The following is a 265,665-nucleotide window of genomic DNA, read 5'->3' on the forward strand; positions in this document are numbered from 1 at the left end:
TTTTTTCTCTTGTTTTACACTTTGAACTTTCAATTTTTTCTGACTGTTTTAAGTATTGCCATGAAAACTTAGTGGGTTGTTAAGCAAGCGTTTCTGAGTTCAGGACTATAAGTTTTGTAAAGATTTTGTTTTAAATGTGCTTTTGGGAAGCAGTAGAATGGCCCGGGACGCATTGTCTATTTAACATTGTGGAATGTGAAAAATCCATGCTAGTTATGGCATACAGCCACTCTTGTGGCTGTATAGCTTAACTTTGCACATGATCTATTTGTCAACTATGAACACAAACATGCACCTGTATTTGGTCATTAATTAGCCCTGACGAGACAAAAGCCTCCTTCTAACTGGCTCTGCCATATTGGTAACCTAATCAATAGTCATTTGCATTCCTTAAATTCTTCTGCTTCTGTTCTGCGCATGGGACATCTCTGTCACTCAAGTCCAAATATGGTGTGGACTCAGGACACTTTGTCCCAATTGGCTCATGACCCTCACCTTTGTCACTGATATCTACCCAATCATATTGTGGCAAAAAATGTGTTTTGCACTACCTCTGCTTAGTATACAACCCTTTGTCCTGAAGTAAACTTTCCTTCCCCTGGTCCCATCATCAGTCTAAAATCACATTTCATCTCAGATAAGGACTTGGCTTCCTGAAGTAAGGGGGTAACTGCTTGTCCTCAAGGGACTACATTGTTCACTCTCTATCTTCTTACTCAGTCTGTTGCTCAAGTTTGCTCAACATCTATAGGGTCTCCATGAGAGCAGTCTCCTCCAACCCCACTTATCTCCCCTCCTTGCCTCTCTTACCCCATTCCCTTGCCTCTTCTCCATGTTTCTTATTTCCTTCGGGTTAGTCAGAAGCCTTAAGAAAATCTATCTTTTGGGAGGACCACTGAACTTCCTGATTTTATATCTGGATATTTGTATTGGTGAAGTACTAGATAAAGCAAGCTTAATGCACACATTGAGAGACAGACTGTGGCATACATCTTAGGCTTCACTTTCTCCAAGAACAATGATGTATAGCTATGACCCCACATGCTCTGGGCACAGAGTGATTCAAGAAAATCCTTTCCTTCTACATTCCCTGGAATAGCACTTTCTTCCTCTTCTCTTCATCTCTTCCATTTCTTAAATCTGTATCTTTCTGACTTTGTGTGGCCCAAACCCCAGCCATTTGCATGTGAGCACCCCCCTGGTGTGTCTAGATCTTCACTCCAGCATGGCAGATCCCTAGCATCACTCCACACTTTTTAGTGTTGTGGGCTGTCTAGATCTGTGGTAGAAACATGAAGCTGTTGGTCCAGGCAGCATGGGTTTGGGTATCTCATATACAATTTTAATAATAATAATAATAATAAAATTTTATTTCTAGGCCGCCTATCTGGCCGAATTAACGGCCACTCTAGGCGGCATACATAGAGTAAAATATAACATAGAGTAAAATATAACATATAATACTAAACAAAACCCCAGTAGTCTATAGACATCCCGAGCAGCAGGTTCACGCACACATACACACACACGGTCTCTGGCCCCTTCAGCAGTTGCTGCTTTTGTAGCTGGAGAGAGACAGGGCCCCGCCCTTCCAGGCCAGGTGGAAATCAGCCAGAAATGCAGGGAGCAGGTCTTGCAGAAACTCACACAGGTAGATGGTCTCTGGCCCCTTCAGCAGTTGCTGCTTTTGTAGCTGGAGAGAGACAGGGCCCCGCCCTTCCAGGCCAGGTGGAAATCAGCCAGAAATGCAGGGAGCAGTTCTTGCAGAAACTCACACAGGTAGATGGTCTCTGGCCCCTTCAGCAGTTGCTGCTTTTGTAGCTGGAGAGAGACAGGGCCCCGCCCTTCCAGGCCAGGTGGAAATCAGCCAGAAATGCAGGGAGCAGGTCTTGCAGAAACTCACACAGGTAGATGGTCTCTGGCCCCTTCAGCAGCTGCTGCTTTTGTAGCTGGAGAGAGACAGGGCCCCACCCTTCCAGGCCAGGTGGAAATCAGCCAGAAATGCAGGGAGCAGGTCTTGCAGAAACTCACACAGGTAGATGGTCTCTGGCCCCTTCAGCAGTTGCTGTTTTTGTAGCTGGAGAGAGACAGGGCCCCACCCTTCCAGGCCAGGTGGAAATCAGCCAGAAATGCAGGGAGCAGGTCTTGCAGAAACTCACACAGGTAGATGGTCTCTGGCCCCTTCAGCAGTTGCTGCTTTTGTAGCTGGAGAGAGACAGGGCCCCGCCCTTCCAGGCCAGGTGGAAATCAGCCAGAAATGCAGGGAGCAGGTCTTGCAGAAACTCACACAGGTAGATGGTCTCAAATTTTGCTCAAACTAATCATTTTACTTGTCTCTAAACATGAAAATTTTATTCCTTTTATTCCATTTTGGCACTCATCATCAGCATTTTTCTCTTGGAAACCAAATTGGGACTCAGTGATTTTAACTAATTCTCCCAAAGTAATTGAAGTAAATAAAGGTACGATGCAATCCTCCATGACTCTGGCAAAAAGATCTCAAAATACAACAGTCTCATGGTTCCATGTATCGACACATGTGTTAGAGTAACATGTGATTAAAAACATGCATAGGCTTGGTAATAACTCCACACCATAAAGCTAAACCCGCCTAATCCTGACTAGGTGTACTAAGCACCTTGTATTGCTTAATCAGTCTGAGGTGCGCATTTTACATCAATGAATGACGTTGATTCAGAGCATACTTTGTAACAGTCAGGCCAAATGTATCCAAAAATGATGCCTAGAAAGTTCCACTATTTACTTGAAAGCACTTTGCTCTGTGGAGTGTTTCACACATTAGGGAAATGTGGATCCTCTGGCATACTTACAAGTCACCCACATTGCCAGCCTATGCTGGGAAATTATAAAGATAGGTTGCCTCCGAACTTGTTTTTAATGTCAGGAGGTGACTGGGGTGGAGAGGGAAGAAAGCTGTGTGACCTTTTGACAAAGCCACATTACAGAATCTTAAACTCCTCATTAGCAAGAACAAAAAGTGAAATGCATCTCTCAGGAGTGCTGCAACTTAATTAGCTCAGAAAAGAGTATGCTGTGAGGCTTAATTTTGAAATGTGCTTTGCAAAGTGAACAGGGACTGCACAAATACATGTTGTGGCTATTATACAGCACTTTGCTTTTGAAACCACAGGCAGTGCCAGCAAAATGTTGCCGAATGCAGCTTTCTTATGTGATTGTAGCCTATTAGCTTGGAACCCCTGAGTATAACTTCCCTCTGATGATCCATGACAGCATCACAATTGCTGCTGGAAATCATGTGTGTGTGTGTGGCTAGGGGAGGGGGTCGGATGCATTGAGCAACAGGCTGCTGTAATATATAATACTCTTAAAAAGGAAATCAAGAAAGAGCTATAACAATGAAAGGAGAAGTTGAATGACGAAAGACTGACACAAGTCCCTAACTGTCCAATCCTATGAATCACTGCATCGCTACCAATGATCAGTTTCTAAAAAGATGACAAAGGCCCAAACATGGCAGGAGCCATGTATGGCTGGCCCTACCATTAGGCAGAGTGAGGTGAGGAGTGCTGGTGAAGTCCTGGAGGAGGACAGAGCAATCTTTGCCAAACAGTCTGCTCTTCACTCCATATCGATGGAAGCCAGTGTTGAAGATCAACCTCCAGTCTAGTCAACTTCTGTACATGGAATTTTGGTGTGGGGTGTCTTGTCCTTTGCCTCAGGCAGCAAGATATCTTGGGCTGGCCCTGCATCCATCCTCAAAAGAATATGCTCAGAGGCATTCCATCACAATGTTGAATGTTCAAGGAAGGAATCCTGGCATGAAAAACAAATCCTCCAACTGAGCCACGATGCACATCAAGCACTGACACTGGCAAAATCAACTTTAAAAAAATTGTTCCTCTTGCAATAAATAGAAGCACTAGATGACTAGTAAATGGGAAACAAACTAGGGATCTGCAAACTCACTCCACCTCCCACACATGGAATTTTCTTTCCATGAAATTCCTCAGATTATTTTCCTGAGTAAGAAATTCCACATTTCTCTTGAAAATTTCACTTTCCATGAAGTCAGGTGACAACTCTTATCAAAATCAGATCCTGGGCCTAACTAGAGTAGTTTTCAGTCTTTTCAGATATTTATTTGGGGAACCATTTCTACATCCTATATATTTGATTAACGGTAGCATTGCAATTATGACCCATCCTAGGTCAGGCTACAAGCCCAGTAGCGGATCCCGACGCACCAGTTGAAAACCAATGATGTTAATACATTAAATATGGTATTGCATTTAACATGACTGGTATGGAGGAATTTTTTTTAATGCCAACTCCTGGGGCAAGTTGACCAAGGTTGCAGCTATTGCACAAAGGGAAAGGGTTGAACTCCCTCCCTGCACTCTGTGGTTCCCATCCAGATTCCCAATCCAACCCTTGGCTTCTATCTTTTAAAAAAAAAATTTTTTTTTAAACATACATTAAATGCAATCACGGATGTGACATATCCTCTAGTTTAGCCCTCAGTCTTCCTGTCATTCATTGTCAGCAGGTCAATGGGAGTAAGACTGAAGACTGTGAACAGCAGGAAGAAGCAGCTATCCCATTCAATTGTCAAACAAATCTTATTTGTTATTACGTTTATATCCCACCTTTCCTCCAAGGAGCTCAAGGTTTTGTACAAGGCTCACCCTCTCTCCTCTTTAAATTGCCCTCTAAACAACCCTGTGAGGCAGGTTAGGCTGAGAGGCAGTGACTGGCCCAAGGTCATCCAGTGAACTTCATGGCTGAATGGGGATTTGAAACCTGGTCTCCTGGGTTCTGAATCTGACATTCTATCCCCTAGATCAAACTGAGTCTCAACCAGTTTTTGGCTAAGTGTTAAATATTCAAATTTTAACATATGTAAACTTTTTGATCCTCCTGGATTTTTAAACTGAGCCCCAATTAAAGCTGCAGGGTAAGGCAGAATCTCCAAGATATTCTAAACAAGTGCTAGAATGTTGAAACTACAAAACCCTGCACAGGCTGCTTATGCCCATAACACAAAAGCAAACCAGGAAAGCAGAAACAATCTACTTAGAAGAAGAGAGTGTTACTTCAGGCATAATTTATGGGAGTGAAAACCATAGGAAAAACAGGAGCCCAATTTCTGAGGGAGGCTTTGTAGGAAAAAAGGCAAGACAGGAAGAAGCAAAAGGCTGCCTTGAAGAAAATGAGCAATAACAAAATCAGGATTCTCCCCACTGAAATGTGGCAAGATGATTTGTTACCAGATTGATGGGCAAAGCATGAAAACGAAAGAGACGCTGAAAGGCTTAGGCAGACACCTGCTCTTACCATGTTTGTGGCCACAGAAGTCTATTGATGTCAAAACAAGTCAAAGGGGTGATTTTTGGAATTAGAAGGGCAAGAGTCATTCTTAGTTAATCAACTTGGAAGAGCCTGAAGCTCCAGAGCCTGTGAGGAAGGCACAACATGAGATGCCATGGCTGACCTACACAGCAGCAGCGGGCGAAATTTCCTAGCAGGAAGCTTTTGCCTCTGAGCTGTTTTCATTTTGATCCCTTGTTGCCTGATCTGTTGGCACTTGTGCTTCCATTCAAAACCCATCACGTCACATGGTTAGATTCTGCTCTTCCAGTCCACCCAGAGTTATTATAATGCGTCTTGTTTCAAGGCTGCTTGCTAGCGTGTCCAGTTTTAATTAAGTTTTGATTATATTTGCTTGATTACTTAAAGGCTTTCACGCTGCATGCATCATCCAGTGCTTAATTTACAGTCTTCTCTCTCTCCACTCCCCACCCCCAACCCCTTTCCTTGCTCTGGCAAGACAGCTCAAGGGGAAAACTGCAGACATTTATAACCTACCACTGTACAAGTGGAGACAGCCTAGGGAGTTTAAACAGGGCTTGAATAGTAGTCACTTCATGGTGAAACCAAGCTGCGTTGGGCAGATGCAGACATCACAAATGCACCAGACAAAGCAATCCTGGGGGGGGGGAATGGGAGGCAGAGGAGCCACAAAATCCAGAGCCCTGCTGAGCTCCTGGCAGCAGGGCAGGCATGTAGGAGTTCCCACCCCCTCTCCTTTCCACAGCCTTTTATAAAAGACATTGGCCACAAAGAGAGGGAAAATAAATATGCTAGCTACCCCCTTCACTCTGGCTGCCTGTCAGGGAGTGGGAGGGGCTCTGGATCTACCCTTCTAACTGAGCAATAAGCAGCAGGCCCTTTCTGCCAAGAGGCAGCTTCCAAGAGCAGACATCCTACTCCCAGAGTTGACCATGTGCTCTGCCTGTGGGCAGGAAGAGCCACAAAATCCTATGGCCCCTGGATGACCGCCCAAGAACCGTCAGCTTGTGCCCTTATTTCATGCTTGTCTTAACTTGGAGGCGCTGCTGGTATACAGAGCTTGGAAAAGTTACTTTTTTTGAACTACAACTCCCATCAGCCCCAGCCAGCATGGCCACTGGACTGGGCTGATGGGAGTTGTAGTTCAAAAAAGTAACTTTTCCAAGCTCTGCTGGTACATTTATGTATTTTATTTATTTATTCAATTTATATCCCACCCTTCCTCCCAGAAGGAGCTCAGGGAGGCAAACAAAAACACTAAAAGCACTTTAAAGCATCTTAAAAACAAAAGAATTTCTCAATTAAAAAAAAAATCCTAGCAATTAACTTACTTGTGTGTGTCTTTTCCCATACAACCTATGAGCAAGCTTCAGTATATAAGATGCACCACTCTTCTTAATGTCAGTATTGGGTGCCTGGGATCTTGAATGAAGGTCTTCAATGTCATCAAAGTGAAATGTCTTTCAGAGTTGTGCTGCCGTGTTACCCTTGGCCCCTAAGCAGACCATGGCAAGGGCAGCAGATGTGCTAAGTGATGAAAAGGTGTTGCCTATTGGGTTGGATTCACTGAACCTTTGAAAGAGATCAAGGGCAAAATGTGTGTTTGCATTAGCTGGTATATCCATGGTGAAAATCTCAAAGCTTTCCAGGCACAGGGTAGTGGTGTTGGCTTTTCTTCTCCCACCCTTTTGCTCTCAGTGACAGCAGCAGTGATTGAGTGAAGGGTCCAAAAATGGTTCTTCTTTCCTGGGATGGGACCAAAAGCAGAGTTTCTTGGGAGTGGCAGATTTCAGCCTGCGTCAGTCACTGGCAGCAGCTTTAGGATGGGGCATGAATGCAAATGCTGGGCTGGGGCTACAAGGCAGGCTCCCATTTTTTAACTTTATTTTGAGAGCAACAGAAGAATTTTTCAGCAAGTATTATAGTTTGAAATTCTCCCAGTTTGATTTTTGTCTTTTCATCCTTTTGACTGTTGGTGGATTAGACCAGGGATGGGAAAACTGTGGCCCTCCTGATGCTGTTGGACTTCTATCATTCCGAGTCAGCATCAGGGATGATGGGAGTTGTAGTCAAACAACATATCCCACCACTGGTTTCCCCACCCCTGGCTTAGAAGAATGTGTGAAGTTGGCAAATAAATTGCTTAACCTTAGTACCGTCTTGATGCAATAAAAATCTCTCCATATACAATTTCAAAAAAGTAACATTTTAAAACCAACCCAAACATGTTTTTATAATATATTTAGAAATCACCTACGAAATATGTTGAAGACAACTTTTGCCACATCAGTTTGGGATGAAATATTTCTCTTGTTGGAACTACAGTTTCTACTCAGTGTAAGCTCAGAATCTAGACTGCAAATCACAAGAGGAAAGCCAGGCTGTAGTTTGGCATTTATTAATACCAAAGTTCTGTGGAAAACTGAGGATAAGGTCCCCTTAACAAGGATTGCATGAAACTCAAAGTGCATCTTCTGTCAGGGTAAGAATTGCACTGAGCAGGCAGATGACTGAATCTCATTATCATGCAGAATTGTAGTACAGAGGGTGAAATACTGGTAAATTAAATTAGCTTTCCTAAGGAATGAATGGCAGGCTATGATGAATGCCAAATGCCATTTTTATTTCATGCCACATTATACCTGGAAAGGATAAGTGCCAAAAAGTGTTTTACTCACTGGGGCTAACAGGATGAGTCTTGGCCATACACAGTCAACTCTCATTGCTTTGCAGACACAGAAAGGAGGACCTGAGAGTTATTATTACATGAGCAAAGATAAATACAGACCCTCACTGCATAGAGTTAACATTTGGACACTCTATCCAGAGTGCCCAAGACAGAAAATCCAAATGCTGCCCTTTTTATGGTGATAAAATAAAGCAAAGTAACTGACTAACAGCCCTGTAAGGATACTCAGAAATCAGCCACCTGAGATGGGCTACATCATGCAGCCCCATGTATAATCCTGTTTTCTTCAAGTACATGAACCCACAAATTATTTGAGTATGCCACAGAGATACCTTCTTAACTACCTCCATGCACTCCACTTACTTCCCCAGTGGAAATAAAACTGTTTGCTTACTAGCTGTGCAGAAAGTTCTGAAATGTATGAATACAAACAACATAGGGCAAGCTTACCCTCAAAGCAGAAGGGCTGATTTAGCAAGCTGTTGTAGACAATACAGCCATAAGTGGGAACAGCCTCTCGTTGCACTCTGATAAGGTTCTTTGGTGTGTCAAATTAAAATAAGCCACACACACACACACACACACACAGAGAGAGAGAGAGACACTATTTCTGTATAACTCTCGTTGTAATCCACATGGCACACGAGAGGAATTGCAAGGTCAGGATGTGTGAGAAAGTCCACAGAAAATAATGACCTAAGTAACACACTACATGTCTCCTGGAAAGGCTGCAACTGGTGAATAAGCTGAAGCTGATGAAGCGGAATTTGAACTTCACCTTAGTGATGCATTTATTTATTTAAAGCATTTTTAATTAACCCTCGTCTTCAGCCAGGAAAAAAAAGACTTGCAGAGCAACTTCATAGAAATTAGGCAATCCCTACCCTTGGGCTTCCCATCTATTATTTTTTTTATATTACATTTATACCCCGCCTTTCTTTTCATGATAGAAACCCAAGGTGGCTTACATATGGTTCCCAGATGGTCTCCCATCCAGGCACTGACCACAACTGACCCTGCCTTCAAACCATAGCCTGGGACATGTCACCAAAAGAAAAAGAACTGGGAGGGAGGAGGGCAAAAAAAGTGAACTCAAACACTAGTTCTTAGTTACAGAATTCTTATAACCACCAGCTGGAATAGAAAGAGTTCAAGGAAAGGAAGAACCAAGAGTTACTGGTCTCGTGGTGAACCAATAGAGTGGCTCTGCAGTCCCATTTATCCTGAAATAGCAGTGGTGGGTAACCTCAGGGCTGGGAGCCAAATGTGGTCCTCCAGGTATCTTTATCCGGTCCTTGGGACTCCCCACAGGCACCCCCTCTTCACCCTTCATACCCTTGATCATTTTTGCCTGGTTGGAATATGTCCTTGAACTCTGATGACTTGCTTGCCTCAGTGGAGGATAAAGAGGGATGTGCGTAGAAACGACTAGCCTGCTGTACAAATGTAGTAATTTATATCCATTGCTTCACTCAATTTTGCGTCTTGCCCCACCAGCCACTAGAATGTGGCCCTCAGAATGTTGCTCAGAAAGGAATGCAGCCCTTGGGCTGAGCATGGCTCCCCACCCCTGTACTGTAGCATAATAGAAGAGCTGAGGATACTAGATTTATGAATTAAAATATTTGGATATCTCATATTATGCAGGGATCTCAAGACAGTATACAACAGATCATAACATACAAAAATACAGTTAAAATAATCAAACACTATGAACAACAATAGTTGTTGGTTACTTTGGGTATTTCCAGGCTAGATATTATAACACACACTGTAATGGGGCTTCCTTCAAAGACTACAGAAGTTTCAGTAGATCTAACATGCAGCAGAGTTTTGTCTGTCATCCACAGGTAAGAACATGCAACTCTGATCCTTCGTTAGCTTTGTGTTTGCTTTCTTGTTCAGTTCAAAGTGCTAATTTTGGCCTCTGAAACTTGAAATTATCTTGGACAAGATTAGTTTAAAGACTACCTTCTCCATATAACTATGTCTGCAGCATTTAGATCAGCTTTTATTTCAGCAGGCTTTTACTATATAATTTTAGAACTTGCTGCCGCCCAATTTTACTATGCTGATATATTATTTGTTTATTATACAGTCACGATGAGTGGCTGTATACTATATTCAGAATGGATTTTTTTGCATTCTGAAATGTTTAATCGGAAATACCCCCCGCCATTCTGATGCTTCCCATAAGCTCATTTCAAAACAAAACCTTACAAAACTTATAGTTCTGAACTCAGAAACGCTTAACAACCCTCTAAATTTTCATGGTGATACACAAAACAGAGAGAATCGAGAGCTCAAAGTTTAAAAAGAGAGAGAGAAAAACCAGACCCCTTTTGGACTTTTTTCTGTCAGATTTCTCATAATCTGTTGAAATCCATTAAAAATCAGCCATGTTCACAGAGTACCTGTAATCCTATTACTGACCTTGCCCCATATTCTGTCCTTCATCTTCTGCAGTTTAAAAGTTAAAAAAAATGCATTGAACAGAATGATAACGTTGGGCATGCTCAGTAAGAGCCAACTGTCAGTGTTCTAAAAGCCAGACTCCCAGCTGCTGGGCTTGCCTAATTAGGGGCCCACACCCACACCAGACATTGATTTCACTTGAGACAATCATGGCTTCCCTCAGAGAATCCTGGGAAGTGTAGTTTGTGAAGGGTGTTGAAAGGAGACTCCTATTTCCCTGACAGAGCTCTAGTGGGCAGAGTGGTTTAACAGTCAGCCACTCTGATTGAAGCTCTGTGAGGGGAACAGGGCCTCTCCTAGCAACTCTCAGCACCCTTCACTAACTATACTACCCAGGATTCTTTGGGAGAAGCCATGACTGCCTAAAGTTAAACAACAGTCTGGTGTGGATGTGGCCAGGGGCAGCTTTGGTTTAAATTTGGATGGGAGGCTACATGTGCCTGCTGTAGAATAAAAAGGTGCGAGAAACAGTGAAAAATGATACTATTCACAATGTTTTCCCCTCTGCCCAGTGCCCACCCACTCAATCTTCCCCCTCCCCTTCCTGTCCTCCCCCCCGACCCCTTCCCCAGGTCAATTTTATGTATCCTAAGCATGATTGCACAGGAGTAAATCCCACTGAACTCAATAAGCATGCAAATGATCAAAGTATGCAAATGATCATAAGTATGCAAATGATCAAACCTGTCCTCCTCCTCCTTCTCCCTCCTATCACATCCCTTTTGCCCCTTCCCTCCCCCTTCCTTCTCCCCTTCCAACCCCCTCCTTCTGCTCCCTTCTCCCCCTTCTTCCTTCCCTCTACTTTCTCCTCCACCTCCTCTTCCCGCATGGTCAGTTTTACTGATCCTAGCCATGATTGCACAGGAGTAAATCCCATTGAACACAATAAGCATGCAAATGATCAGACCTGCCTTTCCCCTCCTTCCCCTTTTCTCTTCCTTCCCTCCCCTCTTCCTTCTTCCTCCTCCCCTGCACACTCCAGGCTTCCCTTCCCTTGGTCAGTTTTACCTATCCTAAGCATGATTGCATGGGAGTAAATCCCACTGAACTCAGTAAACATGCAAATGATCAAACCTCCCCTCCTCCTCCCCCTCCTGCCTGCTCCCCTCCACCCCTCTGCATCCCCTGTGGTCAGTTTTACCTATCCTAAGCATGATTGCAGGGGAGTAAATCCCACTGAACTCAATAAGCATGCAAATGATCAATCTATTCTCAGCAAACTTGCACAGGATCCCATTTCCTACCTTCCAGACTAAAAAGCAGGGAAATTTACTAATAGGCAAAAAACCTTGCGGTTTAAGAATGTACGTATAGCCCACAGATATTCAAACTTTAAAAAGCAGGAAAATTGGGCAGCTATAGTGAATGCACCAGGGCAGCAGGCCTGACCTCCTCTCTGAGATATTGGACTGCCCTACAAATTGGTCAAAATGCAAACACCATTTGGGTTGGTCTTTCACAGTCCAATCCACTTGCTGTGTAGCTTGGAAGAATTTGGTAACATGTGCCTCTGAGCATATGGTGAGCGGTGGCAACACCTGCAGTCAGCCCAAATAATAGAAACAAGACATGTGCTGTGCTGAACTTGTTTTAGCAGGGAGGAAGCAACAATATTAAAACAGTTGATATCGTTCAGATAGCCACATTAAATATGTTTGATTTCCTTTGCAATTTTAGTGAAGTTTAGTAAATCATTCTCTTTTGCTTCTGTTTCTGTGAATATGTGAACTACAGCAACACTTTGCAACACTAACAAAAAGGCTCAAAAAACAATTGTGGAATAATGGCACTGACTATTCTGAAGAATAGTTTCCAATGGACATGAGGAGTGTCTCAGTTTGCACAAGATCAAACAGTGGGAGGTGAAATATATTCTACCAAAATTCTAGGTGTGCTCTATGTTTTCAATTGACCATGCCCACCTTTCCTAAAGTGGAGTAGTTTAAGCATAGCAGGCTGAAAACATGCATCTTGGGCACCCCAAGTTTGTTTTTTCCAATAGCTAGAGTCATTGCTTAAGTGGCAACATATTGTAATCAGTCTGATTTTACATCAAACTGTAGTTTTAGATTAAACTGTTAGTGTGCCCAAAATAGAAATACAGCATAACCTCCAGTTTGAAACAAAAAAGGCTATCTTCACCATCATATGACATTGACCAATAAAAGGCTTTGAAATTAATAAAAATAAATTTGAACCAGATGTCTATGATGAATAATGATAGCATGGTGTGCTTAGGGCTGGATTAACTTTTAGGATAATGTTACAGAAAAGGCTGTTGCTACTGTGTGCATGTGGGAACTTCGTCACTGCTAGTTTGGTATCTTAGCATACAGTGGTAAATGCACAAAGTAACACCAGAATAATAATACAGTGCCAACAAGCAATTTAACACTATTCGCTAATAGGCAAAAAACCTTGAGGTTTAAGAATATACTTACAGCCAACCAATATTTCTATCAAACTAAAAAGCAGGGAAATTGGGCAGCTATAGTGAATGCACCAGGCGAACAGGAGTCCTGACCTCCTCTCTGAGATATTGTACTGCCCTACACATTTGTAAAAATGCAAACACAATTTGGGTTGGTCTTTCACAGTCCAATCCACTTCCTGTGTAGCTTGGAAGAATTTGGTAACATGAGCCTTGGAACATATGGTGAATGGTGACAACACCTGCCATCTCCAAAGATGGAGAATTACATTTTTGTATGCTCGTTGGTGTTCTTCTTACTTTGCTTCTTTCCTGAGTTACCACTGTTTCTACAGAGAATCTAACCTAGAAAATTATATTTCTCTATTGGCCACATGAGGCTGAGCTATAGTAAACAAGAGTAATACCAGATGGTGGGGAAGGAATTTGGATAATAATCAAAATACACCACTCCATTAATGTGAAAAGCTGGGGTGTGTGAGTCAGCCATATGACAGATGAGCTGACATTCTGCTTTGCTTGGTGCAGAGAGTCAGTCTGTGCTATGAAACTACAATTTCTCCCTTTTAGTTTGGCTTTTTGTCTTGGCAACAATATTGATTTTATTTTTTTAATAGTGCAATATTCTATTCATCCCAAATCTGATAATGGACTTAGTGATGGTTGAAACTAGAAATGACTGCCCACAGCTTTCCGGGAGTGATCATTCCACACACTTGTGGATTGAAATGTGGGTGGGTTTTTGTCTCACCAAAGCACAATTGTAAAATCTGAAACCAGCCTAAACCCTGCAGTATCATTGTTTATTCAAACATCTGCCTTTCAGCTATCTGGTGTATTGCCTCCAACGCATCAAACATATACATCATATAGAATCATGAGATGTCCGGTGGGTCATTTCTTTAAAAAGGCCTGCAGTTACTCAGTGGGTGGAACAATGCACCCTGAATGTTAATAAGAACATACGAAGAGCCTGCTGGAACAAGCCAATGGCCCATCTAATCCAGCATCTTGTTCTCAGTGACCCACCAGTTGCCAATGGAAAATCCACAAGCAGGACCTGTGTGCAAAGAACTCTCCTCTCCTGCAGTTTCCAGCCACTGGAAGCATACTGCCTTCACCTATGGAAGGAGAGCACAGCCATCATGGCTAGTAGCCATTGATAGCCGTTACCTCCACGAACTTGTCTAATCCTCTTAAATCCATCCAAGTCGATGGCCATCATTGCCTCATATGGGAGCAAATTCCATAGTTTAACTATGCACTATGTGAAGAAGTGCTTTCTTTCGTTTTTCCAACATTCAGCGTCATTGGATGTCCATCAGTTCTAGTGTTATGAGGGAGAAAACCTTTTCTCTATCCACTTTCTCCATGCCATACATAATTTTATACACTTCTATCATGTAACCTCTTACTCATCTTTTTCTCTAAAGTAAAAAGCCCCAAATGCTGCAACCTTTCCTCAGAAGGGAGTTGTTCCATTCCCTTGATCATTTTGGTCACTCTTTTCCAAAACGTTTCCAGCTCTACGATATATTTTTTGAGGTGAGAAGACCAGAACTGTACGCAATATTCCAAATGCAGCCATATCATAGATTTATATAATGGCATTACAATATCAGCAGTTTTATTTTTAATACCTTTTTTAATGATCCCTAGCATGAAATTTGACTTTTTCACAGCTGCCACACACTGGATCAACGTCTTCATCCACTATGACCCCAAGGTCTCGTTCCTGGTCAGTCACCGCCAGTTCAGACTCCATGAGTGTATAGGTGAAACTGAGATTTTTTTGCTCCAATAGGCATAATTTTACACTTATTTACACTGAATTGCATTTGCTATTTTCTTGCCTTACTCAGTTTGGGGAGGTCCTTTTGGAGCTCTTTGCAATCTGTTTGTTTTAACAACCCTGAATAATTTAGTATCAGCAGCAAACTTGGCCACCTCACTGCTCGCCCTAACTGTAGATCATTTATGAACAGCTTACCCATTCCTGTTGTACCCAGTAGTAGTAAAGCGAAACATCTTTTCGCTTCATTACCTTGTTGCTTTTCCTTGCCCGTATGCACCAATAAAAGGATTGATTAAAAATAATTAACACGTTATATTTCCAGAATACCACAGGCTATAGTTCTAGATCTAACCCTACTTCTTTTCCCCAAACATCTGCTGAACCCCGACACTAAATCTTAAGCCCCCAGTCCCTATAATCTAGGGCTGCAAGATAGTGGCATCCAATCCCCATATATTGTGCCACATTTACTGGAACCACTGGGAGAGGCAGGCAGCAGTAATTCATCTCCCCTCTTTTGTCTTGTGCATCATGCACAAAGGTAGGCTTCAGCAGATTTTGATTTTAACACAATACAAGTGTGAGAGACAGCACAAAAATGCATCATGTGTTGTATATCTTTTGTCAGCCACCTTGTTTACAACAGAAGAAAGGTGGTGTAAAAGTATTTCAAATAAACAGCTGCATGGGGCAATTGAAGAAGCCCCTCTTATTCACAATAAGCTACTGCCAAGACCATTCTGGATCATTCCAACATGCCCATCTAAACTTTGCAGCTGAGTAACTCTGTAACACAGTGTCCCTCTTATTAGAAATCACAGGCTTGTACAAACAAAGCAAAGTCCAGAAGAAAAATAACAATATGGGCTGAGCAAAGGCCATGCAGTGGGAGCAAGGAAACAGAGAACAAGGTACAAAGCTGCCAGTCTTAAGAGCTTACCCAAAAGCCTGCTGACTCCTGATGAGTCAGGCTATGGGGTATACTCTGACAGTGTTTGTAAGGGAGCTGCCTGGATGGTTTCTCTTCACTGGAATTTTCCTGCCAGTGACTTTGCTTCTGCTGCTGCTCATTGCTTATTTGAGGATCAAGCTGAAAGAGGGTGAGTCCACCACCATAGGGGGCACTGAAATGAGGGCACGTAGGCAGGCCTAATAATAAAACAGAATGCTCTGAATTTAACCTATACAGTATTTGGAACTAGCAGAATAATTCAAGCTTACTGCTAGAAATTGATATTATCCTAAAAACAGTTCCCCTAGCAAAGGTCAGTAAATCTATTTAGATTTCCTACTGGTAACACATGCCATATATTGCCAATATAAAAAGGGCCCTGTTGGTATCAACATGGTGTTGATTCAGCATGGAATAGCTCTTTTTGTCCCCTCCTCTTATTTAGAAATATTTTTCTATATTTCTTCCTTCCCTTGTCCCCTGGGTCCATTTTTGGTCTATGTCTGGAATATCTTATAACCCAAAACTGTTGCTTACTGCCCCAAGACTCGAAATAGGTGGTTAATCCTCACTCATTTGTTCCTAACCACCAAACTCCTTATTCCTCATGTAGTCTTGTAAAAAGACCACAAAAGTTGCAAGCCTGAAAAAATGTTCACTAGTTTCTCTTTGGTAGTCTGCATGATTTCTATTCTGAGTACAGAGGAGAAACAGAGCACTCCATTCCTCCTGTCAGCCCACCCATTCACTCTGCATACATTTCCTTGTCACCTGTGGCTACCAAGTGAGTGGAGTACTTATATATATAACTTCCATCATAGCATATTTGAACTTTTAATTTTATTTTATATGGTAGCAATATAGGAAGAAGTGTTTTTCTTTTGTGATTAAAAAAGTGAAAGCAAGCATATTGCCTTATCAGGAAGCTCTTCCATGAGGAAAATTTCATCTTGCTGGTCTCCTTTCAAACAAGCTACTGTAAATTAACACACTGAATTTATTCTTTCAGTGAACAAGGAGCTGTCCCTAGCCCATAATCCCAGAGATGCAGTCACTGAGTACTATGCCAAATGCAACAGACTGAGAAGTGGCAAAAAGAAACCAAGATCATCGTAAGAAATTGGTAACTTCAGGATACTGGTTCAACACCAGCTATTTACTCTACATGTTTAACAGCAGCTTGCTGTTATACAAAACTTAGGATGGGTGGGTGGGTGGCAAGAGTTACAACAGTTTGCTTAGAAAAGGTATAAATGAATGGGCAGATTTCTAACACTTTGCAACTAAAGGTCAATGAGATCTTCCCTCCAGGTTGCATGGCCCTTGGTGAGAACCTAATACAACAAATTGGACTTTGCTGGTGAAATGCAGTTATCTTGCTACTGAGCTCTTGCATGTAATGGGATTGTGACATTGCTATATTGGATACTACTTACTGTAATGACATCAGTAATGTGATTGTTCTATATTCTTCGTTGGAAATGCTGTAGCAGTGGAGTTCAAGCAAAGGGTTGGAAAATACAACTTTTTGGTACCTTCCAGTTCTATAAGGTAGTCCCTTCCCGCATCTCTTAATTTTTGCCATTAAAGGCATAAAAGGAAGATAAACCTTGTAAATGTTTAAACAAACATTAGATGATGAAATTTGATTGTGTACAATGTGAACATTCACTGTAATAAGACAGACATGCTGAGCTCAAATGGCTATCTACTGTCCTGCAGAAGGGCCCTACCTTTCTGATCACTGTTTTCCCTGAAGCATGATCCCCATTTCACCTGAGCATAAATCTTTTCTTTACTTTGTTTGTTTATTTCAAAACCTTTCCCTGGCAGCAAGGTTCCTACCCAGCTCTTGTGTCTGAACAATCATCCCGCTCTGAATGACTAGAATGACAGTGCCACAAGGGAAGCAGATGCTATTGATATTAAAAATAAACATTTGTGAAAGTTCCTAATGTAAAAAAAGAACTAGTGAAACTACCTAAATTACAGACAATGGAAATGCTAGAATGTTTATTATGGGAGTTAACAGTTTAAAAAAAAAAAAAAAAACAACCTGAAGTGTTACAGAGATGGTGGAACTTTGATGGAAGCAGCTGAGTTTTTCACTGAAATCAAATACAATCAGTTAGTTGAACATAAGTCTATTAAAATCAATGTAAAAAGATAGTCACAACTGAAGATTAGTCCCATTTATTTAAATGGGAACTAAGAGTAAATATTAGTCTATATTCAATGCAATATTCTTAAGATACACTGAGAACATAGGCATTTTCTTACCAGATTGGGTTAAAAAATAGAATTACAAAGATTTTAATGAGAGATTATAATTCATAAATCTATATATAGCTAGATACTCTATTCTGAATCATGCATCAGTTAACATTTTCATTTCTCAAAACTAGTTGAATCTTTTGGCCAGGGAAAACTCCTTGGAATGATTATTTCATATCCTTGCATTGAATATATAACAATTCCTTTGTTTAAACAAGTGTTATATGTCATCAAAGGCCTCTATCCCTTACAGCCCTTTGCCTTTTACATGAATGGGTCTATAATCTTTTGGTGGGGAAGAAAACAGGATGCCTCATGCTGTAGGAATGCTATTTGGTTGAATAAGAGCAGCAGGTTTTGATTAATGGATGCCCCCTATCCCTTGATATGCTTACAAAATATCTTCCAAGCATGTTGATAAAGGCTCAAAATTGATCTTTTGGTGTCAAATGCAAAAGTGCTGAAACGTTTATAGAATAAACAAACTTTATTTTATAACAGTATTACAGAAAGCAAAATATCACTTAATACAACTCCAAGCTGCTATAAATTTAATATGGCATCTTAACTATACACAAAGTGAACGGTGAGGGGTAGAAAATACACAGTTAGCAGGTTTTCATACAGGCTCCTCAGCGGCAGGCAGCCTCACCCATAAGAGTTGGTTCCCATTTTACTTGCAACGGATTCCAGGTTGCACCCCATCCTTCAATGTCCTTAACACCTGTACAAGACATTAGGCACACTACTGAAAAAAAAGGACAACTGCTCAAGTGTCAGTTATAACAGGCAGACAATGAGTCATTATGCAATGCAAGCATCCTGTGTATGTATTCATATAACAAAGTGTTTGACATTTAACATGTTTAGAGAAAACCACTAAGGCTTTGAGCTGCCTAGGTTATCTTTGTTGGAAGGGAAGAGAACAAAGGCCTTCCAAGCTTGTCTGGAATGTTGGAGACCAGTGTCCACAAAGGGATTGAACAATGGCAGTGAAGTGCAAAGCAATTACTAGAAGAGTGCTCAGTCAGCAGAAGCATCTTTGTAACTCTTGTCTCTATAATATACCAGCACCAGTTCTCTTCAGAAAGTGGGAGCCCCTCAGAACAGAGCAGTTATGAGTAGTTTTTATAACATCCATACAAACCTTAACTTATGTTTCCCACCAAGTAATAGGAAAACTTTGTATTTTTAATACAAAATAATGTATTTCTTATATTATTTGATGTTTTATTTACCTGAATAATCTGAAAAAAACTGTTACTCCAGTAGGAGGCTTTGGAAAAAGATTATATCTAAATTAGTGAAAGATTCTCTCTTTCCTAGATATTACACTTGCTAAAGTGAACAGTGCTTACTAAATATTTTTGTTCACTTTCATGCAATTAAGTAATCAGTTATATAAAAGTGGCAGGGAAACGTGGTAAAAATAATAAATCTATATACCTCATAAAAAAGCAAAGAACGTTAAGAAGTGGTTATAAAAATAAAAGACATATACAGTAAAGTATCAGAGAAGATAAGGTTTGGTGTTGGCAATTCATTCATGGAGATGTCTGGTCATGGTCACCAGGTTTGGTGAATTCAGTGAAATAGCGGTGGTGACACTGACTTGGAATGATCAAAGTTCTTCAGTCACAAATCACTCTTCATAATTCTAAGAAATGCAAACAATTTAGTGTCATTCTTTACATTTAAGTCATAATTCTTCAAAACTATTAAAAACATCCTCTCAATCATATTACAATTGTCATGAATGTTTTTCTTCAAGAATAACTTTCCTTTTTCAAGTCATAGCCACATGCTACATTTCCCTGATCTCAAGAAGAATCAGGCTTTGCTCTGCGGAAGAGCAGCTTTTCCCCAGTTTTCAATGAACCAACCAACAGCTCTCACTCTCTCTCTCTCACTCACACACACACTCACTCTACATTGGGATAGGCAGAACCTGATCATTCTCCTCTAATTACAAATAGCTTCTAATGCATCACTATCAGCATTCAAAGGGCCTATAGACCCAAGATCCAACTATGCATGAAAAACCATGCTATATTTTCATTTCTGCTTTCCCGGTGTCCCTGTCTCTGCTCTTGTTTCATCAACTTGCTTTTCTTTAAAACAAAACTCCAAGCAGAATTACAAAAGATAAATTTACTTGTGGTCAAGGGTGTTTAAATACGGCTTCCAGATGTCAGCAGCCAGCATCACTAAGTATATAACACAGAAGAATAAAAGCTGCCAATTAGCTATATTGTCTCAGGCTGTGTGCACTGTACATCAAGGGCTGTAGGCTCTTACCTTATTCCCCTTCCTCTGCAAGTTCTGTTTCCTTATGTACCACAACTCTTGTTACAGACATATCAGGGTGCTGCTCTTTGGCTTCTTTAATGGCTTGTGCTAATGCCTAAATAAATATTTAAATATTTTTAAAAAACTGGTTGAGTTAAAATTGAGAGGTGGTTTGACCAGTAATGGCTATCCTGTCCATCACTATAGTTCCTGGACCAAATGTGGCAACTGGACAGAGGGAGGATGTTATTCCTCAACCACTAAGATAACCAAATAAAATACCTAGTAGTCCTGGTTTGTAATTTCTGACCTGGCTGTAAACTACATTTTGAGTATCTTACATATTTATTTAAAGTATTTATACCTCTTCTTTTATACTTCTTTTCAGGCAAAGCGGTTTACATCAAAATGTCAAAACAATAAGCATAAAACCCCCTGTACAATAAGACAGAAAAGATAACAGAAAAACTTTTTAAAGGCACCATTTGAGAAGCTGCAGGTAGATTTACAAGTTTGCCAAGTAGTATAAAATGTGCACATTTTACTACAAGCTTTGTGGGTAACCTTTAAAATTAAAGATCTGTTTTCATGTTACATTCTATAAGATGTGGGATGCTTGCTTGACTGCATGCATATGCAAACAAATTTCACACCTGTAGAAATATTTTTAGCTCATCTGAAGAGTAAGTTCTGTTATTCTGGAACATCCCTTCAGATGAAAGAGCTGAGAAAGGCTTTCTACTCCAGGTGCACAGGAACAAAAGTTTCTATGTTATTGCAAGCTTTAATCATTAGTCTATTTGGATAACTCCAGCTGTAGTAACGCAACACAAAAGGCCGAAAAATGCCTTCACACTAAGTGTATTAAGGAAACACTTGGACTTTAGCACATTTCAAGACATTCCACCTTCTAACTCCCTGGACAGCCTCCATGCATGCATGAATCTACACCTGCTAACCTCATGGATTCATTTTTAAACTGATCCAGATGGTGAATAATCTGGATCAATATAGCATGAGATGGATCCTGCCACGTTACCGTTGCAAGTTCTACATATGAGCATTAGAACATAAGAGGAGCCCGTCTGGATCAGACCAAATGCCCAACTAGTTCAGCATCCTGTTCTCAGAGTAGCCATCCAGATGTGTATGGGAAGCCCATAAGCAGGACACAAGCATATCAGCACTCCCCCACCAACTGGAATACTGTTTGCAATACTAAAAGCAGTACATAATCATCATGGCTAGTAGCCATTGACAGCCTTATCTTTCATGAATTTGTCTAACCCCCTTTTCAAGCCATCCAGGTTGGTGGTCATCACTACAACGTATGGTACTAGATTCCAGAATTTAACTATGCACTGTGTGCAGTACTTCTGCCTGTTTGTGCTGTATCTCCAACATTCAGTTTCATTGCAGTATTATGAGAAAGGGACAAGAACTCTCTATCTACTTTCTCCATATGATTATGTCCCCACTTACTTGCCTTTTTTTATATAAACTAAAAATCCCCAAATGTTGTAACCTTTCCTCAAGGAGAGTTGCTACAGCCTCTTGATTGTTTTGGTTGCCTCTTTCCGAACCTTTTTCAGCACTATAATATACCTTTTGAGGTGCAACAACCAGAACTGTACACAGTATTCCAAGTGTGGTTGCACCATATATTTGCATAATGGCATTATGACACTGGCATCTCACCTTTTTCCTCACAGCTGCCACACACTGGGTTGCCATTTTAACTGAGCTATACACTACAACCTCAAGATCTCTCTCCTGGTCACTCACTGCCAGTGCAGACCCTATTAGGGTATATGTAAAGTCAGGATTTTTTGTGCATCACTTTACACTTGCTTATGTTTCAGTCTTGTGATGATGCAAAGACATGAGGCTCCTTTGTGCGCACCAGTCTTTTGGTATTTGCTATGTACCCTGTATGCTGAATGTAAAAAAACCAATTCTATAAAATGTATGTAAGAAAACGGACAAGATACTGCCTAGCATCAAACTTGATTGCCAAGAACTTACCAGTTACTGAGTGTTAAATATATTTATAAAACAACAGCAATGCTAATGTGGGGATGAAATTTGCTGAAGGGAATCAGGCAAGGAAGAAGGTGCTTAATCCTTCCCTCAACCACTGATTTCTCTTTCAAAGGCCCCATGTAGCTTTTAACCTCCCCCACCCCACAAAAAAATCACCGTCTGGACTCAGACTATAAGTCCACACAGATGAAAAATGGCTTAGACTGGAGGAAACAATCAGTGGGCATCAGATTCCCACATAACATCTCCTTGACAATTTATTCCCAGCCACCACCACATTTTGTTGCTACAGCAATTGCAGGTTGGGGAATATATGTTTCCCCAGGTAATGGCTAATTCTGCCCAGAAGCAGCAGTCAGCTGTCTTCCACAACTTTACTTGTTGATGTGGAAAGTGTAAGCACTGGGCAATTAGTAACTTTTCCCTAAAGGTCTTTTCAAAACATAGTTCAGAGGTAAACAAAATGGGTGGGGTTTTTGACTTGTCATATGTACACTGGAAACTCAACAAGACCTAAATCAAAATAAATAGCAATCAGGTTTTAATACATAGTTACAAGGCTAACCTTCAGGGTTTAAAAATAAAACACTAAATGGTTGTTTAAATACGCACATTATTTTTCTTTGCCTATACTTTTTTTAGTAGTTGAGCATGAAAGACCAGAACAGAGTAATCAGAATATAGGGAAATAAAATCAGAGAATGAGATGGGATAGCAAAGAAAAAACATGGAGTCAAGGCACAATGCTTTCCAAGTTGCTAGATAGTGTCTCAGTTTGACAGATTCTTTACTTCTGAGAGGTATTGAACATTATCCAGATTATATAACTAAGGATGATACAACAGGGTTGTTCAAACTGAAGAATCTGGGAATCCAAATGTGAAAAATAAAAGCGTTTCATTCTGATCAAGTGCAGTTTCCTTTTTAAAGGGCTACTATAAATCCTGATTTTACTGGAATATTGTTAGAATTCCTATTGAATATGAGCACATGTTTTACACTAATTAAAAACTCAGACATTTATAAAGCTGAACAAGGATCATGTGTAACAAACAGATGCATGCAATCTATCTCTAAAAAGTTTAAGGCTTTATAAGGTTTACACCATAATAAATGGAGGATACTGAGATTCTGAGAGCTGAATTTTATTAAAGCAGATCTGTTGTCTGACCTTCTCAGATTCCCATGCTGAGCTGAGCATGTGCTGGGACAGACATCCCTCATGCCTAATGCTAAACAGTACTGTCATTTAATTTCAGGCTTCAAGGAGAGATTGAAGTCAGAAGCAGCTTGCTTCAGGCACATCAAAATCTGAATTTAAATTTACTCAGAGCCCTTGGTACATTACAATTAAGAAATGAACATTAAATCCCTGTACTGTTGATTTGTGAATTGACCATCACTTAAGAATCAGTGCAGCATCACAAAATAATAAGGGCAGAATAGAATTAAAATAATTCAGTGATTGTTAGCAATTTACATCATGAGGTGGCCGAGTTTTAAAAATATTTTTCATGTTAATAGTACATTTGTGTCAGGGAAAAACCTGAACTGCTTAATCATGGGCAAAATATTGGAGAGGATAATACCATGTATTCTGTCTCACCTGGTCATGGTCAAGGTCTGCATCGCCAGTGATAACAATCCGCTTTTCAATTCTGGTTTCTGACACACCACCTTTTACTGTCTAAAGATTTCAACAATAACAACATGTTACTTAACCCTCCATAGTACTGAACTTATTGTGGAAAGACTGCTTTGCCAACAATGATAGTGGGTGAATATGAAATACCTTCCCACTGCAACCAACAATGCAGCAGAAATGGTAGAATGTTGAATAAATCCATTGGTGCAAGATTACAAATATGGTGCCGGGTTAGGTGAGAAAAAAGCCATATCATGTTTCTCACCTCCAGATGAATACCTCAGCTCTCTACATTTCCCTGACCCTATCAGCTTGCACCTGTTGAACTGCTTCTGCCCCAGATACATCCCATAATTCACTGCACAATCTCAACTGAGTTTGCTTTGACTGCAACCCATCAGAGGCTAAGGAAGCATGACATTTATCCAATAAAACATGGAAGCCATGAAAAATGCCTGGAGTAGCACCCCAGCCACCCAGCCTTGAAAGTGCACTCTACCACTTGGAATAGCAGGGATCAGCAAGAGATTGATATAGTCTTTGAATGTCTTGCAAGTGTCACATGAGCTGAAATCACCACATCCAACATCTATTTATGTTATTTTAATAATATTATTGTATGCTGCTTTGGAAATATTTGCTGAAAAGTGGCATGGAATTTTCCTATATAAAATAGGATCAACAAGAAATATTACACATGACTATTGCAATTAGCATGATTTCAACTGAACATAGGAAATGCAGAAGCCTTTCCGAGTTCTTCCAATGTTTACAGTTATGAGAGAAACATCAAGGGAACCCCCCCCCCAGCACATTAAGGTCCTAAGTTTTAATTCTATATTTTATTCAGATGCATACTGGAGACAGCACATCTGGAGAATAAACCTCAATATTCCCTTACACTATTTATATACTGCCCAATCAAATGTGCCTTCTGGGTGGGTCACAATTTAAAATCAATAAAACACAGTTCTAAATATATATATATATATATATATATAAAAGACACACCAGCACAAAATAAAAAGCAGTATAAAGCCACTATGCACTGCTTACAGCCCATTTTTATCAGAGCAATCCACTTATGTTCTGTTAAAATAGGTGGGAACGACAAGACTCACTGTGGTTGTTTTACCTTAGTGATGTGTGTAGTTGTGGTTGTAGAAACAGATTCTGATGTGATTGTCTGTGCGCTCAACAGTACACCAGCATCACCACTTCCATCAAACTGCAGAATCAAGAAGACAGCAACAGTCAACTTATGCTAGCAGGGAAACCAAATCAGCAGTCCTTCTTAAGTCATCCATATTCTGTTTCTCACGCCACCCATGTGCAGTAGACAGTTTTGGAATACACAATACACTAAATACCACCTAACATCATTCAGTAATCATCAACCCCTTCTCAGGCAGCTGGGGTTGATGGCATCTCAATGAGGTTCCCAAAGAAAAAGGTACATATATGATTTCATTGTCCTAGAATAAGCAGTGTACCTGTGGGATATTATTTTTTCAATTAGATATGGCAACCTGACCTCTTACACTATGCCTACAGTACTGTTGATGTATCCTAAAAAGGTATTCTAAATTATGCAACATCTGTACCTGGGGAGATTCATATGTGATCGTTTTAGTTTCTGTCTGAACAATGGGTACTTCCTTGGTAGATATTTCAGTTCTCTGTGAAGCATCTGAAATGGTCACCATCTCAGTTTTAACCACTGGAGGCTAGTGTTCAGAAAGACACAGAAGACTATGAATGAAACATTCGTAAAACAACATAGCATATTGCATACAGCAGTCTATGAACAAGCTTCAGGCAACAAAATATTGGACTTATTTTTAAAATATTCTTTAAAAGAACTTCTGAACCCAAATCTGAAAATCATGAACACACACAAACATTCTGCCTACAAAACATATTTAAAAGCTGACAGATGTAGATTCTGCTCTTTGCAAGATTTTAAACTATACACACATTATATATACTAATTATAAGGGAACCACAAATGGCCACAGCATTTATATGTATGCATTGTACACCAAGTTAAAAAGACATGCAGCTGCTACAGACTTTATGGTTTGAGCAAGTACATGATAGAAGTCTTGTGAAACAGCCCTTAAGAACAGGTTGAAACAGTATTTACTAAGTTCTTCAGTGTATCTTCAATTATCTCTTTGCCATTTCTGAGGCCAAACTCAGTCAAGACAGACCTATTCTTGTGTAGCCAAAAGATGTCACCCCCCAAATCAAATCTATGTACTGCTTCCAGAGCGTCACATACTTGCTACATCTCCGTATATAGTGATATTTAATTTTAAAAAAGACTAAGGTTTTGAGAGTTTAAAACATGAAAAATCCTGCCTATGTGCACAGGGTTGAGCTAGATGATCTTGGCCAACTTTACAAATCTTCCATTTCCATATTTTACAAGCCTATGGATGGAAATGGCAGCTCCTACTCCACACTAGCTATGGATCTTCTACACACGTATCCTTGGCTGGGTGAGGAACTGCACATGCAAGTGGGTACTACTCATGTGAATCCTCTTCCAAGCGCACCTGCTAGGTGCACCATTCTGTAACACACACACACAGTTTTTTGGGGGGATGGATGGAGGGGATTTACACCCCCCTCAAAATCAACTGATTGGCACAATTGCTGTTTGACATGACTGTGTGTGTAGGTACACACACACACACACACACACGGACTGGAACCTTTAAAGTTGTGCTTCTCTTCCCACCTCTCAGGCTCATCATTATGCTGTATGTTCCTAGATTAAATTAATTTGATTTAGCATCTACTGGAGTAGGTTCATGCCTCTTCAGAACTACAGGTGGCCAGTATTAAGTTATGATAGCTGTGTCTGCAATGGACTTTGGTTAAAAGCAGTAAATATGATGATAACATGATTCATGGAGGGTTACAGCGATTGTGCATTCTTATGAACCCTAGCTCTAAGTGTTACCGTATCAACATCTAGGGAACAAATTTCGTAAAACAGCTAGGGGATTTAATTTAAACAAATCATTGGATTTCAGTAATATTACACATGATAAGGCATTTTGGCTGTTTTCATCTCATACACAAGATAGGTAACTTCATGATTCTAGTTAAGTTACTGTAGGATAGTAAAGCTAACAAACTAGACAGGACAAGACAAACACATTACCACATGCAAACAAAAACAGAACATGAGAAAATAAAAATATGCAATAATCCCAGGCAAGCTCGCTGTTCTGGGTTACCAAACTAGGTGTAGTAAAAATTCAGAAGCCATGACTGAAGGTAGAATTTGACTGCATATCAATTTTCCACCTTCCAAGACCTGAATCTTTATGAAAACCTGAAGAGGACAGAGAAGAAGAAAGGCAGAGATATTTAACCCTAGGATGATGTCTCTAATAAGGATCCCTTCTTCTTCTACCATTTACCTCTGAGCAACAAATTATTTGTGGTGAAACATCAATGTCACTATGCGATGCCTCTCCATTGATTTTGAGCTGCTCTTCCTCCCTCTCATCTTTTAGGCCTTGCTTATCCAATTTTGTCAGATGCCTCTCTCCAGATGTCTTTGTAGATACTTCATTTGTCTGGACCAAAGCTTCTGTCACTTGTTTATGCTCAACTGTTAATTGAACTGGACTGGTTTCTTGTGATATTTCCACACACACTAATGCCTGTGCCTTGTGTTCTTCCTCCTCTTTCATAGCTTCATCTTCCTCTATGGTGCCCTGAGTCATTGGTTGGTGTGGCCGGTATTCTCCTACTTCATCGTCACTCTCACTACTGCTGCTATTTGATGACAATGAAGAAGAATCCTTTTTTGATAGATGCTCCATCTTCTGAGTTTGCCCACCACCAGAGACAACTTCTGCTTTGCCCCTGTTGGTATCGTCAGTGACTACTGTCTCTTCTATCCCAACCTCTGCCTGCTTCTTCTCCACTATGTTCAGAGTCTCATGCGAACTCTGCACAAAACAAATGGATGAGGAAAAACAAAAAGCAGAACACATGAATAAATAAAATAATGAATATAAAACTATGCGATGGGTGGTTCAGGTCACATGAAGAACAAAGATGACTGTAATGGTTAAATAAAAAAAAAAGAAGGATGAAGATTCTGAAATGTCAAAGCTCAATGGACTATGGCAAAATAGTAGAACCTTAATAGTCCTGCTGGCTCCAGAGGAAGGTTCTTCTGTTTGGGGAGTAAATTTCTGTGAAACAAAAAGCAACCAGAAGATACATATAAATACAAATTTCAACACCTGTTGACAAACATCAGATTTTATCATTTCACAAATAGCACAGAGGGACTGATTGCACACTCACACACGTATGGCACAGTTTGTTAAATCAGAACAGATAACACACACATAAGTAAGCACACTGAAAATACACAACATTTTTAGTCCAGAGTGCTGTAAAACTTGCTACTTCTAAAGGCTCTCCAAAAATGGAGTAGTTACATCAGCTTATTTATTTAAGATGGCATGTGGTAGCCAGGATTCTTTAAGGGTTTTTTTAAGCATTATCCTCTTTAGTTTGATTTATCTGAATACAATAATGTCTCCAGTTAAAATATTCACTGGCTTGGCATGGGATATATTAAATTCTGAAATACTCTATATTGATTTTTAAAAAGCAATATTTGTTTAATTAAAATTTGGAATAAAATGTTATCAAGTGCCAAGCAAGGCTAATATTAACTGGTCAGCTATGTCCATGTACACACAGATTTTTCTAACAAACCTAATGTATATAAGCAAATATTGGCTGGTACAAGTTCTGCCACATGTTCCTGTTTCACAGATATTAAACTTTTGAACTCAACTTTCCTTTTTAGGGGTGACATGCTTCACACACATTTCCCTATCTTAGATCTTGATTAGATGGATATCTCTGAGGAAAAATGAACTTTGCCTGTACAGATGTAGTATCTCAAATGAAGTTCAACTGGTATGTAAACATGTAAGGAATAGTACCAGTATTTAGAAAGCCCATACAAACATTTCCTGTACTACCATACAAAGTCAAAGGGACTGATACTTTGACATTTGTTATGACCTAGGGTCAAGACAAACTGACTGATGTAGATCATAAATGCTAAGAGATGACACACAAGGAAAGGTATAGTACAAAAAAGTGAAAGAAAAAAAAGGTGATCTTTAATCCTAGCACAGCAGCTGTGACTTAATGCTGGTTTCACCAATTAAAGTGTAAGGTTCAGTTCAAATATGGCTGTCAGATAATTTCAAATATGTGGAATATAAAAACACTATAAAGAACTATTGTTTTTATTCTTGTTCTATTTAAAACATTTAGAAGGCTGGCAAGCTAGTTTTTGTCTTGCTCTTGCTTTTCATTTTCTCATAAAAAATAATTTTACTTCTAACTATTGTACTGGCTATTGATAACCTTAAAAATGGTTTTAAAATAGTGCAATGAGGTTATATCAGTGTTTACATTCTAGCTATCCATCCCCACTGCATGTCACCCTGGGCTCCTACTAGGAGAAAGGGCAGGTTATAAATCTAATAATAAAATAAACATGTGGAGCCGGCACTTCTATACATAAGTATAGAATTGGTAAAGCCAATTCATGCAGGAACTCTGCATGCGCACCAACACGCCCACCAGCGTGGCCACAGAGCTTTTAGGGTCTGTTTCTTCTCTAACCTTTCAGTTTCTAATCTTAAATACTGGACACATTTTCATCCAACATGAAACCCACTATCTTCATATATAGTTTTATGGTGGAAAAAGTAAATGTGGAAAAGCACCTCAGGCAGCTGAAAGAAGGGCGAGGAAGAAAATTTTTCAGAAGGTATATTATCTTTCGCAACAGTGCCCTCTGCTGTCCACAAGGTAGCTGAAGTGAAGGCAGATTTCATGCTAGTGGAAGAACCCTCTTTACTAAATAAAATTGATGCTATCTCTTCTTCTAGGCTCTAGACAAGTTAGAAAATGTAAAGCAACAAATTAAACAGCAGAAGACAAAACAGCAGTGACCTACAAAAGGATAGCATCAGGCAAGAAAAGAAAGAAAAGTCATGAAAGGGGAAACAACACACAAAAAAAGAGCACATTCAAATGTGTTTCTCTGAAAGATACAGATCCATCTACTTTCATGACAATATACATCATTTTTAACCCATTATGGATAGGATCCAAAGATAATTAATTCCACTTGTACATGGGGTTTTCCCCCACCCAAACAACAGCTCACTGCGACTTCCCAATCCACTAGTGAAGGGCAACAGAACTGCATGGGATGGAGCAGGGATAGGCTCAAGCAGTATGGAGAAATGGGAATATTTTAGCAGGGCTGCCTTGGACATGCAGAAGTGCTTTCCTGTTCATGCAAGACATCTCTGGATCCAAGCCATTCTTCAAGAGAATTGTGCAACTGTGTCCTGCTCATCTTTAAATAGAAACCTTCATGAAACCCCAAATGGAAACCTATTCAGTATCGTGGCCATTAAAACTAGCTTACATTTTCATAACTTATTTTTAGGCTTTCATGTTAGCCATTTTTTCTTAATATTCCATGTGCCTCAGGATATTTATTATGAAAAGAAGGGTAGGCAGTGTATTTAAGCTGAACTATAAAATGTGTGCAATAAACCTGAATTATAAATGCAAACTATTCTGTGAGCTTACTTCGGGCCACTGTTGGTTTCAAAATACATGGTTGTGAAAGCAAACACTCATTTTATATCCTTTGTGTGTGGGAAGTTACGCTGGGGTGCAATTTGGAGCACTGGAATCCAGAAAAAGGGAAAAGTCCCCCTTACACTTCTTAGTTTCACCAACCCCTCTAAAACTATTTTAATGAAATGTACACACATCTCTACCTCTCTGTGTGAAGAGATCCACACAATTCAAAAGTTACTAACACAGCTGCTCCCACAAGGCACAGTAATATTCTTTTGACTAAATAAAAGCTGTTTATACACGTTACTGATGTTTCCTCAGCTTAAATCATTCCGCATCCCCTACTACTCTGCTTTATAACAATGAAGAGCAGGGGACACAATTTATTAGTGCTACAGTTATCCCAAAATATAGTGCTATATTTAAATTTAAAGGTTCTAGCTCTAGCATGTATGTGTATAGAAAAGCAAGCAGACAAAGAAGGAACAAAGTGAGACAGTGATGGGCATTTAATCTGTAGCACAGTTCTATATATTTGAGATGAACTAAGTCAATCTGTCAAGAAATGTCATGTTCCATTGCTAAAATTTAAACTCTGCCAGCATACAGGTATTACATACAATAGCAAGTCCATTATTTTGTCACACTGTCTGATATCAAACTTCAAATTATTATTAAACATGTTTTAATGTTTAAAAATGTTTTAATGTACACAGTATGCTGTCATTGCCACAGTTGTATCCTCAAATGGGTACAACTATGATAACAGCACTGTTATTCTTACCAACGTGAAGTAGATTATCACCTTGTTGCTCAGTACCTTGGCAGATTTTTTTATTTATACCAACTACTGGAAACTTAAAACTGTGACTTTTTTTAATCCTATTAACTAGTTATTATTGGCAAGATAACCTTGGACAAGGATATGCAACACATTAATGAAAAGATAATCCTGACTCCCAAAAGGTGTGAGAACAATTTTTCTTGCTATTTAGTCACATATGCTGTGTTAGGAAACAGTGGTATGAAAACTTTATTGAAGATCATGACAGAGGAAGCACATCCCTCTTGGAGGCAGAGTTTGAGGAAGAGCCAAGCACTATTCAAACAGCACAAATTTGCCACTGCACTGGGTTTATGCTGGATACACCTTGAACTGATATATCTGTTATGTTAATACTGTGTATGTATATAACTTAAATCCTCATTTATTATTTCAAAAGAATAAAGTGTTAACAACTGTTAAATATACTTTAGAACTGGAGAAGGCTCCATTTGGGAGGATCCTACTCTTTGGCATTACTGATCTGCAGAACAGTTGTGACTGATATCAATATACATTCAGGGCAATGTAAAACTCTACATATGGGAAGATCACTTGAGCCTCCATTTTCAAATGGCTTGTGCTGCCTTTAACTTTTTTAAAACAAAAGGTAGCTAATCTATTTTGTCTTTTACTTTGCTTTTTACTGCTATTGGCCATGTTGAACATGATTTGGTGGAAAGGGTGGATACAAATTTAATAAACTGCAGAAGATATAAGAGCCAATAGGAAAAGATAGGGAGAATGGTAAAAGAAACAAACCAGGTGCTGCTTTTTATGTAGGGCAACTGGGGCAGTAAAATGCCTGCTTTGCTGGCACAGTCAACGATTCTATACAGACACCTTATACATGAATAACTGTCTGTATTGTTTCTCTCCGAGTACACAGGATGGGAACTGCTGTTGGTTTGGTTCTTCAAAATGGACCTATGTCCACATACTGGGCATTATTTATGCTAAACAGAGATTAAAACCACACATTACATATTTGTAACATGCCACCAATACGGCTGGTTGATAAATACTGAGAAGCCCCCAAGTTTGTTTTTTTTTTTTTTTTACTGGATAAACATTTTATAACAGAGTCATTCTAGTTGTGTCTGTGGGTTACCCTGTAGTCAGTGGTTTCCAAATAACTGCCTTAATGCAAATAAAAATTTCATTATAAATGCTCTGAAGATACCTGGCACACTGCTTCATTCTGGCTTTCCCTAATCAATTTTTGTTTTTTCCTGGAAATGGCTGACAAAGAAACGTAAGAGGCAAACTTCAAAAGGTGTTGAAAAAAGTATTGTTTATTCCTGAAGCCCTTACATACAATGCCACATGTATGGTATTTTTTAAAAAAAATACTGAAAACAGTAAACAAATAGAATAATGGGTCTTAGAGATATTGGTACTGAAATCCCATGGGCAGTCTTATATCCGATTGCCATTTTCATGGTGTAAATTTCATGGTATTGGCTAAACTGAATTTTTTGCTTGTGCTTTTCAGTTGTATGAAAGTGGTTCACATAGTGACTCTAAACTGGAAATTCGGAATTCACTTTTTCTTCAACACCTTTTAAAGGAGGAGGGATTGTGAATGGTGTTGCCCTTCCCCTCTTTCTCCTACTGAAATACTTCCACCCCCAATTACTTGTAAATGGTGAGGGTAGTGAAATTACTTAGGGACTTGGAGTGAATATAATTAGGATTGCACTGCAGATTGACATTATTCATCCTTCATATAAGATAAAACTCTTAAATTCTATTCTTAGTAACTTCTTTACTTTTGCTTTCTTAACCTAAAAAGGAGTTGCCTTGAAATATTTGATAACAGAAAGCTACAGATACACAATGTTAATAGGTGTTAGCTGCAAATCAATCTCACATTAGCAACAAAAAAGTCACATATGTCTTTGTTAATACTGAAACACAATGTATATTTTAACTATTTTCTTAACTCCACGGCTATGCATGCTGACAAGCATCCTCAGTGACATACCCCTTGTGTCTGTAGAGACAGAGGTGTAATACGCCGCTTTTCCCATTCATTAGGGCGTGGCTCAGGAGTGGATTCCATAAAATTGCGCTTCAGTTCACTAATGCTAGCCTGATGCTTCAGTAATTCATCCTGGGTCTTATCCAGGTCCTAGCAACGTGTAATGTAAAAAAGGCAGGACAATAGTATATGACGAACACAAACCATTAAAAAAACCAAGAAAAGTGCCTGGCATATCAAGATTCAATAAGTTACTAATTAAATGTGTTATCTTTTACTACAGTATTATGTACGTACTTTTTAAAAAATATAAAACTAGACACACTGAGCTACAAGGCAAAATGAAGAGTAGAAGAGTGCCTTGACAGGCTGCCTCTGGAACATTTTATGTTCCCTTCTGGGCCTTTATGAAAGCTGGCACTAGTGGTCAGACAAGTGCCCATAAGCTCAAAGGGGCTCACTCTGCATTGTACGTTGGGTAATTTTTACAGCAGGTGGCCACTGTGCATGGACAGCTCTCATTTGCAAGTACCAGCACCACCTGCCTGTCTGCCCACCTAATGTGCTACATGCCTCTCCTCCGTCCAGGCAGCAAACAGCAGGGGTCTAAAGACTAGAGCAGCAGCAGCACAGATATGGATGGAGCATGTTCACTTTTGTAAGCAGAGCAAAGAGCTTTTTAAAAAAATTATACTTTTTTGAAGCTGCTGTGTTTGTTAGGAAAAAAAGATTGGACTTGAGGGAAGGTGAATAGAGTAGCTTGAAAATGGCAATAAAAAGGAGTGTGAGTGTGTGTGTGTGTGTGTGTGTGTGTGAGAGAGAGAGAGAGAGAGAGAATGAATGAATAGGCAAGAAGAGATCATTGCTAGTTGTTTCTTGGATTACACATACACACCCTTTTGCATTTTTAGGAATCATCTTAGCAAAGTCAAATAAATACTCAGTAAGTACTCAAAATAAATTCCTGGTCTCAGAATTTTTTAATTCCTGGTAAAAACAACAAAGGGTCCTATGGCACACTAACAAACCTATTATAGAACATGTTTTCATGGACTCAAACCCACTTGCTTTGTCAAATCCATGAAATCTTTGTTCGCAGGAATATAAAGGAGAAAATTATAAGGTAGGAGTTGACAGGCAACAAGATTAAAAAAATACAGATGGTGATAATGAAAGTTTAAATGTATGTTCAATAGGCGCCCCTTTTACAGCAGCCAATTAGTGAATATTGGTGAAGAGGGAAGGATGTGGTTTGAGAAGGAAAGAGCTAAGAAGCTGATTGTGCCCCAAGGCCCCCAGAAACCTGGAGCTGGCCCTGGTCTTTATGATATCTGCTCCAGGAAGAATCAATAGAATCAATTTAACAGACTGGGGAAAACAAATTCATATAGGTTTATGCGATATAAACAATGGATTTAATCCACCAAATATTCCTGCTGTGCAGCTTCTGTTGAAGGCACAGAAGCCTGGCAGAAGCCCCAATGAATGAATGGATTGCTGGAATCTTCATTTAGGAGCAAGGAATGCTGCATGCTCTGAGCCTTAAAGAAAGTACAAGCCAGAGATCAAAATTAGTCACAGATCACTTGCTTTTTTATTATTATTATACTAACAAAATATCAGTCACACTGGGGGAAGGAGTAGTGGATAGTAGGGTCTGTGCTGATGAAGATGACAAGCAGAGTTTGCCTCCACTTCAACAATATCCCTGATAAATGCACCTGACTCTTTTGCCCACAAACTACATGACAACAATTTACTCTCTCTTTCTGTGGAAAATTAAATGATCTATGATGGAGCATTTAGCTTTAAGAGCAAAGCCTGCTCCCTCCCCCACCAATGGACACCAGTGACTCTAGTGTGAGAAGGCTTGCAAATTGTGATTATTATTATTAATTAAATTTATTAGTCTTTTCTTCATAAAAAATAAACCCAAAGCGATGTACAATAAAAAGATTAAAACCAATATAAAGCTAACACAACTAAAAAGTTAAAAAAACCCACAATACATAGATAAGAAGGTAGAACAACCCACCCCCTAAAAGAGGCTACAATGTCTAAAACTCTCCAAAAAGTAAGAGCTGAATGCCTTGGAGAAGGGGAATATTTTTGCCTGGCACCTAAAGATAGATAATGATGGTGCCAGGCATGCCTCCCTGAGGAGAGCTTTCCATAAATGAGGCACCACCACTTAGAAGGCCTGTTCTCATGTCACCACCCTCTGCACTTCCCTTGGAGGAGGTACACAAAGAAGGTCCTCAGATGCTGAACGCATTTCAGTTTTTTCTGTGAGGCAACGTACAGCAATCACATGCTTACCCTCTTTATGTGGGACAGAACAATGCAGCACACAGAAAGTACTGCAGGACTGGAAATAATCTAGGGAAGTTACTTTTGTATGTAAATAAACATACTGAAAGCTGAGATGATTTAGGCATGCGCCTACCAAAACTCTCTATGCGGTTCTCTCTGTACAGTTCTCTCTATGCAGCTCCTTTAAGTGCCATATCATTCTTAAGATGTAGGCACTTGTGTGTGTGTGTCTGCTGGAGGCAAAATCCACTCTGCAATGAATTTTAGGCCACATCTGAAGGCTGTATGAAATACTATAACATTATGCCTAATGATATAATTAAATCATGTTGAAAGCCAGCTTTCAGATCTAACTTTGTAGTACACTATCCTGGTGGTAATAAAGTCTTTCCACCAATAGCACATACATCTGGAAAGACTGAGGAGAGAGATGGGCAACAAGATAGTATGACAAGAAGTACTAGGAGACGGAAAGCAGTTGGGAATTGGAATCTCTGGGATAGAAGAAATATTCTGGTGATTCCAGAGGCAGGGGATCAGCCATTGTTATACTTTTTGTTTCCAACAGGCCTTGGGGATACCCACTACTTGCATAGCAGCTAAATTGGGAGAGTGGGGGGGAAGATAGGTGACAAAGACAGCATGGAGGGAGGACATTATTCTAGAGTTTGCTGGAGGATGAGGGGAGTTGGATGTCTTGTGTGTTGGCATTTATTAGCCAAACCCTTGTCCACAGACCTCTAAGCACAGTAATGTATGGCAATACAAGCTTTACCATTGTAAATACAGTAAAAGAAAAAATCTTTAAGGGCTGCTTATACTTTTAGTGACAATCTATGTATTTAGTAGCCATCTAAGTAACACAAATTGAACCAACTGACAGATGTTTATCAGAGTTTGAGTCAACATAATATTTTCAAAAACAATGTTGGGTTAAGACCAGGCACATTTCTTGGATTCGTTCAATGCAACGTTATGCAGTACACTTTACAATGCTTTAGTAAAATTATACAAAGAATATACTTAGTTATCAGAAGCTGCCAAAAAGCAACAGAACATATTAGTAATGTTACTGTATATATGTAGAATTTAATGTTATATTTGTTGTGTATACAAATAATGGAGATAATCTAATTCTAACAGTGGAAATAGCCCCATTTGGATGACAGAGTAAGATCTTCTGGATCAAAAGTCTTGTTAATTTGCCTATAGCTTTGTTGCAATGGTTAAGCTACATGTATTGAATACAGTTTCCAAAAGAATTCAATTCATAATTTCAATCAAAAGGCCATATAGTGCCTCCTGGTATCACAACAACTAAAACAATTTCCTGGTTCTGACTTCACTGCACAATTTTCTCTAGATTGCACTGCCTCACATTTCCAGTCATGTATAGGAAACGTAAAAGGAAATGGGCAGTCAGATTCCAGATGGTGCATCGATAAAGTTCTGGGCAGGTCTAACAAATTCTATTTCCTACAAATATTAACATCAAAACAGGGCTATAGGTCCCACTTGACATTCCAAAAAGTTTTAACAGTTGCATTCTTAAATTCATTCATTTGCAGAGCGACTACGTTTTTCAACATGCATGTTGAAGTCGAACATCCCCATGCATTTCATGCATTGTGCCTAGAACAGCCTGCAGGTGACCTCCCATCTCATGCAGCCTGGCAGCCCATGAGAAGTACTCCTTAGATTATACAAACCTCCAACATTAAATTGCTATGTCTGACATAAATATTTTCCCCATCTATTCTCAAGGAATAAGTCTGTGAAATTAAAGCACACACACACACACACAAAAGAAGACACGGAAAAAAATCCCATGATCATCAACACAACCAAAAAGTACCTACAAGTTCAATAAAGGGGACTTTGAAATTAAACAGGGGTGGCCACTATGCAAACATAAGCTACAGAAGCTTCAAGCACTGATAATAGCAGGCAACAACAAGGTTTAATTAAAAATATAATCCACCTTCTTGTGAATTTGCTCCTCTTCCATTTCTGCCTAAATAATGGAACCACCCAAAAGTTAATAAAAGAAAACACTTATTAGTGGAAGCTACTGAAACAGTACAGAGGCTTTGTTTAGAAATATTACAATGTGCTCTATTTACAAACCTTTATTATACAGCCATAAGAGTGGCTGTATACTATAATCAGCATGGATTTTTCACATTCTGCAATGTTTAATTGAAAATACCCTCCATGCTATTCTGATGCTTCCCATAAGCTCATTTCAAAACAAAACTTTACAAAACGTATAGCCCTGAACTCAGAAACACTTGCTTAACAACCCTCTCAATTTTCATGGCGATACACAAAACAGTCAGAGAGAATCGAGAGTTCAAAGTATAAAAAGAGAGAGAAAAAAACAATCCATTTTGGACTTTTTTCTGTCAAGAGTTCTCACAATCTGTTGAAATTCATTAAAAATCAGCCATATTCACAGAGCACCTGTAAACCTATTACTGACCTTGCCCCATACTCTGACCTTCATCTTCTGCAGTTTAAAAGCTAAAAAAAGTGTCTGGCTGATTTTTAATTAATTTAAGAAATCCTGCATTGAACTGAATGATAGTGTCAGGCATGCTCAGTAAGAAGCAATGGTTAGCGTTCTAAAAGCCAGACTCACAGCCGCTGGGTTTGCCTAATCAGGGGGCCATATCTAGGCCAGACCTTTATTTCACTTGAGACAGTCATGGCTTCCCTCAAAGAATCCTGGGAAGTGTAGTTTGTGAAGGGTGCTGAGAGGAGACTCCTATTCTCCTGACAGAGTTCCAGCGGCCAGAGTGATTTAACAGTCAGCTGCTCTGACGGAAGCTCTGTGAGGGGAACAGGACATTTCCTAGCAACTCTCAGCACCCTTCACTAACTACATTTCCCAGGATTCTTTGGGAGAAGCCACGACTGTCCAAAATGAAATAAAGGCCTGATGTGGATGTGGCCAGGGACAGCTTTGGTTTAAATTTGGGTGGGAGGCTACATGTGCCTGCTATAGAATAAAAAAGGTGCAAGAAACAGTGAAAAATGATACTATTGACAATGTTTTACTTTTGGAAAGGGCCTTACCCTCTGCCCAGTGCCTGCCCACCCAATATCCTCCCCTTCCCCTCCCATTTCTGCTCTCCTTCTCCCCCCCACCCCTCCCCCCAGGTCACTTTCATCTATCCTAAGAATGATTGCACAGGAATAAATCACACTGACCTCAAAAAGCATGCAAATGATCAAACCTGCCCTCCCCCGTCCTTTCCCCTCCCCCTCCCCCTCCAATCCCCTCCTTCTCCTTTTCCTCCCTCCCTCTCCCCCATGGTCAATTTTACCTATCCTAGGACTATGACCTGGGAGACCAGGGTTCATATCCTCACACAGCCATGAAGCTCACTGGGTGACCTTGGGTCAGTCACTGCCTCTCAGCCTCAGAGGAAGGCAATGGTAAACAACCTCTGAATACCACTTACCATGAAAACCCTATACATAGGGTCACCACAAGTTGGAATCAACTTGAAGGCAGTCCATTTCTTTTTAAAGCATGATTGCACAGGAGTAAATCCCACTGAATTCAATACGCATGCAAATGACCAGACCTGCCTTTCCCCTCCTTCCCCTCTCCCCTCCCTTCCTCTTCCCTTCTTCCTCTCCTCCTTTCTTCCTTCTTCCTTCTCCCCTGCACACTCCAGGCTTCCCTCCCCATGCTCAGTTTTACCTATCCTAACCATGATTGCATGCTAGTAAATCCCACTGAACTCAATAAACATGCAAATGATCCAGCCTGCCCTTTTCCTACCCCCTCCTGCCTGCTCCCCTCCCCCTCTTCCCCTCCCCATTCCCTGTGGTCAGTTTCACCTATCCTAAGCATGATTGCAGGGGATTAAATCTCACTGAACACAATAAACATGCAAATGTTCAATCCACTCTCAGCAAACTTGCACAGGATCCCATTTCTTACCACCCGGATTAAAAAGCAGAGAAATTCACTAACAGGCAAAAAACCTTGCGGTTTAAGAATGTACCTATAGACAACAGATATTTCTATCAACTTTAAAAAGCAGGGAAAATGGGCAGCTATAATGAATGCACCAGGAGACCTGACCATCTCTCTGAGATATTGTACTGCCCTACAAATTTGTCAAATTGCACTTTACCAAGCTACACAGGAAGTGGATTGGACTATGAAAGAACAACCCAAATTGTGTTTGCATTTTGACAAATTTGTAGGGCAGTCCAATATCTCAGAGAGGAGGTCAGGTCTCCTGCTTTCCTGGTGCATTCACTCAATTCCCCTGCTTTTAAAAGTTTGATAGTAATATCTGTTGGCTATAGATATGTTCTTAAACTGCAAGGTTTTTTGCCTACTAGTGAATTGTTTTGGCTTCAGATGCTGCTGAAGTATTAAACTATTTCAGTCTTCCACCTACCACACTGTAGAAATGGCTGAAGTAATTTTTGGTATAGGCAAAATGGAAAATTTCTCTGTCTCTCTACAACCCCATTGTTAGTTTATTTTTCTCCACAGGTTGGAAGAACTTTTAAAAATCAGAAGGTGAAGAGAAAAAGCTTTAATCCTGAACATTTAAGGTGAGCAACTGCAATACCAATACAGAATAAAGTTTGTAGTATATGCTTACTGTTACATTTGTATTATCAATAGCATTATTTGATTGTTTATGTTATGTTCGTCAGAGTATTACTTAAAAAAATCTTACAGGCTTGGTTCAGATACAACATTAAACCATAGTTTGGGGCTTTGTGAATGAGCTCTGTGCTTGTATACTCCCTTCTCCCTTAAGACACTCCAATTCAGTAACTTCCTATTTTGTGAAAACCATAGTTTTCTGTTATATACGAATCACCAGGATTGCAAACCACAGTTTGAAGCTGGATTGCAATTCTGGTTTAGAGAACAAGCACTAATCATAGTTCAGTTCTCTGGAAGCAACAGCAATTCATGATTTGTGCTAAAGAGGAAGGAACTATTCAAAATGGAACATGAGAGAAGAGGCAATAAAGTACATAAGCAGGCTTGCTCATGTAATATCAAACTATGGCTTGGTATTATGGGTTAACTAGTCCAGAATGACTTCTAAGAAGCATTCAGATTACAATTTTAAGCAAAGTAATTATGTTCCTAAAAAATAACCATGAATCAAAAAATGAATTGCCAGATATTGCTAAAGGATCTGTTTAAGGAAATTCTCGCAATTAGGCATATTAGATTACACTGAAGACAGTGATACAGGCATTGGATGGAGCATATAAAGCTGCCCTATACAGAGTTAGCCCTCTAGGATGCACACCTTAATGTGATGAGGGGGTTTGAGAGTGTTGAAGAAGCAGAGAGCAATGCCGTCAGGAGTCTAGACCAAGAGGTTAGACTCCTAGCAGGGGTACCCAAGGCGGAATGGTCAAAGCTGAGACACCAGACTAAGATGCATCCAAACTCAGAAGAAGGCAATGGTAAACCACTTCTGAATATCTCTTACTATGAAAACCCTATGAACAGAGTATCCAAACTGCGACACGAGATAGTGCTGGAAGATGAGACCCCCAGGTCTGAAGGCACTCACCGAGCTACTGGGGAAGAACAAAGGACAAGTACGAGTAGCGCTGTGACTAATGACGCAGCTGCGTCAAAGCCGAAAGGAAGCCCAGAGGCTGATGCGCACAGATGCGAAAGGAGAGTCCAGAGTTGTACGATGCACACAATAGGAACATGGAATGTGAGAAGCATGAACCAGGGAAAGTTAGACATTGTCAAGCAAGAAATGGAACGAATCAACATTACAATACTTGGTGTGAGCGAACTAAAATGGATGGGAATGGGACATTTCCAATCAGGCAACTACAAAATATTTTATGCAGGAAATGAGAAATTAAGAAGAAATGGGGTTGCTTTAATAGTGAGAAGTGACGTAGCAAAAGCAATTAGGTCTGAGTGAGTTATATCAATGAGATTAAATGGGAAACCTATCAACATAACCATCATCCAAGGCTATGCTCCGACGGCAAACACAGAAGAAGAGGCATTGGAGAGATTTTACACAGAAGTACAGGAAGAAATTGATCACACACCAAAACAAGATATGATGATAATCATGGGGGACTGGAATGCAAAAGTAGGGAACAGAGAAGAACTAGGAATTGTGAGGAAATGGGGCCTAGGAGACAGAAATGAAGCAGGAGAAAGACTTATTGATTTTATAATTGGTAACAGAAGATGGAGAAGTTCCATACTTTCTGCGAAAACAAGACCAGCAGCAGACTGCGGTACAGATCATGAACTGGTAATATCGAAAATCAGTGTAAAGCTAAAGACGACTAACAAAGCAATCATAATGCCAAAATACAATTTAAATAACATTCCTGACTGAGCTGACGGAGGTGGTCTCGGAGGTTTTGCTGAGGTCCCCTAGACTGTTGGTTCTGGGTGATGTCAACATCCATGCCGAGGCCACCTTATCTGGGGCGGCTCAGGACTTCATGGTCTCCATGACGACCATGGGGCTGTCCCAATATACCACCGGCCCAACTCATGTGGCAGGTCACACTCTGGACCTGATTTTTGTTACAGGACATGATGATAATGATCTGTGTATAGGGAGCCTTACATCAACTCCCTTGTCATGGACAGATCACTGCTTGTTGAGGTTTAGACTCACAACGACTCTCCCCCTCTGCAAGGGTGGGGGACCTATTAAGATGGTCCGCCCCCGGAGGCTGCTGGATCCTGATGGTTTTCAAAAAGCCCTGGGGAATTTTCCGGCTGATAAGGCTGGCGCTCATGTCGACACCCTGGTCGATCTGTGGAATGCAGAGATGACCCGGGCAGCTGACATGATCGCACCTGTGTGCCCTCTCCTTTGTAGAGCTCATACAGCTCCATGGTATACTCCGGAGCTGAGAGCAATGAAACAATGTAGGAGACGGCTTGAGTGCAGATGGAGACGGACTCCTGACGAATGCAACTTTGCACTGGTGAGTGCTTATAATAAGACGTACATTGGGGCGGTACGGGCAGCAAAAAAAAACATATCTCTGCCTCTATTCAAGCCTCTATTTCCCGTCCGGCGGAGCTGTTTCAAACTGTCAGAGGGCTTTTACATTCTGGCCCTAAGGACGTGATGGAATCTTCTAAAGCTCGATGTGATGAATTTGCAAAGCACTTCCAGAATAAGATCTCTTGCATTCGCCAAGACTTAGACTCCAACGTTATAGCAGTGGAATCAACTGAGGTCTCCGGAGCACAGTCTGGTCATATTTTGTTGGATGAGTTTCAATTGGTACAGCTTGAGGACGTTGACAAGGTGCTTGGACTGGTGCGTGCAACCACTTCTGTGTTGGATCCTTGCCCCTCCTGGCTAATAAAAGCTAGCAGGGTGGGCACTGCCAGTTGGGCCAGGGAAGTGATTAATGCCTCACTAGGTGAGGGAGTGGTCCTGCACTGCCTTAAGGTGGTGGTGGTGAGACCGCTTTTGAAGAAATCTTCCCTGGACCCAGATAATTTGAATAACTATAGGCCGGTAGCAAATATGCCATTCCTGGGCAAGGTTCTGGAGAGGGTGGTTGCATCCCAGCTCCAGGCACTCTTGGATGAAACCGATTATCTGGATCCATTTCAATCGGGTTTCAGGCCCGGTTCTGGTACGGAGACAGCCTTGGTCGCCCTGTATGATGACCTGTGTCGAGAGAAAGACAGAGGGAGTGTAACTCTGTTGATTCTCCTTGATCTCTCAGCGGCTTTTGATACCATCGACCATGGTATCCTTCTGGAGAGGCTTGCGGATTTGGGAGTTGGAGGTACTGCCTGGCAGTGGTTCCGCTCCTATCTGGCAGGCCGTCTCCAGAAAGTAGTGCTTGGGGAGCATTACTTGATACCCTGGGCGCTCCAATATGGAGTCCCGCAGGGATCAGTTCTGTCCCCCATGCTCTTTAACATCTATATGAAGCCGCTGGGTACGGTCATCAGGAGTTTTGGAGTGCGCTCTCATCAGTATGCTGATGATACGCAGCTCTACTTCTCCGTTTCATCTTCTTCAGGTGAGGCTGTCAAGGTCCTAAACCGATGCTTGGCCGTGATAATGGACTGGATGAGAGTGAACAAATTGAAGCTCAATCCAGACAAGACTGAGATGCTGTTAGTAAATGGATCCCCTGACCAGTTGGATGTTTGACCTGTTCTGGATGAGGTTACATTCCCCCTGAAGGAGCAGGTGCGTAGCTTGGGAGTCCTTCTGGACCCGTCCTTGTCACTTGAGGCACAGGTGTGTTGAAGTGTGTGCGTTGTTGCGTGAAACAGCATACGTTACGTTGGAGTTAAGTTGAGCAAGAAGCTTCACAGAGGTATTAGATCAGGTTAAGAGTCTTTTATTAAGACATTATGGCTTAAGGCTTTAAGATCCCCCCTAGGAGAGAAGTTCTCAGTTCAAAGACATTACACAGAAGACTCAGCTCAACACAGATAACTGCTAGAACTCTCCCAGTCTATCTTGATGTTGCCATGACAACGGCCTTGACTCTCCGTTCCCAGACTGGGCAAAGACATAACTTCTCTTAGCTATAGATTTCCACACTTTCAGACTTGATGGAAAAAAACACTCAGTGACAGTATAGTTCAATGGTCAACAATCCCCCTCTTTTCCCATCACGTCTGTAATTCATTACAACAATAACAATAATACATTTCTACAATACACCTTGCAATACAGTTTACATTTCAGTACAGTTCAGAACATCTCTGTACATTTAGCTAACACTTTATTCAATCAAACTTTGGCTGAACACAAGTCAAATATAACGTTTCAGGATCCATTTCAACCAGTTTGTGCATTCCAGGACTGGTCACCACCCCCACTGTGAATCTTTCAGGCGGTTTCCCTATGTTTGATCTCTGAGAATGTCTCAAAGGCACTAGAGCTTCTGCTCTCTCAACCCCCCCCCCATCTGTGCTTGTGCTTGGCACAGCCTGCGCAGGAGATTCCATTTCCTCAGCCTTACGTTTCTTTGATCTACGTTTCCCACAAATGATCTCATTTAACGCATCCCTGAGTGGAATATGTGTGCCCTCCACCTTTATGTCTAGATTTGGCTTAAATGATTGTGCTTGTGTGTCATCTGACCCTGTAAGAACAACTGTTTCCCTTTGATCCCAAGGTTTTTCTGAGACTTTAATGCTTCTGCTCAGAATTAACTGCTGTGTTTCTGGACACCAAACTCTGAAATATGCATTCTGAAATCCCAAAACAAAACCTTGCTGTGCCCTCGGTGCAAGCTTGCCCCTCCTTTTTCCCTGTGGAATGTGGATCCAGCATCTTGCCCCGAATTTTTGAATGTGTTGTATTTTTGGTTTTCTGCCAGTGATTTTCTCATAAGGAGACATTCCAAGTGCACTGTGTAATACCCTGTTGTGAATATAATTCGCATAAAGAATTGCTTCTGCCCAGAAAGAATTCCCTAAACTGCAATCCATTAACATGGCTCTCATTGCTTCCTGAAGCACCCTGTTTTTTCTCTCTGCAGTTTCATTGGAAAACGGGCTGTATGGAGCAGTGAAATTCTGTTTTATTCCCTTACTCTCAAGGAAGTCACTCAATGTTTTATTCGTGAATTCCCCCCCTGGTCCAAGCGTATAGCCCCCACTGTGGTGCCATGTTGAGTTTCGATTCTCTTAATGAACAGTTTCAGCTTTTGCTCAGCTTCACTTTTATGCTTTAACAGAAAAACATGACAAAATCTTGAAAAGTCATCCACGATTACCATAAAGAATCTTGCACCTCCGCGTGAAGCATTTATTGGCCCTGAAAAATCAACATGAACTAGCTGGTAGGGAGCTGTTGTGGTTCTTTCAGCCTCCCGGTTAATTGGTGCAATAGTCATTTTAGCTTTATGACAAGAATCACAATCCATTAACTGTCCACAATCCTTCAACTTCATGTTTTCACTATGCATTGGGGTTTTCTTAATCGTGTCAAGGTTTGCATGCCCCAGCCTTTGATGCCATTCATGGACGCAGCCCTGATGTACCTGTGCCTCAGCATTTAACACAGCACACCCTGTTTGACTACTCTTTATTACAAACTGTGAATCATTAAGGCTTCCCTGCAAACACACTTGATCTCCCCTCATTACATAACATTTGTCTTTGTGGAACAATACAGAAAAATCACAACTCACCAGTTTTCTGACTGACAATATGTTATGAGCCAATTCTGGAACAAACAAACATTCTGACAGTATTCCCAACTTGTCAAATCTCACCAGACCTCGAGCCTCCACATTCTTCTGCGATCCATCCGCTAGTAAAACAAAGTCCTGCACATCTTCTGAAGTATAAAACAAACTTCTGTCTGTGATTAATATATGGCTCGCCCCGCTGTCAACAATCCAGTCAACAGGTCCTAAATCTTGAGACTTCTGTTTACAAACAAAGTTCACACTGCCCTGCTTCAAGCCTGCGTCCCTGGAGTTTCGCTTGACTGCACAGTCTCTTTGAAGATGTCCACGAGCCCCACAGGCATAACAAGCCTTCAGCCGTGGCTGCTCTTGCTTGTTTTCCTTTCTGCTGCTGCTTTCTTCTTTCAGCTTGGCTCTTTGCTTTTCCTCAGCACTTTTCGCCTCTTGTCTCCGCTGCCATTCCTGGGACAGTTTTTCCTCAATAAACGCAACGTTCAAACCTCCATCAGGCATGGCTTCGAAAGCCATGACCATATTATTCCAAGTCCCATCGAGCGAAGCCAGGATCAAATAGGTCTTCTGAAGTTCAGAGTGTTCGACGCCTCGGTCCGTCAGCTCAGCAAACAAACGTCTGAATTCCGTGAGATGCTCACTCATTTCGCACTCACCCGTGAAGCGCATCTGGTAAAGCTTCCGTGCCAAACACAATCTAGATCCCGAAGTCTGTTGCACATGTAGAGCCTCCAACACGTCCCACATCTGTTTGGCGTTTGTAACATCTCTCACGTGTAGCAGTTGAGAGTCAGATAGAGCCAGAAGTATAAAAGCCTGCGCCTTCTGATCTCTACGCGTCCAGGCCGCAGTCAGTACTGCCGGAGTGGGTCCATCTATCATGTCCCATAAATCCTCTTTTATCAGCAAAGCCCGCATCCTCGGCTTCCAGCTGCCATAATTCTTTTCCATCAATCTTTCCATTGGCATGCCTCCCCCAGACAGGTTTACAGCCATGTTGCTCACCTCTGTCTGGTACAATCGATCAATCTGCCCTCTGGATCTCCGTCTGCCGTTCAGACCAGCAACTTACTCCTGTGTTACTCCTGTGTAACGCGCTGTGGATCTGGGCCCATAACCCTGTTGAAGTGTGTGCGTTGTTGCGTGAAACAGCATATGTTATGTTGGAGTTAAGTTGAGCAAGAAGCTTCACAGAGGTATTAGATCAGGTTAAGAGTCTTTTATTAAGACATTATGGCTTAAGGTTTTAAGATCTCCCCCTAGGAGAGAAGTTCTCAGTTCAAAGACATTACACAGAAGACTCAGCTCAACACAGATAACTGCTAGAACTCTCCCAGTCTATCTTGATGTTGCCATGACAACGGCCTTGACTGTCCGTTCCCAGACTGGGCAAAGACATAACTTCTCTTAGCTACAGATTTCCACACTTTCAGACTTGATGGAAAAAAACACTCAGTGACAGTATAGTTCAATGGTCAACAAGGTGGCCTCGGTGGCACGGAGTGCTTTTTACCAACTTAGGCTGGTGGCCCAGCTACGCCCGTATCTGGACAGGGAACATCTTACCTCAGTTATCCATGCTCTGGTAACCTCAAGATTGGACTACTGCAACGCACTATACATGGGGCTGCCCTTGAAGACGGTTTGGAAACTGCAGCTTGTGCAGAATGCAGCGGCCAGATTAATAACCGGGACCAAGCGGTCGGAACATGTGACACCAATTCTGGCCGGCTTGCACTGGCTGCCTATACGTTTCTGGGCCCAATTCAAGGTGCTGGTTTTGACCTATAAAGCCTTACATGGCACGGGCCCACAATACCTGGTGGATCGTCTCTCCCGATATGAACCCACCCATGCACTACGCTCAACATCGAAGGCCCTCCTCCGGGTGCCTACTCAGAAAGATGCCCGGAAGGCGACTACAAGAAAGAGGGCCTTCTCGGTAGTGGCCCCCGAACTATGGAACACCCTTCCTGACGAGGTACGCCTGGCGCCTACTTTACTATCCTTTCGGTGCCAGGTGAAAACCTTCCTCTTTGCCCAGGCATTTTAATATTTTTAATATTTTTTAATATTTTTAATATTTTAGTATCTGTATTATTGTTGTATATGTCAGTTACATGTTTCATCTGTTTGTTTAATTGCTGATTTGATGATTATGTGGTTTTAAAATTGAAATGTAAATTTATATTTTTATTGTTGTACACCGCCCAGAGAGCTTTGCTATGGGCGGTATAAAAATTGAATAAAATAAAATAAAATTGAATAAAATAAATAATTCCAGAAGCATATAAAGATCAAATAAGGAACAGGTTTGAGGCTTTAAACTTAGTTGACAGAGAACCAGAAGAACTATGGAATGAAATCAGAGACGTTATCAGGGAAGAATGCAAAAAGACAATAACTCTAGTTAAAAAGAGAGAAAGACCTCAAGGGATAACTGCAGAAACTCTAAAAATGGTTAAAGAGAGAAGGAAAGCAAAAGCAAAAGGAGATAGAAACATGGTCAGAATACTAAATGCAACAATACAGCGACTAGTACATAGGGACAAAGAGAACTATTACAATAGCTACTGTATAGAAACAGAAGAGGACAACAAAAGGGTAGAACAAGAGCTCTATTCCAAAAGATTAGAGAAATGAAAGGGAAATTTAAACCAAGAGTAGGGATGTTGAATAATCAACAGGGGAACACACTGACTGACCAAGATGAAATAAAAGGAAGATGGAAGCAATACACTGAAGAACTTTACAAAAGAGATGCCTGGATGACAAATTCATTCACAGAGGAACCGTATGATGAAGAACCAGAAATTTTAGAATGTGAGGTGAAAGCTGCTCTTAAAATACTTGGAAGAAACAAATCACCAGGAATAGATGGCATACCAATAGAGTTGCTACAAGTTACTGAGACTGAATCTGTCCAAATATTGATAAGAATTTGTCAACAAATATGGAAAACTAAACAATGGCCCACAGACTGGAAGCTTTCAATATACATCCCAATTCCAAAGAAAGGGGATCCCAGGGAATGCAGTAATTATCGAACTATTGCCTTAATATCCCATGCAAGTAGAGTAATGCTCAAGATTCTACAACAAAGGCTCTTACCATATATGGAACAAGAAATGCCAGATGTCCAAGCTGGATTTAGAAAGGGAAGAGGCACCAGAGATCAGATCGCAAACATACGTTGGATAATGGAACAGACCAAGGAATTTCAGAAGAAAATCACCCTGTTCTTTATAGGTTACAGCAAAGCCTTTGACTGTGTAGATCATGAAAAACTATGGAATGCTTTAAAAGAAATAGGGGTGCCACAGCATCTGATTGTCCTGATGCGCAACCTATACTCTGCACAAGAGGCTACTGTAAGGACAGAATATGGAGAAACTGACTGTTTCCCCATCAGAAAGGATGCGAGACAGGGGTGTATTTTATCACCCTATTTATTTAATCTATATGCAGAACACATCATACAGAAAGCAGGATTGGACCAAGATGAAGGAGGTGTGAAAATTGGAGGGAGAAATATCAATAATTTAAGATATGCAGACGATACCATACTACTAGCAGAAACCAGTAATGATTTGAAACGAATGCTGATGAAAGTTAAAGAGGAAAGCACAAAAGCAGGACTACAGCTAAACGTCAAAAAGACTAAAGTAATGACAACAGAAGATTTATGTAGCTTTACAGTTGACAATGAGGACAGTGAACTTGTCAAGGATTATCAATACCTCGGCACAGTCATTAACCAAAATGGAGACCATAGTCAAGAAATCAGAAGAAGGCTAGGACTGGGGAGGGCAGCTGTGAGAGAACTAGAAAAGGTCCTCAAATGCAGATGTATCACTGAACACTAAAGTCAGGATCATTCAGACCATGGTATTTCCGATCTCTATGTATGGATGTGAAAGTTGGACAGTGAAAAAAGCGGGTATGAGAAAAATCAACTCATTTGAAATGGGGTGTTGGAGGAGAGCTTTGCGGATACCATGGACTGCGAAAAAGACCAATAATTGGGTGTTAGAACAAATTAAACCAGAACTATCACTAGAAGCTAAAAGGATGAAACTGAGGTTATCATACTTTGGATACATAATGAGAAGACATGATTCACTAGAAAAGACAATAATGCTGGGAAAAACAGAAGGGAGTAGAAAAAGAGGAAGGCCAAGGAAGAGATGGATTGATTCCATAAAGGAAGCCACAGACCTGAACTTACAAGATCTGAACAGGGTGGTTCATGACAGATGCTCTTGGAGGTCACTGATTCATAGGGTCACCATAAGTTGCAGTCGACTTGGAGGCACATAACATACAGAGTTAGGCCATTAGTTTATCTGGCCAAGTATTGTCTGTCTGGTCAACAGCAGGTCTCCAAATTCTCAGTGCAAGCATTCTCTTCAAGGCAGTGTTTGGTCCTGTTGCTTTGGGACTTCTATTATAAACGTTCCCCATCTTGCTGTCTTGACTTTGTTCAGAAATTATAAAACCATTGTCTGAGACATATTTATAATTTCAATATCATCAACTATAGGCAGCTGCAAAGATTTCAGCTTTTAAGAAGCCAGTTTTCTGCTTTAATACTCCATAGCAACTTTTCTTTTAGACTGCAATTGCATTTGCCATATGGAAGGCAAACAGTGTTACCCAGTCAAAGCACATGGTCAGGTTTAACTAATGTTAAAATTGATAAGTTAAAGTATAGTTTAAAAATAGTAACTTTTTTTTTTTAAAAAAAGCTATGTACTTTGCATGTTAGTTCGATGGATACAGTATGCCTTCAATGTAACACTGACAACTTTAGACAAGCAGGAGTATGCTAGAATGGCACATTGTACCTGACAATGTAAAAAAGTGTACTGGCTAAAATTCCATGCACTCATTGAAAACTAAAACTAAAAACAAAAACCCAAACCCTCTCTCTTCCCCCAGTACTCCCCTACCTCAAAACTAAAATGCTAGCTATTTCACTTCATGAGTTAAAAGTTAATTTCAGAACTGACACCTGGCCAAGATCAGATGTAATGAAAACAATGGCTTTATTGTTATGTGCATAAAGGCCCTTTTCTCTCAATTACCCAAAGTTTAGTGTTATACTCCTACCCTAAACTATGATTAATCTTAATGCTAACCCAGACCTTGGAGGTGAAACACCTGGTGTACTTTTCATTGCAGGTTTTATAAAGTCCTTCCAGGACATTGTTACTTGTGCACTAGTAAGCAATGTTCCCAAATGTGAGTCATTTATTTACCAACTATGTCATTTACAGTTTTCTTTCTATGTGCACACACACATATACACATATTTGTACATAAAGTACCTGGGACAACATATACTCCCAAAAGTTTATTTGGCCATGGGATGCTTTTTTGACCCACCAATCTTGAAATATTGGGGTAAAATTTTCCCCAAAAATCTTGATCCATTGATGTACATTAAAGTGCTCCAGGAGTTTTCTTCTTTTAAAAACAAAAATATTGTGGAATGAAAAATACTCCCCCAAATATAATGATATTGGGTATTTGGGTGGGTTTTTGCTCCAGCTATTAGCGTATTGGAATCTAAAAAATATATCCCATGGCATAATTTCACACAAAAACTGATACAGGTAAACAGGCTTCTTCTGACACAACATCCTTTGGTTGGGGGACATTCAGTTCTCTAAGATTCATTGGAATATAGCTTTGGGTTTAAAAAGCCACAACTTAAAACATTTTTGTTAAGTTTTGTTATAGATCTGGGTTAGAAGTTTATGGAAATAAGCCAGCAAACCAGGGTTTGAAGTCAGCTTGCCTTTGGTGATGATAATTGACTAATTGGGCTTGGATGTAACTATGCTAAATTGTATCTAGTTAAAATGGAAATAAAGGTTGAAAGGTTTAATGAGGTCTAATCTCATCGTAAGTGTGGCAGTGTAGAAGAGGAGGAAAAAAGTCTAAGTGAATACTCATTCTGTTAATGACAAACTATTGTTTTTCATTATGTCCTAAACAAGGTCTTTAAGTATTTGTCAGTGCTAGAGAAGGGAGTCTTAAAAAGAAGGGGAGAACATAGATTATGGGAACACAATTAAGATTTTTTCTCCAAGAAATGCTAAGAAATGCTTAGACACAAAGTACTGTGTCTAAGTTGATATTCTTGGCAGTTCCTGTGTGATCACATCCAGAAATGATTGGTCTCAGTGGGATTCAGACAGAGATGTTTTATAATGAAGAGTACTTCCATGTGACGGCTGTACACATGGCTGCTCTGTTGCAAATATCATTTTTTCAGAATGGCTGCAGTGAAGCAGTATACAGATCTATGCAAAGATATAGTATCCAGTGCCTGCTAGTGTCCCCCAACACAGTGCCTGCTAGTGTCCCCCAACACTGCTGGGATATAAGCGACAGATGTATGAAAATGTCCTAACAAGGCCTGCATTCACATGTCCTAGAACCTCACTCTTCAAGTGCAGCATGAAGGGAAAAAATGCACCTTTAGAAAAAAAAAACACTGTAGAATTTATTAAGACAGATGTGTAGATCTCTACAGACGGATTTTTGTAAAAAAAAATAGGAACTCTATGGCCTCATGCTGTAAGTATGAAGGTTGAATTTATTTTGTAGTACACCAGAACAAATCTACATGCAACAAAATTACACACCTCCTCTTCCTCAGCTTTGTCTTTTAGAGCAGTGTCATTAGAGGCACTCAGAGAAGTTGCCTTAGGGTTCAGGTAGCAGAGGGAAAGAGCGACAGGAAGGGACAATGTGAGTGGGAAAGGAATAGATTGGAAAGCAGAGAGAAGCAGTACAATAATGAGGAAGGATAGGATGGATGAGGGTGAAGTAATGGGGTCATAGCGCTGAAGAACAGGTGGGAGGAAGGAGATGCAAACTTCTGGAAAGCTATTGTAACCATTCTCATCAAGCAGAGAAGGGAAACTGAGAGGAAAACATTTATTCAAACTAACTGGAAAGCTAGACAGTATCTTCATAATCCGTATTTGTATGAGTTGTTCTCTCTATTGCTAGAGGAAGATACCTGTCAATCACCAAGAGATTCATAAGTTCCAATCTATTAGTTGGGGATTTCTCTTCATTTATGACATGGACTGGTGTTTCTTTTATAGGGCAGCAGACCATGCTGTCTGAGGGTGTATACAGGAATACCTCGATTTACGTACCTTTGTTTAACGGACCCTTGCGATTACAGACATGCTCCATACTCCACCATGCCCCACTTAACGTACGTGCACTTCGTAATTACAGACACTGATGGAACGCCCGAACTTGCGTTCTATGTGCCATGTGTGTTGTGAAGCGTCGTCTCCCGTAGCGATCAGAGAGACTCCTGACCTGAAGGTTCTCATTTAAGTACAGTACTCTTTACAGTACATTTAAGTTCTTTACTACTGTACTTAACAGCGATCGGAGCTCTGCCTGCCCCGGCCTAGGTCAGTGGCGGCAGTGTGTGTGTGTGGGGGGCACCTCATGCTCTTTACAGTACTGTAGATCCCAGTTTCATTTTATACCTCTCCATTGTCCCCCATTGTCCCATCTTCCTTTCCTGCTTTAATTGATTCTGATAAAAAAAAAAATTCTTTAGATCCCCGATTTCATTTTATACCTCTCCATTGTCCCATCTTCCTTTCCTGCTTTAATTGAATACTTTTCTCTCTGTCTCTGCCCATCATTAGTTCTGGCTTTTGCCACTGCTGGCTTGTGACTACCAATAGCGTGTGTGTGGTGTGTGTGTGTATTGGTATGGTTTTCCCTTGCCTTCAGTACAGTACAGTACAGTACAGTATTACAGTACAGTACATAATGGCAGATACAAAGAAAAGTCGTAAATCTATTACCTTAGATATGAAGCTTAAAATGATTAAACTGTCTGATGAAGGTGCCCTCTCCTTCATCCTTCCTACATGTAAATTTTTGTTCATCCATTTCTCATCTGCCAGCTGACATTAAAGGTAAGCTTACCCTTTTTCATAAAGAGTTTATTTTATTTTATTTTTATTTTAGTTATAAATGCGTTATTTACATCAGTTATGAGGATTGCAGTGCAGTACATGCATCAATAAGTGAAAAAAAAGTAGTGCTTCACTTTAAGTAATTTTCACTTTACATACATGCTCCGGTCCCATTGCGTATGTTAATGTGAGGTATTCCTGTACACAGGTTTAGAAAGTTTATCATCCTCTGAAATGTCTGAAAATGCCTCACTTTCAGGGATAACAGGTTGGTTTGGGGGACAGGATGAAACTGAGTGAATGGGAGGTGAAAGCTGATGCACGTAAGTAGGCTGGAGGGAGGATGGGGGAGTCCAGCCACAGAGGAAGATGAGGCCATGATATAAATGCATGTTTGCGGGCAGAAGGAACGCACAAGAGAAGGAGGAAAGACACTGGTTAGTGAGAACATTTACTCAGAAATAAGGACAGCACTACTATTATAATATGGATGCTACAAACATTCATAAGCCCCATGATTATTATGATTTCTGCCTCTGTAAGGCTGTGAAGAGCTCTGTAGCTGGAAACTATAGTCGTGCAGTCACAATAGATGGAAGCAGACAGATGTTCAGATCTTTTGCATTGCAGAAGGTGATTATGATAGACAGCAGCATGAGAATAGGGCTTCCAGCTACAGGTTCACTTTGAAAGTACTAAAGATCTCAATAAAAGTCTGCTGTTTAGAAGTCAGGTTTGCAGGATAGTTAGACATTTATACTGAAAGTTTAAATGTGTAACCATCAAAATACAAAGATTTCACAGGTAATTCAGTGGATTACAACCTAACAGAAAGCTTCTATCAGATTTCTAATTGTTATATTTCTTAAAAGTAATTCCATGCTGTGTGTGCCAGAAAACGCTCAAATTCATGTGTTATAACCTGGCAATGTGGAAATGAAAATAAAAATTAAATGTCTATACTTCAAGTTGATTCTGCTCTAATAAAAAAATAAACCCCCTATTCTTATGTTTAAAGCACATTGATGCTAAAAGCTAACATGAAACACTTCTATATTATAATTTTATATTATACTTTGTTATACTGTATTTTACATTGCACTTTATTGTTCTGTTTTTTAAGTATTGTATTTTACATGAGCTGGTCAAAGACGGAAATAAACAAATCCCTTGCACAGAGTTAACCACAAAAGAATGTGGAAGTGATTGCTTCATATAAACCATTGGTAGCATGAGTATGATTAAGTCATAGCAATGAATTAAATATGCAAATAAATTTTACTCTCGTACAACTGAACGGAGCTTGATACAGAGACTTTAAAAGCAAATCCATTAGTTCGGTTTCAGAGCAGCTTATTACCACACGGCAAGATTGCACATATCCCCCCCCCCAAACAACTAGCGAAGGATGCATGCTGTCTTGCTTTGGTGCCAGATTCACTTTAGGAAGGAGTAACCTGCCCTCCAGGAAAGGTGCAGCTCTCTCTGTCCATCTGCATTAGTTCTGCACTTAAGAATGAGTTGGTCATCCAGTGCATAAAAACTGATTAGCTGAAGTGCAGCTCCACTATAGCTCACGCAGCACTTGGCTTGAATAAACTCCCAAAATTGATTTATTTCCACAAAGCTGACAATGAATAGCCATCATACCTTTCCATCTTCTAATTGCGGCATTTTAGCTATGCCTCCATCCTCATCTCTACCTTCCCCATCTTTTAATTTGGACTGTCCAGGGATTTCAAAGAGCCTATCACCAGCGGATCCCACTGCTGTAGTAGAGAAGTCTTTAAGCAGGGTCTGGTCTGCAATACCTACTGGAGCTACAAAAAAACAGATGTATTTATCATAGCAGTATTTCACAGTATCTTGATCTTCGTGAGTTAAATTTGCTCAGCTTTAAGATACTTGTACACTCTGGTTTCAGTCAGGAGAGCAATCGAAAATGAAACTGGGTACATGTAGTGCCTGTAAACTGTTTTGATGAAAAAACATCAGGCAACACATAATTATATTTTTAAACGTATAGCGGTTGATGGCTGAAGAAAGTATATTTTATAGAAAGTAAATATACAGCTAACTTAACCCTGTTGTGAGGCACTAAAACTCAACAATGAAGTTGTATTTGCAAAAAGATACAATCAAACATAAATATTATTAGATACATTGTATGCATTCATGAATGAAAGCTTAAACCAAAAGAACATGCATCAACTTAATGTTTTATTGACAATATTCATGTAGTGCTCATCAGGAGGAAGGGCTCTATGACAGCCAAAGCAATTGAGGAGTTGTAAAAATGAGACACATTCTAATAATTCAGGCTTTTGAATGAGTTTCAGTACAGAACTCTTTTGATCTATTAAATTCTGCCTTGGTACATACATTTAATGGCTTTGTACTCACAGCAAGTGCTGGCCCTAAACGTTTATTAATCACTATACATGAAATCCTACAAAAGTTCAGACATGAAGTTTCTTTGAATATTCGATTTTAATTTCTCTAATGAGCCTATGTATATCACATTATATAAGGAGATTACTAGTTTTGATCATACTCTTACCACCATCAAGACTTCTGGAAACACGTTTGCTTGAGGTCCGTTCAAAGTATGGAGCTGGTCTGTCTATGAGATTGCTAGCCTGTCGTGTCTGTGCTTGGGTACGCCCACTGTAGCGAAACTTAGAACCCAGTGTCAGGAACTTAGCCTTAGGAGGCTGTTCTGGTGATACAAGTCTACAACCCCAAAAAGAAGGAAAAGTTACCATATTCAGATGTTTCCAAAACTATAAAAAGATGCATATTTTTAAAAGCACATCAGATACTAGCCCTGTTCAGGAATTATTACTTGTCTTAGAACAGGTATGGGAAATCTTTGGCCCTCCATATGTTGCTGAACCACAACCACAACTCCCATTATCCCTGGCCATTGGCCATACTTGCTGGGGCTGATGGGAGATTTAGTATATCTGGAGGGCCAAAGGTACCCCAAACTTGTCTTGAGACCAACATGGGAGAAGGGCTATGTTGAGCAACCACACTACTTATTGCACATGTCAAGTAGCCCTTTTCTCGGCATCCACACATACAGTGCCAGAATCTGCAGGGGGGGTTGCACATACATCTATATGCACCAAGGCTTCCCAGCAATCTGGAACCCTGATTGCACAGGATTCCAGTTTGCACAGAAGCGTTCACTCACTCCCTGAAGATGTTCACTATACACATGGATTCTAGGGGCATGGCTATTTAGTGTGGCCTTGTTCCCATGTTGCTCTATACAGAAGCTATAATGCTAGTACGTGACATGCTTTCAGAACAAACTAAATCATGCTACACGTGATATCTAGCTTTGTGTTTGATAACATAGCAAACTACCTTGAAGAAATTACATTCAGCAACTTCAAGAGTTTAGATTGTTGCCTAATTGTGTCTACAGGGATTTAAAATATGGAGGTGGCCTTTAAGAGGTTGTACCCACAGCCATACCTTCCTCCAAGGTAAACCCTCTTCTAGGCCACCCCATGTTTTTAACCCCCTACAGCAGTGGGGGCACTCACTAAGTGCAAATGCAGCACTGTCCCCCTGAAACCCCCCCTCCATATCTATAACAGTTCCTTCTCTATCCCGTACATTCATATTCATTATATTGTCTCACATTTAGAGACCTCCTGGAATGGTTTTTGACCATCAGCTGTGCTGGCCAATCATCTCTGGACAACACAGCCAATCACAATAATCCCTATGGCCCTGTCTCCAGGGGTAAAAATAGTTTTAAATAATAAATCCCAGTAGGAGTCGCTTAGGGAAAGCAGGTGACCTCTCTGAGCCTCTATTTTGATGTTGTTTCCCTTGGAATAAATTCAGGAGTCCCTCAGAGATCCATTGAAAGCTTCACAGCATTAGAGCATGACTATGAAGTAGTTAACACCACAGACATCCTGGCATTGGTAATACAATTAGCAGGGCATGTGTTGGGTTGCTGCACACTTCCAGCCCTAATTTCACTTTCTGTGGGAAGGCTGAACAATGTCTTGACTGTGTAAATGTGGTTAATCAAAAGGGGAAGGAATTTTGAGTTAAGCAAATCCCTGATTTTATGAAACTAAGAAATACTTTGTGTGAATGTCTGCGTGTCTGCACCAGTGGAGTGCTGGGAGAACTTGTGGAACTTGCTGCTACAGTATTCAGAACTAATCATATGGTTGAAAAACTTTTTCTAACATTCTGGCCTCTTTTTAACCCCCACCCACCACATATTTTTCTCTGAGCAATAGCAGCTTACCATGCACAGGATTTTTTTTTTTAAGAAACTCTGGAGATCTTTAGCCAGTTACTATTATCCATGATTCTTAAATACACTGCTCCAGGTCAAGGAGATTCTTTCTGTGTACTAGGGAATAAGTCAGGCATACTAACTATACTATACATACTAAATGTAGTATTTGCTGTTTTCTCCATAGGAGTGATATAGTCTCGCAAAAGTAGTGTTTAATTATACTGAGAAGGAAGCATGCTATAGCTTTGGTTACTAACCTAATCCTATTTATTTTATTTAAAAGTAAATCCTACTATGTTCATTTAAGTAGATATAAAATTGAACCCTGGTCTTCTGGATTCTAGTCCAACTGTTTAACCATTATACTTATACACTTACAGATGCTCATTTTAAATATTTTTCATTTAAAAATATATTATCAACTTGCCCAAATGTGTGTTCTCTCTCTCTCTCTTTTAACTCTTGAGTTCTTTGTATGGTTTAGGGTTGGCACTGGAGGAGAGCAGCATTTATGTGCTCTTTAACAGCAGTATAGCAGGCAGAAATTGTTATGAACAATAAAGTGCATTTGGATGAACCTGAATTGAACTATTTCATTCCTTTTTAAAATGAACTTTTGAAACATTAGTGGTTGCTAACACAATCCTCTTCATTTTATTCACAAGTAAGAAAACCCCACTGTGTTTGGTGGGACTTATTCATGAGAGTGAGCATAGAACTAAAGTCTTTTGTGGTGCCTACAAAATGTCAACTTCCAGAAACTCACTCTGTACTTTTCCCCCCCCACACAGGACTGAGAGAGCATTACTGAAAGAGCAGAAATCTAAGCTCCTGTTCACTACTGAGGAAGTTTTATTATTTATTTAATTTAAAAACATACAGAAATTTAAAACAAGAATCATAGATAAAAACACATACCATCAACACAATCTAAAATGCTTCAATACAGTAAAAGCCAAACACAGACATATACAATGGGTCTTACCAAAACATTATGCATGTGTACAAGCATATAGAACGCAATTCCCAAAACAAAAACAAAAAGGCTTGGTGCATCCAATGCTATCCCCAAAATGCTGTGCTGATATCTGAAGCCAAACAAGGGTTAGCTAACAAGAGTTAGGCCTGACAATTTGTGTACATTATGTTATGTAACGGAGGGTGGCCTTTGTCAGTTTTCCCCATCAACATGGCGTTAGACACCATGTATATTTTATCCAGGTGAAGGAGGAAAACCACAGGGTGCTGCTGATGTCATGAAACAGCTCCGGCCAAAATTTCCCAGGCTGGGCAGTCTTAACTGGCCCATTATTAAATTTCTATACCAACCTTCCTCCCAGAAGGAGCCCAGGGGAGCAAGCAAGGGACAAAACACTAAAAAAATCTTAAAAACAAAACATCTTTAAAAAATCTTTTAAAAAGCAGTTCCAAAGGAGATGCAGACTGGGATATCTCTACTTAAAAGGCTTGTTGAAAAAGGAAGGTCTTCGTTAGACACTGAAAAGATAACAGAGATAGTGTCTGTCTAATATTTAAGGGGAGGGAATTCCACAGGGTAGGTGCCACTGCACTAAAGATCCGTTTCCTATGTTGTGTGGAGCGGACCTCCTGAAAAGATGGTATCTGCAGGAGGCCCTTACCTGCAGAGCACAGTGGTCAATAAGGGGTAAGACGGTCTTTCAGGTATCCTGGTCCCAAGCTGCATAGGGCTTTGTACATCAAAACCAGCACCCTGAACTAAGCCCGGTAGCTAATGGGCAGCCAGTGTAATTTTTTCAGCGGTGGGGTAACATGTTGCCAATACCCTGCCTCAGTGAGCAGTTGTGCCACCTCATTTTGCAGCAGTTGAAGCTTCTGGACCAACCTGAAGGGCAGCCCCACATAGAGTACATTACAATAATCCAGCCTGGAGATTACCAGTTTGTGGACAAGTAACAGGAAGATGACCACTTGGTGGTGATGCTACAGAGCCTCCATGGCATGTATATGGGACCCCTGCACAAACTCCAATGTAATGAAGGTCAGTGATGAAATAGCAGTATTCATTTGTTCCAAATCTCACCTACAATATGTATATGTATAATAAATACAACCTTTATAAAAAGGCAGTTTAAAGTACTGAAAGATACTTGCTGCAATAGTAATATTGCTGGCATTTATGTGAATAGCCTTTTATAGTCTTACTAGCATAATTTTTCTCTTGGAGAACATGAAATAAGATTTATTATTTTTAAACCAGAATGAGCAGCTCTGTGGATTTGCTCTGCATGGTGACATCAGTGGGAACAGGATTTAGTACATGTGGTACATTCTTTTTCCTTACCCAAATAGCTATTTCAGATTGGAATAAAATCCCCTCCAATTGTATTTTATGAAGATGTCACAGAATAAGTCTGTAACTTGAAATAGTCTGAATAGAGGATGTTCAGACAGCACAGGATTTTTTCCCTGTTTATAGACTTTTAAAATGCAGATCATACTGAATTCATTTACTTAGAAGTGCAATGGAAATTTATTCCCAGATAAATCTGTTTATATGATTATAGCAAAATTCAGCAAGGGAATACAAAATCATGCTTCCCACTGCCAGCTATACAAGGAGAACAAGCTTGAATGACTGCAGAGCCTCTTCTGCCAGTCGTGGAAGAATTCATGTTCAAAACATTAATCTAATCTTTGCAGACACATAGAGCATTTCACCAGCTTTGGTTGATGCACTTGCTGGACCCCCTCCTGTATAAAGAGTAATTCATATTCTGGGCACATTTATATTGATTATTAAAATGTGTTGCATGTGGGGTTACCTTTTAAAAGCATCCAGACACTGTGTGTCATTTAGTCCAAAATACTGTAGTGAGATTACTGAACTAGAGTTGTTGCATGAACAGAATCACATGCATGTTCTAGTATTATAAGAGAAAAAAAATTCTCTATCCACTTGCTTCATGTCATTAATACTTTTAAGAACTTTTATTATGTCACCTCTTACTTGCCATTTCTCTGAACTAAAAAGCCCTAAATGCTGCAACCTTTCCTCATATGGGAGTCATTCCACCCCCCTGATCATTTTGGTTAACCTTTTCTGAAACTTTTTCCAGCTCTACAATATCCTTTTTCAGGTGAGGTGACCAGAACTGTACACAGTATTCCAAATGTGGCCACACCATAGATTTATATAATGGCATTATGATATCAGCAGTTTTATTTCAATATCTTTCCTGCTGATCTCTACAATGGAATTTGCCTTTTTTACAGCTGTAGCACACTGGATTGACATCTTCATCAAGCTATCCATTATGACCCCACAGTCTCGTTCCTGGTCAATGACTGCCTGTTCAGTTCCCATGCGTGTATAGGTGAAATTAATTCTTTTTGCTCCAATACGCATAATTTTACTCTTGTTTACATTGAATTGCATTTGCCATTTTATCACCCATTCACTCAGTTTGCAGGTCCTTTTGCAGCTCTTCATAATCTCATTTTGTTTTAACAACCCTGAACAATGTAGTACCATAAGCAAATCTGGCCACCTCACTGCTTACCCCTAAGTCTAGATTATTTATGAAAAAGTTAAAAAGCACAGGCCCTAATATTGATCCTTGGGGAACTCCACTTTCTACACTCCTCCACTGGGAGAACTGTCAATTTATTCTACTCTGTTTTCTGTTTCCTAGTCAGTTCCTGATCCACAAGAGGACTTTATAAAGGAGCTTGAGAAAAGAAAAGAAAAAGCAGATAGCAGACATGAAGCATGCCTGCAGGAGGTATAGAAGAGGAAATTGATTTTGGATTTGAAGGCAAGTAAGTGTTTGAAGAAAAAAGAGTATGAGGAAGCTGAGCTCATCCAGCAACTGAGGGGTGGGGGAAAATCCCACAGACCCAATTATAGGCATCTGTATATTGTTCGGTATTATAAAAATACACACAGAAATAGGAACTAATTTGGTTGGTCCTATTTCTTAGCAGAGATATAAAAATACAAGCAGCAGAACGAGAATAAACCAGCCCCACCTTTCTCTATATAAATAACAACAGACACAATCCTTTAGGTAAAAGAAAAGAATGTTTACTCACAACTTCTTCACATGTTCAGAAGAAGATAGACTATCTTAGAAGAAAGAAAAATATAGAGGTCTCAGTCCATCTTGGTGTTTTGTAATGATACTCTTAGCAGAGAGCATCATACCATGCTGCCTCTCTCAAAGGTAGGAAGATCAGCAATGGAGAATATTCAAAAATCCCCCAGGACAGAGGAGGAGGAAGTCAGGTAACTAAACCCCACCCATTAGGAAGTTACATCATGGTAAACAGGTACATGGGATATTTCCCAAATATCCCTTAAAGTGACCATGCAATATTTGTTTACTCTAACACTCCTCAAATTTGCATGCATTAATCTAACAAGCCCATTTTGACACGAAGTCTCTGGAAACAGTCTCTTGGTAATGGCTTTGTCAAGATGTCAGCTGTCATCTCTGCAGTTGGACAGTAGTTCATCTTGATGAATCCTTTCTCTGTCAACTCATGTACAATATGGTATTTTATACCTATATGTTTAGTCCGTGGAGTGATTCTCTCAGTCTGAGAAAGTCTAATACAACTTTGGTTGTCTTCCATCACTTGGATAGGTCTCTGCACCCTTATTCCAAGGTCCTGTAGTAGTCTGTTGAGCCAAAAGGCTTCTTGGCAGGCTTCTGCAGCAGCTATATACTCAGATTCTGTGGAAGAAAATGCTATTATGTCTTGCTTGTGACTAGCCCAGGAGGTAGGTCCATCTCCATACATAAACAGAAAGCCACTAGTTGACTTGGAGTCTGAGCTATCTCCAGCCCAGTCAGCATCAGTGTAACACACAAGCTTTGGATCACTATTAGCTGGCAATCTCATGTTAAAGTCCATAGTCCCTTTCAAGTATCTAGCCACCCTTTTGACAGCAATCCAGTCCTTTTGTGTGGGTGTGCTAGTTTTCCTACATAGGATCCCTACTGCACTTGCTATGTCAGGTCTGGTGTTTGTTATCAAGTACAAAAGCTTCCCTATTGCTGTTCTGTACTTGTTATTATTTGGTAAAGGTTCACCTACATCATTGTCTTTGAGAAAGTCTGTTGAGATAGGCGTTGCTACAGGATAGGCATCTTTGAGTTCTAGACTCTCTAAAATCTTTTGCTTTTGGTTGAGTAGGTAGGAGCCATCTGCTTCCCTTTCAATCTGGATGCCTAGGTAGTATGTTGCAGTGCCTAGCTCTTTGATTTCAACTTCTTTGTTCAAATGATGTACAACTTCTCTGTAGTCTTGATCTCTTTGAGTCGCCACGATCAAGTCATCGACATAAATCAGAATATATGTCAAATGTCCATCTTTGCTTCTGGTGTACAGGCATTGGTCTACATCACCTTGCTTGAAGCCTAGCTCCTTGAGCATTTTATCCAGTTTCTCGTTCCAGGCCCTTGCAGCTTGCTTGAGTCCATACAGGCCCTTTTCAAGCTTGCATACAAGATGTGCTTGCTTCTGGTTCATGAAACCTGGAGGTTGTTGCATGTACAACTCCTCTGTTATTTCTCCATGCAGAAAGGAAGTCTTGACATCGAGGTGTCTGACGTGCATCTGTTTGGAGGCTGCCACACTTAGTAACATTCTTATTGTGCTGTGTCGGACAACAGGAGCAAAAGTAGCATCATAGTCCTCTCCATATTTTTGCAGGAAACCTTTGGCAACTAGTCTTGCCTTGTAGCGTTCAATTTCTCCTCCTGCATCTTGCTTCACCTTGAACACCCATCTGCATCCTATGGCTTTCTTGCCTGGTGGAAGTTCTGTCAGGGTCCAAGTCTTATTCTTGTGCAATGCATCCATCTCCTCCTGAGCGGCTTTTCTCCACTGAGCGCCCTCGAATGCTGGCATCTGCTTGATCTCCTCCCAAGTTGATGGTTCTCTGGGTAGCACCGACTTTGCGAGGTAGGACAGGCGTAGAGGTGGTACACCTTTGTTGGTTCGCGATGAGGATCTGGGAGCTTGTTCTGGGATCTGGTCTGGCTCTGCAGCATCTTCCAGTCCGGTCATCTCATCATTCTCATCTGCGTCTGTACCTCTCTCAGCCTCATCATCACTTTCTGCAATCTCTGCCTCTTCCTCTTGTTCAAGGCTTGGGTCTGGTTGTGCAGATATCTGTGATGTCACTGGTATTTCATATGTGGGTACTGGCATATCTATAAGAGATTGGACGTGGTGTCCTTGCTCTTCTGAGAAATCTAGCACAGTCCCTCTTTTGTCAGCTCTGCTTCGTTCATCGAAGTAGACAACGTGTCTTGTGCTGACTTCACCTGTCTTTAGGTTCATAACTCTGTAGCCTTTGCTACCAGGAGCATATCCTATCAAAATAGTCTGTTCTGTTTTAGCATCTAGCTTCTGCCTCTTTTGTTTTGCTATGTAGGCAAAAGCAATGCTTCCAAACACTCTGATATGTGCCAGGTTTGGAATCCTGCCATGCCACAATTGGAATGGGGGTGTGTGTGGTGCCCTTGGTTGGCAATCTGTTCCGGATAAACGTTGCAGCCACGATCATGTCACCCCACAGCCTTTTGGGTAGATCAGCGTCAGCAAGCATGCATTTTGTCATTTCCAGAAGAGACCTAAGTCTCCTTTCAGAAATCCCATTCTGCTCTGGAGTATGACTGACAGTCCTCCTGTGCAAATTGCCTTGTTCCTCCAGGAAACTTTGTGTTTGGTGTGATATAAACTCACCACCGTTGTCACTTCGTAGAGCTTTTGGCTTCCTTTCAAATTTTGTGCTCACCATGGAGATGTATTTCTTCAGCATCTCATGTGTTTGACTCTTGTCCTTCAATAAGTCACACAGTACCTTGAAAAATCATCCACAAAAATTAGAACATATCTATGCTGCCCAAGTGAGAGTACATTAAATGGTCCACAGAGGTCACTGTGTATGAGATCTAGCACCTTGGTGCTTCTCTTTTCAGTCCTTGGTGGAAATGAAGGCCTAACACCTTTTCCGCAATGCAATTTACGCACCTGCTTGCTTTATCATGGTTCTGTTGGTTTACCTTGATACCTGTGGCAAGGTTCTGCTTTTGTAGCTGTAGGATCGCCTTTGGATCGCCATGTCCCAGTCATCTGTGCCAAAGTTCTAGGCTGGTCTCTTCCTTGTCCAGCATGGCTGTGTTTGATTGTTCAGCTGTAAGACTTGGTTCATAAACACCATCATTTTCATAAGCTAGTGCAAACAATTCATCATCTTTGGTCACTGTACACTTTCCATCCTGGAAATGTATTGCAAATCCTTTCTTGTCTAAAGCTGAGACGCTCAGCATATTGCAATTTAAGTCTGGGACATATAAAACATGATCTGCCACATTTACTATGGTTTGATTGGATACCTTGCACCTAAGAGCAATGGATCCAGATTCATTAATGTTCATATATTGACCATTGGCAGTCTGGATTCTTCCTTCAGTATCACCATTTATTTCATCAAATAAATCTTCATTATAACAACTGTGGTTTGTACATCCACTGTCTAAAATCCAATTGTTTGAATTTTGTTTGTAATTATTTGCCACAAGACCTTTGAGTGTTAAAAGGAAATTTCTTCCTTTGCTTTCTTTGGATTCCTCTCTGCGAGGTCCATGCTTGTGCTTTGAGAAAGCATGCTCCCTTTGTTCTCTTTGTTTAAAATTGGGAGAGCTGCCATTGGCTCTTGAACTTTTGGGTGAGTCAGTCCCTAGCCAGGTGACCGCGCCTCCCACATGAAAAACAGCATTGTGATTGGCTCTTGGGAGGGGCTTTCCCCTTCCCTTTATCCCTGCTAGCCATGTAATTTGATCCATTATCATTTGAGTCTCTTTGGATCACACATTCCTCTCTTAGTTTCACAAGAGCTTCCTCAAAAAGGATCTCAGGATTGTGGTTTAAAAGAGAAATAAATGGATCAAATCTCTTTCCAAGAGATCCCAAAAGAAAACCCAACTTCTGTTGGTGGTTAAAATCAAGCCCAGCCAATCTCAATTTGTTGAAAATAAGCAACAAGGAAGTGATATGTTTTTCACAATTGTCCTTTGTCTGCAATTTTAAATTCATTATCTCTTTAATTAACATGGTTTGGCATCTAAAGCTTTGAAATCCAAAAGCTGTTTGAAGCTTGTCCAGCATCTCTGAAGCACTTTTACACTCATTTATATAAACAAGCTGATCATCCCTCAGAGAATCAAATATAATAGCTTTTGCAAGAGAATCTTTGTCTTCCCAAACGCTAGCTTCTTGATCATTCCCTTCTGGTTTAGGATTTTTGATACAGCATAGAGCTTTCTCTGCAGCTAAAATAATCCTGATTCTACTCCTCCACTGGTCAAAGTTAGCAGCAGATAGTTCAGGCATTCTTCTTGAAAAAACTCTATTGCCTTGCTGATATATGCTTCCTGGTCTGAGAAGAGCTTTTGTTATGCTAAAACAACTCAAGGAAGTAACAGCAGCAAAAATAGTCTCTTTTAAAGTTGGTGCCTGATACAGAGCAAAGGGGGAAACAAAACACGCAAAAATACTTAAAATAAAACCCGAAAAATCTGGTTTAATTCTCAACTATTTCTGGGCAACATAACCTGTTCGGTATTATAAAAATACACACAGAAATAGGAACTAATTTGGTTGGTCCTATTTCTTAGCAGAGATATAAAAATACAAGCAGCAGAACGAGAATAAACCAGCCCCACCTTTCTCTATATAAATAACAACAGACACAATCCTTTAGGTAAAAGAAAAGAATGTTTACTCACAACTTCTTCACATGTTCAGAAGAAGATAGGCTCTAGCTTAGAAGAAAGAAAAATATAGAGGTCTCAGTCCATCTTGGTGTTTTGTAATGATGCTCTTAGCAGAGAGCATCATACCATGCTGCCTCTCTCAAAGGTAGGAAGATCAGCAATGGAGAATATTCATAGAGCTTTCTCTGCAGCTAAAATAATCCTGATTCTACTCCTCCACTGGTCAAAGTTAGCAGCAGATAGTTCAGGCATTCTTCTTGAAAAAACTCTATTGCCTTGCTGATATATGCTTCCTGGTCTGAGAAGAGCTTTTGTTATGCTAAAACAACTCAAGGAAGTAACAGCAGCAAAAATAGTCTCTTTTAAAGTTGGTGCCTGATACAGAGCAAAGGGGGAAACAAAACACGCAAAAATACTTAAAATAAAACCCGAAAAATCTGGTTTAATTCTCAACTATTTCTGGGCAACATAACCTGTTCGGTATTATAAAAATACACACAGAAATAGGAACTAATTTGGTTGGTCCTATTTCTTAGCAGAGATATAAAAATACAAGCAGCAGAACGAGAATAAACCAGCCCCACCTTTCTCTATATAAATAACAACAGACACAATCCTTTAGGTAAAAGAAAAGAATGTTTACTCACAACTTCTTCACATGTTCAGAAGAAGATAGGCTCTAGCTTAGAAGAAAGAAAAATATAGAGGTCTCAGTCCATCTTGGTGTTTTGTAATGATGCTCTTAGCAGAGAGCATCATACCATGCTGCCTCTCTCAAAGGTAGGAAGATCAGCAATGGAGAATATTCAAAAATCCCCCAGGACAAAGGAGGAGGAAGTCAGGTAACTAAACCCCACCCATTAGGAAGTTACATCATGGTAAACAGGTACATGGGATATTTCCCAAATATCCCTTAAAGTGACCATGCAATATTTGTTTACTCTAACATATATACCCTAGGATTTCAATTTCAGTTACTTACCTGGACATATAGTATGTTCAGCCTAAGAAACAGATAACCCAAAATTCACTGATGCATTTTTATTTCTGAAACACCATTTTTGCAGGCCTATGGGGTCTCCGGGGATAGGTTAGTTTTTTAATGTTGTTTAGTGCTGTTTAATTTTAATTATTATATTTCTGGTTATATTGTATTTTATCATGATATTGTATGTTGCCTAGAGTGGCCGTTTATTCGGCCAGATAGGCGACTCACAAATAAAATTTTATTATTTATTATTATTATAATATGTTTGCTCCTTCTAACTCAGACAACAAGATATCCAGCCACACACTCCAGTAATCATGTGCACATATGCTCTCTGTAGTGGTTCACAAATATATACAGGTATTCACCACTTGACTCCTGCTTCATCCAGTGACAGCTTGCATGCTTGAATGAGCCACCAAATATGAATGTTTGTAATGTCTTAAATGTCTGTACTTTATGGTTGTTAGGACAGAGCTGAAACAGCAAGGGACTTATTTTGGCTTCAGAATCTAGACCCCTTAAGCTCTTTGTACTCCTGAACAGCAAAGTTAATAGTTAAGTCTTCCAACAAAGAGGCTACCCCACTCCCATTAAAGGAGCCAACGTGAAGAAAGGGAATAATTCATTCTGTAGGCCAAGGACAACAGTGTATATATACTGCAGTATTTTGAAAGGGTGGGGTGGGGGAGAGAGAGAAGGGCTAGAGACATACAGGAGCCAACAAAAAGTTTGCTGCTCATCAGAGCATCATCTTTCTAACGGTGCCTCAGTGACCTGCTTCCCATGTGTATAGTGATGTGATCAATCTGAATTAGTTTCATATTTTCCAGTTTAAACTTTTTGCAGATATGAAAACTGAACGCACTACTAGCATTAACATACTCATGATTAAAGAAATCATCAGATAATAAGTTAACATTGTTGCAGGAGAACAAATATTCTGAGATAGCACCAAGAAAAAATGTTCTAAAGGTCACTGGTTTTTTGGGGGATAATAGTGGAAGATTTGTTAAATTAGTTTAACAAGAGATTATTTTACCCTGCAAAGATTGTTAGAAATCTGATAAAGCATGTGGACCTCCCAAATGTGGACCTCCCAAGGCTTGTTTGTTTTTAACTGACTGCAAATTTTGTTGGAATAGCAGCACGGGAAGGAGGTTGTCAACTCTCTCCCCAAAGCCCATTTCCAATCGAAATTGCCCTCTCCCCAGAGTTGAAAGACATGGTGACCCCTTACCCACAATTAAGGAATATTTAAACATTACCTATAAAAAGTATGATGCTCCACACACACTTTCCATAATCTCTTTGCAGCCCGATGGTTTGGGAGCTTAAACCCAATAATACTCTCGAACTGTTCCAGCTGGAAAGATTACACACACCAAAATTAACACAATTTCTGAAAGTTCACTGTTGCCTAGGCTAGCAAGATAGGAGTGCAGTAGTTTCAATTGCACTATATCTCCCTTCTTAAGATTAGCAACACCCAGGTTTTCAAGTTTCTAACATAACTGCACTGCTTCAATTGCATGTAGTAATAAATACACCCTTTTTTTCCAAAGAGAGAGAAAGAGAATGAGTATATGCATGAATAACTGCATGGCAGCTTTATTACCTGGCAAATAATGTTTAAGTTGCTGGTTACAAAAAAGGCATTCTGCTGACAAAACTCTCATATTTTTTTTCAAGATCTTTGAAGAGGCAGAACAAATATTGTATCAAAATGTTTCCTTTTTTTGTTCACAGATAAGTTATTTGAGATAAAATAAAATTACAGCTGCAATCCTACACACATTTATATTACATTCATTGTAGTTAGGAACTGACATGCATAGGAGTGTGCTCTTAAAAACTGTACTGTGTATTTTTGGTAGGCTGACATCGTTTATTTAGTACACTTATATTTCTAACCTAAAAAAATAAGCTCTAGGGCCGCAATACAAACAATATAATGCATATATAGGTAGTAGCCACATATACATTAAGTGGCTTCTTTGAAGTATGTTCTACAACTATTCCAACAGTCAAAAAGGCAAGCTCTTTCTAAACTTAGGCTTGCTTGCTGCAACAGCAGAAATGGCTGTGGAAAAATTAAGTGTGTCCTGGCAAGCATGCACATATAATACATTTGGATCATGGTCTATTATAGTAAACATTCACCAAAAACATACAAGTGTTTTATTTGCAATATTTAACACTGCTTACATGGGCATTAATAAATTTCATGATACTAGTACAAACATTTATTTAAAAACCAAGCAAGTGAATCAACAGCAAGATGATTACAAGTCAGATATCAGACTAACTAGTTAGTAGAATTACTATATTCTTTAAATATTGTTCGGAATTTCTCAATTTCATACACATTTGTAGTAGTCTCAAAATTGCCACAGTATTTTAAAAAAAAAAAAAGATCCTCCGTGGCGCAGAGTGGTAAGTGGCGGTAACACAGTCGAAGCTCTGCTCATGGCCAGAGTTCGATTCCAACGGAAAGAGGAAGTCGAAACTCCAGTAAAAGGGGTCGAGGTTCACTCAGCCTTCTATCCAGGAACTGGCAATCCCACCCCATATATACGGTCTGCCTAGAAAATGTCGCAAGATGTCATCCTAAGAGTCGGAAACGACTCGCAATACAAGTGTGGGGACACCTTTACCTTTATAGGCGGGCCCTGCTTATAGGGCAGGTTCCGTTCCGGACCCCCACTGTAAAGTGGAAATAGCCGTAAAACGGAACCCCATTGAGTATAATGGGGCGCATCACGCAAAAATGCCGCAAAATCGGCTTTAAAATGGGGAATGAAAGCCGCCACATTAGCGGAACACAGGGAAGCGAACTGCCGGGAAGCGGGGCCCTACTGTACTTTAAAAACTAAATATTTATACATCACTTCTCAATGTTCATTCCAAATGAACCTGACATTTACTTTTGAAATCTGAAGCAGTAAGAATGCAAACGTAGCTCTCAGAAGCTAAAGTGCATGTTATGAGAAAAACCTACACAAATGGTAGACAACATCACAAATTTCCCTACAAATTTCCCTTGACCACTCCAGTAAGACCTATTCACATCAACTAGGAGTTGCAAAATAGCTGATTTGAGATCATGGCAGCCTACCATTACAAAACACAAATTTGCAAGACAGTGGTGTGTTGAATCATCAGAAAGAACATTTCTGACATATTGGACTCTTAACCATCTACATGGTATTTGCTAAAAAGTTATTCCAAGCCAATATATCCCTACACTATCCACATCAAGAACTGCTTAAAAATTGGTTTATATTTTCATACAACTTCTGAGCTGCAAATTATAACAGCCAAGTTGAAAATTCTGACAGTCAAATGCTTACCTCAGTTGGTCTGACTTTAATATAGAAGCTACTGCGTTTATAAGAAATCTTCAATATTTTGGGCCAAGCAAAACGGTTGATTCGGAGTCTGTCTTTGTAAATGAGTAACCCATTGGCACATACACCCAGCATGATGTCCACACCTTCAGAATCCTATCAAGACAATTGTAAAAGCAATTTATATCTAAATCCTATAGGAATATGGAAAGAAAAGAAAGAACAGCAAGAATGTACATTACGCTGATCCAAATGACATATGGAAAATTAAGGAGCAGCATATCTTAGACAGAAGAATGGGCTTAAGAAATGAAAGTAACATATTGCATGAAATGAGACCACAAAGGGTAATATATTCTTTTTGAGGGAAGAAAATTACTTATTTTGGAAATACCAAATTAAATGACAGGATTTTATGAAAGCCTAGATGTAAGAGAAAAATCAAATCAAGTTTTACCAAGGGGAAGGAAGAAAACTTTTGAAAATATTACACTTCTGATGAGAGGTAACCTATTGAAAAATAGCAGGAAAGTCAGCAGAGATACTGGCAAGAGTGATCAGCGGCAGAACAGTAAAGCTAGAAATCATGGGCATAATACCAGTAAAAAACAAAAAAATAGGTAAGGCTATAAATAGAGATCAGGAATGGCCCACAACAGAGCCTTTAAGACCACTGGATTGGGACGAGACAAAACATAACAACCTTTTAAAGAGGCAACAGGAAGTGATGATAGACTAAAACTAAGAAAAAAGAGTGACAGAAAAATCTAAAGAATAAAAAGGGGCAAGAAGAATAAGATCAGTATTAAATGGGCAAGAAGAATAAGATCAGTATTAAATTTAAAACAGAAGAGAAACCTTAGCAGAGAGGATAGAAATCACATGAGAGCTTTGAAGTTTATAGCACAACCTTGTTTAATCATAAGCAGGTCTCAATGTGTTCAATGAAGCTTACTCCCAGGTTACCATGCAGAGTCTTCACATGGGTGCCCTTCAGATGCAGTCACAGCCATAGAAGAGGTTTTTCTGTGACCTTATCTGATGTGGCTGAGGACTGCATGTGGCAACCACATGGCTCTTCTATTTCCCTGTGTCTGAAGTTTTGTGTGTCTGATACACACAGTGCCAATGATGAAAAACATACTGCCCAGCCTAATACATTTTGTGGTATTTCCAGTTAGGGTTCAATTGTTTTACTGAATAGCTGTCCAGATACTTTCCCTAATCTTCCTCCTAGCAATATCAGTACTTGGAGAAAGTTGTTACGGGTTTGTGTAGGCCAATTCTCTCCCAACAGTCATGCTGAACATGCTTTCAATATTTTATTTTCCTTTAAATTTTCAAACTAATATACTTCTGCATATCCCAAAATCAAAGAATTGAAAGATTGCCATCTATTAGGGGGCAGCCGCAATTAGCTTCCAAACAGGAGGTACAGGTCCACCCAACTTCAGTATAAGAGCATATGGAACTTTAGTAAAAACAACCTCACCTACTGGCTACCTAAAAGTGCTGAAACGTACTTGCTCCCTACAACTTTCATCCTCCTCATTGAATGCTCTTTCAGATTTTCCATCCTTGTGTACTAACACTGAAAGGAAACTACTATATTCTTTTTCTCTAGCTTTGAGTACTTACTGAAAGAGGATCCCCACTATTTCCAACAAATGTCATTCCTCTCCCACAGCTAACGTTCAGCCATCTACATGTAAGGGACAGCAACTGGTGGGAAGGGAACACTGAGATAATATAAGACCCACCTCACTTCTCCTCTCATCAGTAGCAAAGGTGAAAATTTCCAGCTGCACAATGCTGCCATTCAAAGCATTCTTTATATGGCAGTTATCACTCAATGGCTGATACCAGTATGAAGAACTGGTTGTGAAGAAACCACAATACTCACATCAGGTACTTTTCTACCCCATGTTTTCCCAAGAGCCTTTAACTAGAGTTAAGGCCAACAACATTTGGGGTTGCCACCGAAGGGGAGACCCCAAAGGGGATTGCCCCTTGGGAAGGCCCTTAGGGAGTCCTGAGGGCGAGGGTGCTACCCCCTTCTATTACCGTTTCTTTTTTTAATTTGTTCTATTATTTTTCTGTTAAACCATTCTAGAGGAGATTGCTGGTGGGGAGGGCGTGTGATGCATGTGTAGTTCCTGCACAGGGTGAGAGTCTGTGCAATGAACTGAATGAAAGGAGAAAGTTACCAGATGCCTTCAGAGTGAGAGTCTGTAACTGGCAGAAGGCTGGCCCTCCCTGGTTGTGACACAGAAGGGGGAGTAGATGGGCCCTGTGTGAAAAAGCCTGAATGGGTATGACTGTTCCCAATTCTCAGAGGCCTACTGGGATAATTGGCTCAGGCAGATTTTGTTGACGGGCTCATGTTGGGTCCATATCAGGTGTTTAGGAGAAGTCTTAGTATGGAGGAGCATGAGTGATGCCACCCCAATTTCAGTGATTACGGGCAGAGGGAAATATAGACATGGGGAGGTGGTGAATTACCACAGAAGATGAGGGCAAGGCCTTGTTCCTTGCTGCCACTCCTCTCATGGAGGGGTTCCTCGTTGCTCATCCGTTGTGCCCACTGGGCTGTGCGTGTTGTTGTTTAATGCCAGATTGGTACACAATAAGACCATGCTCATCCATGATTTGATTGTGGATGAAGGTGCTGATTTGTTGTGCATTACCGAGACCTGGGTGGGTGAACTGGGAGGAGTTGATCTGACCCAGCTTTGACCACCTGGATACTCGGTGCAACACCAGCACAGGGTGCAGGGACGGGGGTAAGGAGTTGCTGTGGTCTACAGATCTTCCATCTCTGTCACCAGGAAACCACTCTGTCTTGAAACTGGCTGTGAGGGCCTGCACCTGGTGTTGGGTTGAGGGGACAGTAAACTAGGGTTGCTGCTGGTGTACTGTCCACCCTGCTGCCGACAGCTTCTTTGACTGAGCTGGCGGAGGCCGTCTCAGCTATGGTGTTGAAGGAGCCCAGAACAATAGTGCTGGGTGATTTATTATTATATTATTATTGTTTATTTCTACCCCACTTTTTGGCCAAAAGGCCCTCAAAGCGGCTTACAAAAAAAATAAACACAAATATAAAAATACATCAATAAAAACAATACAATTTACAAAAAGCAGCAGTTACAACATCCAATAAAATACATTAACAAATCACAAAGCAAAAATTTACTCCTCTCTCTTCTTGGCCTTCTAAAAAGGGCCCAGGAGAAAAGATTGGAGGCAAACGCCCACCTCCAAATTTCAATGTCCATGCTGAGGCTGCCTCTAGTGTTCCAGCTTAGGACTTCATGGCTTCCATGACGACCATGGGTCTGTCTCAAGTTGTCACTGGCCTGACACACAGGGCAGGGTACACCCTCGACTTGATTTTTGCTCCAGATGGAAGAAGGGGTGGTCTAGAGATAGGGGGGAGTGGATGTCACCCCACTGTCATGGTCAGACCACTTCCTGGTGAAGTTTAGACTTATGGCTCCGATCCTTCCCTGCAGGTGGGGTGGAAAGATTAAGATGGTCCACCCCCGGAGACTAATGGAATCCATAGGATCCTGAATGCCCTGGGGGAGTTCCCAGTAGATAGAGCAGGTGACCCTGTGAAAGCCCTTGTCACGCTGTGGGACAGTGAGGCACATCGGGCTCTTGACACAGTTGCCCTGAGCGCCCTCTCTGGCATTGTGGAGCCTGGTTTGCACCTTGGTACACCAGTAAGCTAAGAGCAACGAAACAGGCTCGATGACAGTGGATCCAGGGTGTGGTCAATGCATCATTGTGAGAGGAAGTGGTTTCAACCACCTTGAAAGAGGTGGTGATCCGACCACTCCTGAAAAAGCCCCCCTGCACCCACTGGTTTGTGACAACTACTGACCAGTCGTAAACACCCCCTTTTTAGGGAAGGTGATTGAGAGGGTAGTGGCGCAGCAATTGCAAGTACTCTTGGATGAAACAGATTATCTTGACCCATCCCAGTCTAGGTTCAGGCCTGGTTATGGGACTAAATTGGCCTTGGTCACCCTGATGGATGACCTTTATTGGGAGAAGGACAGGGGGAGTGTGACCCTGTATTCTTACTTGATCTCTCAGGGACTTTTGATACCATTGTCCATGGTATCCTTCTGGGCCAACTTGGTGAGATGGGTATTGGAGGCACTGTTTTACAGTGGTTCCGATCTTATCTCCAAGGTCATTCTCAGAGAACAGCATTGGGTGATCATCTTTCGGCCCTCTGGCAGTTGTGCTGTGGGGTGCCGCAGGGTACCATCTTGTCCCCCATGTTGTTTAACTTCTACATGAAGCCTTTGGGAACGGTCATCGGGAGATTTGGGGCGAGGTGTCAGCAGTATGCTGACGATATCCAGCTCTATTTCTCTGTATCATCTGAATTGGGAGAGGCCATGCAAGCCCTGGACTGTTGCCTGGACTCGGTGGTGGGCGGATGAGGGCCAATAAACTGACTCTGAATCCTAGCAAGGCAGAGGCATTGGGGGTTAGTGGTTCCCGAATTCGGATAATTGGTCAGTTCCCTGCTTTGGATGGGGTCGTACTCCCTCTGAAAGAGCAGGTCTGTAGTCTGGGGGTGCTCCTGGATCCATCTTTGTTGCTAGAGGCCCAGGTGACCTCAGTGGCTAGGAGTGCCTTTTACCAGCTTCGGCTGGTAAGACAGCTGCGGCTGTTTTTGGACCGGGATAGCCTGACCACTGCTGTCCACACACTGGTAACCTCCAGGCTGGATTACTGTAATGCACTCTATGTGGGGCTGCCCTTGAGGTTGGTCCAGAAGTTGCAGCTGGTGCAAAATGCAGTGGCGAGACTGCTTACTGGGGCAGGGTATCACCAACATGTCACCCCACTGCTGAAAGAATTGCACTGGCTGCCCATTTGCTACCGGGCCAAGTTCAAGGTTCTAGTTTTTGTGTACAAAGCCCTATATAGCTTGGGACCAGGATAGACCGTCTTATCCCTTATATACCCAGTTGATCACTGTACTCTGCAAGTGAGGGTCTCCTGCAGACACCATCTTATCAGGAGGTCTGTTCTATACAACATAGGAAACAGACCTTTAGTGTGGTGGCACTCCCTGTGGAATTCCCTACTGTTAAATATTAGACAGGTGCCATCTCTGTTATCTTTTCGGCACCTATTGAAGACATTCTTCTTTCAACAAGCTTTTTAAGTTAAGACCTTATCCCAGTCTGAGTCTGTGCTGGAATTGCTTTTTAATATATTTTTAAAACTTTTTTTTAAAAACACACACACTTTTTAACCTTTTAAAAAAAGTCTTAAAAGCTTTTTTAAAAATGTTTTTAAAGATGTTTTGTTTTAATGTATTTTCAAGTCTGTTTTTATGATTTTTAAAGTGTTTTCAGTGCTTTTGTTTGCTGCCCTGGGCTCCTGCTGGAAGGGTGGGATATAAATCAAATAATAAATAAATAATAAACATTTGTTTTGTTTCCTTAGAAAAAAACAACACAAACTTATGCATTGTGCAAAAGGAGTTTGGGGTACTTGAGACTCCTGCATTTTGTATAAAATTAGAGGAGAACCAGTAGCCCAAGAGGCTAGATAAGGCCTGCAGGACTATTATTATTACATTTATATCCCACCTTTCCTCCAAGAAACTCAAGGTAGTGAATATGGTTCTCCACCCTCTCCATTTTATCCTCACAGCAACCTTGTGAGGTAGGTTAGGCTGAGAGACTCTGACTAGCCCAAGGTCACCCAGCAAGCTTCATGGCTGAGTGGGGAATTGAATCCTGCTCTGCCAGGTCCTACTCTGACTCTATAACCCCTACACCACACTGGCCTTTGTCCAAACTGCCATAAGTTCCTCACAAACTGCCCTTTTCCCTTTGCCTGGCCAGCACTTCTTGCTTTCCTGGTGCTGAAGACTGGTATATGGCAAGAAGGTATGTGGAAACGGGCAGCCTGGGCAGAGAAAAGAGATGAATAAGTTGGTGTGTCTGTCTGTCTCTCTCTCTGTCTCTGTGTGTGTGTGTGTGTGTGTGAGAGAGAGAGAGAGAGAGAGAGAGAGAGAGAGAGAGAGAACAAACAGAGAAACTACTGGGAGAAAATGACAAGAGGGAAACTGCAGCCAGGGAATTGCCACCTATGGCAGAAGGATGTGTACACGCATGGCAGAGGAGACACAGAGACCAGGAAGGGAACTGAGTGATTGAGATGGGGAGTGAAAAAGTAATGAGAAGCTGAACAAGGAGAGCTATAAACTTTCAGGAGTTTCAGAATTGTTTCCTACAATACAAGCTGGAAGAAAGTCTAGATGGAACATGTTTTCTTTTTCTGAGTCTTAGAGTTCTTTTTTAAAAGGGTAATTGTTTTAAAAATGCAATGCCAATGCTGTAATTCAGAGGATGATTTTGTGTGGCATCAGAGGATGATTTTGTGTGGTGTGTGCATAAGAAAGAAAGTGAATGGATCAATGGTGTGTATATATGGATACATGTATTTGTGTGAATGAGTGGAGTATGTATGGAGTGTGAATAGCCTCCCTGCCCATTTTTGGCTTTGGTCCCACCCACTAATGGCATGTGGTCTCCAGAAAGTTATTGAGCCTGAAGGCTGCATTCCCTTGTGGATAAAATTCCCCATCTCTCTTTTCGAAATGAAACTATATTTTCTACAGAAATGCTGTCCAATACCTTAGCATGGTGCAAATCCACTCCATACATGGAAAGCCTCTTGGCATTTTCTAAGAATTGGGAATCTGCTTGTGCTGGAGTCAAACCTCTAGAGAGATTGAGAGAGGAAAATTCAAAGCAAAATTAGTATACAGAACATAAGCCTTGCCGGATCAAATCAAGGTCTATCTACTCCAGCATTTTGTTTCTAGCAGTAGCCAGCCAGTTGCCTTTGGAAGATGTAACAGTGATTGGTTAATTCCATTTATCCCAAGAATCTGCCCCTCAACAACATATTGTCTCACCCAAATGGACTTCCATATTCAAGCCTATACTCACTGACCCTTACATCTGTGAAAAAGTACTGAAACTAAATGATAGGTTATTTGTTAACTGACTTGGCAGATATTATCTAAACCTCCATACCATTCTAAGTTGGTTAAACACAAATGGGAGAAGCTCAAACTACACAAGCCAAGACCTTGGCAAGTCTGGAAAGTCTACACGCAAGCCAAGGAAGCAATAGCGCTTGCCTCTTCAAACGGTACTCTCTCATGTTTGGGCAAGCAATCAGGGACTCTGCCTTTATGAAAATTATTCTCTGCCATCCATTTCCTCTTTGGAAAAGGCTGAACACAGTGTGCTCTCTAGCATAGGCAGTTGCTTTCTTGGAGAACTGATTTTTTTGGGGAAAAGAATTTTCTTAACATAAATGTCCTGTTCTGTGGTGAGCAAGGAGGCATTTGAGAATCTTTGAATCTGACCCTCCCACCAGTTGGGGGCAAGGTTGGCTTGAATCTCTATTCCACTGCAAGGGCGGGGGGGAAATCCCGAACTCCCTGACCAAAACCATCTCTAAAACTTACTGGCTGCCGCTGAATTACTGCAAGCAAGGGGGTGGGGGTGACACAGTCTAAGCCAATGCTGAATGCAGTTATCTCAGCTTACTACTTCCAACCCAACCACTAGAAGTTCCCCAAAGCTCTTCCGCCCTCTTCTCAGGACAGCCCTTCACAGACCTACCGCCTGAAGCTGAGACAGACCTGACTGGGAAGTTTGAGGGCTCCTCCCCAACAAAAGAACCAAGTTTCAAGTTAGCCCTGCCTCCTACTATCAGAAGAGGCAGACTCTACTAGACTCTAGAATGCCTTCCTTACTCTACCAGAGAACCCCCTAAATGTGGGAAGTTTCTTGCCTTAAGATGAACCTTATTAAGAGGTTTGTCAAGCCTCCTCTTCAGCATGAAACCTTTTACAACCAAAAGGAATGTCTTGTGCAGACAATCTTAGACAGGAACAACTGTATCTGAATTACTTGCAGAAGAGTTAAATAATAAAGAAGAAAACAAATAAGACATGCTTTGAAGAACAGAGTATTAGGAAAGGTTATCTAAATCTAATTCCTAATGGAATGGCATAAGATGAAGGGCAGGGAACTGCACCAGGAGGTGGTATGGGGGAATAAACTGGTGGAAACCACAGGGAACTCTTCCCCACTTGTTTGTGCAAGGAAAAGACACTTCGACTTACACAAGGGAATCTCTAGAAACTGTCCATGTTTGTTTTTAAACCAGCACCTGGATACATTTCAGGATCATTGCATCCTCTCCATCTCTGTCAGTATAATGTTGTGTCTGGGTCATTTGGGGATTAAAAATTTGGAGGACAAGAGCAAACCTGTGCTGTTGCTACTGAGTGCAGAGTCAGCAAAAAACAATAAAGACGCTATCCCCTGCCACAACAGCTAAAAAGCACACTTCTTTCTTGCCTTTTTTCTCCCCTCCTCGACAATGCTGCACAAAGTGCAAGAAAGCCTACATTTTACAGGCTCTCTCTGCCTGTGTGTACCTATTCACTTATCAGAATTTAACCCAGTAGCCTATGAAGTATCAAACTCTGTCCTCCTGCTAATCAGTTGACACCACAAGTGATGGACAGGCAGGCATGTTTTGGGGAAAATGGCCTTCTGGGCCAACCTGGACCCCTGATGGCCAAGACTGGCCTGCGGGCATGAGGATCCTCACCCCTGCACTATACAATCCTGCAAAAAATATTCCTCTGGAGGAGAGAATCAATAAAAGCCATTTGTTCTATAGGTTCTTCACAAATTGTGGGAAAAACCTTGCAATCTTTTTTTCCAGATGATTAAGCCTACGCATAGAAATCAATCTAGTTCTCCTCATTACACCATCCTTGCATATGATCTCTAGGGCAAGTTAAGAATGTATTGGCTCAAAATATGTTATCGTACTATTGAAACAGACTTGGATATTAGTTCCAAGAAAAAGTAAAGAAAAAAAAATCATGTAATTAACATTTGAAACCTTGTAGTTCATTGTGAGGACAGCTCAACTGTTTTGACCTTCAAGTGTAAGTTTGATCTGAATTATTCCATCAGAAGTGTTTGTTACTATTTGCATTGGCTAAATCAGTGGACACACCTTTGGCTGACTTTCCAAACAAAAAAACCTCTTAAGCCTGTGCTTTCTCAAGATGTTCCAAACCGAGGGTGTCAAGACATAAAAAGGCATTCTAGGTATTAAGATTTCACATGGCATCCAATACTACACACTATTATGAAAGGAAAAGGGAAGAGAACTCAAAGGTTCAAAAGTGACACACCTGTGTGTTTTGTGCAACTCTACTACTTTTTCCTCCATCTCTTTTATCTGGTTAGGTGCAAACTGGAAGTCCCCTATGTAATCACTGTTGTGTTCCTCTGGATCATAGTCACCTAGTTCAGCTTGCAGAGTATATGAACCAAGGAGAGCATGAGTCACAAAAGAACATGGTAGACGTCCAGAAGCAATATCATAACGAAGCTGCAAACACAGGAAGTACCTGAAAAGAGAAAATGGCATCAAATATTTGTTTTGACATACCAGGAAGCTAAGGAGACATGTATCTTAATCTGTTAAAGGCAATGTGTACAGTTTGTTTTAAAAATGCCTAAAACACACACACACACAAACCACCAATAAATGTGTGTGAATTGATATCTGCCCCTAATACACAAAGCTCCAGCACAAATATTCTGATTGCTAGTACAAAAGGATTAGAGTTAAACCAGATATGGAGATTAGCCATTTACATCTTCCCTATTACTTTCCACAATGGGGTTGCACATGCTCTGAAGGAGCAGGTCCATAGCTTAGGTATACTCCTGGATTCACCTTTGTCACTAGAGGCCCAGGAATCCTCTGTGGCTAGGAGTGCCTTTTACCAGCTTTGTCTGGTTTGTCAGCTATGGCTATTCCTGGACAGGGATAGCCTGACCACTATATTCCATGTGTTAGTAACCTCAAGGCTGGATTACTGCAATGCGCTCTATGTGGAACTTCTCTTGGCCCTCGTTCAGAAGCTTCAGTTGGTGCAAAATGCAGCAGCTAGAGTGCTGATGGGGGCACATGGCCGACAACATGTGATACCACTTTTAAAACATCTGCACTGGCTGTCCATCCACTACCAAGCCAGATTCCTTGTATTAATCTACAAAGCCCTGAAGAACTTAGGTCCAGGGTATCTTAGGGACCACCTGAACCCTTATAACCCAGCTCAATCACTGAGATCATCTGCAGGAGCAGCTTTAGTTGTCCTCTGAGTTGGCGACACTCTTTTAACATTGACATGAAATCAAGCCTTTGGTGTCATTGGCCCAGTTCTCTGGAATACTCTGCCAACAGAGATTCAGCAGACACCTTCTGCTTTAACTTTTAAACACTTGCTGAAAACCTGTTTCGCCAGGCTAATGCAGGCAATTAAGATGCCTTTTTGCAATAGCTGCCCTCTGTTTTTACTACATTTTAGTATTTTCTACTGTATGTTTCTTTTTTTCAATTTGTTGTAAACCACTTTGATATTTTTAAATGAAATAGCAGCATACAAATATAGATATAAATAAATATTTTAGGTCGATTACATAAATAATCCGTTTGGGAAACTGATGCAAAGCAAATTTGTGAATATTCACACAAAATTATAAGCTGGCTCTTGTACCTTGCAATGCTTCTCCAGAGCCTTTAATACTGGGCTCCTTCTGGAAGGAAGGGCAGGATATAAATTTAAATAAATAAATAAAATTACGAATTCAACTGCAAGTTACTACATGCCTTTCCCATGAAAAACAAAAAGCAAGGCAGGTTTACCCATACTATTTTTTCTAAATGCTGGCAAAATGTGACACAAACAGAATAAGCTGCTTTGGCAGGATGTTAGCAGCTGGTTCATAGAAAAAAGAATTCCATACTAACGAGCTATCTTAGTTCAGAAAAAAAATATCCCTATTGAAACATTCTTTTAGCAGGAACATTTTTACAGCGTCACTTACTCCTCCCATGACCTAGGTTGTTTGAATATTTGTCAGTGATTCAGTGTTTATTTTGTTCCTGTCCCTTGCAATCTATCCCAGAGCCCTCATTCAACAATAGAAAGCTTCATCAAGTCACATGAGTCTTATTCCCCCTGAAATTCATCTAAAGGAATCTATAGCAATACAGGTTTTCACTTGCTACCTTAACCTTTACACTATCAGAGATCCAGCAGAAATATTTTAGAATCTAAATCCAGGAAATGTTGCTAGCAGCAAACATATGCAAGATGTCTCCAGATGTTACTGAACTATAAGCCAGAAACTATTTGTGTAGTTTTGGTCATGTTCTTCTTGCCTTACAAACTTAGTATCTACAGATTATTCCAAGAAAATATATAAAAAAATAGGATTTAAGGTCAGGTAGCAATACTTCGTAACATACCTGGTGATGTCTTCCGTTAACTGTGAAGGATCAGGTGGATAAAACTTCACATTAAACGTGAATAGCCACGGCAAATCTAAATTAGGAAAGTCCAAAGGAAAAAGTGTTGTGGTGGTGGGGATGATGACAAAACAAAAACATGTGCTCATATGGGAAATACTGTACATGAAAAACTGGACTATGGCACTTTCAAATACTTTTATAAATTGAATTGTTTCAAGTATCTTGCAAAGTAACTGTAGCATTGGATTACTGAATTTGAACAATATTCTTTTAAGCGTCATCTGAGATTAATTAGTGAAAATGTATTTTCCAGCTACTTTGACATTATGTCTAGAAAGATATAAAGACCACCATGGCATTATGACACACTCCAAGAGGACCAAATTTAAAAAAATGTTGCAGATCCTGCAAAGGCACCAGTATGGCCAAAATACATACTAGCCTAATATCTAACACATTCACTATGTATTTTACAGTATGGCTCTCTCATAGCTGGTTGGTAGATGCCACCTTGTGCACTGGCATAAAAAATATCAAAATTTGACTGTCAACTCATATAGAAGACAATAATTTAAGTTTAACCAGTTTGAGGTAACATTAAAAAATGAATAATCGCTGTGCAGGATAGCAGCCTTGGTACAGGTCTGAACTCAGCCAAGAAAACTGACTGCCATTAACGGCATAGGGCCACCACTTACATAAAAATGTTTTTCTGAAAAAGGTAGTTCTTGAAGTGTTTTTTTTCCTTAGAGCAAACAGCAGGTTCTTATGCAGACAAAAAGTAGTACACATTGCACGTTAATTCTGGCTATTCAACTCTCTTCCTGCTATGCTTTAGAATACTGCAAGACAGGAGGATTTCTGTTATTATTCTACCCTTAGATACATACCTCAACTCAGAGAAACGGTGATTTTATTTTACTAGTAACATTGGCATCAGTAATGTTAATACCGAAAGGAATAACTACCAGTATGTAATTATTAAATCAAGAAATCATCTCTATTACTATTTTAATCCTCATGCAGAACTGGCAAAAAAAATCTGACTGGCTGACTTTGGGATATATTTGGACCCCAATGAGATTTCCAGTGGAAGATTAAAGTCACTTTGTAGTCCAGAGACCTTTTTTGTTTGTTTATTGCGAGTCACCAGAAGCGTGCTTGATACTACCAAAGCATCTTAAGTCAAAAAACACTTATTCAGAGGAGACAGAATGTTTCTGAGCAGTATACGTTGGCCCCTCCTCCATGCATATTGAGTGAACAACACAATTTCTGGGGTGTACGGCTTTGTAACACTGCCTCCTGCTACATGAGTATCCACATTCCTTAAAGAGTTGGAAAACTGTTTAAACTGAATTATGGTCTGATAATCAAAAGAATGAACAAAGACTTATTCAAATGGTCTTGACTGAACTTTTCTCAACTTGGGCAGATAACATCTATTCAAACAATGTTAATATCAAGGTTTCTTTATTTTAAGTACTTCCCATCCTCATTCATCCATCAATGTTTCGGTCATGGCAACACAATTTAAACACCATTGTATTTCAGGGAGAAAAAAACCCACAGGTGACACAAAAATTATACTAAGCAAAACTGGATGGCGGGGGATGCGGAATACCCAACTACAAATTTATTATGATGTGTTCCAGTTAAGACAACTAACCTTTATGATCCTGCAGACTCATAAAACATGGATTAGGATGGAAGAAAGAGCCCTGGCTTTGGGAAAGCTGTGGTCTCTCCCATTCTCCAACATACAGGAATCTTTTCTCCAACAGATACAAAATCCATTTGCTATGACCACCTTTTCAGTGTGGAAACAGTGGCAATGTTTACTCTCCCCAGTGTGTTCACCTCTCATTCCCTTGCAATGTTATCCAACATTGCAAGATTCTACATTCAAACAAACTGTAGGGAAATGGGAGAGTCACAGATAGTTCAGATTACATGATTTTTTCTCTCAGTGCTCACTGGTCACAATGGAACAACTGCAGGTAGCTTTACCTAATTTAGAACTAGGATGGCTTTAATGAGTTCAACTGGAACATTTTCTTAGATGTTTACTTCAGGTAAAGAGACATGCAACCAGACCACTGATAGGTTTCGAGAGGGCAGTTGTGCACAAGAACAAAGGGGAAGGGAAAGGTCTCATTTTTGCATTTTATAAATGTGTGCTTGGAGCCAAAATGGGCCCACTCACAAGTTTGAAACTTCAGTGGGAAAATGGCTTACAAATTGACATTGACAGACTGGAATGGACATCTGTCTGTTCCAACAAACTGAGTAAATCAGTTTCTGTAACCTTTACAGAAACTAATTTAAAACTGTTTCATAGATGGCACAAAACATGAGTTCAACTTGCCCATATTGCTTCATCTCTGAGTCTGTATTGTTGGTGGGCTGTACCACCAACAGTATGTACTTTCACCTTTGGTGGTCATGCCCTTGAGTTCATTCATTCTGGGTCATGGGTCATCAAGAACTTTGCAGTATTACTAAAGAAGCGATACAATTTACTAGAGTTGTTTCTATTGTCTATATATGTGAGTCCCAATCTAGATGTGAAATTTAAGCCAGTTATACCTCTTCTAAGCAGACAATTGTTCAAAAAGTAGAAATGGTTGTATGGTCTGGACAAATCTACCTGATACATAAATGTGTGGTACGTTGAGCTTATGAAGAAAATCATCCACAAGATACATCTGTTGCAAGGTCTAGCAAAGCCTCAATCCTTCAGTGCCACTTGGTGGATGTTTATTAACTATACTGCATAATACCACCTGCATGAACACTTATCTAATACTACTGAATCTATTTTGACTGCTTAAACTCCTTGGTTTTTTATATTTTGAGATACCTCTGTAACAAAGTTTTGCAAACTCCATGTGACCTTGGTTAGGCTTCCTTTGTATTTTAGATCTGGATGTTGTTATATTTTGTTATTTCTGGTTCCTTTTTCCTTTCCATATACATAATAAAAAACCTTTAAAAAACACAATTTCTGGGGTATCTTTGGACCCCAGTGGGGTTTTTTTTTTGTTTCCAGAAGAAAAACGTTTAGTTGTAACTGGCTGAAATTTGGGGACATTGTACGGGTGACAATGTCCTAGAAAGACAAACCTGTAGTCTACTTATGTATAAATTACACAATCAAAAGTGCTCCTGCGGCCCAAAAGTACCCTATATTTCTGCATGATAGTTTTTAAAATGCATAACCTTGCATAGTCAATTTATCACTATTAGTTGACTGTGTTCAAATATTATAAAATATTCCAAGAATGCCACTGCGTAGATGGTAGCTTTCAATTTCAATATGGTACCATTTGTTAGCAAAAGTGATGGCTGCTTGCCTCCTAGCCCTACAGCGACCAGGGGCAAACTTAGCAGCACAGCAAAGCTTCTCCCACAACCAGGATGCATCTCCAACCAGGAACACAATCAGTCATTAGTAGCAAAGACCTCTGTTTAGTGGGTAGGTAGCCAGACTAGGCGCAAGGAGTGTCAGGTTGGACCACACACACACATTCAGGCTGCAACCTTACACATACTTACCTGGGAATGCATTCCATTTAACTCAATGTGACTTACTTTTAAGTAGACAGTACAGATTTGCATTGTCAGCCTAACTTACCTCACATGTTTACTGTGAGGAAAGGGGGAGAGAACTATGCACGTCACCCTGAACTCCTTGGGAAAGGACGGAATAAAAATGCAATAAAATAAACAATCCGTTACTCTTCTTTCAAAGTAAATATGACTGTTCCCTGTAATTATATTAACTATAATGTTAATGGGGGACTACTGCTCAACTCCTTGGCATTTATGTTATGGGGATCGTATGAGGTTTCTATTTTGTCCCCTCATGTTATTTAATATCTACATGGAACCACTGAGTGCAGTGAAATCCAGAGGTTTGAGGTGCGACGCCATCAACACAGAGATTAGGGCTGGGAAACTTGTGGGCCTTCCAGATGATTTTGGACTACAATTCCCATTTTTATGCACCCTTTCCCCTAATATATGCATTTTGTATAAATATTTGCCTGGAGAACTGCACTGCAAAATTCAGAGAACCACAAATTTCATTTTAGTTTGCATTTTAGTTCGTGTATTGTTTTGGGAAGTGTGAATTAGGTAGGTTCACATTAAAAGGGGAACTGAATTGAATTTGTCTGCCATCCCTAAGCATAACTGAATAACTGCATTCAGGTAAGGTAGCAGGCAATTGGTATTGGATACAGAACTGGGAATACTGGGAAATCTCAGCTCACTCTCTCCTTTTTCAAAGCTTACTGCTAGTCCCCATAGTTGCAAATACTGGCTTGAACCTAGTGGACAACAAAATTAATAAAATATCAGAAGCCAAAGGTAGAAGTGGGGTGGCCAAGTAAAATTTCCATTGGCTAGTAACCTGACACTTTTTGCCCCTTTCATGATAAGCAATAATATATGCAAAACAAGTATATGCAAATTTATACAATTGCAGAATTTGGATTATGCTGGCATAGAAGTATTATTTTAAAAATACACAACATGCTTATAAATTAGATGCATCTGTTTTAAGGAATATAGTTTGAACCTATGTACATAGAAACTTACTAGAATTAGTGTTGTAGAATTGTTGGGCTTATTATCTATATTTTATATTGAAATTGCTACTCCTTTTGTTTTTACTTTATGTTCTCAAACCATAAATAAGGTTTAATGTTTCTTCATTTAATATTAAATTGTAGCACAATCCTAGCCATGTTTACTCAAAGTAAATTTCAGATTTCAGTGGAGGATACTCCCATGTAAAAGACAGATTGTGTGTAACTCAACTTTTAAACAATCGAAACATTTGATGAGCCTCTCCAAAGCATATTATTGTTAACAAGGGAGAAAATAATCAACTAGATTTCTTGCAGGACTGCAAAAATAAATTTAGAGTTTGTTGCTATCTGGAATCTGGCATTGTAGGCTGCGTGGTAACCTTTATATGCATTCTTCATTCTTTTCATGAATCTCCATATGTATGGGCTGCAAATCTGACCTTTTACAATTGTAGGTTGTATGCCAAATGAGTAATTGTTTAGTGAAAAGTGCCAAACTCTGTAATACTGCATTTATGACTAAAAGTTATCCAGAACTGGCTATCATGTACACAAGCCACCAATACATTAAGGGTGCCTGGTTTTCAAATGGTAATGTAGTGCCTCTGAAAAATGCTTTTTTTTTCTATAAAAGCAAAAAGCTTTGGACTAACAATATTAGCTTACTAAACTGCTGCTGGCAACAAGTGCTGGACGTAAGCTTCCCCCTTTAGGGGGAAAATCCTCTGCACATGCATAATTTTTGACTATATCCTAAATGTAAAATTATACAATGGTCAGAGCACTTGAAAGGTCTGCCTATAAATTAATTTTCTGTTTCCCCAGCTACAAGTAACAATTCAAACAAGTAAACTTTTCTGAGGTTTACAGCTTCATGTCCATTTCTGTGTACATACAGATGAGTTAAGATGTGGACAAACCATTTTTCTGCTGTGTACCAGAACTTCAGACACATGGAAACACCAATTCCTCTACTTACTGCTCTTCTGGAACATATCAAGATCACAAATAATCCTCTTTCTTCAGGACCACAGTAACAGCTTAACAGACTCTTAAGAAACACATTGTAAAATTAAATGGGAGAGAAAAAAAATTGTGTGCTTTCACTTCCCTCCCCAGTTCCAGCCTCTTCTTGAAGCCTGTTCTTAACATTCCATAGTACCTCAGTACACTGATTTCTGAGTAATTGTTGGCTTATGAAGCACAGATGCTAATATTAAAAATTAAAATCAAGGAAACTACTGGTTTACTTGCCACATCTACAATAAGTTATGGTCAACAGAAATCTACATAAGCTAGTTCCTATCAAATTAAAATTCAAAGAGTCACCTTTAAAGCTATTAGTGTATCAAAATTCAATAATGGGCAAAAAACCTTGCGATTTAAGAACATACCTATAGTCAACAGATATTTCTATCAAACTTTAAAAAGCAGGGAAATTGGGCAGCTATAGTGAATGCACCAGGGGAGCAGGAGACCTGACCTCCTCTCTGAGATATTGGACTGCCCCACAAATTTGTAAAAATGCAAACACAATTTGGGTTGGTTTTTCACAGTCCAATCCACTTGCTGTGTAGCTTGGAAGAATTTGGTAACATGTGCCTCTGAGCATATGGGGAGTGGTGGCAATACCTGCCATCTCCAAAGATGGAGAATTACATTTTTTTATGTTTGTTGGTGTTCTTCTTGCTTTGCTTCTTTCCTGTGTTACTAATGTTTCTACAGAGAACCAAATCTAGAAAATTTTATTTCCCTCATTATTCATCCTAGAAACCTGTGTCAAATTTATTTTTATTAATTTAAAAGCCTTTTGATTGGTCAGTGTCATATGATGGTGAAGACAGCCTTTTGTGTTTCAAATTGGAGGTTATGTTCTATTTCTATTTTGGCTGCATTAACAGTTGAATCTGAAACTGCAGTTTGATGTAAAATCAGATGGATTACAATATGTTGCTACTTCAGCAATGACTCTAGCTGTTGGAAAAAACAAACTTGGCCTGCCCAAGATGCATGTTTTCGGCCTGCTATATTTAAACCACTTCATTTAAGGAAAGATGGGCATGGTCAATTAAAAACATAGAGCACACCTAGAAATTTGCTAGAATATATTTCAACTCCCGCTGTTTTATCTTGTGCAAACTGAGACACTCCTCATGTCCACTGGAGACTATTCTGCAGAACAGTCAGTAATATTATTCCACAATTGTTTTTGGAGTTTTTTAGTGTATATTTTGCAAAGTGTTGCTGTGCTTCACATATTCACAGAAACAGAAGCAACCCCCCCGATTTACTATAGTAAACATCACTAAAATTGCAAAGTAAATCAAACATATTTAAAGTGACTAGCTGAACTATATCAACTGTATCTTAATATTGTTGCTTCCTCCCTGCTAAAACAAGATCAGCACAGCACACGTCCAGAAGACCTGACCTCCTCTCTGAGATATTGTACTGCCCTACAAATTTTCAAAATGCACGTTACCAAATTCTTTCAAGCTACACCAGAAGTGGATTGGACTGTGAAAGACAAACCCAAATTGTGTTTGCATTTTTACAAATTTGTAGGGCAGTACATAAGTCGTAATCAACTCCAAGGCACATAACAACAACAACAAAGGGCAGTTCAATATCTCAGAGAGGAGGTCAGGTCTCCTGCTCCCCTGGTGCATTCACTATAGCTGCCTAATTTCCCTGCTTTTTAAAGTTTGATAGAAATATCTGTGGGCTATAGGTACATTCTTAAACCGCAAGGTTTTTTGCCTGTTCGTGAATTTCTCTGCTTTTTAATCCAGGAGGTAAGAAATGGGATTGTGTGCAAGTTTGCTGAGAATAGATTGATAATTTGCATGCTTATTGAGTTCAATGGGATTTACTCCCATGCAATCATGCTTAGGATAGGTCAAACTGACCACAGGGGATGGGGAGGGGAGAAGTAGGAGGGAGGGGAGGAATGGCAGAGGAGAGGAGGGAGGGGAGCAGGAGGAGGAGGAAGGAAGGAAGGAGAAGGGCAGGTTTCATCATTTGCATGCTTACTGAGTTCAATGAGATTTACTTCCATGCAATCATGGTTAGGATAGATAAAACTGATCATGGGGGAGATGAAGGGGGAGGGGCGAGAACAGAAGGAGGGGGAGGTGGAAGGAGGGGAGAGGAAGGTGAGGGACAAAGGAAGGGGGAGGGAAGGGGCAGAGGAAGGTGATGGGAAGAAGGAGGAGGGCAGGCTTGATCATTTGCATACTTACTGAGTTCAATGGGATTTACTCCCATGCAATCATGCTGAAGATAGGTAAATGACCATGGGGGGAGGTGGGGGAGATTGGAAGGGGATGGGGAGGGAGGAGAAGGGAGGGTGAGTTTGATCATTTGCATACTTTCTGAGTTCAATGGAATTTATTTCTTTGCAATCATGTTTAGGATAGATGAAACTGACCTGGGGAAGGAGAGGGGGAGGGGAGGAGGAGATTGTGTGGGTGGTCACTGGGTAGAGGGGAAGCACTTTTCCTTTCAAAAAGGAAAACATTGTGAACAGTATCATTGCTTTTCAGCATTTCCAGCACCCTTTTCATTCTACAGCAGGCACATGTAGCCCACCCAAATTTAAACCAAAGCTCTCCCTGGCAACATCCACACCAGGCCTTTATTTCACTTTCAACAGTCACAGCTTCTCCCAAAGAATCCTGGGAAGTGGAGTTAGTGAAGGGTGCTGAGAGTTGCTAGGAGATGCCCTGTTCCCCTCACAGAGCTTCAGTCAGAGCGGCTGACTGTTAAACCACTCTGGCCATTGGAGCTCTGTCAGGGGAATAGGAGTCTCCTAACAACACTCAGCACCCTTCAAGAACTACACTTCCCAGGATACTTTGGGGGAAGCCATGACTGTCTCAAGTGGAATATGATCTGGTGTGGGTGTGGCCCCCTGTTTAGGCAAGCCCAGCTGCTGTGAGTCTGGCTTTTAGAACACTGACAGTTGGTTCTTACTGAGCATGCTCTGAGTTATCATTGGGTTCCAGCCAAAATTTATTAAATTAATTAAAAATCAGCCAGGCATTTTTTAAACTTTTCAACTGCAGAAGATGAAGGTCAGAGTATGGGGCAAGGTCAGTAACAGGATTACAGGTACTCTGTGAATATGGCTGATTTTTAATGAATTTCAACAGATTATGAGAACTCTGACAGAGAAAAGTTCAAAAGGGCTCTGGGTTTTTTTTCTCTTTTTCACTCTGAACTCTTGATTATCTCTGACCCTTTTGTATATTGCCATGAAAATTTAGGGCATTGTTAAGCAGGCATTTCTGAGTTCAGGGCTATAAGTTTTGTAAGGTTTTGTTTTGAAATGAGTTTATGCGAAGCACCAGAATGGCATGGGGAGTATTTTCAATTTTAACACTGTGGAATGCGAAAAATCCAAGCTGGCTATAGTATACGGCCACTCTCGTGGCTGTATAATAATGCCAACTGATAATAAAGTGACAGCAGATGAGACTATGAAGCATTCCTATTGTATTAACTTTCTGAATATCCTGCAAGACTGATAAAATACTTAAAGCTTGTATTTCCTATTCTTCAAATAGCCCAATGTTTTTCTAGGATCACTTGCATGAAATGACTACAAACTCAACAGAAATTAAGAGGCTGCTTACTTCTCGGATTAATGTAATCCTTAATGGCCAATCCTGCCAGTTTGTATAAACTGAAAGATCCACGTCATTTATGATTTTAACATTGTAGACAAAAGAAGGGAGCCAGCTACTTCCCATATTTTGTCAGCATGTCTCATCAGAAGGGGTTCACTGTCTCTCATCTATGTATCATACACTGATTCTCCCCCCAACCCCCAATCAGCATAAAGGAGGAAGTACTTAGAGGTATTCTTTTCCAGGTTCCATTTAAGCTAGGGTAAAATGGTACTAACCCATCTAGGGCCTCTACCATGTCTAGGAGAGTTTGTAAAAAGCAGTTAATAGGGTATGAGGAAGAAGAGGATTCTTTAACCATCAAGAATGCTATATAACATGTCCTTTCACAGTCAAAGAAAACCACAATAACCTTCCAGTAATATTTATATTTTGCCATACAAATGAAAAAGAGGTGCTTTATCATGCCTGATATTGTTCAAAGTCTCTTACTGTTGACTTCAGTCCACTGCAATACATTGATTGTGATACATTCAGTTTCTGAAAGAGTAACTTATGAATCAACAGAAATGTACTGCTTAAAAATCAGCACGAGCAATTTCTTTAGCTGTCCACTTGTGAAATAATTTAAAACCATACTTAATACTTACTGTGAATTTGTCTCTTGATGTCCTTTGAAGGATCAAGCCAATTCTAAAAAAAAAAAAAAAAGGAATTATATAAGGTGGGGAAAGTGGGAGATGAGCATGGGATGCTTAACATGTATTTTATATACTGCTCTATACAACTTTAAGTTATTGCTATTCTTTCAAAATCAGCCTGCAGTGTCTTTGAGCTCAAGATTTAAAATCAGGTCCCTTCAAATATCATTGATGTTCTTCCTTCTCTTTGCATACAAATGCTTTTGAAAAATCTATTCCTGGCAAAGCATATAACTTCCTCCCATTCCATTCCATATAAAAAAAGGCGTAAGTCACCATGGTTTGCAATATCTCCCTCTATATTGTTGCTGTTGTTATGTGCCTTCAAGTCGATTACGACTTATGGCAACCCTATGAAACAGTGACCTCCAAGAGCATCTGTCATGAACCACCCTGCTCAGATCTTGTAAGTTCAGGTCTGTGGCTTCCTTTATGGAATCAATCCAACTCTTGTTTGGCCTTCCTCTTTTTCTACTCCCTGCTGTTTTTCCCAGCATTATTGTCTTTTCTAGTGAATCAGGTCTTCTCATGATATGTCCAAAGTAAGATAATCTCATCATTTTAGCTTCTAGTGACAGTTCTGGTTTAATTTGTTCTAACACCCAATTATTGGTCTTTTTCACAGTCCATAGTATGCACCAAGCTCTCCTCCAACACCACATTTCAAATGAGTTGATTTTTCTCTTATCTGTTTTTTTCACTGTCCAACTTTCACATCCATACATAGAAATCGGGAATACCATGGCCTGAATGATCCTGACTTTGGTGTTCAGTGATACATCTTTGCATTTGAGGACCTTTTCAAGGTCTCTCACAGCTTCCCTACCCAGTCCTAGCCTTCTTCTGATTTCTTGACTGTTGTCTCCATTTTGCTTAATGACTGTGCCGAGGTATTGATAATCCTTGACAAGTTCAATGTCCTCATTGTCAACTTTAAAGTTACATAAATCTTCTGTTGTCATTACTTTAGTCTTTTTGACATTCAGCTGTAGTCCTGCTTTTGTGCTTTCCTCTTGAACTTTCATCAGCATTCTTTTCAAATCATTACTGGTTTCTGCTGAGTATGGTATCGTCTGCATATCTTAAATTATTGATATTTCTCCCTCCAGTTTTCATACTTTCAACTTGGTCCAATCCTGCTTTCTGTATGATATGTTGTGTACAGATTAAACAAATAGGGTAATAAAATACACCCCTGTCTCACACCGTTTCTGATGGGAACCAATCGGTTTCTCCATATTCTGTCCTTACAGTAGCCTCTTGTGCAGAGTATAGGTTGCACATCAGGACAATCAGATGCTGTGGCACCTCCATTTCTTTTAAAGCATTCTATAGTTTTTCATGATCTACACAGTCAAAGGCTTTGTTGTAATCTATAAAGCACAGGGTGAATTTCTTCTGAAATTCCTTGGTCCATTCCATTATCCAACATATGTTTGCGATATGATCTCTGGTGCCTCTTCCCTTTCTAAATCCAGCTTGGACATCTGGCACTTCTCGCTTCTTATATGGTAAGAGCCTTTGTTGTAGAATCTTGAGCATTACTTTACTTGCATGGAATATTAAGGCAATAGTTCGATAATTACTGCATTCCCTGGGATCCCCTTTCTTTGGAATTGGGATAATATTGAACGCTTCCAGTCTGTGGGCCATTGCTTAGTTTTCCATATTTCTTGACAAATTTTTGTCAAAATTTGGAGAGATTCAGTTTCAGTAGCTTGTAGCAACTCTATTGGTATGCCATCTGTTTCTGGTGATTTGTTTCTTCCAAGTATTTTAAGAGCAGCTTTTACCTCACATTCTAAAATTTCTGGTTCTTCATCATACGGTTCTTCCGTGAACAAATCTGTCCAGAGTTCTTCTGGCTCTCTGTCAATGAAGTTTAAAGCCTCAAATCTGTTCCTTATTTGATAGTTATATTCTTCTGGGATGTTATTTAAATTGTATTTTGGCATTATGATTGCTTTGTTGTTGTTCTTTAGCTTTACTCTGATTTTCGATACAACCAGTTCATGATCTGTACCACACTCTACTCCTGGTCGTTTTTGCAGTAAGTATGGAACTTCTCCATCTTCTACTACCAATTATATAATCAATTTGATTCCTATCTCGACCATCTGGTGATGTCCACATGTACAGTCGTCTTTTCGGTTGCTCAAAAAATGTGTTGGCAAGAAACAAATTATTGGCTTCACAGAATTCAATGTCTTTCTCCTGCATCATTTCTGTTTCCTAAGCCACATTTCCCCACAATTCCTAGTTGTTCCCTACTTTTGCATTCCAGTCCCCCATGATTATCCGCATATCTTGTTTTGATGTGTGATCAATTTCCTCCTGTACTTCTGCATAAAATCTCTCCAATTCTTCTTCTTCTGCGTTTGACGTTGGAGCATAGACTTGGATGATGGTTATGTTAATAGGTTTCCCATTGAATCTCATTGATATCACTCGCTCAGACCTTGTGTTGTAGCTCCTAATTGCTTTTGCTACATCACTTCTCACTATTAAAGCAACCCTGTTTCTTCTTCATTTCTCATTTCCTGCATAAAATATTTTGTAGTTGCCCGATTGAAAATGTCCCATTCCCACCCATTTTAATTCACTCACGCCAAGTATTGTAATGCTGATACGCTCCATTTCTTGCTTGACAATGTCTAACTTTCCCTGGTTCATGCTTCTCACATTTCATGTTCCTATTGTGTGCGTCATACAACTCCGGACTCTCCTTTCGCATCTGTGCGCATCAGCCTCTGGGCTTCCTTTCGGCTTTGACGCAGCTGCATCATTACTCACAGCGCTATTCGTACTTGTCCTTTGTTCTTCCCCAGTGGCTCGGTGACTGCCTTCTGACCTGGGGGTCTCATCTTCCAGCACCATCTGGTGTTGTATTTTGGATACTCTGTTCATAGGGTTTTCGTGGTAAGAGGTATTCAAAGGTGGTTTATCATTGCCTTCCTCTGAGTTTGGATGCATCTTAGTCTGGTGTCTCAGCTTTGACCATTCTGCCTTGGGTGCCCCTGCTAGGAGTCAAGCCTCTTGGTCTAGACTCCTGACGGCATTGCTCTCAGCTTCTTCAACACTCTCAAACCCCCTCACCATGTTAAGGTTGCATCCTACAGGGATTTATTTGCCTTAAGGGATATATTTGCCTACAACTGAATGATAGACTGCTAGGTATACAAGATACCAGTATCTTTACAAGATACTGACTGCCTCTTTATTGTACAATTGTAAATGTTACAAAAAGCTAACAAAATGGTATCATCTAATCAGAAAGCTGAATATATTATGCATCTTATCCTTAATGTGATTCTCCCCCCCCCACACACACACACAAATATATAGTAGTATGACTGTCTAAGATAGGTGTGTGGTCTGAGGAAGTAACTCTCCATTATGCAGCTATGTGATGGTTCCATATTCTGAGTATTACTTTGTCACTGCGAAGTGATACTAAGGGATTTGAAGGGAGAAGCAGGCTGGGAAGGTAATGTGATTTATTTTTTCCTTGTCTGTTGTCTTCTCCCCAGCTAGGGATCCTGACCAGTGTTTGTGACAAAAACAAAGGCCTAGACTGGGTGAGGGGGAAATGTACACGGTGTTACTGTGGGGGAGTTGTTGAGCAGCAGAAGCAGACAACGGAAGGTTTACCCCAGGAGTGGAAAATCTCCACATTATTGGACCACATATTATTGGACCCTCCACATGTTATTAGACCACAACTCCCTGACCATTGGCTATGCTGGGACTGATGGAAGCTGGAGTCCAATCTGAAGAGCACATAGTTACCCATCCCAGTTTACATGTTCCTTCCTCTAGTCACTTCTGCCCTGCAAACCATTGCCTCCTCATGAGGAATAGAACAGACAGAAAGAAGGCAAAGAAAATTAAAATTAAAGAATTCCAAAGTTCTAGAAAACGTTTTGTAGGATGCAGCTTTGGTGGCTCACCCAAGGCATGTGTATAACATGAGGGACATTATTATTATTTATTATTGAATTTATATCCTGCCCTTCTCCCCAGAAGGAGCCCAGGGCGGCAAACAGGCAATAAAATATCTGTAAAACATTTTAAAAACAAAACATCTTAAAACATATTTTCTTTAAAAACATCTTTAAAAACAATTCCAACACAGATGCAGACTGGGATAAAGTCTCTACTTAAAATGCTTGTTGAAAGAAGGTCGTCAGCAGGCACCAAAAAGGCAACCAAGACAATGCTTGTCTAATATTTAAGAGGAGGGAATTCCAAAGAGTAGGTGTCACAACACTAAAGGTCTGCTTCCTACGTTGTGCGGAACAGACCTCCTGAAAAGATAGTATCTGCAGGAGGCCCTCACCGCCAGAACGCAGTGAGTGACTGGGTATATATGGGGTGAGATGATTTTTCAGGTATCCTGGTCCCAAGCTACATAGGGTTTTATACACTGAAACCAACAGTTTGAATTTAGTAGCTAATGGGCAGCCAGCAGCAGGGTAAAATGTTGGTGATGTACAGTGAGTAGTTGCAACACCGCATTTTGCACCAGTTGCAGCTTCCTGACCAACCTCAAGGGCAGCCCCACATAAAATGCATTATAGTAATCCAGTGCATGAACGACAATGGTTGGGCTATCCTGGTCTAGAAATGGACGCAGCTGTCCCACCAGCTTAAGATGGTAAAAGCCTCCTAGGACTCTAGCAACGAAGATGGATCCATGAGCATCTCAGACTATGAACCTGCTCTTCCAAAGGGAGTATGACCCCATCCAAAGCAGGCACTGGCTGATTATCTAGACTCAGGAACCACCTACCCACAGTGCCCCTGTCTTGATAGGATTCGGACTCACTTTATTGGTCCTCATCTAACCCACCACCAAGTGCAAGCACTGGTCCAGAGTTTGCATGGCCTCTCCCAATTAATATATTACCAAGAAATAGAGCTGAGTATCATCAGTGTACTGCTGACACCTTATTCCAAACCTCCTAATGACCACTCCCAAAAGCTTTATATTGATGTTAAACAGCATTGGGAACAAGATGATACCCTGCAGCAACCAACAGCTCAACTGCCAAGGGCAACAGACAATCACCCAATGCTATTCTCTGTAATTGACCCTGGAGATAGCTGTTAACCACTGTGCCTCCAATACACATCTCACCAAGTCAGCTCAGAAGGATACCATGGTTAATGGTATCAAAAGATGCTAAAAGATCAAGAACAGGGTCTCATTCCCCTTGTCCTTCTCCCAATAAAGGTCATCCATTAGGGTGACCAAGGCCAGACCTGGAATGGGTAGAGATAATTTGTTTTATACAAGATTATTGTGCCACAGCCCTCTTGATCACTTTCCTAAAAAGGTATTTGCAACCGGGCAGTAGTTGTCACAAACCAATCGGTCCACAGTGGGCTTTTTCAGGAGTGGATGGATCACCACCTCTTTCAGGGCAGCCAAGGCTACTCCCACAAAGATGGGTTGAACACAATCTGGATCCACTCAGTCATACCCCCTCTGCAAGCTTTAATTAGCCAAGAAGGGCACAGGTCGAGAAGAGACATTGCTGGTCACATTGTCACAAGCACCTTGTTCATGTCACCTCACTGGTCACTACAGTGAAAGTGAATGAGGTGTCAAGATTGCTATAGAGGTGAGCAACTTTACCCTCAAACTGCCTTGCCAACAATTCTCAGAGGGCTTCTGAGGGGTCTAAAACTCTATTTCCCAGAGTAGATGTTAACAGACCACAGACAATACAAAAAAGCTGCACTGACGGCTGCTTGAGGATGCAATGGAGGCACAGAACTGTGCCCTCTTTACTGCCAAACAGTAGGCCTTGTTATGTTGCATTACTCGTGCCATTTATACTCTAGCCATCGTCCAGCCTGTTTCATTGCCTGTGGTTCACTGGTGTACCAAAGCGCAAAATGTGTTCCACAATGCCGGACAGGGTGCTCAGGGGAACCATATCAAGAGCCTGACATGTCTCATTGTTCCACAACATGACAAGGGCTTCAACAGGGTCACCTGCTCTATCTACTGGAACCCGTTCCCAAGTTATTCAGGAATCCAGTAGACTCCATTAGTCTTAATCTGTCCACCACTCCTGCAGAGGAGGATCAGAACCCTAAGACCAAACTCTACTGGGAAGTGATCTGACCATAACAATGGGGTGACATCTACCCCCCCTCCTCTCCAGACCACCCCTTTCTCCATCTGGAACAAAAAATAAAATCGAGGGTATACCCTGTCCTATGTGTGAGACAGGTGACAACCAGAGACAGCTCCATGGTCGTCATGAAGGCCATGAAGTCCCAAGCCAGAACACTAGAGGCAGCCTCAGCACAGAATTACCCAAGACTATCATTCTGGGCTACTCCACCACTGCAGCCAAGACAGCCTCTGCCAGCCAATCAGAGAAACTGCTGGGCAGCAGGGTGGACAGTACACCAGCAGCAATCCTAGTTTATTGTCTCCTTGGCCTGACAACAGCTGCAGGCCCTCATAACCAGCTCCAAGACTGAGTGGTTTTCTGGTGACAGAGGTGGAAGTTCTGTGGACTGATGATGCACCAAGTGTCCAGGTGGGCAAAGCTGGCTCAGATCAGTTTCTCCCAGCTCACTCACATCTAGGTCTCAGTAATACACACCAGATTGGCACACTCTCATCCATGATCAAATGAATGTGTACCAATTTAATGTTAAACAACAGCACACACAGGCCAGGGTGCACAGCAAACGAGCAACCAGGAAGCCCTCCATGAGAGGAGGAGGAGGAGCAAGGAACAAGGAGTAGATAGCTTTTCTGTTATCTTCCACTTTCCATCTTCAAGAATGGAACTAGAATGGATATTCTATTTTCCATTTTCAAAAAGTTTTGCTTCCTGAGATGTTGCTTTGCATACACATAGAAAACATGGAACAAGCAGTTCTCACCTTAGTCTTAAAAAATGTGCACTTATTTTCAACAGTCCTGATTACCTTACTCTCCAGTTAAAGTAAAAACAAATAAAGAGGGTACTCTGTGCTTCTAACACATGATCCATTTTAGGAAATCCAGTTTTGCATAATTAGATGTTGATGCCTTAAGTACCATTTACTCTAAAGAGGATCCATAATCTGTGCACCTTATTTGATCATCTTCTACAAGTATTGGTGTGAAGAGTTAACTGAGATCAACTGTCCCATGGGAAGGATTCTAGGAAAGGGGGGGCAGGCAAAATACTAAGGGCCTGCTTCAACTGCACCCCACCACCACCACTAAGGCACCCTGCCCATAAGACATTCATTTGCCCTTTGGAAAGGAACCTCAACACTTTTTAGTATGCTATTCACTAATAGGCAAAAAACCCTTGTGTTGCGCCCCAGGCGCAAGAGGAGTTAGCTCAGGGAGAGGAGTCAGATGAGGACGAGGTCCCTGGGAGTGTTGAAGGAAGAGGGAGCGCAGTCAGCCCGCAGACTCCATCGGCCAGCACCCCCATATTGAGGCAGTTCCAGCTCCGCTTGCGAGCCCCACACCTGAGCCATTGGGAAGCGAACCCTCACGCGTCCAACCACACTCCCATGGGAATCCCTGCCTGGCACTTCAAACGCTTCCCCGGCAACCAGCTTCCTGCTCCCTGAAGCCAAGCCATTGCCTAGCAAAGCCCCACTGTCAGATGGGCCATCGGAGGCTAGCCCCCCTCACCCCGTGCGAGACGGCGCAAGAAAAGGGACCTTGAGAGGGTGGAACTTCGGAGGAGCTGTCGTTTATGGGCGAAGACCTTCCCTAATTAAGCAGGTGCCTGCCCAGGCTCTTGTGCTGATTCAGCTCTCCCCACATGCTGCAGAGACTGTTTAGGTAGCTTAGCTAGGGAAAGTAGTGAGCTAGAGTAGACAGGTTTATGAAGCGCACTGCTCTGGATGTAACCATCAGCTGAATAAAACATGAATTGAACCAAGCCTTGCCTCCGTCTCGTCTCTGGGCAGAACACCTTGCGGTTTAAGAATGTACCTACCATCAGATATTTCTATCAAACTTTAAAAAGCAGGGAAATTGGGCAGCTATAGTGAATGCACCAGGGGAGCATGAGACCTGACCTCCTCTCTGACATACTGTACTGCGCTACAAATTTGTAAAAATGCAACCACAATTTGGGTTGGTCTTTCACAGCAGGCAGGAGGGAGGGGAGGAGGAGGGCAGGTTTGATCATTTGCATGCTTATTGAGTTCAGTAGGATTTATTTCTGTGCAGTCATGGTTAGGATTGGTGAAACTGACATGAGGGAGGTGGAGGAGAGGAAGGGGAGGACAGAGGGGGAGGAGATTGGGTGGGTGGGCAGGCACTGGACAGAGAGAAAGCCCATTTCCTTTCCAAAAGGAAAACATTGCTAACAGTATCATTTATCGGGGTTTCCCCCACTTTTTTGTTCTACAGCAGACAGATGTGGTCTCCCACCCAAATTTAAACTAAAGCTGTACCTGGCCACATCCACAAAGACATTTATTCCACTTTAAACAATCATGGTTTCCCCCAAAGAAACCTGAGAAGTGTAGCTTGTGAAGAATGCTGAGAGTTGTTAGGAGATGCCCTATTTCCCTCAGAGCTACAATCACCAGAATTCTCTGGGAAAAGGGGCTGACTCCAGACATTGGAACCAGGGGAATAGGAGTCTCCTAACAACTCTCAGTACCCTTCACAAACTACATTTCCCATGATTCTTTGGAGGAAGCCATGACTGCTTAAAGTGGAATTAATGTCTGGCATGGGTGTGGCCCCTGATTAGCCAAGACAAACAGCTGTTAGTCTGGCTTTTTGAACACTGACAGTTGCTTCTTACTGAACATATCTGCACTATCATAGACTCCAATAGTAATTTTCTTAAATTAAAAAAATGCATGGCTGATTTTTAATTAACTTTTAAACTGCAGAAGATGAAGGTCAGAGTATGGGGCAAGGTCAGTAATAGGATTATAGGTACTCTGTGAACATGGGTGATTTTTAATTAATTTCAACAAATTATGAGACCACTCACAGAAAAAAGCCCAACAGGGGTCTGGATTCCCCCCCCCTCTTGTTTTACACTTTGAACTCTAAATTCTCTCTGAGTGTTTTGTGTATTGCCATGAAAACTCAGAGGGTTGTCAAGCAAGCGTTTCTGAGCTCAGGACTATAAGTTTTGTAAGATTTTATTTTGAAATAAGACAAGGGAAGCAGCATAATGGCATGAGGGGTATCTTCAATTTAACATGGCAAAATGTGAAAAATCCATGCTGACCAGGGTTGCCAGGCTCAGGGTCTGGCAACCAAGAGGTCTTCTGCATCTTTAAAAGTTGTGCAGGGGGAAGGGAGAATTCCACCTTGTGGTTTTTCTCATTACGGTGTTGCAAGAAAACCTGCCCTTGGCTGAATTTTCTCTTCTCTTAAAGGTACAGAATCATTCTTAGGCCCTGAGCCTGGCAACCCTAATGCTGACTATAGTATACAGCCACTCTCATGGCTGTATTAATAATTGTTTGTGTTTTTATATAATGTTTAACTGTAAACCACCTGGAAGGATTTAATATCCTGAAAGGTGGCATATCAATAATTGTAATAAATAAATGTTTTAAAATTGGACATTCAGCACTCCAGTGTAGTCTGAAACATTTAAGTGGGAAAGAATATATGCAGCTGAGGAAGCTCTTCTAGAGAAAGTTATCTGTGGACAAATCAGATCATCAAGAAGACTTGACAAGTCATACTTCCTAATATCTCCTGGTGATGGATATATTTGGAATGCTTATGCACAAGAAGATGGTTAAGCAACATCTTTCAAGTGATCTTTATCAAACATAGCATTTATTGTATTCAAGGTCATGAAAGGCAAAAATGTGAAAGACATAGCAGAAGCCTCTCCCTTTGAGAAGGCCCAAGCAAAATAAAATTCAGTCTCCAGTATAAAATGTATTAGATGACAGAGAATAAGGACAGAAAAAGACAATTATGAGGATGAGTTACTTATAATAGGTGCTTTTTAGCCAATCCTGAATGGGGAACATGTTCAACTTAATGCCCATACTGGAGAGAAAACAGACATTTAACCAGAACTGCTTAGTTGTGAGAGAGCACTTAAAAATACAATTATGTTATTTCTAACTCCATTACGGGCACAGAACATTGTTTTGAGAAGACATCACTTCTGTTAGGCATCCTACAGAATATTGCAATTTGAATTATAAACATGCTTCTTTATATTATTATATATAATAAAAACACATTTTCCCCTAGTACAAACAGTTCTGTTTGCACATAGCAAGAAGCCATACTTTCTGGTTTATAGTTTATGAGTCATGAGCAGTGTGCTGATACATGCTATCTGACAGTTCCCTCTTTGCACATCCCGACATGAGCAAGATAAACAACGCAGGAAGCCTTGCCTTTGTGTTACGTCAAACTAAGGATTGTGGTGTGCTACTTCTTAACAAGCCACAATTAGCAAGCGAACAACAAATCATGGCTTTAGGTTGGCAACCAATTGTGGCAACAAACAAGTCTCCCTTGTTCAAAAATAATGTGAAGTCAAGGCTTCCTGGTTTGTTTATCCTGTTTACACCAGAGAGAGCGCTAAATGGGAAGGATCAGGCAGTGTGCATGAGCTGTTTGTTCATTCCTGATAAACTATGATAAATCACATGGTTTAGATCAGTGGTTCCCAACCTTTATCAGCACGGGACCCCCTTTATAAGCTGAAAAAAATTCATGACCCCCTCCCCCCAGGGAGGCAGGCTGGCTGTCAGGAAAGAAGGGGGAAAGCAGCCTTTCTGTGCAGCCTTGCTTCTTTTTGCTTCACAAAAAGCCCTCTCCTCTCATTCTAAGTACAGTAGGGCCCCGCTTTACAGCGCTTCGCTTTACAGCGTTCCGCTAATACAGCGGTTGTGAACTGTAGAAAGGCCACGCTTTACAGCGCTTGTTCCACTTTTACGGCGTTTTTTTTGCTGCCAGGCGCCATTTTGGTCAATGTAAGTCAATGGGATCCGCTTTACAGCGGGGGTCCGAAACGTAACTCGCTGTATGAGCGGGGCCCTACTGTAAGGGCGCTGTCAGTACCAGCAGTGCAAGGGAACAGGAATCAGTGATAGTAATCCCCTCTTCTTCCTGGTAGCTCCACTCAGCCTCCTTTGGCATCTACCATGTATTTTATAGGCAGATGCCTGCCCTTAGTGTGCCTCAAAGACGCTCTGGTGCTTCAGCAAAAGGCCTCCCCCTCTTGTTTGGAGCAAGGGGGAGGTGTCATCTGCAGCGCCAGTGGGAAGCATACAGTGTCGAGGGAGTGAAGACTGCTTTAAAAAATAATAAGAAATAATTCATTTATTTACTGTTCACGGCCCCCTCTGGATTACTTCGCGGCCCCCCGGGGAACCCTCCAGGTTGCGAACCACTGGTTTAGATTATTGTTACATGCAACTCAACCTATAATCTGTTTTGTTTGCAGACATAAGTAGCATTACTCGGTAGGTTGCCATGAAGTTAGGAAATAATAAAAGGTGATAAAACACAGAACTGCTGTCCACAAGGGCATGTTGTGCTCCCCTCCCCCACAAATGTCTAGATCAGGGGTTCCCAAACTGTAGTCTGTGGACCTCTAGTGGTCTGCTAGCTTCATTCAGGTGGTCTGTGGAATGCGTGTTGACTTGTGGTTGAAGACAGGAGACAGCACATCTATCGCATTAAATGTACCATTGGTCTCACCTGAAAGGTGATTTTCATAGGAGGGGGCCATCACCGTGGGAATAGTTCCACCTATCGTGCGAAGGCAAGAATGTTTTTGAAGTCAAGACTAGGGACGTCATGCCCCTCCCACTCTCCAGTTCATTCGTAGCGAGTCTAAAAAGAGATATCTAAAAATACAAGAACAAGGCCAACAGGCCCGCCAGGAAAATAACATAATAGTCACATGCATAACAACATGACTCTAACATAACTACATAACATAACAGAACTAAAAGTCTTGACTTCACTCTTACATTTAAATATAATAGCGTAACAATAACATGTAACCCATTGATAAAATGTCTAGTCATCCTCCAACTGGGAGGGTCGTGATGGCCCCCTCCTATGAAAATCACCTTTCAGGTGAGACCAATGGTACATTTTCCATAGGAGGTGGGCCATCACCGTGGGATGTACCAAAGCAACCCATATAGGGAGGGACCACCCACATGTTAATCCTCATTAAGAACCTGTTGCAACACTCGTCTGCCAAAAGATGCATCAGCAGAGGCATAACGATCAATTTTATAATGCCTTATGAACGAGTGTGGGGTAGACCAGACTGCAGCCCTACAAATATCGGCAACAGGAGCATTAGTGGCAAAAGCAGCCGAGGTGGCAGCTGACCTGGTAGAATGAGCCGTTATACTAGCTGGAACTGACAGCTTCAGGGACTCATATGCTAAAGTAATGCATGCCCTTAACCAACGGGATAAGGTAGGATTGGATACTTTATGCCCCATAGACCTTGGATGAAAGGATACAAACAGAGACTCCATTCGTCGAATCTCTTGGGTCCTAGACAGGTAGGTCTTGAGAGCCCTCCGGACATCCAACGAATGCCAAGCCTTCTCGAGAGGATGGGTAGGATTCGGGCAAAAGGAAGACAAAACAATGTCCTGGTTGCAATGAAAAACTGAATCGACCTTGGGACGAAAGGAAGGGTCAGTCTTCAGCACAACAGAGTCCTTATGGAAGACGCAGAGGTGTCTAGCAGAAGACAATGTGCCCAACTCCGAAACGCATCTGGCAGATGTGATTGCGATCAGAAACAGGACCTTGAAGGACAGTATACGTAGGGGCACAGTCCTGATGGGTTCAAACGGAGGGCGTTGCAAAGCCTGCAGAACTTTCGGCAAACTCCATGAGGGGAACCGATGGACAACAGCCGGAGAGCGTAGGGCGACTCCCCTCAAAAAACGTTTGATGAACGGATGTGAGGAAATATGATCTCCAGGAGACGACACTGAGAGAATGGATGACAGAGTAGACGCATGTCGATGTAGAGTGTTGGGTCGAAGTCCCATCATAAAGCCACTATGGAGAAATTGGAGCACCTGGTGCACATTGGCCTGGGATGGATCGTGGTGGTGGGACTGACACCACTTGGAGAAAGCCACCCAGGTATGTTGATAAATGCGAGTGGTAGATGGTCTTCTCGAGGCCAAAATAATATCAATCACAGCGTCAGACAGTCCAGCTGACCTCAAGTGTCTCCGTTCAAACGCCACGCTGTTAGATTGAACCAAGTAGGGTCCTGGTGCAGTACTGGACCCTGGGATAGGAGGTCTGGCGTTACTGGAAGTGTCCAAGGATCCATCATTGACATTGCCAGAAGATCTGAGAACCACGGTCGGCGTGGCCAAAATGGTGCTATCAGAACCAGCTGTGCCCTTTCGGTTCGCGCCTTCCTCAAGGTTTTGGCTAACAATGGTATGGGAGGAAAGGCGTACAATAGACCGTCTGGCCACGGTGTTGTCAGAGCATCCACTGCTTCTGCTGTTGAGTCCAGGTATCGGGCAAAGTACCTGGGAAGCTGGCAATTGTGACTGGAAGCAAACAGGTCGACTGAGAGGGCGCCGAACCGACACTGGAGACGATGGAAAATGGCTGGATGAAGTTTCCATTCTCCCGGGAAGACCTGTTGTCTGCTGAGCCAGTCTGCTGTCACATTCCAAATCCCTCTGACGTGCTCTGCTTTCAGGGATTGTAGATGTTGTTCTGCCCAGACAAAGATGAGGGAGGCTAAGTCCTGCAGAGGACAAGACCTGGTGCCCCCCTGTCTGTTCAAATGTGATTTTACACACGTGTTGTCTGTTCGAATGAGCACATGATGCAAAGGGAACAGAGACTGAAAATGACATAGAGCCAAGTGGACAGCCTTTAGTTCCAGCCAGTTGATGCTTCGAGATTGCTCTGCGTTGGGCCAAACCCCCTGAACGTACTGGGAGTTGCAGTGGGCTCCCCAACCTATGAGGCTGGCCTCTGTGGTCACGACGGTTCTGCGGGGTTCTCTGAACGACGTGCCCTTGGAGAGATGTTGAACCTTGGTCCACCAGCGGAAGGAGAGGCGCAGAGCGGGGCTCAAACGAACTTTGTGATGGTTGGAGCTGGCAATGTCTTTTTGAAAAGGCAACAGAGTCCACTGAAGGGGCCGAGTGTGGGCTCGAGCCCAGGGCACAATGTGGATTGTGGAGATAAACATCCCGAGCGCTCTGGCGAGAAGCATGACGTCTGCGGATGTTTGTTGCATCAGGGACCTTGCGATGCTTGTGATGGCAGTGATGCGATCTGGAGCCAGGAAGACCATTGCCTGCAGCGTGTCCAACATTGCCCCAAGATGTAGTAGGCGTTGGGTTGGTTGGAGATGGCTTTTGTCGAAGTTGACAAGCCAGCCGTAGGTCTGCAAAACATTGAGGGTGATCATTAAATGATGATGAGCCAGTTCTTCAGACTTGGACCGTATCAGCAGATCATCCAAATATGGGTAGATATGAACCCCTTGGGTCCGAAGGTAAGCCACTAGGATGAGTAGCACCTTGGTAAATACTCTTGGAGCAGAGGAGAGGCCAAATGGCATCGCTCTATATTGAAAATGTTGGTGGCCAAAGGCAAACCGAAGAAACTTTCTGTGGGCTATGCAAATGGGCACATGGAGATATGCTTCCTTAAGGTCGATAGAAGCCAGAAAGTCCCCTTCATGCAGACTCTTGGTAATGGAATGGAGAGATTCCATTTTGAACCTGCGGTATGTTACAAAACGGTTGACAAACTTGAGGTCCAATACCGCCCTCCAAGATAAATCTCGTTTTGGCACAGCAAATAGGAGGGAGTACACCCCTTCCGACCTCTCAGTTGTGGGAACTGGCTCTATTGCCGCTATGTCCAAGAGGTGATGTATAGCTGTCTGCATGATGTTGTGCCTGGCTGGTGCCCTTGGGCAAGGAGACGGATGGAATCTGTCTGATGGGGTTGCCCAGAACTCTATGGTATAGCCGTAAGTGAAAAGGTCCCTGATCCAGGAGACCGTAGTAAGGCGCAGCCATCGATCTCCAAAATTAAGTAATCTGCCACCTATGGGGAGGGCGTTAATACTACTTGTGTAGGCGAGGGCCTCCCCTATATGAGGACGATGAGTTGTCCCTGCGCCCTTGGTACTGACCTCTGCCCTGGAAGCATCGGTTCCAGGAGCCCCTGAATGCGTTGGAGTCATAGGGTCTGAAGTCGCGGCCTCGTCCTCCTGGCCGCGTTCCTCGAAAGGACTGGTTAGAACGAAAGGAGGGAAATCGCCTGAAGGGCCTGTGGTCGATGTTCTTGACTGTGGCCAGAACCGGTTTTTGGGCGTCTTTTGGATCAACCAGAACTGCCTTTAGAGCTTCCTCGCCGAAGAGTAGAGATCCGGAGTAAGGAGCCTTGGACAGGTTCAGTCTGGCCGCCGAATCAGCTTGCCAGTGGCGAAGCCAGAGGGTGCGACGAGCGACTATTTGAGTCGTCATGGCTCGTGCCCCTAATTGAGTGGCATCCAAAGTGGCATCGGCCACAAAAGCTGCTGTCTTACGTAATTTCGATAGTGCTCTTCTGAAGGCGACAGGATCAGGGTTAGCATCCTCTAGAAGGTCATCCATCCACATCATAGAGGCTCTGGAGAATATGGAGGCTGAAGCGGAGGCACGCATGGCTAAGGCAGTGGCCTCGTGATTCTTGCGGAGGGCGAAGTCTATTCGTCGCTCAGTAGTATCTTTTAGGTGGGATTCCCCTTCCCTGGGCAAAAGAGATCTTGAAACGAGACGAGCGATTGGTTCATCTATGCCAGGGACATCTAACTTGGTGGCAAAGTCTGGGGCTAGGGCGTACAATCTGTCAGCCAGGTTCTTGAAGCGTCGGGCTTTGAGTGGATGAGCCCATTCTTCGGAGGCTAATTTGGCAATTGGGTCTGGCAGGGGATTTGAGGACCTTGGCCCCTTTGATAGCTGGGGCAGACGAAGTAGAAGGCGCAGTCTGGAGACCAAGGGTATGAAGTACCCTACGTGCTAGCGGTTGATAATCTGAGGTATCGAACAAGCGATACGAAGTATCCTCCTCATGATCTGAATAGTCGCTCCAGTCGTCTCCTTCAACATGGTCAGTGAAAGTTGACTCCTCTGCATACGAGGCTTCATCCGTACATCTGCCTCTGGCTACATCAAAGGGATCTGGTGAACAGGAATGATGAGCTTCATGGAACGCACGTTGGCCCATGTTGGGTGGGGGTATGGCAGGAGCTTGTGGTAGTGACTGCATTCGCGTGAAAAAAGCCAGCATGGCTTGGAGTTGGGAGAGGAAATCAGGAGACAGCTGCAGACCAGATGTGGGAGATGTATGTGCCTGGTGAACTAATGGAACAGAAGTTTGAGGCGGTAAACCAGAGGTAGTTTCGTTAGGCGAACAGTGAGTGGGAAAGCCAACAAACTCTTCCTCGTCAGAGGCAGTAGCAGGAGAATGGAAAATGTCACTTATGTGTGTCTGTGCTGTGGCGTTGGTTGGCACAGAGACATAACGAGGGCGCTTTGGTTTACTATGGCTGGAAAGATGTTTTGTCTTAGCCAGTGCTTTGGCATGTCTGGTCTTAGACTTGTTAGGATGTTGTGGCTTGGCTGATTGTGGCATGTCTGGCTGATCTGGCACCATGTGTGTTGATGGTGACATGCCTGGCTGTTCTGCCATCTTATATAAACCTGGGTGCAGTACACTGCCACGGAGGGGGCAGGATGTAAAGACCCGAACTGGCACAGCGTACTACCACGGAGGGGGTAGGATACACTGGCAGATGGCGAAATGCACTGCCACAGAGGGGGCAGAATGCACTGAGGTATCAGCGTTAATATAATATAGGTTGTTTTAGAGTTGGCACACTCAGATTAGTGCTGTAGACTGGGTTTTTGGCTTGTTCACGGCCCCAGAGGGGGCAGGATATACAATGTAAATCAGATTTAATACAAGTCAGCCACTGATATTAAAGCTCCAGCCTTGATAATGTAATCCAGCCACTAGGATTAAAGCTCCAGCCTTGATAATGTAATCCAGCCACTAGGATTAAAGCTCCAGCCTTGATAATACAATCCAGCCCACTAGGATTGGAGCTCCAGCCTTGATAATATAATTCAGCCACAAGGATTACAGCCACAGTAAAAATGTGTGTAAATCAGCCTTGTGTAAGTTTGTCAGCAGCACATATACACAAACATACAGATAGATAGCCTGCAGGGGAGGTATCCGATGCTTAATAAATGGTAACAAAAAAGGCGGGAATTTTGAATTTCAAAAAATGGCGCCCGGAAAAACGGGCGGGAAAAAACGATCAAAAAGGGGGCTGAGGGAGAAGGAGCAATGGCGGCCGTCGGAAGCGAACTGGGGGAAGGGCTGCCCAGCACGGACTCGCCGAAAGCCGCAGTAGCGGCTCTGGAAAAACTCTGGAAGAAGCAGGTAGAGGAAAAAACGGCAGCCGCCGCAGAGAGAGCCGCCGTCGCGGTCTGTAAAGCCCTTCGCAGTGGGATTTAAGCCACGTAGCGAGGGCGATCTGAGGTAAAGGAGTAACGGCGGGAGCCGCAGCTGCAAGCTCCCGCTGAGATCGGATCAGCCGCAGCCGCGGCAACGATCAGGGGGGGGAGGGAGGGGGATTCCCCTTCCCTCACAAGCGATCAAAAGCGATCAAAAAGAGACCGCAGCCGCGGTCACTGAGGGAGCCCCCTGGCTACGGATACGACAGAGCCAGGGGGGGGAGGGGGCTTGAAACTGCCAAAACAAAGAGAGCCGCAGCCGCGGTCTCAGAGGGAGCCCCCAGTCAAGGAAATAAAAGAAATTAAATAGCTCTGAGGAAAGGGGGAAGAGGATTCCCCTTCGGATCCTCAGTAGGCTAGACACAAAAAACGGAAAAAAAGGCTTTAAAGAGAAATAGACAAACAAATACGAGACTTAGCTAAATGCTACGTGAAATTCCAATCTTGTTCGTACGAAGGCAAGAATGAACTGGAGAGTGGGAGGGGCATGAGGTCCCTAGTCTTGACTTCAAAAACATTCTTGCCTTCGCACGATAGGTGGAACTATTCCCACGGTGATGGCCCATCTCCTATGGAAAATATTCATAGTGTTACAGGATTGGGGGGGTTGGTTTGGATTATGTCTGTGGGCACCCTCCAAGCCTGTAATTCTATGTGTGTAGAGACTGAGTTTGTGGTAAAGAAACCTGTTAAGTACCTGATTTAATGTTTATAAAGACTTGGTCAAGAGGACATGTGTTGCCATAGAAACTGGCTGGTGATGCTGTTCCAAGAACAGCCCCCCCCCAGAGGTAGTTTGTGTGCATTTAGTGTAGTCTGATGTGAAACTTGGAGCTTCAAAGACACAAAGGCCTGCTTCCCTCTCTATGAGGAATCCAAGTCATGGCTTTGGGGCGCCTCCCGGGAAGACTAATGGGGAAGCAAGATCTGTTGGACTGTTAATGCTGTGAACTCCTTCCATCCTAAGCTCAGGTTGTGCATATGTGTAACCCCCCTCCCCATTTCCTAAAGACATCACAGTTTCCAGTCAAGGAAACCAAACCCCAGGTAAGTGCTGGAACACCTGGAAGCCTCTCGGCACTTGGAGACTGGGATGTGCACAACAATATTGATTTTTTAATTCCATAGAATATATAATATATAAGAAATAAAATAAACGAAAATACAATTCAAAATCAATATTGTGTGCATCCCAATATCCAAGTGGTGAGAGACTTCCGGCACTGTAATTTTAATACAATTATATTGTAATACAATAAAATACAATATATAAGAAAAAAGAAGCAATAAAAACACAATGAAAATCTTACATCATCTAGCATAGTGCATTACAATTGCTACAACAGGCAGAAAAATCATTAAGTGGTCTACTAAGACACTCAGTAATTTTCAATCGGTCTAGGAGAAAGAGAGTTTGAGAATCACTAATGTAGACTCCGAAAAAGACAAATAATTGGGTGTTAGAACAAATTAAACCGGAACTAGCACTAGAAGCTAAAATGATGAAACTGAGGTTATCATACTTTGGACACATCATGAGAAGACATGATTCACTAGAAAAGACAATAATGCTGGGAAAAACAGAAGGGAGTAGAAAAAGAGGAAGGCCAAGGAAGAGATGGATTGATTCCATAAAGGAAGCCACAGACCTGAACTTACAAGATCTGAACAGGGTGGTTCATGACAGATGCTCTTGGAGGTCACTGATTCATAGGGTCGCCATAAGTCATAATTGACTTGAAGGCACATAACAACAACAAGACGTAGATGTTTTAAGGTGGGATCCAGAGAAGCATTACTTGCCACAATTCAGAATGAAATCAGAGTAGAATGATGTAGACACATCATTTGAGTGTTCATGACAACATACAAACTTTTCAATACCATATCTTTGCACTGTCTATAAATATCACAAATTCAAATATATGTTACTTTTACTCAACTTGTCAGAAATCATGTGTGTTTATGCTACAGTTTACCACCCAGCTCTCTTTCTCACAGTGTACTCATGTTTCCTTAGGGAGCAATTCTAATTCTTTGCTGAGAAGGAGCCTGGCATTCAGTTTCTACATACTGCAGCTGCAGTCTAGCACAACTGGTTCATAAATGGGAGGTTGTGATGAGTGCACAAGAATGAGAAAATACACATCATTCAGTTTTTAGCACTTACTAGACTGCAGGTCAGAGCTCTGTGGCATTTTAATCTGAGGTGACAATGGCTACAGCAGGAAAAAATGAATCAGGCCATGTGGGTGCCGAGCAATATTTCCCAAGCACCACCTTCTGGAGCCAACCCGCCAAGTAGGAGTGGAACCACCGCAATGCAGTCCCTCCCACTCCCAACTCAGCCAGTCTTCCCAGAAGGATACCATGGTTGATGGTATCAAAAGCCGCTGAGAGATCAAGGAGAATCAACAGAGTCACACTCTCCCTGTCTCTCTCCCGACAAAGATCATCATACAGGGCGACCAAGGCTGTTTCCGTGCCAAAACCAGACCTGAAACCCGACTGAAATGGATCCAGATAATCGGTCTCATCCAAGAGTGTCTGGAGCTGGCCTGCCACCACTCGTTCAAAGACCTTGCCCAGGAATGGAACATTTGCTACCGGCCTATAGTTTATTAAGATTTTCTGGGTCCAGGGAGGGTCTCTTCAAGAGTGGTCTCACTACCGCCTCTTTCAGGCAGCCAGGGACCACCCCCTCTCACAGAGAGGCATTAATCACTTCCCTGGCCCAGCCGGCTGTTCCATCCCTGCTAGATTTTATTAGACAAGGGCAAGGATCCAGCACAGAAGTGGTTGTACGAACCTGTCCAAACACCTTGTCAACATCCTCAAGCTGTACCAACTGAAACTCATCCAAGAAATCAGGACAAGGCTGTGCTCTGGATACCTCGCTTGATTCATCTGCTATAAAAACTGGAATCTAAATCCTGGCGGATGCTAAAGATTTTATCCTGGAGGTGGCTAGCAAATTCATTACAGCGGGCCTCAGATGGTTCTACCATGTCCTTGGGGTCAGCATGTAATAGCCCCCGGACAATTCTGAAGAGCTCCGCTGGGCGGCAAATTGATGATTTCATAGTGGCAGCAAAATATATGTTTTTGTCTTTCTCTGTAATATCATATTTGGGGTTTTTTTGCACATCAATACATATAAAGATTTTTAGCCGGTCCGCCCTTGCTGGGGGGCCCAAAAATATTTTTTTCAGCAGCTCGAACCAGCTCTCGGCAGCCCTGCCAACCTGTCATGTATCATCAAGACCTATGTGGGTGAGGAAAGTAGGACTGATCCCATCCAACTCTGCTCATTTCATTTGGCCAAAAAGTGGTATAAAATAACAATAACAATAATAATATTAGGGAAGACAGGACACGAGCACACATTTCCTGCTTTTGGGATCTCATAAGAGTGAGACTGGCCAAAGAGAATAATCCAAACCATGACAGCAAGTCTCAGGTATGAGTCCTTCCTCATCCTCTTCTCACTTCCTTCACATGCAAGGGGAGGAGATTATGGTTTGCTGCTAACTAGAAGCAGAATCTTCTAATCATCTCCTCTCACATGTGAAGACAATGGAAAGGGAAAGGAAGAAGCACATGAGTCTGAGGCTCCCCGCTGCTCATGTTCAATCCCCCAGAAGGATTGTCTGGATGCAGCTTGGGCGTAGAGCCAATGTCACTGACATTCTTGCTCAATGTGAAATATGCCACCTGTTAAACGTTTATCATCGACCAGGGCCAAACACTGTAGTCATAAGACCTCCCTGGGGTTTAAGGCTCTGAACTAGGATGGAAGATTAATATAAAAGATTGAAAACATGAAACAAATGTGATTAAAGCAAAATTTAGTACTTGCCTTCTGATCTGAATGGTCTTGAAACAATAAACCAAAGTAGTCCTTTTCCAGTAAGTTAAGATGTTCACACACCTTATCAAACAGCACCTGGGCTTTTGCTTTTTTCTAGAGGGGGAAAAAACACTGCTGTCATAAAAGTACAGAATACTAAGATGTTTATTTCACAATACAAAAATGGAGAAATTTCTTAAAGTGTCTCAATTAAACAAACTAACAAAGAAAATTGTTCAGTGTTGTTACTCCTTATTTTCCGTTAGAAAAAAAAGCTGCCCATCTGAATGGCTCAAAATCTGCAACTGGCACATAATTGTCCTTTTTTATGTATTCAAGTAATTGAAATATGCTCTTAAACGGGACAAATAGCTACAGAAAATTTCTAAAAGTAACCTTGAAGTGTTTCAGTAATACTGTTGTGCCACACAAGGATATTCAAGTGTCAGCAAAATAATGTATATTTACATTTTTTATTTCTAGAATAGACAGATTTTAAATGGGTGAAAAATAAAAATCTGTGACTATTTAGAATTTTAGTAAGCAATACTGTGATTTAATACAATATCCACTGCATTCTTGCTGGAGCACCAGTAGGTTATTTTTAAAATAAGAATGAAAACAAAACCAGGGCTATTTGATGATTATCACAACACAATATGCTTTGTATTTGACAATTAGCTGCATTTAAAGAGAGTGGTGTTTTGTGAGCAATATTCCGTGCCATAAAAACTGTTTGTTCACCTTGACAAGTAATCAAGCATAATTATGCCTGACAATAATTACAGCAGTTCAAAACAGCAAACATTTGTCATGAAATGCATCAGAGAACAGTTCTACGAAACTAATTAAGCAGGGCCATACAAAATAAGATTATATGAGATACTCATGAAATGTCCCTACCAGTTAGATTATTTTTGCTCAAAAAATTAAATTATAGCAACTCAAATATACAGTGGATATTACAACCCCAAAATATTTTTTGACACAGAACTTGCATTTATTTATTTATTTATTTTAGTCCTAGTCTTAGAGAACAGTTAGTGCTGACACTCCCCCCAAAGGAGATTTCTACGTTCTAGGGACTGGTGGGCAAACCTTGTGATGCTTTAAAGCCTGGAAGGAAAAGCAGCTGTGCAGTCCTGTGATGTACATGATTAACTTCTAGGAAGTTTTCTACTTGCTACTTGGGTTAGGAAACACAAAACACTTAAAGGAAAAACAACGGGAAATGCAAAACTCAGCCCCAGAAGGTAGACTGGCACAGAAATAGGCAAGGGCAAAAATGATTATGAATTGCGACTAATATGCATATAAAAATAATTTTACACATGGAATGACTACTGAAGAAGACCCCTTGGGAGACAAAACGTGCTTGGTCTTTAGCATAAATTTTATCATTGTTTGTCATATTAGCAATAGTTTTTAATTTTAGTTTAACTTTTTATTGAACGCTATTTTAAAAATCGCAAAAAATTGTTGCATAAACAATATCGTTCCAAAAGGAAATCTGTGTCTGAGTTACATATCAGTTCCCTATAATACAAATTGACATAGAAAAGAGTAACAATAACTCTCATCACCCTTTCCTCCCTTAAAAAAGGCAAAAGGGATTTTTTTAAAAAAAATTCATCCCTCTTGTACTCCTAAAGTTATACTACTGTCCGAAAAAAGAAATAGCAAGTTGCATCTAATATCCTGGGCACCTTATAATGGTTTATTCCTGAGACCCTTGCTATGTGGTTCTGATTAGACTATTGCAATTTATATTTAATAATTACTGATATATGTTTCTTTTGTCTCCCTAGGTCTCTGGTTTTCCTGAGAACAAAGCTGCTGACTCAATATCACTTATACTTCTACGACAACCATAACTGTACAAATGGTGGGGGTGGATGTGTAATTGCTTGTTGTTGATTTGTAAATACGATGACATTGTAGCACACAAAATTAATGTATCTGTTTTCTTTTGGCGACTAATCTTTTTTTTGTCAGTTTACTTTTCTAATAGGGCTACTTGCCACACTTGAGCATACTACCTGTCCAGATCTAGATCTTTCCAAGCTCTTGCAATGAGTGTCTTTGCTGCCTTTAAAAGATGACAAATAAGATGCTTATTTTTTAAAGATTTGCTGTGTAGATAAAATATATGAAGAAGGGCAAGTTGTGGTGTCACGTCTATTACCTGATTTATGATTACTTTCATTTTCCCAAAAACTTTGCCCCCAGGGTCTTGTACCTATGGACAGGACCACCGCATATGCAAATGGAAACCTGTTTCTCCACATCCCATCAGCATAAACTAGACTGTGTTTTAGTAATGTGAGATAATTTCAGGTTTTTGCTTGTACATCCTCTCTAATCATAAGTCCTAACTTCATTTATAAACGCTGGACGTAGTAAGAGATGTATTAAGGGTTATAGATGGAGCTATTGCCCTCTTCCTCCTTTTCCAGATGTTAAACATATTTAGTTTTTAAAACTTCATTAAGTTTTTAAAGTAATTACAACAAAAACAAACTACAATGAGATAGAAACACTTAAGTCTGATAAACATAATACACAAAAAACAATTCCATGGGAAGGTTCCATTAACTTTTCCATTCCAAGTATATGCAGAGCCTTTGTATACCACACATCCACTGTGAAATCTGAAACATCCTTCCATCCCTGAGCTATTGTTAACCAGGCTACTACCAGGAAAAAATAACTAAAGGTTTGAATAAAATATCAGCATTTTCATCACAAAACATAGATAGTAAACATAATTTTGGGTCTCGTACCAATAATAGAGCTAATTTCCTCTATCGCTTTGTCCCAAAATACAGAGACCCACCCACATTCCCCAAAACATATGCCTGTAAGTTCCTTTATCCGGGCATCCAGGCCAACAATGCAGTGACCCTGAGCCTGTTATATGTGGTAAATGTGCCTTGGTCATAGAACCACCCATGGATTACTCTTAAAGAATTCTCCATTATATAAGCAGATACTGAGAAGGGCCTGATTGACCATACCTTGACTCATAGTGCAGGTTCAAATTACTCCCACAGGTCCTCCTCCCACACCACCTTTAAACCATCAAAAGAAACAATAATTAATATAATAAAAGAGACTAATCCCCTCCCTCATCCTTGGGCTGTAATCATTTGCACTTTGAGAAATAAGGATATTTGTCTAATTCTAAGCCAATCCAGCCCTGCTCCTTGAAGCCTCATAGCAAGTTTGTTTTCTGACATAGGCATCCTTGAAAAAATATTCTCACATCCTAACCAGCCTCTAATCTCCCAAGACAGAGTATAACCCATCTCTGTCCTGGGAGGTAGTAAGCCTATGGAAGAAGTGCTGATGGATCACTTATTTGACCATCTGTACCAAACTGCAAATGTGCAGCTAGTGAAAGGATAGGCAATTGTTGTGGTCTCTTAGATCTTAATAATGGGAGTGCCATCAATGGAAGGAAAGAATTCTCCATATTTTCTTTAACAACCCACACCTTACCCACATTGTTTATCATCATTGGCAAAAGTAGACAAATTCGGAAAGCATCAAAGTACAGTTGCAACCTAGGGAAGCCTTAGCTGCCCAAATAAGATTTAATATAAAGGTTAGATGGCTTTCCTCTTTCAACAAGCTTTTTAGGTTGAGACCTATCCCAGTCTGCGTCTGTATTAGAATTGCTTAATATGTTTTTTAATAATGTTTTTAACCCTTTTTAAAAGTTGTTTCTTTTTAAAATGTTTTTAACGCTGTTTTGTTTTAATGTATTTTAAGATCTGTGTTTATGATGTTTTAAAGTGTTTTTGGCGCTCTGTTTGCTGCCCTGGGCTCCTGCTGGGAGGAGGGGCGGGATACAAATTAAATAATAAATAAATAAATAAAACGTATTTATTAAATAACATTTACCGGGCCTGAATGCATTTCCCTGGAACTAAAATAGGAAGGCCTTGAAATAAAAATAAAAGCTTTGGAAGGCACACCATCTTTAGGGTAGCCAAACTACTTAATAGAGACAAGTTAAGAGCCTTCCATGAATGTATTCTCAAAGCTATAGCTTTAATTACTGAGGGGTGATTATACTGAAATAGCCTACTCAAATTTTGCAGGACCTGCACCACTAAATAGCACAAACTCTTTGGACAAATCTTAATGCCAGTAAGCCTTCTTGCAAAGCATACATCATTAGGGCTAATATTCCAAAACACTGGTTCTGATTTATTATAATTAATCCCAATCCTGCTAGTGTCCCCAAGTAATTAATGAAGATGTAGCTGCCCTGTCTATCCTTGAGTTTCCTAGACGTTTGCATAGCCACAACATTTCTTTGCATGCCTCATCAGCTGATACGTACTCAGCCTCAGTAGATGAGTGTGCTACAGTCTCTTGCTTTCGACTTGTCCAACAGATAAGTGACTGCCCATAGTAGAACAAGTTTCCATTGGTTGACTTACGATCTTTGGTGTCTCCAGCCCAGACAGCATCAGCATATCCTAGAAGCTTAGGATCTCGAGTAGCTGATAGCTTTAGTTTTAAGTTTGCAGTGCCTTTCAGATATCTTGCCACTCTCTTGACTGCTTCCCGGTCTTTCTTGTTTGACAAGCTGGTTTTCCTGCAAAGGTATCCCACTGCTATCGCCACATCTGGTCTGGTTATTGTGCTGATGTATAGGAGTTTCCCTATAGCTTGTCTGTACCTTTCGTTGTCTTCCCAGGGTTGATTGCTCTGGTCTGGTTTCAAGTATCCTACTTTATTTTATTTATTTTTTATTTATTTATTTATTTAATTACATTTCTAGACCGCCCTATAGCAGAAAGCTCTCAGGGCGGTGTACAACAAATAAAATCACAATTAAAATATGAGCAAGTGTGAAAAATATAATACAATTATAAAAACATTAAACATGATAAAAATCCGAAATAGAATTGCCATTGAGTTTATAAATTAAAATCCATATTAGGTTTAAAATTAAATTTAAAATGTTTAAAAAGCCTGGGCGAAAAGGTAGGTTTTTACCTGGCGCCGAAAAGATAACAAAGAAGGCGCCAGGCGTATCTCGTCTGGGAGGGCATTCCATAGTTCGGGGGCCACCACCGAGAAGGCCCTAGATCTAGTTGTTGATCTCCGGGCCTCTTTATGAGTTGGGACTTCCATTGGTGTAGGTGCTGGATGTGCATCCTTCAGTCCTAGACTCTCAAGTAGGTCTTGAATCTTTTGCTTTTGCTTTAGAAGAAAGGATCCATCGTCCTCTCTTTCAATTTGTATTCCAAGGTAGTATGTGATGTCGCCTAGACATATCACTTCAACTTCCTTGCTTAGATTATTTACTAACTCTTGCTTGTCTTGTGGATTCTCATAAGCCAATAGTAAATCATCTACATAAATCAAAATATAAGTCCATTAGTTGTTCTTGAATCTGCTATATAGGCATTGGTCTGCTTCGCCCCTTTTATAGCCTTGTTGCAAGAGCATTTGGTTCAGTTTGTCATTCCATGCTCTTGCAGCTTGTTTCAGTCCATAGATGCTCTTTTGCAGTTTGCATACTAGGGTTTCCTTTCCTGGTATTTCAAAGCCTGGTGGTTGTTGCATGTAGATTTCCTCTTCTATCTCCCCAATACAAGAACGCTGTTTTTATATCCATGTGTTCCACCTGCATTTTCTTGTTAGCAGCAACACTTAGTAGAGTTCTGATTGTTGTATGTTTGACTACAGGAGCAAAGGTTTCATAGTAGTCTTGTCCATACTTTTGAGAGTATTCTTTGGCCACTAGTCTTGCCTTGTATCCCTCAATGTTCCCTTCAGCATTTGGCTTCTTCTTAAATACCCACTTGCAACCTACAGCTTTCCTTCCTTGAGGAAGCTTGGTAAGTGTCCAAGTTTTATTTATTTATTTATTTATTTCGTTCAATTTATATACCGCCCATAGCAAATAGCTCTCAGGGCGGTGAACAACAAGTGTAAAATACAGTACATCATAATGATAAAATCACAAAAACATATACTAGACACAAATAGGAAAACAAAACATCACTAAACTAAAGACAAAATACATTAAAAAGATTGAAAATTATAGAATTAAAATAGTTAAAATGCCTGGGAGCATAAAAAGGTCTTTACCTGGCGCCGAAAAGATAGTAATGTAGGTGCCAGGCGTACCTCTTCAGGGAGGCTATTCCACAGCTCAGGGGCCACCACAGAAAAGGCCCTAGATCTAGTAACCACCCTCCGGGCTTCATGATGGGTTGGTACCCGGAGAAGGGCCTTAGATGCAGAACGAAGTGAGCGGGTAGGTTCATAGCGAGAGAGGCGTTCCACAAGGTATTGCGGACCCGCGCCGTGTAAGGCTTTATAGGTCAAAACCAGCACCTTGAATCTGGTCCGGAAACAGATAGGTAGCCAGTGTAGACGAGCCAGAACAGGAGTTATGTGCGAAGACCGACTGGTCCTCGTCAATAGTCTAGCTGCCGCGTTCTGCACTAGCTGAAGCTTCCGGACTGTTTTCAAGGGCAGCCCTACGTAGAGCGCATTACAGTAATCCAATCTTGAAGTTACCAGAGCATGGACAACTGAGGCGAGGTCGTCACCATCCAGATAGGGGCGTAGTTGGGCTACCAAAGGGAGATGGTAAAACGCATTCCGTGCCACCGAGGCCACTTGAGCCTCGAGAGACAAGGAAGGGTCAAAAAGAACCCCCAGACTACGAACCTGTTCTTTCAGGGGGAGTGTAACCCCATCCAGAACAGGATGAACATCCACCATCTGAGCGGGGTAGGCGTTCATCAACAGTGTCTCGGTCTTGTCTGGATTGAGTCTCAGTTTATTAGCTCTCATCCAGTCCATTATCGCGGTCAGGCAACGGTTCAGCACATCAACAGACTCACCTGAAGAAGATGAAAAGGAGAAATAGAGCTGCGTGTCATCAGCATATTGATGGCAACGGACTCCAAAACTCCTTACCTCACCCAGAGGCTTCATATAGATGTTAAAAAGCATGGGGGACAAAACCGAACCCTGAGGGACTCCACAATGGAGAGTCCAGGGTGTCGAGCAATGTTCCCCAAGCACTACCTTCTAGCGACGATCCGCTAAGTAGGAGCAGAGCCACTGCCAAGCAGTGCCCCCAACTCCCAACTCCGCGAGCCTCCCCAGAAGGATACCATGGTCGATGGTATCAAACGCCGCTAAGAGATCAAGGAGAATCAACAGAGTCACACTCCCCCTGTCTCGCTCCCGACAAAGGTCATCATACAGGGCGACCAAGGCTGTTTCGGTGCCAAAACCTTGTGTAGAGTTTCCAGCTCTTCCTTGGCTGCCTGCCTCTACCTCTCAGCTTCAGCTTTGGGGAAGGCTTCGATATCTTTCCAGGTCTCTGGCTCTGGAAGTTCATCAGCTGTTGCAAGGTAGGACAGTCTCAGTGGAGGTACACTTCTGTTGGTGCGGTTAGAGCGCCTTGGTGCAGGACTCTCTGCTGCCCCTTCTGGCTGTGCAGGTTCCCCTTCTTGCTCTGTTTCCTCACTGTCCTCCAGTACTGGCATGTTGCTGTAATCTGTAGTACTGTATGGTATTTCTACTTCATCTTCTTCACTGTTGTGGTCTTGGAATGGTGCCCCTTCTGGTTGAAACGCACCTTGACCTTCATCAAAGTAGACAGCTCTTTGGATTTCAATCCTTTGTTTTGGGATTTAGGATTCTGTATCCCTTTTGTTTGAAGAATATCCAAGAAAGATTCCTTCCTTTGTAGTGTTGTCCAACTTGGTTCTCTTCTGGTGTGGAATGTGACCATACACTTTTGATCCAAACACCTTTATATGAGCCAAACTGGGTATGCGCCCATACCATAATTCGAATGGAGTCTTGTTGCCATTCACCTTTGTTGGAAAACGATTTTGTAGATAGGTGGCAGTATACACTGCCTCTCCCCAATGCTTCTGCGGGAGATTGGCATCACCATCTCAATTAGGGTTCTGAATTTTCTCTCAGAGACTCCGTTCTGTTCTGGGTTGTGGGGTACAGTGGCTTGATGCTCAATCCTAATTTCAAGCAGAAACTGCTGGGTAGCATGTGACATGTACTCTCCCCCATTATCAGAAAGTAGAATTTGTGGTTTTCTCTGAAATTTAGTGGTCACCATTGCCACATATTCTTTGACTTTCTGAAGCATTTGCCCCTTCTCCTTCAATATATATATTACAGTGAATCTTGAAAAGTCGTCAATAAAACTCAAAATATATCGATTTCCACCATGTGAATGAATTGGCATTTCACAAATGTCGCTGTGAATCAACTCTAGGGGGCGCTTGGTCTTCCTTTCACTCTGTTCAGGAAAACTTGGTCTCGTCCCTTTAGCTTTAACACAGCAAGTACATTTCCCCTTTTCTTGGCAGGGTTCAATTTGCATGCCTCTTACTAAATTATTCTTTTGACGGGTATTAATCTTTGCAATGTCTTTATGCCCTAATCTCTATCCCATAAATGTAAACATGACTTGTTACAGCATTCTTTCACAACATTAGCTTGTGGACTTTGTTGATCAACTTCATACATTCCTTTTCTCTTGGTAGCTGTGCATAAAATTTCACCATCTCTAGGAATTATGCAAGAATCTTGTTCAAATAACACGGAGCACCCATTGTTTGTAGCTTCACTGACTGATATCAAGTTGTTCGAGATTCCTGGGGTCCAGAGCACATTCCTGAGATAAATTTCCTCAGTGCCGCTTGGAGTCTGGCAAAACAACTTAACATCTCCCCACACCTTTATGGGCAGGACTCTCGAGTCAGCCAATTTAACTGTGCCTTCATATGGGGTTAAATCTTCAAACAAAGCTTTTTCATTTATTAAATGAGCACTTGCTCCTGAATCAATATAGAATTTATTGTCATAACATTTTTCAACATGAGTTACTTGAAAGCCCTTTGCACTTTTCTTTTCTGTCCCTTTAAATTCTTTATTTCTTTCAGGCTTCCCTTTCTGGTCACATTGGTCTTTAAGGTGTTTTTCTGAATTGCATAGATAGCAACGCTTGGCTTTCACACCTTTGGATTCCCTTTGTTCCTGAAATCTGCATTTGACTGGCTGTCCGCAAGAAGCTTGACCAGTTTGTTTACTTAAGAAAGAGGAGACCCCGTCTTCTCTTGCGTCAGTTTTTCCTTTGTTCTTCTGAAAGAACTGCACTCTAATTTCAGAAATAATCTCGTTCAGAGTTTTGTTTTGTTGTTGCATTTTAAGTACGAAAATCTCCATATATTTTGGAAGAGAGTCCAGAAATAAAGCTATTTGAACTGGTCCTTCGAAAACTGTGCCTGCTTCCTCTATCCCTTGGACTAGCACCATGAATTTTGTAAGATGTTCCTCAAAAGTATCGTCCCTCATTTGTAAATTAATAAGGCTATGTAGCGTTACAACTAAATGCCCTCCGCTTTTCGGTTTATGATGGGATTCAAGCGTAGCCCACATCTGTCTGGCACTTTTACAAGTCATAATCAGGGGAATTTGAGAGTCACTTATGCATTTAGTGATCAGGTCTTGTACCGTTTCGTCTTTCTCTTTCTAACCTCTTTGTTCCTCCCGAGAAGCATCCTCTCTTGGTTCCGATCCCGCAATAACTTCTAACAGCTTCTGTTGCTTCAGGTATTTTTGCATGCGAAATTCCCACAGCTTCCATCCTCCGGGTTCCAGTCTGTGGAGACCTAGCCGCTCCGTCACGGTAGCCATTCTAAGTAAAAGCCTCAATTCTTCACTGACAAAAAAAACCTCTGAAGATCTCTAATAGCTTCCTTGATTCAAACACAATAGCTCCTTTAATTGCTCAAATCTCCATTTGCATGGCTGGGCCCCTAACCTGTCAGAAATTCTATTGAGTAACATAGCGGAATGGAGAGTATTGAGCGCGCTTACGTGTGTGTGTTTGAATCTTTGCTAAGATTCTACCTTCCCTGCAAATTAGTCAGACAGAGACTTTAAGCTGTAAAATAAGAAACAACTACTTTATTCTGGAAGTACATGCTTGATAGGAAAGAGTCCTATATCTAGCTAACTAGCTATGTTGGAGCAGTCTGCACTGGTCCCAGTGCAGCTCTCATGCTGGTTGAGAGGGAGAGACAAAGGAAAGATGTCTGCTCCCCTCTTGAGAGAGAAGAAGGAGCTGGGAAGGCAGGAAGGAACTGGGATCAACATCCTTTGCATATCAGTCTAGCAGGAGGGGGAGACGTCCAGGACCAAAGGACAGGTATAGCCTGGCAACAAGGAGGTCTCCTCCCTAGCTACCCTTTTTAACCCCATGCAGCCTCAACCCACCAAGTTGGAGTTGAACCTCATACATTCCAACAAGAACCAGCACCTTGAACTGTGCCCAGAAAACAACCGGTAATCTTTAATCAGGTGAGCCGCTGCATTAGGTACCAGTTGCAGCTTCCGGACCACTTTCAAGGGTAATCCCACATAGAGCACATTACAGTAGTCTAGGCGAGAGGAGACCAGGGTATGTACCACAGATGGGAGCGGATGGTTGGGAAGGTAGGGGTGCAGCCTCCGTATCAGATGGAGTTGATATAGCGCTGCCCGGCTCACAGCCAAGACCTGAGCCTCCATGGAGAGCTGGTAGTCAAGAATGACCCCCAGCCCGTGGACCTGGTCTTTCAGGGGCAATTGTACCTCATTGAGCACCAGGTCAAGATCCCCCAACCTTCCCTTGTCTCCCACAAACAGTACCTCAGTTTTGTCAGGGTTCAGCTTCAGCTTATTCCTTCCCATCCAGCCACTCACCGACTCCAGGCACTTGGATAGGGTTTATACAGCCAACCTCGGTGAAGATTTGAATGATAGAGCTGCGTGTCATCCGCATACTGGTGACACTGCAGCCCAAATCTTCTGATGGTAGCCCCCAGTGGCTTTATATAGATGTTGAACAGCATTAGGGAGAGGATGGAGCCCTGTGGCACCCCACAAGTGAGAGGCCAAGGATCCAAAACCTCATCCCCCAATGCCACTCTCTGGTACCTACCAGAGAGGAAGGAACGGAACCACTGCAATACAGTGCCCCCTATGCCTTAACTCTTCAGGCGGTCCTGAAGGATACCATGGCCACAGTATCAAAAGCCGCTTAGAGATCTAGGAGGACAAGGAAGGTGCATTCGCTCCTATCCAACGCCCTCCTCATATCATCCACCAAAGCGACCAAGGCCGTTTCAGTCCCATCTCCAGGCCTGAAGCCTGATTGAAATGGATCCAGATAATCCGCTTCCTCCAAATGCACTTGCAACTGCTTCGCCACCACCCGCTCAACCGCCTTGCCCAGGAATGGCAGATTTGAGACTGGGCGAAAGTTGTTCAGATTTTGGGGATCCAAGGAGGGCTTCTTTAGAATTGGTTTTATTACTGCCTCCTTGAGCGCTGATGGTATTACTCCCTCTTCCAGAGACGTATTTACCACCATCTTGATCCCCTCGCCCAGTCTGTTCTTGCAGCTCATAATGAGCCACGACGGGCAAGGGTTGAGTAAGCAAGTGGTTGGCTTTAAGGTTGAAAGCACCTTGTCCACTTCATCAGACAGAAGAAGCTGGAACCGATCCCACACTACCAGAGCGCCTCTGGCTCGCTCACTGTATCCACAGCGCATGGAATAGCACTCTTAATACGATCAATTTTCTCCGTAAAGTGCTTTGCAAACTCATCACAGGAGGCCTTAGCATGTTCCATCGGTTCCGGGGCAACTGGACTGACCAGGCTCCGGACCACTTGGAACAGCCTCCTGGGACAGCACTCTGCGGATGCAATAGAGGCAGCATAAAATCCTTTTTTGCTGCCCTCATCACCACATAGTAGGCTGCCGCAGCCGCTCTAACCCATATCCGATCGTCGTTAGAGCAAGGTTTCCACCACCGGCGCGCTAGCCATCTCACCTCCCGCCTCAGAGTTCGTAACCGTGGAGTATACCACGGTGCCGTCTGAGCTCTATTCAGGGGGAGAGGGAATTTCGGAGCCACCTGGTCTAATGCCCTGGTGATTGCAGCATTCCACCCCTCCACCAGGGTCTCAACCGAGTCCCCATGTGCATGCTCCAAAGAATCCCCAAGCGCATTCAGAAATCCATCTGGATCCATCAGACGTCTGGGGCGGACCATCCTAATGGGTCCTCCACCCCCACAGAGGGTTTGTGGCACCAAGAAGTCCACTCTCACCAAGCAGCAATCTGACCATGACAAGGGGGTGATGGATATACCCCCAATTTTCAGATCACTCCCCTCCTCTCCCGAGACAAACACAAGGTCGAGTGCATGACCAGCTACATGGGTGGGCCCCTTTGGAATAAGGTGCAGCTCCCAGGAAGCCATGGTTTCCATGAAGTCCCGAGGCACCCCTGTGAGGATGGCCTCCGAATGTACATTAAAGTCTCCCAATACCAACAAGTTTGGGGACTGCACATGCACATCCGAGACCACCTCCAGTACCTCGGCCAGGGAGTCTGTTGTACAGCAGGGTGGACGGGACAAGAGCAGAATCCCTAGATTGCCCTACCCAGATTTAAATCTCCAATTTTATGACAGGACTATATATTAGAATTCTAAATGGCCGTTCAGTCATTATCAAACCCACCCCCTGTGGCAGGAGAGGACCTATCACTATATATGGTCCCTGCTAACTCCCTGATCACAAGCAGTATGAGGCATTTTTTGGCAAAACCTCATGGCACCTCACAACCATGCAGGTGGCATCGCTTGTTAGCTTGTTTTGTTGCTTTACTATTCTGCTTGTTATATGAAGTTACTCCAGTTACTCAGAGTACTATTCCCTAGGATCTCACACCAGAACAAAGCATGGAACATTCTGCCCACAACCTCAACACTCCTTTCTCAAACACCATGACACAGTCACTAGATCAACTCAGAATACTCTACTTAAAAGTCAATGGCCTTGGCACAGCCATAAAAGAAGCCAAGGTATTGGCAGCACTTAAGTGTGACTCTCCTGATTTTATTTGTTTGCAAGAGACCCATCAAAGCAAAAAACAAAAAGACAAATTTCTTAAAGGAACCTGGATAGGAGAAGAAATTTTGTTAAAGGAACATCAAAGGCCAGAGGGACAGCGATATTCATAGCAAAACAAATGCCCTCTAATAGTTTCTGACTCACTCACGGACCTAAATGGATGTTATGTCATTGTTAGTGGCACACTAGATGGCAAAAACATAACTGTGTTCATTCTTCGCACCTAACACTGGACCTAACGCTAACATTTCTTTGAGAAACTCTTCACATCATTTCTGATTTCACCCATGGAGGCATAATTATCGGAGGTGACATTAACTGTTGCCTGAAAGACATGTTGGACCTAAGTGGTCGTCAACATAGCTCATCTACAGATGGTTTCTTATGTCCTTACTCACCCAGTGTGATCTGATAGACATTTGGAGAGCATTTCACCCTCTACTAAACATATTTAAGACACATCCCAGGCTCAATAACTTTTTTCTCTCTATAGGTTTGGGGTGGGGGGGGAAGATTCTTGAAAGCTGACATAGGGGTAAAATCTGTGTCAGATCATGCTCCAGCCTTTATGGAGCTATCCAGGTTATTCCCATCCAGAGGGGTATTCTCCTGGAAATTCAATTCCAATTTGCTCTCTCAAGAGCTTACAATCATTAAACTGAAGAAGGTATTAACTCAATATTTCTAGAATGTCAATCTGGATGTTGACATGTGTATCATTTGGGACTCTATGAAAGCCATCACTAGGGGGCATTGTATCAAAGAAGCTAGCTTTCTTAAGTGTGAACACCAAAAATCGGTCAGTTCCATTTTATAGCAGTGTTAGATTTAGAATTTAAGAGAACAGGAGACAGAATTTTTGGCCAAACACTCTGCAATAAGAAAAGGAAAATGCAGTCCTTTGAAACTGATACGTCCTATGTGGCAAGGGCGTACACCCAAAAGCATTATTATGAATTTGGCAACAAGGGGTCCAAACGGTTAGCTAATGCTCTTAAAAAACGGCGCTCAAGAAACCTAATTTCTGGCATTAACGACAGACTAGGGTCTGTAGTTTTTGAGCACAAACACATAAATGAAGAATTTATGGCTTTTTCCTCAAATCTGTACTCATCTGGCTCCTTTGAAGAACAATGCATTACTTCTTTCCTTGATCAATTTCTGCCAAAACCTCCTGAGCATCAGGAGTATCTGAACCAACCAATATTGGAGGAAGAGGTGAGTAAGACCATAAATACTTTAAAAAAATGGTAAGTCCCCAGGGGAGGATGGGTTCACTAGTGATTTTTACAAAACGTTTCGATCTGAACCCACTCCATGGTTCACTGAGCTGTTTAACACCATCCTGTTTGTAGGTGATATCCCTGATTCATGGGAAAAAAATCAAAGACTGTGGTACTTTTGAAGCCAGATAGGGACACCCGGCAGGTAGGCCCTTATCGCCTTATTGCACTTATTAACCAAGATGCCAAAATACTATCCTCTGTGATTTAATGCATTAACAGGTTTATAGGGCATTATATAAGCCCAGACCAAACGGGGTTAATACGCAAATAAAATATTGTTGACCCCATTTGTAGAACCTTGAATGCCATACAAATAATAATAATAAAAAACTCTTGGCAGTCTTAGTCTCGCTGGATACCTTCAAGGCGCTCAATAGAGTGGAATGGGGGGTTTCTCAAAAGTTATTGCAAAAAATGAATTTTGGGAATCAGTTTCTCCATCTAATTAACCAGTTATACTCAGAGGCATCAGCAGTGATTTGTACAAATGGCATGGAATCTTCCCACATAAAACTTTGCAGAGGGACGAAGCAAGGATGCCCCTTATCTCCATTGTTATTTGCTCTTGTTATTGAAACCCTTGCTATAGCAATTTGGAGTAACCCAGAGATAGCAGGCATCCAAGCTGGAGGCTTGGAGCACAGAATAAATCTTTTTGTGGATGATGTACTCCTAATGCTTAGTCATCCCCACAGGGTGATTCATGCTATTCATGACACCCTTACAGAGCTTGGAAGTAACTCATTATTTTTAACGAGTTACTTGTAATTCGTTACAATTTTAAATAACGAGTGGGTAATTCCATTACATTTGGCAAGTAACGGAACGACTAGTAATTTCCCTACTTTTCAGCTGCAACTTTAACGTTTCCACGTTAGGTTAGACGTTACTTGGGGGCGGGAACAAGGGGAAGTCAGCTCCTGGCTGTGATTGGTTAACACAAGACATGTGCCTCACACTGATTGGACCTCTGCGCAGACTGTCTTCCCTCGTGATCTGTGTTAGGAGGCACGAGGGAAGAGGTGAATAGGCAGGGCCTGCTAGCGTCTGAGAGGAAAAAATGGACGCTGGAGGAAAAAGCCAGGGCAAAGACAACGGAAAAGAAGGCAGCAGCAGAATGGCGAAGAGCTGTGGAGGTGAGTGACGATGATTTGTGTGTGTGTGTGTGTGTGTGTGTGCGCCCCCCACGGCCCCTTCCGCCCCCCTGTGGCATTTTTGCCCCCACCCCACCCCCCCGTGGCCCCTTCTGCCCCCCCACTGCCTCTCCTTGCCTCGTTGCCGCCCCCTCCATCAATCACAAGGCACTTCTGAAACTTCGGCCTACATCAGAGCTTGGAAAAGTTACTTTTTTGAACTACAACTCCCATCAGCCCTAGGCAACATGGCCACTGGATTAGGCTGATGGGAGCTGTAGTTCAAAAAAGTAACTTTTCCAAGCTCTAGCCTACTTCTCTTCCTTCCCCCCCTTTTTGAACTCTCCCCCTTGTTCCCATGCATACCTGTGTGCTGTATTTATCCAGACAGAGCACTCCTGCCTTTTAAAATGCTGGCTAGCTTTTTATTGTATATTTATTTGAACTCCATCTTTCTTTTTATTTGTATTTTTGTCCTGTTTAATCACAAGACTGAATTGTATGTGGGACAAAAACTGTCTCAGTAATAATAATAATAAAAATAAAAAATCATTAGGCGTATAATAAATGGCTTAAGGCTGACTTTTTTGTTCTTGGCAGAGATGAGGTGAGAAGTAGGGTCCTTGCAGCTCCTCCTCTCAGTCCCCCAGCTCTCAAACTCATGTTCTGTGAGAAAGAGATTCCCAGTCCCAGAGAGAGATAGACTGTTGACAATCTCTGCTAATATCTATACAAATGTACATAACATGCATCACCTGAACTCACATGATCTAGAGTTACCTTAGATCTTGCAAGATTTGCAAATGAGAAGCAATAGGGTTTTATATTAGTTCTGATTGTCTATTGGGCTATCATAGGTTATATGTTTTTTCATTTTCTATGGCAAAAACTCCAGCTTCAGTGGAATTTATGTGATGTGTTCTAATCATTTGAATTTGGCTAATGAATGCTTTATTCTTTCATCAGAACTTTAGCAGTAGTACTAAAATATTAATAAAAAAGAAAAGGGAAAGAAAAAATACTTTACATACATCATTCAGCTGTATTGCTAATTATAGATATAGATATAAAAGATAAACGGCATTTTGTCAAAAGTATTTTTGTCTACATTTTATACCTCATCCTTGGTTTTCCAAGCTTGGCATGGAATGCTTCTCATACAGAATTAATTTGAAATGCTGCATATTTATTATCATAATCATCATATTCAAAATAAAAAATATATGTACCGCCTTCAAGTTGATTCCAACTTATGGTGACCCTATGAATAGGGTTTTCATGAGACTGAGAGGCAGTGACTGGCCCAAGGTCACCCAGTGAGCTTCATGGCTATGTGGGGATTTGAACCCTAGTCTCATTTTGTTCTCACAACAACCCTGTGAGATACTAGGTTAGACTGGCCCAGGCAGGGTTATTCAGTGAGCAAAAATGATGCAAATAGGATCTCTTTTAATTGTGCTATCGACCTGCTTACTTCCACTCTGACTGGGGCATCTTGCAGCATGGGGAAGAGATGGGGGCACATCACAGCTGAAGTTCACCCATATAGGAGCATTATCTCTTGTTTATTACAGAGACGCCTGTTGCAGGTTTTGCTGCTGAGAGCAGCAGTCAGTTAGTGCGGCCACTTGAGTCACAGCTTGTTGATCCTGAGGAGGCAAAACTAGAAAGTGAGGTTCAGAAAGGAGGCCCTGTGCATGAGGAGGAGGAGGGCATGAAGCAGTGCCAGTTGCCCACAGCCACATCTGCAGAACAGCAAGTACCATGGTTTGGCTTTGAGAAAGCTTGTACATTTGTGAGCCAGAGTGGGGAAAATGTTGTTGTACGATGCAATTACTGCCTTCCAAGGATCAAAAATCTGAGATCAGCTGTTTCCTCCTCATCCAATGTGAAGAAACATTTTGAGGTAAGCCTTTGTCATGCTGGTCCTCAAAGAGTGTCCATTGTCTATTTATGTTTAAATTGTGAAGTTCCTCTTCCATTTTTTCTTGGATTCATGCTTTGTTCTTCTTCCTCAGAGGGCACACCCTGAGAAGCTGAGAGCAATTGAAGAAGCAATAAAGGCAAGGAGACGTGGCCTTCCTGAACCAATGCATGACACCCCTCCTCCCAAAATGCTGAAGCAGCAGCAGACAACCCTTGAGAGGTGGGGATCTGGCAGGGAGCCTGTCACCCAGAGCAATCCCGACAGGAGAATCATTTATTTCATTGCAGAGGACACATTACCACTTCAGACTGTGGACAAACCATCATTCATTAATCTGGTTCGCATTGGACTCCCCAAAGATCTCACCATCATATGTGCCAAGACTCTGAGAGACAGAATTGAGAAGAGAGCATGCCACATGAGAGAAACTCTTGCAAACCGAATGGGTGCTGTGGCATATATAGCAACCACTGCAGATTGTTGGACCAATGGCAAGAAGAGTTACTTTGGGGTAACAGCCCACTGGATCAACCCAACTACCCTGAAACCTGAGGTCGGGGCCTTGGCTTGTAAGCGTCTGAAGGGGCGCCATACATACGATGTCCTTTCAAAAGCACTGCATGATGTACATGTGCAGTACAGGATCCACAACAAAGTTATGTGCACTACTACAGACAATGGCTCCAACTTTGTGAAAGCGTTCAGAGTTTTCATGGCCAAAGAACCAGTGGAAGCTGCAGGCACCAGTGACGATGATGGTGATAACCAGGAGGAGGAGGAGGCTGAGGTGGAGTTTGTGCCTATCTGTGAGATCCTGGACACAGGACCTGAGGAAGAGGAAGAAGCTGCAGACTCAGGAGAGGATTTTGTTTTACCACCACACCAGAGATGTGCTAGCCACACCCTCAACCTTGTGGCAACACAAGACATACAGCCCATGCTTTCTGACTCCTCCAAAAGTAGTCTTCTTGGTCCTTTCAAGAAAGTTTTGTTCCTTGATGGGAAAGTGCAGCAAGTTGTGGTCCAAGCAGAACCAGTCAGCCCAGATTGCTGAGTATATCCGTGCGCAATGTGGTGTGTATCTGAAGGTACCGAATAAGACCAGGTGGAATTCCACCTTTGATGCGTTGAAGCAACTACATGAGCTCCTGTCAACTGTGCCACTAAAAATGCATGCCATAATGGACCACTGCTCCTTGTCCAGGATCACAGCTGCTGAGATTGAAGTGGTACAGGAATACACAGAGATTATGGAGCCACTAGCCCAGTCCCTAGATATCCTGCAACGGGAGAACGGCATGTTCATGGGGTATTTGCTACCAACGCTCTGCAATCTGGACCGCAAGTTAGAAGGACTGGAAAACAAACCTGAGAGGTACACATACTGTTTTCAGCTGCTGAGAGGTGTGCGTGAAGCCCTAAGAAAGCGGTTTGCAGCTATCTGGGAGGACAAGAGGCTTCTTCTGGCAGCCTGCCTACACCCTCGCTTCAAACTAGATAGGCTGGAATCGTGTCAGGCCACCACCCATACCAACAAGTAAGAACATTAGGGAAGCCCTTTGGGTGGATTACTCCAAGGGAAATGTTGTCTCAAGGGAGGCATCAGAGGGCTTAAGGTGGTAGGCAGGGGCTGGGCCTTTTCTTCCTGGGGCTCCTCATCACAACCTTGGGTTGCTGCAGGTAATCCTTAAGGGTCTGCTGTGCTGCCCCATGAGTGTGGTGACTTGGTCACCTTCCTACCTTCCATGTCATCATCCACAGGCTCAGGCTGGACCCTGAACCAGGGGACATGACAAGCATCAGGAAATGAAGAGCAGATGATGGTTTCCTAACATATATGTGTTAACATATCCTCTCTCTTTCTTAGATACACAATGGAAGCCTTGTTGAAAGCTGAAATAAAGATGGGTGTACTTAATGAGGACAGTCTTCAGATAAAGACCAGGAAGGAGATGACTTAGAAGATGACTTCTTTAACTTTCTGCCCCAGGGCAAGAAGTCAGCAGTGGACACTGCTGAGGAGGAACTGGTGAGGTACCTGAGGTCTCCCAGCAGGGAAGTGTCATCACTCCATGGCTTTCCACATGTGCTGCGGTGTTTTTTGCAGCACAACACAGGCACGCCTTCAAGCGCCGCAGTAGAACGCCTGTTCAGTACTGGTGGCAACGTAATGACTGTAAAAAGACATTCCTTGTCTGACATGCTCTTTGAGCATCTTGTTCTTTTGAGACATAACAGAAACATATTATAAAAGCATTTCAAGTGTGAAATTTGATTTCAAGAGTTGGGGTATCTTCATTGCTTGGGGGGATGTGAGATTCTGTTATGCCATTATGTTAATCTTATGGATAAATTTTTTATTCTACTACCCCCTGTGTGTGTGTGTTTATTTTTAATATTGTTTTAGGCTTCTTAGATGTGCAGCAGCCAAGGCCAGCACCTTGTAAGAGTTTTTTTTAAAAAGTAACTGAAATGTAATGGTAGTGATTACTTTTGAGAAAAAGTAAAGTAATCAGTTACTTTCAGAGCAATTGTAATTGTGACGGTAATTACTACTTTTTTGGGCCAAGTAATTGTAACTGTAATTTATTACTTTTTAAAAGTAATCTTCCAAGCTCTGCACCCTTAAAAAGTTCGAAATTGCAGCCGAGCTAGAAATCAATTGTTCCAAATCAAAGATGCTCTGCTTCCACATCACTGAACAAGACAGGGAATGCCTTACAAAGCTCTCAGGCATTCACTTATGCCCAGGAGGGTGCTGATACCTGGGGGTCATCATAAAAAGGGATCCTGCCAAACTCAGATGCCACAATTATTGCAGAGCAACTAAGGCCATAACTGAAGACTTGAATAGATGGAAACACCTGGAAATGTCATGGCTGGGCAGGATAGCCACTATTAAAACAGCTATCTTGCCCAAGCTTCTATTTCTCTTCCAAGTGCTACTCATTGCAATCCCCAAGCAATGGTTTCAAAGATGGCAAAATTTTTTAGGGAAATTGATCACTAATGGCAAGTGCAGCAGGATAATGTTAAGGCATCATTCTGTATTGTTGAGATCATAATTATTGTACTTTAGAAATTTATTTCATATGTATGTCCGTACTTCTTGTAAGATTAAAACTGAATTTTATTTTTATACACATTCCAGTAGCAATTGAAACACAAAGGTTTAGCCTAGGTTTTCATTATATCTTTAACTCTATTCTATGGTTTCACGATCTGTTTAGCTCATAATGAGAAAGTGACGGAAAGGCTTCTTCTCATATACTTTGGTGATTAATGTAAATCCTGTAATTATTCAGAGAGGTCTCAAAAATTAGATATTGGTGATCCATCTCCACACAGAGCTGAAGAGAGCTTACCCTTCACTATATTCTGTGGCTCTTACAGAAAATCCTATATATGCTTTTTCAGAAGTAAGGTCCACTGAGTTCAACAGGGCTTACTCCCAGGTAATCGCGTGTAGGATTGTAAGCTTAATGTACATTAAAAACAATTTTATGTATCAGCATACAGATTGTGACCAAATCTAAGAATCTCTATAGGACTGAGCTTCCCAAGTGAAAGAAAAAGTTTGTGATAGGTTTGTTGTTTCCAAGCACAAAGATATGCAGATTAAACAGAAGAGAGTGGGAATAGAGTGCAATAGAATGGGAAAACATATATGCACACCACAAGAAAAGAACACTGGTTTTTCTCCAGCAATTGCTCACATTTTCTTCTAGTACTCCAAGTGTCCTTGAAACATTTTATGCTATTAAATGAAGGCTGACCAAACAATTCAGAATTCCTCTTTTGGAGAATAAAATAATCAGGATTAAGAAACCAAAACTAGTGCAAGTTATTGTAGTTTATTTTAAAATCCTTTATTCTGTACCACTATGGAAATATTTGAAGGCTGAGATGGTGCTTGCATAAGAAATATTGAGCACAGAAAGACACAAAACAAAGGAGCAGAAAAAGATGAATGGAAGCACTGAAACAGTCATCTTTTGAGTGAAGAATACAATAAGAAGAGACAAGCACATCAACTGGACCGCAGACAGGAGGACTTTGAAAACAAGAGGAAAAAATCTGAATGGGCTCTGGTGACCGTTACTTCTAACTAACATAGAATTTGTAGAGAAGTATACGTCCAGACTCTAGTTTATAGTTTGAAGTCATTTATCTGACCAATTACAATGTAATCCTCACCACATCTACTCAAAAGTCCTATTGAATTCATTGTGGTTTACACTCAGGTAAATGGGGTTAGGATTACACCCTTATTTCAGTCACCCAAGGTGGCCACAAGATTCACAAAACTGAGGAAGGCACAGCTATATTACTAAGGGTAGCACACATCTCCAGTTCTCATTATTACTACTAATCTGCTACAGCATTTGTGACCCAAATATCACAAGAGTTAGGCAACCATCCACCTAAGCCTTCCTGACACAACCACCAAAAAAATGTTTTGCTGACCTTTCCAAGCAGCTGAACAGGAATTAAAGCCCTGTGCAAAATTGTTGCCCTTTGAAGCAACTCTCACATATGAGCTGCTTTGTGGTTTTTTTGCAAAAGCATTGAGATAGCTCCTGCCTTCCCAGGAGCTCAAACAGGAGCACTAGGGCTGTCTTAAAGCCTTTTACAAGTCTCCTCTTCCCCCTTTAAGTTCCTGATCTCAGAAAATTAAAAGGGAAGAGCAGGGAGACCTGGAAAAGGCTTTGCGTGTCTCCCCCTCCCTTTCCCTTTAAGTCTCCAATTTCAGGGACTTAAAAGGGAATACAAAAGATTTTGATAGCTGTGCAGGGGTCACCCACCTGTCAGTCATGTGATGTCATAATGACACCATGTGATGTTTGGCCCACGAGGCATATCCCAATAAGGATCTGGTCCACGGAGCCACAAAGTTTCCCTACCCCTAGTTTACTGCATCATCAAAAGTAAGCAGTGATGGAGTTAGGCAGGCTTTCCTGGAGAGAGCATTCAATAAAGATTTCATGACCTAAAATTGGACCGAATTATTAGCATCAATGCAACATCAGCTTATTAGATATCAGTGGCATTAGTCTTATTCTGGCTCTGCTTTTGTTCTATCTCTGAATTAGGTGGAAGATTTAACTGAGGCAGAAGCCAAGAACGGAGAGTATCCTTGACAAAGTTGCATTCATGAAACAAGGATAGTAGTTACAAGAAGCATTAGAACAGTACCGTCAACTTAATGGAGAATATGAGAAGAACCATGAATTTCTCAGAAGACACACCTACTGACAAAAACAAAACCACAGCCTTATGATACCAAGGCTTTAAAAGGAGCCATAAATCTGATCAAAGTGATCTAGTAACAATATCTATTTTGTTAAAGCCTAATTTAATTTCTAATTTTCACTCTGAGCACATTATTTGTAGCATGTAGGAACTCTATCATTTTAGTTGCCACAAAACCTTTTCAAGTAGGCAAGCAGCCTATCTATTATTTCAGTAGTTTTTATTCTTTCTTCTGCATCACAGACTGGCAGTTTCCATATCATTTTACTGAATGTAATTAAAAACAGACAGGTGCTCTACTTGTTGCAGCAGACAAGACACAAAATATGGATATTCAGAAGAGTTTGCTTTCAGAATAAAATCAAGAATAGGGATTTTGAGTTTCTGGTATTTGGAAATTCTTTGAAAAACTGCTATAGACTCTGCTATTGATGCAATTAAAGAGGAACAGTATGCTGCCTTACACTTTCAAGCAAGCCCCACATCCTTATTCTGCTATTTATGGCATTTAGCAAAGCAGCCATAATATGACATTTTTGAGACCTAGCAGCTGAAACACATTTTTGCAATTGCTTGCAAATCCTGCAGATTTCAGTAGACGCCACTGCAATTCCAAAGAAACTTCATCAACTGCCTATGTGTAGGCTCTCGCGACACTGAAGTTATTGTGCTTAGCACCCAGAGACAGAAAGCTCACAACTGAACAAGGCTGCTATGCTCTGTGAGCTATGTACTACACAGTAGTTGTGAGCTATACTGCACAAATACAAAGGACAAGGGGGAAAAGGTATGCATTGTAACTACCAAACACAATAAATGCATTGTTTCTTTATTCCAAAACAAATGAAAGCACATTCATACAGGACTGAACTGCTCAATTAATATCCCAGCATTTACAGTTTTAACTAGATCCTTCATTGTAACATCTCATCAGCTGAAACACAAGGAACAATATGTAGTTAATATCTACCAACAAATACATCAGAAAATAAGCAAAATAATTGCAAAATAATATATTTAGATACAACACACACATACACACACAATTTTCCTAACTTGTGTTTGATACTATTGGGGATTTTACTAGCCCCCCCACCAAGGGCAGATTTTCTCCATTATTTAAATTGGATTTCTAACCACAAAAATAAAAATTACAGCCAATTTCTTTTTTAAAATAGCCTGATTAAAAATGAAATCTGAGTTGAATACGAACTAGTTTAAAAGTCTATATATTTATATCGTCTTTAAAATGAGTCATGATTATCAAAATAAGCTGTTTGACTTCAGAGGTAGCAAATTAAAAGGAGCAAAAATCTAGAGGTCATTGTACATCAGGATCAGATTCCTCTATGAAGCCTGTACAAGGGAATTTTGTACCTCAATTTTATGTTGTCAAACTACATCTTCAGTTTTCACACTATGTATATATAAGATTCTACTAACAAAAGAACATGAATTTTTACGATTTTGCCTGACAACGCCCAGCCCTTGCTCATGTAAAGTTCTAGCCTAATCTTAATATTTGCTCTACTCTGGTTCAGACTTGCTTTCAAATAAGCATACACAGGACTGTATTATTATTTCATTTATGAATTGCTTCTGAAGCACCTCAGAACGATTTCACAATGCAATACAAACTTATATAAAGCAGTGGCATATATAAAAACAATTTCAAATCCAATTCAGATACTGACTGCAGCCTTAGTTCCAACTAAATAATCTTGTTTAGTATCCTTGCATACCTGTCTCTTGTCTCTAAGCAGTAATTCTGTAGTACACATGGGCTATGTGGCCATTATTCTCCCAGGCTGTATAAAAGCTCTCCTTAGTTCCCAGTTAATAACATTTGTTATAGCAACTTAGCATGTACACCTGTTTAGGAAATATTAGTCTTTGTTCAACTAAATTCAAATTATCAACTATATACTTTTGAAAACTGTTTGCTCATTTGGACATCTCTTAAAGATTGGTTAAAGATATGGTTTTCGTCTATGTTTTGATACAATTAGATGCCAATGTCGGGAAAACAATAAGCAACTGAAATGTCACATGAAGCTTGGCCCTCAGTCTGAACAAGACTAGTATAATCAGTTTTGCTTCAAAATGTAAGTGTCCAATTAGAAATCAAAAGAACAAACATGCAGCTTAGGGAGCAATCAAATAAGCTCCTTGGGAAGATGGTTCATGGGCCAACAGATGTTGCAGACTTCCCTCTCTGCCCGTGGAAAGGAGGGTCAATGCGAATCAGTGTAGATAATACTGTGTTTGATGGACCAATGGTCTGGCTTGATATAAGGCAGCTTTCTATGATCCTATGACGTTTGCCATGAGAGCCTTCTTCAGTGTGATAGTGGAAAGCTCCACGGTTCATGCTCTAACAGAGATAGTAAAAGAAAAGAAAATGGATGTATTGGGGGCATGTCAGGAGTGGTTCACGGCCAGCATAGTATTTGAAGAATCCAATGCCTTGCCATTTCCCCAAAAGGGCTAAAAACTATACCAGCCTCGGAGCTGGTATAGTTCTTTTCCCTCTATTGGAACAAATGGGAGGGGCAAAATATAAAATGTGGAAGGGATTTACCCTACTACCTTCTGACCTGGTCAGTAGAAGTTAAGCAAGGTGTAGAAAGTGATGCTTTATTTTATTTATTTATATCCCATCTTTGTTCCATCATGGAACCCAAGGCAGTGTACATGTGGATCCCAGGTAGTCACCCATCCATGAACTGACAAGACCCAGAAGTGCTTAGCTTTGGCAAGGTGGTAGCTTCACATGCCTTCAGTCTACACCCTGAGACTATCACTGGCTTTCTCTCCCTGAACAGAAGTTTGGGATTTTTAAAAAACAGCTATGGACAAAACGATAGGGCATGATCAAAACTTTTGTTATATCTGAATAAGACTAAGCAAAAGTTGCTTTCAAAACACACTTATCTACATTTTATTAATATCATGTGTTCACTACTAAATCATAGGTCATATGATATTTGATTGCTTAATTCTTCCTAAGGAAGCTGGTGCAGACATCTACTTCATCTAAGCAAACAGAACAAAATCACAAAAAACTTGTGTCAAATTCAAAATGCTTCAGCTGTTCAGTTGTGCATAAAATTTGGACACGCAGTCATCTTTTACATGTCTTTTGTCATAAAAGTTTAATTAGAACAACACCTTGTGTTGAAAGCCTCTAATGCAATTCTAATTTGCTTTATACAAAGAGCAACTATCTACATCAGCTTTTTATATCATATAGCATTTTTGGACTGGATTAAGTATTCACACAATTAAAGCCCTTAAAATGATTTTACAACAGTTTCATTTTCTACACCAAAACTACATCATCCCAAACATATACTTAGACATTTTAATTCAACTGCAGAACGTGTTGCTTATATGGGTATAGACTATGCTTAGTACTCCACTGAAATTGAAATGTGAACAGATAAACTTAATTCTCTTAACACTGTATTTACTCCCATAAGACTGATGAGAGTGCAGCTACCAGGGGTGGGTGGGAGAAAGCTGTGGATTGTGGACAGGAGATTTAAAGTCAAAACCTATATGTGAGGGGCAAATTATTGACTTAGTAGAAAGAGCAGTTGAAGTCAGCTTTCACTTTTAATACTTCAAGAACTCCTAATACCGCTCTGAGACATGAACTCGCACTGCTTACCACCCAAGTGGTTGGAAGATTTTGAACAACTATGCTAGATTATACAGCCACAAGAGTGGCTCTGAGTTTTTTTCTCTCTTTTTAGACTTTGAACTCTCGATTCTGTTTGACAGTTTTGTGTATCGCCATGAAAATTGACAGGGTTGTAAGTAAGCGTTTCTGAGTTCAGAACTAAAAGTTTTGTAAGGTTTTGTTTTGAAATGAGCTTATGGGAAGCCTCAGAATGGCATGGGGGAATATTTTCCATTTAACATTGCGGAATGTGAAAAATCCCCGCTGACTATAGCAGTCTAAAAAGAGAGAAAAAAACTCAGAGCCCTTTTGCACTTTTTTCTGCGAGTTCTCATAATATGTTGAAATTCATTAAAAATCAGCCATGTTCACAGAGTACCTGTAATCCTAATACTGACCTTGCCCCATACTCTGACCTTCATCTACTGCAGTTGAAAAGTTAAAAAAATGCCTGGTTAATTTTTAATTAATTTAAGAAATTTTGGCTGGAAGCCTATTATAATGTGGAGCATGCTCAGTAAGGACCAACTGTCAGTGTTCTAAAAGCCTCACAGCTGCTGAGCTTGGCTAATCAGAGGGCCACACCCACACCAGACTTGATTTCACTTGAGACAGTAATGGCTTCCCTCAAAGAATCCTGGGAAGTATAGTTTGTGAAGGGTGCTGAGAGGAGACTCCTATTCCCCTGAGAGAATGGTTAACAGTCAGCCACTCTGATTGAAGGTCTGTGAGAGGAACAGGGCATCTCCTAGCAACTCTCAGCACCCTTCACTAACTACACTTCCCAGGATTCTTTGAGAGAAGCCATGATTGGCTTTGAGCCATGGCTTTGAGAGAAGCCATGATAAATTCTTTTAAATTGTTTTTAAAAGATGTGTTTTTAAATTTGTATATTTGTTTTTAATGTTTTTAGTTATTGTAAACGTCCCAGAGAGCTTCGGCTATGGGGCGGCATATAAATACACTACATAAATAGATAAATAAATAATGATTGTCCAAAGTGTAATAGAGGCCTGGTGTGGATGTGGCCAGGGACAGCTTTGTTTTAAATTTGGGTGGGAGGTAGGGTTGCTAGGTTCAGGGCCTGAGACTGATCCTGTATCTTTAGAAGAAGAGAAAGTCAGCCAAGTGCCGGTGTTCTTGCAACATTGTAATGGGAAAAACCACAAGGTAGAATTGTCCCTTCCCCCTACCCAACTGTGAAAGATACAGAAGACATCTTGGTTGCCAGGCCCAGCCTGGTCAGTTTTACCTATCCTAATCATGATTGCATAGGAGTATATCCGATTCAACTCAATAATCATACAAATGATCAGAACTGCCTTTCCCCTCCTTCCCCTTTCCTCTCCCTTTCTCCTCCCCTCTTCCTTCTTCTGCCTTCCCTGCCCACTCCAGCCCTCCGTCCCTCCACCCCCGTCAGTTTTACCTATCCTAAGCATGATTGCACAGGAGTAAATCCCACTGAACTCAATAAACATGCAAACGACCACATCTGTCCTTCTTCTCCCCTCCCCCTCCTGCCTGCTCCCCTCCCAGTCCTCCCCTCTGCCTTTCCACCCCTCCCTCCTCCCCCTCCTCCCTTCCCCATCCCCTGTGGTCAGTTTCACCTATCCTAAGCATGATTGCCTGGTGTGTGCGTGTAAATCCCACAACTCAATAAGCATGCAAATGATCAATCCATTCTCAGCAAACTTGCACAGGATCCTATTTCTTACCTCCCGGATTAAAAAGCAGGGAAATTCACTAATAGGCAAAAAACCTTGTGGTTTAAGAATGTACCTATAGCCCACAGATATTTCTACCAAACGTTAAAAAGCAGGGAAATTGGGCAGCTATAGTGAATGCACCAGGGGAGCAGGAGACCTGAACTCCTCTCTGAGATATTGCACTGCCCTACAAAGTTGTCAAAATGCAAACACCATTTGGGTTGGTCTTTCACAGTCCAATCCACTTGCTGTGTAGCTTGGAAGAATTTGGTAACGTGCCTCTGAGCATGTGGTGAGTGGTGGCAACACCTGTCATCTCCAAAGACAGAGAATTATATTTTTGTATGTTTGTTGGTGTTCTTCTTACTTTGCTTCTTTCCTGTGTTACTAATGTTTCTATGGAGAATCTAAACTAGAAAATTTTATTTCCCTCATTATTCATCCTAGAAATCTGTGTCAAATTTATTTATGATCTGTAAAGCAAATGGTTAGAAGATAATACAGTTTTGAAAGCTCTACTACAGTGCACAGTATACTTCAGGGGCAAGTTGTAATAACCCAAAGACTTGGCTTTAAAATGAGACCCATTACTAGCCATTAACCATAGTGATGTAGTGCCATAATGAACACATCAGATTGATCAAAAACACATTTGTTAGCTCCCATTTCAATAAAAGTATACTGTACTCACTGCTTTGTTTCCACAAAAATGTCTTAAGGCTCACTAGCTTACCTCAAGGTCACAGCTGTATTCTGTACCATCCAAAAGCACCACTTTACACTGGACAGTTCTGATCCTCTTATGTGTTTTTTGAAGAGGTTTCTCCGCTTTGATTTCACCCGTCTGTACCTCTTTAGACTCCTTTTTGTCTTCCTCTGCTTCTTGTTTGTCTTCTTTTACTTCAGAAGCAATTTCTCTGTCTTGTTTAATAGGCTGCATAAGAAAGTGGATATTAAACACAAAGGCTATATCTACAGAATGGCAACCATAATGAAATACAATGTGATGAATTGTGATGTGTTACAATATAGAATTACCACTTAGCCAATAAATTTAGAAAAGAAAACCAACGTATCCTTAGAAATCAATATTTAAGTAGCAGAAATCCTATTGGTTATTAATCTTTCCAATTACAGGTGTGTAATTGACATTTTAAGATCCAGTTTAAGTTTTTGATATTCAAATATTATGAATATTGCCATGATTCACAAGACGCCTACTCTGTGAGTAGATCAAGTCCTCTATGCACATTTGCTTATCATGGGATACATTCTCAGCACACAATAAGCACATCAGCGCATCAATTAATGGAATAAAATTAATTAATTAGTTGCTTTCTACCAAATGTGGTTGATCAAAAGAAGGAATTTTGAGTTAAGCAAAAAATATAATTTTTTAAAATAAAATTTCATAAAGTTTTTTTTATAAAACCCAAGAAACTTAGAGATACCTTGTGTGAATGTCTGAGTCTCCACGCTAGTGGAATACTGGAGGAAGTTGTGAAAAATCCCGCTACAGTATTTAGAAGTGATCATGTGGTGTGAGAGACTCCTTTTTCTAACATTTTGGCTCCTTGTTTTTCCACCTGCCATTACATTTTCTCTGAGCAATCGGAGCTTACAGTTCACAGGATTGGTTTTATTTTTTAAAAAAGAAACTGGAAATCTTTAGCCAATTGCTATTATCCATGATATTTGAATACATATTATCCAGGTCAGGGAGGTTCTTTCTGCATACCAGGGAATAAGCCAGGCATAGATTAAATAAAACATAATATTCCTGAACATATTTCCTGTTTTCTCCATAGAAGTGACACACAGACAAGTGACACACAGACTCACATATGTAATAGTTAACTATAGCAAGGAGGTACGATTTAGTCGTAGTAATTAACATAATCCTATTAATTTTACTTAGAAGTAAATAAACACAGTGGGGCATAAGTGGGTGTAGAATTGAACCCTGATCTTCCATGTCATAGTCCAGCACTCTAACCATTACATTTATACAATCACAGATGCTCATTTTAAATATATTTTAATTTTTAAAAAATATTAAGTTGTCCAAATGTGTCTTTTCTTTTCACTCTTCACTCTTGTGCCTTTTGTGTGGCAAGCAGAAATTATTATGAATTAAAAGCGCATTTGGATGAGCTTGAACTGAACTATTTCATTCCTTTTTAAAATGAATTTTCCAAGCACAGCTAGTTACAAATACAATTCTCTTCATTTTATTCAGAAGTAAACCCCAACTGTATTCTGTGGGCTCACTCATGAGAGCAAGCATAGGACTAAAGCCTTTTCTAAATGTGAGTTTCTAGCAAATTACTCACTTTGTATGTGTGTGTTTTTAAACAGGATTGGGAGAGCAATACTGAGAGATCTAGGTTTCTGTACACTACTGAGAAGGCATGACTTAACTGTGCGCACACTCATGACAGCGAGCATAGGACTAAAGCTCTGTTAGGGGCAAATTATTACTAAAACTGCAATTTTTAAGTGTCCACTGTTTCTTTACACAGGAGGAAGACAGGGAAAAAATCAGAACAGATGGAGGCCACGCAACTTTTCTCCCATCTGAGAAGCTACTGTGACAGCAGAGACTCCTTCTGAACCAAAGTAAGACACTATACAGTTTAGTTTGGTGCTATTTGTAACACTGCGATGCTTAAGTGTCCACAGTATATTTATAAGGGAGGGAGGACAGAACGTGGCTGTGACCTCATTGGCCATGCACCCAAAGCAGCCCTACTAAGTCTAGTGTACACCAGCCACCACTGCACTGGCCATGCTGATTTGAGTTGATGATACTTGGAGTTTACAGGTTTCCCACATTTATAGGCCCACCCAAGAACCCACAACAAATATGTAAACAACCTTTTGTGAAAGCAAACTAAGATATCTAAATGTGTGTGTGTGGGGGGGGAAATCAGGCTAGTCTAATATATATTTCTTATATAACAGTCCATCCACTCTACTGGGTATATCTAAGTAATCAATATACATAGACTTTAAAAAGTTTCATTTTTCTTTTCTTTCAAGAGTATACCTGTATGTCAGTACTACTAACAGAAACTTTTTCCTCCTCTTTGTCATCTGCTTTAGCTTCTTGATGAATCTCAGTAATGTCTTCCAATTTTCCCTTAGTGTGCGCTACCTCTTCTGGAAGATGACATTCACCTCCCTCTGCTTCTGTCTCTCCTGATGTTGATGGCTGTTTTTTCTTTGTTTCATCTTTGGGTTCTGTCAAGCTGTACGATTTTTGTTTCTTAAGCCAGGGAGGGATGAAGCGAGAAATACCCTTCCCTCCTGAGCTCCTAGGGCTACTTTGGCTAGCTGGAATCTGTAGAGTAGGAGCGCTTTCTTCTGTTTCGGATGTCTGCTCTTTTTTACTGTCTGGCACATCTCCAGCATCTTCATTTGCAGTATTTGCTCCAAGCTTCTCAGATTCCTTTATTTCTGTATCTAAACCAAATTCAGTCGTCATGGCCTCTGGATGCACTAGAAATATAACATATATATATATTAGTTTAGAGCATATATTTTATACTGCTGGCTTTTAAAAATGCCCAAACCAACCTACCTAACTCCTAAAACAAGGTCTTATACTTTAGTAAGCATTAAAGTTGAAAGAATTTGACCTACTAAACATTTCAATTAAGAATGCACAATAGCTACTTTCTGTGAAGGAGGGGCACCAGTCCCTCTGGACACCCTTCCCCATCCCAGGAGCCAATTCCCTACCCAGGGCAATTGATCCTGGCAGGATATCCTTCTCTGCCAAGGCTGTACAGCCCTGCAGGGTAGATAGCTGCCACCACCCCTTATCTGGTTAATCACCCTTGTCGAAAAAGGAAATTAAATAGTCTAGTCTAGTACTTACATAAAGGTTTTCAATTGCACAATTGCATAGCCACCCCTCCTCAGAGAGATGACAGTCAGGATAGTAGATGGCAAAAATGGATCCTCATTGGGCAACATCACGTAGGCATGATGGAACCCAGGGAAGGAACAAAAATTAGAGTTTTCTGCCCACACTTATGGCAAAATCCCCCAGCCACAGGCCAGAGACAATTAACCAATCAGGAGTCAAATTGTACATCCTCCATGAAGCCTGCCAGACAGTCCTCTGCTGACAAGAAAGTGTTAAGTTGGGCCTCTGATTACACATCTTCCCTAAAGCTTCCCAGACTTTAGATCTTGGAGCCAGGCCTCTGCTGACAAGAAGGTGTTAGGTTGGGCCTCTGATTACACATCCTCCCTGAAGCTGGGCAGACAACTACCACTCATGGCCTCATTGCAAAAACCAAATGTTAACCTGTGAAGATACCACAATTCCCTGCTACACAACCATCTTGGATGCAGGTTTTCATGATGCTTTCACTGTAGGCATGAAAGAGCCTAGGGGAATCCTATGTTCAGGGTAAGCCACAAACGTTCAAACCTGAGCAGCCAATCCAACACAGAGCTAGAAAATATTTCTAATTCATCAGATCTCTATAAGCCTGTGCAATCAGGTGCCTCAACCAATATTTTAAGGCAATTATCAATTGCTTCCATTACTGACAGCTAATCCAAATATACAAAGGTTCAAATTTATATAGCCCTCTCAGCATTATTTCTCCATATAAGCTATACAAGAATATCAATGTGTTGTTACTCTTTTCATTTTCTGAGAAAACTTTGTATTTCTGAATAGATTCTAAGCATACCCAGGGGAAAAGATTACAACACTTTATTAAGTACCAATTTGTACAGCCCTTTAGACTCACTGCAATAATTTATTTTAAACAAAATACAGCTTACAAAACTATCCTCCCTTGAATGCCAGCAATATATTATTTTTCATTTGTTAAATATTCACTTCTAGCTACAATTTCATGCCTTAAACACTTGGTAGAAAGATTAAATTATCTTCTAATTACACATTTCCTAGTCACTGTTTCAGTCTGCTGAAATTACTTCAGCTATGAATGAACTGGGATGTAAATACTTGAGGAAACACCTCTCCCGATATAGTCATTCCCAGGAGTTGAGATCGACTGGAAATGCATTCTTTAGCATCCTGTCAGTGGGAACTATACATTTAGCAGTGACTTGCAGGAGGCATTTTCCAAGGTGGGTACCCAGCTTTGGAACTCTTTGCCCGGTGAAGTCTGGCTGACTCCTTCACCATTGTTATTTTGACACTAGCTTAAAGCATAGCATTTTGCACAGGCCTTTGGTGGTCACTAATGTTCAGCTTACAGATCTGTGATTTTAGTTTTTTTTTTACTCAGTTTATCTACTTTTGTCATTTTATGGATGTCGATACGGTTAATTTTATTATATTTTCTGTTACCTATCCGGATTAAGTGATGGGACCCAAAAAGTCTAAATAAATAAATATTATAAGGTTGCAATTTAAAAGGGGAAGACTAGCCAATGGGATGTGAAAATCTGCAAAATTCAAAACTACACAAACCAATAAAAAGCCCTGTCCTCCTTAATACTACAAAGGTGCCTTATAAAAAAAAGTTAATTGTTTTGCTAGTAGAAGCTCAACATTTAATATATCACACAATTTTTCAAAACTGGAGATTCTGAAATGTAAGTATACAACATCATGGTTGCCGTCTCCTGAACAGATATACCAAATTTGTACTGCAATAAAGAAGTGACAATGACGACGGAGTAATACTCAACACCATTTTGTGACTGACAGGTACACTACCTTAAAATGCCTGCTGGACTAGGCCCGAAAGTCAGCAAGCAGGGTGCCTGTCTAATCTCAGTTGGGAGGGAGTTCTACAGGCTTGGGCCACAACATTGAATGAATGGCTTCTAGCAGTTATGAGCAGAGCTTGGAAAAGTTATTTTTTTGAACTACAGCTCCCATCAGCCTAATCCAGTGGCCATACTGCCTAGGGCTGATGGGAGTTGTAGTTCAAAAAAGTAACTTTTCCAAGCTCTGGTTATGAGTCATGCATCTGAGCTATGGAGGTCCATCAACAGAGACTCCCCCAAATATCACAGTGATCAGGCCATAATATAAGGGATGAGATGGTCCTTAAGATACCTTGGACCCAAGTTGTTAAGGGCCAAGTAAATCATCACATGAATCTTGATCCTGGTCTGGTAGCATATGGACACTCAGTGCAAGCTTTTAAGCACCAGAGGTGTGTGCTGGCAGTAGTCTGTCTCTATTAACAGTCTGACCCCTGCATTTTGCAGCAGCTGGACTAGGTGCTAAGGTAGATCTACAAAGTCTTTACCAGGATTCTTTTTACTTCTAACTGCAGAGCTTTTGAAGGGGACATAGAAGACCTCATCAGAAGTTTGTTCTAATATTTATCTAATGCTTTTAATGATAATCTGTGAAAGCAGCAGCGCTCAACCTATCCTTGGACGCCCTGAAAGACTGCAACAACCTGGGAGATGTCTGATGTCCGACAGCTGCCTGTTCAGTGCATGGCAGACAGTGGTGTTGCTAGGTACTTAAAAAAGATCTAAGGCCAGGCCTGTAGATACAAAATTGCACACACTAGTTTTATATGCGTATGTGCAATTTTTTAAAAAAAAATTACTAGAATTTATTTTCACAGAAGGAAAGCTGATTGTTTTCCCATTCAAATCACCCCAAATAAATTTTCATCAGATCCTATATAACACAAATCAGTTCAATTTATTTACCCGTTACTCCCATTTAATTCCACACTTTTTCCAAAATCAATCACCTTCAATTAGAATCAGAATAATATTTTATTTATTTACTTCCTTATTAGATTTATATGTATGCTAAGAGGAAGGCACATCAAGCAAATCTTCATCATGACCATCTTCCATCTGGAAACCTATGTCCTCACTGTGGGAGGCTGTGTGGATCCAGAATTGGCCTCCACAGACACTTACGGACCCACCGTTAAAGACCTTATCTTGGAAGACAATCTTACTCGGCCACGAGTGATCACCAATGAATGGATCTTTATATCCCACCCTTCCACCCAGTAGGAGCTCAGGGAGGCAAACTAATGGACTAAAAACAGTCTAAAACATGAACAAAGACTTTAAAATGTTACAACAAAACATCCTTAAAAACATATTAAAACAAAACTTCTTTAAAAACAACTTTTTTAAAAAAAAAGCTTTAAAAACATCAATTTTTAAAAAGCTTCAAAAACATTAAAAATCAATTCCAACACAGACTGGGATAAGGTCTCTACTTAAAAGGCTTGTTGATAAAGGAAGATCTTCACTAGGCACCGAAAAGATAATAGAGATGGCACCTGTCTAATACTTAAGGAAAGGGAATTCCGAAAGGTAGGTGCCACTATACTCAAGTTCCACTTCTCAAGGATAAACATGCCGGGGTCTTTCAACCTCTCCTCATAGCACAAAGGGAGAAGACTGAGCCAAAGTAGGAATTTAGCACTTCTGCCTTTTCTTTGTCATCTGTTATTTCGCCATCCTCATTAAGTAGCTGAACCACCATTCCCTTTCACTGTCTTTTACTATGGATGTACCTGAAAGTTTTTTATTGCTTTTGGCATCCCTCGTTAACCTCAGCTCATTCTCAGCTTTAGCCTTCTTGACACTATCTCTGCAATTCCATACTACCTGTCTGTATTCTTCCTTTGTGGCCTGGCCTTCCTTCCACTTCCAGTATGTGTCCTTTTTTTCCAGCTTTTTCTGAAGCCACATTGGCTTCTTCTGCTGTCTTCCATTTTTTCTCCCTTGTTGGCATTGTTTTCAATTGCGACTTTAGAATTTTCTTTTTTAGAAACTCCAACCCATCTCTGACTTCTTTTCTCATCAGGGTCGCTTACCATGTGACCTTACTTATCACTGTTCTGAGTTTTTTAAAATCTGATTTCCTGAAGTCTAGGGTATGTGTACAGCCACCATACCCACCTGCCCTACACTATCTACCTACCCGATATGATGTCAGGTGTGGGGCAGGTAAGGACGGGGCTGCAAAGGAACAATCAGGACCTTAAAGTGTGCTCCCAATAGTTCCTTCATTGAGCAAGGTGCGCTTTCAACTACCAGTCAGCTGATGGCAGTAGGAACACACCTTGCTTCTCCCTCCAAGCACTGCTCTTTGAAGCCTCTCTAAGTGGCTTCTTTTCATCTCCAACATCAAGGGTGGAAAGCAGCAGCATGGGGAGGCTTCCAAAACATAGGGCTGACAATGCCCCTTGCACTGTGGTTCCCAAACTTGGGAACCTTGTGCAAAAGAAGGTGAGCAGGACAACCCACCTATCAAGCATGTGACATCACAATGACATCATGTGATTGATGGGTGAATTGCTGTGCCCAGCTGTCAAAATCCTTTGCATGGGCTGGTGTTAGATAAAGATCTGGTTCCCCATTCCTGATGTAAAGTTACAGCAATTAGGCTGCTGAGCCAGGTCTGAAATAAAGAGGGGAAAAGAACCCTTTTTTTGCTTGTAAAAATTGGGGACAGGAGGTGTTCCAAGGGATTTACAAACAAGGGCATTTTCAGAGCATGTCCTGCCCAGAGCCTGACAAAGGAGACAGAGGTGTGACCGGCAATAATTCTTGCTTTATTAGTCACGGTTACATCAAAAGCAGTGCGTTTCATAGACCTAACTAGGCTGGCTCACTATTGATGCTAACTAAGCATTCTCTGCTTAGTAAGCTGACTCAGCACCTCAATCAGGGGGGAGCTGCCTTAAGTAGGGAAGGTCTTCGCCCGTAATCTCCAACTCCTGCGTGGTTCCACCTTCTGACTGTCTCGCTTCTCTCATCGTCGCAAGGGGGGCGAGCCTCTGACTGCTCATCGAACAGTAAAGGCTCACTAGGTGCCGGCTCGACTTCAGGAGGCAGGCAGCAAGTTGGCGGGGAAACATTTGAAGGTCCAGGTGGGGAGTCCTGAGGGTTAGGAGTTGGCACGCACAAGATCGCTCCCCAATGGCTCTGGCGGAGCGCTTGCAGGTGGCAAGGTGCCTTCAGGTGGAGGTGGGGTCTTGGTCACCCAGAGGATTGTCCAGGGAGACTGGAGAGCTGCTAATGTTCCCCCCTCCCTCAAAGCTCTCAAAAGTCTCATCATCCTCTGTTCACTCTCCCTGATGTGCTTGGGATAGCTGGGGGTCAACATCACCCCCCATGCACCATTCCCCTCCACCCCCTGGGTTTGGGCTTGTCTGGGTAGGCATCAAAGAATTCCCTCACCAAGTCTGGCGCATGATCATCATCCACTGCTTCCCAAGAGCATTCTGATGGATCGTAGCCCTTCCAGTGAATTAAATACTGGAGATTTCCCTAGCGCTTCCGCGAGTCCAAAATCCATTCCACTTCGTATTCCTCCTGGCCAACCACGATGAGAGGAGGTAACGACTCCTCTGGCACTCTGGGAGGATCTGGGAGGTGTTCTGGCATCAGCAAGGAGCAATGAAACACGGGGTGTATCTTGAAGGTGGAAGGCAGTTTCAGACAGAAGGCCAATGGATTGATTTGCACCTCCACTTCAAATGGTCCCACCCTACAATCCTCTAACTTACGACAATGTCCCTGTGTTGGCAAGTAACACGTGGACAGCCACACTCTGTCTCCTACTTGGATCAGAGCCCCCTCCTGACGATGTTGATCTGTAACCCTCTTGTAGTCCTCCTTTGCCTGCTCTAGTTGCTCCTTCAAAATCTGCTGCATAGCCTGAAGTTCTTGCACAAAGTCCTCTGCTGCCAGGACGGCCAGATTGAGTCATGGGGTGGCAAACGCCCAAGGGTGGTATCCTAGATTAGCAAAGAACGGAGTTTGTTGCGTGGCTGCGTGCACAGCATTGTTATAGGCAAACTCCGCCAGAGGCAAAAAGGAGACCCAATTATCTTGCTGGTAGTTGACATGACAGTGCAGGTATTGCTCTAACGTGGCATTCACTCTTTCTGTTTACCCGTCGTCTGTGGGTGATGAGCCAACAGTCGCAGTTCACTCTGTAAAAGTTGCCACATTGCACGCCAGAACCGAGCCATAAACAGTGTCCCTCGGTCTAAGACCAAACTGTCCAGCAGACCGTGCAACCGGTATACATGCTGCACATACAAGCAGGCTGTCTCTTGCGCATTTCGGAGTCCTGTGCACAGAATAAAGTGGGCCATCTTCATGAAAGCATCCACCACTACTAACCACCACTACTTTCCTTGCAAAGCAGGAAAATCAGTGACAGTCCATGGTTACCATCTGCTAAGAGCCCGGAGCGGTGGGGAGTGGCTCTAGAAGCCCCGCCAGCCACCCCATGGCATGTTTGGCCTGGGCACAAGTGAGGCAGGACCGAATGTAGTGCTCTACTTCCCGTTTCATCCAGCGCCACCAAAACTCCCTAGTTACCGCTTGTAAAGTCTTAAAGACTCCGAAATGCCCAGCGGTGGGGGAATCTGTTGATGGTGGCGGTTCTTGCGTGAAACAGCATACGTTACGTTGGAGTTAAGTTGAGCAAGAAGCTTCACAGATGCATTAGATCAGGTTAAGAGTCTTTATTAAGACATTATGGCTTAAGGCTTTAAGATCCCCCCCTAGGAGAGAAGTTCTCAGTTCAAAGACATTACACAGAAGACTCAGCTCAACACAGATAACTGCTAGAACTCTCCCAGTCTATCTTGATGTTGCCATGACAACGGCCTTGACTCTCCGTTCCCAGACTGGGCAAAGACATAACTTCTCTTAGCTATAGATTTCCACACTTTCAGACTTGATGGAAAAAAACACTCAGTGACAGTATAGTTCAATGGTCAACAATCCCCCCTTTTCCCCATCACGTCTGTAATTCATTACAACAATAACAATAATACATTTCTACAATACACCTTGCAATACAGTTTACATTTCAGTACAGTTCAGAACATCTCTGTACATTTAGCTAATACTTTATTCAATCAAACTTTGGCTGAACACAAGTCAAATATAACGTTTCAGGATCCATTTCAACCAGTTTGTGCATTCCAGGACTGGTCACCACCCCCACTGTGAATCTTTCAGGCGGTTTCCCTATGTTTGATCTCTGAGAACGTCTCAAAGGCACTAGAGCTTCTGCTCTCTCAACCCCCCCCATCTGTGCTTGTGCTTGGCACAGCCTGCGCAGGAGATTCCATTTCCTCAGCCTTACGTTTCTTTGATCTACGTTTCCCACAAATGATTTCATTTAACGCATCCCTGAGTGGAATATGTGTGCCCTCCACCTTTATGTCTAGATTTGGCTTAAATGATTGTGCTTGTGTGTCATCTGACCCTGTAAGAACAACTGTTTCCCTTTGATCCCAAGGTTTTTCTGAGACTTTAATGCTTCTGCTCAGAATTAACTGCTGTGTTTCTGGACACCAAACTCTGAAATATGCATTCTGAAATCCCAAAACAAAACCTTGCTGTGCCCTCGGTGCAAGCTTGCCCCTCCTTTTTCCCTGTGGAATGTGGATCCAGCATCTTGCCCCGAATTTTTGAATGTGTTGTATTTTTGGTTTTCTGCCAGTGATTTTCTCATAAGGAGACATTCCAAGTGCACTGTGTAATACCCTGTTGTGAATATAATTCGCATAAAGAATTGCTTCTGCCCAGAAAGAATTCCCTAAACTGCAATCCATTAACATGGCTCTCATTGCTTCCTGAAGCACCCTGTTTTTTCTCTCTGCAGTTCCATTGGAAAATGGGCTGTATGGAGCAGTGAAATTCTGTTTTATTCCCTTACTCTCAAGGAAGTCACTCAATGTTTTATTCGTGAATTTCCCCCCCTGGTCCAAGCGTATAGCCCCCACTGTGGTGCCATGTTGAGTTTCGATTCTCTTAATGAACAGTTTCAGCTTTTGCTCAGCTTCACTTTTATGCTTCAGCAAATAAACATTAGTGTATCTTGAATAATCATCCACCAGTACCATGAAGAATCTCGCACCTCCTCGTAAAGCATTTATTGGCCCTGATAAATCAACATGAACTAGCTGGTAGGGAGCTGTTGTGGTTCTTTCAGCCTCCCGGTTAATTGGTGCAATAGTCATTTTAGCTTTATGACAAGAATCACAATCCATTAACTGTCCACAATCCTTCAACTTCATGTTTTCACTATGCATTGGGGTTTTCTTAATCGTGTCAAGGTTTGCATGCCCCAGCCTTTGATGCCATTCATGGACGCAGCCCTGATGTACCTGTGCCTCAGCGTTTAACACAGCACACTCTGTTTGACTGCTCTTTATTACAAACTGTGAATCATTAAGGCTTCCCTGCAAACACACTTGATCTCCCCTCATTACATAACATTTGTCTTTGTGGAACAATACAGAAAAATCACAACTCACCAGTTTTCTGACTGACAATATGTTATGAGCCAATTCTGGAACAAACAAACATTCTGACATTATTCCAAGTTTATCAAATCTCACCAGACCTCGAGCCTCCACATTCTTCTGCGATCCATCCGCTAGTAAAACAAAGTCCTGCACATCTTCTGAAGTATAAAACAAACTTCTGTCTGTGATTAATATATGGCTCGCCCCGCTGTCAACAATCCAGTCAACAGGTCCTAAATCTTGAGACTTCTGTTTACAAACAAAGTTCACACTGCCCTGCTTCAAGCCTCTGTCCCTGGAGTTTCGCTTGACTGCACAGTCTCTTTGAAGATGTCCACGAGCCCCACAGGCATAACAAGCCTTTAGTCTTTGCTGTTTCTAATCCTGTTTGCTTTCGACAGCCTCCTTCGGCACGGCACTTTTCGCCTCCTTGCTTCTGACAGCTTCCATCAGCTCGGCTCTCTGCGCCTTCTGCCTCCGCTGCCATTCCTGGGACAAATCCTGCAACGCGTCCCACATCTGTTTAGCCGACAGCTCATCTCTCACACACATCAGTTGAGAATCCGATAGAGCCAAGATTATAAACGCCTGCGCCCTCTGATCTCTGCGCTTCCAGGCCGCGGTCAGTACCGCCGGAGTGGGTCCATCTATCATGTCCCATAAATCCTCTTGTATCAGCAAAGCACGCATCCTCGGCTTCCAACTGCCATAATTCTTTTCATTAAGTCGTTCCATAGGCAAGCCTCCAGACATGTTAACAGCCATCCTGCTCACCTCTGTCTGGCACAATCAATCAAGCTGCCCTCTTTGGAACTCCGTCTGCCGTTCAGACCAGCAACTTACTCCTGTGTTACTCCTGTGTAACGCGCTGTGGATCTGGGCCCATAACCCTATTGATGGTGGCGGTTCTTGCGTGAAACAGCATACGTTACATTGGAGTTAAGTTGAGCAAGAAGCTTCACAGATGCATTAGATCAGGTTAAGAATCTTTATTAAGACATTATGGCTTAAGGCTTTAAGATCCCCCCCTAGGAGAGAAGTTCTCAGTTCAAAGACATTACACAGAAGACTCAGCTCAACACAGATAACTGCTAGAACTCTCCCAGTCTATCTTGATGTTGCCATGACAACGGCCTTGACTGTCCGTTCCCAGACTGGGCAAAGACATAACTTCTCTTAGCTATAGATTTCCACACTTTCAGACTTGATGGAAAAAAACACTCAGTGACAGTATAGTTCAATGGTCAACAGAATCATGGCACTGACACAGCAACTTGTCTCTTGTTTCTCCAGGGGGGGCACATAAATGACATCCATGTGATACAATACCCCCCCTTCAGTGTACAGTCCTCTTGACCCTCGAGAGGGTGCGTCGCTAATTCGGAGAGCTTCTCTTTGACGAATGGATCCTGCTCTTGCACTGCCTGCAGATCGGACATCCAGGAATCCTGGCACACTCCGGCCACCATCTTCTCTGGGGGTATAACGAACTGTGGCAACCTCGGGGTTGGATTTTCCAGATACTCTGGCTTGTGGGACAATGCATCTGCCCTCTTGTTCTGTGCTTGGGGACGGTAGTAGATTCTGAAGTGAAAGTGGGCGAACAACTGGGTCCAGCACACCTGTCTTTGAGCTTGTGAGTGGTGTGGAGGCTTTCCAAATTCCGATGATCAGTGTGCACCTCAATATATCGCCAAATTTCAAAAGCATCCTGGATGGCCAGTAATTCTTTTTCCCACACGGTGTAATTTTGTTCTGAACTGGTCAACTTCCACGAGAAGCAGGCACAGGGTCTCAGACCTCCCCCTATCTGCACTGGTTGACACATCTGTCTCAACCACAAAGGGGCATGTGGGATCGGTGTTGCAAGATGGGTTCTGAGGCGAACCATTGCTTCAGTTCATCAAAGGATTGTTGTGCGGCTTCAGCCCAGTGAAAGGGGCCCAGGCCCTTCAAAGAGTCCATGAGAGGCACTGTCTGGTTGGAGTAATTGGCGATGAATTGATGGTAGTAATTGGCAAACCCCAGGAAACGCTGTAGATCCTTCTTGGTTTTGGGGGGCTGCCACGTGAGGACACAGTGGATTTTGCCCGGGTCCATCTCCACACGTGCTGGTGAAATGCGATACCCCAAAAAGTCCAGCGAGGTCAGATTAAAACCACACTTCTCTAACTTGGCATAGAGACAGTGCTCCCGTAGCTGCTACAACACAGCTTGCACATGTTCTTCATGCTCCTCTGGGGAGTACGAATAAATCAGGATATCATCTAAATACACAATCATGAAATGATCCACATAATCTCTGAAGTTGTTCATGAATTTGTGGAAGACCCCTGGAGCAATGGACAGCCTGGAAGGCATAACTAGATACTCACTGACCATAGCACATCTTGAACATGGTTTCCCACTCATCTTCCTCCTTCATCCGCACCAGGCTGTAAGTCCCCCTCGAGTCTAGCTTGGTATAGACCTTGGCTGACCGTAGTCACTCCAGCATCTCCTTGATGAGTGGCAAGGGATAGCTGTTGGAGATGGTGATTTGATTCAACACTCGGTAGTCGTTACATGGACGTAGCTCCCCACTCTTTTTCTTAACGAACAGCTAAGGTGATGCGACTGGAGACTGGGAGGGGTGAATGAAACCCCTCTTCAGTTTCATGTCCAGAAATTCCCTCAGCACCGCCAACTCCGGTTCCAACAGGGAGTAGATCCTTCCGGAGGGAACGCAGTAGTAGGGGCAATGTGGGGGCAGTTGATCCGCTTCCTTTTTGTCAAACACACCCCAATACTCCTCATACTTAACAAGTAAAAGAGCTTCCTCCTGAGGAAGGACCCCAGCCACCACCTCCGGACCGACCTCCTTCGGCAGCTGGCAGTGTTGAGGACAATACTTTGAAGTGAACACCACCGCCGCCTCATCCCAGAAAATGGTCGGATTGTGTTGGACCAGCCAAGGCATTCCTAATACCACAGGGAAATGGGGCAAGGACGCCACATAGAATGACAGCTCCTCCCGATGTCCGGGAATCTCCATCCCTAACTTCTCCATTGCTCTGGTCACAGTCCCCGACTTTAAGGGCCATCCATCTATGGTCTCGACAGACAAGGGTTGTTCCAGTTCTCGGATCAGGAATCAAGCAAAGTCACTGTCCATGAAACTTGACAAAGCCCCGCTATCAATCATGGGTTTGGCTTGAAAGCTCTGCCCCAAGGACAGAGTCAGTCGGACTGGCAGAAGCAGAGCGCCCTGCGACGGGAGGAGTTGCTGAGGAGGCTGGGTCATCACATTGCCTCCCAACTCTTTGGCCTCTACGAGAGCTGGGATTTGGAGTTTTCCTGCATTGGGACTTTTCCTGCTTTCACGTGGCACCCTCAGGCCAGGTGCCCCCCTTTTCCGCAGTATAGGCATAGCCCCTCCCTCCTGCGCTTCTTCGTTTCCTCCTCCAACAAGCGTGGTCTGGTCCTACCAATTTGCATAGGCTCCTCTCCTGACGAGGTCGAGGTTCCCATGCTAGGTGGGTAGCGAACGCGGGGAGAGGTAACGGTGCCTGGGAATGGGATGTTTCCGCTCTATGCTCCAACTGACGGCCTTTGAGACGACTGTCTATTTGCAAACACAACTGGATCAACTCTCTCAAGGTGCCCGGCGGGGAGGTGCGTGCCAATTCATCCAGCACCTCTGAACTAAGTCCATTCCGGTAAAAGTACATCAAAGCCGGGTTGTTGTAGTCAGTCTCTCGGGCTAAAACACAGAATGCATTGGTGTAGACTCCCATGGACCCTTTTCCTTGCTTCAAAGTTCCCAACTGGGGGCAACTGTCTCCTTCCGTTGAGGATCGCAGAATATATCGGACATGACTCTAACGAAAGCTGTGTACTGGCCCAAAACAGGGACGTTTCTGATCAGGTACGGGGTGGCCCATTTGGCCACTTCCCCTTCCAAGAGACTTCGTGTCATCGTTTGGAAACTTGGCTTGGCATACACGACTGTATAATTCACAATGGGCAAGGAACGTGGTGAACTGATCACTCTGGCCACCATAACAGGAAGGTAGTCCCACGGGGGACTTGGCTGTGACCGGCGCTGCGGCTGGCGGCACTGTGTCTCTCTGGGCAATCAGAGCTCGGAGGTTCTGGTTCTTGAGTTGCAGGTTCTGGGTTATGACTCAGAGGTTCTGGAGCTCGGCATACAAGGCCTCGATGGTTCCTGGGAGTCCTCCTTCTGCACTGCCGCTTACCTCCATGCTGTCAGTCATGGAAGCGTTGGTGAAGAGGGATGATGGCTGAGTCAAGCTGTCCTGCCCACAGCCTGAAACAGGAGATGGAGGCGAGACTGGCAATAATTCTTGCTTTATTAGTGTCACAGTTACATCAAAAGCAGTGTGTTTCATAGACCTAACTAGGCTGGCTCACTACTGATGCTAACTAGGCTAACTAAGCATTCTCTATGACGTGTGGAGTAAGCTTGACTCAGCACCTCAATCAGGGGGGAGCTGCCTTAAGTAGGGAAGGTCTTCACCCGTAATCTCCAACTCCTGTGTGGTTCCACCCTCTGACTGTCCCGCTTCTCGCATCCTCTGATGCGGGGCGAGGGGGGGCAAGCCTCCGACTGCTCATTGGACAGTAAAGGCTCACTAGGTGCCGGCTCGACTTCAGGAGGTGGGGAGCAAGTTGGCGGGGAAATGTTTGAAGATCCAGGCGGGGAGTCCTGGGGGCTAGGAGTTGGAGCGCGTACCAGATCATTCCCTGACGGCTCTGGTGGAGTGTTTGAGGTCGCAAGGTGCCTTCAGGTGGAGTGGGGTCTAGGTCACCCTGGGGATTGTCCAGGGAGACTGGAGGGCTGATAACGCTCCCCCCTCCCTCAAAGCTCTCAAAAGTCTCATCCTCCTCTGCCCACTCTCCCTGATGCACTTGGGATAGCTGGGGCTCAACAGAACTTGATGAAGTTGGACCACTTGTTCTTTATGTAAATCCAGTGTGGAGCTGGGCTTCTACTCTCTGAAACAAAGGGCAAGAAGGACCCACAACCCCTCTCTGCATGAAAAAGAAGGGGACTGATGCTCTGAGAGCTTTACAGGCAGGTAGTGTTTGAGAGTTTTCAGTTTGTTTCAAGTACTACTCCAATACTCTGTATGTATGTATGTATGTGTGTGTGTAACAGACGCATAATACAAAGAATTGTCCACAAAGCTAGGAGTGTAGAATCCCTTTAAACACACACACAAATCTTGCACAAACAAAACTCTTGAATCTCTGTCTAAGATTTAACATATGGGGTAAGATGTTCTCAGAGGTAAGCTGGTCCAAAGCTCTTAAAGGGATTTACTATATCAATAGTAACAGCTTGAACTTGGCCAGGTAAGAAATTGGCAGCAGAGGTATTATATGCCAACAGGATCTCACTCATATCAGCAATCTGGCTGCAGCACTCTGCGCTAATTGCAGTTTCCAGGTCAAGCATAGGGGAAACCCCAAATAGAGTACATTGCAGTAATCCAGTCACCAATGCCTGAACTACTGTGGTTAAAGCTCAAAGCAGGAATTCAAACTGAACAAACCCAACGGGTGGCTGTTCAACTGCTTCTTGAATGTCTCCAGTGCTGGACAGCCCACCAGCTCCCTAGGTCATTGGTTCCATTGTTGTATGGCTGTAACAGTTAAGAAGTTTTTCCTGATATTCAGTTGAAATCTGGCTTCCTGCAACTCAAACCCATTATTCTATGTTCTGCACTCTGGGACAACCAAGAAGAGATCCTGGCCTTCCTCTGTGTAACCACCTTTCAAGTACTTGAAGAGTGCAATCGTATCTCCCTTCAGTCTTCTCTTCTCAAGGATAAACATGCCCACTTCTTGCAGTCTGTCTTCATATGGCTTTGTTTCCAGTCCCCTGATCCTTGTTGCTCTCCTCAGAACCTGTTCCAGTTTGTCTGCCTCCTCCTTAAAATGTGGTGTCCAGAACTAATGCAGTACTCAAGATGAGATCTAACCAGGGCTAAATAGAGGAAAACTAATACTTCTTGCAATTTGGAAGCTATACTTCTGTTAATGCAGTCTAAAACAGCATTTGCCTTCTTTGCACCCATATTGCACTATTGGCTCATATTCAGCTTGTGATCAACAACAATACTGAGATTCTTCTTGACCATAGTATTGCTGAGTCAATTATCCCCCATCTTAGACCAATGCTCCATCCTATCAATATAACTTTGAGTTTTGTTTCTGTCTTCCAGGGTATTAGCTATGCCTCCCAATTTTGTATCATCTGCAAATTTGATAAGCATTCCCTGCACCTCCTTATCCAAGTCGTCAATAAAAATGTTATTTATTTATTTATTTATTTGGTTGCATTTATATACCGCCCTTAGCAAATAGCTCAGTGCAATGTTGAAGAACACTGGGCCCAGGACTGAGCCCTGTGGTATCCTGCTCGTTACCTTCCCCCAGTTTGAGAAGGAACCATTGATAAGCACTCTTTGAGTATGTTTCTGTAGCCAACTGTGGATCCACCTGATAGTTGTTTCATCCTGCCCACATTTAGCTAGCTTGCTAATCAAAATAAGATGGGACACTTTGACAAAAGCTTTGCTGAAGTTGAGATATATTATGTCCACAGCATTCCCACAGTCTACCAGGAAGGTTATCCATTCAAAAAATGAGATAAGACTAGACTGGCAGGATTTGTTCTTGACAAATCCATGCTGGCTTCTAGTAATCATTGCACTGTTTTCAAGGTGTTTACAAACTGACCACTTTATAATCTGCTCCAAAATTTTCCCAGGGATTGATGTCAGGATGACTGTAGTTTCCAGTTTCCTTCTTTTTGCCCTTTTTGATGATAGGGAAACATTAGCCAGTCACCCAACACTTCACCAGCCCTCTCTCTCTACAGGACCTCCACCCCCTGCCCCACTTGCTTGCTCACCTGCTTGCCTCACAGTCTGAGACTGCCAGGCACCTTGAGTGAGCAGTGCTGCTATTGCCACTGCCGCCCCACCTTGTCATGCAGTGTCACACTATGCATGAACACTTACCAAAGTATTATATAGGAAGTTATTAAGAAAAAGGTCCCCAAATGCATGAATGTGTTAAGTGTGAGGCCTGGATCTGAAGAAGCTGAAGACTACTATTACAGAGGATATAAGACTAGGGCTGCAATCCAATACATGTGTAGTCAGAAGTAAGCTTCAGTGGGTTCAATGGGACTCCCAGGTGTGTACTGGACTGCAGCCTAAGACAATATTTGATAGAATGGATGTGCCAATACTCTACATGCTTCCAGAGAAAATGTTTTATCAAGTACACTAATCTTTTCTGATAACCGATTATGTATATACCCTATTAGTATCTATAACTTTACCATTTCTGGGCAAGGTGGTGGAGCGGGTGGTGGTAAAGCAGTTGCAAGCACACTTGGAGGAACCAGATTATCTTTATCCATCTCAATCCGCCTTCAGGCCTGGACATGGCACTGAAACGGCCTTGGTTGCCTTGGTGGATGACATGAGGAGGGTGTTGGATAGGGGCGAATGCACCTTCCTCGTCCTCCTGGATCTCTCAGCGGCTTTTGATACCGTTGACCATGGCATCCTTCTGGACTGCCTGGAGAGGCTGGGCATCGGGGGCACTGTACTGCAGTGGTTCCGCTCCTTCCTCTCTGATAGGTGCCAGAGGGTGGCACTGGGGGATGAGGTTTCAGACCCATGGCCTCTCACTTGTGGGGTGCCACAGGGTTCCATCCTCTCCCCAATGCTATTTAACATCTACGTGAAGCCGCTGGGAGCTATCATCAGGGCTGTGGAGTCGGAGTCGTGGAGTCGGGAGCAATTTTGGGTGGAGTTGAGGTCAAAGTCGGTATAAATGTACAGACTCCGACTCCTCCTGGGGTGATGGGAGTTGTAGTTTAAAAAAGTAACTTTTCCAAGCTCTGGATTCACGTGGTGGTGATGAAATGCCTTGTGCTACCATTTTACTACAGTAAATTTGTGATTACTAGTTAATATACATTTGCCGTTTATGAAGGAGTCGGACAGTAGAAAAATAGAGGAGTCTGAGGTCTGGAGTACTGACTCCACAGCCCTGGCTATCATCAGGAGATGTGGGCTGCAATGCCATCAGTATGCGGATGACACGCAGCTCTATCTCTCGTTTTAAGTCTTCACCGGGGTTGGCTGTGGAAACCCAGTCCAAGTGCCTGGATGGGAAGGAATAAGCTGAAGCTGAACCCTGACAAAACCGAGGTACTGTTCATGGGAGACAAGAGAAGGTTGGGGTATGTTAACTTGGTGCTTAATGAGGTACAATTGCCCCTGAAAGCAAGTCCGCAGCCTGGGGGTCATTCTTGACTCCCAGCTGTCCATGGAGGCTCAGGTCTCAGCTGTGAGCTGGGTGGCGCTGTATCAACTCCATCTAATACGAAGGCTGTGCCTCTACCTTCCAAACCATCTGCTCCCATTGGTGGTACATGCCCTGGTCTCCTCTTGCCTAGACTACTGTATTATGCTCTCTGTGGGGTTACCCTTGAAAACAGTCCAGAAGCTGCAACTGGTACAGAATGCGGCAGCTCGCCTGATTAACGGTAGCTGCCAGCGAGACCACATCACTCCAGTGCTGAAGGAGTTGCACTGGTTACCAGTTGCTTTCCAGGCCCAATTCAAGGTGTTGGTTTTGACCTTTAAAACCCTGCATGGTTTCAGCCCAGTCTATCTGGAAGAGCGCCTCCAGCATCATCAACGTTGCTGCCCAACAAGATCAGCCTCAAAAGACCTTCTCTCCGTCCCACCAGTTAAAACAGCTAGACTAGTGAGAACTAGGGAGAGGGCTTTTTCAATCGTGGCACCCACTCTGTGGAACTCCCTCTCAAATGACATCCACCATGCCCCCTCCATGATGAGCTTCTGCCAGATCTTGAAAACCTGGCTCTTCAGGCAGGCTTTTGGGGCGGGTTAGGTTTCAGTGTTATTGTTGGAATTTTAAGGTTTTAATGTGAATTATATGTTTTATGTTGTACGTTGCCCAGAGTGGCTGGTAAACCAGCCAGATGGGCGACTAATAAATGTAATAAATAAATAAATAAACTATAGAATTTTGATTTTATGTACACAAACCAAGTATTTTTCATTAATATTAGTAGCATTAATACTGTAATCTTACAGAAGCTCAAAAGAACACACATTGCTTTATAACCACTCAAAGTTTAAATGCAGTTACAGAATGAAAGCATCAGAAAAATATGTCTAACAGGTACAAAGTAATACCTATCTTTTAAAAAGCAATTACCATTACTGGAATAAAGATATATTAGCCACAAAAGTGTTGCAGTGAAAAGATCAAGACAGTCCCTTAAAAGCATTACAACCAATATAACCAACAAGCATTGCCACCTGGTTAAGTGTTTGTAGTTACCTATGCATAGTGCTATTCCACTTATTATACAACTCTTAAAGGAATCTTGAAATTTTACCTAATAAATTGCTTACAGCTGCCAAAATCAGCCATGACAAAAAAGTTAATCATCAGCTAGAAGTTTACTAAATACCGTTTCTTAAAGCTTTAAAGTACAGAACATCCAATTACAGAGTTAAAAGCTCTTCTTTTCATTAAGTCACACTTTCTAGATTCATTTTTCACTCAAAACACAACAGACTGTCATTTAGTGCTTGGTGCCACCCATGTACTGACACTGGATTATGATCAAAGTATCCATATATATAAAGGTAAAGGTGTCCCTGCACTTGTAGTGCGAGTCGTTTCCAACTCTTAGGGTGATGTCTTGCGACGTATACTAGGCAGACCGTATATATGGGGTGGGATTGCCAGTTCCTTCCCAGGCCTTTCTTTACCCCCAGCATATGCCGGGTACTCATTTTACCGACCACGGATGGATGGAAGGCTGAGTGGACCTCGACCCCTTTTACTGGAGATTCCACTTCCTCCTTCCGTTGGAATCGAACTCCGGCCAAGAGCAGAGCTTTCGGTTGCGTTACTGCCGCTTACGACTCTGCGCCACGGAGGATCTTATATATGTGTATATATATATACATAAAAGTATTTATATACTGCCCTCTCGCAAAACAGCAGGGCAGTATATGGCAACATGAAAGTATTGAAAAGCAATACAGAACAATCATTGATATGACTGGCTACTCAAGAGACATTTTAAACAGCTGCATAGGCCTATCAGCAGAAAAAACTCTTCCAAGAGATGCCTGAAAGTAAAAAGCAAGGATGCCTAGCGTAAAAAGCAAGGATGCCTATCAAATCTCTGAGGAAAAGTTTACCACAGCATGGGACTGGTGGCACTAAATGCCTGACTTGCTTACGGCCTTATCTATACACATATACTTTTTTCTAATTTCTAACACTTGCTTATCTAAGGCAACTTGAATCTCATTTGCTTTTGCATGTTATATTTTGCATATTAATGAGCAATTAAGGCCTACAACAGCAATAAGTTACATGTGTATAATTTTTGTTATGCATATCAAACTAGTGTCATTCAATTCCTTATCATTAAAACCTATGCAGTCAGCTTACGAAAAACCAACAGCCTCTTTGTGCAGTTTAATGAACAAGACTGGTCCCACCTAAGGTCTGACTCTTCTGGAGAAAGGCATGCCCAGTGGACAAGTAGAACTTAGTTCCATCTCACTTCATTCTAGCAGCCAGAAAATGCACATGGGTCAAACACACAGACCTCTTTTCCTGTAATCTGTCCTACAAAACCACAGATATATGTGAAAAAAGCTGTACTACAAGGCTAACAGGAGAAACTTGCCACTATTTGGGGTAGGGCTTATAATTTAAGCTTTATGATAAAGGTACACTAATTTGTTCTGAGCAACTCAAAATGTTAGTATTGCTTACATAATTACTTTAGGCCAATTCTAACGTGAATCCAGAAAAAAATATTTCATTTCCCATGTTCTCTTTAAGTCGCCCTGGGCTCCTACTGGGAGGAAGTGTGGGATATAATCAAATAAATAAATAAATAAATAGTGTAAGTCTAACAGCTGTGGGTTCAAGCAGGTCATCGTTCAAGTTTAACAATATTACATGATAATGCTTCTTTTGTAGGAGACTGATTTAACAGTACACTTTTGCCCTAATAAAACAAATCAATACAACTGCAAAAATGCACACGGGGGAATGGCAAAAGCTATATATAAAAAGGGAGTAAGAGTTCTTTAGTTGAAATTGTCTTTACATACATAGCCTCTCAAAGCTCACGGCTATTTTTTAAAATTTTCTGGCATGCCTTCCTGCTAAATTGGACTTAAGTGGTTTATACTTTGTTTCCAACACAATGCAAAAATACAAGATCAATATGAATTAGAACAAAAAGTCTGAAACACCTGACACAGCTGTAATAAATATCAAAATGCAGAGGTACATCCTTAGTTGCTGACGCAGCCCCCAGAGAACAAGGCAGTACACCTGGTACCTAAAAACATAAAAAGCAGTTGACAAATCATGTCTGAAAAGTACATTCCCTAGATGAGCTCAAAAGAAACGGCCCTGTCCGTTTCTGACTTCCAGAAGGCAGCAAATCTGTCGTTTACTCCCTCTGCCAATGAACGGGTTTTATACAGGAGGAGGTAATCCTTCAGATATCTGGCTATTTATATGTTAACACCAACAATTTGAATTGCATCCAGAAACTGGAAATTTCCCAAGAACTGGTGAAATATGCTCACTATAGTAAATACTGGTTCTTTCTACTCAAAGTCCAGCCTGGTCATGGTTCAGTCACTTGCTTTTCTCCCATTTTTTTAAACCAAATGGAGCTTCAAGAGACTTCAGCTTCTCTCACACACACTTATTCTAATCAAGTTCAGATTCTAAAGATGCCTTTGCGTTGTTGTTTTTTTAATAAAGGAAGATCCACACAACTGGAAGCTGGTTTGTTGACTAGGTTGCCAATGCCCACAATGGAGGACCCACCTTTATAAGTGAAGCCAAGTGAAAAAAATGCTGCCCTGGGCTCATTCTAAGAGGAAGGGTGGGATATAAATTTAATAAATAAATGAATAAATATAAATAGGGCAGGATTCTGATGTTCCATGCATATGTTTGTATTTTTTGCTTATGTATTATAATACATCTGGTAAGATATATTAGAATGTTTAAGAACGTTCAAGAATGTTAAAGATAAGTGATGAGCGTTAGGAGGGGGAATGAATGAATGGAATGCTGGAGTGTGCTGGATGGTGATTGGCTGACTGAAAGTGGACAGTTTATATCTGAGTGATCACAGTTTGGCAGTTGGATTACATGAAGATTAGGACTGGAATGTGAAGGGACTGTATTGGGAACTGGGCTTAGTGTAGAATCAACATTGATTTATTATTTTGGAATTAGATGGTGAAAGGGTGGAGATAGTGTAGGAATATTTTGGTGTGGGTAGGGCAGGTAGGATTTTAAGGCCTTAAAGAACTTCAAGTAACTTAAGTGAAATAACAAGAGAAACATATTGAAACTGCATGCTTATGAACACAAAGTGAACTTGCTGTTTTCAGATATATCTGTACTTTAATATTGTTTGGTTTTCACACACATAAGCCTATCATTGTTTTCACTAAGAGTGAAGGAGAGATACAGTATAAGGTTGTAGGGGCTCAACTCAGAGATGTGTGCTTAAAGAAGCAAAGTGTCACAGGGGAGTTGAGGCCTGCCTTGACACCTGAGCCATTATGGCAACAGGGCTGGGGGAACATAGGAAGGTATCCCTAACACAGCATTGCTATATTAGGTGTGTATAAGTGAAATACATGCCTCCTCTGCTAAATGTAGTGGGTTAGCAAGGAGAGGAGACATGACAGACTCCTACACCATTAATAGCTGAGTAAAGGAGGGGATTCAGCAGGTACAGCCTACTACCATGTCCCCAGGGAAAAATACAATTAATAAGACTCTAACAATCACTTTACTAATCAATGGTTTTGTTTTTCCTGTTGCTGTCGTCCCTCTTCAGACTCCAGCATGGTGGAGGATAGGATTAAAAAGTACAGCAATTGTATTCTTCCTACTGCTATCCTCCTCTCACATTTCAGCAAGGAAGGGCATGTAATAGCAGAGTCATAGAACAGTAGAGTTGGAAGGGGCCTATAAGGCCATCGGGTCCAACCCCCTGCTCAATGCAGGAATCCAAGTGAAAGCATAACCAACAAGTGGCTGTCCAGCTGCCTCTTGAATGCCTCCAGAGTTGGAGAGCCCACCACCTTCCTAGGTAATTGGTTACACTATTGTGCAACTCTAACAGGAAGTTTTTACTGATATTCAGCCGAAATCTGGCTTCCTGTAACTTGAGCCTATTATTCCATGTCCTGTAGGCTGCTGAGAAGTCTATGTGTCTGGTTTTCCAGAAAAACATAGTAATAGGTTAACACTGTGCAGAGAGTGCCCAAGGTCAGCACACAGCGGAGGCTGCAGCTGGCAAGAACGAAACATCTATAAAGCCTTGAAAGAGAAGGTGTGGGGGTGTTCAGTGTTAGGAGAGCTAGGAAAGTATTCATGTTTGTATCTATTAGAAAATCCTGTCAGTAAAAGACTCTTAACTAGTAACTGTGTCTGTGGATATCTTTCGGCTGGATCTATTACTACTGGGCTCTAGGTGGGCACACGCTGGGCACGCACGCTGACAATACACCGCTGCAACAGGGGTTATGGGCCCAGCCTAGCGGCCCAAACAACCCAGCCTAGGGGCCAAACAACCCAGCCTAGACGCCCAAGCAACCCAGCCTAGCTGCTCTAGCTACCCAGCAGCAGACAACCGAGGAAGAGTGCTTATTTGTGGAAATCGGAGAAGGAATAGTGTTTAGCAGTGTTCAGAAGCATGGCAGTTTCACTTTCAGCCGGGATGCCTTTGGAAAGGCTCACTGAACGAAACTATTCCAGTTGGCGATTAAGTATGCAAGCGTTCCTTACTAAGGAAGATTTATGGCAGGTGATTGTGACCGACCTACCGGCGGACCCGCAACCGGCTCCGTAGATTCGAATGGATGAGAAAGCAAAGGCGTTAATCATCTTGGCTGTTGATGACTCTCAATTTCTGTTTATTCAAGATAAGCCGACGGCTAGGCTTATATGGACTGCATTAAACAAAGTGCATGTGAGACAAACAGCAAGCAGAAAAATTCACTTAGCACGTAGACTATATCAGATGAAGCTCACTGAGGACAGGACGATGTCTGCCTATCTATTGGAAATAAAGAAGCTGTTTGCAGAGCTGCAAGAAATGCATGTGGTGCACACACAGTTGCAGCAAGTGTACATCATACTCTCTTCATTGAATTCGTCTTGGGATCCGATCGTGAGCTCGTTGGAAGCTATGCCAGATGATGGTCTGACAGTCGAGTATGTCTCGGGCAAGCTACTCCCAGAGTGGGAGAGACGGAAGGAAACAGCCGAAGGAAGGGAGAGAACCGAGAAAAGAGAAAGCAGAAAGCCTAACTTCAAGGACACAGAAGCAAGATCGTTTGGACTAAAAGCCTGTTACTTTTGTGGAGCTACTACTCATCTACAAAGAGACTGTGAAGCGAAGCGAAAAGGACGAGGCAGGAAGCCGTCGTATGTGCAGCTGGTGAGTGCTGACAACTGCAAAACCAAAAGCTGCGAAAACAGAGACAGTACTGTATGGGTTGTTGACTCAGGGGCTACCCACAGTATGGTGAAGGACATAACTTTGTTCAAAACTACACTTCCCGCAAAAGAGGATGTTGTGCTTGCGGATGGCACGCACAGACAGGTATTGGGGAGGGGTACTGTAAAGTTAAGTGTATTGAACACCATTATGACTGATGTATTGTATGTACCAAGCTTAGAATGTAATGTCTTGTCTGTTAAGAAACTGAACGCAATGGGATATGTTGTCACGTTTAGACAAGGAACATGTGAGATACAGAGAGGGGACAAACTCTGCATGAAGGGGTATCTTAGGAATTCACTGTTTTACATGCAATTCAAACCTACAGGATGTGCTACTGTGAGTGCAAACAAGAAGCCTCATGACAGATGCATATACCAATGGCATAGGAAACTAGGACACGCTAGTTTTGGTACTATCATGAAAACACCCAGTAACAGTGTGGATGTGACACTAAAAGAGTGTAATCAGTATGTGGAATGTGATGTATGTAATCAAACCAAAGCCACAGTTGCTCCCATATGTAAGGAAGCAGAGAGTAGCACAAACACACCATATCAAATTATTCATGTTGATCTTGCAGGACCATTTCAAAGGTCACAAGGTGGTGCCAAGTATTTTCTGGTGATTGTAGACGACTATACCAGGTTTTGCACTGTATATCTGTTACATGCAAAAGACGAAGCAGAGGGGAAACTGAAACAGTTTGTGAAAAAGGTTGAAGTGCAACATGGTGTAACAATTCAAAGAATACGCTCTGACCAGGGGGGACAGTTCACTGGTAAATCATTAGAGCAGTATTTGTCAAAGAAAGGGATAGAACAAAATTTCACTGCACCATTTTTTCTGTTTCAGAATGGGATAGCGGAGAGAAAAAATAGAACACTTCAGGATGCAACAAGAGCCATGTTGAGGGACTCTTGAGTTACCAAATGCGTTTTGGGGAGAGTGCATGTTGTATGCCAATTACATCCAAAACAGGCTGTATCATAGGGCAATTCAAATGACACCATATGAAAAGCTCAATGGGAAGAAACCAAAACTGCAGTACATTGTAAGATTTGGAGCAAAGTGCTGGGTGCACGTTCCCAAGGGAAGACGGCATGGGAAGCTAGCACACAGAGCACAGAAAGGGAATGTACTGGGATTCCAAAATGCATATTATCATGTCTGGATTCCAAAGCAAAGCAGGGTGGTTCTTAGCAGAAGCATACAAGCCAATGAACAGGATTGGGATAACATTGAATATGTTGAATTAGGCAATTCAAGTGAACATGATGTAAACACAGAACATGAGGTGAAACAGGAGGAAGAGGAACAACCTCTTGCTGAAGTGGATGAGAGAGGCAAAGAGGAAACGGAGCCTCAGGTAACAATAAGATGCTCTGAAAGATCAAATCTAGGAAAACCTCCTGAAAGGTTTCAAATTGGCACAGTAACAAGCTGGGAAACAAACAGGTACACAGAAATGGATGATGGTGACACACTGTACCTAGATTGTGTTAAATAAAACTGCAGAACTAATTGTAATTGTGAAAAGCAACGAAATGAAATGTATGTATTCATGTCTTTATAGAAAAGGTGGGAACTGTAGGCTGCTGAGAAGTCTATGTGTCTGGTTTTCCAGAAAGACATAGTAATGGGTTAACACTGTGCAGAGAGTGCCCAAGGTCAGCACACAGCGGAGGCTGCAGCTGGCAAGAACGAAACATCTATAAAGCCTTGAAAGAGAAACTGCAAGGTGTGGGGGTGTTTGGTGTTAGGAGAGCTAGGAAAGTATTCTTGTTTGTATCTATTAGAAAATCCTGTCAGTAAAAGACTCTCAACTAGTAACTGTGTCTGTGGATATCTTTCGGCTGGATCTATTACTACTGGGCTCTAGGTGGGCACACGCTGGGCACGCACGCTGACAATACACCGCTGCAACATGTCCTGCACTCTGGAATGATCAAGAAGAGATCCTGGCGCTTCTCTGTGTGACAATCTTTCAAGTATTTGAAGAGTGCTATCATATTTCTCCTCAGTCTTATCTTCTCAAGGCTGAATGTGATGTCCTTATATGTTAAAACCTGTAAATATGGTAAGTGCGGGTTTATTAAGGGATATATGGTAAGTGAATTGAATGAGAGGGGGGAGAGCATGGGTTGGAAGGCTGGAGAATGCTGGATGATGATTGGCTGAGTGCTTGAATGGCTGAAGGTATAAATGGGAGGAGGATAGTTGAGAGGGGGTTGGTTGGTGAGAGTTGTTGGAGAGTCGTTAGTGGAGAGTTATTTGGATGGGTTGGTTGGCAGAGTTCTGAGGGAGGGTTGGATTATATTTGGCTGATATTTAGACAGTATATATATGACCAGAAACATAAAGAGTGACACTATATGAAACCATACGCTTGTTAAACATTCCTAAAGTAATCTTGTTATTTCCTGGTGTTATCAAATAAATACTTTTATTGGTTTACCAAAAGCCTGATCCTTGGCTGGGGATATACAGACCAGAAGGGAGGGCAGGGTAATTACCAAGGCTGAAGGGAAACTGTATCATATGGTGGCAGCGGTGAAGAGAGATATTGTAACAACGTCAAGTATCCAGAGCAACCCAGGATTGTATGCTTTATAGACAAAGATACAAGGGGGTTGTGGACAGCAAGGGCACCCAGACACAAAGTAACAAGCTATAGAGAGACTGAGGCAAAGTCTCTAGCAGTATTGTTTACAGGGAGTGACTGGTGGTGCTGCCTACCAGTGGGATCTTGTGAGATCTGTGCTAGAGCAGAGTGAGGAAAAATAAAAATGATGATACTGACTGGTGGTGTCCTGAGGTGGTGCCTAGTGAAAGGCAGTAGCCACAAGCAGGTGGGAACCTGGCAGGTGGAACCAAAGGGGGGAACGTCACACTGAACATATCCAGTCTCTCCTCATTGGGCTTTGTTTCCAGTTGCCTGATCATCCTTGTTGCCCTCCCATGAACCAGTTCCAGCATTCCAATATACAGTGTTCATGGACCTTAAATCAACTCATAATGTTGTCAAATAATGTTTTTATATTTTAATGCCATTTTTATCCAGTCTTACTTCCTAGTTGCTCAGGATAGTATATATCAGGGGTGGGGAACCTTTTGGCTCCATGAGCCAGATTGACAGCTGGTGCTGCCCACTGTCAATCATATGACATCACAAATGATATGAAGTTATTTGGTGCTTTAAAGCACCTTGCAAGCACAGAGCATCAGGACACAGTCAGGACTTCAAAGCACCTCGCAGGCACAATGAGGAAGGGCTTTTTTCTCACTTCAATAGCTGTTTCGATGCAAACCCCTTCAAAGGTCTTAATGCCTGCATGGCACTTTGAAGTCCTGACATCGGGACTTTGAAGCATAGCCAAACTGAGAAGGTCTGGTGCACAAGAGTGTTTCCTGCAGGAACCAAGCTCCCTCCACCTGGAACAAGCAGGACCAACTACCCCTCACATCAGCCGATCTGCAGGAAGATCAATCCTGCTCAGCAATAGGTTCCAGTGTGCAAGAGAGTTTCCAACAGGAAACAAGATCCCTGAACCTGGACCAAACAGTATTGACCTCCACGCACATCAGCTGACGTGCAGAAGTACAACCCCACTTTGCATAAAGCTTCAAAAGTTCCAACAACCAGCTGGCTGTTGGGTGCTTTGGAAGCTGCACAAGGGGACTTTGCAAGTGCTGCCAAATGACAGCACCTGAAAAACCCCTTTTGGCCAAGCTCCACCCTTACCTGCTCCACACCTGATGCCATGTATGACATCAGGTGTACGGTGGGTGGGTGTGGTTGCCCAAAATGGTCTTTTGGAACAAGTTTGGTGCACAGGCCAGAGATTCCCCACCCTCCTTTTCCCTCTCATGACAACATATAAAAGATTGTTGAGAGATATCATCTAGATCAAAGTCACCCAATGAGCTTGTCCTAATCCACTACATCAGCTTTTGCAGTTATGAGGTATAACAACCTGGCCTGAAAATCAATAGCTGCTGCTGCTGCTGCCGCCACCGCCACCACCACCACTGCTGCCACCTCCACCACCACCACTACTACTCAAGTGAAAAAATGCAAACACTTCTCAAATGTTGGATATAATCATTCACAAGACTGGTAAGTTACATATTTGGATAAGTGACATAGTATTTAACATATTTATACCCTGCTTTTCTTGGAATTATTTTATTCGAAACAGCATACAAAAAAAGCCAAACATACTCACAGAACATCAGAGTTCAATAAAACAGTTCAATAAAAAAAAAAGAGTTCAATAAAAGGATTATGTAAAGACTCCACATTCTCAAGAAAAATAGGGAGTAGTAATGTCTGAACAAAACACCATAACTCTTGCAAAAAGTTCAGGAAGTGGATGACCAACTCTGCTCCTCCTTCCCACTCCTCATCCTCCAATATGGCCTGTAATGGAAGAATTGAGTATGTGAGGTTTAAGAGTTTATTCTAATTTTAGTAATGATTTGTATGTTAAAAATGTAAAAGCCTACCGTAATGTCATTAAATTCTGAACATTACTTTCTTAGAACTACGTTTCTATGGCAACAAGTAGACTGTACACAAGTAGACTATATTGATAGCTACTGTGTCATTAATTGAATTTTGAGTAATTTATGACACAAAACAAGAAGAAGATTGTGGTAGAGTATACTGCCTGAAATGGGATTACTGAAAGACAACTTCTCTGCATATTTTAATGGGTTTCAGAGTTTTTATGTAAAGTGTTTAGTACTGGACTTTCTGTAAAAGAAAATATCCACCTCAGTCATATTTTTTTCCAGTAGCCATGTATGAATTTGATCTTTGGAATAAAAAAAAACTATCCAAGTAAACATAATAATTCCCAGAACAGCTATGAGGCAGCTTTGCAGTTTATTCTCTTGAGAAACAGTGACTTAACATTTTCCTCTTGAAGGAGCAAAGTTCAGTCAATACCTGCATTACGTCAGCTAACCTAAGGTCGAATTCAAGCTTCCTATAAATATTCACTGGTGAACTAAAATCCTCTTTAAAAGGGATCAAGAAGGAACCCTCTTATGCTTATCACATAACAAGCAGTACTGTCTGCAATTCACCAGTTTCATAATGACTCCAAAGTATTGAATGATTTACATTAACTTAGTGTCAAACAGGAACAAAAAAGACACCCATGTTTTTTAAAATGTGGTGCTCATGCAGACACATCACAATATCACTGATACTTCACTGCCAATAATGACTGAGAAGTATAGTATTCACTTAAAAGACTCATCAAGCTGATAGGGGATGTGGCCTTCCATACTGCCCAATAACACTCTTCAGTATTAGCATAATGTCAAGAGGGTTCCTGCTGGGAGGAAGGGCGGATTATAAATCAAATATAAATAAATAAATAAATAAGAGTTGGTTATTAGCATGAGAATGACACAAGCACAACCTTGTAGACTGACAGCTTGCCATTCCCAGCAAAGGAGAGGGTGGCCTTGCCGCTTCCCTGTGCCTCTTGCGGCTGCTTGCGACGCAGACGGAACCCTCAAGGGGTGGGGGTGTTGCCGCTATTGTTCTCATTCGCTGGAGGGACAGTGCCTTTGTCGTTTGTGACGGTGCTGATGCTCTTTTTGGTCGTTGCCCCCGCTGTCTTTCCCGGTTGGATTGTCGTGGATCGGCTGGTGTAGCGCTTTGCAGGACTGGATCCCGGACGTTTGCTCAGCTGTGATTAATTATTCCACCTGCCTGCTGGGAGAGGGACATCACCGCTGCTTGAGGAAGGAGAGTTATGATTGCTGTTGCTATTGCTGCTGCTCTTCTGGCTGTTACCATCGTTGCCCAATTTTTATTTGGAATGAAAGTTGTTATTATTGCTGCTTTAGTATCCATTTGCAGCTTGTATTTTTTGTGTGAGAGTGTGTTGATGTGTGATGTGAATGAATGTGCTGTGGATTGTGTGTGTAAGTTTTTTGGGTTTGCATCATGTGCCTGGGAGAGAGGATTCGGAGCCGAGTGGGAAGATTTGTGGGGGCCCCAATTGGTGTAGTGACAGGTAGAGGGAGATATGGCGTTGTGGGGAACACTTGCCAGGTGAGGGGAACTCGGCCCAGGCAGTTAACGACTGTGCCTTGTTCCGGTCTCCCCTACACCCACAGGTTTGTTGGTTGTCCTATCAGCCAGCTCTCCGATCTCCGGATGCTGCTTCTAAATGCCAGATCGGTACATAATAAGATCTCTCTCATTCATGACTTAATTGTGAATGAGGCAGCCGATCTGGCATGTATAACTGAGACCTGGGTGGGTGAGCAGGGAGGAGTTAGTCTCTCCCAGGTATCCCCACCGGGGTACTTGATTCAGCATCAGGGTAGATCTGAGGGTCAGGGAGGGGGGATTGCTGTGGTCTATAGGAGTTCCATCTCCCTCTCCAGGCACCCTGTCCATGTGACTACTGGTTTGGAGTGTTTATATCTTGCGTTGAGCCAACGAGACAGATTAGGGATTCTGTTGGTGTACCGCCCACCCAGCTGCCCAACGGACTCCCTAACTGAGCTGACGGAGGTGGTCTCGGATGTATTGTTGAGATCCCCCAGACTGTTGGTGCTGGGGGATGTCAACATCCATGCCGAGGCTGCCTTATCTGGGGCAGCTCTGGACTTCATGGTTTCCATGACAACCATGGGGCTGTCACAATATACTACTGGCCCAACGCATGTAGCAGGACATACTCTTGATTTGGTCTTCGCAACTGGACATGGGGATGGTGATCTGAATATTGGGAGTTTTACATCAGTCCCTCTGTCATGGACAGATCACCGCCTGTTGAGGTTTAGACTTATAGCGGCTTTTCCCCTCTGCAAGGGTGGGGGACCTATTAAGATGGTCCATCCCCGGAGACTGATGATTCTTGATGATTTTCAAAGGGCTCTGGGGAGTTTTCTGGCTGATAGGGCTGGCGCTCCTGTCGAAACCCTGGTTGAACTGTGGAATACAGAAATGACCCAGGCAGTTGACATGATCGCTCCAGCTCGCCCTCTCCTGTGTAGAGCTCATACAGCTCCATGGTATACTCTGGAGCTGAGAGCGATGAAACAGTCTAGGAGACGGCTTGAGTGCAGATGGAGGCAAACTCCTGATGGATGCAATCATGCACTGGTAAGTGCCTACACTAAGTTGTACTTAGGGGCAGTGAGGGCAGCAAAAAATCCATTTCCCGCCCGGTGGAGCTTTTCAAAATTGTCCGAGGGCTACTGCATTCTGGCCCTAGGGACACGGTGGAACCATCTGAGGCCCGCTGCAATGAATTTGCTAGGCACTTCCAGGATAAAATCTTTTGCATCCGTCAGGACTTAGACTCCAATGTTATAGCAGCTGAATTGAATGAGGTATCCAGAGCTGGGCATTGTCTTGATTTCTTGGATGAGTTTCAGTTGGTACAGCTTAAGGACGTTGACAAGGTGCTTGGACTGGTGCGTGCAACCACTTCTAGGTTGGACCCTTGCCCCTCTTGGCTAATAAAAGCTAGCAGGACTGGAACAGGCGGCTGGGCCAGGGAAGTGATTAATACCTCATTGTGAGAGGGAGTGGTCCCTGGCTGCCTGAAAGAGGAGGTAGTAAGACCACTTCTGAAGAAACCGTCCCTGGACCCAGAAAATCTTAATAATTATAGGCCGGTAGCAAATGTTCCATTCCTGGGCAAGGTCCTGGAAAGAGTGGTGGCAGACCAGCTCCAGACACTCTTGGATGAGACCGATTATCTGGATCCATTTCAGTCGGGCTTCAGGCCTGGTTTTGGTACGGAAACAGCCTTGGTTGCCCTGTATGATGACCTTTGTCGGGAGAAAGACAGGGGGAGTGTGACTCTGTTGATTCTCCTTGACCTCTCAGCGGCTTTCAATACCATCGACCATGGTATCCTTCTGGGGAGACTCGCTGATTTGGGAGTTGGCGGCACTGCTTGGCAGTGGTTCCACTTCTACTTGGCGGGCTGTCTCCAGAAGGTAGTGCTTGGGGAGCATTGCTCGACACCCTGGGCTCTCCAGTATGGAGTTCCCCAGGGGTCAGTCCTGTCCCCCATGCTTTTTAATATCTACATGAAGCTGCTGGGTGCGATCATCAGAAGTTTTGGGGTGCGTTGCCATCAGTATGCTGATGACACGCAGCTCTACTTCTCTTTTTCATCTTTTTCAGGTGAAGCTGTCAATGTGCTGAACCAGTGCCTGGCTGCGACAATGGACTGGATGAGAGCTAACAAACTGAGGCTCAATCCAGACAAGACTGAGATGCTGTTAGTGGGGGGGTCTCCTGACCAGATGGCGGATGTTCGACCCGTTCTGGATGGGGTTGCACTCCCCCTGAAGGAGCAGGTTCGTAGCTTGGGAGTTCTTTTAGAACCATCCCTGTCACTCGAGGCTCAGGTAGCCTCAGTGGCACGGAGTGGTGGCCCAGCTACGTCCCTATCTGGACAGAGAGAACCTCGCTTCAGTTGTTTATGATCTGGTAACCTCTAAATTAGATTACTGCAATGCGCTCTACGTGGGGCTGCCTTTGAAGACGGTTTGGAAACTGCAGCTCATGCAAAATGCAGCAGCCAGATTGATAACAGGGACCGGGCGGTCCAAACATAGAACACCGATTCTGGCCCGCATGCATTGGCTGCCTATATGTTTCCAGGCCCGATTCAAAGTGCTGGTGCTGACCTATATAGACTTATATGGCTCGGGACCACAATACCTGATGGAATGCCTCCCCCGATATGAACCTACCTGTACACTACGTTCAACATCGAAGACCCTCCTCCAGGTGCCTACTCATAGGGAAGCTCGGAGGGTGGTAACCAGAAAAAGGGCCTTCTCACTGGTGGCCCCCGAATTATGGAACAATCTTCCTGAGGAGATACGCCTGGCGCCAACATTACTATCTTTTCGGCGCCAGGTTAAAACTTTCCTCTTCTCCCAGGCATTTTAGTATGTGTTTAAATTGTTTTTTAAATTGTTTTTTAATTTCTCTCAGAATTTTTAAGAATTTTTTTTAAAAAAATTGTTTTTAAATTGTTCAAATATGTGATTTTTGTATTGATGTTTGATTGTTGTGAACCGCCCAGAGAGCTTCGGCTATGGGGCGGTATATAAATTTAATAAATAATAATAATATTTAGAGTAAAGAGGAAAAACCTTATGTCGTAAACTTATTTCTCTCATATTCCTTCTCCCTTACATCATTCAGATGCCTAGAAGAACCCATGTGATGAATTCCCTCCCCTATACACTCTCCTATAACTCTTTCAGGATTTTTTCTCCCTTACATTTACCATCAACTCTTACTGTTCATTTCTTTAGCACTCACTACATCAGTTAAGTACCAAGTAACGTGGACTTATAAAGCTGTATTCATTGCTAGAAAGCTTTTATGTTTCTGTGTCAAAAGCTCGGATTATTTTCAGGCATATTACTTCAGCTTCCCTTGTGAATAAGAAGCCAGTGATTTCATATGCAAGCTGAACGTTTTGGTATTAAAAAACTGTATTTAGCACTAGAACCAAATGTTTCCAAACTTCAGAGAAACTACATCACATTGATCAGTGGAAAGTTATGGAACTGCTTTGAAAATTGCTGATTCTTAACTATCCAGCATGCACTAAAGAAATTAACAGCTGTATTAGGATCCCGAAGGCATTAGTATCAAAGCTATTTCAGAAATTTTGTTTATGGCCAGGCATATTATAACTTACTACCGAGTTCACTGCTGATGTGTTACTTGAAATCTATTCCTTAACACTAGTTCAATAGAGATCCCCATTTTTCTGAACCACTGTTCAGGAAACAACATTGACACATAACATAGAGTACACATCTAAGGCTTGGATTGATTAGTAGAAACATCTCAAGCATCCTTTCTGGAATAAGTTTGTTTACAGTGTAATAATTATGTCTACTCATTCCCTCTGATTTCAAAAGGACTTAACAGAGAAAGGAAAAAGCAATCCTATGGAACTGGGGTTGGGACATCAATGATATGGGAACCACCACCTTCTGGGACCTGCAGAACTCATGCTACCCATGACAAAAGGTTGAGCAGGAGTAGCACCTTTTTTCTTTTTCCTTGCAGCAGTCAGGGTTTTCTGTAATTTCCTTCCCATAGATCACAGGGAGTGGGTGTGTGAGGGGAAATGAATGCCAGCTCCAGGGCTAACTTAGTATTGCAGCTGGTTTGGGGGCACATTGGGGGAACAAAAGGATTTTTGATCATGTGAACCCAAGATTTCCATCAATCTGCTCTTGATGTGCTCCTTATCTCCTACCACGAGTGCATCAGCTCCAGAGGAGTTGCAACAAGGAGCCCTCTTATCGGAGACTTCTTTCTCCAAGCACAATGTGTGGATTTCATGGCATCCTACAGTTGCTCTGCTGTCGCTCCAGGAGCTACCATTGCCCCCTATGTGCATTTAATATTGTAACCTTAAAAAAAACCCAAACACTGGTATTTATTTTAACACAGATCTCCAGTAGGTTTAACATAGGCTTTTTGGAACTGGGGACACATTTAGAGATCTGAGAAAATGTAATGCCTGCCAGTCGCTGCCAACGGTTTAAAAAAATGGGGGAACACTCCTCAAATGTAATTTAAAAAATACTCACAAGGGGCAGGGATGGTACCATGGTTGCCACATTAGGGACCACAGGCTTCACACAAAGCAAAAGCAGCAAATGGTGATCACTACAAATCCAAATTCCAAACATGGGGAGATTACACGTTTACAAGAATGGTCTCTAACCTACAGTAGATCTATTGGCACAGTGGAATCAATTCATACATTTTTCTCTTCCAAATGTATGCAGCTGGGTTGGGTTTTTTCTTTTTTAGCTTCAGGTTGTTCATGATTTTATTGTAGCTACTCTAATCCCTGTATAGGAAGACAGTCCATCAGGACAATTTCCTAAATGCTGCATAACTAGAATTTATAATCTAGAATAAAAAACCTGATCAAGCATGTTGTGTCCCAGGAGATGATGCTGAAGCATTCACAGCTTGCAAATTAAGCACCTTTATTCACTTATAAGGGTGAATCTAGCACTGCCATCACAGTCCAGGTCATTGGTTCTTAAATACCTTAAGAGGTATTCTAGTTTACTTCTAAGTTTTCCGTCTTTTTTTAAAAAAAATCCCACAGATGCCCTTGAAATGTGCTGCAACAAGAACAAATGAATAGTATCCATGTTATTGTGATATTTACCATAAAATCTATATGCTACATATGTTCTTTATACAAGTTCAGAAAACACAAGAGGGGTGCTATGGGAATGAGGGCACTAACTCCACCCCATGTTATGGGCTTCCCCCATTTTTATGGGACTTTACCCTCATGAGCCCTCATTGGTAAGAATACTATTATGCAGGGATCATTATAATGTATCATTCAGTGCTTGGAAGTAACTAGTTACAAGTAACAAATTACTTGTAATTCATTACTTTTTTGAGTAACGAGTGGGTAATTCCTTTACATTTTGATTGTAATAGAACTAGGAGTAATTTTACTACCTTTGTGGAGTAATTGTAACGTTTCCAGAATTACTTTTGGGCATTACTTGGGGGGGGAGCAGGGGAAGTCTTCTGCTCCTCTGATTTGTGAAAATCATGTGCCTCAAACTGGGCTTCTGTGCAGAGTCACTCTTTCCTCATGCTCTGTGGATGGGCAGGAGGCGACGAGGGAGGAGGCAGAGAGTGAGACGGGTTGGGGTTTGCACTTGACACAAAGTGGCCACCACCCTGTCTGGCTACTGTGCTGCATTTGCAGTATTTTAACTTTTTTGCATCTCAGGGGAAAATGTTTGCTTGAGTGCGTGTCCCTTAGTTGGTGGCAGCACAGAGTCTGGGAGGTGGTTCAGTGAGAGCGATTATGCTAGCTGGCTGAGTAGGAGGGTTGCACTTGGTTTGGCGTGCAAAGATCTGAGTAGCCTCCCTCCCCACCACCCTTACCAGCGGAGAGACCACCATTGCTATCTTACGAATAAAAATAATTATTCTACTAACTCTGTATGTGTTTATTTTTAATGTTGTTTTAGGCTACTTAGATGTGCAGCAGCCAAGGCCAGCACCTTGTAGGCGGTTTTTTTAAGTAACTGAAATGTAATTGTAGTGATTACTTTGGAGGAAAAGTAAAGTAATCAGTTACTTTCACAGAAATTGTAATTGTAATGGTAATTACTACATTTTTGGCCATGTAACTGTAACTGTAATTTATTACTTTTTAAAAGTAATCTTCCAAGCTCTGGTATCACTGAACACTAAAGTCAGAATCATTCAGACCATGGAATTCCCAATCTCTATGTATGGATGTGAAAGCTGGACAGTGAAAAAAGCGGATTAAGAGAAAAATCAACTCATTTGAAATGTGGTGTTGGAAGAGCGCTTTGTGGGTACCATGGACTGTGAAAAAGACAAATAATTGGGTGTTAGAACAAACTAAACCAGAACTATCACTAGAAGCTAATATGATGAAACTGAGGCTATCATACTTTAGACACATCATGAGAAGACAGGATTCACTAGAAAAGACAATGATGCTGGGAAAAACAGAAGGGAGTAGAAAAAGAAGACCAAACAAGAGGTGGATCAATTCCATAAAAGAAGCCACAGACCTGAACCTACAAGATCTGAACAGGGTGGTTCATGACAGATGCAATTGGAGGTTGCTGATTCATAGGGTCATCATAAGTTGTAATCAACTTGAAGGCACATAACACACACATACACACACGGTGTTAGAATACCTAGAATAAAAACCTTGGGCATTTCTCCCCTCTCTGTTCTTCGGCGTCAAGGTTGAGTTCCAGGCAATCTGCCAAGTTGGTAGTAAACAGAAATAAGAGAGATGGGAATGAAACCAATTGTGTAAAGGTAACCCAGTCAAGTTACCTTTTGGTCACACTGGGAATACAGCTGGACTGGTGTCTCTCTGAGATAACACAATGTGTAACCTCATGTAGCATGCAGCAGTTGACACCTGCTTGATAAGGACTATAAATATGTGAAGATCCACCTGTGGATTTCAGTACATGTGCCATAACTGCTTGTTTCTAACAACACTCTAGAACTTCCACTGCCACCATTTTCAAAAAGAAAGATATTTTAGGATAGTGATATCTTTGGTATTAATAACAGGTCTGATATCAAAATATTGGAGAGTAGGGCTGAGGGGAGCACTACTCTTGCTAACTTCCTGGTCTCTCTTCCAATTGCTTCCCATTTAAACCCAATTATCTCCAAACTATTTGATTAATCATCTTTCAATTCTTTTTAAAGTTTCTACTGCAGATGTTTGTACTCTTGGAGGCAAACTATTTCAGTTTAACATACTTTTAAATTCTTAACTGAAAATTAACTTGCCTTTTCAGTTGCAGAAACAGTCAGATTATGAGTAACTAAACAGTCTTTATAAACTCAATCAATTTTGTGACCCCCTTTCCCCAGGGAGGGAGGCTGGCTACCAGGAAGGAAGGGGGAAAGCAGCCTTTCCTTGCAGCTTTGCTTCTTTTTACTTCACAAAAAGTCCTCTCATCTCATTCTGAGTAAAGGCGTCAGCAGCAGCAGCAGTGTGAGGAGACGGGAGCTGGTGATAGCAATCCCCTCTTCCAGTATCTCCACCCTCAGCCGCCTCTGGCGTCTGCCATGTATTTCATAGGTAGATGCCTGCCCTCGGTGCGCCTTAAAGATGCTCTAGTGCTTCAGCAAAAGTCCTTCCCTCTCGTTTGGAGCAAGGGGGAGGTGTCATCTGCAGCGGCAATGGAGAGCAGACAGTGTCCAGGGAGTGAAGACTTTTTATTTTTTAATTCATTTCTTTACTGTTTGCAGCCCCCTCTGGATACTTCGCAGCCCCCAGGTTGAGAACCACTGCTGTATACTAGAGCCAGCAGGGATTTTTCGCATTCCACCATGTTAAATGAAAATAAGCCCCCCTACACACACATCATTCTGGTGCTTTGCATAGCCCCAATTCAAAACAAAAACTTACAAATTGTATATTATTGGACTCGAATCGCTTGCTCTACAACCCTGAAAGTTTTCATGGTGATACAGAGAATCCACAAGGGGAAAATGGGAGGGGAAAAAATCAAGAAGCCTCTTGGACTATTTTCTGAAGAAGGTCTCATAATTAGTTGAAAGTAATTAAAAATCAAAGATAGTAGAACATGTCTAGTCAAATCCCTGAACTTGCCCCAGACTCAGAGCCTAATCTTCAGGAGTATTAAAGGCAAAAAAACTCCATGGTTGATTTTTAACTAATTTATCAAAAATAACATGAGTCAATTGTTATGCCCTGCAAATGCAGTCGAAACCAGTATTTTTTTCTCTTCTCCCTTCCCCCTGTGTTCTAAAAGTTCTGTAGGAATAAGGCTAAAATGGAGATAAGGGCAATAAAGAGCAGCCCTGAAACAGAGCTTCTATGTGCTGGCAGTGAATGAGTTTGAGGGAAGGAAGGGGGAACAAACTGGGGAGAGGAGAGAGCTTTGGAGGATTCACACTTGAATTTTAAAAATGTCTACTCAGAAGTAAATCCTACTGAGTTCAGGTAAGTAGAGTGCTTAAAAATGTGTGAGACACCTGTCAGGAAGCTAGAGCTAGGCATGGACTGTCTAAATTGTTGATTTTAAAAAATTGTTTTATAAACTTAAATGGAGTTCAAGCCTCTTGTGGGCTCAGACAAGTGAAAACTTCTATCTTGAGAGAAAGCAAGAGGCAATAACCAGAAAGTAGTGAAGACAGAGAAGTGGGGGAAAGAGCTTCTGAGGGCTCACAATGTAATTCTAAAAATTCTGTCAGAGTTCTGTCAGAGAAGCTAGAGCTAGGCAAGGACTGTCTAAATTGTTAGTTTTTTTTACAAAAATAGTTTGATTACATTCATAGTGCAATCCTAACCCCACATCTACTTTAAAGTAAATCCCATTCAGTTCAGTGGGACTTACTCCCAGGTAAGAAGGGTTAGGATTCCAGCCCTGTAAAAAAAAACAGTTTGGGGGGGCAGAGAAAAGGAGGGGAGAGAGTTTGTGTATGTGCCCACTATAGCACAATCCTAACTATGCCTACACAGAAGTAAGTCCCACTGAGCTCAATGGGATGTACTCCAAGTATGTGAGATTGGGATAGGATTGCATCATCACTTGGAAGTGAAGGCTGAAAGAGGTGAAAGTACAGCGGAGAGGCAATGAAGAGAGAAAAGCAGAGGGGACCCTAAGATTCTGAGTAGCCTTTGTTGGCTCAGACAAATGAACATTGCTTTCTTGAGAGAAGGTGAAAGGATGTAGGGAAGCAATAAGTTAATAAAGGAGGTGGATAGATACTAGGAATCTGAAGTCACAGTGCAATCCTAACCATATCAGCAGTAAGTTCCACTGAGTTTAATGGGGCTTACTTCTGCATAAGTGAATATAGAATTGCAGACTTTAACATTGAAATTCAATTCCTTCCTTTAAATACTAGGTGATTTATCAATAAATGTTATAATATTTATAGTAAGTCTGTTAAATGTTTGATGTGTCATCATGGGACTCTTGTTGATGTTGCTGTGGAATAGCACAGCTACTCCTCAGGATTGTGCCACAAACAGATTAAAAAAAAAGACTGCTTTAAAGTTGCTCCAAATACCTGTGACATGTAATGAATAATAGCTGCAATCACAACTGCAGGAATAAAAAAACTTAATCAGAAATGATAGCTGTCAATATATATTAGAAACTTTGGGTAATAGTTATTCTTTGTGCCTTAAACATTCCGAGCAGTTTTACTTAAAAGTAACTTTCACTGTTCACTCTAAAGTAAATGTGCATAGGATTGTAGCTTTAATTTTATTTAATGCATTATTTCTTTTATATCCCACCTTTCCTGCAAAGAACCCAGAGTGGTATACATGGTCCTGCATCTCCTCAATATATCCTCAGAATAACCTTATGAGGTAGTTTAGCCTGAGAGATGGAGACTAGCCCAAAGGTCACCCAGAGATCTTCATGGCTGAGAGAGGATTTGAACCCAAGTCCCCCAGGCCCTAGCCCAACAATCGTATCACTGTACCATGCTGGCTTTAGCAGAACCTGCATGCTGCTGTACATCTATAAATCACAATGTAATATAAAATACCCCACTATACTTTTCTTCCTTGGTCACAAGGGATCTACTCCCCTTCTGGTCACCCCTGCACTAAATCATTTGTATGGACACTGGCCAACCTTACAGGGTTGTTGCAGCATGGTTCCAAGGAGCACTTGCAAGAATTAAATTACAATGGCAGAGATAAGACTCTTCAAAACATTGCCAAAGAAGGCATTCTCAAAGAAGCAATATACCTTTCTACTGTGTACCCAGAAACTGAGAAGAAAATTATGAATTTGCTCATCTCTGTGCAGCTCTCCTTTTCTGCCTCAAGTGTCATGCATCAAAATGAGAATATCACTTTTTGATAATGAACTGCAAATGTTTCCACCAAAAACCCCATAAAAACTTCAGCCCAGAGCTTTCCTGTTTCCCAAATACCAGGAAAGATTTTCCAGGGGACACAGTATATTACAGTGGGAGCAGCAGGCTAGAAAGCCTATTTGCATAAATAATCTTTCCCACATTTATGACTGCAGTTCTGTGTATTAAAATGCATAATGTCCTCAAGAAGGAATCAGGTGTACCATGTTAGAAGAATAATTTCAGTTCAAATACTCTTTTAAGCAGCTTGTTTTTTGTTGTTGCAGCCCCCTTCTCCTCAAAATATCTTCATATATAACATTTAATATATTTAGGTCTGCACTTACCAGGGCTGTGGAGTCGGAAGCAATTTTGGGTGGAGTCGGAGTTGGTAGAAATGTACCGATTGGGCTTGTGGGAGGGATTGGGCTTGTGGGAGTTGTAGTTCAAAAAAGTCACTTTTCCAAGCTCTGGATTCACATGGTGGTGATGAAATGCCTTGTGCTACCATTTTACTACAGTAAATGTGTTATTACTAGTTAATATACATTTGCCATTTATGAAGGAGTCGGAGTCAGACAGTAGAAAAATAGAGGAGTCGGAGTCGAAGGTCTGGTGTACAGACTCCACAGCCCTGGCACTTACACAGATTTCTCTATTAATAGGTCACTTTGAACTATAGGATTCACATCTGAGTAGTCATGTATAGGATTGTACCATGTATGACTGCATCAAACAAAAGCATACATACTTTAAGAATAACAATGAGAATTGCAATATTCCAATAGCTATAATTATGATAGATTCACAAATTGGTATTTTCATTTTAAAAGTTGGTGTTTTAGTTTTAAAAACTTAAAAGTCACTTTTGGAAAAATGAAAACAGAAAAATTACATTCCTCTTTCTGCCACAACTTCTTTATTGAATGTAAACCTTGAAAGGAAACAGTTTCAGGAAGTTTAACAGATCCAGCAAGCCTTGCACTGTTGCCAGTAAAAGGGAATTGTTTCAATGGTGCATTTAATATGTGTCATTGCAGCCATTTCTTTTCCCCTAGCAGTAAATCTGTATACAGTATAATGGAGACTGCACCCTCATTGAATATTACATGTGAATAACTGTATGAATGTACAGCTCAGTGACTTGTGTACCCAGGTATACAGACTGTACACTCATTGAATGTAACGTGTGAACAGGGCCTACATGTGTGAAGGTATGTTTTGTTTTATTTTTTGCTTATCAAGGAACTGGCTGTGGATTTGGAGTGGTTTTGCCTATGGGAGCTTTTGAAATCCAAAAACTGTGCTTACTCATGAGTCAGCCTCTGATCCAAGGAATTACATATTGGCTCAAGGCTGTGATCCTGTGGGTACTCTCCAGGAAGAAGTCCCATTGAAGTTAGTGGGTTTTCTTCTGGGTAAAGATGCTTGCACAGAAGTAAGCCTAACTGATTTCAATGGTCCTTTCTCCTGGAGAAGAAAAATGGAAATGGACTGCCTTCAAGTCAATCTCAACTTATGGTGACCCTATACATAGAGGTTTCATGGTAAGTGGTATTCAGAGGTAGTTTACCATTGCCCTCCTCTGAGGCTGAGAGGCAGTGACTGGCCCAAGGTCACCCAGTGAGCTTAATGGCTATGTGGGAATTTGAACCCTGGTCTCCCATGTCATCGTCCAGCACTCTAACCACTACACCACAGGGTGCACTGCATTTTGAAGAGCCATCGAAAAAAATTAATGGGATGTATTTCTTAGTACGGTGGTGCACTTTCCTTACCTAGAAAGTAAACCTTACTGATATAAATGAAGTTCAGGTAGGCTTACTTCAGATTTAAGGATGAAGGTGTTAACATATTTCGGATTACAATCCTAAAAACACACTTACTTGGAAGCAAGCCTTAGTGACCACAGTGAGCGTTACTTCCAAATAAACATACCACAGACTGCGCTGCAAGGTTGCAATCCTGCACACACTTATCTAGGACCTAGCGCCATCCAATACAGTGGGACTTATGTCTGAGTGAACATGCATAGGGTAGCACTGCAAGGATGGATGTTCACGCAAGGCAGTATTCTGTGCAATCTGATCTAGTATGTGCCTGTTTGGAAGTAACTACTCTGGAGTATTAAAGATCCTTGTGTAATGCCTGATCCATTTTACAGCATTTGTGAAAAGCTGCTTGTGATTGACAGATGCAATTCTAGGCACTTAGAGCCTGGTGGCGTTAGAATCCTAGAATAGAGTTGGGTCCTATAAGACCATGTAGTCCAACCCCTTGCTCAATGCAGGAATCAATTTTAAAGTGTTCCTGACAGGTGGCTATCCAGCTGACTCTTGAATACCTCCAGTGTTAGACAGCCCACCACCTTCCGGGTAATTGGTTCCATTGTTGTACCACTCAAACAGGATGTTTTTCATGATGTTCAGTCGAAATCTGTCTTCCTGCAACTTGAGCCCATCATTCTGTGTCCTGTACTCTGGAACAATTGAGAAGAGAACCTGGTCCTCCTCTCTCTGGCAACCTTTCAAATACTTGAACAGTGCTACTATACCTTCCTTCAGTCTTCTCTTCTCAAGGCTAAACATACCTAGTTCTTTCAGGCTCTCCTCATGGGGTTTTGTTTCTGTTTTTTGGAGGGTTTTAATGTAAATCATACAAAGTGTTGCTGTACTTCACATATTCACAGAAACAAAAGCAAATAATTTACTATAGGAAACTTCACTCAAATTGCAAAATAAACTGAACATATTTAAAGTGAATGTCTGAACTACATCAAATGCCTTTATATTGTTGTTTCCTCTCTGCTAAAACCTGACCAGACCAGCACAGCACATGTCTTGTTTCTGTTATTTGGACTGATTGCAGATGTTGCCACCGCTCACCATATGCTCAGAGGCACGTTACCAAATTCTTCCAAGCTACACAGGAAGTGGATTGGACTGTGAAAGACCAACCCAAAATGTGTTTGCATTTTGACAAATTTGTAGGGCAGTACAATATCTCAGAGAGCAGGTCAGGTTTCCTGCTCCCTGGTGCATTCACTATAGCCACCTAATTTCCCTGCATTTTAAAGTTTAACAGAAATATCTGTAGCTATAGCTATATTCTTAAATCGCAAGTTTTTTAAGCTATTAGTGAATTCTATCTATTCAGTTTGGTCCATTGTTTTGTTTGAGCCACAACAAAACATCAATATTCTGTAAACAAATAAAATGAAACACAAATATTGAAATACTAAAAATCAAATTTATCATACTAAAATCCAAAATTATTTTTAGTCTGTAATATGAGCAGGGTGTCAACAGGGTTGGGTTGGCCTTGGAAGTCAAAAACTGTGGTCACCAGGAACCTACAATTTCTGAAAGGAGTAGGGTCCTGCCCTTTATCTCCAAAAATTCAGTATGAGGTCAAGGACAATATCCTGCTTCTTTCCCCAGATTGGTGTGGGGGGGGTAGAGAGAGATTGTTTACATACAGAATGAAAAGAATGTTTGGCAGAACAGCAGCAAATGCAAGTCTTAGGAACCCTGCCCTCAGACATAAGATAAAAGTTTGATCCACTAGTTAAACTCATATGGACTTTCATCACAATAGGCAAGATTCTAGTATCAGTTCCTCAAAGCCACAGGAGTGCCTTTAACTCTCAACATGAAACTCAGAACTCAATTTTGGAATCCTTTCTGATCCAATGTAGCACAAAAGCCTCATATTTCCTTTTCATTGAACATTTATGGATACAAACAGACTTCTACTTTTTCATTCATCACAGCAACCACTGCGAGCCACTAGCCATCCTGCCTCCTTTGAAGCTGGAGAGATGAATGAGAATCACACAAACAGCTGCTCTGTTATCTCCATGGATAAAGGGAGATGTAAAGGTTGTTTGGGTACATGAAGGGCAGATGTGCAACATACTTCTCTTCCAAGCAGTCGAACCATTAAGCACCATTGCTTGGAAAACAGGTACCTATAACAAGAGCACAGTTTCTTGCTTTTGGGTGTAAGGACACGCAGGCTTAGATGCTGATCCTAGCCATGACACCACTCCAATCCTCAGTTCTCTTCTATTATATACAGTATAAATGCAGCAAGAATTAAGTCATATGATTAAACAGATGAATTGCAGGATAGCTTTTACCTATTGTCACATTCTTAAGTCCTAGGGTTACAGACCTCAAAAGAATAAATCAGCATTGAAGTTTGATGGAATCTGAAAATATAAACCATTCTGAAAACACAGTACTGTAACAGAAAGAACAGACCAAAATATAACATGCTACAAAAATACTGGAACAGCAGTTTATTCTTCTCTAGGAGCAAAGCAAGTATAATTACAATATTCATAAATAAACAGGCTAAAAAACGAAAGTATATACATATGGGTTACTTCCCAACAAAACCCTGCTACTGCATTCTTAAGAGTTAGCATATTGCTTGGTGTTACCAATCAAAGTTGCCTTTTTCCATAGCCAAAGATTTACAAGGTAACTCATGGCTTCTACATCAGGCAGGAAGTTTAGGAATATGCAAGTCTGTTTCAGATATTACTCAAAAATTGTATTCAGATACAAAATTAAAACACAGTTTAATGCTATGTGAATGAGCCTCAAGCATTTACATTTCATTTGAACAAAGATCAAACTGATTTTTGATTCTGGCTTGTTTGGATAAACTATAGTTCAAAACTAACTGTAGTTCCCAGTTTGGACAAAACAAACTGCAGTTAGTTGAAAACTAGTGGAGCCTTACAACAAAATGTTGCAGTATGGAGTGCTGCTGTTCAGCCACTCCAATCCACTCCTTCTCCCCCACTCCTGGTTTTTCTCACCCCAATAGCAGGTAGCATTGTGTACCTACTGAGCATGCTCAGTCCTCATTGGGTGTTTATCACAACAATGTGATAAACACACTGATGTCCAATGCCAGCAACATTAAATGCTTGGATTTCTCTATTTCTGTCTTTGGTTAAAAATAGCTTTTTAGTATGAACCAGGAAGTTACCTAGTAATCTCCCTATTCTTTTTACATCTGTAGCTCTTCTGCTACTCTCCCTTTCCAGTTACTCCATTCCATTCCCCCCCACTCCATTCCATTCCCCCTCCCACCCTGTTTTCACTTTCATTTTCCTTCCCCCTACTCAAGAGACAGCCAGCATTTCATGGGCATTGAGCATGCTCAGTCTTAATTAATCTGTTTTTGGAGTGCCCCCTTTAGGATTTTTTCTTAAGATGTTTTCGTACTTGTGCAAACCTTGGGGTTACTAGGTATCTTCCAACATCTGCCTCTTGAGCATGAGTGGTATAGTTTTAAACACTCAAAGACTTAAGATTGGTACTATAGATAGACAATATTAATTTATATCTGTTCTTCATAGATACACCAGAGAAGAGATCTAGCACATAACACTAAACTGTGTTTTGGCACTACATGTGATGCAAAGAGAAAACATAAAAATAAGTTATTATTTTGACATTTGAATGATGTTTTCTTCTACAACTACTAGTCTGTTCCAAACCATCAACTGTCAAAACTTAATTTGTTCATTTAATTTAGCCTAAATGCACTCAAACTCAAGCATGTTCAATTTACATGCAGGTCAATCACATGCCATGTCCATGAGAGAAACCCCCTCCAAAGTTGCTAGCAGATTTTTGTTCATCATAAACAAATTGCTTTTGCAGTCAAGGGACAAAATAAAACACAGAGACATCAGCTTGGGTTGAACAAGGGCCACTTTATTAAATTACAGCAAGAAAAAACCCAATTTAAAGTGACCTGCAGAGGGAACCCTAGGTGCGGGAACTGTCTATGAGCAAGTAGCTTGACAAACAGCTCTCGGGCGACCAGCCTGCTGGGGTAAGGGCAAGCCCATCTACTTACCCCTTACCCTGACCACACCTTGTAAGTGAGTAGGAGGGCCTTCCCACATCATCCCCACCCGGGGCCGAATAACCCCTGGGTAGATGAGATGAGTTGGCCCCAAAGGCAGCCCATATCCTGTCCTCAAGCCGCATAGCCGTGACAGACAGGCCTCCGGAACCGCCAATCATCTCCAAAGGTGCCTAAGGGGGCCACCTAGCTGTCCTTAACTATTCCCTTCCTGCACCTTTCCGCCACAAAAGGGGGACAAATCTTATTTAGTCCCCCTTTGCCCCACTGCCGAGAAGCACCTCTCGCAGACACCTCTGCAGGTCCCCAAGAAATAAGTCGTTACCTGTGTCAGACAGATGAACGCCGTCGGCCCTGTAAAGCTTACCCTTGCCAGTGCTGAATGTGGGGATGTGGAATGGTTAAATCTCCGTGCCCAAGAAGAGCCTACCAAATCCTTTAGTTGACCTTCTCCTGTGCCCAGTCTATAGCCCATGGGTCCCATACCCCACGCCACTCCCTACGTGGAAGCATGTCTGACCATATCAGACGTACAGAAGGCCAAAGCTGCCTTATCAGTTGCATGTCTATACATGCTTGAACGATGAGGACCTTGCCCTGCATCAAGCCCAGGTCATTACCACCAAGGTGAATGACCACAACGTGCGGAGTTGTCTGCACAGCACCTTGAACCACGTGCGGAGTTGTCCGCACAGCACCTTGAACCACGTGCGGAGTCGTCCGCACAGCACCTTGAACCACGTGCGGAGTCGTCCGCACAGCACCTTGTGGAAGCGTGTCTGATCACATCAGATGTATCGAAGGCCACTGTTGCCTTATCAGCTGCATGTCCATACATGCCTGAACGATGAGGGCCCTGCCCTGCATCACGCCAAGGTCATTACCACCGAGGTGAATGACCACCACGTGTGGAGTTGTCCGCACAGCACCTAGCTGGAACAAAAGTGGGTAGGAGCCCATCTCAACGCATTCCTCTCTGGCCAAGCTACTGTACTGCAGCCCATCTACTGAGGCCCAGCTGTGAGCCCATGTTCAATTTCATGGCCCTCGGGCTGCCCCAAAGACCATGCTGTGGCCACATATTAGGATGCGCGTCTGCTCCGTTACTGCCATAACGAAAACAGATTGAAGATTGTAGGCCATGAAGGCCAGCCTGGAGTTGGAGGCCATGAAGGCCAGCTGGGAGTTGGAGTATGGGATTGGGAAACCAAAAGGAAAACACCATAACACAGACAAACCTTCCTTTAAACCGGGTAGCCTGCAAGCAAAGTTCGTAGTACCTTGAGTCTAACCGGGGAGGAACACCTGTCCCTGAGCAGCTTATGCTGGGGCTTCTTCTTACCCCTGTGAAGGGCTCTTGCCTCCTATCTCACTGTTGCATATATCCTTCTGCAAAAGGGAAGGAAATCATTTATGAGTAAGTACACTTTACCAACTACTAGTTCATTGCAGCTAACCCAGTTCCCCTAAAGCGCAGAGATTTCAGATAATTGTTATCAGAAATCCCAACAAAGAAAGGTTTTGTTATTGATATAAAATCGTCAGGAAAGGGTGAAGAGTCTGCCTGGATCTTAAAATGCAGCCTCTGTGTCAAAAACAGCTTCCGTCAAGGCAGCTCCTATTTCAGTAAAGTCCAAGATCCTGGCAATGAGGATAAGGTCCTGATAAGTGATCCGTCTTTCCTCTTTATTGCCATCCACCCATCCAGCCACACTATCATCTGCTAGACCTTCAATTCCTTGCAGAAGTTTGCATGCCCTTCTTTAATTATAACAAATGTGATATGCTTTGTTTGATATGAGACTGAATTCAAATAAATGCAACTCCTGTCTCAGAGTTACCCAGGAATGCGTAACTGACATTTGGGAAAGGATCACTGTCAGAGAGACTGCCAAGGCCTCACCCACATACTTCACTGTCTTGCACCCCCTACCTAGGCTGAACTCACACCCAGCCTTGGCCACCAAAGGGGTGTAAATAGGGCCTGGTGAGACTCGAAAGACTTGTGCAGCCTCCTCTCCCGTAATTAGTTCTGAGCCTGCAGCCACGGCTGGTGGGGAGATTCGAACCCCGGTCTCCCGGGTCACATTCCAAACACCTCAACCACTACCAGAAACTTATCCCATGTGTATGGGGTGGTGGTGCTTAAAATTGCCCAAAGGCCTGCATTTTATGAGGGGACCTTTCACACACCCCTTTTCCTGTCTTGGGTGGCATTACTGCTTTAGTAGTATTATTATTATCTACCAAGGCAAATAATACCAATTACAATATGAATGTAATAAACCCGTATATACGCCCTTATAGTGTTATAGTAATATAAATGATGCTTGAAGGGCTTGCAGCTGTACCACCTCCCCCAGCCTGGGGATTGTATATGTGTGTCTTGTTTAAACAAGCTGCTCAAGCAGCTATGAGGCCGCGCAGCCGGAGAACCACGCGCCTCCTGCCTTATTTAAATTAGCTGCCTAAGCAGCCATGGGGCAGCACAGCCTAAAAGCCATGTGCCTCCTGGAGCAGGCCAATTCAGGCCTCGCTCGGCCCACAATCGCCGCCAAAATGGCTGGAAAAGCAAGTGCCAAAATGGCGCTGACCACACGGTCGCGTTAAAAGGGCCACCGCTGATGTCCTCTCCTCGCTGCTCCGTTGCTCCGTCTGTCCCTCGCCAACGTCGCAGCTGCAAGAGGCAGGTAGGAGGGGCGGCTGGGCTTAAATAAGCCCAGCAGCTCCACCCCTAAGGTCTGCTGCATCATGCTTGCATGATAGACGCGACATGCAACTTTGCCTTCATTCAAGATGGAGGCAGCAGCTTCGTCCCAACCTGCAATTGTGCCCAGCCTGCCAGCTACGCAGCAAGCAGGGCGTTATTTCTCATGACTTTGTACAAGTACCATCTTAGTGTGACAATCCTGAAAATAACTTGAGAAGGCAAAATATCTCAGCTGAATCCCCAATATTTATACATATCTGTGTTGTGGTAAATAAATTGTTTTATAGTCCCCCAAAATGAGTTCTCTGCATTTGGGGGGGGGCTTCTGATAATTAAACTGCTACTGCACCAATTCTCCAGGAATGGGGGAGCCAAGAATGATACACACGGAAAATGATCTCCATAAGTGTTGCAACCCTTTTTGGAGGAAATCCTGCATTCCAGGTGTTTTGAATACAGAAGAGCTAATTGTATAGGGGCCAAATATGTTATAGAAAAAAATACTAGGCAGGCAATCACCATGATAAGTGACTATGTTATATACAAAATGCATTAACAAATGAGGATGGTCTTGGGCTCATTATAGACCCCATCCACAGTGCTCATTCACTGAGGTCATCTGCATGTTAGTTGTCCCCCATGCAGGACCACCAGGAGTACCCATGTACCAGGCCCTGAACCATCAGGGAATTAGGACTTTTAGCTTTCATTTTGTAAAAAAAAAAGTAAGTCAGACATCCACAAAAAAAGTTAGAAAGCAAAATGCAGTGGTCACTCTAAGGCTTCAGCCCTCAGGAGACAGCACTATTGCTAAGGATGTTTAATCACTATTGCTAAGAAATCAGAGGAAGGTTGCAACCCCCATTGCACTCCCTTGAATTAAATGAAGCTTCTTTTCTACTAAGAAAGAATTGTGATATTGCAATGTGATATGACATTTTCCAAGTACCCCCCCCCCCAGTCACTACTGGTCTGGTTGTCATCACTGGGCTGTTATTTATTAACATACAGTAACCATGAAACAAAAATACAAAAGAATCAGCAAACACAACATAAAATCACCAAACACCTTACAGTGGCAGCAAGTTAAAATGCCTTCAGACTATATTTTAACACAAGGATACTTTTGGGGACTTATCAATATTGGCTAAATGGGGGAGAGAGAGAGAGAGAGAGAGAGAGAGAGAGAAAGAGAGATGCTTAGAGTATTTGTTGCTTGTTATATATTTGTATCTTGCTTTTCATCCCAGGAGCTCAAGGTTGTGAACATTATCCTCCCCCCCTTTTATCTTTGCAACAGTTCTGTGAGGTAGGCTAGGCTAAGTTAAAATACGTACATAAGCAGCAGTTCTTACCAATAGATTATGCGGTGGGTGGGTGCAGGGGTCCCAATCCACATACACAGTACCAGGTCCAGGCCATGTTGTTGGCATCCCTGCCTTCATATTACAAAGGCCTAACTAGCCTCAACTAGAAGTTGGACACTTAGTGTCACTGGTCCCATGTTGTGTAACACACTTCTAGCAGCCTTGCTTTGGGCTGTCAGATGTCTCTTGATGACCTTTGCAGTTGTTTAATTTTTTATTATTAGCCAGTCACTTTAATAATTATCTGTATTGGTTTTAATCGTGTTTTATGTTTTACTGTCATACACCACCCTAATATTGCAGTACACAAATATTTTTACAAATAAAATTCTAAAATCAGAATGGAAGTAAGTTACAAGCTCACAACACATAAATCTGTACCCAATGTTAATTTTTAAACCAAGAATCAGGGAGAAATTCCAAGATTAGAATTTAGGCCAAGGTATACTTCATTCTCAAGATGTTGCTGGAGCAACAGTCCATCAAAAGGGTTAGAAAAGCTGATGAGGTATATTTTAATTCAGAGGTGGGGAACCTGTGCCGCTCCAGATGTTTTTTGGACAACTCCCATAATCCATGACCATTGGCCATGGTGGCTGGAGATTATGAGAGTTGCGGTGCAAAAATATCTGGAGGGCTGGCATTATCCCATATTATCAATTTTTTAAAAACAACAATAAAGTGCAATAAATACTCTGATTGTTTAATTCTAGGCATATTTGCTAACACATTAAGGGACTTCAGCCCAATGGGACATAGTGTGCACAGAATTGCAGCATAAGTAAATGTAACATTAGATATCCTGTCTGAATTCATCAATAACCTTCCTTTATAACAAAAAGGAAAAGCACTTCCATATTGAGTTTATAGCTCTGCAGCTTCCTAAGCTCTTAAAAGAAGCATGTTAGGACCAGCATAATTTTAATTCATCTGCAAAACCTAAATTTTTCAAGATATTTCTGCTTGCAGAGAATGACCATACCATGTATGCTAAAATCACTCAGAGAGAGAGAGAGAGAGAGGGAGAGAGAGAAAGTTGATCAGACTGGAAGAATTAGAGCTTGAGGGGGAATGCCCTTGAAAAATATTTGCAGGGAGGAATCAGCTAGCTTAGGAAGGATTAAATAACCATTCTCCGACCCAGTTCTCCATTACAAATACCTCTCCTGACCCCACATTTGAGTTATCCTCACAAATGTGAGATTCGGAACATCCATTTGTCAAAGTAACATGTAGTGAGAACTGTAATGAACCACACAGTGTGAAGCTGTTAGTTGCCTGCTGCTAGTTATCTTGTGTATTTTAATGGATGCTGTATGATGCTTAATAACAGTGTGTATATGTTTATTGTTTTATTGACTTGCTTTATTGTTGTATTCCCACCCTGAAGGAGTGAAGGGTGGGTTAGAAATACCATAAATATATAGTTCTGCTCTACTACAACTCTGCATACCCAATATAAGCTATCAGCAAGGCTCAAATAAGTCAGAAAGATCTCCACCTGAAAAACACACTCAGGGTTTCTGAGGTATTCCAAAGCAACAAACGTCAGCATCACACCACATACAGCAGTGTACAACCTTCAAAATGCAAAACAATAAAGAGAAAGAGGGCTTGCTTTTAGACTGCACCTCCCATTACTGAGAAATGTCATGAGCAGTCCATAAACATAAGCAAAAGCTAGCAAAATTCTGCTCCCTGATGTTCAAACAAATAAACCTTAATATAATGAAACAAGCACAAGGAAAGACAATATGAAATTGGAGCATGCATTGAATCATGTCAATTGCATAACGTAGGCTATGCTGTCAGATCTACAGTACAATGTTGTAGTGCAGCTTACTTCTAATACTTTCTAATTTTTCCTTTCCCTAATTTCCTGTTTCTGACTACATGAAATTTTTGGTCCCACTATATTCTAACTATCCACAACTGCACCAATGTCCCTTTTGATACTACAACTGCCTTACCTGCATTACTACAGTCTGCTATTTCTGATTCTCAGTACCTCCAGTTATCATGCTCTTGTAAGCTTAGGATAGACTCCAACTAATTCTTCTGTTAGTGGGACAACTTGAACAAGTGCAACTGAAATTCCTCCCCCCATACTCCCCATGTTGTCCCCAAATCTGCTCTGGATTGTTGGGGGTAAACCCAGAACAGATTTATGGGATGAGGGGAGATGAAGGAGAGAACATCCCATTGCGCAAGGAAAAATCCTTGCACTGACTTAGCACTACACTGAATACAACCCTTTATCTGTGCCTGTCCCTTGAAAGCACGATGGATAGTACTGGTACTATACTAATATGGTCCTATATCCTTCTAGTTCTTGGCATAAGCACATGTGAACATGTTTTTGTTATGCTTCTGTTCTTCTGTTTCAGGAGAATAGCAGCCTTTGTAAAGTTGCCTAAACCTGCAAGTCTAGGAGACATGCCTGACGCATTGTAGAAGAGGAGTTGCTCTTTCCCAGCTTTGTCCACCCGGGTATTTGGTTCAGCACTGTGGTAGATCTGAGGGCCGGGGAGGGGGGGTCGCTGTGGTCTATAGGAGTTCTTTCCCTCTCACCAAGCACCCTGTCCAGATGGCGACTGGTCTGGAATGTCTCCACCTTCTATTGGGCCAGGGAGACAGACTAGGAATACTGTTGATGTACTGTCCACCTTGCTGCCCAACAGCTTCCTTAGCTGAGCTGACAGAGATAGTCTCGGAGGTGCTCTTGAGATCCCCTAGACTTTTGGTACTGGGGGATTTCAACGTCCATGCCGAGGCTGTCTTATCTGGCGCAGCTCAGGACTTCATTGCCTCCATGACAACAATGGGGCTGTCTCAATTTTCTACCGGCCCAACGCATGTGTCGGGACATACTCTTGATTTGATCTTCGCCACTGGACATGGAGATGGTGATCTGGCGGTGGGGTGTTTTTCATCTACCCCATTGTCATGGACAGATCACCGCTTGCTGAGATTTAGACTCACAGCGGCTCTTTCCCTCTGCAAAGGTGGAGGATCTATTAAGTTGATCCGCTCCCGGAGCCGGATGGATCCCGCAGGTTTTCAGAGGGCTCTGGGAGATTTTCCGGCTGATAGGACTGGTGCTCCTGTCGAGGACCTGGTCGCACTGTGGAATACGGAAATGACCCGGGCTATTGACACGATCGCTCCCGCGCGCCCCCTCCGCTGTAGAGCTCATACAGCTCCGTGGTATACTCCAGAGCTAAGAGCGATGAAACATGAGAGGAGGAGGCTGGAGTGCAGATGGAGGAAAACTCCCAGTGGATACAATCATGCCTTGGTAAGTGCCACCAATAAGTTGTATACAAAAGCGGTAAGGACAGCAAAGAAGCTTTATTTTGCTGCCTCTATTAGATCATCCCTATGCCGCCCAGCGGAGCTTTTTAAAGTCGTGCGTGGGCTCTTACACTCTGGCCCCCACGATACTACAGAAACATCGGAAGCCAGCTGCAACGAAATTGCTGGACACTTTCAAGATAAGATTGCATGTATCCACAGGGATCTTGACTCCGATGTTGCGACAGATGAATCCATTGAAGTGTCCGGAGCACGGCCTTGTCCTTCATTATTGGATGAGTTTCAGTTGGTGCAGCTCGAGGAAGTGGACAAGGTGCTTGGAATGGTTCGGGCAACCACGTCTGTTCTGGATCCTTGCCCATCTTGGCTAGTGAAAGCTAGCATGGCTGGGACCACCGGTTGGGCCAAGGAAGTGGTTAATGCCTCCTTGAGGGAGGGAGTAGTCCCTGGTAGCCTCAAGGAGGCAGTAGTGAGACCTCTTTTAAAGAAACCCTCCTTGGACCCAGATAACTTGAACAACTATAGACCGGTGGCGAATGTCCCTTTTTTGGGCAAGGTTTTGGAACGGGTGGTTGCCGGCCAGCTCCAGGCGCTCTTGGATGAAACCGATTATCTAGATCCGTTTCAATCCGGTTTTAAGCCCGGTTTTGGCACCGAAACAGCCTTGGTCGCCCTGTAGGATGACCTTTGTCGGGAGAGGGACAGGGGGAGTGTGACTCTGTTGATTCTCCTTGATCTCTCAGCGGCGTTTGATACCATCGACCATAGTATCCTTCTGGGGAGACTCACGGAGTTGGGTGTCGGGGGCACTGCTTGGCAGTGGTTCCGCTCCTACTTCGCGGACCGTCACCAGAAGGTAGTGCTTGGGCAACATCACTCGACACCATGGACTCTCCATTGTGGAGTCCCTCAGGGGTCGGTCTTGTCCCCCATGCTTTTCAACATCTACATGCAGCCGCTGGGTGCGGTCATCAGGAGTTTTGGAGTGCGTTGCCATCAATATGCTGATGACACGCAGCTCTATTTCTCCTTTTCATCTTCTTCAGGTGAGTCTGTTGATGTGCTGAACCGTTGCCTGACCGCGATAATGGACTGGATGAGAGCTAATAAACTGAGACTCAATCCAGACAAGACCGAGACACTGCTGGTGAACGCCTTCCCTGCTCAGATGGTGGATGTTCACCCTGTTCTGGATGGGGTTACACTCCCCCTGAAAGAACAGGTACGTAGTTTGGGGGTTCTTTTCGATTCTTCCTTGTCTCTCGAGGCCCAAGTGGCCTCGGTGGCACGGAATGCATTTTACCATCTTCGTCTGGTAGCCCAACTACGCCCCTATCTGGACAGGGACGACCTCGCCTCCGTTGTTCATGCTCTGGTAACTTCAAGATTGGATTACTGTAATGCGCTCTACGTAGGGCTGCCCTTGAAGACAGTTTAGAAGCTTCAGCTGGTGCAGAACGCAGCTGCCAGACTATTGACGAGGACCAGTCGGTCTTCGCATATAACACCAGTCCTGGCGCGTCTGCACTGGCTTCCTATTTGCTTCCGGGTGAGATTCAAGGTGCTGGCTTTGACCTATAAAGCCTTACACGGCGTGGGACCTCAATACCTTGTGGAACGCCTCTCTCGCTATGAACCTACCCGCTCACTTCGTTCAGAATCTAAGGCCCTCCTCCGGGTACCAGCTCATCGGGAAGCCCGGAGGGTGGTTACTAGATCTAGGGCCTTTTCTGTGGTGGCCCCTCAGTTGTGGAACAGCCTCCCCGAAGAGGTACGCCTGGCGCCTACACTTCTATCTTTCCGGCGCCAGGTAAAGACCTTTTTATGCTCCCAGGCATTTTAATCTTTTAATTTTCTTAATCTTTCTACTTTTAACATGTATCCTTCTTAATTTGTGTTCTATTTCGTTTTTGTTGTGCTTTCTGTTGTTCGTTTGTACATGTTTTTGTGATTTTTTACTATGATATATTGTATTTTATCTTGTTTGTTCACCGCCCTGAGAGCTATTCTGCTAAGGGTGGTATATAAATTGAAATAATAAATAATAATAATAAAATAAATTGTAGAAGCACAAAACTGAGGTGAGACTGCTACACTCTTTCCCTTTATACAACCACCTGTAAATTATCCACCTGTAAAGTGTGCATACATCTGTCCCTTTGACTCATCACCTTCCAGAACACCCCTTTTGCTCAGCAGGAACTTTCAGCACTCTCATCTGGGGTTACCTTTAATGGTTCAGAAACTTTAATTGGTACACAACACAGCTGCAAGAACACTGGTTGAACCAATCAGTCAGAACATATTATATTATAATGTAATATAACAATTACACTGCCGGCCTGTCCACTTTCAGTGCTCTCTTTGGCCTTTACAGCTTTAGTTGTTTGGGATCAGCTTATCTGAAGAACCACTTGCACGTAAGTGAGACTGCCCAGACTTCAATTCGACGCTGCTCTCTGGCCCACCTATAAGGGATATTCATTTAACAACAACGAAAACTTTTCAGTTTCACATGTTGTATTAAGGACTCTTCATGTTCATGCAAGTTCCAAAACGCTGAGACATTACAGCTATTAAGGGCTGCACTGTTAGGACATGTGTTATTTAGACAATATTGTTACAGCATGGTATCCTGTCCTGTGGCTCCATCATCATAACCTTAATTACCTCAGAGCTGAATGTCCACTCCATGTTACAAGTTATTTATTTTGCTGGGCCCTGATATGGTGAACATATTAACTTAGTATGCCTGTTTGGGCCCAATATTGACTGCTACTCTATTTTGTAAGTAAGTTTTAATTAAGCTTGAATGTATCTTTGTATATTGCCTTGTGATTCTTACATGTAAGGCAGTATAGGAATAGTTTTAATAAAATTGCCTTGTTTTATCATTATTGATTGTATTTAAGAAATTTTATACACCACCTTGAAGAGGCAATTACGTCCTAAAAGTCAGTATATAAAATCAGGTAATTAAAATATTTAAGATTAAAAAAACTTTAATTAACATGCCATTCATTTGCATAGTCATTTATCCAGAGATGAAGTTGAATGAAACAAACATACTTTACTTGTTTCATCCTCCAACTATTGGACTGAATTGGATTTCTGAAAAGATGACCCATCACCAGAAGGCTAGTTTAAGGGATGCAGTGGACTCTGAAGACTTTGCGGCCATTTGGTGAACTTTTATGACACATATGAACAAACACTCACTCTAGACAATAACTCAATTACTACTTTATTTGGTGGAATTTATTGTTTTTTTCTGCTGTTCTTGGTCTAGAACCCTGCAGATGTCTTGCTCTTGTCTTTATTTTCATCTTTTGTATCCTCCAATGAGACTCGACTTATTTAATACTTCCTTTCTCTTAACCCACTATTTTAGACTGTGCTGTAACGGTAATATAACACTGATATATTGCTGCTTGTTACAGCTTATAGTTGTGTCCACATTCCTATGTACTACACGTACTGTGTGGCCCAGGGTGTGGTCTGAAGGCACATGAGGCCACCACCTTTCTGAAGCTAAGCAGGTCTGTTTGGTCAGTGCCTGGATGGGAGACCGCTTGGGAACCACATGTGTGCCACCTTGGGTTCTATGATGAAAGAAAGGTAGGATATAAATATAATAAATAAATGAATAATATTTATTTGATGTATATGTATAGACAGTTTAATTTTTTTTTAAAAACGCAACTATTGGATTGCCCCTCTGTGAATGGAAGGGGTTTTTCCCCAAGGAAGAGAGCAAGATGTTTATTTTTGCCAATTCCCCTTTATCACTGCAGTTGCCAGTGCTACCTCCACCTCCCATGCTATTCTAGAAGGTTCTCCATCCCTCCAGGGCTTTCCAGCTTTTCAGGGGCACAGGGAGAATGAAGAATAGGCAAAAATCATAGCCCTACCTCCTTCCTTCAGCACAAGAAGAACTCAGTGGAGTGCAGATATGGATCCAGCCTAGGGTTGCCAGCTCAGGGCTTGAGAATGATTCTGTATCTTTAAGAGAAGAGAAAATTCAGCCAAGTGCAGGTTTTCTTGCAACACTGTAATGGGAAAAACCACAAGGTGAAATTCTCCCTTCTCCCTGCACAACTTTTAAAGATACAGAAGACCTCTTGGTTGCCAGGATTTTTAAATTTTGTTGGAAGAAAGGAAATCCAAACACCATTTTTTAAAAAAATATAGCTAAGGAACATTACTAAGTGTCCACCTTATTCTTGGGAGTAATGTACCACTACATAAAAACCTGGGAACCAACCACCAAATAATATGAATACTTGTCCTAGAATATCTGTATTAACAAAACTTTAACTCAGACACAGTGTAAACGATACAATTATTCTGATTGATAAAATATGCATTCGGAGGCATTTCATGGTGTCCTAAGACAGGGCAGTCATAAATGCTTGTATGTCACAGAATTCAAATATGCACACTCTGCTGGACTGCAGTTTTCTCAGTCAGGGCCTACTCTTCAGAATATTCCTCTCCCTGTTGACAACATTATGCCAGCAAGTTCCAGAGCTCGGCCTCACAAAGTGGGTGGGAAGCCAGCCAGGGGAGGGGAGGTATGGCAAATGAAGCAAGCAGGGGCAGAGCCCCTAGTATCTTATTATATACTACACATCTGAAACATTGTAATAGACACCTGTGTTTTGAAAGTAGCTGTGTCCACAACTGAAGTTTTTTTCACCTAAAAATTAAGCATTTTTCTCCTTACAATGGTTAGAACAGTCTCTTGCACACCTATAAAAAAATGCATCACTTCAGTGATACAAGATTTTCCAATGCATCCTCATTTTTTGTATTTCAAAACACAAATTGATCCATAATTGATTGCACACACACTGTTCAAACATGCATTGCCATCACTTTCAACACCTGCTGAACAAGAAAAAACAATTAGCAGCATTTCTCAAGTGTTTGAAAAAAAGAACTACTTACACAAGTAAAAGGAAACAAAAACTATTGACAGGAAACAAGACCACAGCTCACTGATCATATAGCACTATGCTGACAACTGTCTGATGCTACAGTTTAGATAGCACATGAAGAGGCAAAGGTTGGATTGCAAACTCACTGCTTTGTTTCCTGAAGCAAGATTTTTTATCCTTGCATTCAGAGCTTATCTCCTTCAAAGCCATGAACAAAAATATTACACTTTCCATTTATCACAGCAGTATTTATAGAATGGAAAAGGATCATGCAAAAACATGTAGTATAGCACATATAAAACTAGACTCGAATTGGAGAGACCAAAGTTCAAGTTGCCAACTCAACCATGAAGCACACTGGACAGCAATAGACTACTCACTCTCATTAGACTACCCCCAAGTCTTTTGAAGCTACCCCAAACACTGTGTTTAGTGAAACTCACTTATCAGATTAAGGAAGCAATCCAAGTTGAGTTTACGCCAGGCTGGGAGGAGTTGGATGTGGTGGACTCCTGGCTGATCTGGTAGGCTCCTGGATGCTCTGGCATAAGCCTCTTGTCCCAGGTCAGCCACAACAGCATCGGGACCCTGATGGCACTGCTGGGGATGGCCAGCTCAGCGGAAGCCAGCAGTAGCTCCAAAAACAGGGTGTTCTAAGAGCATGGTGGGGAGGAGCTGCAGGGGGGACTTACACAGTATCCAAGTCCCCCTGGAGGGTTCCTGCAGATTCCGATCTGGCCTGATGTTCCGCCGGCAAAAAGACCGGCTCAGTAAAATTATTCTGATGGTGGTCTATGAGGAATACTGACTCCCCAGTAGGCCTGTTCAGGGAGCCAGCACTTCCCTTCCACCTCCTGCATGCAGCTGCTGACGGAGCTTGAATTCAGCCGGCTCCCGAATGGGGAGTGGATGCCGCAGAACTTTCTGCTGGCTCCTTCTCTGCCACTGCCTCTCTGCTGGCTTCCCATCATTTGGATTGCTCTCTAAGTCTAAATAGGGATGCAGCCTAAGTTATACCAAGTATGCTTATAACAGAGAATATTTTATTTTCTCAACAGGAAACATGACGAATAAAGTTACTAAGCCAATTAAAATGCTATCTTATTACTTATAGCAACTATGTAGGAAAATCCTACTTTGAATACATTTACATCAAGTTCACTCTGCTACAAGCCACTCCAATAAAGCAGAGAATCTGAATATAAATATTCTTGACCACTTTTATATGGGCTGCATGATAATTCTGTACAGACTGCATAAAACACTATATAGTGCTGAAGTACATAAATGCTTTATAAAGTACAAAAGAACAGGTCCATGCTCCAAGAAGCTTGCAATCTAACATTTGACACAAGAAAGCAATGGCTCCATTCACGTCAACTAAACACAGATCACTTTAAATGTTATATGGAGCACATAGGAACATAAAAGTAAAAATCCCATGAGCAAAGCTGATGAGGTACAACCATAGAGACAACAAGAAGAAGTCATGTGAACATGTGAAGTGGCCTTTGGGAAAAGGTTTTATTTAAATGTAAAGTGACCTATTTTGACTATCAACTTCCTCAGTAGCAGAATAGAAAACAATGGGTGCTCCACATTTTTCATGAAGTGTAAGAAAAGCATTGCCAATGAATATATATGCACTAACTTTGGAAAAAGCTCTATTGCATTCAGTGAGACTTACGTGCTAACATACATACAAAGAATCAGGCATATATTCATTTGATATTTTAACCACTCCACGTTATAAAGGCAGGTTTACTAATTTTCTCTCAAAACAGCAAAGAGAAGAAAAAATCCAGTGTTCATTCTATTCGCTATCTACTGCAAAGGATTTGCAGTATGAATGCTGCTAAAATCAACTTATATCTATCAAAGAATATATTTCCATCAGTGAAACAGGAATATTTCCAAGTTAAAAGTGGCATTTTCATTTTAGAAGCAATAGTCAAAGCAGGGTTGATAAAAATCAATGATTTAAAAATAATAAATCAAAAAAGCAGATTTTTAAAATTTAAATTGGATTTCAAAATTTTCTTAATACACTTAGTAACGAAAGAACCTAGGTAAAAGATATCATCATGAATACTAATTATACAACTCCTAATTATATTCTATGAATATGTTAACAGGAGTTTTTGGACATGGGAAATAACCTGATTAAGCCTATTCTGTAGGTGGTATACACAAAGTGCATTCTCTTTCTGTTTCTCAAGGCCTTCCCTCTCTATGTGCAAATGTAGAGAAGGTCAATGAATAGAGAATTTAGGGAGATGGGATAGGTCTGAACAAGGAGAGCACTGAAGTGGTAATCCAGCTCTCAACAACACTAGCTTGTTCTGCAGGTGTAGAGAGAATTTTTTCGTCCTTGAGAATAATTCATTCTAAGCTGAAAAATAAGTTGGGAACTTAAAAAGCAATAAAGTTTGTATGTCTCTTCCAGACAATGAACAAGAAAGACAGAGGAGAAGAAGACTGAGTTAACCATACCACCCAATATTTTAAGTTTCTCATGTTGACTTGGTTGAAATTGCCTAAATTTTATTTATCTGAAATAATTAGCCATTCAAAAATCCATGTGCATGTTTTGTTAATGTTGTTGTTTGTTGAAGAAGAAAACTAACCTGAAGAATAACAATCTTATTAGTTCAATTTAAAAGCCTGTTTGGTGGTGGTGAGTCTGGCAAAAATACATGCTAGAATGACAAAAATATCATTATTAACTGAACGGAGCTGGTTCATCTCTTGAATGACTTCACAAGTTCAGTCTGCTTTGGTACTAAAATGACCAAATTATCATCCCATTTTTTGATGACAATCTGAAAACAGAACAATTGCTTAGCGTGTACCTGCCTTCTAATGAAACCTACATCTCTGAATATGTATTAAGGTTATATTAAACAATAATGTACTTCTGCTAAAAATAATTAAACAGACTCTTCCTCACTAGTGATTTAAACTGTGATTTAAATCATTAAAACAGAGTCCTTCAGAGAAGCGATTTAAATCAATTCAACCCTGAGTCAAAGTAGTAAGACGTCATGCTTAAGTCTCCACATTATGTAAACTCAGGTAGAACAAAGCTACTTGATTTCAAAAACATGTAGACTTATTACAAGTAAAGTCCTAAGCAGAAAGGAACCACAGATACTTAAACAAGAAATCTCTTATCTTTAAAAAACATTAGTTGGACGGGAGAAGAGGGAGCTACATCACGCTGATGTTTAAGGTAATCTGCTTTCTAACTTCCAGACTTAAATCACTGCTATTTTGATAATTCTGTGTTCACTTTTAACGCATAAGAATTTAAGGTTTTAGGTTTCAAATAAATTACAACTAGAAATTCAGAGCCTCGGAAATTGAGCCACTAGGTCACATTCAGTTGGTCACATTCCAGAAGCATTACACTGCCACGTATGCCACATGTCTTATGCTTAACCTCTTATTGTAAACAGAGTCAACAGCTGGGGAATATTATAGTAAATTAGCTGCTTCATGGTCCATGTTGCCCAGGGAATGTGCTTAAATATAAAGACTGCAAATAGATTCATTTTATTACCAGTGGAAATCATGGATATGTGATCATTAGAGATATTAAGAAACAGCTTTTAAAAAGTCAGTACCCCATGATTGTATAAACACAATGAATCCTACTTATGTTAAATGTGGTATTTATTTTAATTTTAAAAAGAGCACATTAACAACTGCAAAAAGAAAAAGAAAGTTATGTTCTATGATGTTTTAAGCCAATGGTAGTATATCCAGGATCTGACAAAACATCCTCCAGTTGAGTAAGGTTTGTCCTGGAATATGCTGGCTTTAAATTCTGTTTTTGCTCATAGTTTTGCTAAACAGGGGAATGATATTAACTACACTGATTCTGGGACTTAAAAGAATTCAGTGAGACTTAGAAATTTACAGATGTAAGTGCTGAAGTATAGTTCAAAGCTAGAGTGACCTCTCTGCTCCCCTCTTCCAAGTTCTATACATGTGAGCACGCACTCTCTCCCTGCTTTGAGTTCTGTGCAAAGCAAAGAACTTGGGGGAGATGAGGTCACACTTTGTGCTGAGCATCCAGGAACAGGCAGTCACGAGAAATGTTTATGGTGGTTCATATGTGATCAAACAGTCTTACTTATAGACGCCTGTGGACGTATTTCTTGGTCCATGCTTTAATGTTAAACATCTTTAAAGCAACTCTAATACCATAAAAATCAAGTTTGAAGTCACTTCTAGAAACTGGTTTTCCTTTCTATATTAACACATCATACATCAAGAGCGCATGTGCGTGCACACACACTTACACTGAATGCAAACAATTACTTTTCTATGACTTAGGACCATTATTATGCATTTGGCATTCTCTGAAGTATACATCCATTTATTTATTTATTTTCTGTCCCACTCGGCTGTCTGGTCACACTAGTTTTGCAGGTTTCTGCAATGCCCCAAGAAATACCTGAATAAAAAGCCAAACCAGTTCCCAGCAATGTGAACAAAACTGCTGCAAAGTATAAACACATTTTGGCATGGCTGCATGAGCATCCACTGAATAATGTCCACAACAAGAAATGACTTTTCCTCCCCTTACACCCACTCCAAGCAATTTGGAACCATTTATGTTAAGACTGCAATATTATTTCCAGTGCATTCAAAGTTCGTTCCAGAAGCAATCACCTACTTTGAACAAATTTCTAACATGGCAAAGTGAAAATACACACAGATAAGCAAGGTCAAGCAAAGGCAAGACATCATTTGATTTTTTTGTATTTAATTGTTTTGGGTTTTTTTGAAGAGTTTTGAATGTTTTTATTTTATTTTTAATTCTGTTTTTATCACATATGTGTTTGATGCCCTGGGCTCCTTTGGAAGGAAGGCTGGGACATAATTTTAATAAAACACTTGATTTTCTACTTTTTAAATGTGTGAACAATTAGAACACGAACACAAAACAAAAAGTTTACTATTACCTAGAAATATATAGTGTCTAACGATAAATAGATCTAGGCCTGGGTAGTGCCTGGATGGGTAACCACATGGGCACCACATTGCTTTGGGTTCCATGATGGAAGACAGATATAAGTTTAGCAAAATTTTTAAAAAATGATATTGCCCAATAGCTAAAATATATGTCGCTGATACTAGGTAGCTAGGGAAATGTGATTATTTCTTACAGAACCTTCTCTGCCTTGTAAATTCAATTCTGATTTCTAGTATCAGAAAATGCAAGCTTCATTTACAGCAGGTGCAGCCAATGTGATGCCCTCCAGGTGTTGTGTACTACAATTTCCATCACCCATGGCCATTGATCATGCTGGCTGGGGATGATAGGAGTTATAGTACAAAATATCTGGAGGGCATGCTAACCACCCCTGATTTATGGTATCTACCTTTAAACATATGCTTATATACAGAGGTAGCCATCCAACAATTATTCTATTAGACATCCACCCCAGAAACAGCAGTTTCTTATAAATGAGAGTGACTAGTCCACTGAAGATGAAAATGGAAATGCCTTCAAGTCGATCCCGACTTATGGCAACCCTATGAATAGGGTTTTCATGGTAAGTGGTATTCAGAGGGAGCTTACCATTGCCTTCCTCTGAGGCTGAGAGGCAGTGACTGGCCCAAGGTCGCCCAGTGAGCTTCATGGCTGTGTGGGTATTCAAATCCTGGTCTCCCAGGTCATAGTCCAACACCTTAACCACTACACCACACTAGCTGAGGATGAACCAGAAGATTAATGTGCGGTAAAATATTCTGATGGAGGAAAGAAACTAGCTTTGTCCATAGTTCTAAGAAGCTCCACCTTCTGAAATGAAATACCATTTGCTCCTGGGCAAAAGCCTCACCTCTTAAGGGCACTTTGCCCACAGAAATCCTTTAAGTTAGGACTGCTCTGCAGTCCCCTCTTACAGCCCACTCCATCACAAACCCTGAGACAACCCAGACATATATTTTTAAATCTTCCATAGAGCTGACTGGAATAACAGACTCAATATTATGATGCCCTGCCTGTCACATATCCAAACCACTAGCATCCTCTGATTCCAGTCACCTGGCAGCCATTTCCATCTTACTTCTCACCGTCTAGAGGAAATTGCCAGTATGAATCATCTCCAGCATCTTCTGCCTACCTGATTTCCGCCCCCGCTCATCAACTGACCTCTAGCTGTTCATGATCACCCCAATGAAACATCATAAAATGTGACATCATGTCCATATCTTCACCTTTCAACTAACTCTAGAGGCTGCTAATGGCAAAGGTAATCAGATGAGTATAGGATTAGATACACAAATATTCTTGTTTAGTGTCTGTTTTCCTTTTGATTTCACCTACTTACTGTTTCTCCCACTTAAATACACCATTCTGTTGGATTTCTGGGATGTACTGCTTTCTGAACACATTCAAAAGTGTTAGTTCCATCACCACCCCAATGTTGCTTGGACCACTTGAGACTAGAAGAGAGACTGACTGAAGCTGTCAAACAGCAGACTTCTACTTTGCCAACAGTCCCCTAATCCAAGTAGATTTCGTAACTGAGTGGGAATATCATAGCTCCTGACCTAGCTAACAAGTGGGTGGTGACAAGAAGAGTAGCGATAGTACACTTGTTGCCAGTGATCCACATCCATTTCTCCACCATCAACTAGATCAGTGTTTCTCAACCTTTTTTTAACACCTGCTGCCTTTTAGCTAACACAGAAATCCCACATCACCCTTCCAACCTGGATCCCCTAATTATTTTAATTTTCAAAAGGACTGACATATCATGACTTCTAATTATAAATAAAATGCTGGGCTTAATAAAAAAAGAAATCAAAGCAATCCTCAAATTTTACTTATATTATCCCTATATTTGGAAACACAACCTCCCTGAGATCTTCATACGCTCCCCTGGGGGAACATGCACCACTGGATGAGAAGCATGCTCTGGATAGTGGTACTGGCCTCTCTATAACTGCTCCACTTTCATTGCCAAACTCAGAACAAAGCCTCTTGTTCACAAATCACACTATCCAGCTCACCAGTAAAGCTACAAGGTGAACAAACTCATAAATAGCTCTGACCTCCAAATATTTCCATTACCCCCTCTATCCAAAACCACCCCTCACATCTTGAGGCATCCTATCCTCGAGCACTCCTCATCACTAAAAGTAAAAGCATCAAAATCACATTTATATTTTTCTTAGCCAAGATTTGAAAAAGATAATATGGCCATTTCATCCTATAAACTCACTTCAGAGTAGATGTGCAAATGATCTCTTTCCATAGCTCCACAGTTGTATCCCTAGAGTAGAGGGACACCTGTTGTTTATTTATAAAAATATTTGTATGTTGCTATTTCATTAAAAGCATCAAAGCAGTTTACAACTTTTAAAACCACCATAGAATAAAAAACATTAAAAATACAATAAAAATAAAGGTCAACTGTTGCAAAAAAGCATGTTCTTAATGGCCTGCATAAGTTATGATAAATTGACATAAAGAAAATACTTTAACAGTCTTTTAGCATTTCCCATTTTGTAGAAGATGAATGGGAGTTCTCCCCCACTTGTTAAACATACCACGGAGAAGGCTTTATACCTCCACCTGTATAATTAGTTGGAAACTTGATATTACAGCATGGAATGTCACTGTTGTATCAATGTTTACATGTAAAACTATTGCCACAGCTATGAATGTCACTGTAAAAACATTATTTTTGTCCTAACTGACCAACACAGTTATCCACAATTTGTGTGTATTTTGAATACCAAACTTAGCCATCCAGTAATCCTAAAACTTAAAAGCAGTGTTTCTACTAAAGATAGGACTTAGTTTGGGCAGAAAGGGAGTGCTACATGCCCTTCAATACTACCCAGTTTTGCTTCGGATGACTAACTAGCGCACTCTGCATGCCCTAAAATTAGGGCATGCAGAGTGCACAACTTCCCTAATAGAAGGAGTACAGTACCTGTATGTCCTACACTAGACAGCTCAGAGTAACTGCTTGGTTTTTGTTTGTTTTTGTTTTCAAAAGGGAGTGGGGAAAGCAGGCATTATACCTTTTCTCCCAATAGCTTTAATGCAAATGTTTTGGCACCTAATATGTTCTAACCTATTTAAGTCTGCATAATACCCTCCCACATACATGTTAAGTTTCTCCATGGTGCCCATCTTTTCTCCTCCTGTATCCCTTTCTGTTACTTTGCTTAACACCCAATGGAGACTAGAGAAGAGTTCTTGGTATCTTGAGATCTTGCTCACTACTTTATGACCTTTTAGCTGGTGCTAGTAGCAATTTATTCCCCCTAAATGGACCAAGGCTCCCTCTCTGGCAAACACGGGCGAGACTAGGTAGACACAAAATGTAACGATGCAGGTCACAGGTCCTGACAGCCTTTACGGGCTTCCATGATAACGAATCCTCCCGGGACACTCCGTGGATCAGCTTTCAGAGGCTGCCGCTTTTTCTCGCACTGGCCCCACGGCGCACATTCAGTGTTGTTTGCTCGCGTGGGAGGGTGTAAACGAGGAAACTTTGAACAAAAAGTGAGCCTGGCGGGTTCAGAAGGTGGCTCAAGAGTTCTCGACAACAGAGGCGATTCGCTGCTGGAATTAAAGCCACCTACCGTATGGAGGAAAGAGGTTTCCTAGTCACCACACATACCCAGCCCCCCACTCACACTGAACGGGATGCAACACAAATCAAGAGCAGGAGCTTGGACAGGGCAGGACGCGTGGTGCATTGCCGCCTCCCTGCTTCTTTCCCTCACGCACTCCATAGGCCACAGCCCCTTCCCCTCACGCTAGAGGAGGGCAGCGGATTTCCCGAGGCAGGCACGCCAGCAGCTCCAGCGGACGTGCATCGTCGCCTCACAACTTGCTCCCGCCGCCGCCGCCTCTCCTCCCTAACCAGGCTGTGGAAGGGAGTGGCTTTACGCCCCCGCCCCGTTCCGGACAGCGCTCGAAGTACACCACAAGAGGTTTGGAGGAGACGACCAAGGGGGAAGAGGAGGAGGAGGTGGAGAAAAAGAAAGGCTGCCGATAAGAGACCAGTGTTCTCTCTGTTTCCCTCCCCGCTCTCGGGGAGCAACTCCGCCGGAACTGAGAAACAAACAGAAGCCAGTGACTGCCAGGAGATATGAACCGCCACCGGGGGCGGAGAGAACAGAACAACTAGACACCCACCCGGCCTCGGGCGCCTGAGGAAAGAAAGGGGGGGGGAGATCTATCTCTGTTTTCCAGAAACTGCCTGCTGGCTGCCCTTCGACTGCGTCACACTCACTCCGTGTCCATGCCCCACACTCGCTCCTTGCCCTCCCCACCTCCAGGACAGCGCAGCTGAGGGGAAGGGGAAGTAGGAACTCCACTCCAAACCCCACTCTACGCCAACGCCTCTTCCCTCCTTCCCTCCCTCAAGACAGCGGAGCCCGCCAAAATAGGACTCCTACATCATGCACAAACTTTGCCGGCGCCTGTTAGGGCTTCCTACCTTCTTGGCGGTTTCCCCTCACTTCTTTCTCAGTCTTCCTATTACCTCCCCGTCTCGTCTCCGCGCCACCGTCTCCCTCAGTCTCATTCGAAATTGAAATTCCCTGGCCCAGGCCGTCAGCACAACACCAGCCCTAAGCCTCAGTCTGGAACCCCGCCCCAGTTTTTGACCTAGCCGCTCCTCTTAGCCAATCACGGTCTCTCGACAACTGTCAACCCCACCTATTCCCTCTTGGTTTTGCTCTGTGACCATCAATCACAGCTTCTGTCTCTTTCCTGCCACCCTCCCTTCATCCCGCTCTTTATAACCACGCCCACTATACCTTTCAAGCTAGTCTGTATTTTCAACTACCGCGCCTTCACGCCCACTTGCCTCCGGGTACGATTTGTTCTTGTGTTAAAGAGTCACGCCAGGGGGAGGAAGGGGGGGGGAAGAAGCAACAAACGCGTGCAGGGATTGATTTAGTATGTGTAACATCACGTACTGCTTTTTTGGATTTGCTACAAATGCATCTTACATTAAAGGAAAGCCTCACAAGGAGACGTATGTCCACAGTGTGAAAATGTGGTTTAGTACTGTAAAGGGATGTTTATGGCGTGAACGTATCATGCTCCAGGTTAAGGATTTATTGTTTGCCCTGGCGTTTTAAAGGGGTTATATCTGTTTTTTAGATGTTCCCTTTTAGTTATTATTCTTGTGTGAGTATTACTTTTTATATCTTCATTTTATGATGGATTGTGTTCTGCTTTTATTGCATCAATGCATTTGATTACTGTTATTGTACACCTCTGTGAGATCTGTCTGGATGAAGATTGGTTTACAAATTTTAAAATAAGTATATTTTAAAAATGTTTCATCTATATTGGATGGGAAGTTTTGGATCATAATCAATACAACAAGGAGCAAAACAGAATACAGTAATACCTCTGTTAACAAATCCTCCAGGAAAGAAGGTTCTTTTAACAATCGGAGGGGAGGGGAGGGGAGGGGAGGGGGGCACACTCTGACATAGTCAGAATGTGGCTCCTTGTCTACTGGACTGATGCTGTTGCAGGCAGTACTCTTATGCATGGCTGGAATGATGTTCCCTGCCAGGTGGCGCAGGTGCCTCTGCAGTAAACAGTGCTTTGGGTGCTGTGGAAGCACTGTTTACTGCAGACATGTCTGCTCGAGTGTAGGGGAAGATAGCACAGAGACACTAAGCATAGGGTGCCAGTGGTGGCTGCCCCTTGCCTGCCTGATCAAGTTTACGGAGAGGAGAATTGTGCTCAAAGCTTTAGATTGCTATAGCAAGATGCTACATGATAAAAGAAAAAAGGCAAGGCAAGCATCCCTGGATGCGTTTTGGAGGAAGCCTTCAAGTGGTCAGTGTGCAAGGCTTACCTGAACTGGTTGTTTCATTGTGCGTGTTGTTCGTTTTGAATAAAAAGTTTGCTGAAATATGTTGAACTGCTCTTCTTTTTTGTGGTGTAGGAACCTGTCTCTATTCTTTCCATGTTATTTGTACCTCTGGTACCAAAGTTTCAGCTAAACAAGTAATGAATACATGTACTTCGTAAACTGAGGTATTACTGTAGTGTCTCCGGCAAGCTCTGTGACAATTCAATCCTGTACATGTTTCCTAGAAAGTAAGCCCCATTTCATTCTCATGTTGACTTGGTTGATATTGTCTGAATTTAATTTTATTTAAAGAACTTTACATTTATCTAAAAATTCCATGTACACTTACTTGGGAGTAAGTCCAACTGAATTCAGTTACACTGCTGAGTGAACAACATGCCTTAGGGACACCCCTATTAAAAATGTTCTGTCCCTCATGGCACTCCAGCATATTACACTTGGAGCTTCGGGAAATAGTGATGGCATCTTACTTACCTACGGCCCAGCAGTCAACAATCATATCATGGACACTATAGCTCCAAAGCGCCCTCTCCCACCAGGGAAGGCCCGTAATACACCCTGGTTTACTCAAACCTTGGGCATGATGAAACGGCAGGGACGACGACTAGAACGACTATGGAGAAAAACTCAGTCTGTCTTTGACCGAACACTGGTTAGAGCTCATTTTTGAGCCTACCATGCGGTGGTGCTGGCAGCAAAAAAAGCTTACTTCTCTGCCACCATCGCGTCTGCCCAGTGCCATCCGGTGATGCTTTTTCGGGTGGTCCGGGGTCTTTTGGGATCTGGCCCGACAGCAGACTCTGAACCATCAGATGCTTGCTGTGAAATGTTTGTGAGGCACTTCGCAGATAAAATTGCTCGCATTCGGATTGACCTGGACTCCTTGTTAATTACAGTTGTGCCAGATGTCCCCATTGCTCCCTCTGGTCATTTTTCCATGGACACTTTTCAGCTTGTAAAGCCTGAGGATGTGGACAGGATTCTGGGAGAAACGAGGGCCACTACCTGCTCGCTTGATCCTTGCCCATCCTGGCTAATTAAATCCGCCAGATTGGGAGTAGCTGGTTGGTTGACATATCTTATTAACACCTCCCTAAGGGAAGGCTCTATGCCAACATTGTTGAAGGAGGCTGTGATTAGACCTTTGTTTAAAAAGCCTTCACTAGATCCTGTGGATCTTAATAACTTCCAGCCAGTCTCTAATCTCCCCTTTCTTGGCAAGGTGATTGAGGGTGGCGGTGGCTCAACTCCAAGTTTTCCTGGATGAATTGGATTATCTAGACCCTTTTCAATCAGGCTTCAGGCCTGGTCATGGGACAGAGACTGCCCTGGTTGCCCTGCTTGATGACCTACGCCTGGCATTGGACAGGGGAGCGCATCCCTGTTGGTGCTGCTGGACCTCCCGTAAGTGCAAGCTTCACTGCACCAGCCCTTGGCAATGGATCTAGAAGAATTAGGTGAGTACAAAGTATGGTGGAGCAGATATCTCTGTTATCTTTTCGGCACCTATTGAAGACTTTCCTCTTTCAACAAGCCTTTTAAGTTAAGACCTATCCCAGTTTACATCTCTTTATTGCTTTTAATATGTTTTTTTCAAAAAACTTTTTTTCTAAACAATATGTTTTTTAACCCTTTTTATTTAAGAAGTTTTTAAAGCTTTTTTAAAGAATGTTTTTAAAGTTGTTTTGTTTTAATGTATTTAAGGTCTGTTTTTATGATGTTTTAAAGTGTTTTACTGCTTTTGTTTGCCACCCCGGGCTCCTATTGGGAGGAAGGGCAGGATATAAATTAAATAATAAATAAATAAACAAACAACTAAAATCTGTCTATTCTGGATTCCTGTAGAATTCCGGCCAAAACTGAAGAGTTTGGTTTCACCCTCTGAAATACTAACTGCCTCCTCTTTCTCTCAGTCCCATTGTGATCCTTTTGTTGTTGTTATGTGCTTTCAAGTCGATTACGACTTATGGCGACCCTATGAATCAGCAACCTCCAAGAGCATCTGTCATGAACCACCCTGTTCAGATCTTGTAAGTTCAGGTCTGTGGCTTCCTCTATGGAATCAATCCATTTCTTGTTTGGCCTTCCTCTTTTTCTACTCCCTTCTGTTTTTCCCAGCATTATTGTCTTTTCTAGTGAATCATGTCTTCTCATTATGTGTCCAAAGTATGATAATCTCAGTTTCATCATTTAAGCTTCTAGTGAGAGTTTTGGTTTAATTTGTTCTAACACCCAATTATTTGTCTTTTTTGCAGTCCATGGTATCTGCAAGCTCTCCTCCAACACCACATTTCAAACGAGTTGATTTTTCTCTTATCCGCTTTTTTCACTGTCCAACTTTCACATCCATACATAGAAATCGGGAATACCATGGTCTGAATGATTCTGACTTTGGTGTTCAGTGATAGATCTTTGCATTGGAGGACCTTTTCTAGTTCTCTCATAGCAGACCACCCCAGTCCTAGCCTTCTTCTGATTTCTTGACTATGGTCTCCATTTTGGTTAATGACTGTGCCGAGGTATTGATCCCTGACAAGTTCAATGTCCTCATTGTCAACTGTAAAGTTACATAAATCTTCTGTTGTCATTACTTTAGTCTTCTTGACATTCAGCTGTAGTCCTGCTTTTGTGCTTTCCTCTTGAACTTTCATCAGCATTCTTTTCAAATCATTACTGGTTTCTGCTAGTAGTATGGTATCATCTGCATATCTTAAATTATTGATATTTCTCCCTTCAATTTTCACACCTCCTTCATCTTGGTCCAATCCCACTTTCCATATGATATGTTCTGCGTACAGATTAAACAAATAAGGTAATAAGATACACCCCTGTCTCGCACCCTTTCTGATTGGGAACCAACCGGTTTCTCCATATTCTGTCCTTACAGTAGCCTCTTGTGCAGAGTATAGGTTGAGCATCAGGACAATCAGATGCTGTGGCACCCCCATTTCTTTTAAAGCATTCCATAGTTTTTCATGATATACACAGTCAAAGGCTTTGTTGTAATCTATAAAGCACAGGGTGATTTTCTTCTGAAATTCCTTGGTCCATTCCATTATCCAACGTATGTTTGCGATATGACCTCTGGTGCCTCTTCCCTTTCTAAATCCAGCTTGGACGTCTGGCATTTCTCGCTCCGTATATGGTAAGAGCCTTTGCTGTAGAATCTTGAGCATTACTTTACTTGCATGGGATATTAAGGCAATAGTTCGATAATTACTACATTCCCTGGGATCCCCTTTCTTTGGAATTGGGATATATATTGAACGTTTCCAGTCTATGGGCCATTGTTTTCTTTTCCATATATCTTGACAAGTTTTTGTCAAAATTTGGAGAGATTCAGTCTCAGTAGCTTGTAGCAACTCTATTGGTATGCCATCTGTTCCTGGGGATTTGTTTCTTCCAAGTATTTTAAGAGCAGCTTTCACCTCACATTCTTTTTTTTTTTTTACAATAATTTTTATTCAAATTTTCATAAAACATAGAAAACAAAATCATAAAACATTCAAAGACAAAAAACAAAACAAAACAAAAATGATTAAACAAAAAAAAATAAAATGTTGACTTCCCATTTGTCACATATCAAATCAGTTATAGGTCTACAATATATAACAATCCTGTCTCTTAAATCATATTATAAAATCACTTTCCTCCAGTAGTTATCTTAATTAATCATCAAATCTCATAAACATTACTTTATTCTTTCCACAAAAAGTCAAAGAGAGGTTTCAATTCTTTAAGAAATATATCTATCAATTTTTCTCCAAATAAACATGTCAATTAATCCATCTCGTTAATAATTATAATAATCTTATTGTCATAACCATAGTCCAAATAAACATTTCGATTAATCCATCTCATCAGAATCTGTTAGGTCCAATAATTTCAATAGCCATTATTCCATTATCCCTATTAGTTCCATCTTCCATCTTCAATAGTCCTGTTAAGTCCAGTAATTTCAGTGTCCAATCTTCCATTATCAGTATTCCATAATAATCTTGCTGTTGTAGCCATAGTCATATAATAAGAGTCTGATGGGAATTTCCTCTATCCCAAATATTTTCTTGCCATCCATTCTGAATAAGTTGCTGAAATACTGTTGTAAAGTCATATCTGTGTTCTTCTTTTTTACAAAATGCACTGGCTCATCTCTTAAGAGTTTTTCCATTGTCACATGGCTGCAGTTAATTCCATAGATTTTCTCTATATCAAGCTCCATCACATCATTCCAGTCCAGAAGATTATCCAAGCCATTGATAACTTTATCTCTAATATCTTCATTAATTTCTTCAGAGATAACGTTAAATTCCAAACAGTAGATTTTATTTCTAAAATCCATAAACTCCAGATCTTTTTCCAATTCCACATTTGTTCCAATCTCCAGGGCTTGTATCTTCCCTTTATTTTTTCTTTTCTCATCTCTGATCTCATTCTCCTCTCTCACAGGATCCCCTATTTCTTTAAGCTCCTGCGTCATTTTGCTCAGTTCAATTTTCAGCTCCTTACTACCCTGTCGCAGGGTTTGTTTCGTTATCTCAATCTCATCCATTATTTTCTGAAACATAATTACTTCCAGATTCTCAGCCACTTTCTTGATTGCCATTTTTAAAACCACGAAAACAAAGCAAAACAAAAATAAAGAAGAACCACTTCTTATTTCAGCAACAATTGGGTTAATATTCCAGGCTTGATGACATCACAGTATAAACAGAGCAACCTGCCTTATCTCTCTATGTTCAAGAATGCAAAACAAATTTAGTTCCCAGCATCAAAACAGTTAGTGGCGTCGTGAAGAAGCAGATTCGTCAAAATAAAATAGACCAAAAAGAGAATAGTCCCAGACAATATAATATTCCTCGGAATAGAAATCAGGAATAGAAATCCCTCTTCTGTTTATTATCTTTAGAATGCACTTCCAGGACAGCTTTTTGCGACAGAAACAGAGATAAGCTGTTAATTTCGTGAATAACAGAGAAGAGCTATATCTCACCCAGAAGTTGTCCAAAGCCGATCAATCTGACAAATCTCCTTTTGCTGCAACAATTTAAACCAAGTAAAAAAAATAATAGAAAGAAGGGTGCTTGCCTGTTAGTCCGTTCTCTCTTTAAAGAAAAGATAAACGTATCGCTTAAGCAGATAGAGCTTGTTAGGAAGTCCGTCCGGCATTGTTGGCTGGACCTTATCTCATAAATTAATGAAATCCAGTCCTCCCAACAAAAACAGGCTTTTGAGGTTGATCTCTACGTTTCTCCCTGCCCGGGAGAAATTTCATCAGTCAAAAAAAAAAAGGTCTGACTGATTTATATCTGAATAAGCTTCTTTTGAGGCGGGAGCCCGTCCCAAAAGCAGGCACAAGCGAAGTCACCCTTCCCGGAAGTCCAGCTTTCACCTCACATTCTAAAATTTTTGGTTCTTCATCATATGGTTCCTCCGTAAATGAATCTGTCATCCTGGCATCTTTTTTAGTCAGTCATGAATGCTGTTAGCAAGGAAAAATAATGAGGTGGAGACTTTTCAAAAGTCATACAAACATATATTAGGTTAGCACCACTTTAATTGTGATGGCTTTCCACAAAGATGTGTTGTGTAGTTTGCTAAGCTACTATGAATTCTTTATTCCAGATTTTTATGCAGAGAAATGAAGAAAAAAAACCCAAGGCCACAGTCCTATGGAAGCTTACTTCATTGGGACTTGCTTATGATAAAACATTAATAGGCTCTGGAGTGAAGAGATAAGGCCTTTTGTGGCTGCTTCTTCCAAGTTCAAATATAAGAAACTTGTGAAGGTAAGGCAAGTTTGTTTTATTTGGACTAACATTCAGTGGTGACTGGTTGAGCAAGGGATGTTTAATATTCTATTTTAATGTATTGTTTTTAAATAACATTGTCAATCCAAAACATTTCGTGATAGCTCAGGTTAAAATATTTACAAATCCATCATATGGTATGTTCATGTCAATCTGTGAAGGAGGGACAGCTTTAGGATAAAGGAAATTGACATGGCAGCTTTTGGAATTGTTGGGCTTTTATGGTGACCTCCAGAATCCCATCTGGGAGGGCAGGGATTAACAAAATACAGTTTAATATTAACTGAATACTTTTAAACACTAAGGCTGCAATCCAATACATGTCTCCTCAGAAGTAAGCTCCATTGAATTCAATGGGACTTACTCTCAGGTATGTATTGGATTACAGCCTGAGTGTTATGCAAAGGTGACAGTAATACAGTTCCTGCTTGCCAGTTCACAGTTTAAATCAGATGAGCTTTATAGGAAGGAGGAGATTAAAAACAGGATGTGATATGCTGAATCCAAAACAGCAGATATCAGCTAGGAAAAGCATGAGAAAAGTTTCCTCTGGGAAGCAGGAATGTGAGTTCTGATTTTTGTAGTTGCAGAGCAAAGTACAATTGTAGAGTTCTCACTGAGGAGAGTGGAAGTTCCCAGAGCAGTTAGTCCTTTGGCTGGTAACTGGGAGCAGGTTTTCCTTTCCCTTGTTTCTGTGTAGTTTCAAGACAAGTGGCTCTTATAGAATGGTGCTCACTTTTCGCATTGACCATGGTATGCTCCTGGACTAGGTCTGTGGGAGGGGTTTTGGGGGCACTTTCTTACAGTGGTTCCATTCCTACCTCCAGGGCCATATCCAGAGAATAGCATTGGGAAATGTGTCTTGGTCCCATGGTCCTTGTACTATGCTGTGCTGCAGGGAATGATCCTATCGCCAATAATATTTAACATCTATATGAAGCATTGGCAGCGGTCATTATGTGTTTTGAAGCCAAGTGTCATCAGTACGCTGATGATACACAGCTCTTTGTCCATAACATCTGAGTCAGGAGAGGCCGAACATGGTCTCCAATGTTGCCTTGATCCAGTTGTGGAATTGATGAGGGTTAAAAAACCTCTGGGAAGATGAAGGTACTGTAGGTAGTTCTAGTGTCCAGGAGATGGCCATTTGCCTGTCCTGGATGGGGTGACATTCCATCTGAAAGAACAGGTGCATAGTTCAGGGATGCTCTTCGATCCTTCTTTATCTCTTGAGACTCAGGTAGCATCAGTGGCTTAGGAGTGCCTTTTACTAGCTATGGTTGGTGCACCAACTACGGCCGCTACCACCAGCACATAACTTGGGTGCTTAAAAGCTTGCTCTGGCTGCCCATATGTTAGCAGGTCACTTTCAGTATGCTTGTATTAATTTACAAGGCCCTAAACAACTTGGGCCCAGGCTATCTTAAGGACTGCCTTACATCCCAGCCCGACGACTGAGAACTTTGGAAGAGTCTCTGTTTATGGTCCCCCATGGCTCAGAGGCATAGTGTGTAATAACTACAAGGTGTGCATTCAATGCCTATGGAACTCCCTCCCAACTGAGATTACTCAGGCATCCTCCTCCTTGCCGAACTTCAGGCACATGATTCTTGTTCCAGCAGGCATTTTAATGTATATTTCTTGTAATGTTCAATTTTATGATGAAATGTTATGGTTTTACTGCTTAATTTTCTTGCTTACTTAGAAATAATTAAGCAGTATATAAAGGTTAATAAATTGACCTTACCTGACGTGTCCAAGATGCTGAACTTCTTTCTCCGTGAGTGAGAGAGAGGTGCAAGCCTTTTAACACTCGACTTCTCTTGGTCAAGATAACCCACTTCAGGAGCGTCTGAGTTGCAATGTCCTCTTTAATCTGTCACAACTGTTAGAGAACAGCCCAGCGTGCATGTGTGTTGTTCTAGCATGAACCCTTTGCGAGGATGGAAGTTACGATAGGCTTCTACAGCAGCACCTCTCTGTTGGTGGAGACCCTGCAAGGGAGATGCAGTCAGCCCACTCACAGCACGATCGCTGGATTGTCACCTTTTAGTGGTGAGTGGGCTTGTGTCTTCCAATGAACCCTATGAGCGATGCCATCAGGAGTCATGTACTCTCAGCAAGGTCACCCATGGCGGTAAGGTCAAGGGAGAGGAACCAGACAAAGAACAATCCGAGAATGTCCTCAACAGCAGAACAGGCGGAGGATAACAATGTGTATGTTACAACAACTGTGAAGGCGGATGAAGGCTGAAGCAGATAAAAGATTTGCGGTCGTCGTGGTATCCATGCCATTGGATTAAAGCCTTTTTCTGTCAAGATTGTGTGTTGATTGTTGTGCGCCAATTTCCCCACATAAAACAAATTCATGCACAGGCGTCTTCCAGCCAAACCAAACCAAAAGCCCCATGGCGATTGGCGAATGGCGATGGGGCAGGACTGTGAAATTGGGAAGTCCCTAGTCATGGACTGTGTTACGACATGTGCTCTTGGGAACCTGAGTGTGTGCATTTGCCACCCTCATGTCCCATGAACACACACCTCCTTGAGAGGAGGGGATCTTTTGCTAGGGATAAAACAAGCGCTTTGCCCTGAAATGTGCTTAAATGGTGCATATATTTAACCCAAGAAATGCAGGTCCAAACCCAAAATAAAGCAAAGCTTGATTTTATTGAGAGAAAGAGTAGGAAAGCATTACAGAATTACTTGAGTGCACGGCAGCATTAATCATTAATATCCTAACCCATTCATAACTTTAAACTAAGAAATCAGAGGACCCTATTACTATAAGAGGTGAAAGGTGGGAAAGATTACCTATCCTATGCCCGGAATGGGCAGTTGAATACAGCTGAAGCTATGTGGAAGAGCTCTGATCCAAAACCAGGAAAGAATCTCTTGGTCTCAAGGTTTTGCACCGAGACCCAGATTTTCCCCGGTTCTGTCCCTGCAGTCCTTGATGCGTTCCTTGAGAGCGTCGTACACGTGTGTCGGAGCTCTGATGTTCCTCAGCCCCCCTTTTTCTTTCTTCCTCTCTTCCCTCCTTTTTTCTACCTTCAAGCCTCGGTTTTAAAATACTTTTTTTCCTCTCTCCCCCTCCTGCCAAGGAGGGTATGAAAGTCTGGTGATGCTGTGTATGTGTGTGTGTATCTCTAACTGACCCTGAAAACTAAGCTCCTAACAAACAATGGGATTCACTGTGGGTGAGGGAAAGTTGCCCAAGGACAAGATAACAATTATGCAGAACATTTATGCTGTAGCTTTAGTTTGTATCTTAATTTCTGCCCTTGTTACTCTTCGCACAAAACCTCGTGGGAAAGCATCACCAGCCATACCATTAGGTGTGGGGTGGGAATTGTAGTTTAGCAGGCTCCATGGCCCTGCCTTGTAACAACTGGCACATGGGCGGTGGATACTGACTCATTCGTCCCGGCTCAAGGACCAAGGCAGTTGAGTAGTTAGGCAGCTATATCCATGACTGAGCAGTCCTATTCAGAATCCCCTCTGCTCACTCCGTATGGGGGGGGGGCTAGAAAAGATGCCCAAAACATAGTCTGCCTCATCTCTCTCCCTGACTGGATTACCGCATCCAGTGGGGTCACCACTTAGCGGTCGCAAAAGACAATTGAATTTTGGAACATGGAATATACGGACATTGCTGGACAATACAGATAGTGAATGTCCTGAATGCAGGACTGCCATCGCAAGGGAGTTGAGATGTTTTAATATTGACATAGCAGCACTCCAAGAAACTCAAAGAGCAGGAGAAGGACAATTGAAGGAAGAAAAAGGAGGTTATACCTTCTTTTGGAAAGGACTGCCTGAACAAGAACGACAAATACATGGAGTAGGCTTTGCTATTAAAAATAATCTTGTGAAGCTCTTGTCAGAAGTTCCTATTGGCATTAATGAATGACTCTCAACCCTCCAATTAAAACTTGCCAAAAACCAGCAGGCAACTATTCTAAATGCTTATGCACTAACATTAGATGCTGATGAAGACATCAAGGAAAATTTTTATACCCAGCTGGACACCATCTTATCAGAGATACTTAAGGAGGATAAAATTATCCTCCTGGGTGATTTCAGTGCAAGAGTTGGGCGTGATTTTGATTTATGGCCAGAAACCACTGGGAAAGAAGGAGTTGGCAATAGCAAACTGAATGGCATTCTACTTCTGACTAAATGTGCAGAGCATAATCTTGTTATTACAAACACGCTCTTTCGCTAGAAAGATAAATTTAAAACATCATGGAAGCACCCTCGGTCGAAGCACTGGTATCTCCTGGATTACGTAATTGTCCGTGCCAGAGATCGTTGTGATGTACTCCTCACCAGGGCCATGACGAATGCCAATGACTGCTGGACAGATCACCGATTAATTCGATCCATTATGGCCATTAATATTGTTCCTCAACGTAGGCTCCAAGGAAGAAAACCAAGGCGTAAAATGAACATCCACGCCCTTCAAGATCCTATTAAGCGAGCTTGCTTTCAAACAACTTTAAGAAACATCTACCTACGGAACTCCCTGAAAACGTTGAGGAACACTGGATTAAACTGAAGACTTCCATTATTGCAGCATGTGAACAAACTATTGGATACCAAACTAAGAAACATCAGGATTGGTTTGATGAGAATGATAGTGAGATTGAGCATATCGACAAGAAAAGGAAAGCCTTCCAGATCTGGCAAAAAGACATTAACTGTGCTGCTAAGAAAAAAATCTATGCCAGTGCAAAGGCTGAGGTCCAACGAAGAACTAGAGAACTTAAGAATGCCTGGTGGATAAAGAAAGCTCAAGAAATCCAGCACTTTGCAGATGCTCACAATGCACAGGGCTTTTTTAATGCCACAAAGGCCATCTATGGACCAACAAATTACGGTACAAATCCCTTACATTCAGTGGATGGTACCAAACTTCTTAAGGATAAAGAGTCTTCTGCACTGCGCTGGAAAGAGCATTTCCACGATCTCCTTAATCGTAACTCTATTGTGGCTGGTGAAGTCCTCTAACAAATTCCACAACAACGAACTAGAGACGAGCTTGCAGTATCCCCCAATTTGGATGAAGTCAGTAAAGCCATCAATCAAATGAAGAACAACCAAGCTAGTGGATCTGATGGGATTCCTGCTGAAGTCAAGGTGGGCCTGAACTTACACAACAACTTCATAAGCTCATCAAAAAAATCTGGATGAGGAAGGAGATCCTGCAAGACTTTAGGGATGCCATAATTATCACCCTTTTTAAGAAGGGTGATAGAACAAATCATGGGAACTATCGAGGTATCTCTCTTCTTGCTACCACAGGTAAAATCCTGGCAAGGATTCTCGCAAATCGCCTCCTACCAATCTCAGAGGATGTCCTCCCCGAATCTCAAAATGGTTTCCGCCCTTCCAGGCGGACAGTGGACATGATCTTCACTGCACGACAGCTTCAAGAAAAATGCCGGGAGCAGAATTGACCTTTATATATGGCGTTTATTCATCTGATGAAGGCTTTTGATACTGTGAATCGAACCGCTCTCTGGACCATCCTTCTGAAAACTGGATGCCCTGATAAATTTGTGAACATGTTGCGACTCCTCCATGACAACATGACAGCAACAATTTTGGATAACAATGCCTTTCAGAGCGATCCATTCAAAGTCGGATCATGCGTAAAACAGGGATGTGTAATTGCTCCAACCTTATTTGCTATCTTCATTGCTATGATTCTACACCTTATTGAGGGGAAACTTCCTACTGGTGTGGAAATCATATATCAAACAGATGGAAAGCTTTTTAATCTAAGTAGGCTGAAAGCAAAACGTAAGGTAATGTCAACCTCTGTCGTAGAACTTCGTTGTGCCAATGATAATGTAGTCTCCACACATTCAGAGAAAGATCTTCAAACTATCCTAAATGTCTTCGCAGAAGCATATGGAAAGCTTGGACTGTCACTTAATATTAAAAAAACTAAGGTGGGAACTAGTCTCTCTGTAGCACCATCAATCCAGCTTAATGGTGTGATATTGGAGAACGTTGATCACTTCCCCTATCTTGGCAGCCATCTCTCTGTAAAAGCTGACGTGGATGCTGAAATTCAACATTGTCTGAGCTCTGCGAGTACTGCATTCTCCCGAATGAAGCGTAGAGTGTTCGAGGATCGGGATATTCGCAGGGAGACCAAAATGCTTTTTTACAAAGCCATTGTACTACAGACCTTACCGTATGCCTGTGAAACATGGAACATTTATAAATGTCACTCCCAACTTCTTGAAAGATTCCACCAAAGCTGCCTCCAGAAAATTCTGCAAATTACTTGGGAAGACAGACAGACTAATGTTAGCGTTTTGGAAGAAGCAAAGACTACCAGTGTTAAAACAATGATCCTTCAACATCAACTTTGCTGGACTGTCCATGTTCGAATGCCTGATCACCGTCTTCCAAAAAGCTACTTTACTCCCACTTAAGGATGGAAAACAGAATATTGGTGGACAGCAAAAGAGGTTTAAAGATGTTTTTAAAGTGAATCTAAAAAAATGTACCATGAACATTGACAACTGGGAAGTCTTGACCCATGAACATCCCAGTTGGAGGTCAAAGGTGCTATGGACTTCGAAGAAGCACGAATACAGGGCGAACGGGACAAATGAGCTAAGCAGAAGGCACATCAAACAAATCCTCATCATGACCATCTTCCATCTGGAAACCGATGTCCTCACTGTGGGAGGCTGTGCGGTTCCAGAATTGGCCTCCACAGTCATTTACGGACCCACTGTTAAAGACCTTATCTTGGAAGACAATCTTACTCGGCCATGAGTGATCGCCAGTGAATGAATGAAAGGTTAATAAATTGACTTTACCTACATTATGATATTTAACCATACCTAACCTGAATTGCCAGCAAACACCATTGTTGAATCAAATTCACAACGCTTTAGCTGTAACTTTAGATTTGGGCTCACTGTTTAATGCCAATGTACTTTACTGGAATTGCAACCTCAGTCAAACATTGATACTGCGCTTACCTTTATCACTTAAGAGCAAAACCTTGTTCTGTCATCATTTAGCTAATGGACAGGGTAACCCTAGAAGAAATAAAGGACAGGCTAGCAAGCTCATGCCATCAACTCCTGAAGGGGACCATCAGTGGCCAGAAGGAACTGTTGGGCAAACCCTTCCCCTTTACTGAAGCTACTTAAGACCAATGTGCCCCAGAAAAGGCAGGGAACTCTTACCACCAGCTCCTGGATATAATGCTGTTCTTTATCCTTTGTAATGTTTGTTAGTATTTTAAATTGTAAACTGTATGGGTGCCTTGGCAGAAAGGTGGTATATAAATGCAAAACATAAATAGTCCTATGTTGCTGCTACACTGACCCTTGTTATGCCAGCACAACATAGTCTTAATCCTATGCTCAACTAGCAGCAGAGTCAACAGCACAATAGCTGTAGCCATAGTAGCACACTCACCCTGCAGCATTCCTGGAAACTTGGCCACCATGCACCAATCATAGCTTTTATTTCTTATTTTTTGTATTTTAATTATTAGGTCACCTTTGCGGACAAAGTTCTCTCAAGGCACCTTAGCTAGAATACAATACCATACAAATACAATTTCTATACTACAACAAAATTGTAAAACAACAAATTCACAGACATCCCAATATAACTATGATCAAAAGTCCAGTCAGTATCTGAGACTAGCAAACTGCTTGTAATGCAATTTTAAACCAGCAAAAATATATATAAAAAATAAATATTCCAAGCCTGCCCACATATCCAATAAAGTAATCTCTGCCAAAAACTATTAGAAATAAATGGGTCTTTAAAGTCTCTTTGAAAGCCAGAAAGGACCAATCATACATTGCCTGGGAGAGAGTTCCATAAGTTAGGGACCAGCACGGAAAAGGCCCTATATCCCTAGTACCTGCCCATGTGCACATTAGTGACAACTGTACATATAGAGAAATCATCAATCATCATGTAGGAAAAGATGAAATGCAACAGATGACATCACTGTACTGTCCACATACCCTCCACACATAACACACAAGTACATCCTGCTTAATCAGCGTGAGGCGTCTGGTGGTCTAGAAGATAGATCAACAACTGAGACCTGGAGGTACAAGTTCTAGCACTTCACCCCAACAGGGGTTCCAATCTCCTGATAGCTAAAGTAACGGTAGTGTGTTGCCAGGGGAAATATCAGAACTAGAATGGGAAGAGAGAACTGCAATTCCAATTGCAAGCAGTGCCAAAAGAAAATAAGAACCCTCCTGGATGAGAACAAATTCCTATGTAGTCCACAGTGGCCAGATGCCTGTAGGAAGCCCACAAGCAGGACATGAATGCAATAGCCCTCAGTTTCATCTTACCTGGTGCCTGACAGGATAAGATGATGTGCTCTCCAAAACAGTATGTCCATTTCTCACAATTGGTCTTGAAACTGAATTAAGTGACACTTCCTGCTGTGCTCAGCATATTAATTCCTAGTTTAACTGAAGCGTAACAGTGCGTTTTGAACTGAACAAGAGTAATTTCTTCGAATAGCCTGCCCTATAGCAATACTTGGCACCGTTTCCACTTGTGGTTGTGTCAACACAGTGTATGTGTTTTGTCTCCACATTTCTGTTTTCCCCTGAGCTTAAAGAAGCTCAGGAAAAATGGCAAGAATGTTCTATAGCTCTGACCCAACTTTTATCCAGACCCAGCAACAACTTTTTCTCCTTCATCAATCATGAATTTATGAATGTGTGAAAGGGGAAAAGGCCCAGACTGATCTTTCCATTTTAGAGCAGCTTTGCTTTGCAAAGCTGCTGAAGCTGCTGATGTTTTTAACAGCATTGGCCTGAGCAGACTTAATTGGCCTGGGGTTATAAACAACTGGAGCTGGGGGAACTGTCTTTTATTTAGGCCTCACAAGGATACTGACTAGCAAGATGTTTTCGTGGATTAGACAAGGCCCAAAAGAAAAGGAAGCATCTTTACAATTCCCTTCTCCTTCTTTACTCAACCAACTGTCCTTCTTCACAGTCTCAGAAGTTTAGGCTCCAACTGTTCCCTCCACATCCAACAGCAGTTTTTTACTTTCTTCTGATATATTCTCCCCCCCCACCCCATTTTTTTAGGCTGTTTGGCTAGGCTGCAAATGTGACCCCACGAGACAGGCTTATGTAATGTGAAAAAAGAACTATGGTGGAAAAGTAAACAATCTGTCAGCATTGTTGGTTTAGATTACAATGCTCTTTCCATGCTCTTCCACAGGTCTCGTTTATGCTTCAAAAATGAGAAAATTAGGAGCTGTAAAGGGATTTGGGGGTGAATACGTCTGCCCCACAACCCGCACCATCATTAGCATTTAAACTGTAGTTCTGTGAAATGGTTATCTGGGCACATTTTGTTTGATTCCAGTGTGACTTTGTTCCTGGGTTCGCAGGGTAAGTTATTAAGACTCAAAGCAGGAACAATAATCCCAAATGTTCTTGGAGTATGAAATTCTATAGTCTTTTGCAGCTGTTGTTATTTTTAAGGAATTATTTTTTTAATCTATATATCTCTATTTAAAAAAAACGTTCTTGGGCAGCTGGATTGTATCCTCTACTTTTTAACAAAGGCCAAAAGGGTTTTTTTATTGCATACAATGTAATATGACATCAAAAGATTGACATGCTGTGGGGTTGGCCATTTTCAGATCCGTCCCTCTTTCCAAATCTGGTTCCCTATGGCTGATATACATAGCCTAAACAAATATGTGAAATTCCACTATATAGACTGCAGTTGCATTTATATTAATTGTACAGTTAGTAAGTGTTCTCCAAGGAAACAGTTTCTTAGGAATGGAGGAATCCATGCCACAGTGAGTCAACTCAGATAGTGGCCTCGTAATATTGTGTGGCTTTGGATAGGAAGCAAAATGATGTTGGTGCTATGTCCTGCATTTGACTATTGCTTATCTGTTAATTACTACTGGCAGTAGCAGGAAGTGGTTGTTCCTACTTTATTCCACTTGAGGATTACTGCGCTATCACAGGCAGTCTGATCACTGAATTATTTAAGCCTTATGATGTAAAAATGCAATTTATTCCTATTGTGCGACTTATACATCAAACTTCTATGCAGAGTATAGCAGAGTGTGGTGTTGAGTGCTAGGATCCCAGTGTAGGTCCCGGAGAAAGCTCCATGCACTTGTTCTGATACTAGGTACTGCCCTAGCTGCTGGCAAGCAGCAGTCATACATGTTGCTTTACCAGCACTCTGAGATAAACTCTATGAGAAACAGCATTGCCCACAAAGATTTTTTCAGGAGTGGTAGCAGGCTTAACAGAAAGCTGGTATAGCACAGTGGGGAGGAGAACCTGGCTGGGAGTCCAGAGTCTGTGAGTTCAAATCCCCGCTCGTGTCTCCCAGGTGTCAAGAGCCAGCTAAAGATCACCCCCACAGTGAGTGGCTTGGGTTTCTGTGCCCTGCCACCTGTGCAGCCGTGGGCAAGCTGCATAGTCCCAAGGAGCCCAGTTGCTGCCCCCCCCACCTGGCAGTTGCGGACTGGCTTGTGTAGCTGCACAAGGGGCTGGCTTGTGCAGCTGTGGCAAGCTGAGCAGGCCCTAGCCAGCTGGGAAGGACTATCCTCAGAGGGAGGCAATGGTAAACCCCTCTGAATACCGCTTACCATGAAAACCCTATTCATAGGGTTGTCATAAGTCAGGATCGACTTGAAGGCAGTCCATTCCCATTTTTCAGCAGGCTTAAATGAGCATTGGCATGAGGGAGTCCATAGATACTTAGATTAACTCTATAGGCTGGAGGTATGAAGAATGAGCAGGCGAGTACTATTTTGTCAGACAAATACAAGAGCCTCAGTGTACCTTTTCCCAGTTCTGCCAGGTGCTCTTTTGTTTTTCCCGAGGGGGGTTGGCCAGGGACTTTAGTGGAGTTTCCTCCATGTCTGATTTTTTTTTCTAAGCCATATGGGGTGGGGGATATTCATTTGGATCATGGCTGGGGAAGGGATAAACTTCTCCCCATCCCTGCCTGCTGTTAAATAAAAAAAAACAAAACAAAACACAGATGTAGCTACACACTAGGTACTTAGCATAACATGCAATTTGGCCCTGACTCTCCTTTTGAGCACCTGTCTCCCTTGCTATGCCATGGTGGTTTCTCCTCACCCACCTGGGACTGACAGCACAAGTAACCAATGGCATGCCTGGATGCCTTATACCATAGCTGAGAAAGGTGAGCAACTTGCTGATGTGGAGCCTGGGCCAGATGCTTCCATGGCTTTCAGCTACAGGTTATCTCTATTTTTGCATACAGTAATATTTCAGTCACGTGGCTTACTCTTCAATATTTCCTCAGGCTTTGGAAAACCTTTGGGCAGCCCTGGGTCAAATGTACCATCTTTATGGGATTTCTTCCTATTTCCACATAGCTAATTATTATTAACTGTAATCATATTACGACACTAACAAATGAGCAGTTGTAGTTATTAAGCATTGCTCATGGCAATGTTGGATGCTAGTAAGTATTGCAGGAGGAATTCCTCGTGCTGTCTTGACTTGTAAAGCCTGTGAAGGTAATTTTTACCACTGGTCATGTGATACGGTGCTTTCTCCCTGCAGAACTTAACAGAGTCACTTTGTGGAAAGAGGCCTTTTCTTAAAAGAGAAACAGGTGGCAGGGTGTCTTGATGTTAGAAACTCCATGCTCTTCTTACCCATCTATCAAAGGCCAAGTTGGTAACCATCATAATATCCACAGTACTGGAAGGAAATGTGGCAGCCAACGTTTAGCCCTCCATCAATCGCTCTCTCTTTTTTTAAGGTTTCCATTTTTTGGCCCTAAAAATGTTTCCATTTTTGTCCTGCCTCAAGATTTTTCTTTTATGGGCACCCAAATCAAGCCACAATAAACTAGTTCTCAAATCCAATTACAATAACATGCAGACCACCATTTAAAACAAACCCTTCAATATGACTTATAAAACAATATTAATCACAACATAAAAATGAACAATTAAATACTAGAGGCCATTTGCAACATCAAGTCAACCCAGTGGCTCCCCACAATCCACATTTTGAAGGACTTCTAGCTCCCATAGGAGCCTGTCTCTTCAAATTATTAATCTGGGCCCATTCCCTTCCCCTGCCCACATCCTCCAGGGTTAGGCAGGTGGGGAACAAAGATGGTCCCCCCCCATTTTGCAATAATCTTCAAAGGGTCAATTGGTTGGAGTCCACTTTGTTAACTTCTAAGCACCATGTAAAAACTACTAGTTTCCCGAGTTCTTTTATTTTTGTTTATTGCTTTTATTGATATGCCTGCTTTTGCTCCTTTGATAGTTGTTGGCTCTTTACTCCTGCTTTATGGTGATCAAATTGGAAATTTGATGGTTTTTCATTTTAAAGGCTTTTATTGGAAGCTTTTATGCTAAAAGGTGGGATTTAGGGCAGTAGTCTTAAACCTTTTCAGATTTGGGACCCACCTTTATCTCAAACATGTATTTGGGGACCCATTTCTTAATTTCTTTTACCATATATTTGTATAGTGGTAGTGCTAGTATTGTGACTTACCTTTGATCAGTTTACAAGCCAATCGTTGGTCTTGACCCAGTGGTTAAAAACCAAGTGCTTTAGGGTTGTTTTTTAAATAAATAAATCACTTTTGCCATTGTTCTTTACCTTTTTTCTAGTCAAATGATTTGAAGCTGTAGTGTGCCCTACAGTCCTGCTAGTAATTTTCCTGAAATATCAGTCCATATATTTACTAATTATATAGTAACTAATAGAGAATCAAATGTGAGACATTTCAAATGCTATGAGCAAATAGTTGATTTGTTTTTTAAAGCCTGTGAGATTTCTCTGACCGTTTTACATCTGTTAAGTATTTTAACAACAGTAAATGGTTGTGCGTGTGTTTTTAAAGACAGTAGTGTTTGTATCAGTTCATCAGCATACATAGAGTAACAGTGCTATTGTATGCATACTCAGTAGTAAGTCTTACTGAATTTGGTAGGACTTACTCCCATTTAAGTAAGAGTGCAGCATCACAGCCATCACTGTTAAGCCCACACTTGTAGATAGCCATTTTTCAACAAATAGTTCAGAATCCAGATCAGGCATTTTCTCCAAAGTACTACAAACCACAACCCTAGGTCATTTTGAAAAGGGTTATTTATTCGGAAAACCTTATTTTCATTTTCTACAAAAACAAGAGTTTAATTTTAAGAAAATCTACTGCCCATCATTGCCAAATGGAAAGTTAAGGACAAGAACTACTTTTGTCAACAGCTTATAATTAACTGCAAACAGGAAGGAAGTGCATCTGGCTTTACACAGAAAGAACCCAACATGGAGGCATGATTATATCACATTTTCCCACCTTATAGGCAGAGTAATTTAGTACTGGGGACATTATATCGTCTCCCTGGTCAAAGTGCTTGTTAGGATCTATAGATTACAATGGTATTTTGTGGAATTAAGCACGTGCAGTAAACACTAAGGAGCTACACTTCAGCTTGTTAGAAATTGCACTGAGGGTCTGGTATAGCACGTTTTTAACTTGCCTATCGGTTTTTATGGGATTTAATTTGGTATGGCTTTAAATTTGTTTACTTTTTAACGGTTTTAATTGTTGTAAACCGCCCAGAGAGCTTTGGCTATGAGGCGGTATATAAATGCAATAAATAAATAAATAAAATAACAAACTAAGTTTATTGTAGGAAATACAATTAGATAGAAAAGACCCACACCTGACTAACTAGATAGGAGATGCTGCAGAACAGATGTCTACTGCCTCTGTGTTCCTCCTCGGGGAGCTATGCTGGGAAGAACACAGAAAGACAGATCAGAGAAGGGGCAGGGATATTTGTTTCCTCTGAGGATATCAGTTTACACCTGCAAGGAAAGGTGAGCTTACATGAGAGTGGACAGAACAGTCTACAAATTTAGGAGGACTTCTCTCTACTTCTCACATAGCATGCAATCCCTCCCAGGCTTCAAGCTGAGTTGCACTGTCACATGTCCAACAGTGCTGAGGTAGATCTTGAGAAGAAAAATGAAACTGAGGAAGCATCCGAAATATTAATATTGTAGCAATTCAACTGCGGCCGCATTTGGAATACTGTGTACAGCTCTGGTCGCCTCATCTCAAAAAGGATATTATAGAGTTGGAAAAGGTTCAGAAGAGGGCAACCAGAATGATCAAAGGGATGGAGCGACTCCCTTACGAGGAAAGGTTGCAGCATTTGGGGCTTTTTAGTTTAGAGAAAAGGCGGGTCAGCGGAGACATGATAGAAGTGTATAAAATTATGCATAGCATTGAGAAAGTGGATAGAGAAAAGTTCTTCTCCCTCTCTCATAATACTAGAACTCGTGGACATTCAAAGAAGCTGAATGTTGGAAGATTCAGGAAAGACAAAAGGAAGTACTTCTTTACTCAGCGCATAGTTAAACTATGGAATTTGCTCCCACAAGATGCAGTAATGGCCACCAGCTTGGACGGCTTTAAAAGAAGATTAGACAAATTCATGGAGGACAGGGCTATCAATGGCTACTAGCTGTGATGACTGTGCTCTGCCACCCTAGTCAGAGGCAGCATGCTTCTGAAAACCAGTTGCCAAAAGCCTCAGGAGGGGAGAGTGTTCTTGCACTCGGGTCCTGCTTGCGGGCTTCCCCCAGGCACCTGGTTGGCCACTGTGAGAACAGGATGCTGGACTAGATGGGCCACTGGCCTGATCCAGCAGGCACTTCTTATGTTCTTATGTCCTTATATATTTGGGTGAGGAAATAGTTTGAAACATTTTAATGTTCATTTTTTCCTGCATGTACACAGATCAATAAGCCTAAAAGCAGTAACATTAATAATATATGTCTACTCAGATGTGAATCCAATTGAGTTCAATGGGACAAACTCTCAGTAAGTGAAAAAAGGATTGTTGCCTAAGATTATGTGGGTTTGTATGCATACATAACTTAGATAAACAGGTTTCCTGACTCAGTAACCATGCACATATTATTTTGAGCAGTTTATATAATGGAAAATACTGCAAAGGCTTAGAAACTGTTTGTCCTTCACTGCCTGCATGAACACCATTATCTACTTCCCAATCGATATTGTGCACGTTAGCTTGGCTTAGGGGTCTGTTTACACTGCTGCATATTTAAATAACTCCACTAAATCAGCCTTGAATGGGCAGGTCAGTTGCTGGGAAGAAAGATGACTGATATTTCTAATTTATGGCAGTTCTCCTTGCTTTAATATATGTATTTTGAATCGGGGGCATATCTCAAATTCTAATGTGATCTTTATTCCAGAATTTACAGGTCTGAGGTTTTGCTGCACAAGTTAAGATGTCATAATCAATGACGTAACATTGTGGACTCTCACAACAAATGGAAGTGACTAGCATATAAAAGGCATTCAGAAAACCTCCTTGGTTGGTAGTACTTTTATTGCTTTTTCTCTTACATTCTTTACACATTGTGAATGGTGATGTTGCAGCCATTATAAGGCAGTAGAGTGGCATGCCTGACCTCATCTGCATTAGCCTGATTCTTACTTGGTAATTCTTAAAATGTCACTTAATCTGCACAAGGGCTTCCCTGCGTTACTATGGATTAGCCCACAAAGTTCTACTATGCAAGTGTTACGAGTTTGGCTGGCATTATAATCGAGGACTGTTGACAAAATAATGTTTCATGTTTTCTGGCTGTAAGCCTTAATGATGAGGGGCCTTTTCAGATAGCTGTTTAGCACAATAAACAGAAAACATAATAGGCAATATGGACCCTGCACCTCTGTAACATTTCCTTTTGTAGAAATTTGGGTTGAACTATGCTGAACTAACCAGTCACTGCATGAAGTCATTAATTTTCATGAATGGATGTTGATCAAACCTGTAAACATGCAAATGAATTTTGTTGTTATATGCTTTCACGTCGATTACGACTTATAATGACCCTATGAATCAGTGACCTCCAATAGCATCTGTCATGAACCACCCTGTTCAGATCTTGTAGGTTCAGATCTGTGGCTTCTTTTATGGAATTGATCCATCTCTTGTTTGGTCTTCTTTTTCTACTCCCTTCTGTTTTTCCCAGCATCTTTGTCTTTTCTAGTGAATCCTGTCTTCTCATGATGTGTCTAAAGTATGATAGCCTCAGTTTCATCATATTAGCTTCTAGTGATAGTTCTGGTTTAGTTTGTTCTAACACCCAGTTATTTGTCTTTTTCGCAGCCCATGGTATCCACAAAGTTCTCCTCCAACACCACATTTTAAATGAATTGATTTTTCTCTTATCTGGTTTTTTCACTGTCCAACTTTCACATCCATAGAGGTTGGGAATACCATGGTCTGAATGATCCTGACTTTAGTGTTCACTGATACATCTTTGCATTTGAGGACCTTTTCTAGTTCTCTCACAGCTGCCCTCCCCAGTCCTAGCCTTCTTCTGATTTCTTGACTATTGTCTCCATTTTGGTAAATGACTGTGCCATGGTATTAATAATCCTTGAAAAGTTCAATGTCCTTATTGTCAACTTTAAAGTTGCATAAATCTTCTGTTGTCCTTCCTTTAGTATTCTTGATGTTCAGTTGTAGTCCTGCTTTTGTGCCTTATTCTTTAACTTTCATCAGCATTCATTTCAAATCATTACCAGTTTCTGCTGGTAGTATGGTATTGTCTGCATATTTTAAATTACTGATATTTCTCCCTCCAATTTTCACACCTCTTTCATCTTGGTTACCTGCTTAAAATAATAAAGAAAAATATAACAATGAAATGTGTAAGTCAATTTGGCTCTCTTATTTTACTGTTGTTGTTTTTAATGAATTAATTGCAATCATGTCCTAACTGCATGCCTTCATTGATTCTTTTATTATTCTGTTCAAGAAAGCACAGCTGTCTTTGTCCGGTATCTTTATTATACATGCTCACATTACTGGCAAAGCTTGACCCATTTGTCTTTGATGTCTCCAATGCAACCCCTTAAAATATTTAATATGCAAGCATCACCAGTCTTGTTAATTTAACTTTGTCACTAACCTCATACTTGGAAGTGTGCAGCATGGGAGAACACAAAAGATGTTCCCATTGATCTGTACCAAATCACTTTGATCCTTTGTCTACTCTTACCAGACTCACATGGCCCATGATTCTTTCACTGAATCTGTCTTCATTTTCACATTTTAGTAGAAGTCGATATATTTGCTGTTTAGTATGAAGAGAAAATAATATCCTGGAAAGATAATATCAAATCCAAACAGAAAATCATATGATTTGTATGAGTACAAAGTAGTTTGATGCTGCATTCAGTGGAGTTGGGGGGTCTTGTTCTTAGGCTTCAGTTCTATATCCAATTACCTGGGAGTAAGCCCCATTTAACTCACTGAGGCTTAGTTCTGAGTAGACATTAGTAGGATTGCAGAACTAGTCAAACAGCAGCTTTTAGTGTGTTTTGCAGCTATCTTGTGAGAGTTCTTACTTAATTCATACAAATTTCTTAAGAACTAGGGGACCTAGACTAATGATAAATCAGTAGTATTTCACTCTTTATTTGAAAATATAAAAATATTAATTGTTTCCAAGGTATTTATAATGTGAGATCAAAATTATACAGTCATGTTAAAACCAGTTGCATAAAGTCAGTAAAACAATAATTTATTAAGAGAAATCAGTGTTGCAAATTTTTGAATTACACCGAACTCTTCCACATGCTGGATGTCTAAAAATGTAAATGGGATAGAGGATATTTTCCAGACTCTGTCCATACAGGTTTTCCCCTGTTTAATTTTTTGGTTTAACATCCAGCCAGATGAAGAGTCCTACATACCTCAAAAGCTTAACTACTATATTACAGACATTGGTTGGGCCTCATAGTGGTATTGCTGTACTATTTTTATTAAAAGCAAATAAATGTCTGTGATATACAGGTTAAATAAATATATTGCATAACAGATTCCACTTAACATTACTTTATTCAATTCCAATAATGCTGCTTCATAACAAGAATATACAAGCAAAGAAGCAATTTGCTATCCATTTTCTGGATCATGAGCGATACTGGCTGAGAGCAGCACTGATATCATACCCCTTTTCTATCTATGAGCCTATCCAAAAAAAATGTACTACTACATGAAATGAAATATATAATGTACATCATGAGAACTCTTTTTAGAATTTCCCATCAGTCTGAAGTGCAGATACAGTTGAGTAGCTTTGAGTTACAATTGTAAAAGCTCCCTAATTGGCTAGGGCAGAATATAACAATTAGTGGCAATGGCTACTATAGCTACAGGAATGAAGAAAATAAACTACCCCTATTTACAATTTGTATAATGGGATAAAGTAAGTTGACACAGTTCAGTTGTGATGTATGGATGATCAGTCTTTATATTTTTATATAATATATAAATAATTTAACGGAGCTGTTTATCATTAAGAAAGCCCATCCAAATGCCTTGTTTTGCCCTCTGTTCAAATGTAAATCAGTCACCATAGTTTAATTAGAGATTATTGTTGAATCAAATGCCACACTCATTGGACACACTGGCAGGTTTAGCCTGCTTAAACATATCTGAGTACCCATTAGTGCTGTATTTGTCACTCCAATTACATAGCAGGGCTGGTGTGGGATAAAGAAGCCTGTTACAGACCTCCAACATTTTTTTTGGGGGGGGGACTGTGGTCAAATATATTCTGCAACAATGCTGAAGACTGCTGAGATTTTGGGTGGATATAAAAATATCCCTGACTGCATGAGGTAACATTGGTTATAATAACAGACAGCAGGGGTCAAATCTGCCCAGAAGCTCCATTCTCTTGAGTGTTGGGTTCTGCTGTAGCCAAAAGAAATTTAGGCAAAAGATGTAAGAGGCATGGTGGGTCAAACCCCAAAACAGCCTAATGAGGACTGAATGTGCCCAGTGTCCATGGAAAGCTGACTGGCTGGAGGGAGAGGGAGCACATCTTGACAATGAGCATTGTCATGGATCACACCACAAAATTGCTAATTGATTTAAATCCATCTACCCTGTCAGCCATTACCAAAGGTAAGAGAAGAAAAACACCCCAAAATATAATCGGGGAGGGGATCAAGAAAGACAGCAGTCCTTGGATACTGAGGGGGTGCAAGGGAGTGCCTTGGGTACCATGTTTGGGGCCGAGGAGTGGAGTATCCTGAACAGGAGCACTCCACATGACAACATTTTGTTGCATATTCTACTTATTCCTTCTATTTCTGATATTTAGGCAGTGAGTGATGTTTTGTATCTAGCCAAAATGGCACCAGGTACAAACAAGAGCATTAAAGGAGTCTTGAGTTTTGCAGAAAAATATTTACACAAATAACCAGGGGGGGAGGCAATACCCTAAACAGCCCATTGAGAACTGAGCGTGCTCAGTGGTCATAGAATCTGACTAACAGTGGGGTAGGGCAGGGGCAGTGGTGGCCCTAGGGTTTTGTGGCCCCTGGGCAAGAGTGTCATTTAGAACCGCTTAAAGGTATATAAGCAAGCCTGGCATAAAATTTCACTAAATTCTATCCATGAAGCTGCAATGAAAGTATGGCTAAATATATCATAATTCATTCACTGTGGTCCATTTTTATTACAACTGGAGTGGGCATTACTTAATACTGTTGCGCTCCACCCCAATCTCTAAACTGTGAGAGATTGCTTGGCCAGGGTTTGGTTTTCTTGGAAAGAAGGTCAGTGAAGACTGTGGTGTCTTTTAGGGGATATGGTTTTTATTTACACACATTCCAACCTCAGCTTAAGATGGAGGGGTTCCAAGCATTAGCAGTCCAATCGATCTTGCTTTTCCATCAATCACCTCTCTAGTTCCCAGCCTTTTCTCAACCCAACTAAAAACACAAACCTCAGTTTTGGCCCCAGGAAGCAGGAGGCTCTCCTGAAGAGTTTCAATAACAATAGGATATCCCTGGCCCATTTTCCAGTTAGTGGCCACTTGATAGACCCATTAGCCCACCTGGCCACTCTATTAGACTAATAAAGGAGACTCATCTGACCAGCGGAGCAGGTTTCCCAGCTGCAGATCCCATCTCCAGTTGCAGGGTTCCAAATCAGAGGCTGGAAGGGGACTCATAGAAACCATTTATCTCAACCCAGAAACGCATAACAATACATTTTATCGACACTACGCTGTAAATATATAAATACAAGTCATAAACAAAAAGAAACAAGCCATTGCTTTCAGATGTGATGCTCTTTTGTAAACAAACAGCAGAAAAAGGGGATAGGGAAGCATACTGAATGTTATGGTAGGAGTGACATGGTGGATTGGTGATAGTTCACTGACAAATACTGGTATGGAGATTAATCATTTAATAATTAAATCTCTAGTACCCAATTTAATGAAATTATGTTTTTCAAGCCATCTTGGAAGCAAAGTCCTGTTTACTGCAATCCAAACTTCTCTCAGTTTTGTGTTCAATTAAAAGCAGTGCTAACCCTACTAGGAATTCTTGCATCATAGAAGAACGCAGACTTTTTTAAAAAAACCAGTTTCAGCTTTGAAAATGACCTCTCACCAGACACAACAGTTACAGCTACAGTGAGAATATTGCCAAGTACTACACATAAATTGGGGTAAATTGCACTTGCAAATAAACATTGCACTTGCAAATAAACGGAAGAGCTGCCAAAGCTGCATTTTTATTGAGGTTGATTACATAATCCAGAAGTGGGGAACCTCAGACCCGGAGGCCAAATGTGGCCCTCTAAGACTCTTTATCTGGCCCTCAGAACTCTCCTCAGGCCTCACCCTTCAATGGCCTTGCTTTGCAATGTTTTTGCCTGAGTGGAAAGTTTCCTTAAACTCCGTTAATGCCACTTGCCTGTCTGGAGGGTAGAGAGGGGGTGTATGCATCAGTGTAGAAGCTATCCTACTGTACAAAGATAACATTCATATTTGTTGCTGTGCCCACTTTTGCCTCTGGCCCTATCCGTCACAGGCATGTGGCCCTCCGGCTGAAAAAAGGTTCCCCAACCCTGATGTAACCTATAAAAACTTGATCTCAGTCAGCAACTCTGATGAGTCAATGGGCTGATTCACATGGGAGGTGAACCTCAAATTAAAGATGCAGCTTTTGCCATTGCAATAGATTTGCAAGGTTCACACTACCTTCCAATCCTCTGCTTTCCATTTACATAGTTGGAGTTCCTATGAAAAGGTTTAGTATCACTGTTTCCTTGCGGCCCTGCCCCCAAATTTACATGTTTGCTCTCTTCAGAGTATTGCTAATGTAGAAAGGGAGTTTTTTGTTTCATTGTTTCTTGTCAATGGCATGCTGAAGCTGAGAACATGGGGGTGCAAGTGACACAAAAAACTTTTTTCTGTCAGTTTCAATTCCTCCCAACATATTTATAGCAAAACTCCTTTTATTAAGTACTTGTGAAATGCAATGTTTAGTGGACATGTGTGTGTGTGCGCGCGCGCCTTCTGTCACATCGGTAATTGGGTGATACAACAATATTGGGGGAGGTTCCATTGACCATCATGCAGGGGAGCGCAAATAACGTGGAAACGGAGCGCATCTCTGGTTTCAAGGAGCGAGGGAAGGAACTTAACTGGGGGGGGGGAAGGAACACACACAGCTATGTTATTAGTCTGTTTTCCATAACCCACCTTCGAGACATGGTGTTTCGTTACAGTGTGGGATGGTTCTGGGGCTACTTAAGTTTCTTACAGTCATTGCCTGAAAATCTGTACAGGAACCAACATGCTAAACTGGTTTCTATAAGTCACAGCTGGTCCTGGGTAAGCAAAGCAAGACTTACTGTTAATACAGATTTCCAGCTCTACTTTCATTTATACGCACTTTCATTTATTTGAGTTTATTCCCGCACTAACTTCAGCGAGTCAGTAATTCAGTTCTGGAGCGAGGGAAGGAACTTAACAGAGGGAAAAGGGGGGGGGAGGAAGGCTAGAGCGACCAGAAGTGGCTGGTTAAGCCGACCGAAACAAAAATTGAATTCATGGAGAGTTTAGTGGGCGGAAAAAGGGGAGTATCTGAAAATGACGATCTACTCGCCCAGAAAAAAAAATTGGAGCAAAGCGCCCACATGGAAGGAGCGCAGCGAAGCAGATATGGTTTTTCCTTCACTTTTTGCATTTTCAGCAGATTGGTTTAATACGGATTTAAAAGGGAGAGCAGCGACATATCTTCGCCTTGCCCGTAACATTATGTGAACCCTGCGAATTAAACGGGGATGCAAGTAGCACCAATCTCACAGTAAGTCACCATGTGAACGGGCCCAATATCTCCCTCAAGATCCAAATGTACATGTTTGTAGCCCTTTTCAAAGTCATCATCTCCCTTTTTAGCCAAAGATTTAACAACAAATATCTATTTCCATTCCATATATTTTTGTAAGCTATCATGTGACCGCAGCATTCCCAGGGAGGAGAGGAGCCAGGTGTGAGGCAAGTGTGGCAAGACATGAGGCAAATGAGGGTGGTGGGTGGCTGAGCAACCAAGGTGGGAGAGCAAGGCAGCCCGGGCAAACTGTGAAGGGACAGCTCAGGATAGCTCCTCATCAACCATTCTGCTTTTGCTGTACCCTCCCCTTCACCGACAGCATCACCGGCGGAAGACAAAGCAACCACTCCCCACTGTTCCTGTGTCACTCACCTCAGCCAGTCACCTCCCTCCTCCTCCCAGAAGGTCTAAAGGGGATGAGAAGAGGAAGCTTGGCAACTCATGGGGGGCAACCTGTTGGAGAGCCCCTGTATGTGTGTTTAGGAATCCGGATGGGTGGGTGTTGGGAGTCCCCCCCCTTTCTCTGGGAGTCCCTGGGTGAGTGTGTGTGTGTTTCGGTCCCTGGCTCTGTGGATGTGTTTGGGATTCTCGGGGGGGGGAGTCTGGCCATGTGTTTGGGAGTCCCTGGGTGTTTGTGTTTAGGAGCTCTGTCCTGGTTGTGTCTGTTTAGGTGCCCCTAGGTGTGAGGAAGTACACAAAACACTCTGGCAAAGTGCCTAATGAATCCATACTTTTCCTTAAACTGCACCATTTGCTTAAATCTGTCATCTAGGTGAGCCATTGTTTCATCCACTGTAACATTTAAAAAGTCTATATGAAATTAGTCTTTTGAATCAAAAATGGGGTCATCTAATCTTTCATCAAGGAAAAGTCTGTGTTTCTTTCTCACATGCTACTCTGCAAATGGTATCTCTACCAATATCCAATACTGATGTGGATGGACCTGGCAAAAGGGGGGAAAGGCCCTCTATCTGTGTTTTTGTAGAGAGGGACATCATTGCCTGAAATGCTGCTGAGTTAAAGACAATGCAGTCTGAGACTGACTTAATCCATGATTTGGAGGCCCTAAAGTGTGGGGGCCCAGGTGGTTGCCCTCCCCCAAAGCCCCCACTGGTGGGGGAAACAGAAAATGGGAGGGGGATAGAATAGAGTGGCTGGAATCCTGAACTCGGAGCAGTCCACAGTGTTGCAGATTCAACTTGTATTATTGAAACACAGTCATCAACTGCTACATATTTAAACTTTATTCCTAGTCAAAATAGACTGGGAATTCACTGTATAAGGAAGGGGAGAGAATTTTAGCTAATGTGTAAAATATAGGCATATTCAAGCATATTCCCGTGGCATTTCCAGTTATCATCGGGTCTGTGTATGTGTGTTCAAATCTCAAAGCACTACTCTAGAGAGTTACTAAGTGATTAGTGCAGAGTATTATTGCTCTCCACCATCTGGCTCACTGATATCAAAACAACATTAAAGACATCCAATGAGCCATAGACATCTCTGCATGGAATACAGGACACCCTGTTGTGCAGTCACAAAATGAAAGCTAAGCCCAGGTCACCTCACAATGTGAAATATTTAAAAATACAGCTTGTGATTGCAAGCAAGTGTTCTTTCTTCCCATTTCCAGTTTAATGACTTGAAAATATATTACCCCCTACGTATATACATCACTATGAATACATCTGAGCATTTAAATACAGCCTGCATCTTCAGCATGCTAGGAGACTAAAGTGTTAAATCTGCTTTTTAAAGGGCCTGTGTCTGACCTCACCACATCTAGTTCAGGTCTCTAGTGGATTTCTGAACATGGAGCTATCCTTGTTTTGAAGCCTTTTAAATTTTTGGATGAAAGTGAAATGAAAGAACCATTACAAATGTAAAATATTACAGCTTTGAGTTCCATTCCATCCATTCTCTTGCAAATCAGTATTCTGTATATCCTTGTGAATAAAATATCCCTTTATAAGCAAGAACAAAAGCTATGCTTCTCTGCTCTAGTAATGTGACCCAGAATAAAGAGCCTCAGAAACCCTCCAAACCACAGAACACAAGCTTGTGTTTGCAGAAAAGAGTGAAAGTTGATCCACTTTCCCTTATATCTCTAGTGTAGATGCTGTGTCAGGGAAGGGAATCAGGAGTTACACTCAAATATCTGTACAAGGAAAGCAAATGAGTGTTGGAGATGGTAAAGTGGGGACTCTTTTCACCTGAAGTTACTTTCACCAACTTGTCATGGATGCTTGAGAAGAAAGGAGAAGAGCTCTGTGAATTGATTTCTTTCTCCTGCGGAGACTTCTTAACACTGTGTTTAGGAAACTGTAACAATGAAGGCTTGGATAGTAAAAAATATTGTCATTTTATTTTCAAATCCCACTTTTGTGTCTAGACTAGACCACCAATGTTGGTTTCTCCTGAGGTATCTCACTTTAGCACAGCAATGCAAAACGGGCAATTGTGCCACTGCAGCTAAAGCCACATCACATAATTGGAAAGTGTGGAGTTCTACTCTGTTACAGTTTTGGTTCTGACTAAGGCTGCAGTCCAATACATGTCTACTTAGAAGTAAGTTCCATTGGGTTCAATGGGACTTACACCCAGGTAAGTATGTATTGGATTGCAGCCTGAACAATTTAGTAAGGACTTTCATAATAATGCCTAAAACTCCTTACTATGGAACTTCACAGGGCAGAGGTGTCATGTTGGATTAGTAATGTTCTGTATCAAGTTGTTTTGAATAAATACAATGCTCTATTAAAGTCTGTGCCTGTATGGGCCTCCATTACTAAGTGACCCAATGGTATACTCTTACATTTTCTATGAATTGCCATCAGTCATTTGTTCAATGCTCTCACTTACGCAAACTGCTTCCATTCAATTTCCTCCTCACACTGTGACCCTTGTTCTACAACCCAAGATTTTCCTGAGTGTCTCCCAACCTTAGGGGAAGTTTATTAGTGGCACACTGGGAAGGAGAGGGATAGGACAGGAATGAGGAACCTGTGCCCCTCCAAGGGTTGTTGAACTTCTATCCAGCATGGCCAAGGGTCAGGGATTATAGGAACTGTTGACCAACAATCTGTGGAGAACCACAGGTTCCTCATCTCTGTTCTATAACTATACCTCAGAGTTTGAGAACTCTAGTCCTAATCAAAACTCAAATCTGTGGGGAATTCAAGGTGGCTTTCTCTGAAATGCTACCGGTTCCACGCGCAGGACCAGCCAGACAGGCCCAGCTTCGCAGTCTCAATGCGTGGATGAGACGATGGTGTCGGGTGGAAGGGTTTGGATTTGTTAGGCACTGGGGAGCATTTTGGGACAAGCCGGGCCTGTACAAAAGGGACGGGCTCCACTTGAACCAGAATGGAACCAGACTGCTGGCACTTAAAATTAAAAAGGTGGCAGAGCAGCTTTTAAACTGACTGAGGGGGGAAACCCGACAGGAGCTGAGAAAGGTCCGGTTCGGAATAAACCTCCCCCCTGGGATAAAAACCAAAGAAATGATGAAATGTTAAAAGGGGTAGGCCTAGAAGTAGGCATTGTGAGAGCAGGGGCACAGGATATAAATTCAGAAGAGCAAAATTACCACAGGCCTAACCACAAGTGCCAAAGACACTTGAAGAGAGACACTGCTTACAAGTGCCTGTACGCTAATGCTAGGAGCCTCCAAACCAAGATGGGAGAACTGGAGTGCTTGGTCTTAGAGGAGAGCATTGATATAGTGAGCATAACGGAGACCTGGTGGAATGGAGAAAACCAGTGGGATACGGTTATCCCTGGATATAAACTATATCGGAAGGACAGGGAAGGACGTATTGCTGGCGGAGTCGCTCTATACATGAAAGAAGGCATTGAATCCAGCAAGCTCGAAACCCCAAAAGAGGCAGACTCCTCCACAGAATCGTTGTGGGTGGTGATACCATGCCCCAGGAGGGACTTAATACTGGAAACAATCTATCGTCCCCCTGATCAAAATGCTCAGGGAGACCTTGAGATGAGATATGAAATTGAGGAAGCATCCAAACTAGGAAATGTGGTGTAATGGGTGACTTCAACTACCCGGATATAGACTGGCCGCATATGTGTTCCAGTCATGACAAAGAAGCAAAGTTTCTAGATATTCTAAATGACTATTCCCTAGACCAGTTGGTCATGGAACCGACCAGAGGGACGGCAACCCTGGACTTAATCCTCAGTGGGGACCGGGACCTGGTGCGAGATGTAAGTGTTGTTGAACCGATTGGGAGCTGTGACCACAGTGCTATTAAATTAAACATACATGTAACTGGCCAATTGCCAAGAAAATCCAACACGGTCACATTTGACTTCAAAAGAGGAAACTTCACAAAAATGAGGGGATTGGTAAAAAGAAAGCTGAAAAACAAAATCCAGAGGGTCACATCACTCGAAACTGCTTGGAAGTTGTTTAAAAACACTATATTAGAAGCTCAACTGGAGTGCATACCGCAGATCAGAAAAGGTACCGCCAGGGCCAAGAAGATGCCAGCATGGTTAACGAGCAAAGTCAAGGAAGCTCTTAGAGGCAAAAAGTCTTCCTTCAGAAAATGGAAGTCTTGTCCAAATGAAGAAAATAAAAAAGAACACAAACTCTGACAAAATAAATGCAAGAAGACAATAAGGGATGCTAAAAAAGAATTTGAGGAGCACATTGCTAAGAACATAAAAACCAACAACAAAAAATTCTATAAATACATTCAAAGCAGGAGACCATCTAGGGAGACAATTGGACCCTTGGATGATAAGGGAGTCAAAGGTGTACTAAAGAACGATAAGGAGATTGCAGAGAAGCTAAATGAATTCTTTGCATCTGTCTTCACAGTGGAAGATATAGGGCAGATCCCTGAACCTGAACTAACATTTGCAGGAAGGGATTCTGAGGAACTGAGACAAATAGTGGTAACGAGAGAGGAAGTTCTAAGCTTAATGGACAATATAAAAACTGACAAATCACCGGGCCCGGATGGCATCCACCCAAGAGTTCTCAAAGAACTCAAATGTGAAATTGCTGATCTGCTAACTAAAATATGTAACTTGTCCCTTGGGTCCTCCTCTGTGCCTGAGGACTGGAAAGTGGCAAATGTAACGCCAATCTTCAAAAAGGGATCCAGAGGGGATCCTGGAAATTACAGGCCAGTTAGCTTAACTTCTGTCCCTGGAAAACTGGTAGAAAGTATTATTAAAGCTAGATTAACTAAGCACATAGAAGAACAAGCCTTGCTGAAGCAGAGCCAGCATGGCTTCTGCAAGGGAAAGTCCTGTCTCAGTAACCTATTAGAATTCTTTGAGAGTGTCAACAAGCATATAGATAGAGGTGATCCAGTGGACATAGTGTACTTAGACTTTCAAAAAGCGTTTGACAAGGTACCTCACCAAAGGCTTCTGAGGAAGCTTAGCAGTCATGGAATAAGAGGAGAGGTCCTCTTGTGGATAAGGAATTGGTTAAGAAGCAGAAAGCAGAGAGTAGGAATAAACGGACAGTTCTCCCAATGGAGGGCTGTAGAAAGTGGAGTCCTTCAAGGATCGGTATTGGAACCTGTACTTTTCAACTTGTTCATTAATGACCTAGAATTAGGACTGAGCAGTGAAGTGGCCAAGTTTGCTGACGACACTAAATTGTTCAGGGTTGTTAAAACAAAAAGGGATTGCGAAGAGCTCCAAAAAGACCTCTCCAAACTGAGTGAATGGGCAGAAAAATGGCAAATGCAATTCAATATAAACAAGTGTAAAATTATGCATATTGGAGCAAAAAATCTTAATTTCACATATACGTTCATGGGGTCTGAACTGGCGGTGACCGACCAGGAGAGAGACCTCGGGGTTGTAGTGGACAGCACGATGAAAATGTCGACCCAGTGTGCGGCAGCTGTGAAAAAGGCAAATTCCATGCTAGCAATAATTAGGAAAGGTATTGAAAATAAAACAGTCGATATCATAATGCCCTTGTATAAATCTATGGTGCGGCCGCATTTGGAATACTGTGTACAGCTCTGGTCGCCTCATCTCAAAAAGGATATTATAGAGTTGGAAAAGGTTCAGAAGAGGGCAACCAGAATGATCAAGGGGATGGAGCGACTCCCTTACGAGGAAAGGTTGCAGCATTTGGGGCTTTTTAGTTTAGAGAAAAGGCGGGTCAGAGGAGACATGATAGAAGTGTATAAAATTATGCATGGCATTGAGAAAGTGGATAGAGAAAAGTTCTTCTCCCTCTCTCATAATACTAGAACTCGTGGACATTCAAAGAAGCTGAATGTTGGAAGATTCAGGACAGACAAAAGGAAGTACTTCTTTACTCAGCGCATAGTTAAACTATGGAATTTGCTCCCACAAGATGCAGTAATGGCCACCAGCTTGGATGGCTTTAAAAGAAGATTAGACAAATTCATGGAGGACAGGGCTATCAATGGCTACTAGCCATGATGGCTGTGCTCTGCCACCCTAGTCAGAGGCAACATGCTTCTGAAAACCAGTTGCTGGAAGCCTCAGGAGGGGAGAGTGTTCTTGCACTCGGGTCCTGCTTGCGGGCTTCCCCCAGGCACCTGGTTGGCCACTGTGAGAACAGGATGCTGGACTAGATGGGCCACTGGCCTGATCCAGCAGGCTCTTCTTATGTTCTTATGTTCTTATGGCAGGTTCAGGTTTATATATATAGCCTCTTGCTGCACATAAGATTCCAAGGCACTTCTAGCTAGGAATATGTTAGATATAGTTTGGTTAATAGGCATTGATTATTGAAGTTGTAATGAATTTCGCCCAACACTTAGGTTTATTTGCCAGCCAATTTAACCTCAAATATCGCGATGCTCTCTGATGCAAAGGATCCAAGATGGCTTGTGTAAGATGCCTGAGGACACCACAGTGATTTCCACTTAAAATGTGGCTGTTGGTGTGCTCCAAGTTGAGGTAGGGAGTAGGGGTGGAAGTCTGAGATGTCTGTCCATTTGTTTTTAAACACCCCACTTCCCGATGAGCAGCTAGGCTTCCTGCATCATACAGGGACTTTTTCCTGAATGCTGAAGCAACAGTACTGATGGCTCATCTATCTCACCTAGAATTGATACCCAGACAGTATTTTGTTGGTCCATCTAGTAAAAACTGTAGTGTCAGCTAAACAGCAGCACTGGAATTTGAAAATACAGTTTCTGCCAGGGTCCATACATCAACCACCAGAGCCAGATTCTGACCTAGTTTGCCCAATTTATTCCTGTCTCTTGAGATACTTATCAGATTCAAAGTCAAGAAACATTCACATACCTTTGAATCTTCTGATGTAGCAAGAAATAAGGCAGCCATGACTTGTGCCCATTCCCTCCCTGGTCCTGTCCTCTACCCCATCTTCCTGCTTGCTACATGGTATGTATGTAGCCTTGATAAGGTACAACACTGGTTAACTGTGTTCTCCCTTTGAGGATTTTCTAGAGTAGCCGTAAACCTCTTGAATCCTTACACTCCCAGGCAGCCAGTCACTTATACTGTCAAGGGTTGAGCTTGTCCTGTCCATACTAGTATTGAACTGATTATCAGAATCAACATCCCTGAGCACAAATTGCAATTCAATGGCACTGCAAACCTTCCCAATATAGAGGCCAGAAGAAAAAAGTCACAGCCATGCACTAACTGGTAATATCATATGGCTCATAACTAGAGGATCAAGAGTCTAAAGCCACAGAGGTAACAAAAGAACAGGACTTTAGGGAAAGTCAGTCATGGGTTTAATCATGATAGCAGATGGTCCGTAATCTAACATATAGACCTATCACAAGTCCTCGGGATGGGGCAGGAAATAAATACATTTTGTTTTGGCTTCAGGAGAGAATATGCCCCAATTCATACATTATCTGGAGCTATGTGGTTAGCATCCTCCTGTGGTTACTTCCATGCTACTCCTAGATAACATCTACAACTTCTGCAAATGTGGTTAAGGTGGATTAGATGGTCATACAAACATATGGGCTAGGTTGTTATAACTACTGTAACATGACACCCATATTATCCAGGAGCACCATGGTAGCAACTACAGGATAGCGCTTATTCCATGTGCCTTTGAAGTTTTGCTCACTCTTGTTCCATTGTCAAATATCATTTCTATTTAGAGCCTCTCTTGAATGTTATCAGATGTATAGCACCTGTCATGTAAACAGTGATTTATAGGCTTCACTCATTTGTCTTCATAACACAACAGTGCAGTCTCATTTTATCAATGAGGCTGGCAGAAAGATAATGGCCTTCCTAAAGCCAGCTAATGAGGTCTTGACTAAGCAGATATTTCAACCCAAGTCTACAAGATCCAACATGTTGACCCCTCCAAGACCAAATACAAAAGATCAAACACAATTAGCATCTCCCTTGACTGAATGCCTTTGACTGCAACCTGGCTATTGAGATGGATAAGCTTATAGAGACTTGCTTCCAATCAGCAAGGCTACTGTGTGCCCTATACACAAGGCAGCAGTGTACATTACATACAGGGGAAGGGGGACACACACAAATTATTTTCATACAAGGTAGTATGCACACATTTTCCCTGTATGGAGTAAAAACATTTCCATGCACAAACAAAAGTCACATATGAAGTGGCTCTCATTCAGACTTTTATTATACACATGGAAAAACAAACTACTACATCATGTACTATAGAAACTACAAAAAATCATGGATGAATGACATGAGAACTGGGGGGGGGGGAGAGAGCTGTGACCTGCAATATGTTAGTGTGTGGAATGTTCTTTCTCACCGTTCCAGCCAGCCAGACATGCCGTCTTGCAGGGTACTCCCTTCCATGGATTTCATTTTTAAACAAAAACACAAAACTCAACAGTTAGTCAGCATTCTATGCCCACTGAACATGCTTAGCCCTTGTTCAGCTGTTCAGAGTCCCTTCCCTTAGGTTTGTTTTATTTTTAAGAATGTCCTGCTGGATCATTTGATACAACATTCTGTTCTCACAGTGGCAAAACCACAGGCCTGTTGGAAACCAATACGCAGGACATTCATGCAACTGTACTCTCCCCACTCATGTTTCTTGGTCTCTGACACTCAAGGGAGTACGTATGTAGCCATTATGACGAACCGTTTTTTCCTCCATTTGTCTAATCTAAAAATAGTAATAATTCTACAGACCTTGAGGTTCCCCCAAGTTAATATGCTGATACCTTCCTCTTCTGCATAGATTGTGCTATTTTGGCTACAGAGAAGTTTATTGTTAGTTTACTGCATGTGCAAAGTACATGGCAAGAATGATGCACCTACATTTGTTCCACAGCTCAGCCTTTTGGATAGAATGATGAAAAGAAGAGAAGCTAAGAAGGAAGAAAACAAAGTCGGAATAAGGTGTCTATGACTTCCCGGAAGGAGTGCTGGCTGGTGATTGTCTCTGAGTGAGCTCTATCTCAGAGGAAGCTTATTTCAGTTAAAAGCCAGTCAAGAGGAATTTTTGACTGGCGTAAATGTTCTCCAAGATAAAAGGGGAACCGAAGAGATTATCCACGGAACTCCGTCGAGCTGTAGATTGCTAGATTTGATCAGGAATCCCCCTGAGATAAGAAGGCATTTCTAGCAGCGGAAGACAGAGTCTGGATTTCCAACAGGCTGTGCTGAAAGTAAGCGAGACGTTTTTTTCTTTCTCTTTTAAAAACGTTTTTAACGAGCTAGCCTCCTTCTGTCTAAATCTTATCAACTAACTTAAATTACTATCGTAAAAGAGACTTGTTATGAATCGGCAACTCAGAAACTTGGGTGACTCACACTTTTTTCGTATTATACAAAGCTAAGGAAGAAGGGAGCAATTCAAAGAACCTGCTTTATTTTTTATGACAAAAAGCTGGCTTAAAGCTGGAATTACAAAGATTAAACGGATAAGAGGCAACTTATTAGATAAGATGATTTGATTATTTGAAGGAAATATATCTGAGAATATTTTTTTTATTCTGGATTAAATTTTTTTTTTGAACGAATCTGCTGTTCGTTTATCTTACTAACTGCTGGATGCTGAGAACTGGATTTGTTTTACATTCCTGAATGTGCTGGAGATAAGAACTGTGTTGGTTAAACAGGCCTGGAATATTAACTTTTTTGTTGCTGGGAGAAAAGAAACTGTTTGCCTCTACATTGGCTAATAATAGAAAAGGGTTTTTTTTTTTTTCAAGAATGACAACTAGGAAAACAGCCAAAGTTTTGGAGCGAAGAGTTTCAATTGATACACAGGAAGGGATGGACATGTTCCAGAAAATTATGGAGGGATTTAGTGATTTTAAACAAGAGTTGAAACAAGAGATGAAACAGGACAGACAACAACTTAAAGATGAATTTTGCAATATGAAAAAGGATTTTAAAGATTTACAAGATCATATTAAAACAGAAGTGGGTGAGATTAAAAATAACATTGGGCAATTAACACAGGATGTAAAAATGTTAAAGATAAGGTGCAAACCTTAGAGAATAGAATAGATATTACAAATATGGAATTGGAAAAAAATTTGGACTATATTGCTGTTATGGAACTTAGAGATAAAGAACATTGCTTGAGATTCCGTGCAATTCCTGAGGAAACAGGTGAAGATATCAGAGAGAAAATTGTTAATGTTTTGGCAAAATCCTTCGACAGGAACGAAGATCGGATGGAATTTGAAATAGACAAAGTTTATAGAATTAATTCCAGATATGCAACAATAAAAAAAATCCCAAGAGATGTGCTTGTTTATTTTTTTAAAAAGAGGACCAGAGATATGGTTTTGCAACATCATTTTAACAATGTCTTCAAAATTGACGGTAAAGAAATACAGGTGATGAAGGAAATTCCTGTTAGGCTTCTACGTAAGAGAAAAGATTACGCTTTCTTCACAGAAAAACTTAAACAATGTAAAATTCAATTTAGATGGGATGTTCCAGAGGGAGTGATTTTTACATTTAGACAACAGAAGTATTGATTAAATACTGTTCAAAAAGCAAGGGATTTCTTGAGAAAAGCTTCAAAAGACATGGAAGAAGATAAACTCAAAGATATGGATATAATTCCTGGGAAACAAAGTCAACAGAAACAGGTAGAGGAAGAAAAGGATGATGATGGATCAAAGGGAGCAACAGGCACAGACTTTTCTAAAATACATGCTTAAAAATGGATTACAAATATCTAACTTGGAATATAAATGGAGCCAATTCGTCGCAGAAGAGAAAGAAAGTATTTCATTATTTGAAAAAATTAAAATTGGATATAATTTGTTTACAAGAAACTCATATTAAGAAGAAAGATTCTAAATATTTAATTTGTAAAAATTTGGGAGAAGAATTTATTTCGGCAGGATTTAAAAAAAATGGTGTGGTTCTTTATATTAATTCACAATTGTCTCCTAAATTGATATTATTGGATGATAGTGGCAGATTTGTGGGAGTTGAAATCACCATTCAGGGTACAAAAACTTTGATAGTGGGCATTTATGCTCCTAATGAAGATAAAACAAGGTTTTATACTGGACTTATGGAAAAATTATCAGAGTTTGCATATGATCATTGGTGTGTCATGGGTGATTGGAATGGGGTAATTTCACCAAAAATGGATAGACTTTCTGAGAAAAATATTAAAGAGACACAGGGCAAATTGCCGAAGATCTGTTTCGAATTGATGGAAAATTTAGAATTGGTGGATGCTTGGAGATATATAAATGATAATGCAAAGGAATTTACTTACTTTTCAGAAAGACATAAAACATTTTCAAGGATTGATATGATTTGGATGTCTAAAAATTTAGTGAAAGATATTTCCAAGATGGATGTGTTACCAAAAACCTTTTCGGATCATAATCCAGTGATATTGACTTTAAAAAAAAAATATCTTGGATTTAGATGGAAACTAAATGAATCTTTATTACAGAATGATAAAATAGTGCAGGAATGTAAGAAGAAATTAAAAGAGTTTTTTGAACACAATTTACATAAAGGAACAGATGAAAATATTGTTTGGGATACAAGTAAAGCATTTATGAGGGATATTTTATTAAATGTAATTCTGAATTAAAAAAGAAGAAACAACAAAAAATGCAATTGATCTTGGAAGAAATAAAACAAAAAGAGGAAGAATTGAAAAAGAATCCAACTAAAGCTTCTACTGTAAATCAAATTAAAATGTTACAGAAACAAGTGTCAATGTTGACAGAGAAATTGAAAGGAAATTAAATTTTGCTAAACAAAGGACTTTTGAATTTGCAAATAAACCGGGGAAATTGCTAGCATATAAATTAAGAAAAGAACGACAAAAAAATCTTATTTTAAAGATACAAGAAGGAGATGAGATGTTGACAGACAATTTAAAAATCCAAAGGGTTTTCCATCAATATTATTCAACTTTGTACAAGTGTCAGGAAATTCCCTCAGAAAAAATAGAAGAGTATATATCCAAACAGAATTTGCCTAAAATTACAGATCTTCAGAGACAAGCTATTAATGGTCCTATTACGTCAAGAGAAATATCTGAGGCTATAAGTAAAATTAAATTAGGAAAGGCGCCAGGACCAGATGGACTATCAGCAATGTATTACAAATGCTTGGAGGAAGAACTTTTACTACCTTTACAGTATACAATGAATTCTATTTTACAAGAGGGGAAGATACCGGATAGTTGAAAAAATGCCAATATAACATTAATACCTAAAGAGGAGCAAGATTTAACTAAAACAAAAAATTATCGGCCAATATCTTTACTGAATAATGACTATAAAATTTTTACAATGATTTTGGCTGAAAGAATGAAAATAATATTGCAACAATTTATTCAGGAAGATCAAGCGGGGTTTTTACCTAAAAGACAATTACGTGATAACGTCAGGAATGTTTTGAATGTGTTGGAATATCTAGAACAACGAAATGACATACAAGCCGCTTTGATTTTCTTGGATGCTGAGAAAGCATTTGATAATTTGAATTGGAAATTTATGTTTAAGGTTCTAGAGCAAATGGACTTTGGAGATAATTTTATAAAATGATCAGATCGATTTATACATCACAGAAGGCACAGATAATTGTCAATGGGGATTTAACAGACTCATGTGAAATACAAAAGGGTACAAGACAGGGATGTCCATTGTCCCCCCTTCTATTTATTCTGGTTTTAGAAGTGCTGCTTAGAGACATAAGGCAAGACAAAAGGATTTTGGGAATAAAGATAAAAAAAGAGGAATATAAATTGAGAGCATTTGCTGATGACTTGATAATTGTATTAGAAAATCCCTTGGAAGGAATCAAAGTATTGATGGATAAATTAGAAGAATTTGGACCATTAGCAGGATTTAAGATCAATAATCAAAAAACGAAGATGTTGGTGAAAAATTTATCTTTAAGAGATCAAAAAGAGTTAATGGAGAAGATAGATTTTAAAATAGAAGAAAAGGTGAAATATTTAGGTATCATTATGACAAATAAAAATTCAAAGTTGTTTCATAATAATTATGAAAAACTATGGACAGAGATTAAGAAAGATTTGTTAAGATGGGATAAATTAGTTGTCATTAATGGGTAGAATATCTGTAATAAAAATGAATGTATTGCCGAGAATGATGTTTCTATTTCAAACAATACCTGTCATATCCTCTGATCTACCTTTCAAACAATGGCAAAAAGATATTTCTAAATTTGTTTGGCAGGGGAAAAAACCAAGAGTTAAATTTAAATTATTACAAGACGCCAAAGAAAGAGGAGGGCTGGGATTACCAAATCTGAGACTTTATTTTGCTGCTTGTTGCTTAGTCTGGATAAAGGAATGGATTCTATTGAGGAATAAAAGATTATTGGATTTGGAGGGTCACAACCTGAAGTGGGGATGGCATGGATATCTATGGTATGATAAAGTAAAAGTTAATGTGGATTTTAATAATCATTTTATAAGACGTCCTTTGTTGAATATATGGAATAAATACAAAACAAGGTTTTTTTCTAAAATACCACTATGTGTTTCAAGTCAAGAAGCATTTTATAGAAGAGAAATGGCTGGAAAAGAGAAATGGTTAACTTACCAAGAACTATTAGAAAATGTGCATGGTGAATATATAATGAAAGAGAGAGAACAACTAATAAAGGAAGGATATAGTTCACAATGGTTTGCCTATTTACAATTGTTAGAAAGATTTAAAATGGACAAGAAAATGTATGGGTTTGAAATAAATAAATCTGATTTTGAAATAGGTTTGTGTACAAATGATGAATGCATAATTGCAAAAATGTATAAATTTTTATTAAAAATGGACATGGAAGAAGAACAAGTAAAAGAGTGTATGGTTAAGTGGGCAAAAAAATTTGGTTATAATATATAAATGGATCAATGGGAAAATATGTGGAAAAAAGGTTTGAAATTTACATTATGCTATAATCTTAAAGAAAATTTTTATAAAATGATGTATCGTTGGTATATGACTCCAGAAAAGTTGTCAAAAATGTATAGTAATGTTTCTAATGTATGTTGGAAATGTAAACAACAAGAAGGATCTTTTTATCATATGTGGTGGTTGTGTAAACATGCAAAATTATTTTGGGCACAGATAGGTAGGATGATGCAAAAATTCTTAAAGATAAATATTCAGTCAAAACCAGAATTTTTTTTATTGGGTTTTATGGATAAACAAAAGGAAAAGAAATATGGAAGAATAATATTATATATGATCACGGCAGCAAGATTACTATATGCACAAAAGTGGAAAATGGAATCGATACCAACAATGGAAGAATGGCTATTGAAATTAATGGACTTAGTTGAGATGGACAAATTGACATGTCTTATTAGAGAAAAAACGACAGATACATTTCTTAAGGAATGGAAGCCTCTTTTGGACTTTTTGTTGAAAGAAAAAAATGAAATGATGATAATGGGATTTGACGATTAATTAAGATAGACTTTGGAAAAAAGTGAATTTTGTATGTTCTAGGAGACAGGTTTGATATATATTATATACTTATAGCTGATCTGTAACAAACAAGTCAAGTTTTTCTTTTTATTTTATTTTTTTTTGTTGTATTGTTTTTGTTGTATTTGTATTTGTTTTTATAAAAATTTGAATAAAAAAATTATTATAAAAAAAGGAATAAGGTGTCTATAACAGAAGGATGTTAAAAATGCAAAGGCAAACAAAACAGCAGAAAGGCCTAAAGCACAGTGTTCTGCAAAAAATAAAGTTGTGGCAGCTGGTTTTGAAATTAGGGTTTGAATCTAGCAGTTCAATCTCAAAACAATGGTTTTACTAGTCTGTAAATATGCATTTCTTCCATCTGGAACAGCATAAAGTTTGGATTCAGTTCTGCATTCCTCACTTGCATAAAAATCCTGGTGAAGTCAATTAAACTTGGGTTGTTGGCTTTCTTTCTTGATGGGGGTGGATGTGTGTGTGTGTGTGCACAGAAAAATGCAAACTCTGGTCTTTTCATTGGAAAGGAAATGGCTACACAGTTCTACATCTCGCTGACATTATTTGTTTATTGCTAATTCTGCTTTTTAACTACTTGTTTGAAATGTTTTCCCAACACATCATTGCAGCCTGGATATTAGTTTCAACATACTCAAGACATTGGACAACTTCCATCAAAATGACTTTTAGCTGGTCTAGCTCTAAATTCCATTGATTTTTATATGCTGCTGGAAGAGAACGGCACTTTTTCTTCCATGCAGCTGTCTCTCAAAATACATGACAGTTTTGATCCCTGACAAGGCATTCTATGACATCCTGTTTTGGTAAACAGCTTCTGCTGATGTTCCTCTCAAACTCACATCCTTTTACTTAGAGATCCATTTTCTTTGGCAAGGCAGGAGACAAAAATACAGCATCAGACATCCCATTTAAGTGGTTTCCTGCTCTGTGCTGGCTTCATACATCAGTGCAATGTGGCATCCTGGAACAGTGTTAAAACGTTTAATTCAGAAAGTATAAGTTATGTGCATTGTGCCTGAAGGCATAATAAATTTTACTGTGCTCTTCTGACATACTTCTTGAAAGTTAGTAAGGCCTAGTCTGGCGGCGTACTTTGTGTCTTGGATCTTAAGCATACAGAGCCCTGTGTAAATGATCAATTGCACTGAACAAACAGAAATTCTCCAGTTCCAATGTGATTGCATATCTGAACAGTCACATGGTGCTGTAGCAGTGAAATGCACCACCACTCCTCATTTCCAAACAAAGATAAGGTTCCTTGCTCTGAAAAATAAGCCAATAGAACCATTGTCTTCACGTTTTATAGGATATGAAATTTACCCACAAGAGTAGGGTGTCCTGAGTAAATGTGCAGACAGATGGTAGAGAGGAAAATAAAATACATCTGTATAGTGTACGGATTTTGAGAGAAGACCCAGATGAATAAGGTCTTACCAGCTTGACCTATTAAGTCAAATAAAACTTATGTAAATTGTTTTTGATAAGTTTTACTGTCCCAAGCTAAATTCCAGTATGTCCCCAAACAAATCAGTGTCAGATGAAGGGCACTATCTGCTTCCATGGATCAGTTTTTCTTTGAAAAATACTCTGGGACATTTCTACCCCAACACATTTACTTTGGCTGGGGCAAAAAGCAGCCCAATGGCAAAATCAATAGATTGGGATATTTTTTGCCCCCAGTGCATTTACAGACAGAAAACAATGTCCCCAAATTTTAATCATGTATATAAACTGTAACCCCAAATTTCAACCCATTACCATTTATATAGTAAGTGGTTGAAATTTGGAGACAGTTTACTATTCTGCATGCATTAATGTACTAGAAGGGCTACATCGTAGGTCTACTTGTGTGAAATTTCTGCAAAGAAAATAGCACTTCTGCAAAGAAAAGAGGATGTTTGTCCCATAATTTTGGAAGAGGAATTAATTTAAAAAAAAAAAAATAGCACCTCACCTTCGTAAGACTATATCCAAAGCTTCATCATATGCTTGCTAAGAGGAACAGAGGCCTATAGGGCTGGATCCAGACTAAGCTGGTTGAAATAAATAGAACACCAGTCACAACTCTGGCCTGACTATAAAATCACCAGTTATGCCTGCAGCCTAGTGCTGGGACACCTACAAGCTGCTATTTTTCCGGAGGTCAGTTTAGATAACATGCACTGAAAGACTGGGGGAGATGCATCCTTTTATGATTTTGACCATTTTGGTGTGACTTCTAGATAATGTGGATACAGTGTTAAGGGCCAGCTAATCTGCATTATATGACTCTCCATGGCGCAGAGTGGTAAGCAGCAGTAACGCAGCCGAAGCTCTGCTCACGGCCAGAGTTCGATTCCAACGGAAGGAGGAAGTCGAATCTCCAGTAAAAGGGGTCGAGGTCCACTCAGCCTTCCATCCATCCGTGGTTGGTAAAATGAGTACCCGGCATATGCTGGGGGGTAAAGAAAGGCCGGGGAAGGAACTGGCAATCCCACCCCATATATACGGTCTGCCTAGTAAACGTCGCAAGACGTCACCCTAAGAGTCGGAAACGACTCGCACTATAAATGCGGGGACACCTTTACCTTTCTTTAATCTGCATTATGCAATTTTAGCCACGCACATGGAAAATTCTAAGAGAACTCAAGAATCATCTAGAGCACACATTCAAAATAAATGAATATGGATTAGATTGCACTTTTATGGACTCTTACTTAAGTAAGCCCTACTGAATACAGTGGGATGTATTTCTAAGTAAACAACCACGATTGCAGTGAAAATATACTTTAAAATTATTTTTTACAGAGCAATCTTAGGCGTGTATACTCAGGACTTGAGTAAGTTCCACTTTGTTCAGTGGAGATTACTTCCACTTAAATGTCCATAGTATTGCTAGCAATACTATATCAACTTACCTGGGAGTAAGCCCCCTGAACTCAATGGGACTTACATCTGAGTTCCAGTAAATGCTTGAATCTCTCCCACAAAATATTGACAGTCTGGAGGCAGCCTTGTACTTACAGTTAAGGCAGTATCTCACATTTTGCTCATTATGCTTTTATGGGGTTTATTCTTGTCAGAAATTTCCAACAGGGCACAATATTTTGTAATACGTTGTGTATAATCTGTATATATATGCATATATTCCATCTCAAACTTAACAAAAAAAATATGTATTATTGACTGGCTGATCAGTGATCTGCCATTTACCCAGACTAATGTTTCAAAACCACTTTTTAGTTTTATGAGTTTTAGTGATTATTTTCAGCATTTTCCATGAGCTGTCAGGTAAAGTATGGCTTTCACTGTAATGCAAGTCCTTCTGTGATCACCATCACCAACATGAAAACTCAAGTCCCTATCTGCTTATTGTTTTCTAGTTTGTCTGACTCTTATGTCCTCTTTGATATAGAGATAACACCCCCAAGGTACCCCTTTCTGCCCTTACTATACAGTTTGAGTCTAGGGGCAACCATATCCCATTGTTTCCCTCCAACCTATCAGGATTCCTTTATGCCCACTATACCTGTTTCTGTTTAAATCCAGGTAGTGCACCTCTTCTCACAACTACATTTCCCAACATTATTGGTGCCAAAGTGTACCATGACTCCAACTCCTCCCCAGCACTACCTAGATGAAACATGACATCTAACTTTTGCACCAGGCAGGCAAACCATGCCATTACGCAGCTCTATTTCGCCTTTTCATCTTCTTCAGGTGAGGCTGTCAATGTGCTGAACCAGTGCCTGGCTGCGACAATGGACTGGATGAGGGCTAATAAATTGAGGCTCAATCCAGACAAGACTGAGATGCTGCTAGTGGGTGGTTCTTCTGACCGGATGGTGGATGTTCAACCTGTCCTGGATGGGGTTGCACTCCCCTTAAAGGAGCAGGTTCGTAGCTTAGGGGTTCTGGAGGTGCTGGTCAGCAGTGGTGTTTAACCACCTCTGGAGAAGACTGTATTCTTTCTAAAGGATGTGGTGTAGTCTGGGAAACATTCGTCCTTATTTCATGAGGTTCAAGTAGCTTTGCTGACATGAAGGACCTTCTAGCAGATGAGCTGGACACATTGATTGTGTCTTCTCCTGGAGAAAAACAGCATAGCTGCAGCTATTTATAATCTGGTAATTTTAAGGTTGGATTACTATAATATGCCTCAAGTGGGGCTGCCTTTGAAGACAGTTTGGAAACTGCAGTCAAGTTGCTAACAGGAAATATATTCTCTGTACTGAAAGAACTCCAGTGGCTCCTAGAGCTCAGTTCAAAGTAGTGGTTTCAGTCTTTAAAGTCCTACGTGGTTTAGGATCCAGGTATTTGTTGAAACACATTCTCCTGTATTAATCTGCCCACCCACTAAGATCATAATCCCAGGTCCTCCCCTCTGCCCAATTCTGAAGGGCAGGAGGTGGTGATCAGAGAAAAAGACGTTTGTGTGGTGGTTCCTCACTTTCAGAATGCCCTTCTGATGAAGACCTGCCTGGAGACCTGACTAGTATCATTTAAGCACAAAACATTCCTGTTTTCCCAGGCTAAGAACAGTTAATGTAGGCATCTCCCCCATTAGGATGCACACCTTAACGTGGTGAGGGGGTTTGAGAGTGTCAAAGAAGCTGAGAGCAATGGCATCAGGTGTCTAGACCAAGAAGCTAGACTCCTAGCAGGGGCACCCAAGGCGGAATAGTCAAAGCTGAGACACCAGACTAAGATGCATCCAAACTCAGAGGAAGGCAATGGTAAACCACCTCTGAATATCTCTTACCACAAAAACCCTATGAACAGAGTATCCAAAATGAGACACAGGATAGTGCTAGAAGATGAGACCCCCAGGTCAGAAGGCACTCACTGAGCTACTGGGGAAGAACAAAGGACAAGTACGAGTAGCACTGTGACTAATGACACAGCTGGGTCAAAGCCAAAAAGAAGCCCAGAGGCTGATGCACACAGATGCAAAAGGAGAGTCCGGAGTTGTACAACGCACACAATAGGAACATGGAATGTGAGAAGCATGAACCAGGGAAAGTTAGAAATTGTCAAGAAAAATGGAACACATCAACATTACAATACTTGGCGTGAGTGAATTAAAATGGACAGGAATGGGACATTTTTAATCAGGCAACTACAAAATATTTTATGCAGGAAATGAGAAATCAAGAAGAAATGGGGTTTTTTATAGTGAGAAGTGATGTAACAAGAGCAATTAGGAGCTACAACGCAAGGTCTGAGCAAGTTATATCAATGAGATTAAATGGGAAACCTATTAACATAACCATCATCCAAGTCTATGCTCCAACGGCAAACACAAAAGAATTAGAATAACAGAGATTTTTCGCAGAAGTACAGGAGGAAATTGATCATACACCAAAACAAGATGTGCTCATAATCATGGAGAACTGGAATGCAAAAGTAGGGAACAGAGAAGAACTAGGAATTGTGGGGAAATGGGGCTTAGGAGACAGAAATGAAGCAGGAGAAAGACTTACTGAATTCTGTGAAGCCAATTCTTGCAAACACATTTTTTGAGCAACTGAAAAGACGACTGTACACGTGGACATCACCAGATGGTCAATATAGGAATCAAATTGATTATATAATTGGTAACAGAAGATGGAGAAGCTCCATACTTTCTGCAAAAACAAGACCAGGAGCAGACGGTGGGACAGATCATGAACTGGTCGTATCAAAGGCACAGTCATTAACCAAAATGGAGACAATAGTCAAGAAATCAGAAGAAGGCTAGGACTGGGGAGGGCAGCTATGAAAGAACTACAAAAGGTCCTCAAATGCAAAGATGAATCACTGAACACTAAAGTCAGGATCATTCAGACCATGGTATTCCTGGTCTCTATGTATGGATGTGAAAGCTGGACAGTGAAAAAAGCGGATAAGAGAAAAATCAACGCATTTGAAATGTGGTATTGGAGGAGAGCTTTGCGCATACCATGGGGTGCGAAAAAGACAAATAATTGGGTGTTAGAACAAATTAAACTAGAACTAGCACTAGAAGCTAAAATGATGAAACTGAAGTTATCATACTTTGGACACATAATGAGAAGACATGATTCACTAGAAAAGACAATAATGCTGGGAAAAACAGAAGGGAAGAAAAAGAGGAAGGCCAAACAAGAGATGGATTGATTCCATAAAGGAAGCCCACAGAGCTGAACTTATAAGATCTGAACAGGGTGGCTCATGACAGATGCTCTTGGAGGTCACTGATTCATAGGGTCGCCATAAGTCATAATCGACTTGAAGGCACATAACAACAATGTAGGCATTTAATTTAGAGCAGTTTGATTTTGCTATCTACTTGAAAGGGCAGCTGCTGTTTTAGTTTGTTTTCATCTGCTGTACTACTTTATATGTATGAATGTTATGTATTATTACCATCATTATTAACCATTAGGCAAGTGTGAAGAAATATAGGCTACCCATCCTGGTGCAACTGGTCTTACAACTCTCTGTAGTAAAAATTGAATACTGTGGTAGAAAGAAAAGGGCATTTAACATATCCCTGTCCAAAACTATCTTTCTCTAAGAACTTGCTAACCCTGTCTAACTAGCAATTCCTCCCTCTCAGCATGTAAAAAAAGGCTTAAAAGATATTCCAGTTCACTGCTAGCTGCTTGAAATCTCAGTTGCTACATGTCCAGAAAGATATCTCTTCCATTAGCTAACTTTCTTCCTCCAGAGGGAACATCCTTTACAGAAACTGTAATTAGTTCCATATGAGGTTTTCTTCTTCTTTCCAGTGTCTTGTTAACTCCTTCCCTACTGATTTAGCTACTGGTTTTAGTATTGCTAATAGTCTGATTGTAAAATTATTTTCACTACAATTACTGTTTCAACCCGGATAACCTAACAATATACAGTAAATTCTCTTTAACAGAAATCAACATCACCATTCACAAATATATTATAATAAATGTTCCTTAACCATTTAGGCTAGACCAATGGTGTGACATAATTTTGTAACTGTGATGTCTTCAAGCTTGCTAAATGTGGCCAATGCATTTTCCTACACATTAATGAAGCCCAGGCCTGCTTTCAGCACCAAGACTCAGCCCACCCCTATAACAGTAAATTAATTAAAAAGCTGAGAGTGCCTCTGAGGTTAAATTTGCCTTCCACTGGGTAGCCAGATCCTATACTGCTCAGATGGCATAACGTACAGCAAGATTCAAAGAGGGCACCTCTCCAGAACAACAGATGTAGTGACTGAAAGGTTTGTTTCCATACATCAGAATACTTTGGCAAAGATTCAAATATGAAGAAAAGGGAGGCACAAAACAGGTGGGGACTGGCAACATGGAAAAGCACCAAGAAGGAAGAGGTACAGAGACAGTCCAGAGCTTAGGGGTCCCATCGTTTGAACACTTGTCAGCTAGCTCTCACAGATGTGTCCATTCAAACAGTAATGCACAAATACAATGATCTTATCTGAAGTCCAAGCCTTAGGTGACCCAATAATACTGAAGAAAATGTCTATACCCCTTAGATGGCTTGGACGATTAAGCCATGACTACAGTTGCAAGAAGCTGCCACTGCCTTGACTCCCTCTCCCTCTTGATAGTAGGGCAGGAAAGGTTTAGCCAGCTGCTCCCAATTATCCAAATACCCAGACAGAAAGGGAAAAGATGGTGGCTGCCATTCCTTATAGACTCCTCCATTGCTTGGTTGTCCACTTGAGTGAATACAAGAAGCCAGTGGGATGGGGGGGGGTCTACTGGGATTAATAGGAAGACTGGGAGAGTAACAGTAATTGGAGCCAGAGCTAATGACAGGCAGAGCCAAATAATGGTAGTTTTGTCCCCATCCTCCTCCCTGCTGAATTCTACAAGGGCAACAGTGAGTCTAAGGAGGAGGAAACTGAGGTACAGCGCCATCCCCAAACTGGTTGCAAGTTGGAAGGCAGGCTGACAGGAGACCAGGCTTGGTGGGGCAGGGCTCCATTCACCTTCCTAGACCAGACTTCACTGGAAGAAGCCAAAGAAATGAATAAGCCAGTACCCCACTCGTTTGGCTTCCCCCCAGGTTGGCAAATCAGGCTCAAAATGTGTGCGAGAGCAGGAAACAGTAGCTCCTCCTCCTCACAAACTGCCTGCCGCTCTGCTGCCCACTTGGGCGAGCCAACAGAGAAGACTGGAAGGGGTTATCACTTTACTCACTTGCCCGCAGGACCCTGTTGCATTCAGGTCCTGCTTGTGGGCTTTCCGTGATCACCTGGTTGGCTGCTGTGAGAGCATATGGGCCTTTGCCCTGATCCAGCAGGGCTGGCTCTACTTGGTCGCCCGAGCTTCCCTCGTGGTGGTGCGC

The 265,665-nt window shown here is 41.6% G+C and overlaps 1 protein-coding gene across 10 annotated transcripts; it reads right to left on the reverse strand.

Moving 5' to 3' along the window:
* Positions 1 to 18,436: 18,436 nt before the first annotated feature.
* Positions 18,437 to 213,242, reverse strand: EPB41L2 (erythrocyte membrane protein band 4.1 like 2). 10 transcript variants are annotated; one of them, XM_061623840.1, is made up of 22 exons: positions 212,976 to 213,242; positions 202,465 to 202,555; positions 144,980 to 145,431; positions 142,664 to 142,864; positions 113,966 to 114,070; positions 92,533 to 92,575; positions 82,651 to 82,726; positions 80,522 to 80,740; positions 77,922 to 78,009; positions 71,251 to 71,403; positions 69,166 to 69,263; positions 56,423 to 56,595; positions 55,513 to 55,682; positions 37,417 to 37,479; positions 33,398 to 33,544; positions 28,094 to 28,147; positions 27,362 to 27,898; positions 25,529 to 25,651; positions 25,060 to 25,152; positions 23,886 to 23,966; positions 20,246 to 20,351; positions 18,437 to 19,604 (listed from the first exon to the last, which is right to left on the reverse strand). In XM_061623840.1, the coding sequence occupies exons 3-21, from the start codon at positions 145,415 to 145,417 to the stop codon at positions 20,247 to 20,249; spliced, it is 2,967 nt and encodes a 988-aa protein (XP_061479824.1). In that variant the 5' UTR covers positions 145,418 to 145,431; positions 202,465 to 202,555; positions 212,976 to 213,242; the 3' UTR covers positions 18,437 to 19,604; position 20,246. The 10 variants fall into 10 exon arrangements, with proteins under 10 accessions (XP_061479824.1, XP_061479821.1, XP_061479822.1 ...); XM_061623837.1 differs by lacking the exons at positions 202,465 to 202,555; positions 212,976 to 213,242 and adding an exon at positions 212,167 to 212,384; XM_061623838.1 differs by lacking the exons at positions 202,465 to 202,555; positions 212,976 to 213,242 and adding an exon at positions 212,113 to 212,384.
* Between the last annotated feature and the right edge of the window lie 52,423 nt (positions 213,243 to 265,665).

This window comes from Rhineura floridana, chromosome 4, assembly GCF_030035675.1.
Source record: "Rhineura floridana isolate rRhiFlo1 chromosome 4, rRhiFlo1.hap2, whole genome shotgun sequence".
Classification (NCBI taxonomy): Eukaryota; Metazoa; Chordata; class Lepidosauria; order Squamata; family Rhineuridae; genus Rhineura; species Rhineura floridana.

Coding starts and splice junctions, on each gene's coding strand:
- EPB41L2 (XM_061623840.1), bottom strand. CDS start 145,417: ATGACGACTGAATTTGGTTTAGATACAGAAATAAAGGAATCTGAGAAG. Junction 92,576..113,965: donor AAGACCATTCAGATCAGAAG/GCAAGTACTAAA, acceptor TTTTTTTTTTAG/AATTGGCTTGATCCTTCAAA. Junction 56,596..69,165: donor GAGCATCATACTTTTTATAG/GTAATGTTTAAA, acceptor TTGGGGTTGTAG/ACTTGTATCACCAGAACAGC.